Raw genomic sequence first — 288,358 nt, forward strand, 5'->3', positions numbered from 1 at the left:
ATCACAATGGAGGCAATAGTTGGTCATGGAGCATGTGGGGATCTAAGCGACAATTTGGAGTTGGATATCGTATTGCCATCTGGCACATGATGAGAATAGGCTAGGTTCTCTCAAGTGGCAAACAAAATCTAGTACATGATCTAGACGATGTGACGAGATTGTTCATTTGAACACCTGTGTGATAGGTACATGTTTAAGCATCACCCACAAAATTTACGAAGAATCCTACTAAAGACCCTTTCCAAGATGGGGGGATGTTGCCATGGACTCTATGGCAAGAACCAATAACATGGCGAGAAGAAAACCTCTAACAACGTATATAGTTCCCTTTAGTAGTCCTTATAGAAAATAGTTCCACTTTTGAACCGATCAACATACTAATGGTAGTAGCCCTTGTAGAATATAGTTCCCTTTTGAACTAATCAACATACTAGCAATTGTAGCCTTGGTAAAATATGGGGGGAGACTTTTAGCTCTTCGCAAACAAATTTATCGAGCATTTTTTACTTGTCTTGGGGGTGATGCTTGTTTTTGCAATTCTTCAATACGATATAACCTTCACGCTTTCTTTTGTAAGTATTTTCCTTTCATCAATTGTGAGATTTAGACAATCACAAAAATAATTGAGCGATATCTAGGGGGCCTCACAATTGTCTCTTTGCAAACCATCAATTCACTAAAGTAATGTTGGTTTCCCTTGTTCATAGCCTTACAATGAACCTTTGGTCTTGTGGATTATATAAGGTCTTCCTATTAGGGCCTTGAGTAGACATCAACAAATGAAGCCCACTCCTTCGATGAGTTTACATGAATTACTTTGCGACTTCCATTAAACTATTGTGGCTAACTTTTTTCTTTGCATATTAATGCAATCTTAGCCCATACATCTATTGGCATTTCTACTTTCATTACTTAAGCTCTTTGATACATGGGTTGAGAATGTCTAAACCTTTGATAATCTTGCATGTTTCCCTCTATTTCTCAACTTACATTGTCCACATTTGTAATTGTTGTTGTTGTCAAAAGTTAATGGTCCTTAGTATTCAAATGTCAATAATTGACACTATTCAAATGGTGAAGTCAAAAGGTAGAAAACTACTCCTTGACATTGTAACCCCTTTGATGAAATGCATTAACTTCAGACAAGCTAGAGTTCTTAAATGCAACTTCTCATATCAAAAGATTATTGGGTGAAAACGACTTCAAAATGACAAGAAATGGCTCTTCTAAAAGATTGTTAAGGTGAAATAAAACCAGCTTCTATTTTATCTTTGAAAAGCATAAGGATAATGGAGACTTTCAAGACATTAGACATCTTAGAAAACGTTGCAACACACTTGACAATGTCTCTTGCTAAACTTTTTAGCCCAATGCCCTCCAATTGCACTTGCCTATAAAGGTAATAATCAAAGGCTCATAGGTTCATAACCAAAGGTAAAGCAAAGTAGCAAGTGTTGCATGGGGTGCAAAATGGGTTGAAAAGAGAGTGCAATGCTTGCAACCAAGTGCTAGAAGAATGCTTGAGCACACGCATTAATGTGTACATTTGAGAAGTCTTCAATGTTAAGCACGACTTCGACACTCCTAGTTATAAAGATAGGGAAGATGACCCAAATATACGCAAATGAGAGTAAGAGGGCTTCTTGCCACTCCATGCCTCTTCAGGAATAACTTGGGAGCTACTATAGAGGGATCTCTTAAAAATATTTTGAGCTCACGTGTTACATGGTGACGAATGCTTGCTTATACAGTTTGCAACTAAGTGCTATAAGAATGCTTGAGCACAAGCATTAATGTGTACATTTGAGAAGCCTTCAATGTTAAGCACAGCTTTGACACTCATAGTTATCAAGATAGGGAAAATGATCCTTGGGAGCTACTATAGAGGGCTCTCTTAAAAATATTTTGAGCTCACGTGTTACATGGTGATGAATGCTTACTTATACATGCATCCTTGCACTCTTAAGAAATTACACTCAAATTACACAACGGTCAACTACCTTTTGCGCAAACAAGCCCCTCCTATTAATATTGCAGTTGATAAAAAATGCTTACCATGCACCAACTATACCTAGCCTAGACTCATTCTTTTGGACTCTTGGGACATATAAGAATGCACGACTCCTATGGTTCAAATTTATTTATGCACGTCGAGCAACTCTAGGCATGACACATTAGATGAGTAATGCTTTTAATGAACATCAAGAAGGAAAAACATTTAACGCCATCAAACACAAGGACATTGGGCATGTGACAAGGAGTATAACACATCCCATACTTGTTGCCACTACCGCTTCTCCAAGAAGCCAACATCCCTCAAACGTAGAACGGGATATTGTCAAGAGGCAACTCCAATCCACCGATGGTATTTCATTGTATCAGATAACTTTTTTTTTTTTTGCGCAAAAAGTAGTGCTAGTTATATTACTTGAAAGCGAGAGTACAAGAAGGCCTAAAGGCTAGCGGGCTGCAATCACAAAACGGATTCAGCCCAAGGAGTCAAAATGCTAAATACAAGCCTCTCAGGGCATAATCATTGGAGAGTGGACAAACAGCCTCGGTGGAGGGGCGTAATGCCACTGAAGACTCTGAGTAGAGTGCTGGAAGAACAACTCCCAGTGGTCCTAGTCGCGAAGGAAGCACCGTATCTTTTCCTTCCCTGCCCGGGACTCCCCCTGAATCTGATCCCACTGACCCTTGAGCGTGTGAACGATCGTACTTCAAATGTCTGCTAGGGTCTGCGTAGCAGAAGAAGTATGAGCTCCTACAGTCTGCGCGCATCTGGAAGTCCAGATATGCCAGCCTGCAATGCTCCCTATGACCTCCCAAACTGGGTGCCGAGACATCACTCCTGCATCTGTCTCTGTCAGATGCCAAGGGAAGCTGTCCATGTATGCCCAGGTGGCCTGCGTGATGAAAAAGACGGGATCCTGTCTAGGGAACTCATAAGCCAAGTGATGTCCCATCTCAGTGCTGCACCAGCAAATGGCTCCCCAAGTGATCGGTCCTAGCTCAGGTGCAACCCTCGCTAAGATCCCCATGACTCCCTTCCAAATTATCTGCGCATGCGAGCAGCTCCAAAGGCAGTGCTTCAGGGACTCCTCCTGAAAACACATCTGGCAATGCCCCTCCTGTCCCATCTGCCTCAACCAGCTGCCAATTGGTAGCCCCTTGTGTGCCACCATCCAAAGGAAGTAAGAGATCTTCCTCGGCCGCCAGCTAGCCCAAACAGTCTTCTAGAAAGTGCGAAGAAAGACCAAAGATATCCCCTGGGCATACCAACTATGTGCCTGTGTGGGTAGCCCGCGCTGGAGAGCCCCAAGAGCACGCCTACCTGTACGCGCACTGTAAGAGAAGAAGGGGGTAGGGTTCTCTGAGGTCTCCAATGGTGGCTAGCGCCACTCCCCTGTACCTCTCTCAAGGAACGGCCCTCCCATATCCAAAGTCTCCAATCCTGGTCCTGCATAATTAGGGGGTCTATATGCCACGTCTTCCCTTGCAGCCCTACAATGCGAAGGCGCTGCCAGGGAAGCTGGGCGTGGATCATGGCCTCTCTGCTTTGTAGGCGGCTATCATCAGTGACGGAGAAGAAGTGTACCGAGGAGTCCAAGAAAAGGCCTGCAACCACCAAAGGAATGCCTTGTGGAGTGAATTGTCCTAGCCACCTCTCGTCTCCCGGGAAGAGCTGTCCGATGACTATGGAAATTCTCCAACCTGTAGGAATGGCAGCATCAATCTCCGCTCGTCGAGCTTGGATCCCACGTGCTGTACCTACTACTGCTGCCAGCTCGCTTGGGCTCAACCGTCTGTAGACGTCCCTCCAAACTCGAAGCGAGTGCACGGGTCCACACGCCCAGAGCGCCCAAGGGATATGGGATCTCTCTCCAAGCTGGCGACCTGTATCATCTGTCACCTGGCTGCTCTAGATCAGGGGCTGTCTGTCTATCTCCTCTCGGCAGCTAGGGGGAACCTGGGAGAGGCTGTGTCACAACTTCCTCCAGACCGAGAGACGAGGCTACGGAGGAAGGGGGAACGGGACTGAGTCAAAGGGGCAGAAGTGAAGATCCATCCGATAGAAGGCTACCAAACACCCCCTCTCTGGGGGGTACACGTGCTAAGACCATGCTGTAGCAAGAGCTTCCACGTCTGCTCTCCTGGGGTCAGACCGCGGATGACTAACTTGCCAAGAAGTGCCTGACTCTGCTGGATCTATGATGCCGAGGCCACCCTCTATCTGGGGGAGAATGACCGTCTGCCAGGCGACCCTGGCTCTGATGGTGCCGAAACTGTCTGAACCAGACCATAGGAAGTTCCGCACCAGTCTTCTCAGCTGGGCTACACATGATCTCGAGAAACACCAGCAAGAGGCCACATACCAAGCAGTGGCAAGAAGGACCAGGTTGACCACAAGGGCCCTGCCTGCCAAGGAAAGCCGAGCCGTGCTCCAGAAAGCAAGCTTCTGTCGTATGGAGGCTAGGACCGACAAGAATTGCTGAGCCGGCGTGATGTCCAGGCCTACCTGGAATCCCAGGTAACGTGCCGTCTGTCCTCTAGGGATCCAACGAAACCCCAGGAAAATACCTCACTGTGAGCTGGCTCCCAGATTCATAAGAAAACTGACTGACTTATGCCAGTTGATTTTCGCCCCAACCGCAAGGCAAAAAATCTCTAGGGACAGTGTCACTCGCTCCAGTGACTCGACATCATCCTCCACATATAGGGTTGTGTCGTCTACATACTCGGAGTCCAAAAGTTCTGCATCGTCTCGAATAGGGAAACGCATCCCGCGAAGACTAGTGGTACGGGCTCGAAGGAAGTGGGTCATGGCCTCCGCAAAAAATAGGAAGAGCTAGGGCGCTAGCGGACAGCCCTGACGCACCGAGCGCTTGAGTGTGAATCTCTCCCCCATCCTGCCGCTGATGATAACCCGACTGGAGGCCGACCTGTAAAGGCTAGCAATACCTCTGATCCACTCGTCCGGGAAACCGAACCAAGAGAGTGTACCTTCCAACAAGGACCAATCTACCCTGTCGTACGCCGTCTCAAAGTCGAGGAGTATGGCAAGGTGCTGGCCACTGTGCTGGGCCTATTCCGTCGCCTCTGAGAAAGTGAAGATGATGTCCAAAATGTTGCGATCTTGGACAAAACCAGTCTGGGTGTCATGAATCAAGTCGTGTAGCGAGGGGCGAATGCGGCTACTGATCATCTTGGCGAGGATTTTGTAGGCGGTCGAGAGGAGGGTGATAGGGCGCCACTGTCTGATCTCCTGATGGTCCCCCCCTTTGGGGATGAGGCAAATCAAGCCTGTCACAAGGTTGTCTGGCATTTGCCTGCTGGAGAAGATACGGAAGGCTGCGAGCAAGGGCCGATGGATCTGCTCCCAAAAGATGGTGAAGAAAGCTCTGGACAGGCCATCCTCACCTGGGCATTTCTGCCCATCAATAGCGCTCACCGCATCCTACATCTCCGCCACGATGAAAGGGGCGAGAAGGGCGTCGCTCATGCTAGGCTGCACGAGCCGCGGTGTAGATCTCCACACCTTCTCCCTGCATAGGCGGCCACGAGAGGGTCTGGGGGCTCCTGCTGGAACAATGATCTGTAGAAATCTGTCACCAAGTCCCGAACCTCGTCTGGATCTGTCCTGACACTACCATCCTGCGCCATAAGAGAACGGAGCTGTTCCCCTGCTGACCTCTGTCCATGAGTCCTGAAGAACTCTCTGCACATCCTGTCGCCTTTCCTAGCCCAGAAGGACTTGAAAGCATGAAATGAGAACTCTGAGCGACGCTGGGTGATCTCTAGCATGGCTCGGGCCCCGAACCTCCTGTTGTCTGAGCTCCTCAGAGCCTGGAGAAGACTGTTGCATCTGTTGAATCGAAGCTAGACTCAGCAAGCGCCTGAGCTACCTGTGCTGCCATATCCCCGGTGGGGTCCCAATTCTGCTCCCACAGGTCCACTATCCTGCTGTGAACCGCTGCTCTGGAGTAGATGGAGTCTGGGATCCGGCATGAGCGTGGAGGTGAGGAGTGAGGCTGAATCCAGGACTAGGATGACAGGGGCATGGTCTCAGAGTGTCGTCCCTGGAACCACTCCTGACTCTCCTCTGCCAAGCGCCCAATCGTTGACAGAGAAACGGTCCTGCCGCTCCAGAAGTCTGTCTCCCTCTCTCGTGTATCCCCAAGAGAAGTCCAGACTCCCTGTCCATCTGCGAAAGGAAGGCTCCTTCCAGCTGTCCCGACCTCCCACTGCAAAGAGGAAGGAATCCCAATCTGCCTGCTCTACCTGAGCTATACCGAGGAACTCTGGGCCCCGTCCCTGCTGATCCTCTAGGGTCTCAAGGTTGTTGAAGTCCCCTCCTACAATCCAAGAGTCCATCACTAGCAGCAAGTCTGTCAAGGACCTCCAAAAAGCGGCTCTTTGTCTGAGATCGATCGGGGCATAGATATTGAGGATGCTGATACGGGATCCCTCAATATGCAAGCCCACCCAAAGCGCACGTCCTGGGATCAGAGTGCCAAAACCACACACATGCTGAACTAGAGAAGCGTCGATGGAGGTACAAATACCCCCGCTCCTTCCCTGCTCGCCAATCGAAGGTTCCCAGTAGGTGTGGGAGCGTTCTGTGAGGACCTTCCCACAACTACTGGTCTGAGAAGCCGAAAGCTTGTGTTCCTGTAGTAGGAGCACACCTACCCTTCCCACCAAGGCTGGCTGGAGCTCCTGTCTGAGCACCATCTTCCTGGGGCCGCGGGTTCTTGATGAGTGGAACCCGTTGACGTTCCAAGAGATAATGCGTATACTCATGAGGAGGGAAGATGGGCCACAAACAGCTGTCTGCTTGCGGTCAATGTCGAAGTGGTCGGAGGATGTCCAGTGTGGAGACGAAGGTGCTTCTGAGGGTTTCGAAGGAGAGGCCGGATCATCGGACCCATCCTCTAAAACCTTCAACAGAGGGGAGAGACCCTTCGTCCCGTGGTGGTAGGCTCCCTCTAACCAGCTCGATGCCTCTACCAGGGAAATACTGTAGAAGCCCGCTACCTCTGAGGTCCTCCACAAGCGGAGCCCTTCCGTGTAGGCCCACTCCAAAGGTGGCCGAATAATGACTAGGAGTTGGAAACGTTTGGCGCTGTGGCACCATCGCAGACGAACGTCACCCTCCTACCACTGCTGCTGAAGAAGCTCCGCTACTCTCCTACCGATCCAATCCTACACCTGCTCCTGGGATTGATCTCGTATCGTCTCCCAAACATTTTCATTCGTCCATTGCTCATTCCCTTCACTGGAGATAGTGAAGGAATAGATAGGATCATCATGAGGGACAAGGACGGACACCTTACCCTCCGCCCCCTTGCGGAGAAAGAAGATGCTGATGTCTAGGCATGCACGGAAGGAGCCAATACCCGCTGCATCCAAATAATCCCAAGGTCCTGCTCGATAAAACTTCAATGGAAGAGCTCTAGGAGCAACCCTTGGACGTGGGGACGAAGATGAGTCGTCTGAACCAGAGGGGTGTGCTGGCCACCTGCGGGAAAGGGCCTCCCCCCTCCGTCGAGCCAGGAGGGATAGGCGCGGGTGAGGTCTGTGCTGGCTTCGAGACTGCAGGTGGCTCAGGCGGAGGGGGGGTCCCCTCTGGATCATGCTCGAGGAAGAAAGTGGAGTGGAAACCACCGGTGCGAGGGGGGATCCTGAAGGAGGTGGGGGTCGGAGAACCGAGGAGGGGGGAGAGGGAGGACGGCGTGAACGATGAGGGAGAGGCTGGCTGATCTTCTCCTTTCCCTTCTCCTTCCCCTTACCGGGCTGCTAATGAGTAGGGACCACAAGGGGAAGCTCTTGCTATAGATGGGCAGGTTTTTTGGGTCCTGCTTTGTTTCCCTTCGTTTTCTCTTGACCTCCGTCCAGCCTTCCCCTTCGGCGGGAGATGTCGCTGACTGGTGGGAGGGATCCTGAGTTGCCTGAACGGGGACCTTCTGAGGTTTTGTACCCGTAAAGCGAGAACATGAGCGCGCCTGGTGCCCGAAGCCATGGCATCTCAGACACTAATTTGGGCGACCAATGACCAGAATGCGCTGTGTCACCACACCTGTGTCCGTCTCGATCTCCAACTCCGAGGGGATGCTCTGCGGATCGAGGACTGCCACTTTGACACGTGGCACCCCTTGGACTGCTGTCGCATCAATGTAAGTATCCTGCATAGGCCAGCCAAAGTGCGCCCCCAGGTCCTTGATGATTGGGCAAAGCTCGATTGCAAATCCTGGAAAGATAAGGATAACTGGATGGCGAGGAATGCCAAAGCGGGCATCGAAGTCCGCTACACTGAAACCCCTGTACCATGGGACCATGAGGATGATCTTCCCACCCACAGTAGGGGATCGCCTGACCATATCGCTCGCAGCCTGTGTTGAGGAGAGCTTGAGCCAAAAGATGCCACGTCCCATGAGTGCAACCTTCTCAATGTGACTGTCCTCGAGGTAGAGGGTGGACTGCAACCAGTCCCTGATGTCTGCTCGTGAAGGGGAGTAGCCAATGACACTCCCATAAACGAATGTCTGGGAGAAGTCCGTGGCGGCCTGCTTCACCAAGGAGACTTGGTGCTCTGTCAATGTTACACGATAGGCTGATGGAGGGAGGGGGTCCGTCTGGGCCACCGGTTCCGGGCACGTGGCCGCCATATCGCACTGACTAACTGCGAACGCTCCAAGGCGAGGGAAGGGGAAGGAAACGGAAGAGGCGGGGATGGGGGATTAAGGCGGGGGAGGGAAGAGGGAGGGATGGAGAGGTATGAGGAAGCGGGGGGGGAGAGAGGTGGTGACGAAGGGGGGGTGGCGGAGAAGGGAGGAGGAGAAAGAGAGGGGGGGGGGGGCAGCGCAGCGCAGGGGGGTGAAAGGAAGGGGAAGGGGAGGTGTGGCAGCGCCGCGCGAGGGGGGGTGGGGAGGAGAGGTGAGGAGGGGAGGGAAGGAGGGGCAGCGTAGCGCCTTAGCGGGGAGGGGCAGGCGGGGGCGTTGGTAGCGCCACGCGAGGGAGGGGAGGCGGGTGGGGGGGGCTGAATTCGGAGAGGGGAGGAGCGGAGAGGAAAGGAGGAGCGGAGCGGGGGATGGCGACGGGCGGAGAGGGGAGGAGTGGAGCAGGGAAGCAGGGGTGAGCGGAGTGTGGCGAGGGGGGGGAGGAGCAGATCAACAGGCGGAGGGGGAGGAGAGGGGGGCGGATGGCCGCGCGGAAGCGGCAGTGAGGAGGTAGAGGGGAGGGCCGCGCAGCGCGAGGGGGGGGTAGACAGGAGCGGAGGAGGGGAGGGAGTTCGCAGGAGCTGAAGCTTGATTGCTAATGAACCGTATCTTTTCTGTATCAGATAACTATAGAGAGGGAAAAACATGAATTTAGGAACCATCAAAGATTTCAACATTGCCATACAAAGTTGTTGTGATTTCCACAACTATTTACAAGGTGCCATTCATCACCAATCTTGAGATTAGGACACAAGTAATGGATGGACAACAAATAATGGATGGGCAACAAGAACGCAAATAATGGATCTAGCCATTATGGGGGTACACATTTATGTTGAAAGAGAAAAGGTTTAGAATATTAAGAAAAGAAGATGAGTTTGAGACGTTTGGAAACCTGTTTTGAGTGCTTGTTCTCTATCATCTCTTCGGGGGGAAATATGAAATGCATTAGTAACCCTACCTAAGGGGAAAATAAAACCCTTAAAATGTAGATCTGAAGAGCTCGTTTATACATGGGCACAAGAAATTAGTTATATGTATTGTATTTCCATATCTCCGTTTTGTTATGGAAATTCTATAAAGATGTCTCTGCAAAAATATTGAAACCCTGAGAAAAGGCTTCTGAATTCATTCAGATTTGTCCCACTATGTAATACTATGGCCCAGTAAGTAGCCATAGCTGAAAACGTGCTTCCAGTGTCTCAGCCGCTGAATAGATACTTCATACCCAGAAACTTCAAGCAATTCAACACAAATGTCTTGAGTTCAAGTAGCCTATGAACTACGAGAATCTGCAAAATACATGTCTTGACATCAAGTGTTGTACAATGGCGGCAAGGAAAGCCATACATGTTTGTCAATCAAGGTGCAGATCAGAGCTCCGAGGGTATACATGCTCGAGGACGATACAGGAAACACTCCTTGGAAAGGACATGTATTCATATGATACTTGACAGACAGTTAATGTTAGTGCGACCTTCATTGCTTGTATTAGCAAACATTTCTACATCACTGATCCTGAATTGCCTGCCGCCATGAAAATTGACAAGATCCACACAGACTTGCTACACAGATCTCTTCAGCAATGGTTCATAGCAAATCTGTACTATACACCTTTGTGAACCTTTCCTCAGGCCTGTCTGATTTAATGGTTGCCATCCACATAACGTCCAATTTAATGGTTACAGTAAACTCACCCTGTCCAAATAACTTCACCCACTTATATCCGCCTGATACAAGAATTCACAGCATTCAAAACAAGTGGATGCACATTTTGACTGAACACTTCTGTATCTATTCTCTCCAAGTGTTCCCAGACCTGCAGAGGAATGCACAGTAGGAACAACTCAAATGAACATAAAGACACTTCAATCCTCAACATGCGTGAGGGGAGACAGATAAGCTATATGAAACACGAGCTACCTCTGTTGCATATTGTCTGCTGATAGCAGAAAGCTGTCCTAGCACAGATGTACGCCATTGCTCCTCCTCTTGCTCTTCTAATACTTTGCCTTCAACCTCATCTGTTGCCCGCCTGTCTCAGGAACATAAAACATAAGGAAATATACCTTCACAAGACTGTCATCCATAGAGTGTGAACCAAAGGTGTACTCTCGAGGTCTGTAACACTAGTTTGGTAGCAAAACACGACAAAGAAGTGTCCTTTTAATGTTTTGGTAGAAAATTCACAACTTGGTCTAGATATTATTTTTGAGCTATTCCTCACTTGAGCTTAAGGTAGACTCATAAGACTATTATTAAAAAATAAGGAACAAAAAGACAACATCACATATGGTTACAAAGTGCCCACAAAAGCATAGTAACACAATTTTTCACCCAGGCACGATTCAAGACAGATTTCACAGCAAATCTCGTGTTTATAGTTTTAAAGTATCCATATATATTCTACATATAAGCATTTTTTGTTGGTATCACTCATTCATGACTAGAGCCACTCTATATGTATAATTTAGCCACTCTGTAAGTATAATTTAGACCTTTGAAGGTTCCTATGATATCACTTAATCCTCGTATCCTGAAATTAGCATGCATTGGAGCGTAACCAACAATCAAAATAAGGTGTGAATTTGATGTTCTACATCATATTAGGTCTGCTAAAAGACCATGCTACTCCATAATATCATATTTAAGACATATACAAAGTATGACTCGGTTTGGAACTCGTTATACATGTCAAATAATGTGCAAAAGATCAAATTTCCCTAGCAATCAGCATTCACACAATTTAGTTTTGACTCCATAAACCAAGGTGAGTATGATTATCTAACTCCAAAAGCAATCTAAACATATGTGTATCGTTATTATTAGACTAGGGGACTTAAAAACAATGAAAAAACTCATTCTAATAAAGAAGAATGGCCACTTTATCTAAAAGTGGAGAAAATAGCTAGCATAGTTGCACGAAACGGCCGTTTCTTGCTAGGAAACGGAAACGGCATTTCTTCAATTTCGTAATACCTTTTTTTTTTTTTTTGGTGGGTGTGAATTTGTTTGTTGGGTGGCTTTGCGCAAAGGGGAGGGGGGGTTTTGTTTTATTGGGGTTCGTTGGCTCTCTTTTGATTAAATTGGTTTTTGCCCTCTTTTGATTAAAACATTTTTCGCCGATTCGTCGCCTCATGTCATCGTTTCCGCCACCTCCTATGCTGCTGCTCTCCAGCCTCTCCATCTTTGATTCCTGGGCCTTGTCACCCGCAGCCTGCTCTCCTCTCCATCCCTCCATTCAGCAGGTTGCTCTCCACCCTACAGGCTGCAACCTGCTCTCCATCCTCTCCATCCTCCAAGCTGGTAGTTAGTCTCCATCCTCAGCCTGCTCTCCATCCCTCCACTACCTCTCGTCTCTTACCTCCTTCTACCTCTCATCCTCCTCCTCCGACTCCTTCTACCTCTCCATCCTCTTTTACCTCCCCATCCTCCTCCTACCTCTCCATCCTCCCTTTCAAACTTCGGATTGTGATAACTTCAAACTTGTTAGAACTTGGAACTTGGAACTTAGAACTTAGTTCATGAATGATGACACATATTGATTGTTAAAGCATCATTCATGGATAATAGATGATACGAGATAGATCAATCATCATAGAAATTTAGAATCATAGAAGCATGCATGATGCTTCAAGTATAGATAATTGTATTATGTATGATTTACACTCTATTGATAATTATATTACGTATTAAAAAATATATATATACATAAATTATCATATTGCTGTTTCTTCCGTTTCCGTTTCGACGGGTGCCGAAAACTCCGTTTCTTCTATTTCCGTTTCTTCCGTTCACTATGATAGCTAGGCTATCATTTGCACCTAGTCAAGATACATTTTCACTAAGGCTAAAGTTCTCTGTATCCCAAATGTCGAGTGCTAGGAACATCATGACACTCATACAAATCTACTTGCAAATGCCCTAAATATCAAGGACGCAAACCTTGCCTTTCTAGAGCATCTCACCATTCCAAATGGAATATATTGTTGCACTCTCTTACTCTTAGTTGCCTTAATTTGAGCTTCTAGATCCGCCAAATCCTTTGGAAAACATCTAACTTGAGCTTATTGCCAAATTCTTCCAAATGACGGGAATACAAATTAGTTGAGATTCACCTGAATAACTTCATTCACCTATGGGCGAAAATTTATAGTAAATTAATAAAGTTCTATGCAAAGAAGTCAAATGTGAGAGAAAGAACTACCTTATCTTGGTTCTCAATAGATGGTCTGCATATAATTCTTGACAAAGTGGCGGAATCACCCTTTGAAGCATTTTTGAGTTTTCACAAACTTCATACATTACTATGCAAAGATTGCAGCTCCTTGGACTCAACTCTACAAGGGGTGAGAAGTAAGAGGGCAAAAGCTGGTCCTCTAGTTGTGTTGATCAAGGAAGTAGATCACTATTTTGAAACATTAATATATACAGTTACCATAGCTTCTATGTTGCAAAAGTAGATCCAAAATATATCATCTAGTAAACAATGACTCTGGTATTGACAAGTCCAATCTTCTCTCCAGATTTGCTGAGTTTTGCCTTGAATCCAAATCTATGCTCAGGGTAGAGTTTGTAACTCGAACGATTCACGTATTCTCTTACTTCCCTGATGCAACGAGCAAGACCGCATAGCTGGATTTAAACAGGTCTCCACACGTAAGCATGCCTACATTGATGTGAAACATTTGCATGCATTACGTTGCCTCCTTTGCTTGTGCGGTGCTTGGGGAATTCTTTTATTCTAAAACATGTGTGATTCCACATCTCAAATAGCTTCTCTTGATCTTCGAAAGGGGGATGACCTTCCCCATTTGAATAAGCGCATGCATTTTGCATTAACGTGAAACCTCATATTTTACCTACTAACTTCGACATGTGAGATCATCTCAAGCTGCAGAGCAACCATTTGCGTAAGGCCTATCACAGCTAATGTATTACAAATAGAACAGAGACCATTCCATTGAAAAGAGACATGCTCCATATTATTAGCATGAAGTGCCTCCTTAGTCCATTATAGGCCTTATAGAACTCAAGGCCAAATAGAATGCATTGATGCTTACTTTTCATGGCATAGTCAATGGCTATAGAGACATTCAAGGAAGTATGCCAAGCTTTCACAAAGCCATTTGTATTAAGCTTTCTTATTGTCTAGCCTAGGCAATTTATCCAACCAATTACTCATATAGTCTCCCACAATTCATCCGTCAAGAATAGCCAAGAAATAGCACATCTCTGACTTGTCTTATGCTTTTTCCCTCATTCCAATGCCCTCATTGCATCCTTAGTTCCCGCAAGCAAACTGGGCAAATCACACGGCTATCAAAGAGTCCTTGATAGCTACGTAAAAGCAACTAAGATATGACTCCAATCCCTCTTGGGGATTTAGATGTTCTTTTTACAATCCAACTATAATCTTCATTTACCACTCTAATAGCCAAATCCATTTCTTGCATGGTTTCCAGTGTCATTTTCCATCTTTGGCAGAGCCTTAAGTCATTTTCTATTTTTGGCAGAGCCTTTAGTTAACATTGAGTGGAGGTAAATCATTTGTTGTCTCTTGGGTGCTTCCAACGATGGGAGCTTCGTAGATCAAGAGATGAACGCTAGTGGGGTCTCTTGCCCCTGTGTCTATTTCCTATCACTTGAATTCACAGGCTTGGGCATTCAATGTTGCGACTTACGATGGTTGTTGGTAAGCGGTTTATCTACATGCACTTGCATGTCAAGCACGAGTTTTTCTAGAGGGCCGAATTCAAGAACTTGATATGGAGCATCGGATTGAAATCCAGGTGTGGAGTGTTGGATCCTCGACCCAGGCGTAAAATAGATATGCAACATTGCATTTTGGAGCCGAGTAAGAGCGTTGAATTCTGCATTAGGGTGTAGAGCATCAGACTTTGCAACCGGGTGTGAAGCTCCAGTTTCCGTACCCGGGTGTGGAGCAACGGACTTTGCAACCATGTATGGACAGCCTGATTCCCCAATGGGTAGGAAGCGCTACAAACTGGACCTGGATGAGGAGTACTAAAATTTGGACACGGATATGGACCGCCGGATTTTGGATCGAGATATGGGCAATAGATTTTCGTCTCGGGTATGAGGCGTAGGATTATGGACTCCGATACCAAGTGTTGAATTTATGCACCCGAGTATTGAGTGCCAATAGATATCGAGCGTCAAATTCAAGCTCAAATCTTGGATTCAATCCTGAATATTGAGTGCTAGATCTAGGCCCTAGATATTCGTTTTTCCATACAAGCTCCATGCCCCAGATCAATTGCTTTCAAATAGGCCCCGGTGTTTTCAGATAGACCCTGGTATTTCCAAGTTCAATAACTTCAACTAAGGTCTCTTTCACAAGTTAAGCTTAAAGGCCAACAAGAGATCTCCCCCCTAGCAGCTTGAGTGCGGTAGGCCAACCGAGGCTATGAACAACAATGCTTATTGCTAGCAACCCACAAGCTTGGACTTTGCTTGACCTTGAACCTTGAACCACAACTTAAGCTCAACCAGTGAGCACCTCGCTCATGAAGCAATGGAAGGCTCAAGCAATGGTAATGTGCAGCAAAAACGTGACCATGCATGAGCAGTTGGATGGGCTCGATTGAGCTTCTATATGCTTTCACGTACCTTTTACCTTAGGCAACCGATTGGCAATTCATGACATCCAAACCAATTCTAGATCCATTTAAGTATTGTCTGAGTGTTTGGGTGCGGTTGAAGTGGTCCCCACTTGTAAATGGATTTACATATATCTCGAGTCTAGTGACAGAATGGGAAGTGTAGGAAACAGGTGGGCGCCCATGTTCGTCCATAAGTGACTCGAAATTTTTGACTCCTCTAAGTTGGGGTGCCACGAGGGGGTTTAGGACCAGACAGAGGCCCCATAGGCTCACATTCCAACACCCACCTTGATGCAAACACCACGAGTAGACCACTTGACCAACCAATGCTGAACACCCACAGAGGATGAAATCAGCCATTCAACACTGACCATACTTCAATTAGAGCCGGGCATGTAAACAGGTGCCATAAGAAAGGTCACAATCAACATCATTAAGGTCGATGTCATATTCATATTCCAAAACAAGCACTGTAGATATAGCACACAAGTAGGCAGTCACATCCTGCGAAATGTGCGATACCCATCCATTCCATAGACCAGTTGGCTGTCGCCAACTCAGTACAACTACAAATAGAGGGCCGTGCTGGTTGTCATGTCTTGTGGGCACACACAGTTACTTGGGGTCCAACAAGTGCGACAAACAACAATTGTCACACAATGTGGGCCACGCCAGAGTAAACGTAGCGCAATTGCGCAGTCCGCAAGGCCACCCCCTGCTCTGATATCACGGCCATGAACTGAGGTGTTAAGCGCTCTTGAGTAACCCCTCTCGAGACGTTTTGGTGACTCTAGAGGCATGCATGGCTATGGGTGGGATTTTGGGGACCTTCGCACGTGGTGCACCCGATTGTGCATGTGGTGTCGTGAGCCTTGTTTTTCAACCTACCTCGACTATCCTCTTGAGCTCATGAAGGATACCCTTAAGGGTCTCACAAATTTGTACTTCGTCCCAAGAAATAAAGAGAAATCTTTATTAGATTGACTTCGGTCTAATAAAGTTGACTTAGGTAAACTAAAACAACTTTTGTGTTGCATTCGTTAATGTGCGCATCGTGGGGACGACCACGAGGGACTGGGATTAGTCCAAGACCTAGAAAGCATGTCTTAGCTAACCCCTAATGGGTTAAAGTGTGTTGGACATTGTTTTATTTGTTGCAGGACCTTGGAGAGTGAACAGAGTCCCAAGTTTTATGAAGAAAAGCACTAAAAAGAAGGCCCCACAAGCGCAAAGCAGATATGGAACGCCCAATTTTGGGTAAAAGTACCAAGACAAGTGGCACTTTTTTACAGGAAGGGCCCATTGAGAAAAAGGTCACAAAGCGCCCTACTTTTGGAGAGAGTATCTAGTTTTGGTAAAATCTCCAAAGTCATCTTTTGAGAAAGCTCAGAAAGTTCCAGCTTTAAGAAAGCATAGGTTTCTAGCTGCCCACCCAAGCCTATAAATTGAGAGCGAATGTGAATTATATTTCAGCTTCCTGCTCCTCTATGAGCCAGTTGTACAAAGATTTTTATTACAATAAAGACCTTTGGGAGGGGGGGGAACCCCTTATTTCTGGCCTCTAGTGTGTTCTTTCTCTCCCTCTCTCAGTTTGTTTTGATTCCCTAAAGAAATCTGCTGCTGCTCCTGTCAGATGGACTATAGATGCTGTTTTCCCCTGTTATTACGGAAATTCGGATTCTTTTCTAGAGATTAGCTGCAGTGAATATCCTCCAGACTGCTGCAATCGATCTAGAGTGCTACGATTTGACTTGGAGCGCTGTGAATTGAGATTCTTTGTGCAAATTGTGTTTTGTTGGCATCCAACTGTTGCAAATTGAAAATCCAGCTGCATCTTTACCATAAGTAATACGCTTTAGGGTTTCAAGGCTGATTACCAATTCGTTTTAGGGTTTCAAAGCTGATTACAGATTCGTTTTAGGGTTTCTAGGCTGGTTACAATGGCATTAGAGCTCAGCCTTGCCACTTTTCTTCATGGCAGATATCCAAATAACTACCTGATTGACGAGGGACATCGGTGAATTATAGAAGACAGCAGATCTGCAGCCTGAAAGAGAGTTGTCAATGCCAAGGTCCAGACAAGGAGTTCAGAATTTGATCGCAATTAAGATCTGCCTCTTCATCCTTGTCAAATTGTTTCAAATTTGTGAACAAAGCACAAGTGTTTTGATATACGAGAAGCCTGAATTTTGGCAAACTTGGCGTCAGCAACTCAGCCTTGTATGCTGTTATTTCATAGCGAATTTCAAGTTCAGAACAGTCCTATCCCCTGGTGATCTGATTCAGATCAGTTTGGTGTTCCAAAACAGCAAATCGTTTAGCTGATTTACTGCAGAAACAGTTGATTTTTGTTCAAGATATTGATCTTGGAGTCATCTAAGGTGTGATTCATTCTTGGTGGTTTTCTTCTCAACGATCTAGTTGAATAGCTTGGGCTTGATCTCCCAAGCACATCGTAACTTCAGAACATGGAAGCTCAGCCATCAGACAATCCAGCCAGAGAGGTCCTATAAGGCCAGATGATGATCTTGATAAAGAAATTATAGGACTCAAAAACCCATGGATCACAAAGATTACAAGCATGGTCAAAGAAGCGGATACATGTGGAAACTCCTTACTAAAAAGGGATTCCTAATAAAGGCTAAGTATATTTGATTTAATGAGTTATTATTCTTATGTTTTGTCTATAAGCCTTGCATATTTATATGTTGTTTTCCTTGTTTATTTCAGGGAAACAAGAGCAATACACACTTGGTTTGATTATTTATAAAAGTTATATGTTTCCTTGGATTTTGGAAGAATTCTTGAAGAGACAAAAGCCAACCATTTGGACACAACCAAGATATTCAAGTCATATGCCAAAGATATATGGAGCTATGGCATTAATTCCTATGATCGGCGATATGGGATGTCTTTTTATGAATTGCAAGAGGGTGTAAAATCAGTTTTCACACAGCTATTTATTCGGAGTTATATTATCTCACTTTCAGAGGATTCCACTATAATATCCCAGTTATATTGTTACGGAAACTGGTTTCTTTTATCTGGTCAAGATTATAGACTCACAATATTCTTCCCACATGAATACTGGGGAATTCACAGTTAGAAAGATTGGTCTCACAGGCCCATTCCAAGGCAATCAGTTTATGTGATTCAAGCATGGGTTGAGGAACTTTTGGGAAACAAGTACCTTTAGGATTCAAGGTCAGATCCCACTGGAGGGTAGTATGAACAAAGTTACAACTTAGCCAGTTGACAGTCAAGAATATGATAAATTATTCCATTATGACACAAATCTATGTTTCCAATTATCGCATATCATAGGATTTTTGTAATGATATTCAGTTTTGTTGTTTCTTATTATGGAGCATGGTCTACTCAAGAACTAGCTCTTTACATGACAATACTTTTATATGGTCATCATTGGTCAAGTCACGAATTTATCATCCTATAGTTTTCCTTTATTGGGACCTATTTATAGAATAAATGAAAATTTTTATGATCTCTCATGGATTAATATGGCCAAAGTGACACAGCTTTGAAGTTTATCCGTGTAATATACTCTTTTGAATGGAGAAGTTTCGGGAGCAGTAGGTCGACATCTAAAAAGTATGGTAAGTGTTTGGTGACTTAATCAATGAATGGAAATTTAAGAATTCAAAGAAATTTCTTTGGAAAGCAATTCCAAAAAGAGGTTCATATTACTTGGAAAAGTATCAGTATAGAATTTATCTACACTCCATTTGAGAAGACTATGACAAAAATGGAAGAGAGCAAGAGTGAGAAAGATGGACAGTGAGTTGAACGTAGGTCACTCCCAAAGTGTACTGAAATGAAGCGAAGTACAATGAAAGAGATGAGCGTTTTGTCTAAGAGACAGAGTGGCAATAGGCTTACACTCATGCATGTTGAACCTATCCAAGAGCTTCTGAACAAACTTGGATTGAGACATAACGATGCCAGGCCTGTCTTGTATAAACTGGATCTCCAAAAAAAAATTTAACATGCCCAAATCTGTCATGTCAAATTCAGCTTTCAACTCAGCCTTAAAATCAACAATTATATCCTCATTTCACCCTGTGAGCAGCATGTCATCTACATAAAGAATGATGACCAAAATATCCCCCCCATCCTTCTTGATGTAGAGGGTGCTTTCCGTGGGACTATTGTGTAATCCCTTACTTGCCAGGAATGCATCCATCTTGGCATACCATGCACGTGGGGCTTGTTTCAACACATATAAAGCTTTGTTAAGCTTGCAAACCTGAAGTGCATTTCCAAAAAGTTCAAATCCAGGAGGTTGTTTGACATAAACCTCTTTTCCTGCAAGTCCCCATAAGGAAAGCTGTTTTTATGTCCAACTGATGGACATTCCAAACAAAATTTGTAGCCATTGCAATAGCTGACCGTATGGTGGTCATCTGGGATGTAGGAGCAAAAGTCTCCTCATAATCTATGCACTTCTTTTGTGCATAGCCTTTGGCAACCAGCCTTGCCTTGTCCCTGTCAATAGACCCATCTGGCTTCCTTTTTAACTTGAAAACCCACTTGGTACCAAACCCACTTGGTACCAATGGCATGCTTACCTGGTGGCAAATCCACAACATCCCAAGTCTAATTTTTCTCTATGGACTGCAACTCATTGTGCATGGCATGCATCCAATGCACACTATCCTTTGCTTCTTCAAAAGATTCAGGCTCCTCTTCATCAAGAAGAGTCCCTGCATAAGCTGTCTCAACTGAAAGTGCCCCCCCTGTGTGCCTTACTGCACTATGACTCCTGCCAGGCAATGGGACCTCAAGCTTACTCTCCCTGAGGGTCTGTAGCAACCAATTCGGGGCTGTTTTGGCTGCGTGTATCTCTTGAATCTCTTGCCTAACAACTTCATCCACACCCTGTGGAGGTACAAAATCAGCTTGTGGCTGAATCGGGGCATGTGGATCACGAGAAGGTTGCTCTAAATTCTGATTTTCAACACGAACCTCAGTAGGGGAACCAAATGCTATAGAAAGCATCCCCTCAAAAACATCATCTAAAGAAGCTGGAATCCGAAAGTCAGCATGTGTATGTGCTGAATTTTCAGAGAATATAACATCTCTACTAACAAAAATCTTGCGTGAAGCAAGATTGTAGAGACGATAACCTTTGCTTTGTGAACTATACCCCACAAAAATGCATTTAAGTGCCTTATCTAACAACTTGTGTCTAAACTCCACAGGCACGTGGGCATATACAACACAACCAAAAATTCTGAAATGGTCCACTGAAGGCTTTCTCCCATGTCATGCCTCATACGGAGTGATTGTCTTCAAAGCCTTTCTAGGAGCCCGATTCAAAACATAGTTGGCAGACATGAGGCCTTCAAGCCAAAACCTATGAGACAACTTTTTACTGCTAAGCATGCATCTAACATCTCCATAAGAGTGCGATTCTTCCGCTCAGCTTTGCCGTTCTATTGAGGTGTTAGTGATGCCTTTCTCCTTCAAAAATGCCTCAAACTCATGAGACATATACTCCCCCGCTCGATCTGTGCGAAGTGTCTGCACCTTGACTTCTGTCTCATACTGAACCATAGCCACAAAGTGTTTGAAATGCATAAACACTCCTGATTTGGCCTTAAGACCATAAACCCAAGTGTAGTTGGTGAAGTCATCTATGAATGTAACATAAAAAAGGTAACCCCCAAAAGCAGTTGTCCTCATGGGACCGCAAACATCACTATGAATAAGCTGTAATTTGCGTGTAGCTTTCATTGCACCATCCTTCTTGAAAGGAAATCTATGCATCTTGCCAAGGATGCAACCCTCACATGCATGAGGAGGAGGTGACTCCCAAGGAGGCAATGCATCAACCATGCCATGCTTCTAAAGTGTCATTAAGTTGTCGTAGCTCATGTGCCCATACCTGGCATGCCATAACTCCGTATTTTGCAAAATGCATGATCGGATAATTTCTCATATAAATCAAGCTGAAAAAGACCCCGATACAAAGTGCCAGACAACATCAAAGTATAGTCATTCTCTTTGTCTCTGTGCACACTTAGCATCATCAAATACAACTTGAAATGCTTCTCTATTAGTAGAGGACACTGAAAGTAAATTCTTCTTTATGCATGGCACATAGAGAACATCTGAAATTCTGAAATCTGTGCCATTAGTGGATGTGAGAATAATGTCCCCCACTCCACACACTAAATAAGAAGAATTATTTGCACAAGTCACCTTCTTTTTGGTAGGTGGAGGATGCAGAGATGCAAAAAGACTGTTCTTGGAAGTGATGTGCTTTGAAGCACCACTGTCAAAATACCAAGTATTCACTGAAGCACCACTGTCAAAATACCAAGTATTTAGTGTCTCATTGACACTGAGAGAGCATGCATCCTTTGAAGGATCACAACTCCAAGTCAAGAAAGCATAAGGATCATCATCATTAGTGGCTGTAGCAACTGAACTACCCACTGAAAAATCTGAAGTGCAAGACAGAAAGGCATAGTGCTCTTCCATAAAGTTGGCTGTAACATCTCTCCCATCATGAGGAGCTGATGCATCTGACACAGCCATACCTGAATCCCTTTTCTTTTCTTTAGCTATGTGCTTCTTGCATTCACCAATATAATGACCTGGCTTCTTGCAGTAGTGACAAATGCCCTTCTTTTCCTGCTTATCTGCATCACCCTTAGCCTTATAAGAGGGCTGTCCTGAATCAGCTTTATGCTGATGTGTGGACTGATTGGCATGTGGCTTTTGCTGCCCTTTACCCTTTGCCTTGAACTTGTAAAGCATGGCATGCTCGCGAGCCCGGGTTCCCATATTTTTGCGAGGTTGCTCCTCCTGCAACAGAAGCCCCCCCTCAATAACAAATTCAGTGAGGTGTGGAACCCAAGATAGGACTCCGGAAGAGAGTTCACAGTGATGGTGATCATCTCTTAATCCGGAATGACTTCATCAATATTCAGCAACTGTTCCCTCAAGTCCTGGAGCATGGAATCTCCCTCATCCATATGCATATGGGAAAGCTCTCGCTTCACAAAGGAAACTCTCGCATCATTTCTTGCTGCAAACATACTCTCTAGTATCTCCCAAGCTACCATAGATGTCTTGCATGACCGAATGTGAGGTATAATGAACCTCTTGACAGAGAGAGAAATCACTAAAAGAGCTTGTGCATCTCTAGAGTCCCATCTTTTCTCCTCTGCTGTGGGAGCTCTTGGAGAGGCTACTCCAACAACTTGTGCTGCATTTGCACCTCTACCCCTACCTCCAACTGTAGGAGTGACAGGTGTAGCCACTGTATCAGGTCTTGCTTCATCTCCATTAACATAATCCCAAAGATGTCTGCCAACCAAGATATGCAAACCATGAAACTCCACAAGGAGTAGTTGGTGCCATCCAACTTATCCTCCTATGTGAGAACTCCGAACACCTCATTGGGGCTGTTTTGAGCCATTTTCACCAAATAATCTCAAAAAACACAGCAAACTAACCAAGTAAAATCCCTTTCTGGGATGTCAAATGCACAAGTAAAATCTGCAAAGAAAATCTGCCCACAGTGACAAATACTATCACAGTCTATCAAAGGCTCAAAATGTAGCAAAATGCTCTCCTTAACGCCCAAAAATCTGCAAATAGAATCTGCGAAAGGTGGCAAAAGTCTGCAAATTGACTCGAACTGAGTCCAAAAATGCTTGCAAACTTCCAAAATACTCTTTTACCTACGAAATTGCAACCCAAATGCAAAAGTCCCAATTTCTTGTGGGAAATTGCATACAAAAGAGGGCAAATGGTCTGAAAGCCCCAAATGTTACACAATTTGCACTTTGCCTGCAAAAGCCCCAAATTTCACTGCAAAATTACAGTGTAATTGCAAAAGCCCCAAATTTTTAGACGACCTGTAAACCAAATTTTTAGACAAAATTGCTGATGTTAGGGCTGATTGGCATGTTGCTTTTGCTGCCCTTTTCCCTTGGGCTTGAACTCGGAAAGCATGGCATGCTGGCCAGCCCGGGTTGCCATATTTCTTCGTGTCTGCTCCTCTTGCAACAAAAGTCCTACCAACTCGTGAAAAAAAAAGAGGATTGCTGCCCACCCTCAATGACAAATTCAGTGAGGTGTGGAAACCAAGATAGGACTCGGGAAGAGAATTTAGAGTGGTGGTAATCATCTCTAAATCCGGAATAAGTTCATCAATATTCAGCAATTGCTCCCTCGAATCTTGAAGCTTAGTGAGGTGAGTATTCATAGAATCTCCCTCATCCATATGCGTATGAGAAAGTTCTTGCTTCAGAAAGAAAACTCTCGCATCATTTCTTGCTACAAACATACTCTCTAGTATCTCCCAAGCTGCCTTTGATGTCTTGCATGACCAAATGTGAGGTATAATGAACCTCTTGACAGAGAGAGAAATCACTGATAGAGCTTGTGCATCTCTAGAATCCCATCTTTTCTGCTCTGCTGTGGGGGCTCCTGGAGCAGCAGCTCCAACTACTTGTGCTGCATTTGGACCTCTACCCCTGCCTCCAGTTGTAGGAGTGACAAGTGTGGCCACTGTATCTGGTCTTGCTTCATCTCCATTGACATAATCCCAAAGATGTCTGCCAACTAAGATATTGTGAACCATAAAACTCCACGAGGAGTAGTTAATGCCATCCAACTTATCCTCCTATGTGAGGATTTCAAACACCTCATTGGGGTTGTTCTGAGCCATTTTTGCCAGATAAACTCAGAAATACAGCAAACTGAACAAGTAAAATACCTTCATAGGATGCAAAATGCACAAGTGAAATCTGCCAAAGAAAATTTGCCCACAGTGACAAATACTATCACAGCCTATCAAAGGCTCAAAATGCACCAAAATGCTCTGCTTAATGCCCAAAAATCTGCAAACAGAATCTACAAAAAGGGCAAAAATCTGCAAATTGACTCGTACTGAGTCCAGAAATGCTTGCAAACTTCCAAAACGCTCTTTTACTTACAAAATTGCAACCCAAATGCAAAAGCCCCAATTTCTTGTGGGAAATTGCATACAAAAGAGGGCAAATAGTTTGAAAGCCCCAAATGTTGCACAATTTGCACTTTGCCTGCAAAAGCCCCAAATTTTTAGACAACTTGCAAACCAACTGCAATGTCTGCCCACAAATACAAAATGCCCCAAATTCTCTGCAAGATCTAAGCCAAACAATGGCTATCTGCAAAAAATGCCTGCCAAAAAACCAACTGCAAGAGTGCCTGCAAGAATGAAACCTGCACAGAAGGCCCTGCAACGGAAGTGTACGGACACCTTCAATCTGTAACGAGCTGACAATACAGAACTGTCAGTGTACGGTCAATGACAGAATCCGTACAGTGTATGGATGACTGTACAGAAGTACGGCAAAATTGATTGTGTGTCAGTCGTACTATTGTACGGACTGAATGACGCACTGTACGGACAGAATGCAAGTGTACGCGGTACAGACGACAGTGCCACACGTGCGACAGATCTATACGGCACAAGAGCTATACGGTGTAAGCAGTATGGGCTATCAGTCCATTCGTTGTACGTACGTCGTACAGCACTGGCGGGGATGGAAGTACGGACGTTGAACGAAAGTTGATGGTGATTGAAGTACAGACACAAGTACGCCAATGGCTGCTTGGTGCTCTTGAAGATCACGCAATGCCAAAGTCTCCGCAAGAAAGATCACGCAATGCCAGGGTCTCCGCAAGGAAAGCAAGTGTTTTAGATGCAAGGAAACAAGGGCGTGTCGCTGCAGAGTGCTCTGGAAGGCCAGTCGGTCAAAAGGAGCGGACAACGCCACAAGACTGATCTAAGTCAATGATCAGAAGTTACCAGATATCAAGAGCCACCAACATAGGAGAGATAGAGGAGATCGTTCAACCCAAGCAAATTATGTATCACACAAAAAAGAAAAGACCTCAAGACAAGGGCAGCTACAAGTATCTTATAAAGTTCAAATTGACAAGTAGGTAAGAACTCTTGTTCTTAAGTATGCTTTGAGTTTTAAAGTTGTACAGAAAAGCTTTTCAGTGGAGGACGACTGATTAGAAGCCAGGGGATGTCACGAATTTGTCAAGAAATTGAGAGAAATCTCTATTAGATTGACTTCGGTCAAAGAAAGTTGACTTTGGTTAACTAGAATAACTTTTGCATTGCATTGGTTGATGTGCATCGTGGGGATGCAACACAAGGGACTAGGATTAGTCCAAGACCTAGAAAGCATGCATAAGCTAACCCCTAATGGGTTAAAGTGTGTTGGACGTGGTTTTATTTGTGGTGGCAGGATCTTGGAGAGTGAAACAAACCAAAGTTTTAAGGAGAAAAGCACTAAAAAGCAGGCCCCACGAGAGAAAAGCAGATATGGAGCACCCAATTTTGGGAAAAAGTACCAAGACAAGTGGCACCTTTTTACAAGGAGGACCCAATTCAAAAAAAGGTCAGAAAGCACCCTACTTTTCGTTAAATCTCTAAGAGAAAGCTAAGAAAGTTCCAGCTTTTAGAAAACGTAATTTTGGGGAAAAGCACCAAGACAAGTGGCACCTTTTTACGAGGAGGGCCCAGTTCAGAAAAAGGTCAGAAAGCACCCTACTTTTGGTAAAATCTCTAAAGTCATCTTTTAAGAAAGCTAAGAAAGTTCCAGCTTTTAGAAAGCATACGCTTTCTAGCTGCCCATCCCAGCCTATCAATTGAGAGCTCCTGTGCTCCCAAAGTCATTGTGAATTATATTCAGCTTCATGCTTCTCTGTGAGCCAGTTGTAGAAAGATTTCTATTGCAACGAATATGTTCCAGACTGCTGCGATTCTTTCTGAGAGATTATCTACAACGAATATGTTCCACACTGTTGTGATTGATCCAGAGTGCTACGATTTGACTTGGAGCATTGTGAATTGAGATTCTTTGATCCGAATGGTGTTCTGCTGCTATGAATGGCATCCAACTCTTGTGAAGTGAGGATCCAAGCTGTGTTTCTACCAGAAGTGACTCGTTTTAGGGTTTCAAGACTGATTACCAATTCGTTTTAGGGTTTCAAAGATGACTAAAGATTCACTTTAGGGTTTCTAGGCTAGTTACAAGGAAGGCTCCCTAGGGGCGCACAATGACACATGGCCAATGGGGGATTTACTTATCACATAAGCAAATGTGCACTTGTATGGACCTTGGATATAAGGCCTTGATGAAAGACCCTCCTCTTAGCTTTGTACTTTAGCTAGTAGGAAGATGCCACTTCTATTCTATCCTCTGCTTATGCTCAATTGAAATCCTGTATATGTATTAAGATGACTCTAGAGCTCTATGTTTCTAAAAGCAGAAACTCCCGTAAAGTCCTTAGCCATTCATAGCCCAATACAATATCAATAGGCCGTGTATCAAGAACAAGTAGATCTCCATATAAATGTGTAAACTTCAAAGAGTTTTATTTGAGTGGCTTGGCAACAATGTTTACTGAAGGAGTGCTCCCCATTAGCCATCAACTTTATGCCCATGATCCAATGTGGATGGGAGCAATCTCACTGCTTGGACAATTTTGGAGTTGATGAAGGTATGGATACTCCCACTATCAACCAATATGTGGACAGATCCGCCATTAATAGTCCCCTTCAATCTGAGAATTTGGACAAGTCTAGAGCCCATTATAGCCTTTGGAGAGATGATGTACAAGATAGATTGAGTGTCCAAAAACATTTCATCATCCTCAACACACAAGTTATTTGCAAGATATCCGCCACCATCCATGTAATCATCAACAACTTGTACATTCCATTGCTGGCATACTCTTGGAATTTGGACTGGTAGTCACCATCAATCATGGTGTTACACAAGGTAGAATGTAGCGAGAGATAGACTATCCTCACTCTCTCTCTCTTGCTCAATACTAATTACTGCAACTGCGAGATGATGCACTCAATACACAAAGTGATGCTGTGGATGTCAGTGAGAGAATCAGAGGGAGAGAATGTAGTGGACCTCTGAAGAGGAAATAGATACAACTAAATAATGAATGCCCAAAGGGCTTAATACATCTGTATGAAGGGGCTGGACCCTCACTGCAAAACTGGAAGACTAGACTACCTAAAGGAGGTGAATCCTCACTAGATCCCTGAAGAGGCTGAGCTAAGTCAAAATCTCATCCTAAAATTCAACCACGGTTGCCCTCCCTATGATAAGCTCACCCTAATCATATACATTTGCAACCACCGCTTGTGAGACTCTCCACTCATGCCTATTGCGGGAGACCACACCTCAAGGCCTCTCCCTAGGAGGAGATGGCACTGGCATCTAAGAAATAATATGCTTCTAAATCAAAAGAAAGGCCATTGCTCGTCCTAACACAGCTATCTGTAGCTCCTAGCAAAGTACCAAATAATGTGGCTACTGCTGCGCACGATCATGGCCCGTACACGTTCCAACTCACCATGGTCCAACTCATTGGGAGGAGGGGGGATAGAGAACAAGGCTCCCCTATGAGTGGGAGCCTACACAACCTCCTTAAACTTCTATGACTTTCGGGGAGCTTGGAGGGAAGGCCCAAGCTCTACTGCTTTGAAGGCTTGAAGGCTTGAGGAGTGGATGAAGAATGAGAGCTGTTAGGTCAACTTGGCCGACTTGGTCAACTGGTCAACGCCGACCGTTGACCAAGTCAAGCAAAAAGTCAACGTTGATTTTAAAAAGTCAATGCATTGACTTTTTACATGTGATGACGTGGCGTTGATTGTTTGTTGACTGTGTGCTGATTGCTGATTGTGCAGGGCTGCCTGCATGGCTTTACAGATGCCTGCGTGGCTGTTGACTTGGCTGCCTATGCTGGCACTAGCTAGCATGGCCACGGGCGTGTGGATGCCCGTGACATAGAACTACCCGGATCAAATGGAAAAGAAGACTCCTTTTTGGATCCATGAATAACTTCACAATCTTTGCCATCATTCTCACAATCATAAAATTCAGAATCTGCTATACTGGATTATCAGAGGTAGGCTTTCAAGGGCTGAAAGCGAGGAGTTAGGAAAACACGTCAACAAGCTTTTGGATAGAGAATTCATCATGGTGTCTTGAAGGATGGCTCCTATAGGATGTGCATTGATTATATAGATCTGAATAAAATGAAATTTGTACAATTACGTGAGAGCATGGTGATTCATGTAATCTCATGTATCAAAATGTATAAAGAATCGGGCAGATAAGCAATGACATAAATCCCGAGTGCGCAAATTATTATGGCCCTTATTAGTGCCTCTCTAACAAGTATCTTAGCTGTAATATTGGGTCTCGCATTGTATCGGTGACTCATTCACCACGGCATAGATAGGCAGCCTGGCTGATCTCGGCTAGCCTGAGAGATTCCGATCCCATCTGAATAAAAGTGATTCATTTCAGGAATACTGTGAAGAACAGATTTCTTATACCTAGAATTGATGATTTATTGGATGAGCTAAAGGGAGCAAAGTTTTTCACAAGATTGACCTAAGATCATCAGGCAGCCATCAAATAAGGATGAAGCAGGAGGATGCCAAAAACATTCCCGTTCCCGTCCCTTGGGATTTTGGCATTCCCGTTCCCTAGGGGGTTGGCGTTCTGTTGGCGTGCACGTTCGTTATTAACTGTGTAGTGAACCTCAATATGCTTTGTCGAGCATGGAAGACTAGATTCCGTGCAACGGCGAAAGGACTCTGACTATCAGTGAAGATGACGGTAGGAGCAATCTGACATGCATGAAGATCTGCAAGTAACTTCCGGAACCAAACAAACTCCATTGTAGCTGTAAAAGCCACACCATACTCAGACTCACAGCTAGAAGTAGCAACTGTAATCTGCTTCTTGCTGAAACAAGAGATGCATGAAGTACCAAGCATGAAGTACTATGTGACACAGGGGTGTCCGAACAGCCAGCCCAATCACTATCAATGAATCCATGCATGACAAGAGAAGAATCGTCCTCATAAAGAAGGCCTAAATGCTGAGTGCCTTTGAGGTACCTGAAGACACGCTTCACGGACTACCAATGGTACATAGAGGGGTTGTGCACATATTTGCTCAAATGTGAGACATCATACTGAAGATCGGGTCTAGTATGGCATAAATAAATCAAACAACCAACTACCTGCTAACAGGGGGTGACATCACATGCACCAGACTCTAATGGTGTGGATACTGGCTTGCAATCCTCAAATTGAAATCGTTGCAAAAGCTGTCCAATATACTTGGATATTGTGCACAGTATCTTGATCAAGCTGAGCCATATCCTGCTGTAAATCATACTGAATTTCAGATTGCACATGTAGCAGCAAATGACCAATAGATGAGGGAGGAGCAACGTCAGATGTGACATCATCTTCCAGAAACAAAGGCATCAAGCTGTCAAAGAGATTTGGAGCATCAACAATGGGCTGTTTTTAAAGTCTGACAAAAGCAGAGAGGAAGATCCATCAAACACAACATCTCGACTGACAACATTGCCCGTGCGGGGCCCTTGGTCTCTAAGCTGTACCCAAAATGCATTTCACAGCTTTATCATCCAACTTTGTGCCAGTCTGAGAAGATACATGTGCATATGCCAAGCATCCAAAGATCCTCATGTGAGAAATCCTGGGCTTATTCCTTGTTCAAGCCTCAAAAGGTGTGATGGTCTTCAATGCCTTTGTGGGACATTAGTTCAAAATGTAATTTGCACACATAACGGCATCCAACCACAACTTGTTAGGAAAATGCTTGCCTTTCAACATACTTTTTTTTTTTTTTTTTTTTTGTAAAACCACAGCTTAAATTATCAAAGACTATGTAATGCAGAAGGTGAACTCCGTGATGGAGTCAACCTTTGAAAGTCAAAAGCAGTGGAAAAAAACATCCAAGACCAAAGTATCCAGATCACCCTGTTGAATACAATCATAAAGTGACTGACGAAGGGATCCTCGAAAGAAATAAAATGGATCAAAGGAACCAGAGCCAAATGATAGATACCAAATGCTTGCCTTTCAACATACACCTGGCCATCTCCATGACTGATCGATTCTTTCTCTCAACTACGGGATTCTGCTGAGGAGTGTAAGGCACAGTGCATTGATGATGTATGCCACGGGAGGCCAAAAAAACAGCAAATTCCTTTGACATATATATTCACCCCCCTTGTCTATAGTAATGTGGGCAATTTTCAGCCCGCTTTCATTCTCTACTAAGGCAATAAAATGTCCGAAGCTTGCAAAAACTTCAGATTTGGATTTCAAGGAAAAAATGTAAGTATATCTGGTGGAGTTATCAATGAATGTGATAAAATAATAAAATCCCCCAACAGCTGCATCCCGCATGGGTCCACAAACATCACTATGAATCAAATAGAGCTTGCGTGATGCACCAACTCTCCCATCCTTGGGAAATGCAGGACGGTCTTTTTTTCCAAGCAAGCAAGCTTCACAGACATGCTTTGAAGGCATATGCATTTTTTGGAAGATCAACAACCATACCATCCTTATGTGACTTCACCAACGCCCCAAAGTTGAGGTGTCTGAACCTCTCATGCCACAAATAAGTATCTGCCATAGTAGAACGATCAACAGTAGAGGCATCTGCATCTGCAAGTCTAGCATCATCCAAGCATTTATCATAGGCATCAAGTTTATGAGCCCTCTAGTCAATGTCCCAGTCAACACCATGGTTAAGGCATGTTCAGCATCATAGACCGCAGATTGAACACCATCAAAGAGAGCCTGATAGCCACAAGTAACTATGGCTGAAATAAAGATGAGGTTCTTGCGAATGCCTGGAACATTTTCAAGAGTCACTAGACCACTAGAAACGGAAGTAATGGCAACTTGCCCAATGCCTTTTACTGTATATGATACATTTTTGGCACATGTAACTGTACCTCCCTAAGATGTATCGTCAAGTGAGCTGAATACTTCCGACAGGAAGTGATCTGCTTGCTAGCACCCCTATCAAAGAACCAGACATCAGAGACTTTAGAAATTGTCATGCAGGCATCATGAACATCAGGATTATACTGACATGTAACAAGAAAAGCCCAATGCTGGTCATGTGCAAAATTAGCTACCTCATGTCGATGATCTGGACTAGGAGAACCAGATACTACAAGGACTGAATCTTTCTTCTTGTTTGCAAATGCAATTCTCTTCCTACATGCAGAGATGTCATGCCCAAGTTTCTTGCAATAGTTGTATCTGTTGGTGAACTGAAAGGAAAGCATGGAGTGAACACAAACTTAGAATTCTTGCTTATGGAATGAAGAAAGGTGAGGTCCTTAAGTAGGCACCTCTTACATGATCACTGACATCAGTGATGACCTCTGAGCTCCACAATCATCTCCTCAATCTGCTCCTAGATTCTCTCAATCATCCTATGTGGCTTCTATCACCACCTAACAATGCTTATGGGCACCTAACTGTGCCTCTAGCACACACATAGAAACCAAGGTATGCCTGGGGCATACACCTTGAGATATCCCATCATACCCCCCCTCAAGGGAATCCCTCAGGCTATGTCAAGGATACATCTAGTCTCATAGTTTCTCATGCCATCTCATGGTGGTCAAGGATAAATCTATGGCTAGGTTGTCATGCTAGCAAGGGGTTCCCAAGGGTGTGAAGTAAACAAAAGGGATACAAAAGACCTTCCAATGGTTATCTCCCCTACATGTACATGCACACAATGTCTGCAGGAGGTACCATGGAGCAAAACACATACACATGGCCTACATCATATGGTGACCAGACAAAACACAATAGTTTATTTCATTCATTTTGGAGGACTATCCAGCTAACTGTGCCTCTAGCACACACACATAGAAACCAAGGTGTGCCTGGGGCATACACCTTGAGATATCCCATCAGTATCTCTTTTTCTTCTTCTTCTTCCCAAAAGAAGAGGCATCATAGGATTGACCAACATGTGTATGAGGCAACTTACCATCTGAAACCTTGCCTTTGCCCTTATTTTTATGCTCTATAGCAAAGGCTTAATTCACTAGCCATAGAAGCATTACCGTTTGCAAGGCTTTGTTCCTCCTGTAGTAAGAGGGCAACCAGCTAGTCAAAGGAATAATGGTTCGCATTGCCACCTGCAACCAACCTCAAAGTAGTAGCAAAAGCCCCGGTAGCAAATCAAGCAAACCCATTAGAAACAAGCTGAGAACCAGGAACCATGTCATCAATGTTGGCCAACTACTCTTTCAAATCCTTCACACTAGTAAGATAGGCATTCATATTACCACCCTCTTCTAGCTTCAAGTCCTTCAACTACTTGCGGAGATAGGCAACCCTCGCTCCATTCCGCACCTAATATAAGAATGCAAGCTGATCCCATGCTTGCTTAGCTGTCTTGCAAGACAAGAAGTGAGGGATAATGACCCTTTTCATTGAAAGAGCAATCAATCAAGATATGTGCTTTGGCATCACGTCCACTAAATCTGCTCTTGAGTAGGAGACAAAGTACCTATAATAGAAGATGCAGCTGCACCATAAGTAGCATTAGACCCATCCCCAGATGAGCATGATGCAGTACCAATTGTACCAGAGGCATTACCAGAAACAGCAGGTTAAGTAGGCCTAACCTTAGTGCCTTTAACAATATTCCACAAATATATAGGCCCACATGGGATAATTTGTGCCATCAAACTTGTCCTCAGCCCCAAGCATCCCAAACAAATCATCCTTGCTGCCAGCCATAGTGCTGAAATTCAAGGCAAAAGCATCAACTCACAATGCAAATGAGAGGAGGGCAACCTCTCAAAATCAAAAGGCAAATTTCTGCTCAAGCTTCAAAGCTTTTATCTACAAAATGCCTGGCTGCCTCAAGGTGTACCTGCTGCAAAAAATTCCTAAAAGCCAACACAAGGCCTTCCAAGGCAACATGAGGCCTTTCCACAATGCCAATGAAGGAAAGAAAGGACTGTTTTGCAGAAATTAGAAAGAACCAATGCAATAGAGGCTTACCCAAAGATGAAGCCCAAAAATACAATAGGGAAAATGCTCCAAATGTGAGCAAAGATATTCACCCTTGAAGGAGAGGTGAAATGGACAGCAAAGCTGGAAATGAGAATTACAGCAAGAAAATGTGCTCCCACAAGGAGGAGAGCACTTTGAAATGAGTGGAGAAGGATCCAATGGAGAGAATCTCGTAGCCCGTGGCAACGGGACAGCAAATGAGAGTCAATGGGCTCAAGGAGAGGTCTACGGATGGCAGCAGCAAGTTCCAAAATGGCTTCAAAGTTCAAACACCAAGCCGAAGCCTCCAAATAAAGAAATGCGCTGAGAAGAGGCTTCAAATGGCTGGCACGATCTTCTAGGCAGGCCCCGTACAGCATTTACTGCAGTGAATAAAGTCCGTACTGCTGTAAATTCACCGTACAATGGCCCGTACAGAAATAAATGCTCCAACAGCATATCTGTACAGCGTCAAAACTGTCCGTACAAGTCAAAAACAGCATTAAATTCTTCCGTACAGCGTCGCACCAGCATTAACTGCAGGCATCAAGTTTCAGTCGGTACAGGCTGTATGGAATTCCGTACAGCACACGGCTGGCCGTACAGCAATAAATGAAGCAGTTAATGCACAGATTTCTGCAAAAGAGGCTCCAAAATGCTGATAAATACAGAGTTCCCGTGATGGAAATGCTTGGAGAAGCTTCGGGTGTTCACACACGTGAAGATAACCTTGAAAAATGAGTAGACCAATGAGAGCTGAAATGGCTGCCAAACAGCTTGGAAAAGCTACCAATGGCTGAGGGGAGGGATCCCCAACCGGCTCTGATACCACTGTAGGCCAGCTCTTGCTCCATCCAAAATGAGGGTGCAAAATGTAAGAACGGATCCATAATGAAATCTCCCAAATTGCCATTTAGTAGCTTCTATCACCTCCTGCCTTGCTGTTTTACACTCCTCATCAAACCATTTATTGCAAGGAAATCTGCCCCACAGGGCTTCTTGTCTCATTTCACCACAAAGCATTGTTCAGCACAGCCTCTTCATCTGTCTACAAAATTTGCCATTTCGCATTGAGGGGGGTACATTTATCTATGGTAACCAACTCAGCAAACAAGGCAGCCTTTCAATAAGCAATCCAGAAGCCTCTTCTACCCCTCCAACTCAAGCAATACTCATCATTAGGGGTCTATGCTGTAGTTCTAGATGATTATCTACTAGTGTGAAAGCTATTAGCATGTGCAGCTCTCTATCCTTGACTAGCAAATAATCCACCACCTATGGCCAATGTTAGTGTAGCACGTGCTCTACCTTGTTCCATCCCATTGACGTGTGCCGACCATCCCAACACTCCCTCACATTCTAAATAAAGATTTTCCATGTTTGTCTATCCTAGCACTCCCACACATTCTAAGTAGGATTTTACATGCTTGTTTGTCACAGCATCACCATTGGCAGAGGATCTATCTCATTTCATTTGTTTGGCATTCATCTTGTCTATCCGCAAAGGATCTCTTTCTTATGTACTCCTCCCTCCTAACTTCTGATTCACCATTCTAGCTTGCAGCCACGCATAAGCATAGCATCACCATCCTCATTGCCACCAAACATTTTGCTACATGAAGTTTTTTTAGGCATCAAGCTTGGCTACCAGCATTTTGTCACCCAAAGCTTTGTGAACTAGACAAGCTACCCCACCTTCCCCTCTCTTCCTTGTGACATTTGTAGGCATCGAAATTGAGTGTATCTCATTACTCATACTCATCATTTGGGGATCTAGTTCAGCCAAAGATGTAATATAAGCATAGAATGTGTGCAGCTTCCATCCTTGCTACAACGACTGCCCACTTCCCTTATGGATAACCAAAGCAATTACAAAAACATCTCTTCAAGGCATTGAGATAGCTCGTGGTCCCGTAAGTCACGAGTTCAAAGACACTACCATTGCGCTCAACTATGCTGACCGAGCTTGAAGTATGGACAGATTTCTTGCATGCTTCAAAGTGCTTTCGGTGTTCTCTTGCTCTTAAGAGTGAGATATTCCCAAATCATGCCCCTCACAAGATGGCCCTACTACACCTAGAGTGGTGGCCCTCCCCTAGTTATTGATTAAAGTAAAACTATGGTCTACTTTTTATTACCTCCATTCCCCCTCCCTAACTAATGCTCTCTCATGATGACCCAAAACTTGTATCATAAGCTGTTGTTGCATAAACTATTGTATTGAGGATGTAAGCTCGGTCCGAGGTCTCACTGTCCTCCCCTTGCACTCCTCATGTCACCAGGTTGTTTGCTCTATGCTGTCTCCCTTGTTCTTCCCTTTTGATATCATGCATTGCTTTGGCCAACCAGCAATAGGGAGGGAGGAGGGGATGGAGGAAAAAGGGAAACGTGGGGGAGGGGGGGGAGGAGGAGGGGACTCTATTAACATATTTAGAAAGCCCAAATGGTGTCAAACAAACTATTGTGAATGCATGAAAAACCATCTTACATTTTTTCCTCTACCATATAAATGCCCCTCAAGCTCTTATCCAATAAATTCTCAAAATGATTGAAATTCAAGTCCAAAGCATTACGCTTATGTCCAAATACTATCATGCACTACAAAGGGCAAGCATTTATAAGATCACAACTTACCTTGGCCAGTCATCTTTGTTGCCATCAATGTGTGTTGTGTCAGTATCCATTGATGAAGGTCTATCTTCAAGTCTATCTTCAGGTTTATCTTCATCAATCATAATGTCAATTTCACTTGGCTTTAGATCCTTTGATAGACGGTCTGTTAGCACCACACAGAACCTTTTGAAAATGGCAACAAAAAGAGCCTGCACAAAGGTAACATATATCAAGCAAAAAACTCAAACAAATATACATAAAAAAGAGAACCTTTTGGCATGACAACCAAAAGAAGCTACACAACGATAATGCATATGTTTCAGGTAGTCAACTTTTAAAAAAATCTACATCAAGCCACAAGAACCAATGTTATTGCCAAGGTCCCATTCAAACTAGAAGGTTGTTATGTCAAGCAAACACACTATGGGTCAGTAGGAGAAATGCTGAAACTAGCATCCAACACCGCATAGCAAATAGAAAAAGTACTTTATAGAACAAATATTCACAATACACAACCATAATTAAAATAGAGACGTTGGAAAGAAACAAAACAAGCATGTCCTTCACAAAGCAATTAATGCTTCCTAGATAAAGCATACACAGGAGATTTATTGATACTTTCTCCTAAATGTACTTTTGTAACATATGTTTTATCTTCTCATAAATTGTCTCAATGTAACAGCATGCCATGAACAATTTCTATGGGGTATATACATATACCTTTGTAAGACTAGAATAAGTCCAATCATACAAATTTAGATTTTTTGGAGTATATATATATACAGAGAGAGAGAGAGAGAGAGAGAGAGAGAGAGAGAGAGAAGGATGAATACTTGAACAGCCTCATAGCTATGAAGAATGAACTGATTGATTGCACCCCAAGATAGGGGGAAAGCATAGAGTGTCTCAAATGGGAATGCTTCTACCTCAATGCCCTCCACTTCTCAATCTAAAGTCGGAGGAAAAATTTCAAATGAGGCTTCGCAGACTCCAAGGAAATTGGTATTAGCTAGGAGACCTCTACCTCCTCGCACATGGAATGCTACATCTTCCAAAGGCCATACCCCTACAGAAAATTCAGGAATTGGTATCACATGGGCTACTGTGATAGCAAGTCGTACTCTTTTCCTTGAAGAAGAAATTGCTGGTTTGTTGTCTTCTCAACAGGCTGTTGTGTCACCTCAGGGTAGAGGCCAAGATCCTGAGGTGGTATGCAGACTTGATTTAGCTTGTTATCAGCTGTACATAAACTATAAATATGCTGTCACAAATCAAATGCTTGAAACTTAATGTACAGGGTTTATGTGACGCAAGGAAACGGAAACTTATATGGGTGTATCTCAATCAGTTGTTGCAGCCAAATATAGTTGGCTTTGGAGGAACATAATCAGAATATGTATGTGGGAAGCCAAGATCACGTATGATATCTTTTATGCAGGAGAGCACTCTTTTTCACGTGTAGTTTTTCTGGTTAAGCATGATCTTCAGCCAGCTGTTGCCCTCAATAACAATCAAGGTAGATGGATCATTATACAATGTCTCATCCAAGGAGAGATTTTTGAGTTTGCCTCAATCTATGTACACCTCAATCCTCTCGCAGTAGAGGTTTGTTTTGCAAGTGTCGTCAATCCACGCTCCTGCGAATGCCCCCCCTCCCTCGCTCCCGTCTACCCCCCCCTCGCGCTGCGTAGCCCCTCCCCTCCCCCTCCTCCCTCACCGTTGCCCCCCGCCGCGGCCCTCCGTCCCCCTCTCCCCCCCCTTCGCCCGTCGTCCCCCCCCGCTCCGCTCCTCCCCGCTCCCCCCCCGCTCCGCTCCTCCCCTCTCCGCTCTCCATTCCCTCCCCGCCTCCCCCCCCTCGCGTTGCGCTACTACCCCCCCCCCGCCCCTTCCTTCCCCCCCCGCTGCGGCGCAACGCTGCCCCCTCCCCCCCCCTCCTTCCTTGCCTCTCCTCCGCACCCTCTCGTGTGGCGCTGCCACACCCCCTCCCTTTCCCCCCTCCTTTCCCCCTCCCTGTGCTGTGCTGCGCTGCCCCCCCCCCCCCTCTCCTCCTCCTTCCCTCCGCCACCCGCTCCCTCTTCACCACCTCTCCCCCCCCGCTTCCCCGTACCTCTCCATCCCTCCCTCTTCCCTCCCCCGCCTCCGTACCACTCCCCCCCTCCTTCGTCTCTGTCGTTTCCTTCTCTTTCCCCAACTTTGGAGTGTTCGCAGTTTGTCGGTGCGGTATGGCGGCCAAGAGCCCGGAACCGGTGGCCCAGATGGACCCCCCCCCATCAGCTTACCGCGTAACACTGACAGAGCACCAGGTCTCCTTGGTGAAGCAGGCCGCCACGGACTTCTCCCAGATATCCGTCTATGGAAGAGTCATTGGCTACTCCCCTTCACGAGCAGACATCAGGGACTGGTTGCAGTCCACCCTCTACCTTGAGGACAGCCACATTGAGGAGGTTGCACTCATGGGACGTGGTATCTTCTGGCTCAAGCTCTCCTCAGCACAGGCTGCGAGCGATATGGTCAGGCGATCCCCTACTTCTGTGGGTGGGAAGATCATCCTTATGGTCCCATAGTATAGGGGTTTCAATGTAGCGGACTTCGATGCCCACTTCCGCATTCCTCGCCATCTAGTCACCCTCATTTTCCCAGGCCTCGCAACCGAGCTTCGCCCGATCATCAAGGACCTGGCGGCGCACTTTGGTTGGCCCATGCAGGACACCTACGTTGATGCGGCGGCAGCCCAAGGGGTGCCACGTGTCAAAGTGGCAGTCCTAGATCCGCAGAGTATCCCCTCGGAGTTCGAGATCGAGATGGACACAGGTGTGGTGACGCAGCACATTATGGTCACTGGTCGCCCAAATCAGTGTTTGAGATGCCATGGCTTCGGGCACCACACGCGCTCCTGCCCTCGCTTCACGAGGACAGAACCTCAAAAGCCCCCATCCAGGCAACTCAGGATCCCCCCCACCAGGCATCGACACCCCCTCCCGAAGGGGAAGGCTGGACTGAGGTCAAAAGAAAACGGAAAGGAAACAAAGCAGGACCAAAAAAGCCTACCCATCTACAGCAAGAGCCCCCCCTGTGGTCACCAATCAGTAGCAGCCCGGTAAGGGGAAGGAGAAAGGGAAGGAGAAGATCAGCAGGCCTCCCCCTCATCCTTCACCCTGCCCTCCTTCCCCTCCCCCCTCCTCCTCAATCCCCCGACCTCCACCCCCTCCAGGATCCCCCCCAGCACCGGTGGTTTCCGCTCCCCTCTCTTCCTCAAGCATGATCCAGAGGGAACCCCCCTCTCCGCCTGAGCCACCTGTAGCCCCGAAGCCAACACAAACCTCCCCCGCGCCTACCCACCCTGGCCCGCGGCGGAGGAGAGAGGCCCTTCCCGCAGAAGGCCAGCACCACTCCAGCTTGTTCAACAGCCAGCACCCCTCTCTCTGGTTCAGACTCCTCATCCTCGTCCCCACACCCAAGGGCTGCTCCTAGAGCTCTACCTTTGGAGTTCTATCGAGCAGGACCTTGGGATTATCTGGATGCAGCGGGTATTGGCTCCTTCCCTGCATGCCTAGACATCAGCATCTTCTTCCTCCGCAAGGGGGGGGAGGGTAAGGTGTCCGTCCTTGCCCCCCACGATGGTCCCAGCTATTCCTTCACTATCACCAGTGACGGGAATGAGCAATGGACGAATGAGAATGTTTGGGAGACGATTCGAGATCAGTCCCAGGAGCAGGTGCAGGACTGGATCGATAGCAGAGCAGCGGAGCTTCTTCAGTAGCAGTGGAAGGAGGGTGACGTTCGTCTGAGATGGCGCCACAGCGCCAAACAATTCCGCCTTTTGGTCATTATTCGGCCACCTCTGGAGTGGGTCTACGCGGAAGGGCTTCGCCTGTGGAGAACCTCAGAGGTAGCGGGCTTCTACAGTATTTCCCTGGCAGAGGCGTCGAGCTGGTTAGAGAGAGCTTACCACCATGGGACGAAGGGCCTCTCCCCTCTGTTGAAGGTTTTAGAGGATGGGTCCGATGATCCGGCCTCTCCTTCGAAACCCTCACAGAAGCGCCTTCGTCTGCACAACACTGGACATCCTCCAACCACCTCGACATCGACCGCAAGCAGACAGCTGTTTGTAGCCCATCTCCCCTCTTCATGAGTATACGCATTATCTCTTGGAACGTCAACGGGATCCACTCATCAGGAACCCGCGGCCCCACGAAGATGGTCCTCAGACAGGAGCTCCAGCCAGCCTTGGTGGGAAGGGTAGACGTGCGCCTATTGCAGGAACACAAGCTTTCGGCTTCTCAGACCAGTATTTGTGGGAAGGTCCTCACAGGACGCTCCCACACCTACTGGAAACCTTCGATTGGCGAGCAGGGGAGGAGCGGGGGTGTCTGTACCTCCATCGACGCTTCTCTAGTTCAGCATGTGTGTGGTTTTGGCACTCTGATCCCAGGACGTGCGCTTTGGGTGGGCTCGAATATTGAGGGATCCCGTATCGGCATCCTCAATATCTATGCCCCGACCGACCTCAGACGGAGAGCCGCTTTTTGGAGCTCTTTGACAGACTTGTTGCCAAAGATGGATTCTTGGATTGTAGGAGGGGACTTCAACAACCTTGAGACCCTAGAGGATCAACAAGGACGGGGCCCAGATTCCTCGGTATAGCTCAGGCAGAGCAGGCAGATTGGGACTCCTTCCTGTTTGCAGTGGGAGGTCGGGACAGCTGGAGGGAGCCTTCCTTTCGCAGATGGACAGGGAGTCTGAACTTCTCTTGGGGTTACACGAGGGAGGGAGGCAGACTTCTAGAGCGGCTGGACCGTTTCTATGTTAGCGATTGGGCGCTTGGCAGAGGTGGAGAGTCAAGAGTGGTTCCAGGGACGACACTCTCAGACCATGCCCCAGTCATCCTAGTCCTGGACTCAACCTCTCACTCCTCAGCTCTACGCTCATGCGGGATCCCAGACTGCATCTACTCCAGAGCAGCGGTTCGCAGCAAGATAGTGGACCTGTGGGAGCAAGATTGGGACCCCATGGGGGATATGGCAGCACAGGTAGCTCATGCGCTTGCCGAGTTTGGTCTCATCTGTCAGCAGGAGGCGATTCAGGTCAGGCAGCAGTGGTGGGCGAAGGAGAGGGGTCTCAAACGAGATCTTGCCTCGATTCATCGGATGCAGCAGTCTTCTCCAGGCTCTGAGGAGCTCAGACGGCAGGAGGTTCGAGCTCGAGCCATGCTAGAGGAGATCACCCAACGATGCTCAGATTTCTCGTTTCATGCTTCCAAGTCCTTCTGGGCTAGGAAAGGCAACAGGATGTGCAGAGAGTTCTTCAGGACTCATGGCCAGAGGTCAGCAGGGGAACAGCTCCGATCTCTTAGAGCGCAGGATGGTAGTGTCAGAACAGATCCAGACGAGGTCCGAGACTTGGCGACAGATTTCTACAGATCCCTATTCCAGCAGGAGCCCCCAGACCCTCGTGGCCGCCTTTGCAGGGAGGAGGTGTGGAATATGCCTCATCCCTAAAGGGGGGGACCGTCAGGAGATCAGACAGTGGCGTCCTATCACCCTCCTCCCGACTGCCTACAAAATCCTCGCCAAGATGATCAGTAGCCGCATCTGCCCCCTGCTACACGACTTGATCCATGACACCCAGACTGGTTTTGTCCAAGATCGCAGCATTTTGGACAACATCTTCACTTTCTCAGAGGTGACGGAGTGGGCCCAGCATAGTGGCCAGCACCTTGCCATACTCCTTCTTGACTTTGAGAAGGCGTACGACAGGGTAGACTGGTCCTTCTTGGAAGGTACACTCTCTCGGTTCGGTTTCCCGGACGAGTGGATCAGAGGTATTGCTAGCCTCTACAGATCGGCCTCCAGCCGGGTTATCATCAGCAGCAGGATGGGGGAGACATTCACCCTCGAGCGCTCGGTGCGTCAGGGCTGCCCGCTTGCGTCCTACCTCTTCCTATTCTTTGTGGAGGCCATGACCCACTTCTTGCGAGCCCGTACCACTGGTCATCGCGGGATGCGTCTCCCTATTCGAGACGATGCAGAACTTCTGGACTCCGAGTATGCAAACGACACAGCCCTATATGTGCAGGACGATATCGAGTCACTGGAGCGAGTGAGACTATCCTTAAAGGTTTTTTGCCTAGCCGCTGGGGCGAAAATCAATTGGCATAATTCAGTTGGTTTTCTTACGAATCCGGGAGCCAGCTCACAGAGGGATATTTTCCTAGGGTTTCGCACGATCCCTAGAGGGCAGACGACACGTTACCTGGGATTCCAGGTAGGCCTGGACATCACGCCGGCTCAGCAGTTCTTACCGGTCCTAGCCTCCATACAACGGAAGCTAGCCTTCTAGAGCACGGCTCGACTATCCTTGGCAGGCAGGGCCCTTGTGGTCAACCAGGCCCTTCTTGCCACCGCTTGGTATGTGGCCTCTTGCTGGTGTTTCTCGAGATCATGTGTAGCCCAGCTCAGGAGACTGGTGCAGAACTTCCTTTGGTCTCGCTCAGATGGTTCCGGCACCACCAGAGCCAGGGTTGCCTGGCAGACCGTCATTCTCCCCTAGACAGAGGGCGGCCTTGGGATCATAGATCCAGAACTGCAGAGTCAGGCACTACTTGGCAAGTTAGTCATCCGCAGTCTAACCCTAGGAGGGCAGACGTGGAAGCTCTTGCTTCAGCATGGTCTCAGCGCGTGTACCCCCCAGCGAGGGGGTGATTGGCAGCCATCTATCCGATGGATCTTCACTTCTGCCCCTTTGACTCAGCCCCATTTCCCCTTCCTTCGTAGCCTCGTCTCGGTCTAGAGGAAGTTGCGACACAGCCTCTTCCAGGTTCCCCCTAGCTGCCGAGAGGAGATAGACAAACAGCCCCTGATCTAGAGCAGCCAGGTGACAGATGATACAGGTCGCCAGCTTGGAGAGAGATCCCATATCCCTTGGGCGCTCTGGGCGCGTGGGCCCGCGCGCTCGCTCCGGGTTTGGAGGGACGTCTACAGCCAGCTGAGCCCAAGCGAGCTGGCAGCAGCAGTAGGTACGGCACGTGGGATCCAGGCTCGGCGAGCGGAGATCGATGCTGCCATTCCTGCAGGTTGGAGGATTCCCATGGTCACCAGACAGCTCTTCCCGGGAGATGAGAGGTGGCTAGGACAGTTCACACCCCGGGGCATTCCTTTGGTGGTTGCAGACCTTTTCTCGGACTCCTCGATCCACTTCTTCTCCGTCGCCGATGATAGCCACCTCCTGAGCACAGAGGCCGTGATCGACCCCCAGCTTTCCTGGCAGCGCCTTCGCATCATAGGGCTGCAAGGGAAAACGTGGCATATAGACCCCCTGATTATGCAGGACCAGGAATGGAGACTCTGGATATGGGAGGGCCGTTCCTTGACAGAGGTGGAGTGGGACCCAGGGGAGTGGCGCTGGCCACCATTGGAGACCTCAGAGAACCCTACCCCCTTCTTCTCTTACAGTGCGCGTACTGGTAGGCGTGCTCTTGGGGCTCTCTAGCGTGGGCTACCCACACAGGCACATAGTTGGTATGCCCAAGGGATATCTCTGGTTTTTCTTCGAACCTTCTGGAAGACTCTTTGGGCAAGCTGGCGGCCGAGGAAGATCTCTTACTTTCTTTGGATGGTGGCACACAAGGGGCTACCAGTTGGCAGCTGGCTGAGGCAGATGGGGCAGGAGGGGCACTGCCAGATGTGTTTTCAGAAGGAGTCGTCCCTGAAGCACTGCCTTTGGAGCTACTCGCATGCGCAAACAGTGTGGAAGGGAGTCATGGGGATCTTAGCGAGGGCTGTACCCGAGCTAGGACCGATCACTTGAGGAGCCGTTTGCTGGTGCAGCACTGAGATGGGACATCACTTGGCTTATGAGTTCTCTAGGTAGGATCCAGTCTTCTTCATCACGCAGGTCACCTGGGCATACATGGACAGCTTCCCTTGGCATCTGACAGAGACAGATGCAGGAGCGATGACTCGACACCCAATTTGGGAGATCATAGGGAGCATTGCAGGCTGGCATATCTGGACTTCCAGATGCGCGCAGACCGTAGGAGATCAGGCTTCTTCTGCTACTCAGACCCTAGCAGACATTTGGAGCACGATCATTCATATGCTCAAGGGTCAGTGGGATCAGATTCAGGGGGAGTCCCGAGCAAGGAAGGAAAAGAGACGGCGCTTCCTTCGCGACTGGGACCACCGGGAGCTGTTCTTCTAGCACTCTGCTCAGAGTCTTCAGTGGCATTACACCCCCCCACCGTGGCTGTTTGTCCACTCTCCGATGATTATGCCCTGAGAGGCTTGTAATTAGCATTTCTGCTCCTCGAGCTGTATCCATTTTGTGATTGCAGCCCGCTGGCCTTTAGGCCCTCTTGTACTCTCGTTTTCAAAGTAATATAACTAGCACTACTTTTTGCGCAAAAAAAAAGAGGTTTGTTTTGCAGCATTATGCAACACTATCCCTAAAGACATTAATTTGCGGTGATTTTAATAATTCCCCATATCAGGGAGACAATACTTCCGGTAATAGTCATATATTGGCCAAATGCCGGATTCATAGAAGAACGGGCTTGACAAGCTTCTTCCAAAGAAGAAAATATGTGAATCATTGGCTGATTGCAAACTTATCACTCTCATGCCAATACTTTATAAGATCATAACCAAAATGGTGGTTGATCGTGTCAAAGGATACTTACATAATGGCCTCCATCATGCCCAATATGGATTTGTTTCTCACAAGCATATCAATGATAATATTGCAAATGCCTATGTTGGGATAGAATATGCAAAATACACAAGCAGGAAGTGCTATTGTTGCAAGTTGATATTTAAAAGGATTTTGACACGGTTCAAAGGGATTTCATCCCACAAACCATGCAAGCTTTGGATTTTGACTAAAAAATGTAGCATATTATTTACTGCCTGTACAATGACAGTAAAGCTGCATGTATATTGTCTAGGGATTTTTTTTTTAAAATTATACTCTCCATTGTTCAGTTCGCCAGGGATGTCCACTTAGTGTGTTGTATGCGATAGCCATGCATCCAATGCTTCAATGCATGGATCATCTTGTGGCTACAAGCATGTTGCATGGAATGGAAATTCATAATAGTCACACTATGGTTGCTCAAGCATTTTAAACTCCAAAGAATAGTAAGAGAGATCTTTCTTCCCTTATGCATGCTCTGTCATTATATGGCATGGCTGCTAGTCTACATGTGAATTTTCACAAGTCCAAGCTCTTACCATAGCATTCTAAAGACTAGCATAGTCTTTTATGGTCGAGGAAATTGTACTGCCTACTTAGTTAGTTCGCCATCTTGGTTATCCTTTGGGCTAGAGGATTGCTCGTCGTCAACAAACTGACTGGGTACTTGGAAAATTGAAGAAAAAACCAAAATACTGAAAATTGGCAACTTGGCCGCTGCATGCTTCCCTAAGGATAGTACAATCTATTTTTTGGTGCCATACATTCAGTTTTACCTGCCTTTGATCATGTTTAGAAAAGGAGATCTTACATGCTTTATGCCAGCTGAAACTTTTGGCATTCTAAACATGGCCGGAAAAGTTTGAGAATGCTTTCAAAGCAACGTCTCTGTTCGCCAAACATGCATGGGGGTTTATATATTCTCAACATTCACGTGCATATCTATGCTCATAAGGGCAAAATGATGCTGCAAATTATGCAAGGAGATTAACCTTAGGTTGCCATGATGCGCTATTTGCTTTTGCAAATCACCACTTTTGCTTTTGGTTATTGGCAGCCAACTCAGTGGGATTTTCTTCTTGGTTGTATTGATGGCAAGATCAAAGGCTGTCCTTTGGTCTCAAAAATGTTATTTCATTGGAAGCATGTCCTTTCCCACTTGGAATGGCATGGCCACAACTCTTTGCACGGCAATTCTTTAAGGGCTGAAAGTATACATTGGTCAAAGATCTTTGACCCTTCGTTGACTCTACAGAAACCCAAACGTTCTTACTTTATCTCAAAGCTAGGAGTAGCAATTGTAGTCTGCTTCTTGCTGAACCAAGAGATGCCAAGTACCAAGCATGAAACAGTTGCTACTATGTGACACACGGGAGTCAGAACAGCAAGCCCAATCACTATCAGTGAATCCATGCATGACAAGTGAAGAATTGACCTTGTAGAGAAGGCCCAAACACTGGGTGCCTTTAAGATACCTAAAGACATGCTTCACAGCTTGCTAATGGTGTGTAGAGGGGTTGTGCATATATGATATATCTACTCAACTATGAGATAGCATACTAAAGATCTGGCCTGGTATGGCATAAATAAATCGTACAACCAACTGCCTGCTAACAAAGAGTGATATCACATGCAACCCTGCCATCCTCAGATGAGAAATGAAAACCAGGCTCTAATGGTGTGGATACTAGCTTGCAATCTTCAAATTGAAAACGTTGCAAAAGCTGTGCAATATACTTGGATTGTGAAATCAAAATACCCCCCTCACTGCTAGCAAATTGAATGGCAAGATAATAATGCAAGGACCAAGATCTGACATAGCAAAGGTCTTCTGCAAGTCAAGCTTAAATGCTGCAATTTGCTCAGCATGTGTCCCAATAACAAGCATGTCATCCACATAGAGTACTAAAATCAGCAAATCTGTCCCACTCTTGCAGAGGTAAAGGAGGGTAGCCTTTGTAGGGCTGTTCTAAAAGCCAAGACTTAGTAAATGAGCATGTATTCTTGAATACCAAGCCCGGGGTGCCTATTTCAATCCATAAAGGGCTTTCTTCAACTGGCATACCTTCCCTTCAGAACCTTCAACCTCAAAGCCCGGAGGTTGGGTAATATAGACGTCCTCTTGCAAGTGCTCATGAAGAAATGCTGTCTTAATATCAAGCTGAGGTACCTCCCAATGAAAGTGGGCAGCAAAGGCAATAACAATCCTGATAGTGGTGATCCTGGAAGTGGGGCAAAAGTTTCTTCAAAGTCAATCCCTTGTTGTTGTGCATAGCCCTTCACAATAGTCCACTGAACCATCAGCTTTTCGTTTAATCTTGTATACCAAATGAAAAGGTATAGATGAGTTCAAAACATGTCCAAATGTGGAGGATTTATTAACACCGCTAGTTTGAATTGAGCCAGTATTACAATGGAAATCATCCTGCAATCTCCTAGAGCGAGCCATACGCTGAAAATCTCTCTGAATCTTTGCATTTAAGGCATTTGAGTAAAGGCAAAGTGTGTAAATGGCATCAACAAACAAAATGGAGAAAGAAGACTGCAGATTATTAGTGTTTTGGGAAAGGATCATTGCTTTTGACATGAACTTCGTTTTTGGCCTTCAATTGGCAATTTTGAGGGGTGCAGCTACTACCTTAAGAAGGGGCAAGGGGATAGACATAAACCATGGATATTCTGAACATGCTGAGGTACCTCCCAATAAAAGTGGGCAGCAAAGGCAATAACAATCCTGATAGTGGTGATCCTGGAAGTGGGGCAAAAGTTTCTTCAAAGTCAATCCCTTGTTGTTGTGCATAGCCCTTCACAACAGTCCACTGAACCATCAGCTTTTCGTTTAATCTTGTATACCAAATGAAAAGGTATAGATGAGTTCAAAACATGTCCAAATGTGGAGGATTAATTAACACCGCTAGTTTGAATTGAGCCAGTATTACAATGGAAATCATCCTGCAATCTCCTAGAGCGAGCCATACGCTGGAAATCTCTCTGAATCTTTGCATTTAAGGCATTTGAGTAAAGGCAAAGTGTGTAAATGGCATCAACAAACAAAATGGAGAAAGAAGACTGCAGATTATTAGTGTTTTGGGAAAGGATCATTGCTTTTGACATGAACTTCGTTTTTGGCCTTCAATTGGCAATTTTGAGGGGTGCAGCTACTACCTTAAGAAGGGGCAAGGGGATAGACATAAACCATGGATATTCTGAACATGGTGTAACACATCAAGGCAATGTACCTTCATTAATATGCATTAGCTATGACGAGACCAGTTTAGGGGATGTCATCATACCTCCAAATGCTGCATGTGCAAAGAATGTCTGCATAAGGATAAAAATAGGGCATCACTAGATTCTTTCTGTATGATAATATCAAAAGGCTTGAAAATGGATTTCTAATTGGTTGGAAACTGGGATAGCAGTACCAAAAAGTGCAAAACCTGAACAAGCCATTTCAGATTCTTCACACACCCTATGTAACTGGAAACTCAACTGCATTGAAATTTCACCATAGAAATCAGCATCAATGTCATACTTTCGCTACAAATATGCCACTCACTACCCAATAAGGTTTAATATAGACAATCTCAACCTTAGACACACTACAGGTTGAAAATAAGGCCTGCATTAGCAATGTTCCAGTTGAGTGATATTTAGGGATACAAAGAGGATAATTTATAATTAGATACTTCGTTTATAAAAAACATAACAAAACCCACTACTTATAGAACAAATATAAAGCCATCAAACATTGCTGTCAAAACTCCATCAGCTCCAAATGCTGCATGTGCAAAGAATGTCTGCATAAGGATAAAAATAGGGCATCACTAGATTCTTTTCTGTATGATAATATCAAAAGTCTTGAAAATGGACTTCTACTTGGTTGGAAACCAGGATAGCAGTACCAAAAAGTGCAAAACCTGAACATCTGGTAATTTAAGATTCTTCGCACACCCTATGTAACTGGAAACCCAACTGCATTGAAATTTCACCATAGAAATCAGCATCAATGTCATACTTTCGCTACCAATATGCCACTCACTACCCAATAAGGTTTAATATAGACAATCTCAACCTTAGACACGCTACAGGTTAGAAATAAGGCCTGCATTAGCAATGTTCCAGTTGAGTGATATTTAGGGACACAAAGAGGATAATTTCTAATTAGACACTTTGTTTACAGAAAACAAAACAATACCCCACTCTTATAGATCAAACATGAAGCCATCAAACATTGCTGTCAAAACTCCATCAGCTGTAACTCAGCACAAAAGATCTAAGAAGGATTATTCGGCTGAGCTATATTGATCGTCTCGCACACGCATGCATGCACGAACACACCCTCACACACACACACACACACACACACACACGGATTTTGACTTTCCCAAGCATACCTCTTGTTCCATAAGTGCACGACTTAACAAAGCCTCTTTTGCTTCAAGTGCCTCTTGAGCAGACAACTCCTCATCACGTTTCTTCTCTACCATGGACTTTGCCCACTCAGCCTTCGCAGATGCTTGTGTATGTGCTTCCTCTGTTTCAGCAGAATCTAGCAAGGCTTGAGCAGCCTGCAAATTAGAAACTGCTTTGCTTGCTGCACCACTGGCTATGTGCAGAGTTTTCTGAGCAGCAGATACATCTTTCCGCAAATCTGTGGTCCGATTAATGGTTTTATTGATTGCATTTCTGAGAACCTGCCAACACAAATTTTGTCTGATGAACGTGTTATAGATCGGAAGAACAGCACATAATAAGTAGCACGCTTATCAAAACCCTCCCCCCAAACACACACGTGCGAACGCGCAAAGTGTCCTTTGGTAGGATCCATTTGTCGCTATATTACATATGAACAGGGACATCCAGTTAGAAGGTATCATTATATGAAAAAAGGCAGGATAATCTATATTTCTCGCATGCAGACAATCATAAGAAGATTGCCATAAGGATGCTCCGAAGAACCGATACTTAGCCAGAGAAGGATCACCAAAGACTAGATGGTCACACGCGCGCACGCCCACACTCTACATGCATCTAATAACGCCATGTCAACAAATGATTCATTTTCTCTAATGCTATACTGTCCATATGCATTCACATCACAGCTTGTTAAATATTTCTGCTTTGATAATAAATTGGTGTGATAAACCCTGCCATGGATGTTTCTGCTACAACTCAATATAGTCATTTGTAAATAAATGATCAGGTAGTGAAGTTTAAGTCAAGGAAAAAGAACTCAAGACACAACAGGGCACACATGCCTTTGGTATGCCTTTTGGCATGGAGGGTGAAGAGATCCAAAGCCAATCACCATCCTCATCAATAAATATTATTAATTGGCAAGCAACCACCCCACCAGCCAAACCAAGGAAGAAATAGCCACCAACCAAAGAAGTAGGACCTCAGCAGGACCCACTCAAGATTAGCCCCAACCCACACCAAAGCTAGAAAACAAGGGAAAAAGGCCAACTTGGCCAAAAAGAGCCTAAGGGAAAATCACAAGCGAGCCCTTTATTGTAGAGAGGACCATCACTAAAGCCACTAGAGAGGTGTCCTTGAATATCTTCCTCTTAAAAAAATGGACTCCTGATGATGTTTCAATGCCCCCATTTCCTTGAATTGACATAATGAATGTAGCACAAGGGGAGCTCGACCACCAATACTATGATAGTTTCCCAATTGCTATTGGACAATCACTCAATCTAAAGTGCCATGTCATACAAAATTTTACTCCTTCGAGGGTATCCCAATTAAGTTGAGGAGAGTGAAATAAGAACATGGACAATTCCTATCTATGTGGCATCCCATTAAAAAAATAAAAACAATGGAAAAGTGAAGCCCATTCTTGTAAGCATTCATTGAGTCTTGACATAAGCATACAGATCTAGAGAGCCAGTTTGACACATTTACATGCAATATGTGGTCAAGCTCGCCTTTCATCCATACGTTGGACACTCTTTGTGCAAAATGGAAGATACCAACACAAATTTTTGGATCCTTATGCTCCTACTAATGAGGATCTTAGCTTACCTGGCCGATCTCCAGTGTCTAAAAAGTTATCAAACAGATTTAATAAGCGAGGCCACATCAATAAATCAATTAGAGGGTTGGCTTTTACAGAGTTGGCTTGTCCCAGTTCGAGTAATTTCAATAATCGTTACATTTTCCCCTAAAACCATTATCTTAGATTTTGTTAGTATATTCCAAAGTTAAAGCTGCTTGTAGCCTTGACATAGTAGCCTGTTCAGGGATCTCCAAATTCCATTCATGAAATTCATCACTTCTCCCTAAGCATGCTAGCAGTGCTAGTAAAGATGAATACAATCGAAAACATATGCAAATGGGTGTCACCACATGTGCACACTAGGGTACAGGCTACGCACAATTGTACATACACACACGCATTATAGATCGCAATTACAACCCGACTGAGCCACATCCCATTGTCAGTTTCCTAGACCATGAGCTTCCACTCCTTGTGGAGTAGCGAAAATCTACTAAATCTGTTCTTAGGTGACCAGGACCTAAGACAAGCTTCAAAGAACTATTATGTTACATAAACAACCATAATTATACAGAAGATAGTAGATACAATTGCTTTGCTTCAACCTGCACCTGGGCCTATGGGTCAAAGGTGCAACTAATAAGATATATGAGACTAGGAAAGGATGAATGTGACAATTGTAAAATGTAAGCAGGTTTCAAAAGAGTAAATTAAGCCATAAGGTAAGGTGACTGCAATTGCATCAGTTAAGCCAACATAACAATTCATGTGAAAGAAAGAATTAAAATACAAGTATGGAGAATACTAATCTTCCATGAAAGAATCGTTTTTCATACCTCCCACAAACAATCTGACGTATGGAACTTCTGGACATTGTCTTCTGCAAAGACCCAGCTGGCAATTGAAAGATTTGAGATTATCCTATACCCCATCATCCGATCAATTGCTATGGCCGTCATCTGTGCGCTATTCTGCCAAACTCTGGAGACTTCCTGGATAAGAAACACCTGCAAGCTCTGATCGGATGATAATTTTGCAAACACTTGACCATATCTCTCTAGGATAGTAATCATGTGAGTGAAGCTCTTTGACCCCATGTAAAACATAGTCTGCACAACTATCTCAATTGCAGCCTTCTGGCCAAGAGAGGGCAGTATTTTTTCTTCTACCCAAATTTGTATCTCTCTTGATGATTTCCTACTTTTAACCATGGCTGTCAATTCAGTAGAAAGCAGCATCTCTGTTTCAGTACAGCTCTCCTGATTTGCAGTGTCATATCTAAAACATGGGGAGCTTTTGGGGGGTAGAAGCTCCATTAGTTTCGGAACAGCCTCCAAACTCTGAGAGCAATCAATGCAGCAGCTTCAAAATCCAGGGCATAACGAAGATTCACATCCAAATTCAAAGCTAGGCCTTTCAAACCACAAAAGAGATGGATAATTAGCAGTACCTGCTTAATTTTTTCTAGATATGCTAACCGAACTTCCTTTTCAAGAACTTCCTGCACAAAATATCGCTGAGGTGCCCACTTTGGCAACTCTATTACATGAGCCCACTCCTCCCATGGCCAGACGAACTGAAAATTGGATCTGCCCAAAACAAAAACAAAAAAGCATGATCACGTTTACCTACTTAACAACATGTGCAACCTTAAGTCACACTAAAAGAAAATTTAAACTGAATTCTCTTGTACAATCATGAAGTCCTTTAAGCCACCTTCAAGACTCACTTTCTCTCCTCCATTGTGAATTATCATTTAGAAGACTAGACACTTGAACAAGATATGGTGTGAATGAGGCTCATTCCCTTCTAGGACTGATTACTAGAACATTTATGTGCTATTGCATTACAAAAGGAGACACTAAGCAGAAACAACTTCCATCACTCATATTGTACAATGGATCATAATGAAGTACCTCAAATATTGAGCCACAAACTTAATATGAACTTATTATAGCGAGCATCTCAGCCTGGCATATATGACATCCAAGTGCACAAAAGTACTTGATGGATCCCAGTCCACCCTTCTCACACCTTCGCCATTATTTGGACAGATTATGTACACACCACGGTGGTAATTTGATCGAGTCCGCAGTGGCCTTCCAGGGCTGCTCCTGCCAAGAGGACCTTTTTCTCAAGGAGTCGAGATGCTGTCCTTTCTTCTCAAAGGTCCCCACAAATTGAGGTGGCACTTTCATCCTCAACCCTAGATCTTTTCCATAATTTTTTGTTAAGTAGGGCTTGACCCTCTCCAGTTCTTTCACATGCTATGCATGGTGTATTCTTGCCTTGAGCACCTTGCTCTTGCGGGTTCTTTTGTACTTAATAGAAGTCTTTTCCAGGGGGGGGATTAAGAATGAAGGATATCCAAGAAAGAGAACACTAAATGGATGGATCTTTGTTGAGACATTCTGAAAGGATGAAGTATTTAAGAAATTCGGTGTTTGTATCATTAAAAGGGTTACAGAAAGAAATTTTGCAAAACACTATTGAGTGATGGTATCCTTGTAGCTTGGTGGTATTGGACGCCAAGAATTACTTTTAATGGTCAAATTCCCACGAGTTATTTCAAAGTGTGTTTGTGACATTGGCTCACCGCTCAGAACTTCATATGGTTGAAAAGACCTAGATTTTGAATGATGAATAGTCCCTAGGGCACATGATTGATTCTATAGTATATTTCACCTTCACTATTCAAATTATTGATTGTGTGGTTCATAGGCCTACAATTGATCTACGAGATCACAAGACTTAGCATGATCGCCTTTGAATAAGTCAAAGAACTTATATCATCCCGTCTTCATGTCTATAGACCGAAAAAGTGACTAGAAAAATGAGTTGCACAGTTCTTTTTGAAGAGTTTGAGTTCCTTTCAAGACTTTTATGTTCTAAGTTTCACTCTTGCTAGAAACAATTCCATCTTTGTGTTAATTGAAGCTTTTAAAAAAGGAAGTTTCTTTGCATCCAAATGGCATAGCGGATGCATGATAGGAATCAATGAGTTTACGATAATGCATTTCTCCAACTCAACAATTTAAAGTTATGCATAAAAGATTACTAATCCTCCAACAAGTTAAACTCTTTGTTGTGCTTGCTTCCATTGTCTTTCTGATGAATATAATGAGAGTGGAAGAGGAAGATGAAGTGATCCACATTTTAGCAATGTATTTATTCCTAGGAAAATAAGAACTTCACACATTTTACAACGCAAAAGCAGAATTTTTTCGTGCTTTTGGAGGTTCAAGGACTATCCAAAATTTCGTGCCTTTCCTTACAACGAAAAAGAACAGAAAAAAAAATAAATATACTAACAATTGCCTTCTCCCCCCATCAGAGCCCTTTCGTTCGTTCATTTCTATTAGGCCATGCGAGAGGTGGGGAGCAGAAAAACAATAATTTGAATGCCTTTTAGGCAGCTTCCAAAACAAGCTTACAAAACCCACTTCACCAATCAGGTTTGATATTGGAAATTAAAAACCATCCCCCAAAAAAGAAAACAAGAAAAAAAGGGGGCGAGGTGTTGGTCAATGAAGTAAGTTAAGAAACTCTTTTCTGCAAGGACTTGCCCAAGGACACTTTCCTCCCTCCCCACCCAAAGGAAACTTACTTTACCAGAACAATAGGTTTCCAAATTGTTTTTTGCAACCCCCCCCCCCCTTTCTCCCGCGGCCGGCAGCGCCCCCCAAAATCCAAAGCTTTGGATATGGAGTTTCCAAGACAAGATTTCAAAACCCCTATTTCTGGCCATACGGAGATGAGGGGGGCTTGCCAAGTTTACAGGCTGTTTTTCGCAAAGGTGCTTGTCAGCAAACACATGCATGTGCACAAACTCCGTGTTGAAAGATATTGAAATTTCTCAACTTGCAAAGTATAATTTTAAGCCAAACCTTGTAAGTCTCTACCCTCACCCCACCCAAACTAAAGGTCCATAACAAAAATTATATCATTACTATTATTTGGTATATGTATGCTCGCGTGGGTGCATGCACAAGGTATTTTTGTTGTGGGATGAAAGACAGCTCCTGCAAAGCCAAGTGTTCTTGAACATAAATTCTGCAAAGCTAAGGCAACCCTTTGACATTTATCACGAATATGATAAGTTTCCTAATCGTCACATATATATTTAACTCATATATCGTTACACAATGGGTCCATTAATATACACCGAAGTCAGCTATCAGATTCCACCAGATGAATCCATGTGCACGTTCCTGCATTTCATCTCAAGGAGCTAGTCTGGAATTCACACTTCCATCCTTTCTTTTACCATAGTCCTCTCATACGCACAAAACTGTGGACTTTCATATGAACAAATTGAGTGGTTTTCTTCTTCTTCTTCTTCTTCTTCTTATTGATTTTCTAATTGGACGATCATTTTCTTTTGATACAGAGATCAAACATGCATAGACAGAAAGGTTGCCTCATGTTATTCTCCCTATAAAATTTAACCAGAAAATGAAAGATCACTTTATAATTGTGCATGATACATGTATCATTGTGTTGCACAATCAAAAAAATAATCACCCTTAAGATGCTTGTCAACATTGCTTTTGCTTGTGATGGAGACGTTTTCACAAAAAGTAATACTCACAGATGATGTGCAAACCAAAGAACCAAACGTGTACGACATTCAACATCCAAATCACCAATTCTGTTAAACAACACACGGACAGCTCCAGCTACAACGGTTGGAAACGCCCCAGGAAGAGCCTGAAAAGAGATCACACTATCATGTGAAAGACCACCACCAATAAGAAATTATAAAGTTGTGTACTGCATTGTCTTAAATCAAAAACCAGAGTGTGACCCGATAAATTAAATTAAATCATTGCTGACTGAAATCCAGAATCCTACCTTGCACAGGTCAATAATGACAATCGTGTAGTAGATTTGCTTAAAAGGTGGTTTGGGAAGAAGTAGCATCTGCATTGACAAAAACATGTCAGTTATCAGTCAACCAAGCCAATTATATATTTCTGCTTTTTACTGAAGAGCAAAAAATTGTATTCCAACATAAATGGAATGAAGAGAAGTAACACTATCATCGCATTACTCATACACCATGCCTTATGCATATATGCATGTTGAAGTCACCTCCAATTACCCAGCAATCAGCAATAGGAGCCCAAGAGAGCAATCTTTTACCCTCTGTTATAAGGAGCATAGACGTTGAACCAGCCAATCTTACTTCCATCTATGAACAAGATATTCCATGAGCCCTAGATATGGAATAATGATGCCATGGTCAATCACAACATGGACAAGAGTGGCTAGAATTGAAATGCAAGTCGCCAAGTACATCAAACCAAAAGTATGACCTCAATAACTTCTTGCCTGTGCTCCTAGATTAAAAAGTGTATCAATGGATCCCTTTGAAACCTTGGATGAAACTAATAGCGAAACAGCCCTTCTGAACAGAGATGAGGAGCACCACCAAGCCCTTGAAGGTCCAGCTAACAATACTCATCAGTGGGAGGAAGAATCTTGGAATTGCTTCCTACTGAGGAAAGTATCTACCCTCTCTGAATCTCCCCTAGAATACTTGAGGGATGGAAAGCCCACTAGAAAAAGGACAATACCATGTTGTGACAGGCCAATGAAAGCCAATGCCCTCTCATATGAGCCAGAGAATCAGCAAAAGTGGAAGCCACAAACTTGGCCACCTATTCTCTCTCTAGTGCATCAAAACCGTGATAAAAAAGAATGTCTTGGAGAAGAGGGATAGAGGGCTAGCCTCAAGCAGCTGTGCTACAATTCTACCAAGTCCAAAACACCTAAAGTAAACATCTATCCAAAAGCCGAACATCGGATAGGTGCCCTCAGAGGTAAAGAGGTAAGGTAATGTACTGGAACTTTCATGTTCCACATTTTTTTTGTAACTTACTGGTATTTTGAGAAAAAAGACAGATCTGAGAGTAGCAGGAGGCGGCTAGAGACCATAGGACATAGAGGCTGCCCGGACACAGCGTCGCGTCAGAGCCTTCTACACATTTGATTCAGCTCTGAGACACAGTAGAGTAGAGGAGGAGGAGCCAGCTGATATGAGGGCAGCTTGGATCAGCCGAGATAGCCGACACGGTCCCACTGAGAGAGGGACACAGAGACCACACACGAGATAGAGAATGCCCAGAGCACATTCTATTGAGATCCGACCTATCACATCTTCCTCAAAGGGACATAGCCCAAAGAGTTCAAAGATGGAGGAGACCGCATCCCCCGCCACAGCGCGATACAGCTCGACAGACGCAGATACCCGGTCATTGTAGCACTTGTTAGACAAAGAGCCGTTGCCAGGAGGTCACAACACACTACATCCATAGACAACCTCGCTCACCAACAAGTCTACTTTGACATCTCACACCATGTGTTTGTTGTACTGGATTTGGCTATATCTACTAGGATGATGATGACGTTAGCGGGCACTATGATTATGGTGATATTGATAATGATGATGATATTGACTATGTCCTACACAGTTTTCTAGAATGGGTTAGGATGCTCATTTAGTAGCTCTACCCTTTTGGTTCATTGTATCATGTTTTCAGTCAGTCTCATAGACCCATCGGTCTTCAGTAGACTTTAATAAACTCTCTCCCTCGATGCCCTATCCCACCCCCCTCGCTGCTCTCTCCCTCCTCCCCTCGGCTCCCCTCATTGCCATCTCCCACCCCCCTCGCTACTCTCTCTACCTCCCGTCAGCCCCCTTGCAGCCCTCTCCCACCTCCCTCATCCACCCTCGCTGCCCTCTCCCCCCACCCCTGGCTGCCTCTCCCACCCCTCTCGCTGCTCTCCCGCCCTCCTCACTACCCCTCTTGCTGCCCTCCTCCTCCTCCTCCCATTCCGCCTCGGACTCCTCCCTCAGGGCTGCCTCTGCCCTGACTCAGCTTGGCCACCACCTGCTGACCATGGGGAAGGCTCCTCATAAAGTCTCGCCCACCTAAATATTCCCTCACTCCTTCACCTGTAAATCAGAAAACAAAAACAGGAGTTAGCAATCTCAATGGGGAAAGGGGAGAGAGAGAGAAAGACAATAACAAAGATAAACTCAGGAATGAAGACAAAGCTCAACACGTACAGTTAAAACTTGAGGACATCAATAAGCACTTCAACCGGAGTGGATAGTACGGAGGTTCATAAGAGCTCCACATCGACGAGATCTACTTCAGCCTAGCCGTTGGTTTTGGGATGATGTCTATCGAATTCGGATCCGCATTAAAGAGACTTGGTACCAGCTCATGACTCATGGGTGAAGTTGTACCACTTGGTACAAACTTTTTTTTTTTGTGGTAACGTACTTCATTCCATGACCTTGTGCTTTGGTTGCGGGCTATGTACTTAGTGACATATTATCGCAATTGGTCTCTTCGGGATGTGCCTTTTGGCTCATACTAGACTCCTAGTTTGAGTTATTTTCCTTCTTGACAGAGTTTCAATAGACATGGCAATTGATGGGCAAGACAAAATACTTGTTTGAGAAACACTCAGTGCCCGTTAGCTCCCTCTGGACCTTGGCCGCACTTTCTTGGGAATAGCTCCTTGGAGCAACTTGTATCAATTACTAACTTGTAGCAACACTACTTTTGTTTGGCTCATTTACATATTTAAACATCCAGCTTTGGTCTCCTATCGTATGTGAGATCCCCATGTCCCTCGTACAGTAGTGGTGTCATGCCAGCTCCGTCTACTGATCCATCTCTCTCTCATGTCAGCTAGCTCCTCCTCCTCCACCCCCCAGTGCCCTGGAGCTGACTCAAATGCATAGAAGTCAGTGACCTGCTGTCTCCGCACTCAGTCTACCTCAGTGTCCTGTGGTGTGGTGGTGGTCACATCCTGCTGCTCTCTAATATGCCGCAATAGTGTCTCCCTGTGTCGCCGCATCTCCATCAAGTAGAGTCCACCAACACATACCTGGTCCTGGAAGTGGATCAGTCGTGAGAGTGGTCCCAAACCGTATCCCTCCTAAAAGAGGCAATGGTAGCGCCCTCAAATCTCATAGTAGGCTGGGCACACACAGACAAAGTGCTCCTCTGTCTCGACCTGACCCATCATGCATAACCTACAAGTCCTCTTTGGATATGCCTACAGCTCTCCCTGCCTCAATCCTCAGCTTATGGGAGGAGACTCGCATCTGTCCAATGGCAATCCTAAGTGCGTGTCAGACTCCTCTGTCCTCAAGATACTAAGACCATCCTCTGATACTTTCAAAAAATGGTCATAGTAGAGCTGGGTCTTGGTGGGGAACTCCTGACCCCCCCCCCCGCCCCCCCAAGTCCGAAATGTGTGAAGCTGGAGGAGGTCTAACCGTATGATGCGGTTAATCTCATCTCGTGGAATCAGCTCAAGAGGTGCATCCATGCTGTACTAAAAAGGGGGGAGCCTGTCCATCTGAATGCCATGGCTGGCAAACCATACGGAGACACGTGCATACCATGCTGTAATAAATCCACTCTCTACAAGTCGAATAGAGGACTCCAATGCCAGTCTCGGTAGTCTCTCACGAGGTAGGTCCCAGACTCTATGGAGGAATGTCACTGTCTGAAAGGTGGCATCGACCTGGAGAGGGATCATAGCAAACTCTGCCTGTACTATCTGATGAGGGATTATTGCGAATCATCCTAGATCCCATCATTACCTGTAGCCGCTCGAATCTCCTCCACTCTGCTGCTGAAAGGTCACACCCCCAGAAAGGTGTTGCATACATGGCAGTTGGCCTCACGTGCGTGCGTGCGTGCGTGCGTGCGTGTGTGTGTGTGTGAGAGACAGGCTTATGGATTGGCAATTGTACCCCACTGCTACATGCTCTCGTCCTATTCCTCTGTCTGTTTTGACCTCCATCAAAGTCTACAAGCTTCTTCAACCTGCCCCTATCAATGTGCTAATACTCTGTGGCATATCAGGCGGCCCCTTTCATGGTGGCGGAAGAAAAATGCCTTTGAAACAAAGACTTTTTCTTTGGAGATGCTTGACTGGCACACTGTCAGTGGGAATCACACTTGCTAAACGTCACATTGCTTCACCCACTTGCCTACGGTGTCACGCTCCTTCAGAGATTGCTTCACCCACTTGCCTACGGTGTCACGCTCCTTCAGAGACTGTCCCTCATCTACTTTGGCATTGTCAGTCTACTCGGAACCTCCTGGGGAAAATTTCAGATCATCTTCGCCTCCGTTTCCCGAGTCACATATTTGGGAAACTTTTTTGGTTATTTGGCACGTCTTTATCTCAATACTCACTCTTTTTCTCATGGGTGAGATATTGGGCTCTTTGGACAATCTAGGAAGAACATAATTTGGCATATTTGGGCCGTCAGTTTCAAAAGTCATATGAATCTTTTAGAGCCTCATTGCGGCAATCTTTATATGATGCCTGCCATGAGGGTGATATACATGCATCTTGCATTGAGCTTTTCTTTTTATGCTTCTGATCTGTGAATACTCTCCATCTTGGAGACTTTCCCTCTTGTAAAGTTATGACATTATAAAGACGCTGCACTGGATTTTACCCCAAAAAAAAAAATGCGTGTGTGTGTGTGTGTGTGTGTGTGTGTACATATCACAGTGTCATCATTGTATAGAGTATTATTACCTCCACCTTGGATTTCCAACAGAGCAAATACTGTTTGGCATATGGATCGTCCAATGAAGTGGTGGAGAAAAAGGCTGCGTCTCCTTTGGCATTACAAAGTCCCTCTTCGACAACAGCTTTTCCTATGGCGAGTTCTCCTTGGCATTTTTCCATCTGGGCAGTTACTCGCACACAGACATATTGCTTCAGTAGTTTGTCACAGATGCTCGCACTAGATGCTCGCACTCTACTGAATCAGTGCTCCACATCTTTTGGTCCTGTCCAAATACTTCTAATCTCATTGCTCTCATCAAACAGAGGCTTCGACAGCGATTTCCTACTGTTACTTTTGGCATATTTTTCTGGTTGTTTGGATTTCATCCCCAGAGACAGGGTTTTGATTTATTTTTTGTAGGGGTGCGATATTGGACCCTATGGACTTTATGGATGGATAGAAATCATAGAGTCTTTGGTGATCCACTATTTTCATCCTTCCTTTTTTTCAAACGATCTCTGCAACAATCATTCTACGATTGTTTTCAGACTCGTTTGATTGATCAGGATGTGTATACAGCCTATACTGAGATCTTTTCTTGAGTAGTAGCTACTTCGCTTTTTGAAGCAGCTATGAATGTAATTATTCTATAGAAATAAAGATTTCTTCTCACAAAAAAAAAAGTGTGTGTGTGTGTGTGTGTGTGTGTGTGTGTGTGTGTGTGTGTGTGTGTGTGTCAGAGAGAGAGATGATTGTCCCTTTCTCTAGAAATATAATGACAACTCGATTTTATCCCTCCCCCCCCCCAAAAAAAGGGTGTGTCTCAGAGAGAGAAAGAAAGAAAGAAAAGAAATTTTATTAGAGTCTTCAAAAGACCGATGGGTCTATGAGACTGAAAGAGAACCTGATACAAATCACAGTAAGGGTGAAGCTACTGAAACGAGCATCATCACCCGTGCTGAACCCTAAGTCTGATCATACATAATCAAATACATCTGGATGTAGCAATGAAAAGAAAAGAAAAGAAAAGGACTGGAGTGGAGCAGAACCCTCGGTATGTCATGTCGCCCTGGCTGGTGCTCAGTCTCCTGGACGACGCTCAATACAAGACCCGAGCCACCGTGACTCCCATGGGACGTATCCCGGGTCTAAACAATGACGGGAGGCCTTCCAGAGTGATCTGTATCTCCCCTCGATGTCTCGTGTGTCATGCTGCGGTCGTCGGTTCGAGGTCTTTGTCACGTTTGTGGCTAGAGACTGGACAGTCAATGTCACTCGATGGGAAGAACTCTGTGATCCTGCTCTGAGAGGTGTCTGATGATGTGGCCAAGCCTCGTCGCCCAAGTAAGTACTCTCTGTGTCGGACCCCCTCGTGAATAAAGGCCGGAGGCATCTCTGATCTGGGTAGGCGAGGAATCTGGAAAGGAGCCCGGAGCTGTCTCTGAAGAGGCACTAGTACACTGGGCACCTGAAAATAAAATGCTCCTCCGACTCAACCTTCTGACAGTCGTACAATATGCATAAGCGATGCTCCCTAGGAATCCCCTCTGCTCTGCCGCTCTCTATGTGGAGGCGGTGTAATGATACCCGAAACTGTCTGATCGAGATCCGCAGTGAGTGATGAATTCCTCCTCCGAAATATGAAGACAGTAATATCTGTAGAAACTCAGCTTCTCTGGGAGCTCCCTCGGCTCCAACCAAGTCCTAAAGGTGTGTAGCTGTAGAAGATCCTCTTGAATGACCTGGTTGGTGTGTGGCCCAATCGAAATGGTAGGTGGGAATACCGGAGGGGCATCTAAACTATACTGAAAAGGAGATATCCTATCGATGTGAAACCCTAGTCTCACAAACCATCTGTGAATCTGTGCATACCAGCATCGCTCATCTCCCTCTGCTGCCAACCTCATGGAGGAATCGAGAGCCAACCATGGCAACCTCTGTCTCCCTGATGTGCAGTCCCCATATGATCTAACCCGGTGTAGATATGTGATGGTCTGAAAGGCTGTATCTAGCTGAAGTGAAGAAGCACCAAACTCAGCCTGAATGATGTAATAAGGTACAAACGGTTTCCCCTCGATCATCCGTGAGAGCATGAGGATCTGCAAGCGCTCCACCCGTGTCCGCTCTAACTCTAACATGTCAAGCCCCCAACAAGGGCTGCCATACATACCAGCTGGTCGGACCAAGGAGTCGAAGAGAAGAGCCCTGGTCCGAGGGTCCTGGAAGTGGGAGTGAAAGCATAGTCTCTCTAGCCGAACCAATGAGGCGTATCCCTGCTCAGTCTGCTAGCCTGCATCGTTGGTCTCATCTTGAAGATCAGGCCGGAGAAGATGACCCCCAAGTAAGTGTATGAGGATACTATCTCAATTGGTGACCCACTGAAAGTAAAAGTAACCTGCTTCCGTTGCATGTTTGCTCGAGAGGAGTTAAAGATCATGACCTTGGTCTTGCCAAGGTTGACCTCCAAATCATGGGATAAACAAAAAGCCTGCAGTAGTGCATCCAGATGTCGCTGGACTCCCTCGGGTGTGGACGACAAGAGTGCCACATCATCTGCATAAAGAAGAATCCTGATGATGATCCCGACAAGTGAGCAACCGGTCCCTCCGAACGTCCCCATGAAAGTCTCAAGCTCATCGATGTAGAGGCCAAACACGGTCGGTGATAAAGGACAACTCTATTTGACCCCTATGGTACTCAGCATCTCATATGTCCAACCTGCGCCTATCCGAACTCGACCTGAGACTCTCTCATACAGTGCCATGACTGCCCAGATCATCTCCTGATCAAATCCCAGTGTCTGTAGGCGTGTGATGAGACAAGCTCGAGGTACTGTGTCAAAGGCTTTGCGGAAATCCACAAAGCAACAATATACCCTCTCCTTCCGTGATCTGGCCTGCTCAATGACACTCCTGAGTGTGAGTATGTGATCCATAGTCCCATGGTCTCGCCTAAAACCGGCCTGACCCTCTACTATGAGCCCTCTCATCTCTGCGAACAAGGCTGACCGATGCATCCAATACAACTGCATAGATCTTGGACATCACATGTCCAATCATGATAGTCCTGTAGTTACTCGGGTCCATGGGATCCCCTGTCTTGTGGATGGGGGTGATGGTGTTGAGTGTCGAGGTGTGGGGGAAGCCAAGGCAAACAGCATCATTGAATAGCTTTGCTAGGATCGGAGCTAACGTGTCGATCGCATATGCGATAAACTCAGTGCATAGCCCCTCGTGATCCTTCGCTCGGCCATTGTGCAATTTCAATGTCGCGTCCTTGACTCCCCCTCTGCTGAACAACGTGCAAGTGGTGGGGCAAGGTGTGTGTATGAGATCTGGAGTGGGCTGGTGGGACATCATAAAGATGGTGTGCATACGTGTGCCAGACTCTTGTGTCGGTGAGGGATGATGGGGACCTACACTCAAGGAATCTCCACCCAAAATCCTTAGAGTTGATGCTGCACAAGATGCACAGCAACTCCTCCTCCTTTCGACGAAGAAATGCCTCCTCCTTTCGACATACGAGACGTCGGTACTTGCGTACCATGTCTGGTGTGTTCGGGAGGTGACATCTCGTTTCAAATCGGAGCTGTCGGAGATAAGCCTTGCACTCCGCATCGTACCAATTGTTGCAGGGTACAGAACCAAGAGGTGGTGGTCTAGTGGACCATGTGGTGTGGGGAATGATTTGGAGGGCAGCCTCGTGGAGTGTGCAACTAATCAGGGCAGCACGGTCCTCTATGAGTAGTATGTGATCGATGTAGGTTAGGAGTTTGTTTAAGCGTCCAGAGTAGGCCGGTGAGAGGCTGTGATCAAAGTGTATGTCGTGGTAGATGTCGTGCTTCCTATGAGGTGTGTGTGGTGTGGCTAAGCGTGGGGTGGCGATAGTGAAGAATAGGTATGTGTGATCAGCTCCTGGAGGGAGTGGTGCTATGGTGAAGTCGGTGATACATGAAGTGAATTCAGGTAGGGGATCCCATGATGTAATCTACTACACTAGTGCCCCCCCCGTGTGGGAAGCAAGTAAAACCACCTGAGGAGGGCCATAGGTCGAGCCCGTTGTAGATGATGAGATCATGCATCCTGCCCAGATCAAGGAGCGTGTCTCCATATAGTGTAACAGGCCCATTGTTTGGTAGCATGATAGAGTCGTCTCGGAAGTCCAAGAGTGGTACCAAGCGCGTGCTCGTCCTGGCGTTGAAGTCCCCAACGAGGAGAACTTCCCCAAGGGCTGAAAGGTCTGGGATATCCTGATGTAAGGGTGCATATGGCAATGTCTCACCCTCCTCTCGTGCCACTCTGGCGAAGTGGAATGTGTCTGGCGGGAAGTAGCATATTGCTATGAAAAGGTCACGGGTGTCTATGCGTCGGATCCGGATCCACATGAATCGGGAGTGTGCGTCCTTTCTCTCCAACGAGGGAAGACCTGTACAATACTGTGACCCCGCCTGATCCTCGGACTCCTCCTGTATCCCTCGTCTCATCCCTGAAGGCTGACTCCCATGTGTAGCCATTGACTATGGGTAGTGGAGGCTCTGGGCTCTGGTATGTCTCCGTGTAAAAGACTATGTCTCGTCCTGTATAAGACTCCGAAAAGTTCCCTGGGTCTGACCATAAGGTACCATTACAGTTCCAAATGGTGCAGTCTAGGGTCTCGGAAACCTGAGTGTCATAGGCCCCGTCTCCCTAGGAGATACGGGTGGAGCTGGGGGGTCAACAACCTACCATCTCGGACCACGGCCCATTTCCCCTCCTTGCGGGCAACATCCCACTGCTGCAGAAGAACTCGTCGCTCCTCAATCTGTGGTGGTGTCAAATCCTCGTCCATGGACAGGGTGGGATGCTCTCCTAGAGAGGCTCGACGTCGGAGTGTCGCTAGTCGAGCATGTGAATCTCTGAAGCGAATGACTAGGGGCTGCTCTCGGTTGGGATCTCTCCCAACACGCCATGCTCTCTCTATGCCATGGTCGGGGACTCCCATGGTGGTGGTCACAAAGGTGATCGCCTCCTCCATGGGCATCGTAGGTGCAAGTGTTGTCTCGCGTGATCCCTCGTACCCGGATGTTGAGGGCCTTCGAAGCCCGCCGCTGCTGCTCCTGTATGGCGGCTGAAACAGTTGCCTTTGCGGGATCCCGTTTCGCCACATCCACCCATCTAGTCGTCTCTGCTATAGCCGACTGTATCGTGGCTATCTGTGCCTCCATCTCTGTGACTGGGGTCGCTCCAGGCGCTGCTCTGAGGGTCCCGAGCTCCTCTCGAAGTTGTGTGATGTCGTGTGAGTCCCTGGATAAGGGTGCCCCGCTCTTGTATAATGCGGGCCTGCTCCTGGGTGTATCAGGCCTGCTCCTGGGTGTAATGTGTCAGCTCTGCCTAACGGGCCCGGATGCTGTGTATCTCAACCAATAGGGAGTCCCAAGCATCTGGCGGGAACCTAAGATGTCCTGGTCCAGGTGGGAACTGGATCTCGAGAGGGGCTGGAATGAAGGTGGGCTGCTGAGGTTGTACTGAAGGTGGGGGCAGCATGATCTCGACAGGGGAGTGATATGTAGGAGTAGCGAGGCCAGACGAGGTGATGAAGGGTGGCTGATTGAGAGATAGAGGTGATATGAGGGGAAAGTGGGGCCAGTGGTGAGGCTACTGGAGAGGAGACCTGTGATGATGATGCGAGAGAGAGAGAGAGAGAGAGAGAGAGAGAGAGAGAGAGAAGGATGTATTAACTTCTTCGGGACGCCTCGCCGGCCTATGAGACAAGGTACAATCACAGAATGACTCATACAAGCCGCAGTGGGCTGAAGCAATGGTTCGCTAAGACCCTAGCAAAGTGCTAAGAAAACACAAAAAATCAGAACTCAAAACTGATACACATAGGAAACTCAGAAATTTAAAAGGCATATCCAAGTGCCATGGTGGCCCTCCTATGAGATGCAAGGATGTCTCGGAGCTGTGTCTATCGCGTCGTCTCTCATAATGGCGGGGGGGGGGGGGGGATTGTCGAGGCCAGACCACTAATGGAGCTACTCAGAACACGCACTACCCCTGCCCTGTCGGGACAGCCACTTTTCATCTGAACTGGCCATTTCACAGACAGCAGTCGAGAGGTCCAGGCTGCAATCCAAGGTACAAAGGACCTTGGGTATGCATGGGCAGAAGGCACTGGAGACATGATTACACAGTCCTCAGTGAGGTTAAGGTAGCCTGACAAAACTTGAGCAGGGGGCTGCAGAACAAAAGCCACTGGAGAGGCATCAAGGAGGCAAATGTTGCAAGGCCCAAAACATCACACGATGGACAGAATACCTCCAGCCAAAAAGAAAGCTGGTAAGCGGCACACCTACACTAACCTGGACTTTGCACAATGGGCCAAATGGGGCATGAAGACCTGCTAACCAGGGCAGACCTACACTCGACGATGCCTTCCCAAAGGCTCTCATAATCACAGTGCACCAGAACCCTTGGCAGGGAAGGGAGCAACTCCAGTGACGAAGAGAGGAAAATCAGACTCAGAAACGACGCACAAGAAGGGTGGCACTCAGGACCTGTGAGCAGGTTTGCTCACAGGCTGGGCTGCTGGAAGAAAGGAAGGGGAGTAGGCAGGTCAAAATGCAGCAGAGAGACAAAGGAAGGGATCAGTTCATCGAAGCCGCCAAAGCGGTGGTGTTATGCTCTAGCTGAGATAGCATGACCTCGGAAAGATCGGTGGGCATTTTCTCTTAGATGACCGACTTCTATAATATTTCATGTGCGTAAATTAAATGGTCAAGGGAAGTAACTGCCAAGGTCCTAGGTGAGGGTGTATTGGCATCGACTAGGTGGTTCTGAGTGCTCAGGCCTAGGTGCACCTAAATGTGTAAGAATGCCAAGGGGCAAATGTTTTAATTGTGCCCCAAGAGAGGGGTAAATGGTGTACCAAGCTAAAGGTCTAAAAAGATGACATGTGGCAGGAGGGAACCATCTAGGGAATTGTGGGCTTGTGGATAGGCATGAAGGAAAAAGAAATTACGTATCTTCGTGTGCATGCAATCTACAAGTGAGGCTGGGAGGAAAAATACGATGCCATCGCCTGTGATTGCCCGTGATTCGATGAAAGGAACAGATAGTAGTAAATAGTGTTTCATTTGGTATCAGAGCATTCGGGCTGGACGAGGGGATTGCGTATGAAGGGAGCGCAGGCATGGGATATGTGACGACGATACAGCCAAGCTCCAGGCTTATAAGCAGTTGCAGGAGTGTAAGGTTCCCGTAAGGCAGGTGACGGAGGAAGACTTCAGCGCAGGATTACGTCGTGGAGCTGAGGCATGGCGAGGGGCGACGCACGGGCAGCGTCATGACTGTGCGTCTGACTCATTCGGTGAGGACACGACCAGAGTTGGGGGACGGAATTGACTGTTCGTGGGCTCCACGAAATTAATCGGGTTTTGGTTCGGTTGACGGGCCATCTAGAAGCTCTTCAAGGCAGGATCGCGTACAGCCGCAGACTTGTAATTTGGTATCTGGGATGTGGTCACGTAAATAGCCCGTGGGCTGAGGCTGATTCCGAAACAGAGAGCAGGCTGGAGAAGAGCAGGCCGATTCCATAGCTGTTCCGAAGGTCACTTTGTTCTTCATCAAAGGAAATTGGGATATCTGCATTACGTGGAGCTTCCAGGGGGCATTCTTTCGCCTTCTATATAAAATTTTAGTTTCCAGTTTGCAGTCGATTTATTCCTGTACAGCAGAGGGAAATTCGAAGTGAAAAAATAATAATAATAAATGAATTTCTAATTTCCCTTTTGAAAGAATGGAGGGAGAGGGACAAGATTCCAGGGTAAATCCTGGTGAATCTAGAGCACGATCTACGCAAGAAGTGTCCCATCACACCACACCTACTTTGGTGGGTAGGATTTCTGTACTAGAAGATGCCTTACAACAGATCATGAACCAGCAGCTTCAAGTGAACGCTGGTCAAAATGAAATTAGAGAGATGGTGCAAGCCTTGTCGGCTAGACCATCTAGAAATGAAAAGGGCAAAGCTCTAGCAGAGCCAGAGCCCAATATACACTCGTCGAAACGTGCGAAGGTCAAGGTACCTAATATTGCTAACTGTAGACCGGAAAAGTACGCTGGTCGGATGACCAAGCGCAATTCTGATGTGATCGAGGTTTGGTTACACAAGTGGGAAGAAGCCTTCGCCATTTGTAAAATTATATCTGATCTAAAGAAAACCCGCGAGACCACTCACCTGTTTATTGAGGCAGCGGATAGGTGGTGGATAAAACAACAGAAAGATCAGGTTGCCCCTACCACCTGGTAAGGGTTTAAGGCTGAATTTAAGAAACACTTTCTTCCACCTGAGGAAGTGTCCCGAGCTTGGGATGCTTATAGAAGCCTTTGCCAGAGGAATTTGTCGGTGGCAGATTACACTGACAAGTTCAGGGAATGTCTTATGAAAATAACACACCCTCTCCCTATGTCGGTTCAGTTAAAAGACTATATCTATGGGCTGAACCATAAGATTAAAATGGAAGTTCGGGCTAAATATGTGACTACATTAGATGAATCTATTGCAGTAGCCCTGAACTATGAGGATGCCAGAGGCAGATCTAGTGGATTTGTGCAGGCAGGGACTCAGCATGAGTACCCAAGAAAAGGGGGATTTCAGAGGAAATGGACTTCAAAGACAAGTGTCTCGCAGCCAAGTGGCCAAACCAAGCACATGAAGCCGGTTGAGGGACAAGCAAAGACAAGTACCACCGTTGGGGTGAAAAGAAAAGTAACTCCAATGGCAGCCCGGGCTTGGTCAAAGTCCTCGTTGACCCTTGAGCAAAAAGAAAAAGCTAGAAAAGAAGGACTGTGCTTCGGCTGCCTTCAGCGACATTAGTGAAAGATTGTCCACTAAACAAAGACCATCGCACGGCCAATATGATAATATATGAATGCGACGCGGAAATGCAGGAGAGTCCCAATGCGGAACATATGCAGATGCAATTGGCGGGACCTTCTCAGAGGTTAGTACCTGTGTTGTTAAGTGTGTCTGTTACTAAGTTAGTAAGCGGTGCAGCTGATAATATCCTTTCAAAGCCCGCAGCGATGGGGTATACGATTTTTGATGAGCCCGAGTTGATTAAAATGAAAAGGCAAGTAGCCAATCATGATGTGATTGTGTTGTTTGACTCAGCGTCAACGCACTGTAATTAACTCGAAGCTTATTAAGAGGCTCAAGTTGAAAACTAGTCCGTCAGACTATGCTTATACAACTGAAGTATGGGACCAGAGGGTTACCCAGTTGGAACTTCGAATACAGGACTATGTTGAGAAGCTGGACTTTGAGTTGACCAGGCTTGCTCACGCAGATATAGCCCTAGGCATGGCTTGGCATTTTTGGAAAAATCCAGCCATTGATTGGAAAAAGCATATTTACCAATTCAAGATGAACGGGGTAGAATATGTTTTGCGAGGTGAAAAGGATTTACCTCAAGGACCATTAATTTCAGCCATGGAAATTCGGAAGACACCGAAAGAGTTTATGTGTCTGTGTATAGCATCGGTAGAGTCGATTGATGATGCATCGACTAGCACTGAGGCTACCCAAGATGGGGAAATGGCCGAGTTGGCTAAAGAGATATCGGAGAAGTACTCTGATTGTTTTAGGGATGAGTTACCTTATGGGTTACCTCCAGAGCGGAATGTTCAGGATAAAATTGAGCTTATCCCGGGGGCAGAACCTGTAAATAGACCTCCCTATAGATTAAGCTTTACAGAAGAAGCTGAGGTGCGAAGACAACTGAAAGAATGCCTCAAGCTGGGGCAGATTCAACCCAGTTTTTCACCTTTTGCTTCACCAGTGATATTAAAGAAGAAGAAAGATGATATTTTCCGTCTCTGTATAGATTACAGAGCATTGAATAATATCACTAGTAAGCACAGGTATCCGATGGCTCGGATCGATGATTTGCTAGATGCATTACATGGGGCCGTAATTTTCAGTAAGATAGATCTTAAGTGTGGCTACCATCAGATCCGTATTAGAGCGGAGGATGTGCATAAAACCGCTTTTAGAAGCACATTATGAGTTTTTGGTAATGCCCTTTGGACTTACCAATGCTCCAACTACATTCGTCATGCTTATGAACGATTTACTACACCCGTATATCGGAAAATTTGTAGTTCATTTTATTGACGATATTCTGGTATTCAGTAAAAGTATTACTGAGCATCACGAACACTTAAGAATAGTGTTCAGTACTTTGAGGAAAGCCAATCTTTATGTAAATAAGAAGAAAACTATACTATGTATGGTTAAACTTGAATATTTGGGATTCATAATTACTCCTGAGGGGGTAGAAATGGATCCAAAGAAAGTCCACAAATCCGAAGTGCTACATGGCCAAGAGAGCAACCTCTTGGATCTCACCAACATCTAAGAGTAGATATAATGATTGAGATTGAACCCCTTTAGCCAAAAGATCACGCGTTTCTTCATGTGGGGTAAAACTAAAATGTGTTGTGAATTCAACAATCACCCCCATATCAGTTAATCTTGCAATAGAGATTAAATCTCACTTGAGATTGGGAACGTAGAGGACACCAAATAAGCTGAAAATATCATGAGTATTAAGATGAATCGAATATCACCAATGCCCTCAATATCATGTTCTGCATCATCACCCATCAGATGTATTGTTTGTTTATAAGTAAATGGCTTGAAACTGATGAACCGATCATGGTGAAAGGTCATATGTTGATTTGCACCTGAGTCTTGATTTTTGATGCAAGACATTGGGCACTCATTTATATTGTGCATGTTAGCCTTGAGCATTTGAAATAGATATAGCCTTTAATTCCTTAACCTGGCTCTCTAAGTCTACCATCTTCCTTTGACATTTGAACTCAAAATGCTCGTCAACACCACAATAGCGGCAGCTTCCTTTTCGACATGGAGTTTTGGAACTTGTAAGACTTGGGCACATTTGGTGAGGCATGATTTGTTTCACCGCTTTGCGATCATTCTTGGGATTTGTCCAATTTTATCGAAGGCATATCAAAGGATATTCCGAAATAGTATCGCCATTGACTGATCTGACCTCAGATAAAGTATCTTTTATATGGGGACAGAGTCAACAAGAAAGTTTTAACACCATAAAACAAGCTGTGGTCTCAGGACCGGTGTTAAAAATAGTTGATCCCCAGAAACCATTGTTTCTTGAAACCGATGCAAGTGGTATTGCGGTAGGAGCAGTTCTCCTCCAAGAGGGAAGGCCAGTAGCCTTTGAAAGCAAGAAGCTTTCTCCCTCTCAACAAAATTGGCCAACTCATGAATTAGAGTTGTAATGCTGTTGTCCATGCTTTGAAAACATGGAGATATTATTTGTATGGATCAGAGTTTTATGTGGATGTTGATCATGATACTCTGAAACATTTTTGTAAACAACCTGACTTGCGAGGCCGCCAAGCTAGGTGGGTAGAACTCATGCAGGAGTTTAATTTGACGATCCGGTACCGAAGAGGGAAGGATAATAAAGTTACTGATGCGTTGTCACGCATTATGCATAACATGAGTTTCACGGTGTTAGAGAGTGCTCTAATGGCCGAGATTAGAGAAACTCAAAAGGTGGACGAGTTCGTCCAAAGCCTATGGCCTAAGGCTCATATGTTAAAACCCAGGGAAAAAGATGACCTGGCATCCAGAAAATGCCAAACTTATGCAAGATATGCCATAAGGGATGGTATGCTGAAAAGAAATGGCATAGTAGTAGTACCTAATCAGAATGATCTCAGGCAGAGAGTCATTCAACAATGCCATGATAGCCCATGTGCGGGACATCCAGGAGTAGAGAAGACATATGATCTCGTGAAACGAGATTTAAATATGTGACACGTTATTTTTCGTGTCAGGTAAGTAAAGCAGAACGGGTGAAGCCGCCTGGACTTTTACAGCCCTTGGAGATACCACTAAGTAAGTGGGAGAGCATTTCCATGGACTTTATTGTAGGTTTGCCTACGACACAAGGTGGATATGATTCTATCCTTATGGTGGTTGATCGTCTTACCAAGATGGCTCACTTCATTCCAACTAGAGAATCTGTTAGTGCCCCGCAAGTGGCAGATTTGTTTATTAGACATATATTTCGTCTGCATGGATTACCCAAATCCATAGTGTCAAACAGAGATGTCAAATTTACTGGTCATTTTTTGATTGCGGTATTTGAGACACTAAGGACTGAGTTGGGAATGAGTAGTGGGGATCATACAGAAACGGATGGTCAGACGGAAAGAATCAACCAAATTTTAGAGGATATGCTTAGAGCATATGTGTCATTGAGGCAACATACATGGGACAAGTGGTTGCCATTGTCAGAGTTTGCCTACAATGATAGAAAACATTCCTCTACAGGGTTCACTCCGTTTGAACTGAACTATGGTTATAGGCCAGCGAATCCAACTATAGTTGGAATATCTCAGAAAGTCACTAGTGCCGCAAACTTTGTGGTTCAGATGCGGGAGACGCTAGCACTTGCGAGAGCTAACATCCGCCAAGCTATGGATAGAGCTAAGGCGTATGCGGATGAAAACCGATTCGCTAGAGAATTTAAGGAAGGAGAAAAGGTTTTTCTCAGAGTTCCTTCGCACTCTAAGTCTTTGACTGCAGGAGAGTGTGCTAAGTTATCACCTCGATATTGTGGGCCATGGTTAATTCTAAAAAGAATAGGCAAGATAGCCTATAAATTAGAATTACCACAGGGGTGTAAGGTGCACCCAGTGTTTCATGTTTCTTGTTTAAAGAAATTTTTGCATACCGGTGACTCACTAATCGAAGGTGTTGTTTTGTTTCAGGAGATAGAGGATAATGCAAGACGCAAACCAACAGGAATCCTAGACCGAGGAACAATACAAGTGCGCAATCGGAAGATACCCACGGTGTTGGTTGCATGGCATGGTCTACCTCTATCAGAAGCTACCTGGGAATCCGTATACCAGTTACGGAGAGTGTTCCTAGATTCAAGGGAAGTAACTACCAAGGTCCTAGGTGAGGGTGTATTGGCATCGACTAGGTGGTTCTGAGTGCTCAGGCCTAGGTGCACCTAAATGTGTAAGAATGCCAAGGGGCAAATGTTTTAATTGTGCCCCAAGAGAGGGGTAAATGGTGTACCAAGCTAAAGGTCTAAAAAGATGACATGTGGCAGGAGGGAACCATCTAGGGAATTGTGGGCTTGTGGATAGGCATGAAGGAAAAAGAAATTACGTATCTTCGTGTACATGCAATCTACAAGTGAGGCTGGGAGGAAAAATACGATGCCATCGCCTGTGATTGCCCGTGATTCGATGACAGATAGTAGTAAATAGTGTATCAGGTGGCATGTCTATTGATCATACCAGTACTTCCTAGACACTCCCTTCTAGCTCCTACACAATAGGAGGCGAGTCTAAAGTATTTAAACAACTCACATCACATTCAATTCAACATTAATGAAAAAAGCTCTGCAAGCTCAAATCTGGTAAAGTAGTGATACAACCACACATAAAAAGTGAATCCCCAAGATGAACAGCATGGAGCATGCCATTATTTACTCGAAGAACTAATGCCCTCGCCCCTTCACATAAAGTAGTATTGACACGAGACTTTCGCTTTACATTTCAAGATAACAGAAGGAACCTGAGAGAATACTGTCTCAGCCATGAGGTATTCATAACGAAAGGGCACGGGGAGTCCTGCCATGTATGCTGCACACTCCTTCCGGCTAGCTTGGCACAAAACAGCATTCAAGAAACAGTTCATAAAGATCACTTAATGATGGTTACAATAGAATCATTTAGCTTTATGGTATCCAGCTTGCAATCCTACTATCCAAAATAAAACAGATACTTCAAAAACCAAAATGAACATGATTACCATCCATTGAGGTAGAAGAGAACATCAACCAGATACTCCTCAACAACAAAACGATCAATTGGGGCCATGTGCTGCAAGTCACAGAAGCACATTCACTAATCTTGTGTTGAAAGAATTGTTAAAACACAGTAACGTACTGAGATTGGAAAAGAAGTTCCCCTGTGACCTTCACTGCTTACCACCATTGAGTGGAACAATGCAAGCGTAAGGAAATTACCAAACATACGGGAAAATCAGGGAAAACTGGAAGCACCTCATCGCTTTATGCCATGTCATTACTCCAAGACTTACCTAAAGCACTTCCAAACATTTACAGATACATGCAACATATCAATAATTATAGTAGCAAGTATAGTGGCGTACGATTAGCAAAATGGTCAGAAGTCTCATGATGAGGCATGGTTGAAAAGATAATTAAAGTCTATTCTGAGCAGTACTAATACTATCCTTTTATTGCGGTAACATTTCTTGCATGTCATCCAAAAGATTGTCCATAACTCGCACCCGAATGCTCTTCAGCTTGCCTTTCTTCATGGCTTCAGTGAAGACTTACTCGCACAAGAAGCAAAAGCAGGATTTGGGTCTGGATGACCCTGTGCATGCCTCGCTTGAGGCTCAACTGGTTTATGATGTTATGCATGAGGGATTTGAAGATACTCGCAAAGATTGGAAAGACTCTACTCCCACTGTTGGGATAATGGTGGAGGTTGATGATATTGTGGATCCGATAATATGCTAAGCATGCAGTGATTATTTTCTTTCCAAGCCGTATGCCAGTTGCAGCTGATGTGGGTAATTGGCTGACACGCACTTTAGGTGGTTGTTTTGTTCGCAAAGTGCATTATGCAACCAAGAAGCAAGGGCTATAAGCTATATCAGCCCCGCACGGGCAAGTGTTTTGTCAGTCGGGATGTTGTGTTTGATGAATCTTCCACTATGCCTTTGCTGGACTGTCAAAAACGGCCTGTTGTTGATGCCCCTGACATATTCGACAGCTTGATGCCTTTGTTTCCATCCGATGCTCGGGATGATGCTCCATCTAAGGTAGTACCTCCTCCAACTGTTGGTCATTTGCAGCCACATGTGCAGCCAGAAAATTCAGCCTGATATGCCTCACTGATCGGGATCATTTGCACAGGGCTCTTGACCAAGAAAGAGCAGAAATTCAGGAGCCCAAAAAGGTACCCCATTGGCTCCTTGACACATTAAAAGACAGCAAACAAGGCACTCCTCTGGCAGCCCGTACAAGAGCAGCTGCCCGGAAAGAGCATGCTAGTTTTGTTGTTTATGCTTTGGTTGCTACAGCATGCAATGAAGAGCGCTTATGTCATCAAGATGCCTTTCAAAATGTTTGTTGGATGAAGGCCATGCAAGCTGAATTGGATTCTATCCATTAGAATACCACTTGGGAGTTGTGTGATTTGCCTCATGGCAAGAATGCCATTGGTTCTAAGTGGGTTTACAAAATCAAACAGAAAGCTGATGGTTCAGTGTACCATTACAAAGCCCGTCTTGTTGCTAAGGGCTATGCTCAGCAGCATGGCATTGACTTTGAGGAGACTTTTGCTCCCACTTCCAGGATCACTACTATTCGCATTGTTATTGCCTTTGCTGCCCTACCCACTTTCATTGGCAGATACATCAGCTTGATATTAAGACAACTTTCCTTCATGGACATTTGTAGGAAGAGGTCTATGTTTCCCAACCTCTTGGCTTTGAAGTTGAAGGTTTTGAAAGCAAGGTATGCCGCTTAAAAAAGGCCCTCTATGGATTGAAGCAAACCTTGGGCTTGGTATTCGAGAATTCATACTCATTTGCTCACACTTGGCTTTCGAAACAGGTAGGCCTTCTTCATGGGGCTGATACTTCATTTGTCATGCACGGATTCACTGATAGTGATTGGGCTGGTTGTTCTCTGTCAATCCTGGACATGGCTCAGGATACCTAAATATCTAGTGTCATGGTTGCACATGTTCGTCCCGTAGGGATATAGCAACCTATGACTGTACAGAGTACAACAGATCAAGTTACAAAAGGTACTAAGTTTAAAGCTTGTCGAAAAGCCTCAAACTTAGGTCAAGGTAGAGCCTTCGTAAAAAGATCCGCCAAGCTGTCTTCAGTGGGAACATAAGACAACTCAATATCACCTGCTAGTAATCCCTCTCTGACATAGTGATAGTGAACCTCAATGTACTTTGTGCAAGCATGGAAAACTGAATTCTGTGCAACAACCAAAGCACTCTGACTATCAGTGAAGATGGTAGTAGGAGCAGTCTGACATGCACAAAGATCTGCAGGTAGCTTCCTAAGCCAAACACACTTCACTGTAGCTGTAAAAGCTACTACGTACTCAGCCTCACAGCTAGAAGTAGCAATTGTACTCTGCTTCTTGCTGAATCAAGAAACACATGAAGCACCAAGCATAAAACAGTTGCCACTAGGGGTTTGTAGGCCGTCTCATAGACTATCCATAGATGCCACTTATACCCTGGTATGTGCCTTGTAGGCCTAGTTATAGTCAGTTAGGACTATTGGTACAATTAGTTTATGTACCATCTAGGTCAGTTAGGACACTTAGTCCAATAGGACAGTTAGCCCTAGGGTTTTGTCATGTTGGCTCTCCCTTGAGCCTCCACACTTCAGTTTTACAGCAATCTATTACAACATCTCGTTTTTCTCCTCCTTGCTTCCATTTTTTAGCTTCAATTCCTTCCTACACCCAACAGCGCAGTATCTAGTTTCTTCTTGATGTAGTTTTCATGCCTTAGGAATCAAGAGCCCACGGTATATGTTGGCCTTGTTCGTGATCGGTGCCACTTCTTGAAGTTCCGGGTCTGCTTTGGCAGCCCTTGGACTTCTTCATGGCCTACAGTCCCTTCTTGTTGATCACAGAGCGCTTGGCGGCCCTTGGTTGGCTTGATAGCCTCCAAAGGCTACCAAACCTTAGAGGGCACCAAGGCTGCATGTATCAGGTAGGAGGCTGCCCGTCCAACTTGTGAGCTGATGCAAATAATACCGCTGCAGCAAGTCCACATAGCAGGGAAGGCTGAAGAGGAGGGAGAGGCTGACCACAAAGAAAGAGAAACACACGCTCACACATACACACAAATACACACACATGCACATGGAGCACACGCGCACACAAACAAAGCAACACACCTAGGAGGATAAATATTATCTACTTAAATTCATGTTCTCTTAACTAACAAAAAACCAGCCTCTATTTCTATAAGCAAATGGTCACCTTGCACACATGAGAAAACAAAAAGACGATATAGATAGCAATCTAGAACCCTAATATTCTCATCTACTAGAATGTACTCTTGTGACACGTTTTAATTACCTCATCCGTCTTTACAGGTGGGAAGATTCGAATGCATCTCATCCTTCTCGGAAACCTCTGTTCTGCTTCTTGTCTTTGTTTACCAATTGCAACTTCTGTAGCATTAGAAGGTAGCTCTGGTGGATCTGGACACGTGATGGGCCCAAACTCATGACTCTGACATGTAGCCAACCTCGCCTCAAACACAAGATATGGCCTCGGAACTGACAAATATAGTAAACATGCATGGTAGTCAATACATTTATAGATAACAATACAAGACTTGCTCACCCTATGGCACAATGCAAATTGCTATAAACAAACAACCAAACGGACACATTAGGTTGCAAAACCATAACACATTTTCAATATTTGATTAATGCATTTATTCTCATGCTACAATTATTTTACTTCCAAGTATAAGAAGAAAAAGGCAAATTTTGGTAAAAGAGAATCTAAATCCAATGGTACAACCTCTGCCAATATAGCAATACACCAAACATCGAAAGATGAATAATGTTTTTCTATATCAAAGCAAAATAAGTCCAAGTGCATTGATGAATCATGGATTATTGACTCAAGGATTTCGAGTCATTTCCAGTGTTTTTTTAAAGGCAAATGTTAGAAAATTAGACCCTCCTTTGGGTTTCGGATTAAAAACCAGGTTATCATGGCATTCCTTTTTCTTTTGAAAAATCTATGTCAATCAACAAAAACAGCCAACTTTAACAACCTTTATCGTTTGATTGACAAATTTAAATAAGGTCGTGTAGCATATCAAATCAAATTGCAAGACATGATCTAGATATTTATCATGTGTTTTGCAACATTTAGTAAGGTTGCATGCACCAACTTTATCTTTTGATTGACAAATTGAACAGGGTTTTGTAGCATATCAAATTAGATTGCAAGACAATTTAGATTATTATCATGTTTTTTGCAGCATTTAGTAATCTTACATGCACCAAGTTTAAAGCATGATCACCCATTTCAGGCCCATCATTTCTCAAGGATGAGGATGCTAGGATAGCTCACTTAGGCCCTCATTTGTCATGTCTCCAGGAAAAAAACACTCATCATTTCACTTCTCCATAAAGAGTGGTTTCTCCCACCTTAAAAAGAGAAATGGTGATGATTATGCTGAGCTAGAGAATCATCCCTTCATTAAATCAAAGGTTTTGGTAATATACTAATGCAAATGCTTACTAAAAGTAAATCTATGCATAATGGTGAGCATGTGACATATGATATCACTCATAACTCATCATATAAATTGACGACGCATGGTGAGCATGAGAGACATCATGCATGAGAACATAGCCTTGAGAAATGGAGAGATCTTGGAGTGGTGGAAATGCCATGCAGAGGAGATCTTGGAGAGGTCGAGATGCCATGCAAAGAGGAGGGAGGGGAGAAAGAAAGAAAGAAAGATTGATATAGTCTATAGAAGACCAATGGGTCTATGAGACTAGTAGAAAACCTGATACAACAAACAGAAAGGGTGGAGCTACCAAACGAGCATCAATGTATGTCCTTTATGCCTCTTATAGTAAAAGATGCAACAAGACAAGTTCACACCACACACTATATCCAACAAATGGTAATGTGAACATGTACAGAGAAATAGATCAATCACCAAATGAAGAAAGCCTAGAGCTTTGTGAACAGCTTCAAGATTTCTTTGGAAAATGCCTAGGTAAAAAGATTGGTCACGTCTAGGTGTATAGAGCAATAGATTAAGATGATCTCTCATGCATGCAATCGCGCTCTGACATAATAATGTATGTCAATGTCCTTCATACGAGCATGACACATAGGATTCTGTAATATTGCAATAGCTCTCTGATTGTCGATGAGAATATAATTGGGTGGCTGCAAAACCCCGTGATTGTCATGTGCACGGATTGGTATATCACTCCAGATCCTTTTCCCACAGACCAGAAGTCTCGTACCAAAGGAGGTTGTTGACACTTGGTTGCACAAGTGGCAAGTACACTTCCACTTTCACCCTTATCCAGATGACAAGAAAATACAGCTTGCAGCCGGGTTTATGTCAGGAAAGGCTTTATTGTGGTGGAAGGAACTCCAACCCAAGCATGCAACATGGATAGAATTCGAAGGGGTCTTCAGGAAAGAGTTTCTGAAGAAGGAGGAAGATTACGATATCGTAGGCAAGCTCAAAGCCCTCGATATGTCCAAGCTGAATTTGACTTTTGAGGTTTATCTTCAGAGGTTTCGGGATTTGCAGACCAGATCTACAAAGATGGATCCAGTGACCTTGTTAGGTTTCTTTGTGGATGGTTTGCCTGACTCCTACAAGTTACAAATCAAGAACAACAAGTGTACCACGTTGCAAGAGGCCATGAATTACGCACGTATTTATGATGATACCATGGCCAGTGCAAAGGGAACCACAGTTGCCGACACGGGTGGGAAGAACAAGCGGAAGTTCTTCCACCGGGGAGATGAAGTCTATAGACAACGCCTCCAAGAAACATTTGACTCAGGCGAAGAATGGTCGTGCCCGTTTCCTTCGTACGTTGAAGTTAAAGAAGGAAGGACGTTGCTGCTTCTGCGAGGAGCGGGGTCACACTAAGAACGATTGTCCTAAGCGCAAGAACCAGAAGCAAGCGCCACGACCAAAGCTCCAGGCGGGTCCGAGTACCAAAGCCAAGGGAGCTAATCAAGTTTCGATGACAGGTATTTCTGTAAATGTCATTACCTGCCCACTTTCTTGTAATTGCACTTTTAATACTTCGTTATTTGGTTCCCATGATCTTTTCCGAGTTTATGGAGAAGTTAGGAACCAAAGAGTTCACATTCTCTTTGACACGGGCAGCTCTCACAACTTTGTTGATTACAAACTTGTGCAGAAGATGGGGCTGTCCACGATACCTAGTGATCACACCTATGAGGTGCAGCTTCCAACTGGGAAGCAGTTTTGGGATCGCAAGATTGAAGCCCTTACTATCCGGATTCAAAACTACACAGCGGCTCTTACGTGCTATGTCATGAACTTGGAGCATGTGGACTTGTTAATCGGAATAGAGTGGTTTAAAACCCATGATATTCGGTTTGGATGGAAGGACCATACTCTTTCTTTTTTGGATAAGGACACCTAATTTTGTATTCAGTGTGATAGTATTCCCTCTTCTCAGGGGCCTATTGTATCTGCGATGCAGCTTCGGAATATATAAAACACTTCTCATTATGATTTCTATCAGTGTGTTTTGATTCTACTTTCTTCATTTGTTGTCTCTGTTAATAACAAGAATGATTTAAGTGTGTTTGAACACCGTGAATTGAGAATAACCTATTAGTGTTCCACCCAGCTTGAGGAGGATGAGTTAGCTTCACAGCTACAGGATTATTTGAATATGGGCTATATTAGCCCGAGTAAATCACCTTGGGGAGCACCTCTCCTCTTAAAAAAGAAGAAGGATTCTACATGGAGAATGTGTATAGATTATAAACGATTGAATAAAGTGACAATTAAGAATCGATACCCTCTACCTCGTTCCGATGATCTAATAGACCGTTTGGCTGGAGCGAAGTATTTCACTAAGATTGATTTGTGAACGGGTTATCACCAAATCCGTATCTATGCTAAACACATAGATAGAACCGCATTCCGAACTAGGTATGGCCACTACGAGTTTCTTGTATTACCTTTTGGTTTGACCAATGCTCCTGCCACCTTCCAGCAAATGATGAACGATTTGTTCCGAGATTTTCTGGGCAAATTCGTTGTAGTGTTCTTAGATGACATCTTGGTATATAGCCGAACGCTAGAGGATCACATAGGACACCTCCGGATTGTCTTAATTATTCTAAGACAGCATAAGCTCTATGCCAAGATAAGTAAATGTGACTTCTTTATGAAGGAGATCATTTATTTAGGACACAAGATTTCTTCTGAAGGTATTAGCATTGATCTGGATCGTATCCAAAAGGTTTTAGAATGGCCTATTCCTCAGACTATGAAACAACTTCGTTCTTTCCTAGGATTTACGGTATTTCTACGGAAGTTTGTGCGTGATTATTCACACATCACGGCACCCCTGACAAACATATTGAAAGGTCGTGGACGCAGGTCTACCCAGCCGATCTCTTGGAATGATGCATTGAACAAGGCTTTTGAAACCTTGAAGTTTTCTATCAAGGAAGCACCCGTTCTTGCATTACCCGATCCTACCCCGCCTTATGTTTTAGAGGCCGATGCGAGTGATTTTGCGATTGGGGCAGCTTTATTCCAAGAGGGCAGACCTGTAGCTTTTGAGAGTAAGAAGCTAGACGACACCCAACATCGTTGGCCCACACTAGAAAAATAACTCTATGCAGTAGTGTATGCCCTTAAGGTTTGGAGACACTACTTGTATGGTTCAAAGTTTCTTGTATTGACCGATCATCAGTCAATCAAGTATGTGTGTGATGGGTTTGACTTGAGGGGACGGAAAGCTAGGTGGGCAGAATTAATGCAAGATTTTGATTTTGAAATACGTTATCGCAAGGGTTCGTTGAATAGTGTGGCGAATGCCTTAAGTCGAGTCAAGTTTGTAAATGCTATGTCATTTATGGAAATATCCTCAGACCTATTTCAATCCTTGAGAGGGCTTTGCGCAACTGAGTCATTTCAGTTCTTATTGGCAGAAAGTCCAGGATGGGAGCTCCATGGTTGACCAGGACTCAGGGATTGTGCGCCCTACGATACAGGCGGCGGGAGGTCAGCGAATGATTAGGAATGGCTTGTTGTTCCGGAATGGAAAGATTTGTGTGCCAGATGTTTTGGAACTTCGATCCAAGATTCTCTGGGAGTGTCATGATGCTCCTAGAGCTGGACATCCAAGTATACATCGGACTCTGTCCGTTGTGAAGCATACCTTTTATTAGCCTAAAATGCGTGCATTTATTGAAAACTATGTGGTAGGTTGCCGGGTTTGTCAGGTTACTAAGGCAGAACGCCTTAGAAGCGCGGGTTTATTACAGCCATTGCAAATTCCAGGTAATAAATGAAAAAGTATTTCCATGGATTTTATTACTGGTTTGCCTCGAACGCGCAAGGGTCATGACTCCATTTGGGTCATAGTTGACCGTCTGACAAAAATGGCTCGATTCTTACCTACTAGAACAACTATTTCAGCTGTTCAGCTGGCTCACGAGTTTGTGGACCACTTGTTAAGCTGTATGGTTTGCCCTCTGACATAGTCAATGACAGGGACTCAAAGTTTACAAGTAACTTCTGGACACTTGTTTTTGAGAAATTAGAAACTACTCTAAGTATGAGTTCCTCAGATCATGCCCAATCCGATGGCAGTACAGAGAAGGTCAACCAATTGGTTGAAGATATGCTTCAGGCATATGTTTCTAAGAGACAGTCTTCATGGGAAGATTATCTACCTATGATAGAATTTGCTTATAACAGTGCAAAGCATTCGAGTACTGGTTACAGTCCTTTTATGCTTATGTACGGGTTTCAACCTAAGTCACCAGTTATGGTTGGGTTAAAAGGAATCCAAAATGATGCTGCAAAGACCTTCTTGCTAGACATGCAGGAAATGTTGCAATTTGCCAAGGAGTCTATTAGAAGTGCCCAAGATCACGACAGATTTTATGCTAATAGACATCGTTCACCTAGAGAGTTCTCTAAAGGAACGATGGTATATTTGCGAATTCCCAAGGAATCCAAAAGCCTAAGTACTCGTTTGGTTCCAAAGTTATCCCCCAGATACTGTGGTCCGTTCAAGGTCATTAAAAGAATTGGACCAGTTGCATATCGACTAGAATTGCCTCCTGATGTTAAAGTGCATCCAGTATTTCATGTCAGTAGACTGAAAGAACTATTGGGTGCGGATGATCAACTTGTTTCTCCTCAAGAAATAATAAAAGTTACAGATTTGACTTTTATTCCACATGAACCTAAGTGTATTCTTGAATTTCGTGAAAGACTGATTCGTAATAGAACTATCACGGAATACAAGATCAAGTGGAAGGATCGTGTTGAGGAGGATGCAACATAGGAGACATTACAGAACCTCCACAAGACATTCTCGGGTTTTTTAGCGAACTCAGGAGTGAGTTCTTAGAGGAGGGGAAGTATGTCATGTGCACGGATTGGTATCCGACGTGTACTAGGTACACAAGACTAGCTCAGGTAGCCTGGGGAGGCTTAGAGCTAGGCAGGCTTGATTCTCGGGTTGAGTGGCCAGGGTACAAACCAGTTAGAGGTTTTCGCTATTTTTGGCGCTTGGGGCCCGAGTCTATAAAAGGGGCCCAGGGGTTCAGTTCTCAGGGAGCCGATGGGAGCAAGTTTCGTTCCCAGGTGCTAGGTCTGATCCTGGATTGAGTTGCGGACGCGCGCCTGCATCATAGCGTAGCCCAAGGCCCAACAGCAAATCCCAGGCTTCACAGCACCACCTGGTGGTATGGGACACCAGGCTGGTTAATATCTCGTTGGGAGTTCGTGCCAGTAGCTCAGCTCGTGGCTCGGAGGGGACATCTCCTGATTCGGGATCACATCCCGTAGATGTCGTGGTTGGGTGGTGAGCAACCTGCTCAGTTTTCTCACGTTGTGTGTGTTCTTGTGTTTGCTTGTAGATCAGAGGTTTCAGGAGTGCTGGGGACGTGTCAGTGATGATCTACCATCAATCTCCTCATCCATACACATAGTTGTGAAGGCCGCTTTGCACTCAACCTCAAATGAAGAGGTGGCCACAATGGGTTGTTTCTTCAAACAAGATGTGCAAGAGCTGCCAAGATAGAAACAATTTAAACTGCTGGACTCTCTACCATCATAGTCACCAGTCAAGTTTGAATCACTGAATTCACCGAACTAAGAGTCCCCCCCCTGGCATAAAACAATCCTAGATGTTGAGTGCCTTGCAAAATCTGAAATGTGCTTTATTGCATACCAATGAGAGGCCTTCCTATGACACCCAAAACTGAATATCAGGACGTGTTGCATAGATAAATCAGGCAGCCAACAGCCTGACTCTTTAGAATGACATCAAATGGTTCAGCATCATCATACTTAGAGAGTTTACACCCTAGTTCAACAGGAGTTGAAAATTGGTTCAAAACAGCGAGTAGACAACTCCAAAAGTCAAAAACAGCCCACGATGAGTCAACCAACTGATAAACAGTAAAACAGATCTGAATATGCCCTCAAACAAGAGCAACACTTCAAAATAGGTGCGACCAGCCTTTAAAGAGTTGCTGCAGATGCAAAAACAGCTTTGACCTGCTAGAAAAATTGCCTGGAAAGCTCCAGAACAGCCCAAAACTGATTCGCAGTTCAAGAGAATCCGAAGCTGAAAGATGCTGAAATGGACGCAAGAGTTCAAGAGAACAATGAGATTGCAGCAACAAGAATGAAACAGTACACTAGGGTAGTCACAGAGACAAAACCCAGGATGGACCCTAACTAGGGTCAAAACATGTGAGTCACCCACAAACTCAACCTGTAATTGAAGTAAGGGGGGGGAAGGGGAAAATGCCCCTAGTCCATTATTACAGTGCCACTACCTTAGAAATATATATTTCTAACAACAAAAATTAAAAACATGCCTTTCTTGATGCATATGATGACCGTTTTGCAGATAGTTCTAGTTTTGTCATGCCTATTAGTCGACTGGAGAATCATTCTATTGAACTAGAACTTGGATAAATACCTCCATGTAGAACTACTTGCAGAAAGAAAGAAAAAAAGAAGGTTTATTAAAAGTCTTCGGAAGACCAAAGGGTTTAGCTAGCTTCTGGTGCATTCTTCATCTCCAAATGGCTTGTAGCCCGTGTTGGCAATCTATTACAGAAATTTATTTTGTGAATTTGTGATTCTACTTGTGCATTTGCGTAGTAGAGTTTAGCATGCCTCCCTTGTTTTCTTTCAGACATGGCAATCAAGACAAGGCGAAATGTAAAGGGTGAGAGGTTGAGGCCACATGATACCACCACGATTTGAGGCTACACACTATATCAGACATGCACGATCTTAAAGTCATCAGCCGTGTGTCCTCTGCGGGACTCCTAGCCACCCACTCACACACGAGAAACCGTCTTAGGGCCCACCCCACTACCTAGGAACTTCCACACCATGAGCAATCTCCCTAGAAGCCTAGTGGGGCTAAAAGTGATCATAGTAGTGGGGCTAAAAGTGCTCTATGATCCTAGCCCATATACGGCTGGTCCCTACCATTGCCTTTGTATGTGGGACTAAGGGCTAATATGGCCTTGCCATATGACTTCCAAACTCTCCTCTAGTTTCAACACTCTCCCTTGACATTGACCCCTGGGGCCAAGGAGGTTAGCTAACCTTCCCTAAATCCAACAAGGTATTCATGCAGGCACGTGTAGCTGCACTATCAGCTGTCACCAGTGCTCTGCCTAGTAGGCATTACTACGATATCATCACTGCACGAGTGCCAATGTCCTCAACTCTGTCAAGCAGGGAGGAGGTGTGAGGGAGAAGCCACCCTTTGATCTTTCAGAAGGATCAGGGTCAAGCCTCCCATATGGCATTGACACACTGCGCCCAATTAGAATGCATTAACAAACATGCATGGATGCAATACTCAAAATTAATTGGCTGCTTGAGAGTTGAGGTGGTGAGTGCACGCCCAAGTAACGCATGAACATACTCAAATCTGAGTTGCTGCCCCAAAGTGTGTGAGGTGGTGAGTACATGCTTATATGACACACACCAAAGCCACTAGGTTAGGCTGCCATGCATCATCTCCCATTCATGGTGGTGCATGTGGGGGTATGCTGGCGGGATCCGGAAACTCCGTTTCTTCTGTTTCTTCCGTTTCCGTTTCGGCTGGCAACTATGTATCAGCCCGGCAGTGCCATGTCGTTAGCAAGGTAGTGGTTGTCATGCAGTTAGGGCTGTCCTTCTAGTTGGATTATGTTCTTGTAGGCAACAGGTTTTCTCGCAGCATTTTGGGTCAGTAGTGGGTCAGCTCAAGTTGTTTGCAGATTTTCTTGCAATGGCTCAAAATCATAACCTGTTTGGTGGAGCTTTGTCCTAGGAGGACAAGCTTGATGGCACGCCAGATCATTGTATTAGTGGATGCAGGAAACGATTGGAAAAAAGGAGAAAAAAGGTAGAATGTCAGTCATAGTTTCTACTTCTTCAAATGCTGACACGGATGATGCTTGACCAAATTGTGTGGATTAAGGTGGGTTCTTTCTGGTATGTAGTTGATGTCAATCTTGAAGTTGATTCACGCAGTGTGAGTGATGCTTCAAATGTAGTTTGGTATTTTGGCAGTAGTGCATCCAGATGCATTACTTCTATTTGTTGTTTTACAGCCTTCTCCTGTTCACGAAACAATATCTTGGGCCAACACTTCTTCATATGTTGTGAAGGGAGTTGGCAATATTATTTTTGTCATCAGGATTGTGTCTTCCACATGCCCTTATAGTCCACAGGAAAGAAGGATTTTTTTTCCCAGAGAGGAAAGATTCCTCTTTTGATATAAGAAGATTTGCTGTCACATTTGATGATGCTTAGCACATTGTAAGAGATAGAGAAAAAGACTTTCAGAGGCACTACAGGCAATTTATATCATGTTTTAAATCAGTTGGATATGCATGACAATAGCATGCAAAAGTTATGTGGGAAGAATAATAGTATCTTCTGCAATGAAAGATCTAGAATTCTGGCATGCCAGATTTGGCCATGTGAACTATGGCAGTTTGGAGCTATTACAGAGACACAATATGGTATTGAATATGCCTAAAATGGAGATCCCTCCAAATCATGTATGTGAAGGATGCATAAGGGATGGATCAGTTAGAGATGCCAGAAAATTGCAAAGCTTATACACAGTGGTGCGTGGGCCCATGAGGACACCATCTTTTACTGCTACCATGCAAGTAATCATCATGATGTACTTTAGAATTGCTCTCAGAACTAGAACACAAACCACCAGGTTAGAAAGACCTTCTCTAACACACTGTTTCTGCCTTTACACTCGCCCAATGCATATTTGCAAAGGTATTTATTCATGACAGAGACAGCATGCTACAACTCCCATTAAAGTAACGTATATTCCTGCATGGGTCGTTATGCAACACATTGCCCTTGAATGACATGAAGAAAGGAAACACAGCCATTCAAAAGAATTGCACGCATTTCTGGAGTCTCCCTGCTGCAATATGACATATATATGCAGAAGTAACAGACATATCTAAAGTCGCCAACTCTAGGGTGAATGATTTTCAGCATGTGGGAATATGGAACATCCTCTCATCATTGGTTGTGAGTTGACAATGAGGTAATCCATCTAAAGTCCTTGGATGGTTAGCCTTTCTACAGCAACAGTGTAGTTATTATGCATCTCTCTGAGGATTGGAATGCTACTTGGTTGCAACTTGCCTTCGTGTATTGTTCACCTCACCTAGAAATGTAGGACGCTATTGATCATGCAAAAGGGAAAACAACAAACAAATAAAAGCAAAACGTAGACCATGACAAAACATACCCACATGCTCAAACACGTACACACAGATAATGCTTAATTACCACTACCATCTTCACCACCTAGATTCATCAAAAAATTTCCCAGCTGAAAACCCCACTCTTTTTCCCGAGGCCCCAGGCCCAAAAAGGACCTGTTTTTAACCCCTCCCCCAAAAAAAAAGGCCTTACCGCTTTCAACCTTCCAGGCATTTTCATGACAATTTTTAATTCGCCTCCATAAGTCCTCCAGAAAATCCTGCCATTTAAAAAGTTCCAAGCATTTAACTCAACTCATATACTTGTCATATAAAACGTTATAGCTGATTTGTAATGCCTCCATGAATGAATTGCAACACAGGATACAGAAATATATGAAAATGCTTGATAACAATCCACAGATGCCGTTTGGAACTCCTTGCTCTTGGATCATTAATGATAGTATCAGATACCACTGAGTAAAAGAGAGTACAAATGTCTGATGAATCCAGGAAGATGTCCAAACATGCCATGTAATGGGAAAACAAACAGTGTGTTTATTAAGAAAGAACAATCGACTCCACCAAGCATAGAAGAGACTAGCTGACCTCCCCACCATGATACACACAAAAGATTTCTACCACGCATAGCAGAGACAAGCTACTGCCTCCATCCTTGCCAAATGAACCAAGAAAGATCTTGGATTTCCAAAAGAAAAGGAGTACACACTTCGTTGACGTTAGTGTTTAGTTAAGTGGAGGGATAGGCCCAAAGAAGGCTCTACTTGGAAAAATTTAAGCACATTTAACGCAGGAGAAAAAAGGAGGACAAGGGCACACCCGAAAAAGGGGGGGGAGGGGGGGGGGGGGGTCTCATCCATGAAGATATCACATACCTCGTCATGGTCTGAATTTGCTCCTTCACTTGAAATTAAAGCATTGAATGATACTCCTGCAAGGGGTTTCCTTATGCTCAGGTATGCTTCAACCCCAGCCATCACACGATCCAATTCTTCAGTTGCACGCTGCAAACATAGTTGTAGCACATGGATCACATTATTCGAGGAAAACCCTTTCCATTAAAGGACTCCAAAAATTCAATACAGTTAACGCACTTCACGAAACATCAATACATCCTAAAACAAGCTGATGGCCCAAACCTCTGATAGCTCAAGACCAGCCCATGGCAATGAAGCCAATATGCAGAAGACATAGAAATCAGCTCTGGGTTGCCATGCAGGATTTCCCTTTTCATCATCGACAGTTACAGCCGCTGAAGATAATAAAGCTTCAAACACTTCCACAAGTGATGCAGGCGCGATCACATTGTTGGCCATCTGGAAGGAAAATTAAGTGAGTCGTTTACACACTGTGAAAACAGCATATGACACAATTCCAAGCACAACTGACACTGTAGATATCTATTATCGCATCAGTTCTAAATTACTAGTTAGTGTGGCAACATAACAAAGACTTGTTCACCGTTGATCCCCACCAACCTCCCACAACCCTCCTTTGGCCCCTTGTTTTACAAGCTTTAAGAGCCGTGCTTACAGCTGCTCGCATTAGTGAGAACCCATAGGAGGCAAAGAACCCAAATGGAAAACTTGACTTTGCATTCAAGGAAAAAAAAAAGCAAATGTAAAAACAGAGGATGTTGTATTAAACCCATGGCTGCATGCAGATATATAAGATATTGCTACTTTGTAATCAATGTGGTCGGTTTTCCATTGCTTGCACAGCCAATGGCGCAAGGACCTGATTTCCTATTTCAAATAGAGTTTACTCGCCTCCTAATGCCTCTCATGAGTCATTACTTCCCTTAGATAAACTCAAAGTGATAAGTGAATATGGAAATGCTAACCACGACACACAAAAGCAGATGGTGCTTTCCATCCAACAGCTAGATTGACATGTAAAGGGGGCCCAAATTGGCCAGAGTTGCCAAGATTCCTGCAAACTTGACTTATAATATCATAAAACCATATTTTGACAGATGCTATACAGGATAATGTATGGGAATCTCTCTTTCAACAATATAATCAAGTCTCATCAATAAACACGGGTATTTATGCAAAGAGAGATGGACACAATTTAGCCAGGTTTCTTTATGAAGCCTTTGATGAAGGTGAACATCTTAAATTTTTATAAATCTAACAATGTATACGCTTAAAAAAGGGATGAGATATAGTATTTTGCTTCTAGCTCACCCATAAGGTACTGCTAGTACTGAGTGAAAAAGTGTAGCTTGTAGGGTCCTCCCCATGCTGCTCGACCTGCCCCCTAGCCTCTCCGCTACCGTTTCTGCCCCTCCCTTTCCCCTTCATGTTGCCTTCCTTCTAGCCTCTCCGACCTCCTCATTCCGTTTCTGCCCCCCTGCCCCCCACCTTTCGACCTCCCATTCTGCCCCTCATGCCTCTTCTCCTCTTGTTTCTGTCTATCACCCTCCCCCCTAGCCTCTTTGCACTCCCCCTCAGTCCCCTCCAGCAGTAGCCTGTACGGATGCCCGTACAGGGCCATACAGCCCCATCCCCCCTTCCCTCTCCCACCTGCTCCTTCCCTCCCTTCTCAGCACCCCAGCCCTTCCCCTTTCCTGCATCCGTACAGGGCCATACAGCCCCATCCCCCCTTCCCTCTCCCACCTGCTCCTTCCCTCCCTTCTCAGCACCCCAGCCCTTCCCCTTTCCTAGCCCCTCCATACTCTTTCCCTTCCATCCTCCCTCTCCCTCTCTAGCAGTTTTTCTTTACTTCTTCCCTCGGCAGCAGTGGAATTGCCTTCATCGGCCCTTCCCCTTTCCTAGCCCCTCCATACTCTTTCCCTTCCATCCTCCCTCTCCCTCTCTAGCAGTTTTTCTTTACTTCTTCCCTCAGGTTTTTGGCAGCAGTGGAATTGCCTTCATCCGCTTCAAGTCAGCCTCAAATTTCAAGATCAATCAATGGGTTCACCTTCAGCCAAACCTCCTACAAGAGATGTAATTCCCCATTAAGGAAAGCGGGCTTAACATCCACAACTGATGCACTTTCCAACAGGAATGAGCAGCAATGCCATAACTCACCTAATGGTTTTCATCTTGGAAGTGGGAGCACAGGTCTCATTATAATATGTCCCATTTTTCTTGGAATAGCCTTCAGCAACTAGCCTTGACCTGTAGCTGTCAATGTTGCCATCAGATTGTCTTTTCACCTCGTAAACCAACTTTGTCCCAGTAGCCTTTTGGCCTATGGAACACTCCACCAGATCCCAAGTGTTGTTTTCATGGATTGAATCCAATCCATCCCACATGGATCTCATCCAATGCTCACTCTCTTGAGCACCCTCAAAGTTGTCAGGTTCATCTTCATCACAAAAATTGCTCATCCAAGGAGCATCCACAAAATATGCATCAGCAGACCTTCTAGAACCAGCTTTTGTCCTGCTATTGAGAGAAGCTGTAAGCTTACTCTCCTGGTGCAGCACACATGATTGCCTCAATCCAAAACTCATGTGACAACCCCTTTCCTTTGACATTCATTTTGTCAGCACGCTTTCCTCAAGGATGGATTAGTGTGTGGTCCAATGAGGACACCATCACTGTTTTTTGTGACCTTCATTGCTAATTACTCTCTTTTAAAAGCATTTGAGGTATTTTTGTGACTTTCATTGATAATTACTCCAGATTTGCTTGTGTGTATCCTTCAAGAGCCTTTGCATTTTGTTGGAAGGGTTGAAGAGTGAAACTGATTGTAAAGTGCAATTCTCCGTATACACATCGAGGGGAGGAATTTATGTCTGATGCTTTCAAAGCATATTTGACAGAAAAAATCATTAAGCAACAGTGTATGGTGTCATACACACCTCAGCAATATGGTGTTGCTGAGAGAAAGAATAGGTCTCTATTGGCGATAGGGCATTTGGCCCCAAATGCATCCCTCGCATACATGTTTGGGAGGTGATTCTAACGAAGCTATATTCAATAGCAAGTTTTGCCTCTGCCATAGTTGCAAACTTGCATAGTTTACATGTTCAAATCTAGCATGCCACCATAACTATGCCTCTTTTCATGGAAGTGTTAGAATTATTAATATATTCTAGACAATGACCAATGTAATGTAATAAGTGCGTTAGGGGCACCTTTCCCTCTTAGAGGTTTTTCCCCCTAACCACGGTCTAATCTCTAAATACGGTTAGTGATTAGATAGGGTTTTGTCACTTAGACAAAACCCTTATCTCTTTCTTTGTACTCACACTTCAGTCACTTCAGTTCATTACACTTTGGGAGTGAACTACATTCAGCTCACTCTCCATCTTGCTCACTCTTGCTCTCTTGCATTTTCTCACATTTGGTATCAGAGCGCTTCCTTCCCGGACCTGCTCCCTGCTCCCAACTTCTTGCTTCCAGCTCCTGCATTTCAGCTCCATCGCCAAGCTCTAGCTCCCGATCGTCCGTACAGCTCCATCGCGACCTGTTGTCCGTACTGTCCATACAACTGTATGGATTCCGTACCGCACATGCTTCCGTCCACACACCCACGCAGAAATATGTCCGTACAATCTGTACGACTGTACAAATTTCCATACCAGCATGTCACTTCCATACAACAGTCCGTACAGTTCATGCGTACAGTTCTGTACATGTGCGTCACTTTCGTCCCTACCGTTCATACTTGCGCGTCAGTTTCGTCTGTACAATTCCATACAGCTCTGTACTTGCAGATTTTTACAGGCTGAAGGTATCCGCTATCCGTCATTTGGAGGCTCACTAGTGCATTCAGCCATTGTTTGGGTTCGCCTTTGGGAGCACATTTGAAGCTTTAGCAGACATTGCAGTAGATCTACAAGTTTTAGAAAATTTTGGGGCTTTGGCAATTGCACTGCAATTTGGCAGTGAAATTTGGGGCTTTTACACGCAGAGTGCAATTTGTGCAACAATTGGGACTTTCAAATCATTTTCCCTCTTTTGTATGCAATTTCCCACAAGCAATTGGGGCTTTTGCATTTGGGTTGCAATTTTGCAAGTAAAAGAGCATTTTGGAAGTTTGCATATCAGTTTTGGACTCAGTACGATTCAATTTCCAAACTTTTGCCACTTTTTGCTTTCGGGGGTTATCTCTATTTTGTTACATTCATAGATGACTTCACCAACTACACTTGGGTCTATGGTCTCAAGGCAAAATCAGAAGTGTTTACGCATTTCAAACACTTTGTGGCTATGGTTGAGAATGAGACAGGACTCAAGTTGCAGACACTTCGCACAGATCGAGGAGGGGAGTATATGTCTCATGAATTTGAAGCATTTTTTAAGATGAAAGGTATCACGCATCAGCTTACTATGAGGCTTACACCTCCACAGAATGGCAAAGTTGAGCGGAAGAATCGAACTGCCATGGAGATGGATAGATGCATGCTTACAAGTAAGAAGTTGCCTCACAGGTTTTGGCTTGAAGGCCTCATGTGTGCCAACTATTTTTTAAATCGGGCTCCCACAAACGCTTTGAAGACAATCACTCCCTATGAGGCATGGCATGGGAGAAAGCCTTCAGTGGACCATTTCAGAGTTTTTGGTTGTGTAGCATATGCCCACGTGCTTGTGGAGTTTCGACACAAGTTGTCAGATAAGTCACTTAAATGCATTTTTGTGGGATATAGTTCACAAGCAAAGGCTATCATCTCTACAATCCTGCTACACACAAGATTTTCGTTAGTAGAGATATTATATTCTCTGAAAATTCAGCACATACACATGCTGAATTTAAGATTCCAGCTTCTTCAGATAATGTGTTTGAGGGGATGCTTCCTATAGCATTTGGTTCCCCGGCTGAAAATCAGAATTTACAGCAACCTCCTCCAGATCCACATGCCCCGATTCAGCCACCGGCTGATTTTGTACCTCCTCAGGGTGTGGATGAAGTTGTCAGGCAAGAGATTCAAGAGATACACGCAGCCAAAACAGTCCCGAATTGGTTGCTTCAGACTCTCAGGGAGAGTAGGCTTGAGGCTCCATTGCTTGGCAGGACTCATAGTGCAGTAAGGGGGACTTGCAGGAAGAGGTTTATGCAATTAACCTCCTGGATTTGAAATTTCTAGCAATGCACTTCAAGTTTGCAAGCTTAACAAAGCTTTATATGGGCTGAAACAAGCCCCACGTGCATGGTATGCCAAGATAGATGCATTCCTGGCAAGTAAGGGATTACACAGTAGTCCTACGGAAAGTACCCTTTACATCAAGAAGGATGGGGGGCATATTTTGGTCATCATTCTTTATGTAGATGACATGCTGCTCACAAGGTCAAATGAGGATATAATTGCAGATTTCAAAGCTGAGTTGAAAGCTGAATTTGACATGATAGATTTGGGCATGTTAAATTTTTATTTGGGGATCCAGTTTATACAAGACAAGCGTGGCATCGTTATGTCTCAATCCAAGTATGTGCAAAATCTCTTGGATAGGTTCAACATGCATGATTGTAAGCCTATTGCCACTCCCATGGAGCCGGGGCTGAAGCTTACTATGTATGATGCTGGTGAATCAGTGGATGTCACACTTTACAGCCAGGCTATTGGATGCCTCATCGACTTGTGCAATACACGGCCCGATATTCAGTATGCAGTATCTCAGGTCTTGATGTTTTCCGGGGGGGTGACTTGCAGATGCATGCTTACAGTGATTCAGATTGGGCTGGAGACTATGATACCAGGCAGTCCACTAGTGGTAATTGTTTCTTTTTGGGCAACGCTTGCATTTCTTGGCTGAGCAAGAAGCAATCTACAGTGGCTACTTCCTCATGTGAAGTTGAGTACAGGGCAGCTTTCACAACGACAATTGAGTGTGTTTGGCTACGACGTTTGTTCGCTGATCTTCGTCTCATATTGGAGAGTCCTCCTCCTATTCTCACATATAGTCAGAGTGCTATTGCCGTGGCAAAGAATCCTGTGTTTCATGCTCGCACGAAGCAGATTGAGGTTTATTATCATTATGTCAGAGAGAAGTTGCATGCAGGGGAGATCAGTATGATCTATGTGTCAACGCATGACAATGTTGCAAACATCTTCACCAAAGCACTTCCACGTGAGAAGTTTGAGGCATTTCGCAGTGCCCTAAACTTATCTCCTTTTGGTGATTGATCACTACCTTGTACACCACATTGGCACTGCACGGGGGTGTTAGAAATATTGATATAGGCCAATGTCACTACCTTGTACACCACATTGGCACTGCACGGGGGTGTTAGAAATATTGATATATTGTTAGAAATATTGATATAGGCCACCGTCTAATCTCTAACTACGGTTAGTGATTAGATAGGGTTTTGTCACTTAGATAAAACCCTTATCTCTTTCTGTGTACTCATACTTCAGTCACTTCAGTTCAGTACACTTCGGGAGTGAACTACGTTCAGCTCACTCTCCATCTTGCTCACTCTTGCTCTCTTGCATTTTCTCACACGAAGGAGTAAAGATACTTGCCAAACAAGTATCATGGTTCTTGCTATCCAATCTCCAATTTGTATAACCCCTAGTACATGACTATCTATGCACTTGTCACCGTCAAAGATCTCCTTTCCCAAAAGAGGAAACTGAAAGAATATTATTCTTGATCCCTCCACTCATGACAGTATTATCTTCCCAACTCCTCTAATAAGAAGAATTGTTGGCACATAACACTTTCTTGCCAACCAATACAAAAAGGCACAAATCTGCAAATGGGCCACAATTCTACAAAGTAATGCGACTAACTCCAAACAGTTGACTGAATAAAGTCACTCCACCACAAACTAAGTGCAAATGTCTGCCAAATCACCAAATTTGACTGCTAATGCTTGCAAATGACACCCCTTGGCGGGAAGGCCTACAATGGAGAAAAAGCTCAAGAAATCTCCTGCTGTCCACGTCTCCTGCCCAATCCGAGTCACAGAATCCGGTCAAGATGTTGCCCTTGGTATAGGTGATGCCATAATCAAGTATGCCTTTGATGTATTTCAGCACCCGCATCCCTGCCCTCCAATGGTTCTCCCGAGGCTTATTGAAAAACCTATTTAATACACCAGTCGCAAAGTTGATGTCCGACCGTGTGTTGCACAAGTAAATCAAGCTACCCACAAGCCTTCTGTACTTTGCTTCGTCCACCAGTGGTGATGAATCCTCGTTTGAGAGCTTCACGTCAACCTCCATAGGGGTACCAACTGTCTTGCACTCAGCCATGCCAAATGCCTTCAGTATCTCTCCAACATACTTCAGCTGTGAAATGAAGATCTGTTTCGGCTCTTGCCAAACTTCAATCCCCAAACAGAAATGCATCAGTCCGAGGTCTGTCATTTCAAACTCTCTTCCTAGAAAATGCTTTGTCTGCGAGATCTTCTCTTTATGGTTCCTTGTTATGACAAGGTCATCCACATAAAGAACTATGATCATACACCTGCCTCCTCTGAAGATATATAAATTTGCATCTGATGGGCTCCTCCTGAACCCGTTTTGCAGAAAGTAGGCATCAATTCGTTGGTACCACGCTCGTGGGACCTGTTTCAACCCGTAAAGTGCCTTCTTCAGTTTATAGACTTTACCTTCTGAACCGGGAATCACAAAACCTGGTGGTTGTTCCACATATACCTCCTCCTTGAGATCCCCATTCAGAAAGACAGATTTTACATCCATCTGAAACACAGGCCAACTTCCCTGGGCAGCTAAAGCCAAAACACTGCGAATTATGGTTAGTCGAGCTATGGGAGCAAAAGTATCCTGATAATCAAAACCACGTACTTGTGCAAATCCTTTTGTCACAAGCCAAGCCTTGTACTTATCCAACATGCCGTCAGATTTGTACTTGGTCTTGTACACCCACTTGGTTCCGATTACCTTACGTTTGGGTGGTCGCTCCACAAGGTCCCAAGTGTTGTTCTTCATTATGGAGCCATACTCCGACTGCATAGCCTTCATCCACCTATCATCTCCCTATGCCTCTTCAAGACACTTGGGTTCATCAGCACGGATCACTTCTGTCATCAAAGCATAGTTGACCAAGTGTTCCTGCACTCTTCTTTGCTCCTCTAATCTCTTGGACCGGCAGTGTTCGGATGGTTCCTCCTCAATGGTTGGAGGTTCTCTGCCGTCCAAAAGCTGCTTTACCCACTTCGAGAATAGCTTTTGCCGTTGTGGTTCTGCAGGCTCTTCTTCATCTTCTTTATCTTGATTCCTCCCAAGCACCGTTGGGGGAGTTCGGTCTGCTATTGGTGGTGTTCCTGGATGGATATCCTGGTCCTGGTTGTCTGGAAAGGAAGCATCCTCCTCCAATTGATGCGGCTGTTCTGAGAAGACCACATCGCGACTTACTATTACCTTCTTGGTAACACGGTTATAGAGACGGTAACCCTTCGCCTCTTCACTGTAGCCCAAGAAAATACATTTCCGGCTCTTCGGTTCCCATTTGGTCCTGTTAGCATCAGGGACATGCACAAAACAGTCACATCCTAAAACTCTGAAATGTGCAGCTGAAGGTTTCTTACCAGAAAAGGCCTGCAGTGGAGTCATCCCATTCACAGCTTTCGTGTAGCTACGATTTAGAATGTAAACTGCAGTGTTATATGCTTCAGCCCAGAAAGTCTTTAACAAATCTTTTCCTTTCATCATACTCCTGCCCATTTCACAGATGACGCGCATCTTGCGTTCTGCTACTCCATTTTGCTGTGATGTATGTGGTGGGGGTTTCTGCCTCCTGATCCCGTGACTTTGGCAGTAACTCTCGAATTCAGTTGATGTGAACTATCCACCTCTGTCTGATCTCAATTTCTTCACCTTCTTCCCCGTTTCTTTCTCGACCATTACATGCCATTCCTTGAACTTACTAAAAGCCTCGTCTTTAGTCTTCAGGAAGTATATCCATATCATTCTACTGTAGTCGTCGATCAGCGTCATGAAGTAGTAGGAACCACCCAAAGCTTTCGTCTCCATCTTTCCGCAAATGTCCGTGTGAACGAGCTCTAAAGGAGCCTTTGCCCTGCTGGCCTCTTTAGGAAAGGGCTGCCGATGCTGCTTGCCCATCATGCAGCTTCACATACATCGGGCAGATCTGAAATTTTTGGTAGGTCTGCAATCATTCCACTTTTATGCATCTCCTTCAAGGAACTAAGGTTTAGATGACCAAACCTCTCATGCCACAGCTTTGTGTTCTTCACATCGGCTCGAGCACTGAAAGCTGAGAGTTCGTAGATGTTGTTGCGCCGTGTACCTTTACCAACGACCTTTCCTTGAAGAACCAGAATCTCTCCACCATTCTTATCGAATTAAACTTTGACGTCCCAATCCGTGATTGCAGAAATGGACAACAAGTTCCTCTTGATATCTAGCACATAAAGAACATCGGACAACTGTTTTACAACTCCATCTAACTTGAGAGCAATCGTACCTTTTCCTTTTGCTGAACATTTTGCATCATTGCCGACTACTACCAGGATGTCATTCCCTACCCGCTGTAGAAAGGTATACCAATCCTTCCGACTGGTCATGTGGCACGATGCACCACTGTCAATGATCCAAGGTTCATCCGCAAGTACATGAACTGCCTCCGTGCAAATCTCCTCAATTGCTACGAACAGCTCTACTGGTGCTGCCTGCGCGCTATTGCTGGACTCTTTCTTTACTCCGTTCTCATCTGTAATCTTCTTTCAGCACTCATTCTGCTTGTGCCCTGCCTTGTTGCAATAGAAACACTTAATCTTCTTCTTTCTCTTTTTATCATCATCAGAAGATGGGTTACCAGAGTCCTTACCCTTACCTTTCTTTGATCTAGTGTAGAAAGCCGAATCTTCTCCAGTCCTCGTCTTTTGACGCATCTCCTCCTCCAGAAGCATCGCGCTGAAATCCTCAAAGTTGAGTAACAGATTTCTATTTTGCGTATTCAGCGCCGTAACAAGACCGTCGTACTTTAGAGAGATACACCTTCGTGCTAGATTCTCGCTGGTGATGATGATGCCAATCGCAGTCATCTAATCGCGCAGATTCTTCACCCTAGTGATGAACTTCTCTGTCACTTCAGACTCAAACAATTTCTCGTTCGCGAGTTGAGTCTCCAGATTCTGAATCCGTGTCTGATTCGTAGTCTCATACTGATTTTTCAAGACCGTCCATGCCTCCTCCGCTCTGGTGACATGTTGAATTAACGCCATGACCGAATCAATTGCACTGCAGACAATAGAACATAGCGCATCTGCATTTCTTCTTGTCCACGGGAGAATCTCATCCGCAGTTGGTACTATCTGTTGTCCTGCATTGGCTGCATCCGGTCTCACAACCGGCCTCACGTCCACCCTAGTAGCAGTGTCCCAAAGCTCATATGCGCTTAGAATGGTCTTCATCTTGAACTTCCAGAGTGGATAGTTAGAACCGTCCAACTTTTCGCTTTCGCCGAACGGTGGAATTCGCAATCTTGCAAACTAGGCCATCTCTCACAATCTGCTCGCAAATAGAAACACGCTAAGAGTGATCTGTGTGTTCCCCCGATGCCTCAGGTGTCGTGCTACGGTCGTCGGGTCGGGGTCTCTGTCATGTCTGCGACTAGAGACTGATATCACTCGATGGGAAGAACTCTATGATCCTGCTCTGAGAGGTGTCTCGTAGTGTGGCCAAGCCCCATCGCCTGAGTAAGTACTCTCTGTGTCAGACCCCCTCGTGAATGAAGGCCGTGAGGCATACCTGATCTGGGTAGGCAAGGAATTGGAAAAGGAGCCCGAAACCGTCTCTGAAGAGATAGTGGTAGCGACGTGTCGATCCCATATGCGATAAACTCAGTGCATAGCCCCTCCTGGTCCTTAGCTCGGCCATTGTGCAGTTTCAATGTCGCGTCTTTGACTCCCCCTTTAGTGAACAATGTGCAAGTGGTGGGGCAAGGTGTGTGTATGAGATCTGGAGTAGGTTGGTATGGGACATCATAAAGATGGCGTGCATATGTGTGCCAAACTCTCGTGTCGGTGAGGGGTGATGGAGACCTACACTCAAGGAATCTCCGCTAAAATTCCTTAAAGTTGTTGCTGTACAAGATGTTCAACAGCTCCTCCTCATTTCGACGAAGAAATGCATGCTTCTTCCAACATATGAGACGTCCGTACTTGCGTACCGTGTCTGGTGTGTTCGAGAGGTGACACCTGGTTTCAAGTCGGAGTTGTCGACGAGAAGCCTTGCACTCCGCATCGTACCAGTTGTTGCAAGGTACAGAACCAAGAGGTGGTGGTCTAGTGGACTCTGTGGTGTGGGGAAAGACTTGGAGGGCAGCCTCGTGGAGTGTGCGACTAATTAGGGCAGCACATTCCTCTATGATTGGTGTGTGATCGATGTAGGTTAGGAGTCTATTTAGGCGTCCAGAGTAGGCAAGGGAGAGGCTGTGATCAAAGTGTATGTCGTGGTAGGTATCGTGCATCATATGTGGTGTGTGTGGTGTGGCTAAGCGTGAGGTGGCGATAGTGAAGAATAGGTATGTGTGATCAGCTCTTGGAGGGAGTGGTGCTACAGTGAAGTCAGTGATACGTGAGGTGAAGGTAGGGGATCCAATGATGTAATCTACTACACTAGTGCCCCCCCCATGTGGGAAGCAAGTAAAACCACCTGAGGACGACCATAGGTCAAGCCCATTGTGGATGATGAGATCATGCATCCTGCCCAGGTCAAGGAGCGTGTGTCCATATGGTGTAACAGACCCGTGTCAGTCCGATGAGATCCTGGTCATACCTGCTCCATCTAGGTCCATGTCTGGTAGCATGATAGAGTCGTCTCAGAAGTCCAAGAGTGGTACCTGGCGTGTCGTCGTCCTTGCATTGAAGTCCCCAACAAGAACTTCCCCGCAAGTTGAAAGTTCTAGGATATCCGGATGTAAGGGTGCATATGGCGATGTCTCACCCTCCTCTTGCACAACTCTGGCGAAGTGGGATGTGTCTGGCGGGAAGTAGCATACCGCTATGAAAAGGTCACGAGTGGCCGTGCATCGGATCCAGATCCACATGAATCGAGAGTGTGCGTCCTTCCTCTCAACGGAGATGGCTCCAGCAAGGGAAGCCCTATACAATACTACAACCTCACCTGATCCTCGAACTCCTCTTGTATCCCTCGTCTCATCCCTGAAGGCTGACTTCCATGTGTAGCCACTGACTATCGTTAGTGGACGCTCTGGGCTTTGGTGTGTCTCCATGTAAAAGACTATGTCTCGTCCTATGTAAGATTCAGAGAAGTTCCCTCGATCTTACCATAAGGTACCATTACAGTTCCAAATGGTGCAGGCTAGGGTCTCGGAAACTTGAATCTCATAGACCCCGTCTCCCTAGGAGGCATGAGTGGGAGCCCGACGGGTGCTGGTCAACAACCTACCATCTCAGACCACGGCCCATTCCCCCTCCTTGCAGGCAACATCCCGCTGCTGGAGAAGAACTCGTCGCTCCTCAATCTCTAGTGGTGTCAAATCCTCATTCATGAACAGGGCGGGATGCTCTCGTAGAGCGGCTTGACATCGAAATGTCGCTAGTCGAGCATGTGAATCTCTAAAGTGGATGACTAGGGATTTCTCTCGGTTGGGGTCTCTCCCAACACGCCATGCTCCCTCTATCCCGTGGTCGGGGACCCCCATGGTGTGCTGTGTGCACAAGTGTGGCATCTTTGATAATATCTTCTCATTTTGGGAGGCTGCGGAGTGAGCTAGACAAAGTAGCCAAGGCCTTACTATTCTACTCTTGGATTTCGAGAAAGCTTAGAATAAAGTGAATTTGGGTTTCTTGGAGGCTATGCTGCTGTGTTTTGGTCTCTCTAATTATTGGATCAAAGGTGTTGTCCCCTCTTTACAGATCAGCCCACAATCAGGTTCTTATTTAAGCCTCTCAAGCAAGATGAAGAGCTACCACAAAGGGACCGTACCGATGACACGACAGTTTATTTAGATGCCGCTCCTCGGACCCTTACACCTTTCAGGACAGCTTTGGATATGTTTTGCCATCAAGGGCATAGAATAATTGGCATAAATTCAATGGCTTTTGCACCAGCTTTTGATGTCACCCAAATCCACCTAGCTCATACTTTGGCCACAACATGGACACATATTATACACATTTTGATTCTATTTGGTCGAGGATGCACGATTCTTCTAGGTCTTCTTGGACCAGGAGAACATTTTTTCCCAATGAGTGGAGCAGTTGTTCTTTCTTTTCTAAGCCCGTCGCAAACATCGCTTGGCATTTCCAGCCACTGTCCTAATTTATCAAGTTTTTCATTTGCTCAAAAATTTTTAGTGGTATAATACCACAGGTTTTCCATGCTCCGCGTGATGTTTCTATGTCACGAGGACGTGAATTTATGGGACTTTTGATTTGCAACTCCCATAATTTACACGTGATTGCCTTGAGCCTCTGGGACGCAAGAGTCTAGCCACATAGGCGAGACTTGGGAAATTAAAATTGGGCCCTTGGAAATTGTGAATGTGCGCCCAATTACTAGGCAATTAATTCCTGGAACCAAGTGTGCAACAGGGGACCAAAAGAGTGGTGCAATTAAAAATTGCTATTTTCGGCACAAGACTCTAGAATCAACACAAGACACCTATTTGGCATGCAGGAGGCCAAAAAGCAAGCAGAAAAGTCGAAATTTGCTCTGAGGGCTGTTTTCTGGACCATAGGAGAACAAGGAGAGGCAAGTCACAGGTTGGGAAATTGCTCCAGGGCTATTCTTTCACATCACCTCGCTGATTTTGACTACCAGGGTAGTCTGTGGGTTGTTGGTGGGTTGCCAAGGCTGCCAGAAGCTCAAAAACGAAATTCCTTTTTGTGCCAAGAGCCACCAGATCAGTTTGTTTTTGTTGCTTCCGAGCTATCTAGGAGCTGCTGCAGGCGCTGCGGAATGTTGTCTGGCTAAGCAGGAGCTTCTACAGGGATTTCGTCCTATTTTTGGTTGCTTTTGGGCTGTGAATAATATATAATATATACTTAATGTGTGTGTGTGTGTGTGTTCACGGGGAGGGGAGATATATTTTAGCTGGAAAATTTGGCAAATTCTTGGGGAAAAACTTCAAAATTTGAAACCCCAAGTGATGTGATTTGTTGAGAAAAACGTTTTATGTGAAGGGCATCATTGGCTACAAAACAAACAAAGCCTAGAACCAGTTCGGGAACGGCAAAAGCTAGTCTTCCTCTACCCAGAATCCACAGAATTCAGGTCACCTGGGCTGGAAAACCCTAGGAGAATGACTCCTTTGAGGAGTTGAAACAGAAACTTATAACAGATCCGGTGCTGATTTTGCCTGATTTGCGAAAATCTTTTAATGTGCATGCGGATGCTTGTGGTAAGAATGGTATTGGAGCTGTTCTAACACAAGATGGGCACCATGTAGCCTATGAGAGTCTATATACCTAGATGAATCCAAGAACATTCCCAAACTCATCCTCTAAAAACACAACATAGTGCAGTTTCAATCTCACGATAGTCACTCATAAGATTGAAAACCATAAACTCCATCACACATAGCAGGGACTAGCCACTATGACATCCCCACTGACATCATCAGCGCCCAACAGTGGGTGTAGACCATAGTATAAAAGTATGCTCTCACACATACAAATCCACACATCCACACATACTATGAGAGTCGCACATTACAACCAGTTGAGAAGCATTTGCAGATTAATGAGAAAAAGATGTTGTACTTCATGCCTTGTCCACTTGGAAACATTACCTTCTGGGAGCTGACTTTACGGTCCAAACTGATCATCAGTCCTTGAGCTACTTTTGACGCAATCCAAGCTGTCCGAGAAGCACATGAGGTGCACAAACTTCTTGTCTATGTTTCATTTTCAGATTGTACATGTTGAAGGCAAGAAGAATGTGGTTGCAAATGCCTTGTCTCGAAAGCCGCAAGTTTCAAGTGTGACAATTGCCTATCATCATTAGCTTGAGGTTATGAAGGATAAGTATGCAGATGATGAGCAATTTGCTAGAATTTATGATTGGCTTATGAATGGGCAGAGACATGAGCATTATGTGCATAAAGATGGTTATATGATGATGCATGGTAGGCTATGTGTCACTCAACAGTTGAGGCCGAAGGTCATGAGTGAATGTCATGATCCGCCGTATGCAGGACATCGTGGTATTGACGCTACACTTAAGGCGGTGGAGCATTTCTTTTATCAGCCTATGCTGCGCCGTTATGTTGAAGAATATGTTCGTACATGCATGACCTGTCAAAAGGTGAAGTATGATAGTCGGAAGACTCCATGATTGTTACATCCTTTGCCCATCCCAAATAGACCGTGGGAAAGCATAGCCATGGACTTTATTTTTTATTTACCCAAGACTCCTACAAGTAACGATGGAATATGGATGATCATTGATCGATTTAGCAAGCAAGCACACTTCATTCCTGTACGAAAGAAGATTGGGGCAGATCAAATGGCGAAGTTATTTATGCATAATATTTTTAAATATCATGGCATGCCTAAGTCTATCGTGACAGATAGAGACCCTCACATGACCAGCTTGTTTTGGTGGGAACTTTTTGAGAATATGGGCATTAGTCTTCAATTTTCTTTTGCTTTTCATCCGCAGTCAGATGGGCAACCGGAGGAGGCTGATTCCACAACATTGGATTTGCTGAAATGTTATGTTTCGGAGCATCAGTCACAATGGGAGAAATTTCTACCGTTAGTTTGATTCTTCATATAATAACACAGTACATTCTTCTACAGGTAAAACTTCATTTGAGATAGTGGAAAGCAGCCATAAGATTCCACCCATCTTACAGACAAAAGATAAAATTTTTTAGGCTGATAAGTATGTGGAAAGCTTGGATGTAGCTTATCAGAAGGTGAAGCAAGCACTTCAATGGGCACAGGATAAGCACAAGAGGGCAGCAGACAAACATTGTTGTGAAGTTGTTATTAATGAAGGTGATTATGTCTTGCTGCGTTCCAGAGGGCAAGGCTTAAAAGTACACGGGGTCGTACTCGACTTTTTCCTAAGTTGAGTATGAGGTATTATGGGCCTTTTAAGGTAACTGAGAAGATCAACGATGTAGCATTCCGGTTGCAGTTGCCTGATCATTGAAGGATTCACAATGCCTTCCATGTGAGCCTTCTTAAGCCTTTTCCGGGTGATGTGCCTGACGATCTTCCTTGGGAGATGCAACCTAAGGTGGAAGAGTTGGATAAAATTTTGGTACCCGAGCAAATTCTAGCACATAAGGAAAGGAAGGTAAAAGGTAAAGTTACCCGACGCTACTTCGTGAAATTTTTAAATTATTCATCATTGCATGCGAAGTGGTTGGAGGAAGAGGAACTGGCACATACTCCTCACATGTTGCGCAACTTTACCTTGAGGCTTTTTTGTTGGAGCCAACTCTCGTTGGCACTTCTTCAAGTTCAGCTGAGCGACAGGCGTCTGGAGCCTTCTTAAGCCTTTTCCGGGTGATGTGCCTGACGATCTTCCTTGGGAGATGCAACCTAAGGTGGAAGAGTTGGATAAAATTTTGGTACCCGAGCAGATTCTAGCACATAAGGAAAGACAGGTAAAAGGTAAAGTTACTCGACGCTACTTCGTGAAATTTTTGAATTATTCATCATTGCATGCGAAGTGGTTGGAGGAAGAGGACCTGGCACATACTCCTCACATGTTGCGCAACTTTACCTTGAGGCTTTTTTGTTGGAGCCAACTCTCGTTGGCACTTCTTCAAGTTCAGCTGAGCGACAGGCGTCTGGACCATTGCCTGATGCTCAAGGGGGGTAGCACCTCCACTCCCTCTGTAAAGACACGCTTGAGTATCTAGAGGTCGCTTGGTGTTACAGTATGTCTAACCCGAGGTACTGGTTGCTGACAGTATTTCTATGATTGGTGTACTAGTCACTTGGTTATGATGCATCTGATGTGCGATGTTATATGTATTTGTTATCCATGGCTCTACAAATATGTACACATCGTTGGTTGATCTGTTGGCGGCATGGTTGGCTTTCCTTTCAAATTTTGTTGCTATGTTGGTTGGCTACCCTTTCAGACTTGGTTGAACTATTGGCGGCATTGTTGGCTGTCCTTTCAAATTTGGTTGGTCTATTGTAGCCTTTCAGACTTGGTTGATCAGTTGGCGGCATCCTTTCAGATTTGGTTTTTATCTTCGTTGTTTTGTTTTTCTTTTGTTGTTGTCTTTGTTTGCAGGCAATCGTGGACGTTTGCCTTCTTTCAAGAGGGGGGGTATGTCACAAGGACATGAATTTATGGGACTTTTGATTTGCAACTCCTGTAATTTACACGTGACTGCCTTAAGCTTCTGCAGCGCGATTTCTAGTCGGCCCTTAGAAATTATGAATGTACACCCAATTACTAGGCAATTAATTCATAAGACCATAGTGTGCAACAGGGGAACCAAAAGACTGGTAATTAAAAATTGCTATTTTGGGCACAAGACTCTAGAATCAGCACAAGACACCTGTTTGGCAAGCAGGAGGCCAAAAAGCAAGCAAAAAAGTCGAAATTTGCTTTGAGGGCTGTTTTTTGGACCATAGAAGAACAAGGAGAGGCAAGTCACAGGCTGGGAAAGTGCTCCAGGCTATTATTTCACATCGCCTCGCTGATTTTTGACTACCAGGGCAATCTGAGGGCTGTTGGTGGGCTGCCAGAAGCTAATACGTTTTTCGGATCAGTTTGTTTTTGCTGCTTCTGGGCTGTCCAGGGGCTGCTGCAGGCGCTGCGGGATGTTGTCTGGCTGAGCAGGAGCTTCTACAGGGATTTCGACCTATTTTTTGTTGCTTTTGGGCTTTTGCTGCTAGTTTTGGAGCTTTCCAGGCTTGGGCGACCTCTTCTAAGTTGCTTGGGGCTGTGCTAGGACAAAATCAACTATTCTTTGTAGGATCTAGGGTTTTCCAGCCCAGGTAACCTGATTTCTGTGGATTCTGGGTAGAGGAAGGCTAGCTTTTGCCTACTTTTTCCATTCCCAGACTGGTTGCCGGTTAATTATTGCGTTTGAGATTGATTCCTCGCCAAGAAGGGTTGTTTTGCTATTGGGCAGTGCCCAGGAGGGCTACAGATAAGGGCGACTTGTTTGGAAGTGCTTGGTGGATTGACTACACCAGAGTTTGGCTGTTCGGGGCTTTTCTGCAGTTGTTCAGCCATGTCTGGCTGGTTGGGCACTCGGTTGTGCAGCAGGAAGCGCACAGTCAGTTGATGCCTTTGGGGTTCTGTTGCACACTTGGTTGGCAAGGAGATTGCAGGATTGCCTAGTAATTGGATGCCTATTTGCCATATAAGGTTGAGCAGGGATTGCAAGGTGTGCAGGATATTGGAAGTCTGTAGGCAATGGTTTGCCTGTGGTGCAGCTTTCAGGAGACCTTGTAATCAGCCGCTTGGCTTTATATGAATATTAAAGAAATACCGCAAGGGGCGCCGGCATTTGGGGCCAATCGGTGTCCTTGTTTCTGAGTAGGAGTGCTCTAGCTCCCTATGATTAAGTTTGTGGTGATTGATTGTTTGGCTAATTACTGTGTATGCTATAGTTAAAGTGGATCTCACCACCCTTTAATCTAAGAAGGCTGGTTTCATTCTATGCCTTGAGTTTTTACACTGCACTGTCTTTTATACTTAATAGAAGTCTAGCGGGGGGTGGTGGTTTGGGGGGGGTGGGCGTTGGGCTGGATGAGAACCCGCCAATGCGGTTGATCTAAGATTTTGATCTTTCAGACCTCAGTAAGCATACTATGCTGATACACATTCAGGCCCTTGAATGAGCCATAAAGTCTATTTTCTAAAAAATAGCAGCTGGATATCTATGCATGAATCCCTTTGTGCTATTTGAAGCTTCTTATCATGTATGATGTGGAGTGATGGGCGCACAATATAAATTAAACTAATTTGGACCTCCTAAGGACGATTTTTAAAAAGTTTGATGTCAACGTTAGAGGTTGAATTGCATATCCTGGGTCGACCTACTTAGTTGAACCCTGCTTGATTTTCTATGCTCCTGCCTTCTACTTTGCAACAAGCAGATTGTTCTACTACCATAATGCTCCAGACAACTGAATACTGTACAATATGAAACCATGACACAGATAAGTGCATATTTTGTTGTTCACATACACAAACCCTAAAGGAACTCCAATGCCAGAAAGAAATGCGTCAACACGTACAAGAACAGTCATAAATCGCATCAAGACTCGAAGCTTGTTGCAATCTCCTGAATCCAATGCCTCCTACAACAGACAAAATCACCATTAGATACATTCTGTGTTCAAGCTGTGACATGTGTATCTGAAGTTTCTTGTGATGGTAAGGTCTCAAGAATAGGGATTACTCACAAACAAAGTAAACAACATGATATTTGATTATTGGACACAATTGAGCTCTTTTATGCTCTTTGTTGCTTTTTGTGTGGTCTTTTGCAGCGATTTGCATGTGTGTGTGTGTGCGCGCGTGCATGTGCGCGCTCTCGCCACATGGGCTAAACTCCAAGGAATCATTGAGAATTCATGAATCAACACATAGCGCCTTGGGGCAGAAAGAAATGCCAAACATTCACAGGAAAATCAAAGTAGTTCAGTGCAGAGAGCAGATACAAGATAATCCCTAGTTACTCATACATTGACCACACTGATTTTGCACATTGGAATTTCCTGACTGCTTTTGCAGAAGACCCTCTGATCTTAAAATACAAACTGCAAAGTTTTGGACATTGTATCCATGCTCTACAAACAGTGACGAAACTAAATAACAAATATAGTGCAAGGAACTATTGTAACTTTTAGTGCTCTTATTTAGAAACTTTTCCTAAGAAGCCCAATATCAAGGCAGCCACCTGGATTCGATCATGAGTCTGTTGAACAACCTTGAAAGCAAAATCCGAGTCTTCTGTATTGATAAGACCCACCTAAACTTGCAAACATGAGGACAACAATCAGAAACACTAGTACAAGAAAACCCCACAGGAAGCAGAGAAGAGGATACAACATATTAATCATGAACAAAGCATAGCACACAATGGCAATCATGTACAAGCTACTGCCTCAGACAACTCTACCAAAATGGCAATGCCTTTTAGCACCTTCACAAATTTTCTACATAAGATACAGTGCCACTTAATCTTGCAATTTATGGGGGGCATACACAAGATAGGCGACATAAAACATCTTGATTCATCTCATCTCAAAAGCCAATGTACTCCATATAAGAAGGCAGAGATGTATTAAAGTTCATGTAATGAAAATATGATCTTTTAATCATCCAATTTAGGGTAAAGTACATAGTTTTTAAAGCAAGTGTAGGAGTATACAACATCTACTACATATCAATAAGTAAAAGGAGGGGCATGGGAAATCTAACCTAAATACCACAAGCCACTCTGCATGGAGGATCAGAGGTAAAACAGAGAGCATCTAGTCCCTGGCCTGTAACCTGGAAGGGTGGGACCCACGGATGCGAGCAAAGAGTGATAACAAACTCTCCTACTCTGTATCTTTTCTGAGCTGCTACAACTCGTCTTTTGAGAAGTCTTGAGAATGTAACAGTTTTTGTGGCTGATGGAAGCGGACGAGGATTGGCTGAAGGCTGAGCCATCGTCAATCAAGGTGGGAAGGCCAACTCGAACACAATAAAATCTGTCCGCTCTAGAAAATTCTACGAGAGGATGAAGCCTAGAGGGCACAGAGGGCGGAAGGAAAAGGAAGAAGGAGAGGCAGACGGAGGAGGATGGGGCCTGGAGAGGCGGGCTGGGAGAGGAGAAGGAAGAGGCAGGAGAGGAGAAGGAAGGGGGCTGGGAGGAGAGGGGAGTCGTACAGCGGAGGAGGGAGCAGGAAGGGGTGGGATTGGGAGGAAAGGGGAGCAGAATAGGAGGCGGGAAGGGACGGGACAGGGGGACGGGATGGGGCCGGGAAGGGAAGCACGGGAAGGGGTAGGGGAAGGGTGGGGAAGCGCTTTGCTGCAGCAAGGACTCAACAGCAGTCACTGTTAGATCAAAGCGCAAAGTATGCCTTTCACGCCAGAGAGTCATTTCGGACTCAGAAAAGGAGGTAGGGTCAACAAGCAGTTCTTCTCTACTCTTGGCCCAAGACATAGTAAGGAGAGTGTTTCACTTCTTGTTGACTCTTTACAAACACATCCAGATGCTGTCCTGCAGGTAGCCACAGATTTCTATGCCTCCCTTCTTACATCAAATCCTGACACATACACCAGAGATGATGCTCAAGTTGTTGTTTGGCAGCACTTACCTATGTTGGTGACTAGAGATATGATAGGCTCACTTGATGCACCCTTCACCAACATAGAGTTCAAGACTGCTCTCTCTACCCTTCACAAGGGCAAGTTTCCTGGACTTACCTCTTCTTTTTTTATTTATTTTTGGGATCAGATTGGAAATCACATTAGCTCAGCCCTACAGGGTGTTTGGGACTCCGGTGAGATGCCAGACTCATTTACGGAGGGCCACATTCGTCTTATCCCAAAAGGGGGTTGCAGGAATTTAGTCTTCAATGGAGACCGATCGCTCTCTGTTGGGTACTTTGTACAAAATCTTAGCAAAAGCAATCAGCCTACGTTTGCAGTCCTTTCTTCCAAATCTTATACATGATACGCAGATGGGCTTTGTGCATGGCAGGAGCATCTTCGATAACATCTTCTTATTCTGGGAGGCTTCTGACAGGGCCATGCATAATGGCCATAAGCTTGCCATTCTACTCCTAGACTTTGAGAAAGCTTATGAGAGAGTAGACTGGGGCTTTCTAGAGGGTACTTTCATTCGCTCTGGATTCACAGATGCATGGATCAGAGGGGTGTCAGCTCTCTAAAGATTAGCCTATAGCCAAGTTCTTATTGGTGGAGTCAAGGGAGACACGCTTCAGATTACCAGATCACTGAGTCAGGGATGCCCTAGAGTCCCCTTTCTCTTTTTATTTGTGGCCGAAGCTATGAGCTATTACCTTAGAGCTCAAGCTGATATTATAGGACCGAGGCTTCCGTTGAGGTAGGAGGATGAGCTCTTGGATAGTGAGTTGAAAGATAACATGGCTCTTTTTTTGGATACCACACCACAGACACACTCCTTGTTCAGGACAGCCTTGGATTTGTGTTTTGCACTACCGCAAGGGCTCATATTAATTGGAACAAACCCAATGGCTTTTGAATTAGTGATGAGGACACGCCAGACTGGGGGAATGACATAGGATTCACTTGGATTCAGAGGGGTGTTTCAGGTACCTAGGATGCCAGGTTGGGGTGGGCATCTCTTCAGCACAGTAGTTTGCTCCCATGTTGGAGAGCATTAGTAAAAAACTCATTTTTTGGAGTTCTGTCAAACTTGACCTTGCATCCAAAGTAGTGGTTGTGTGTCACGATCTGTGACGTATTCCTTTCTCTTTCTAGACTTATGGATGGTTTGATGAATGGACACTTGTGGAAGGGTATGCCCTTTCGACGGGACACTTGCCCTTTCGACGGGACACTTCCTAATGAGGCACAACCCTTCACAAGAGACATTCTAATGAAGAGACATTCCTATTGTAATGTACCCTCTCATCAAGGGTCACACCCTTCACAAGGGGTACACACCTCTTCATGCACATACCCTTTGGAGTACACACCTTTTCATGTGTGACTCTTCACTCTCTATATAAGAGAGGCCAAATTGTATGGATGACAATCACATCCACCCTACAGTTATTCAAGCAATACAGTTATTCTTTGTTCTCTGCTATCTCAGTCTCCTTTCTGTTCCTTAGCACAGTTCTAAATATAGTAAATCTAGGATTTCTTACAGTGGTATCAGAGCAAAATTCGCTCCTGCCTGTAGGAAATGCCCCCCACCTTCTAGCGCTGATCTGATACATTTTTGCCACTAGAAGGACATCCGTGCACATTGTGCATGGAAGAGATGGAGAGGATGAGCGTAAAATTTTTAAACGCCTAAAGTCATCCTGGCCTCTCCATCTCCCTCACATCACAAGTTGATGTGAATGGACACGACCAAAATCGTGTCCTTTCAGGTGCTTGGGCTGTCCCAAAACGAAGGGACGCACCTTTTCCACCATGGGACACACCTTTTGGTGACGAGTCTCGACTCCTCACTCATGGGACATACCCCATCGTGGGCAAATGGACATACCTATTCATGCAGGGTCGCACCCCTTTTAACAATAGGGACATATCCCCTCATGAACAGGTGCACCTATTCCAAGGGTCACACCCCTTCGAATAGGCACACCTCCTAGGCCCCAAGTACCTACAAAAGGGTACCTAGAGGGGTAAAAAGGGACAAAAATTAAACCCATCCCCTACCCCTAGGTTTACCCTAGCTACCCTAGGGTTAAACTAAACCCCCATTTAAATTTTTGGGGCAAATAACCCTTTAGGCAGCCAAAGCGAAAAGTCGCAGCCTCTCTTTCAACAAAAAAAAACTGTACGGACTTCCGTACCCTTCTGCGCCAGCCGTTCAGCCTGCGCAAAGCCTACGTCAGCCGTACGGCCGTACCCTCCTGCGCCATTTCGCGCCTCTTCACAGCCAGCCGTACGCTGCGCAATACTCCCCTGCCGTACATTTCATACGATTTTTGCTGCCTGCGCAGGCAGTCCGTACAGGCCGTACAGCCTGCCGTACAGGCCGAACAGGCCGTACAGCCTGGCCCGTACACACTGTACGGACAGTACAGATCATTCAGCCCACGCTGCCCGGCCCTCTTTCGTCATTTACGCTGCCAGCCAGCCCTTGCCTCGCGATGATTGCTGACAGTCCACTCCTTATTTGCAGCCCTGCATACCAGCTTTCTTGACAGTCTGCTGCCCTCTCCTTGTTTCGCCATTTATACCCTGCCAATTCAGCACCAGTTGCCACATTTCTCGCAATGAAGACAGCCCGTTGACAGCCCGGACCAGACCAGCCTCGAGCACTCCTCGCAAAACACTGCAACATGGACCTCCGGACAACGATTTGCAGCCTTCTTCTACGCAATCACTTGGCAGATTAAAGTATTGCCAGGTGGAGTCTTTCCAATCTGCTTTTTCAGGATTCTTTTTAACAAATTACAGAAAATGAAAGAATCCACATTAAAGCATGGAAACCCCTGGTAATTCACCCGGCCATTCAAGGACACCTCAGGCACCTGCTACTACACAATATCGTGTTCAAATTGCACAGCCAGCCCATTTTGGAGCCTTTGCATCGTGGGTCTTCTGTGTCACGTGCCCTCCGAGTGACTTGGATCACATCCTCTACCTTCTGCGTGAGGCACCTCAGTTACATTTCCTCAGCACAGTACAGGTTGTGTTCCACGAGACACGAAGATATCCGGAACACGATATTCCTCAGGAGTTTGCTGTTCATTTTTGGAGAGAGTTCTACCCTTCACCTTCGGCATCCCCAGGGTACTCTCCACCTCCTTCAGCTCCCCGATATCCTCCTCTACAGGGTGTACCTTCTCCCAGTCAGTATTTACATCCTGAAGGCACTCCCTCTCCTGGATATCCTCCTCTTCCGACAGCAGCTCCTTATCCTTTTTCAGATCCGTGGACTCTGCTACCTACCCCTGTCTTATCACGAGCAGTAACACCTTTTTCAGAATCTCCAGTGTTACCTCCGACAGGACCTCCCTTACCAGATTTCCACGGGTGGTTCCATCCTGCCTCGCCTGCCCCCTCCAATATGAGCAACCTCAGGGAGCAGCCCGAATCCTCTTTCAGGGATGGTACAAACTAGAGCGCAAGTTCGCGCCTCTCTCACAGGGATTTCCGACATGTCGCACCACTCGCGTGAAGCCTCTCCCGAGATTAAAGAATCAAGTCCCAAAAAGACCCCTGAAGGCAACACCCAAAGTGAATCTCTATTGCAACTTCAAATATCTCAGCTTCAGGACAGCATGTCCGACCTGGTTCAAAAAGTTCAACAACTCCAAGATTCTCGAAGTCCAGCACATACAGAGGACGACGTGACGCAACCCGACGACGATGCGGACTCTTTCCCCCCCGAGGTAGAAAATACTGAACTGCGTACTCTCTACCGATTACTTCAAGCTTCCAAAACAAAACGACTTGACGTCAAACTTCCGGAAGCCTACACTGCCAAAATGCGCATGTATGTATTAATGCGCATGTATTTTGACACTGTTGACCTCACGGAAGGCAAAAAGATCGCCTTGGCAGCCTCCCTCCTGAAGGATACAGCATTTCTATGGTGGCAAAGACGCTTAAAGGACGGAAAAAGTGTGTTAACGTGGGAACGTTTTGAACACATGCTCCGTAAGCAGTTTGTACCTGCCAATGCGGACTTCCAAGCACGATCAAAACTTCGACAGTTGGAGCAAACGGGTTCCCTGTCTTCTTATATCTCTCAGTTCACCACATTGGTGCTAGAGATTGATGGTTTAACTGAGGATGATCGCCTTCATGCTTTCATCTCAGGCCTACAACCCTCGTTACGCATTGATGTTCTTAAAGCTAATATCACCACCACAGATGGCGCTATTGCTTACGCAGAGCGCATTACAGATTTCCTAAACACAGGGAAGCAGAGTGCTAATCGCACACAGAACTCTCCTATGGCCAAAGGTGCTCGCCCTCAAGATAACACCAGGTTTCGCAAAAACTTCGGTAATCAAGGTCAGCGACAGTCTCAAGATCCCCAGAAGCCTCAGAAATCATTTGCTGGATTCCAACAGAAGCACTCCCCCAAGGATCGTGTTTCTTCTTCTTCACAAAGTCATTACCGACAGCCCCACCATAAAGGTGCGGCCACTGACAAGAAGAATAACTCCAGCACAAAAGGACTTTGTACCATCTGTACAGGCGACCATAGATGGTTCGATTGTCCCAAGCGACCAAAGCAAAATTCTAATATGGAACCTAGCACTTCCCCAAAAGAAGATGCTACCTCAGCACAAGACAAGAAAGGCAAAGCTGTTCGAATGGCGAATACCATCCACCTGAGCCTTGCCAGCAACCCCGAACCTTCCCTGGCCACTCAAGTACTTTGTGTTCAAGGATCGATTCGTGGAACAACGGTCACCATCCACATCGACAATGGCTGTTCTCATAATTTCCTAGCCCGTTCTGTGGTCGATAAACTTCGGTTGACCACCAGTCCTAGTCTCATGGACTATCAGATTGAACTCGCAAATGGAACTACTTTCTTGTGCAACACCAGGATTAAAAACTTGTCTTTTCGCATCCAACATTATACGGACAAGTTGAACTTCGACATTATGCCTCTTTCTCGGTACGATGTCATACTCGGACAACAATGGCTCTACGACTATGATCCATCAATCAGTTTTCGTAGCCATACTATCCAGTTTGCCCACCAGGGAAAACTTATTGAGCTAACTGGTTCTAGGGATTCTCCTTCAACCCCAGTTGCCTCTGCCCTACAAGTAAAGAAGTGGGTTCGTAAACGCCAAGCAAAGACTTCACTTCTGTTGGTTACGGCAGTCGAGGAGACACCAACCAAGGATCCTCCTGAATATCTCAACCAACCTTTTTTCCAGCCTTACCTGGATATTTTTCCACAGGAATTGCCAAAGCAGTTACCACCTCGACGACCAGTGGATCACCCAATCGAACTTATTCCAGGCAGTAATCCACCGTCGAAACCTCCTTATCGGGTTTCTCACACTCAAAATGAAGAAATCCAAAGACAGGTCACCGAGCTACTCGACAAAGGTCACATTCGGCCCAGTCGCAGCCCTTTCGGATCTCCTGTACTACTTGTGGAAAAAAAGAACAAGTCTATGCGCCTCTGCATCGACTATCGCGCCCTCAACAAGCTCACTATCAAAAACAAGTATCCATTGCCTCGCATTGATGACCTTTTCGATCAACTTCTACATGCAACACACTTCTCCAAGATTGATCTTCGTTCAGGTTATCATCAAATTCGTATACGAGAAGGCGATGAGTACAAGACAGCTTTTCGAACAAAGTATGGACACTATGAATGTTTGGTCATGCCTTTTGGGTTAAACAATGCCCCGGCCACATTCATGACATTAATGAACGACATCTTCAGGCCTTTCCTCGATAAGTTCGTCATCGTTTACCTCGATGACATCCTCGTTTTCAGCAGAACCCTACATGAGCACAAACAACATCTTCACCAAGTTTTTGAAGTTCTCCGTGCAAATTCTCTCTACATCAACATTGAGAAGAGTGAGTTCTTCAAGACCCAACTTGAATATTTGGGACATGTTATTTCAGCTCAAGGTATCTCTGTGGATCCCAAGAAGGTCGAGGTAATCCGAAACTGGCCTACTCCTAAGAATGTTCATGATGTCCGCTCTTTTCTCGGATTGGCAAACTTTTACCATACAAAGGTCTATCAGTTTTCCGAAATCGCAGCTCCTATGTCCGAATTATTGAAAAGCACAGCAATTTTTCAATGGCTTCCCGAAACAGAGTATAGTTTCCAACAACTCAAGCAAGCACTCACTACCACACCAGTTATGGCTATTGCTGACCCAAATCTCCCCTTTGAGGTCATGACCGACGCTTCCGACATCGCTACAGGAGCAGTCTTGATCCAAGAAGGCAGAGTTATTGCTTTTGACAGCCATAAACATTCTGATATCCAAACCCGATATCCGGTCTATGATAAGGAGTTTCTTGCTGTTGTACATGCTTATTACTCTTGGAAACATTATCTCATGGGTGCCGACTCTGTGGTCAAAACAGACCACCACTCTCTCAAGTATATTTTTACTCAGCCAGTCATGAACGCTCGACAAGCACGCTGGGTTGAGTTTTTGGCCAACTTTCACATGACCATTGAGTACATACCAGGACTACGCAATGTAGTTGCAGATGCTCTCAGCAGGTTACCTCTAGCATCAGCCATGGTAATCTCTACATTATCTGTGGATGTTCCGAACTCATTCAAAGGAAAGTATTTCAATGATAAAGACTTCGGCACCGCAGTACAGGTTCTTTCCAAAGATCAACCTTCGACTTCCGAACAAAAGATTTTCTCATCCTATTCTTATACGGACGACCTTCTGTATTATCAAGATCGCGTCTGTGTACCACATGACAAGGACGTTCGGCGTCTTTTGTTAAAAGAGCATCATGTAGTTCCTTATGCTGCCCATCCAGGCATCAATAAGACTTATCGGTTACTCAGTGCAACATACTACTGGCCTCAGATGAAAAGAGATGTCATCAACATGGTTACATCTTGTCTATCATGTCAACAAATGAAAGCAAGTCGACGACTTCCAATAGGACTTCTTCAGCCTCTTCTAGTTCCAACTGAAAGGTGGGAAAGTATTTCCATGGATTTCATTACAACACTACCACGATCCTCCAGAGGTAACACTCAGATTATGGTAATTGTTGATCGCTTGTCCAAAATGGCACACTTTGTTGCTTGCAAAAGCAGTGCACAGGCCCCGGACATAGCCAAACTCTTTATACAACACATCTTCCGACACCATGGATTACCCAAGAATATCATATCCGACAGAGATCCTAAGTTTACCAGTCACTTTTGGACTTCACTGTTCGAATCTTTGGGTACTACTCTAATGTTCAGTTCAGCTTACCACCCAGAATCAGATGGACAGACTGAAAGAGTCAAACAAGTTCTCGAAGAAATGCTTCGACATTATGTTCAGTCACGCCTAGCAGCCTGGGAAGAGTATCTACCACTCCTCGAGTTTGCTTATAATAACTCTTTCCATAGTGCCATCAGCATGACTCCATTCCAAGCAGCTTATGGACACACTCCGATTGTACCAACAAATTTTGTACTTCAACATCGAGTGGCCCTAGCTGATCAACTGGTTCAAGAAATGCAAGACATTCTACTGCAAGTCAGGGATCATATGCGAAAAGCGCAAGAGCGGTATCAACGGTCTGCCAACAAACATAGACGTCACCTGGAATTTAACACTGGTGACATGGTGCTATTATTTGTAGCCCCACATCGCTATAGACGGTTAAGTCTGTGTTTCCTAAGTTGCGACCAAGATACTATGGACCTTTCCGGATCGTCAAGAAAAATTCACCTTTAAGTTATAAATTGGAATTACCACCATCATGGGGTAAAATCCATCCAACATTTCATATTTCTTGGCTAAAGACGTACATTCCAGGCGATGAAGCAGTTCCTCCTACAGTTGATTATGTCCCAGAAGTCGAAGACGATTATGTTCTCCTTATTCCTGAGCGTATTCTGGACCATCGACAGCGAGAGACTCGACATCGACTTATCACGGAATTCCTTGTTCTTTGGCGAGATCTGGACGACTCCGACGCTACTTGGCAGTCCGATGAAGACTTACAGCAGTACCCTGATCTATTACAGCAGTATTTTCAGCATCTACCATGATATTTTCTACATCAGTTCATTATCTCCACCAGGGTCTTCTTTTGAGTGGGAGGGGATGTCACGATCTGTGACGTATTCCTTTCTCTTTCTAGACTTATGGATGGTTTGATGAATGGACACTTGTGGAAGGGTATGCCCTTTCGACGGGACACTTGCCCTTTCGACGGGACACTTCCTAATGAGGCACAACCCTTCACAAGAGACATTCTAATGAAGAGACATTCCTATTGTAATGTACCCTCTCATCAAGGGTCACACCCTTCACAAGGGGTACACACCTCTTCATGCACATACCCTTTGGAGTACACACCTTTTCATGTGTGACTCTTCACTCTCTATATAAGAGAGGCCAAATTGTATGGATGACAATCACATCCACCCTACAGTTATTCAAGCAATACAGTTATTCTTTGTTCTCTGCTATCTCAGTCTCCTTTCTGTTCCTTAGCACAGTTCTAAATATAGTAAATCTAGGATTTCTTACATTGTGAGCCAGGTATTATTGGCTACTGCCTGGTTCGTTTGCTCATGTTGGTGCAAATCTAGAGGTTGTATCTCTCAACTCATGAGACCTATCAGGAACTTCCTATGAAGTGAATTAGATGGCACCTCAGTGGTTGTAGCCACGGTGGCTTGAGACCCTCGTTCTCCACACAGGGGAAGGAGGTCTCAATATTATTGATCCGCACTTGCAGTGTATGGCCTTGCTCTGCAAGTTTGTAGTGAGAGGATTGATGCCTGGACAGGAGCCTTGGAAAGATTTTTTCTTGCACAACATTCAGTCTTGTACACCTTCTCATGGGGGAGATTGGATGGACAGCTCGAGATGGATCTTTACTTCAGCCCATCTTAGATCTCCCTCTTCCTCTCATGGCTGCCATTCTAAAAGCTTGGGGCAGCTTCAGAGACACTCTTTGGAGAGTTACACCCTCCTCTCGCGAAGAAATAGACGGGCAGCCAATCATGTGGAATGACTCTATATTGGATGAGCACGGCAGATCACTAGGAGTGTCACATTAAGTGTCACATTACATGCAAGTGGTCTAGATGGGAGAGGGGACCTGCTTCCATAGTAGGTGCCTGGAAGGCTTTTAGGAAGCTTCCAGAGGATCAGAGACTCTTATCAGTTGGCCACCTCACACGGAGTGCAAGCAGGATGCAACAAATAGAGGCAGCCATACCAGCAGAGTGGATAGATACAAATGACACACCGATCACAGAGTCCACTTCCTCACATATAAGATGAGAGGCTGCTAGGTGGACTTTGTCTTGCTCATATTGAATCCGTGCTTACGGAAAACGAGCTACGAACTGATGAATGAATTGAAGAATGGCTGAATGGTCACACTTACCATCATACTTAACAAAATTTGGAGTGGACCGAGTGAGTGGTGTTACCTTTGTCGATGACGAAGCTGTGGTGGGTCACTGTTACGGTGCTCAAACTTGCCTGCATAGTGGCTAACATCTATTTGTGTTGAAGAAGCAACACCTCTCGGTCTAGCTTTTGTTGCCTCTCTGCCTAGGGGAGCCTTATGCGTCGCAGTGCCTCCTCATTTTTGCGTTCCTCACGCATTAACAAGAGCAGTTTTTCAAAATCAGCGGTTCCTCTTTCTTCCAGCAGCTTTTCTGCTTCTTTTTCCTCCAGACGTTATTTTGTCTGGTCCAACTGTCTTCTGCTTTCTTCTAGCTGGGATGAATGTTCTTTGAGTTGCTATAGGAGGACCCTCTACACAATCAGTATCCCGCCGGTCGTTACTATAGAATTATCACGCCGACCGTCACCATCTTGTTGGTCGTTGCCGAAATATCTTACCAACCATTGCCATCAAGCATCACGCCGGTCGCAGCCCTTTTCAGATCACTTCATGCCGGTTGCGGCCAAAACGGGTACCCACCGACCGTCGCCACCATCGTCGGATTGTGCCAGTCACAGTCAAAATGGTAGCCCGCCAACCGTCGCCATCATCAGATCACGCCGATCGCGGCCAAGATGGTAACCCGCCTGACCGTCGCCATCACTTTTGGCTTTCTATTCATGAAGGGATTGCAACAAACCTGTGGAGACCCAGGTTCGGGGCTGACCCTATTTGTCCTCGATGCCACGCAGCAGTTGAGTCAGTTCAGCACTACCTTTGGGAGTGCAGGCGAGGACGATCTGGAAGGGTGTTGCTAGGATATTTAGCATATTTCATAGAGCACCCTTCTTCATGACTTGTGGACCAATGGCATGGTTATCTCTTACTAGCCCTCAGATGTTTTTCGAGGGACATGACTTAGACTTAGCCTTCATTATACGACGTCACTCTGTGGAGCCATGTTCTCTCCAAGATGTTACCTTCACTCCTTTCAGAGCTGCTCATGCCTCGATAGACACATGGGAGATTCTGGCTAGCATTGCAGCTTCGCATATTTGGAGGGCCAGATGTACGGAGGCGACGGAAGGTTTCCACGTTCACTCTTCCTAGTCTATGGCCAGTATATGGATTGATACTATACACACACTGATGGCCATCTAGGCGAGCATGCAGGGATCCTCCTGAGCAGCTACAGCCAACAGGAGAGATACTTTTTTCAGAGTTTAGAGAGGATCTCCTTTCTTGTCTAAGTCTCTTCAGGGTTGAGGTGGCATTTTCAGCCTCCACCTTGGATTTTTTTGTTTTTGAGCAAAAAATGTTTTTTGTATTATGTCTCAAAAGACAAGAAATAACCATGTCAAGTTCCCTTTACACCTGGTTCAACCAGTAAACAAAAGAAGAAGAAAACAAATGCATATCATACATCAATTATAGACTGAGGGTCTATTGGTTTAACTTTAAAATCCTTGATCAAAGCCTTGCCATCTCTCTAGACAGCCCATTTGCCTTCTTTTCTTGCCGCCTTCACCTTTGCTAGTTCTGAGTGTTTCGTAACTGATTCTCTGTGAGTTCCTCTCCAATCCACACTTGTAGACCTTTCAACTTGTTGGATTGTCTAAGAACTTACATTCTTTCAGCCCTTGACTCAAAGATGAGAATTCCTTGTGCTCCTTCTTGAGCTATCTCAAAGTTGAGATCACCCAAATCAATGCCTGGTAAAGCTTTGCTGAGTTTTTCACGGGTATCTTCCCAAGAATCCTCTGCTACATTCCAATTGTCTGGTAGTCCTCCAATCCTGAGCTTCTTTGAGTTGAGCAACCTTTCAGCTTGCTCGTTTACTTCCTTCTGCAGTCGTGCAGAGTCTAAGGAGCTCTTTACTTCTCCTTTGATCTCTCCCTTCAAATTCTCTTGGATCTCTCCCTTGAGCTTCTTATGCATCTCTTCAATTTGTTTAGATACTAATTCATCGTCTAAAACTGAAATGGGAGTTGGCTTGTTTAGCTTCAGCTCATTCACTTTCACTCTCTCCTCTAGATCTTGAAATTTTTTCTTCAATTCATTGTTCTCCTTCTTGAGCAAGAGAATCTCCTCTTGGAGAAGAAGTATGACCTCATTTTGCCTAGTGTTAGGCAAAGGTGATGCTAGTTTTGCAGCATATGAAAGCTGCTTCTCTGCTTTTCTGTCATTCATTGTTTTAAAAAAATGACAGTCTACCAGGGACCCCCCCTTCTTGCGACACTCACAGCAGCCAAACGGTGCAGATTTTGCCTTTAGTGGAGGCTTTTGTTAGCTCTTTTTGAGCTGGTTTTTTTTCTCATGCATGGCATGATGTACTCCCAAATTAGAGCTTGCTCTTGCAGTTTTCATTCATACTTAATGAAGTAATCTTTTTTTTTTTTTGGGGGGGGGGGGGGACTAAATACCCCAGGTTCCAAGTACAGATATCTAGATTTCAAGCTTGGACTAGACATCAATCTATCACATCAGCACTCTTCAATCCTGGAGAATACCAAAAGAAAGCTTCCATGTTAGGTGACGTTGTTTCCTACATAAATTTGATGTCTCCAAAATAGTGTAGAGACACATTAGGCTATTGAACAAGTCTCCGCTTCAGCAACAATGTTCCCACGATACTAGAGCCCATAAGGCTAGGCAGGTATGCTACTGGTTTCGGCTGACAGGCGAGGTCCACTTTCATCCTATGGGCAGGCCTTATTAGACTTGGGCAGAATACATGATCTCATTATCTATAATGGTCTTGACAAATGGCCCGCTTCAGTGGTTTCACATGCTTTCCACATGGGGGGGGCTCCAGTGTTGTTGATTACATCATGGGATCCCCTGTCTTCACATCTCGCATTACTGACTTCACTGTAGCACCTCTCCCCCCAGGGGCTGATCACACATACCTTTTCTTTCGCATCTCCACCTCCCCTCACACAGCACCTTCCACCCCACTCAAGGCTTACTCCACCTACCACGATATACGCTTTGATCGGGATCACTCACCTTCTTACTCTGGCCGTCTGTACATACTTCTCGCTTATATTGACTTCATACCCCTTTTAGAGGATCATGCTGCCCTTGTCACCCACTCACTACACGAGGCTGCCATTCACGCCTTTCCCCACACCACCCGCCAACCACCCCCTGGAACCGTACCCTGTAATAGTTGGTACGATGATGAGTGTAAGGCCTTACGCCGTCAACTCGAAACCAAAAACAGTCTTCCGAGTGCACTAGATACGCTACGTGAATACCATAGACGAGTACGAAGGAAGAAACTAGACTTCGTTCGTCGAAACAAGGAGGAGCTACTGAACATTTTGTTTAGTAACAACTCTAAGGACTTCTGGCGGAGATTTCTACAAGGACGGTCCCCTCCGCCACTCACAGACACCCAGATCTGATTTGATTATGCACGCACACTTTATGACATCCCAAATCAGCCAGTCCCTAGCCTCTCACACATGCCTCGTCCCACATCCTGCATCCTCTTCACTAGAGGAGGGGTAAAGGATGCTGTAATGAAACTTCATAATAGCCGAGGGAAGAATCATGAGGGACTATGTACTGAGTTCATTGCATATGGGATTAACCTCCTAGCCCCGATCTTAGCAAAGCTTTTTAATGAAGCGGTTTGTTTGGGATTTCCACACAATTGGACCATTAACACTATCTCACCCATCCACAAGGCAGGGGATCCCATGAGCCCGGAGAACTACAGGACCATTATGATTGGACATGTCATGTCCAAGATTTATGCATCAGTACTTGACTCCGAGGTTAGCAGACTTGCAGAGTGTCGAGGACTCGGAGCAGCAGGACAGGCCGGATTCCGACATGATCATGGAACCATGGACCACATTCTGACGCTCAGATGTATCATCGAGGAGGCGAGATCACGGAAGCAAAGGGTTTATTGTTGCTTTGTGGATTTTTGCAACGCATTTGACACAGTCCTGAGAGCCCGCCTCATACGGCGCCTACAAGACTTGGGTTATGACCAGGAGATCATTTGGGCTGTCATGGCACTTTACGAGAGAGTTTCTGGCAGAGTTCGGGTAGGATCCGGGTGGACAAACGAGATCATGAGTACCATAGGGGTCAAACAAGGGTGTCCTTTGTCGCCTACCTTGTTTGGCCTCTACATTGACGAGCTTGGTGTGTAGGTTGCTCTCTTGCAGACACGTTGATCCAGATTTTGCTCTATGCAGATGACGTGGCTCTCTTGTCTTCCTCAGCAGAGGGGCTTCAAAGACACCTAGACGCACTACAGTCCTTTTGTGAGTCTCATGATTTGAAGGTCAACCTGGGTAAAACCAAGGTCATGATCTTCAATACATCTCGAGCCATCATGCATCAGGAGCAGTTCACATTCGCGGGGTCATCTGTTGAGATAGTTTCATCATACACTTATCTTGGGGTTATCTTCTCTGGACCGAGCTTCACTATGAGACCCGCGATGCATGCACGCTTGAGTAGAGGGTATGCCTCATTGGCCAGGCTAGAGAGGCAGTGCTTCCGCTCACACTTTCAGGATCCACGCACCAAGGGGTTGCTTTTTGACTCCTTGGCTCGCCCAGCGGGTATGTACAGCAGTCCTTGTTGGGGACCAGACTTGTCGGATACAGAGTGGGCCTGTGTGGAGCGGCTACAGGTTCTCATGCTATCACGGATGATTCGTGGTAAGTCATCCGTTCCTCACCAGATCATTCAGGCTGAGTTTTGGTCACCCCCTTTACAGCTAGATGCTGCATTTCAGGTCATCACATATCTGTACCGAGTTAGGGAATATGGGGATTATACCTCGGGGCGTAGCAGGCTACCATGGATAGCTTTATCCTCTTCTATGGCACTTGCAGCAGGAGGAGATCAGAGGTGCTGGTATGCACGTACAGAGAGATGGTTTGAGCGACTGGGGCTCCACATGGATAGACTACCTCCCTTCCAGTATAGCATGGATGCTCCGTTCTCTCCCCTCTTATCACACGAGGTCAACCAGGTTATCCGTGAGGATCTACTACAGCTACACACTTTTCGGACCTGGTTGGAACCGAGTTAACTCCCAGTGAAGCTTAGCTTCTACAGAGATCACTTCTTACATATCACAGCGGAGGGTTTCACTGACCCACCAAGATACACACAGATTCACCTACCCCACTCGATGAGGATCTCTCTTGGGCAGTTCCGGGTCTCTTCACACAAACTTCGCATCGAGAGCGGCAGAGCAGAGCGACTACCCAGGGAGCGGCGCATATGCACACTATGTGACATACAGGAGGTTGAGACAGAGGAGCATTTCATCTTCAGGTGTCCTGTGTACTATGAGATCCGAGGACGTTTCCACTGCCTCTTCAGAGATAGTTATGGGATTTTAGCCCATTTCCTCTCCTACCCAGACCAGCCGTGTTTGGCACGTTTCATTCATGAGGCACTTAGACACCGCGAGAGGATACTCCGAGCATGGAGACAAGAGCAGACTTCTTCCTCGGTTGATCCCTCTCAAAGCTCTATCACGGAGTTCTTTCAGCTAGATCACATGGATCCCAACGAGACGAGGCCTCGACATGACCGTGACCCGGAACCCGTGACCCGCCAGCTCAGACAGAGGGTCGATACACAGATCACACTTGGAGACATCCCCTCCTTGTTTAGAGTTGGAGCCCGACCAACGGGGGTCACAGTAGCCCTGGTTAGACGTAGAGCTACAACCAAGAGACGTGCCAGGACCGCACCTCTGAGTGGCCTACAGCACTCTACTGCCGACTTCATGCCTCCACTGCCTCATCCATCCTGATATCTTGCTGTTGCTGGGGATGATGATGATGATGATATTGATGATGATGCTGAGATTGATATATAGTCGACCACCGACATCACTATGTTGTACTTAGGACTTCATACTGCCACTCTGCATTTTTGGCATTTTGCATTGGTATGGACGCTCGTTTAGTAGCTCCACTACCACAGCTCGTTGTATCAGGATTTTCACAATCTCATAGACCCATCGGTCTTCCGAAGACTTTAATAAACTTTCTTTCTTTCTTTCTTTCTTTCTCCAACACCATGGTGGTTGTTATAATCTAAGTATTGCTGGAAGTAGAGGTGCTGCTCTATCTCTCTGTTCATTTACAGCTTGTGGGTTCAGAATTCTTTATGCATCTCTAAGTGTTTGGAAAGAGTCTCCTATATCTATCCGTTGTCTTGAGGTTCAAGCATTAAGCCTCTATTTCCACCATAAATATCAGAGCCATCAGTGTCACACTTGCATGCCCGATGCAAGCATTAAACATTACATGATGTCGAGTGTCTGGTGTCCCGATGACCTGCCCAACCAGAATAACAGAATTCGTGATTCCGTGTGTGCCGGTACCCTTCAAGTACCTGAGCACCCACAATCTTGCTTTTCAGCGATTCTCCCCTGGTTTGGAAGAGAACTAGCAGAGTACACCATCATCAAAAGAAAAATCCGGTCGAGTGTTAGTCAGATAAAGCAACCTGCCTACCAACACGTGTCTTACCTTAAGACACCTTTAGACACTCTTGTTTTTTTTTTTTGGGTGGGTGGGGTGAAAAACAAACATTATGCTATCATTGATGGCGACTTTGGATCCAGTAGTGGCAGTGACCTTGTAGATTTGGATTAGGATGAATCTTGAGAGTCGAAAGTTTCCTATTATATGTATCGAGATGTAGATTTCATTCATGTCACATGTGACTAACAGATTGTTGTCATGATATTTATGTTTATTGATCTATGATGATTGGTATATAATCTATGTAGCCCTCTAGCCTCTTGTTAAGTTGTTTATCTGGATTTTTGAATATCAAGATTCAATTGTCAGTTTAAACCTTTGAAGTTGTGTCATACCTTGCAAGCTCTTGAGCCGTGAGTCTTAACTTTACCTTTTTAAGTCCACATTGTACAAGTGCATTGTTTAAGTGTAGCTTATTGTACTTCTCGAATCTAGCTGCTAGCTATGTTAGCAAGTTGTACACTTGTATTCTTATACATATATTAATTAAATATTTATTATTACAATGACGTGTGTTACGTGTCTTATTTTTAAGACACTTTCGACACTCGTGTCTAAAGCGTGTCTAACATGTCGTGTCTTACAACCATGGTGCTATTTTTGCCTAACTTCTACTCCAAGGAAATAGTGGGGAATAGCTAGATTAGTCATCTCCAATTCTATTATCAAAAGCCCCTTGAACTGCAAAATCTTCCCCTTGTGATCACCTATAAAAATTAGGTCATCTGATAGACTCCAAGATAATCCGATCTTATGAAAGAAGTCATCAATGCGCTAGTACCATGTCCTTGGGGCTTGTTTCATCCCGTACAAAAATTTCTTCAGTCTGCACACCTATGGGAACATGAAATCCCCTCTGACAGTTCCATGTAGAAATGGACCATTCAAAATGGGTAGCCAAGGCTATGATTGTACGTATGGTTGCCATCCGTGTTCTTAAGGCAAAGCTCTCATTAAAATCAAGACCCTCTGCCTAAGCATAACCTTTGACCACTAGCTTGGCTCTGTATTAGTCCAAGTGTTGCAGTTGGACTTGAACTCTGATTTATACACCCTCTTGGTGCTCATTACCTTCCACTTGAGAGGTCTATCCACCAAGTCCCAAGTATGATTCTTCAGAATGGCATCCATCTCTCTTTATGGCTGCCCGCCATTCAGGCACATCTTTTGCCGCTTCAAAAGACTTTGGCTCTGCAATCAAAGCCACTAAGCATAGTTCAAGGTGGATTCTTCAACACGTCTTGAGAGATTCTCACTTCGAATTGACTCTGGAATGCTTGTCACTCGAGAATCCTGCAGAATCTTTAAGTACTAGCATGGAAGCTTCTTCTCCTTTGCTGGATTTTCTAAATAGCACCTCCGGCTCAAGCTTTGACTCCTTTGACTATGACTCCTCCTTCTCCTTCCCTTCCGACTTCCTGGCTTATAAGGATTTGTTTTTTTTCTAGGTCAAAGAGGCGATATGTTGCATACCCCCAATGAATATGCACTTCCTGCTATCGAAATCCAGCTTCTTCCTCTCATCTTTATGCACATGAACGAATGCTTTAGAACCGAAAAGTAGTAGTCTTTATGTAGGGGCTTGTCTTCAACCGCCTTGGTCTTGGTCTTGTTCAAGATGTGTGCAGTTGCATGTCATCCCAACGGGCCCATCACATGGTTCTTTGTTTCCGCAACCCATTTTGCGAAGGTACGAGCTGTGGTGAGCTACCTCTTGATTCTATTCTTTTGCAAAAAGCATCGAAAGCTTTTGAATTGAACTCTTCCCTGTTGTCGGTGCAAAACGTCGTTACTTCTTTCTCGGCTTCTTTTCTACCTTGGCCCTTCATTCCTTGAATTTGTCAGATGCTCTAATTTCTTAGCCAGGCAATCATCAATGAAGGTCAAGAAATAACATGATCTTGCAATGAGCGAGTAGACATCGGTCCGCAAATGCAGGAATGAACCAACTCTTGTAGAGTATTGGCCATGGATTCAAGAATGATTCTCAGTGTTGCTTGCCCTCTAAGCAACTTGCAGGCTCCCTCCCGCACAATCTATTACCATCCACCATACCTGCCTTCTGCATCTTTGACAAGGTACCATAGTTGACATGTCCAAATCTCTGAAGTTGTCTATGTTCCTAAGAACCATAAGTGCATTTATCTGGTACAATCCATCTTCTTTGCCCCCTCACCTTCTCAATTCCTGAGTCGGTGACGAAAGGAATACTCCTCTTGCCCTTAACAAGACATGTACGTCTATCTCCCATTTTCACCTTTGAGTTTGGAAGTGCCGGTTCTAGCTTTGAATCAACTTTTTTTGTTCAACATGTGTCGCAATGCCTCATAATTAGCATATCATCCTTTGTTTTTAGTCAACTCTCTTTGTAGTCTATTTTTGGAAGACCTATGTCATGCAAGGGGATTCCATACATGATAATTCCATGCTTTGTTCACGCTTCCACTAACGTTGGTTGTAGTTGTATGCAGAATTTGGAGCTAAAGTGCCCCTACTCAAAAACAAAGACACAGATTGGCCCCAAACCTTGGCGCATGCGCCCCTTTCGGTATTTCTTTAATTAAGTAAGAGACCCATAATTCCAAGCTACATAAAGGATACATCCCTTCTTACAACTGGGGCATTCCACATACCAGTGGGCATCCACATACCCTGCAAAGCCTTTACTATTCACTGCTCTCACCAACCCTGGCAGTAGGTCTCCATCCCTAGTCCAGGAAGCTTGCACACAGCCTGGAACTGTCACTAGTAATCACACTTGGGCACACAGTTCCCCGTGTCTGTCACTAGTGCCCAGTTAGCCAACTATCTGCTCAAAGCAGAAAAGGGAAAGCATACAATAGCTTTCTTCACTGTCCAGGACTGTCATGTCCAATAGTCTCTCACCCTATTGACAGCATATATCCTGAGACATCAACTTTATTTACATAAGAGAACTGACATCACAACACATCAAAGACTAAGGCAATCACACCTGTACCATCCCTCTCAGGACTCGAGGGATACTTCCCATTCCAAGCATGGATTCCCGACCCCGGCCTGCTCAGCAACGAGGCTGTACTCAAGATGTGCCATTTGCCCAGCAACCACTGCCTGCATTTGAACCATCTCTTAAAGAAACCAAAGAATAATCTCTATTGAAAGTGACCTCCATCAAGCATAGCTAAAGAGCATCCATTTCAGGTCCAAAACACTTGCACTCAGCTTAGGCCTGTTCCTAGCAACCAATACTTGGTCACATAGACTCCCTTAGCTGCCTTGAGTACCCTCTTAGCCATTCACCTGCTCAGGACAAGGATAAAGCAAGGATACACAGCTAGCATCCATTGGCAATGCTTCACACTTCGGTAGGCATCAATGCCCTCAATGCTTACACCTAGTTATGCAATACTCTCACCAAGCTTCATAGTAAGCATTCAATGCTGATCCAACAAAAGACACTCACCCAAGACTGTTTCTAGTAGCCTTACCAGGCCACACAGCCCACAATAACCATTACCAGGGCCCACCTAGCCATTTATCTGCTCTGACTGGTAATACTTTTGCTGAATTGTTATTGTGGTTACTTCCTAGTTTTACTGCCCTTTGATTTATTGAAGGCCGGTTTCATGGTTTCGTCGCCGGGACATCACCAACTTTCTCAAGGGGGTCAGCCCGTGGTTGCTTTGGTGAGGAGACATCACCATCTTCTTTAACGAGGTGAGCATGTGGTTGTCTCTGGTTGCAAGTACTGCTTGCTGTAACTGAATTGCAGCAAGGAGAATGCAGCAAGTATGTCACATAATGACAAGGATTGGGATAGCAGACAGGAGTCCTCCCAAGATGGGCAATCTTTGTTTGAGGGAGCTTCTATTGAAGATGATCAGAATGCTGACACACAGCCTTATGGACATCAGAATGCTGACAGGCAGCCTTATGGACCTATGCCATTGAATGGACAGCCAATAGCTATGCCAAATGGACAGGATGCTCCATTGCAACAGTTTATTCATGGTCCTAATGGTTTTCAGCATGCAAATCAGGGACAGCAAGTCATTCCGCACCCCACAGTGCATCCAGGATATTTTCATGGTGGTTCAGTGTTCCAAGCAGGCAATGGCTAAGGAATGCTTGAAAATCACCCTGTTGCTTTTCAGCCTGGAGGTATTCAAGTTGGAATGCAGAGAGTTATGAATGGAAACACTGGCACGCAGCCAGGGATGCAAAGTGGAATGCATGGCATTATGGGAGCTCCTGTAGGCATGCTTGGTATGCAGGGCACTGGGGCTGGTATAGCAAACCCTGCTATGGGTAATGGCAATGTTGGTCAGGCTTATGCTGTCCATGCATTGGGGAATAGCTTTGGTGCAATTCTCATGCACAATGGACGGGTTGTTGCCTACGAGAGTAGAATGCTGCAGGATGCCGAAAGAAATTTGCAAGTATATGAGAAAGAGTTGCTCGTTTTGGCTCTTGCTCTCTCTGCATGGGAGCGTTACTTGCTAGGGGCTAATGTCACTGTGCATATAGATCATCAGACCTTGAGATATTTTCCTCACTCAAACTAGGTTGTCTGAGAAGCTTACGTGTTGAGTCTTGAGTTGGATGCAAAGAGGGACTAGTATGCAGAGGATGGAGAGTCTGCAAGGCATTATGATCAGTTGTCTGATGGATAGCACCATTTGCATTATACTTTCAGACATGGATTCCTTCAAATGCATGGTCGTCTTTTTTGCAAAGAAAGGAACCTTATATTAATGCTTGAAAAACTTTCATATGAAACAGCAGCCCTGAAGGTGCTGAGTATGGGAAAAACCGATAAAGGCTGAAAGAAAAAAACCAGCCTGTTCCAAAGAAACCCAGCTCATTGCCTAGGGGATCTCTAGTATAGGGGCGAACAGCCAGGTGGGGGGACTATACAACCAGCGAATCCCTCGCAGAGTTATTGTGTAGAAAACTCCTGCAAGCCAAGCCTTGCAGAAACAAGCGCGCCTCGCAAAAGTCGCCCTAGATGACACATCCCAGCACTCCTGAAACCCCTGATCTGCAAAATAACCACACACAACATCAGAACTGAGCAGGCTGCTCACCACCCAACCGTGACATCTACGGGATATGATCCCGAATCAGAAGATGTCCCCCCGAGCCACGAGCTGAGCTACTGGCACGAACTCCCAATCAGATCCCAACCAGCCTGGTGTCCCATACCACCAGGTGGCGCTGTGAAGCCCTGGATCTACCACTGGGCCTTGGGCTACGCTAAGATGCAGGCGCGCGTCCGCAACACAATCCAGGATCAGACCTAGCACCTGGGAACGAGACTTGCTCCCAACTGCACACTGAGAACTGAACCCCCTGGGCCTCTTTTATAGACTCGGGCCCCGGCGCCAAAAATAGCGAAGACCTATAAATAGTTCGTACCCTTGCCACTCAACCCGAGAATCAAGCCTGCCTAGCTCTAAGCCTCCCCAGGCTAACCTGAGCTAGTTCTATGTAACTAGTACATGTCAGATACCAATCCGTGCACATGACATACTCCCCCTCCTCTAAGAACTCACTCCTGAGTTCGCTAAGAAATCGGGAAATGTTCTTTGGAGGTTTTGTAATGTCTCCCATGTTGCATCCTCCTCAACACGATCCTTCCACTTAATCTTGTATTCCGTGATAGTACGATTTCGAATCTGTCTTTCACGGAATTCAAGAATAGATTCAGGTTCGTGAAGAATAAAAGTCAAATCTGTAACTTCTATAATCTCATGAGGAGAAACAAGTTGATCATCTGCACCCAATACTTCTTTCAGTCTACTGACATGAAAGACTGGATGAACTTTAACATCAGGAGGCAATTCTAGTCGATATGCAACTGGTCCAATTCTTTTAATGACCTTGAATGGGCCACAGTATCTGGGGGATAATTTCGGAACCAAACCAGTACTTAGGCTCTTGGATTCCTTAGGAATTCTCAAATATACCATCGTTCCTTCAGAGAACTCTCTAGGTGAACGATGTCTATTAGCATAAAATCTGTCCCGATCTTGGGCACTTCTAATAGACTCCTTGGCAAACTGCAACATTTCCTGCATGTCTTGCAAGAAGTTCTTAGCAGCATCATTTTGAATCCCTTTTAATCCAACCATAACTGGTGACTTAGGTTGAAACCCGTACATAAGCATAAAAGGACTATAACCTGTACTAGAATGCTTTGCACTGTTGTAAGCAAATTCAATCATGGGTAGATAATCCTCCCATGAAGACTGTCTCTTAGATACATATGCCCGAAGCATGTCTTCAACCAACTGGTTGACCTTTTCTGTACTGCCATCGGATTGTGCATGATCCGAGGAACTCATACTTAGAGTAGTTTCCAACTTCTCAAATACAAGTGTCCAAAAGTTACTTGTAAACTTTGAGTCCCTGTCACTGACTATGTCAGATGGCAAACCATACAGCTTGAACAAGTGGTCCACAAACTCGTGAGCCAACTGAACAGCTGAAATAGTTGTTCTTGTAGGTAAGAATCTAGCCATTTTTGTCAAACGGTCGACTATGACCCAAATAGAGTCATGACCCTTGCGCGTTCGAGGTAAACCAGTAATAAAATCCATGGAAATACTTTCCCATTTATTACCTGGAATCTGTAAAGGCTGTAATAAGCCCGCGCTCCTAAGGCGTTCAGCCTTAGTAACTTGACAAACTCGGAAACCTACCACATAGTTCTCTACAAATGCACGCATCTTAGGCCAATAAAAGGTATGCTTCACAAGAGACAGAGTCCTATGTATACCTGGATGTCCCGCACTAGGAGCATCATGACACTCCCAGAGAATCTTGGATTTTAGGTCCAGAACATCAGGCACACAGATCTTTTCATTCCGGAACAGCAAGCCGTTCCTAATCATCCACTGACCTCCCGCCGCCTGTATCCTAGGTGGCACAATCCCTGAGTCCTGGTCAACCATGGAATTCCCATCCTGGACTCTCTGCCAATAAGAACTGAAATGACTATCAGTTGCGTATAGCCCTCTCAAGGATTGAAATAGGTCTGAGGATATTTCCGTAAATGACAAAGCATTTACAAACTTAACTCGACTTAAGGCATCCGCCACACTATTCAACGAACCCTTACGATAACGTATTTCGAAATCAAAATCCTGCATTAGCTTTCCTTCCTCTCAATTCTGATCCATCACACACATACTTAATTGACTGGTGATCAGTCAATACAAGGAACTTTGAACCATACAAGTAGTGTCTCCAAACCTTGAGAGCATACACTACCGCATAAAGTTCCTTCTCCAGTGTGGGCCAACGATACTGTGTGTCATCTAGCTTCTTACTCTCAAAAGCTACAGGTCTGCCCTCTTGGAATAGAGCTGCCCCAATCGCATAATCACTCGCATCGGCCTCTAAAACATAAGGCCGGGTAGGATCGGGTAATGCAAGAACGGGTGCTTCCTTGATAGATAACTTCAAGGTTTCAAAAGCCTTGTTCATTGCATCATTCCAAGGGATCGGCTGAGTAGACCTGCGTCCACGACCTTTCAATATGTTGGTCAAAGGTACCGTGATTTGTGAATAATCACGCACTGACTTCCGAAGAAATACCGTAAATCCTAGGAAAGAACGAAGTTGTTTCACAGTTTGAGGGATAGGCCATTCTAAAACCTTCTGGATACGATCCAGATCAATGCTAATACCTTCAGAAGAAATCTTGTGTCCTAAGTAAATGATCTCCTTCATAAAGAAGTCACATTTACTCATCTTGGCATAGAGCTTATGCTGTCTTAGAACAAGTAAGACAACCCGAAGGTGTCCTATGTGATCCTCAAGCGTTTTACTATATACCAAGATATCATCTAAGAACACTACAACAAATTTGCCCAGATAATCTCTGAACAAATCGTTCATCATCTGCTGAAAAGTAGCAGGAGCATTGGTCAAACCAAAAGGTAATACGAGGAACTCGTAATGACCATACCTAGTCCAGAATGCGGTCCTATCTATGTGTTTAGCATAGATACGGATTTGGTGATAACCCGTGCACAAATCAATCTTAGTGAAATACTTCGCTCCGGCCAAACGGTCTATCAAATCATCAGAACGAGGTAAAGGATAGCGGTTCTTAATTGTAACTTTATTTAGTCGTTTATAATCTATACACATTCTCCAGGAAGAATCCTTCTTCTTTCTTAAGAGGACAGGTGCACCCCAAGGAGATTTACTTGGGCGTATATATCCCATATTCAGGTAATCCTGAAGCTGGATAGCTAACTCATCCTCCTCTACCTGGCTCATCCTATAAGGTGGTACACTGATAGGTTGAGCCCCTGGGACTAAGTCTATGCGATGATCTACTGCCCGTTCTGGAGGCAACCCTTCCGGCAGTTGAGCTGGGAATACGTCCTTAAAATTATCTAACAACGTTCTCACTTCTCGGTGTTCAAACACACTTAATTCATTTTTGGTAAGTACCGAAACAACAAATGAAGAAAGTGGAATCAAAACACACTGATAGACATCATAATGAGAAGTGTTCAATATATTCCGAAGCTGCATCGCAGATACAATAGGCCCCTGAGAAGGGGGAATCTTATCACACTGAATACAAAATTGGGTGTCCTTGTCTACAAAAGAAAGCGTATGCTCCGTCCATCCAGTCTGGATATTGTGGGTTTTAAACCACTCTATCCCGATCAGCAAGTCTACATGCTCTAGATGCATAACATAACATGTGAGAGCTCCCGTGTAGGCTTGAATCCGGATGGGAAGCGCTTCAACCTTGCGATCCCAAAACTGCTTCCCGGCTGGAAGCTGCACCTCGTAGATGTGGTCGCTAGGTACTGTGGACAGCCCCATCTTCTGCACAAATTTGTAATTAACAAAATTGTGAGAGCTGCCCGGATCAAAGAGAATGTGAACCTGTTGGTCCCTAACTTCTCCATAAACTCGGAAAAGATCATGGGAACCAAACAATGAAGTATTAAAGGTATAATTACAAGAAAGGGGGCAGGTAATGACATTTACTGAAATACCTGTCATCGTAACCTGGTTGGCTCCCTTGGTTGCGGTTCGTGGACCCGCCTGGAGCTTCGGTCCTAGCACCAACTTTTGGTTCTTCCGCTTAGGACACTCATTCTTCGTGTGGCCCCGCTCCTCGCAATAAAAACACCGGCCCTCTTTCTTGAGCCTGAGAGTGCGAAGGAAACGGGCCTTACCATTCTTCGCAGGAGTTAAGCTTTTCCTGGAGGCGTTGCCCGTAGACTTCGTCTCCCCAATACCAGTCGCATGCTGAAAGAACTTGCGTTTGTTCTTTCCGCTGGTCTCGGTAACTGTGGTTGCCTTGGTTCCGGCCATGGTATCATCATATATGCGCGCATATGTCATGGCCTCCTGCAATGTTGTGCACTTGTTATTCTTAATCTGTAACTTATAGGAGTCTGGCAAACCATCCACGAAAAAACCTAACAAGGTTACAGGATCCATTTTAGTGGCCCTGGTTTGCAGATCCCTAAATCTTTGAAGATAAACTTCAAAAGTTAAATTCAATTTTGACATATCGAGGGCCTTGAGTTTGCCGACAATATCGTAGTCATCTTCCTTCTTCAAGAACTCCTTCCTGAAGATACCCTCAAATTCTGTCCAAGTATCAGGCTTGGGCTGAAGTTCTTTCCACCAAAGCAAGGCTTTACCTGACATAAACCCTGCTGCTAGCTGAATCTTTTTCTCATCTGGATAGGGGTGAAATTGGAAGTGTACTTGCCACTTGTGCAACCAAGTGTCAACCACCTCCTTTGTTCTAGATTTCTGGTCACCTGGAAAGGGATCTGGAGTGATATTCGGGCCTAGCACGGAGGCCATGGCATCCACATGCGTGAGTGCCTGAACCGTGCTAGCCAGAAGAATCAAAGTAGCTTGTATCCCTTGGAGTTGCTGTGTCAACCCCGATTGATTAGCGTTGACCTGCTCAAATTTACCATCAAGAGCAGTCGTGAACTCACTGAAGGCTTTCTTAGTGATCAGGTCGTCATAGAGACCCTGATCATCCTCTCCCACTGGAGTGTAGTCTAACTCCTGCTCCCCCATAGTGAACTCGGGATTCGGAGCATCAGACATGGCTGAATACTGATTCGATTACAAACGGAGAGAAATAAATAACTGAAACGGAGCACGAAGGGAGATGGAGTAGAAGAAAACCGTCCCAGATAAATCTGACAGAAAAAGATGCTGGAATCTGGAAGACCACGAGCCCTGGTGCCTCCCCGAATCTGCAACCGGATGCGCAGTCAACAATAGAGGCTGTACGGACTGCTGACGTGGCCTGTACGGCTGCTGACGCAGTCCGTACGGTGGCTGCAGAAGCTGGCGCAGCTGCTGTTCGATACAGCAGCTGGTTCGGAACAGACAGGACAGTCCGTACAGTCTGTACGGCTGTCGCTGGGCTGTACGGCTGGTACGGCTGCTTCGGGAGTTGCGCAGGGTTATCGCAGGCAGGACGGATGCAGGGAAACTGTGCGAACAGGGCGCTGTTGAAGGGCGAGGCTGGCTGGCACAGATTTCGAGGTAACGTCTCGAATCTTGGGCTGCTTGTGGGTTGCCTAGCACCCAGCCCCCCACCTATATAGGGTGCAGGGCTGCCTGATTTGGAAGCTAGGCCTCCAAAGAAGGCTAAGCCCCTCCAGCTTTGGAGAGGTGCTTTTTTCGGAAAAAGCACCTGAGCCCCTCCAACTTTGGAGGGGTGCTTTTTCGGAAAAAGCACCCTGCTTCAGCGCAGGCTGCTCGCAGCCTGTTGCGCAGGCTGTGGACAGCCCGCTAAGCTGGCTGGGGACAGCCTTTTACACAGGCTGTCCCGCCATACTACCTCGCCTTCAACGCCCCTTCCTACGCTCCGCATCCCCTACTCCCTGGCTGTATATTTCCTGCCCTACTCTCCTTCCTTTCTGCTCTCCTTCTCCTCCCTCAAAACTTCTCTCTGTAGCCTTCAGAAATTTCGATTCTATTTCACTCCTCTTCTTCTTCCTGTTCCAGATATTTCTTCACCCCTTCTACCCCAGGTAGACAGCAAAAACGCAGCAGGTAATCTCGAATTTTAGGGCATACCTGGAAGAGAAATCCGTCAAATTTCTCGCATCAGAAGTTCCTACCTCAGGAGTTGGCTCTGATACCAACTGACACATCCCAACACTCCTGAAACCCCTGATCTGCAAAATAACCACACACAACATCAGAACTGAGCAGGCTGCTCACCACCCAACCGTGACATCTACGGGATATGATCCCGAATCAGAAGATGTCCCCCCGAGCCACGAGCTGAGCTACTGGCACGAACTCCCAATCAGATCCCAACCAGCCTAGTGTCCCATACCACCAGGTGGCGCTGTGAAGCCCTGGATCTGCCACTGGGCCTTGGGCTACGCTAAGATGCAGGCGCGCGTCCGCGACACAATCCAGGATCAGACCTAGCACCTGGGAACAAGACTTGCTCCCAACTGCACACTGAGAACTGAACCCCCTGGGCCTCTTTTATAGACTCGGGCCCCGGCGCCAAAAATAGCGAAGACCTATAAATAGTTCGTACCCTTGCCACTCAACCCGAGAATCAAGCCTGCCTAGCTCTAAGCCTCCCCAGGCTAACCTGAGCTAGTTCTGTGTAACTAGTACACGTCAGATACCAATCCGTGCACATGACACTAGAGCCTGGAGTCCCGCGCTCCCAGGTGGAGCGCAGGGTGTAAATGATATCCTACCAGATGGCGACCAAGGTAGCCGAGGGTGGAACCGGATGCTCACCCATCACCAAGCTATAGCGAGCAACCCAAATGTTCCACATGTGACACTGGCTACTACCTCCCACACGCTATCCTCCGGAGGGGAAGGAGGATCCGGGCTAGCAGGAGGAACCGCCTCATGGAGCTCTATCCTTTGAATGCTCTGACCCTGTATCTGGTAAGCTGGAGAGACCTCATCAATCTAGAACGAATGTCCTCCCTCAACCAACCAGGCCACCATCCCCCAGGTGTAGTCCCTCTAAAGGCTCTACGTGCGGGTCAACATTCTGAGGGCTCCCATCCAAATCCTCACTGCGCTACGACAGCTCCAAAGGCACTCGGGGATCATCTCCAAAACTCCAACAGAGCAACAGTGACACTGCCCCTTCACCCGCATCTGCTCCAACCAAGGCCCTATGGGAAAGCCTCCGTGGGCGGCCAGCCAGAAGAAGTAGGAGATCTTCCTTGGCTGCAAACTAGACCAAAGGCAAGTCCAAAATCTGGAACGGACCTCCTGGGGCGCACCCTCTGGACCACCCAATGATGGCTCTGCATACTTTTGACTCTTAAGCTTTATTTGAGAGGGTTTCCTATCTTGTTCCAGACATTCAGTTACTCATGCTCATACTTAGGAATTGATTCCATGGTTGAAGCCCTAGAAGTAAATTTTCCTCCAATGTATTTTCTCTAACAACCCCAACACTGGTGTAGGGTGTCTGGAGCCATTTTGAGAAGAAAGGTGTTTAGGGGGATTGGGAGGCTTTGCCTATCATGTTCCAGAACCAGTGTGTTACCACAAATCTTTTATGAGCCGCAAGTTTCAAACAGCAACGTTTCAAATTTTTAATAGGAGTCCCATCCAGAAATGCCGCATGTGTATAAAGTATGTCAAATATAATACATAAGATATTAGAGACTCTCTGTCTCTCTCAGAATTCTTTTCTTTGGCTCAATTTTCTTTGGCAGCAAGCCAAAAAGCTAGGAAGATACTTGCAGGAGATTTTGGAACACCGCAACAAGGTACTCTAGCCCAACAAGTACTCAATACATAGCAAGTAATCACTAAAAATAAAAGATGATGATAATATCCTATCAAATCTGTAGCCACATGGTATTTAGCCTTTCCTAAGACAGAATTAATAAAGATGAAAGCACAAGTAGCCATTGTAATCATGTTGTTTAATTTATGTCAGCACACTGTTATTAATTCCGAGCTGGTCTGAGGGAAGATGCCTTCACATTCATCACTTTTCCATTCATTAGTATCAATCGACTAATGCTTCAAACAACAAGAATTCTGATTCGGTAAAACTGCAAATTAAATATTTCCCTGATGTAAACATTGGAGTTCAGTGAAGAGTGCCTCTTCTTTTATAGCTGCTGCTGTAGGTCATGGGGCAGGTGCTTAAAAAGGCATGGAGGACACGCGACATGTCATGGCTGCCACATGTCCTATGGTGGTTGTCATATATGCTATAATTTTGAATTAAGGTTGCTTTCAACCACTCCATTTGCCTGACCGTTTTCAGCCGCTCTATTTGCCTAACCATTAAATTCGGTTTTGGCTGGTCAATACTAGTCTGATTTTACTTATGTTTCCATCATTAGATTTCTTCTACTCAAAGGGCTAGGCCTATTTAGTTTGTTGTCTTGTCTAAAATCCCTTTAACTGTTTCATGTTCAGAGGCCCACATCCCAAGACTACAGCAAACATCCTCCTTAATAGTCATTGGGTCGATATACACTCTATGCATTTGATTGGTCCCGTGTTTGGGTACTTGGGGTAGGGTGTGATCTTTACATTTCTCTTACAGAGATACACCTCAACTTGCGGGACATTAATGCACGTAACCCCTTCATTGAGGGTCCACCCTCACATGCTAGACCCTGGTCACCTAACTGTACAGTATGAAAACATATGCATCCATTTTGGCAAACATCATAGTTTAAGAGCTTGAAGTTACAAAAAATAAAGATACGCAATACATAAATTACCAAGCAAGTGGATATGCTTTGTGAAGAGACGTGACAACTTTTCTCTTTCTTCAACTGTCAGTAACTAACTGCTCAGTTTAAAGATTTGTGTTCTCTACTTTTGAGATTGTGCACATCCACGTTGATAGGCTTGGTAAGTATTTACATGAATGCAACATCTTTTGAAACTGTCCTTCAAAGAAGCTACTAGGGTAGTGATGATCGATTTCACAACAAAGTCAAGACATTTCTTATCATGGTGTAAAGAGTGTAATATGCATATAACTATTTTTCTCACCATGTCACTACTACAAGGTCTAAAGTCTGCTTAGTTCCTTTCATGAGTTTGAAGTTTGAACCATTGATATGACTTTGGACAATTGTTAGCTTAAGTTTAGTTGAAAGCAACAGCCCTCACAGTATCAATCGACTCTCTACTTTGAAAATCAACTTAGCCTTATCTGTGGAGAACATAACCAATCAACATATTCTGAATCGGGAGCAATGTTTCAAGGTATCAAACAACAAAAGTTCATGTCATGATTTTTAGCCTATCAAGGAAGAGCATGATGAGTCAATTGGATGTCTTTCCTCCCTCTACTGCCAAAAAAATGAAAATCAATTACCTTTAAAAACCTTTTCTTAGGAAGAGAAACCTACCAAAGTCCCATATAAAGGACTCTTATGAGGAAGCTCTTCCACGCATTGCATCAACAACTGAGACGAACCATGAAATAGAAAAAAATATGTGTTAAACATGGGGAAAGTCCAACATTACCAAACTGAACAAATCGCAAAAATCAGCTTCGACATTTCTATTATTGCTGTTTTGTCCAATGCAAACTAATAAAATTACAACAAGAATGCTCCTTGTATTCTATAGATAGAGCACAAAATCTCTCTTCAAATTAAAAAAACAAGTGATGAAGGAAGGGAACAAATCATCCGAATTGAATATCATTAGAAATTAAATTTTACAAGTGTACTATTACAAAATATCACAAACTACAGAAATTTCATACTACCCTAGTCAATCTTTCTATCAGAATCACCACAACAAAACAACTGAAATTTGCATTCCCTAGAAGGTCTTTGAAAGCTTTCCATGAGCCCACAGAGGAAGCAGGCCCTCTCTCCCACCTGGACCACTGCATACAACTAGAAAAGCGTAAGACCTGCCAAGATCATCAAGGATTGAGTCATTCATAGGCTGTCTATCAATCTCTTCCTCTGAGGCGGGAGGGATCCTCCGAAGAGAATTTGTGAAGCTACCCAGGCTTTGCAAATGGCAGCCATAAGGGTGAGGAAGGCATCCTGAGGTGTGCTGAAGCCAAATCCACATGTTGCTGTCCATCCAATCACCACCCGAGGAAGGGCGTGCAGGGCATTGACATACTCATACTTTATTGAAAGCAGTGGAGACTTTGTTTGGCCAGCTTTGTGACAAGAGATGGATGCTTGTGTAGGGATATGCATTGTATGTTAGCAGATCAGTGATGCTTGAAGCTACCAAATCTTTAAAGGATTCATAATGCTTGAAATGTGAATCTTCTCAAACCTTTCCAAAAGTTGTGCCAAAGGATATGCCTTCTGTGTGTAGCCAGAAGTTGGGGAAAATGATGATATCTAAGTTCCAGAGCAGGTATTGGCACATAAGGGAAGGAAAGTAAAAGGTAAAGTTTCTCTCGTTTGTATGCAGAGTGGCTGGAAGAGGGCGATCTTACAGATACACCTCAGTTGTTTCAGCTTTACTTGGAAGCTTTTTAGCTTGAGCCAACTTCGGTTGTGGCTCCTTCAGGCTTAGCAGAGCGTAGGTCTAAAGCAGCTCAAGAGAGTAGTATATTATAGACCAACTCAGATATCTGGAGGTTGCTTGGTGAAATTGAATGTTTCACCCGAGAATGCAATCGAGGAAGCTTGCAATGTTTCAAGAGAGGTGTATGTCACGAGGGCCTGATTTCTGGCGCATGCATGTTGGCCTACATGTGGGCAGGACCCTGGGGAAACAAGGATCATGGTCAAGGATTGCTTGATGTGCTAGAACCCCTAGAAATTGTGCCTTGGGGGTGATTTTTGTGGTTTGGACCAGAAAGGGGGCAAAGATCCCTTAAAATCCAAAGTTGGCCATTGGTTTGGCTTTAAGAAGGTCCCACTAGAGGGGGGCCTAGGGCAAAAATGAAGGACCAAGGGGCGAATGAGTCGTGGGCTGCCACATGGCTAGCCCATGCAATTGATTTTTGGAAAGGAATTCCATGGAAGGCTCCTGGCACGCCGACGGGCATACGGAGGAGTCGTGAGCTTGTAGAGAGACGGCATCACGTACGGGAGCAAAGGTCCGTGGTTGGCTATGGGTATAGACGGGGGAGCAAAGCTGTCTACAGGACTGTGTACTACAGAATGGCTTTACGGGATGGAGTATGTGTGCTTACAACTGTGTATACAGGCTGCAAAGGGGATGTGGTACGGAACTGCCGTACGGAATGCAGAAATTGTGACTAGAAAGCTCTAGAAAGCTGAGGAGAAGAACAAAACTAAAGCCTATGGATGTCAAGGACACATTAGCGAGGGTGACAATGGTGGCAGATCCGAACACTGTCAAGTTGTGGGAGGATAAACACACAGAAGTCCTGTCAATGATCATAAGGACTACAATAGATTCCACCATTCCTGAAACCGGCCTTCAATAAATCAAAGGTCAGTAAAACTAAGAAGTAACCAGTCAACACTGTTGCAATAACAATTCAGCAAAAGTATTACCAGCAGATTTGGAGCTAGAGTCACTCAATCTACATCACCAACAACAAGCGTTCACAAAGGGGGTCACAAATGATTTGAACAGCTAAGCCAAATATGTTCTATAATGATAATCTCACAACCACAATTAACAACCTTCCCTAAGAATTCATCAAAACCAGCAACCAAAAAATCACTAATCTCAAGAAAATTTCAAAAATGTGATTTGAAATTGAGATAAGAAAAAACCCTCTTGCAAAGAATCTCTAACGGGATAGCATACATCTTCAAAAACCTTGAAGAGCACTGAATATGCCAATCCAACAAATCCTTCAAAAGAACAAACGTATTAACGGGTGATCACTACTAACAACACGAGATAACATAAAGCTTACCAACAATATATCGCTTTCTGATTCACGCAACTCTCGATAAATATAGCCATAGCAAGTTTCCTATCCAAAAAAACCAAACTTTAGCCACATTTTGATTCTTGCAATTCTCACAATAGACATGGCAAAAAATCAAGCCTCTCCCTCTCTCTCTCTCTCTCTCTCTCACACACACACACACGACTGTCCAAGAAGGCTCTTCCATCAAATCAAGCCCCCCCTCCCCCCCCCCCCCCCCTCTCTCTCTCTCTCTCTCTCTCTCTCTCTCTCTCTCTCTCTCTCTCTCTCTCTCAAACACGCAAGGGCTAGTAGCGGAAATGTTGACATGAGGAGGTGAGAAGACAGAAAATGCTTACCAGGCCTATGAATATCAATCTAGAAGAAGGGTTTCCTTCAAAATGGCAGCTTAGTAGGATTTACCAATGCATAAGGGGGGAGTAGCAAAATAGCAAAGAATTATCGGACAACCACGGTGAGTAGCCTAATGGCAAAGCTATAACCCTTGAGCAAAATTTCAGCAAATGGATGGAGAGCCTGAGCACAATCTCAAGTAAGGTTTCGTCCCAAACATTCGACAGTTGATCATTTAGTTGCCACAAGGGCTGCAGCAGCAGGAGCCAAACAAAAGAAAGAGTTTGTACATCGTTGCTTTGTATATTTCAGGAAAGCATTCGACACAGTTCCACAAAAGAAGTTGTGGGAAAGGCTGGAAAAACTCCAAGTCCCTCTACGACTCAGAGAAGTAACATATCAACTCTATGAGAGAGTTTTAGCAGAGTTGGCACAGCCGCTAGTAGATGGTTGTGTTCCAAAGGAAAAGCTGTCATAAGCAGTGATATAGGAGTAAGTCCCCTCTCACCAACACTTTTTGGCATCTTTATCAATCAGTTGGAAGAGTGGATGAAAATACACAGCAAGGAGGGTGTGCAGATTGCAGGATATGCTTTGTTATTGCTTGTCTATGCAGACCATGTGGTATTCTTCGAAAAGAGCAAGGAGAACTTGCAAGCACATTTAGATGTGCGCAATGTCTGTAGCTTGAGTTCGGTTTCATTTTCAACCGGCGAACAGGTACGGCAGGTACGGACGAACGTGCAGAGACAGATTCCGTACAGTCGTACGGACTGTACGGACAGTCTTGGCTGTACTTCGAGTTGTACGTACGTTGATGCAGGTGCAGGAGCGGGAGCTACAGCAGGGACAAGAGCTGATGGGCTGGGTGTGAGAGCTGAACTTGGCTCTGATACCAAATGTGAGAGAATGGTGAGTGAGAGAGAGCAAGAGAGAGTGAGAGCTGGAAGCTTCGAAGCTGAAAGCTGAGTTGCAATAGAAGAGTGTGAAGAGTACAACTCAATGAGTGAGAGATAAGGTTTTGTCCTAGTGACAAAACCTTAGTAGTCACTAACCATAGTTAGTGAACTAACTGCGGTTAGGGGGAAAAACCTCTTAAAGAGGGAAAAGTGCCCCTAACTAGCTTATTATATTACATTGGTCACTGCTGAATTATATCTATAATTCTAACATCTCTAGGATCTACTGGGAAATAATAGAACCTTTACATAAACATTTCCTAGGAGGGGAGTTTATTAGTTCATATTGATCGCCAGTCCCATAGATCCTGAAGGGCCTCACACAGACTTTAATAGAATCATATCATATCCTCTCTCTCTCTCTCTCTCTCTCTCATGGTACCGGGCTTTGGCTTCTGAGCCTAAGTCTCAGATCTCAGCATGCTACAGCTCTATGATAGTTGCTAGTTGCTAGTATCCGGGTTATATATCTGATTTTGCTCAAGCTATTAAGCTCTGCAGAGGTATCACGCTATCAAGTTATCAGCCTATTAGCTTATTAGTTTTTCAGTTTAGTAGTCTTAGGGCCTTAGTACGCCCTTTGCTCCAGCCCACTTAGGCTTGTACGAGATCATCCTTCTGGTGTACTTTGTACATTGTCCCATAGACCCATGAGGTCTTCTAGGATGTTAATACATCTTTCTTTCTTTCTCTCTCTCTCTCTCTCTCTCAGAGACACAGAACTGTCCAAGAAGGCTCCTCCATTAAATCAAGCCCCTGTTAGAAAATACCCAACAGAGGGTACACGCAGCGGAAGACACATAGTAATGCCCAGGAGCTCACACAGTGTGCGGTGTGGGTGTGGAATCACAGACTTCTTTACTTACGTGCATACAATAGGTGTGCAGACTCATCAATAGACAATGAACCAACCAGATAGAGAAACCACCAAAATATATATTTCCGTCCACAACTATGGACACAATACAAAAGAGACAGATCCAGAGTCCCACCAATGGTGTGGTCCTCTGATCTTACCACAAGGTCCTTCTCCTATCTGCTGGCTATCTCTAGACTCGAGTCCGCGTGCTCCACCTCGAGCGTAAGTAGACTTTCCGTCTAGATCCCTTCCACCTTGCTGTCTTTGCACCAGCCTAGGTGGGCAGCACCCTCAGCTAAGTCTGCAGCTACTGTATGCCCTCTTCTCCTCCACTGATGAGGCCCAAGACAAGCTCCCTGCTGCTCCTTTCTGATGGGGCTTTTCTGCTGCTCCAAGTGAAGTTTGAGTGAGGCCCAATGGCCTCTTTATATAGGCCCCAAGGGGGCTGGCAAAAAACCGACCAGCCTGTTACAGACTGGCCGACCAGTCTGTGGCAGGTCCAGCCCTAAAAGGGCACACCCCCCAAGGCTTTTGGCCCAAACTTCCAGGGTCTTTTGGCCCTCCATTCAAGGCAGGTATCCAGCCTATAAAAGGCCTGCCTCCTGCCCACTGACAGCCACATTTCCTTCTGCACATGCTGACATAACTGCGCCTCTGGCCCTCTCCTAGTTCCGTGCAGAGCCGTACGCTGCTGATGTCATCGCGCCCTGCCAGGTCAGATCTAGGGCTTGCTGTCCCCGCCTTCCGCTCCTTCCACAGGTTCCGTCCTTTGCAGCCTTCTTCTCTTGTGAGGTGCTGCCCATGTGGCAGCCCCCTCTCTCTTTCTTCTCTGGGCACCTTCTGCCCTAGGTCTCCCTCCCCCACGCTCTCCTCATTTGGGGGCTTACAGATGGGGAGGTGACCTTTCCAACACCCCCTCTCACCGACACATCTCGGCCCAATGCCAACACGTCGATGAAAATGCTCCAGTAACTTCCTGGTCGTAGTCCTCTGGAACCTTTCGGTGTCGAAATCTTTTCCTGGCTTTTCATCCAGTGGCTCCTGCTCCACCAGGTCCGGTTCTGCTTCCGCACACCATCCTGGTACACAGGTCCATCTTTGGTAGCACCTCCTTATACCACCTCCTTTAGTCACGTTCCCGCCTCTGAACTCGAGCAATCCAGCCGTCACGATCTTCCAGTCGTCCCCCTCATAATGAGAGAACAACCTGGAGTCTTCCAGGCACCATGCTCTGAGGGTCTGTTTCAACCCGTCCTTCCTTTGGCAAGGTCTACAACCAATGAATATTTCCAGATAACCTGGACCATGAACTTTTGCTGAGTTCTCAAGCAGGTACTCTTCTGGCTTCAGTACTCTTTGTCCATCACCTTCTAGCAATCTACGTCCAAGATTTGAAGAAGCACCAATACTTCCCCTTCTGCCTTCGAAGAAGGCCAATTCCTTCCGATCTCTTATCACCTGAGACAAATGAAGAGCAGAGTCTCTCCACAGCATGCTATAAAGGCTCAAATGCAGAATATCAAATACATACCAGACTCTTGTACTACCTGAATGTTCGCTCTGAAAGCAAACTCTCATTGAGGCACCCACCAAGCGCTTGTGTAATCCTGTACTGTCCCCTTCTGAACTCCAGCATCCATCTGACCATGAGACCCCAGGGCCTTCCATGGAATCCACCCTCGTGTCAGTGTCAACAGCCACACACCTAGAAGGTACCAAGCGCTCCATGCTGTCCTTCACCTTCACAAAGGCATCTGACTCCTTGTCGACCCACATCTCTATGTCAGACATCCTTATTGTGATTTCTGGATCAACATATTAGACCTCGGTAACACTCGGTGATGTCACCAGGAACAACTCTTCGATTACCACATTTGCTTTGGTCTTTCCCTCTGAATCTGAGTCAGACTCCTGTTTGTTTTTCAGATCCGCCTTTTTCTTTCTACAGTCCTTTGCAAAATGTCCGCGCGTATCACAATAGAAACACTTCTTCTTGTGCTTTCTCTTCGAAGTCCCCTCGTCGTCAGAGTCGTCGTTATTGGACTTGCCACCGTTAGGCTTGCCCTTTCCTTTGCCAGCGGAATCCTTCACCAGCATCGCCTTGTCATCTTTATTCTCGCTGTAGAGCTTCTCCCGAGCTTCCTCTTGTAGCAGTAATGGACACAACTCCTCAAACGTCAGAGGTTTGGTCCTCTGTCCTGCTGTCACAGCCGTAACAAAGCTTTTGAAACTCCGAGGCAGTCTCCTCAATACCATCAAGGCCAAATGGCATGAGTCTGTCTTCTGACCAATTGCTGCCAGCTGATCCCTAACCACCTTGACCTTCGTCAAATGGCTATGTACAGTATCTCCTTCTTCCATATCAAGATTGTAGAGTTGATGCTGAAGAAGCACAATCCGGGAGGTGTTGTCTGTCTCGTACAGATCTTTCAGGGTGGCCCACGCCTCTACTGATGTCTCAGCCAGCTGGATATGCGGAAGAACGGAGTCCGCCGTAGTCCCTATGATTATTGCCAGGGCATGGGCATCTCTTTCTTCCCACGCTTCAAGCTCCTCTCTGTCTACTACCATGAGTACCTCCCCTTTACTGTCCACCATGTCCTCCGGCTTCGACTCCTCTCCCGTGGTCAGCTTCCACAACTTCCGAGCCACTAAATGACTCCGGATCTTCACTTTCCAGATCGGGTAATTAGTCCCGTCCAGGTTTCCAGACTCTCCAAAGTTAGGGATAGTGAAAGAGAGAAAACTGGGGGAGGAGGAAGGGAAAGCAGGGGCTGAAGGCTGTAGAGGTCGACATCTCTGCTGTTTATACCACACGGCAAAGTCAACCAAACTCAATTTCAGTAAACCAGAACTTTGAACGCACCTGACTGAACCTGAGTCACCCTCCTTCTCGCAAGGGCACAATCCTCCAGTCGTGGAAGTCGATTCCCTAGAGCTTCTGAATCAGGGTCGTCCTTTAGCAAGGTCCCTGCCTTCACGCTCTCACACCTGTGAGCCTCCTCCTTGGGCTCTGATACCATGTTAGAAAATACCCAACAGAGGGTACACATAGCGGAAGACTTATAGTAATGCCCAGGAGCTCACACAGTGTGCAGTGTGGGCATGGAATCACAGACTTCTTTACTTATGTGCATACAATAGGTGTGCAGACTCATCAATAGACAATGAACTAACCAGATAGAGAAACCACCAAAATATATATTTCCGTCCACAACTATGGACACAATACAAAAGAGAGAGATCCAGAGTCCCACCAATGGTGTGGTCCTCTGATCTTACCACAAGGTCCTTCTCCTATCTGCTTGCTATCTCTAGACTCGAGTCCGCGTGCTCCACCTCGAGCGTAAGTAGACTTTCCGTCTAGATCCCTTCCACCCTGCTGTCTTTGCACCAGCCTAGGTGGGCAGCACCCTCAGCTAAGTCTGCAGCTACTGTATGCCCTCTTCCCCTCCAGTGATGAGGCCCAAGACAAATCAATTTCTTGGTTGAGATGACCTCGTTCTGGCAAAAAAACCAACCAGCCTGTTACAGACTGGCCGACCAGACTGGCCGACCAGTCTGTGGCTGGTCCAGCCCTAAAAGGGCACACCCCCCAGGGCTTGTGGCCCAAACTTCCAGGGTCTTTTGGCCCTCCATTCAAGGCAGGTATCCAGCCTATAAAAGGCCTGCCTCCTGCCCACTGACAGCCACATTTCCTTCTGCACATGCTGACATAACTGCGCCTCTGCCAGGCCCTCTCCCAGTTCCGTGCAGAGCCGTACGCTGCTGATGTCATCGCGCCCTGCCAGGTCAGATCTAGGGCTTGCTGTCCCCGCCTTCTGCTCCTTCCACAGGTTCCGTCCTTTGCAGCCTTCTTCTCTTGTGAGGTGCTGCCCATGTGGCAGCCCCCTCTCTCTTTCTTCTCTGGGCATCTTCTGCCCTAGGTCTCCCTCCCCCACGCTCTCCTCATTTGGGGGCTTACAGATGGGGAGGTGACCTTTCCAACACCCCCCCCGCGCCTCTCTCTCTCTCTCTCTCTCTCTCTCTCTCTCACCTCCCTCCTCCCACTGAACCTAGCCTCCCTTGTAGACTTGTCCCAATGAAATCTCTCTCTCTCTCTCTCTCTCTCTCTCTCTCTCTCTCTCTCTCACCTCCCTTGTCCCATAGATACATACATACATACATACATTGTCCCAATGAAAACAAGGTGGTCCATTGTTACCTACCTTGTTTGGCCTCTAGATAAATGAGCTTGAGACTTTCATGGTGACACTAGGAGGGGCAGGTTGCTCTCTTGCTGACACTTTGATTCAGATCTTCTTATATGCAGATGACATGGTCTTACTCAAGTCCTCATCGGAGCACGTTTTGTGAGTCACACCGATTTGAAGGTCAACCTTGGCAAGACCAAGGTCATGATCTCCAACATATCCCAAGCAGCAATGCACACAGAAGCAGTTCATGCTAGATAGGTTACTAGTGGAGGTTGCTTCAGCATACACGTACCTATATATTCTCTTCTCTAGCTCGATTTTCATGATGAGGCCCGTGATGCAGGCCAATTGGAGCAAGGAGTATGCCGCACTTGCTAGACTAGAGCAACAATGCTTCCACTCTCACTTCCACGACCTCAAACCAAGTCCCTTCTTTTGAATTCCTTGGTCCACGCAGCAAGTATGTATGGCAGCCCTTGTTGGGGGTATGATTTATCAGAGGTAGATAGGGCTGGGGTAGAGCAACTCCAAGTTCTCTTGCTGTCATAGAGGATCCGCAACAGCAAGCCATTGTTTCTACATCAGTTTTTTTTTGTAGAGTTCGGTGCATCATCTCCATTGCAGCTTGACGCGGCATTTCGAATCATCACATACCTTTACCAAGTCAAGGACTATAGCTCTTACACCTCAGGACAACAAACTTAGATTTCGACCCTATCTTCCTTCATGACCTTAGCAACGCAAAGGGATCAGAGATGTTGGTATGTGCATACATGCAGGTCGTTTTGGAGTTTGGGGCCCCACATGGATCAGTTACCCCCTTTCCAGTATAGGGTTGAGGCCCCCTTGGTCCCGCTCACATATCACGAGGTCCACTAGGTCATCATCACACCGACTCCGTGTTGAGAGTGGATGGACTGAGCGCATACCCTAGGAGAGCCGCATCTGCACCCAGTGTGACTGCCATGAGATCAAGTTGGAAGATCATTTCACCTTCGGGTGCCATGTATACTATGAGATTCAAGGTCGCTGTCACTATCTATTCAAAAATGGCTTCGGACCCCTCTCCATCTCCCTCTCTTACCCAAATCAGAGATGCCATGCTGCCTTCATCCATGAGATTGTCAGACATAGAGAGCACTTGTTTAAGATATAGAGGCGGCATCAAGGCATGCAGCCAGACTCTACCTAAAGCATGACCATGGAGTTTTTCCACCCATATCGTATAGACCAACAGACAATGGGTAGTCGTCGAGGCCGAGATCCAAAGCTAGTGACACAACAAATTCGATAGCAAGTTGATGCACGGATCAAGCTTGGGGATCTTCCCTACATGCTCACTAGACTCCATAGTTAGGGGAAACGAGGAACGAAAACAGAAACGGAAGCGTTTCGGGGTTTTTGGAAGGGCTGAAACAGGGAAATGCCACATCAGCAAGGGAGAGTTTAAAAAAGGGGGTTTTGAGATGAGAACACACATTCAAAATGCTACAGCCTACAACCTACCTGTAACTTAAAATATAGTGCATAATACTTACCACAATGTCACTTAGAAGTTAGAACTTAGAACAAGCTACAAATTAGAACTTAGAAGTTAACTTAGAAGGCTGAAAGAGGGGGCTGAAGGAGGGTTGAAAGAGGGCTGAAGCCTGAAAGAGGGCTGGAGGAGTGGAGCTTGAGCTTTGAAGGAGGGTTGAAGGGGAGTAGATGATGATGGAGGGCTGAAGCAGCCTGCAGGAGAGAAAGGAGTGCAAAGGAGTGAATGGGGCTCAAGGAGGGCTGGAAAACCTTGAGGATGGAGAGAGTATGAGGCTGGAGGAGTGGAAGGAGAGAAACATTGCATAGGAGGCCAAAATCGAAATCAAAACGACCAAAATCGGGCTGGCGCAGCGGATTTTCGAGACATTTGGAGACCCTAGACACTTTGTTGTCTGAAACGGGCCATTCCTGTGCCCTGAAACGCGTTTCAGGCTGGCTGAAACGTTTCAGCCAGCCGTTTCAGGGTCTTGAAATGTTTCAGAGTCTGAAACGCGTTTCAGGATCTAGGCTTTCCCTGAAACGACATTTCACGCCTGGCTGGGCTCTGAAACGCGTTTCAGCGTAACTATGCTAGACTCAAGACACGACCGACCGAGGTTACAATGGCTCTGAGCCCTAAGTATCACATATGGGCAAGCATGGCCTTACATGAGACACAGTGCACACCATACTAGGATTATCCGAGGAGGAGGGCAGCACCAATGGAGTTAAACACAGTGCCCCTATTCCCTAGCCTCTTTTAGCTATGCATTGTGTTGACCTCCTTTGGAAAGATATAGCCCACTTGTGTGCACAACCTACTCAACCGCCATGCTTTCCCTCTCCTTCCTCTTCCACCGTTGCTAATCACTTCCCTTCTTCTCCCCCTCCCATCTCTCATGCCTCTATTATGACAATTCCAGCCCCAACATGGGCTGGTTCTTCTCATTTTTTCCAACCTCTTCTTTGGGCCTTTCCCCGCCGAAAACTAGCAACCTTGCAACCCTCTCTACTTCCCTTCTTTCATGGGTCTTTCAATCAGTCATAGGCTGGCCTAAGCTGCCTTTCCCCACCATTCCAATACTCCTACTTCGAGTAGTTCCACCCCCCCCCCCGACTTTGGCTGCTTTAATGAAAGAAAAGATGTATTGCAAAGTTTTTAGGGAGAGCTCATGTATAGAATATGGCTTGCACAAAATGACCAAGAAATCCATAAATGGTAAGTTCTTGCCTTTTCATTGCAAGGCAAAATCCTGACCCTAATCTCAACATCAAGAGACAACAATCATGTGGATTCAATGACTCGTAATCACACCAACTTAAAGAGTTGACTACTTGTTGAAGACATAGTTGACTACTTGTTGAAGACATAGCCCAAGGGCATTAAATGCAATCGACACACTCTAAGCTCACCATCTTTATTGATCTTGCATTCTAGCCACCAGTACAGAGTATTGTTGGCACCCTTTGACCTCTTATTTGTTGGCACCCTTTGACCTCTTTATTTTTCTTACATCTAATCTAACTCATATTTGCACACTAGATCCCCTGCGTCAATTCATTGTGGGTTGGACGGGTGGACGCTCATAGGTATATACTATAACATAAGGGCTGAAACTTTAGTCCTTAAAGTTTCAGCCCTCAAGTTTGTCACTTGCTCTAAAACTTAGAATCTAATATATTGTCATGTATCTGGAGTCTTAAATTATCACTGACAATAGGATTCTGAAATTTGTTGAAATTTGGCATTCCAAACTAATAAGCACGTTGAATGACATAAGGGTCCTTGTTGCAAAGAGAGAATTGTTTCTACGTCATCCCATCCGTGGCATGGCTTGTCTTTTGCATCTCTTGTGAATCTCCCAAGCTCTTTCTCAATGTATTTATTAAAAGATCATGATGCATAACTCAATCATTCACGTATTCTAATAGTATTCGACCAGCTTTCCGGCATAGAGGAGAAAGATATACCTGAAGCCATTGAATGATGGGAGACATTTGGGCACTCACTAAGCACGAGCTAGTTCAAAAGATTGGTATATTATCAACATACACAAGGCTGCGCGAAAACTGAGAACATTGGAAGGACCAAAGTAGTGACGTGCACATTGCACAAACAAACTTAAAAGGTGGGACCTTGGACTTGGAATTTCACTTAAGACTCAATCCGCTAACTCTTGAAATTTCACTAATATTGAATGGATGGAGCGGAAACTGCTTCACCAAGCTGGGCAAGATCCATTGCCTAGGTCTCATCTAGTAATTGATGAGGAGAAAATATATGCCCACCTTCATGCGGGGTAAGAGGCTGTGGATATGTGAATTTTACATATTCATGCTCACCTTGGGATTGGCGCACACAGTTTTGCAATTACCATCTTGTCATTTGATGAAACTTGTCACCTATCACAAATATTATCATCTATGCTCAATTTAGTATTTACTTTAGTGACTAGTCTTTAGAACTTCCAGAATGTGCCATATAATACGTTAATGCAACATACTTGCATTTAGATTTAACTTTTAATTCAAACGTTGAATTAAATTGAATAACTATGGCCTTAACAGACAGCAAGACGAAGATACACTCACAAAAGCGCACAAACTTACAATATGTTCTTCAGCGTCTGCATGGCCTCCATATTCTGCACATCTCTCACCAATTCTTAGGACCAACGAACTCCAACTTGAAGCCATCTTTCAGGTTGGATTGCCCAATTTAAAGCCTAACCTGCAAAGCCAATTGCCACATGATGAACTAAGCAAAAAGTGACTTATACGATGCGATGGTACAATATTAACGATGTTGTACCAGCAATTAAAAGGGCTCTACGTGACCAAATTCCCAATCTGCAAGGCAAAAGATTCCAGAAATTAGATTTACAATTCTTAATATGATTATGAATTGGAAATGTAGCAAGTCAAGTCACGATGCTGGGGGCACCGATTCAAAAACACAACTTCGGTCAGAAAAGAGGCTTCTCGGCTACTGGACTGAACTGGGCCAAGATGAAGTGTTGACTCGCGCTTGGAAGCTTAGGACTCAAGTGGTGGCGCCGGATTTGGGACCAAAGGTCGTAAAAGAGCCTCAAGACGCTTTGAAAGGCTACTCGACTGTCGAAGTGGCTCCTACAGCATGACGACCATGAAGGCGAATCGTTTTTGTACGAACGTCGACCTTGAAGAGCATCGATGCATCGAATCGTTACACAAACAAAAATCCGTCGCTCTCACAGAACCATTACAATGACCTCCGTTGAGCTTGAACCCCAAGAAACTCTCAACTTATGCTGCATAGTTCAAAATCTAGAGCTTCTTGAACCATTAAATTACAATTCCGTCTACAAGTGAGTGAGAAAATACACTACAAAAAGAGAACAAACTCCACTAATCCAACTCTAAACACTAGCATAGGCCTTGTTAGAAGCCTCTCATACCATATTAAAATTGGGGAGAGAGAAAGGAGTGCAAAACATAGATAGCTAATTGTACATTACATTGAAAAAGACTGAAAGCAAGTATATATCGATCTTACCCTCTACACTTAGGATTAGGGTTTCCCATGTCGTCCTCTCTGCACCTTAGTATATAGGTGCAATGATGGCTAATTGTACATTGGATTGTGAATGAAGGAAAAGGAGTATATACCTTACGACAGTTAGGATTAGGGCTTCCCGATCTCATCATCTCTAGACCTTAATATATGGGTGCAATTTACCCATTTTCAATTATCTGCATATGCAATGATAGTGTAGTATGAAGCCCATGCTACTCTCAATTATGGCACAAAAGATATCTAAAAATGTGAATTTCAAACGCTTGATACAACTCAAAAGTTAGAATATGGAAAGTGGTACTCCAAGCCTCAAAATTCTTGGAAAAGTATGCTAAGCATGTTGCTTTGGCAAACAAGCTAGAGCTAAGCTATGGTAGAAGTCAACTAGAACAAAACTTGATATACACTTATGAATGGGGTTATGCATATACCAAAAGCATCAACTTGATGTTTATTTGATGACTACAATAGATATTGTTAGGTCTACTTTATCAAATAAAAACTAGAAGTATTTGTCTAGTTCAAAAAGGTCAGCGTCATGGTTAACAATTAGATAGGCAAAAAAATAAAGGTACCAAGCTCAAGATAGAGTAGGTGAGTATATTCCTACAAGACTCTTGAGCTTTTGCAAAGATCATGGAATAAGAAGACAATTCTCATATGCCACCATATCTCAATAAAACACAATTGGCAAAAGAAAGAACGTAACAACATCAGCTAAAAATCTTAAAGCCATGTTAAATGAACTGAATCACTATTGGGTAAAAGCTAGAAGTGCCACCAACCACTTGCTGACTAGGCTATTGCCGATTGAGCCAGACCAAAGTATCATCTTTTATGAAGAATTTAAAAAAATATAAGCCGAAGATTAGAGTCTTAGAAGTTTTGTTTGTATCAATCAGATTCTTCAAATAAAAAAGTTCCCAATGCAATAAATGATTCGCTCTCGAATGTGTTCATGCTCAATCAAAACCCTACACCTAGATTATGCTAATTTTGACATTTCAACCTTTGTGAGTTCTTTCAACCAATGCAATTTTTAGAATGCACCAATGATATTAATCATCCAAAGTTATAATTTAGCATCAATAGTAATGAAATCACTTTCTGGTCATGAATATCCTCAATGGTTTTGGTGCACAAGAGAATTTCATAAAACTCATCAAGAAAATGAAAGCTTTTTAGCAATCATAGAAGCAGCGTCTTCTCAACCTATCAAAAAGAAATTTGTCATTATGACTATTAACAATAATCTTCAATACAAATGGGTTCATGTATTGCATGTATAGAGAAATCAAACTTTGAAGCAATAGAGCTGGCTATTCCAATTGATCAAACTTATGACATCACATGCCAAATTGAATATGCATCATTTCATTTATGATAACACATGTGAATAACAAAAATGCTCCATAATCAACTTCAATCAGAGATAGTGATCAACATAGTACAAACAGCATGCACATGCATCATAGTTTTTTAGCAATCAACAACATAACTACACATGCACAAGGAAATGATTTGACACATGTTCATGGAAATGATAGTCAATCTTCAAGTCCTTCCACAGCGAAGGTTTTTTTTGTGTGGAAAAAATGCCGGCTTTTATTAATAAGCAAAACCAAAACCATTACAAATTTATGGCTGATTGTAGAGGGCAAACTGCTCGCAAAACTGCCCATAGTTCACGGCAATTATGCCTAGACAACTCTCCTACTACTCTTTAAAAGAACATTGCAAAGATCAGAAAGAGACATCCCCACCAGGGGGTCCTCTTTTACTATACAACTTACTCATATCTGCTAGCCTAATTTTGGCTAAACCTATCAATGCACTTTCTTGATATGCCATGGCCATACCATCTCGTTTCACAGGCTCCGGATAGCCATAATGGTGACAGCAGCAGATAAGTCATGGAGGTAGCCAGAACATGCTTAACTAGTAAGACCCTTGCATTCCAACCAAGGGTAGCTCCATCCATACTTTTGCCACACCTTCTCACAAAACCAATCAAATCTTTGGCGTCGGGTAATGCCAACTCCCAACAGAGCATGCAAGTATCTAAGTACTATTCCTTTCTAAGTCATCATCAAAACCCACCTGCCTAAGCACTACAAGTATATAATCCATTGGGCACGCCTGATCAAAATAAAGTCCCAATAGTATACACTTTTGGCCTAATGTGTTTGCATAGTCCAAAGTTGCTGATACATTTAATACATTCTCATATATGTCACTGCCTTTGATGAAACCATTCTATTCTCTATCTATTACACCCATGTAGATATCCTAAATTCGGCAAGCTAATGCCTTGGCAATAATTTTATAAAAAGTATTCAGCATGGAGATTTGTCTCCAGTCCCTTACCTTCAACCTATTTTGTCTTTTTGGGACTAGTTTGATAAAGGCAACATCAAAGAGTGCTTCATGAAGCATAGCCTAATTTATCTTATCCACAAAGTATAGTTTGAAAGTCTTCCAAAAGAAAACATAAAACTCGGCAGACAACACATCTGGTCGTGGGGCTTTCTCAAAACTCAAGCATATCTAGTGCCTCCCATAATTCCTTCTCCAAAAAGGGGTAAGCAAGACCCACCCTCTGACTAGCAGAAACTCTGGGTTCTATTCCCAACAACACCTCTTCAAGGCAATGCATCCACTCTAAGGTAACCTCTCCCAAGGATCCCACAATACCAGAGAGCTCACGCTTAAGCACATCAGCCATGTTCCAGAGGTTAGAAATCACCAAGTCACCGTTACAATCTTGTATATGATCAATGGACTTCACCAAGTGTTTATGCTTAACAGCTTGGAAAAACGAAACTTAAAAGGGCAACCACCTAGAGAGAGGCAGAGAAGCATACTCTAAACCCTCACCTTTTTAGCTCTCTCCAACTCCAAGTCATGTAGTGCATCTTCTATTTTTACCAATAGAGTGGTTAATATAGCATCTTTTGGATCCATAGATAGGGCCTCCATCATTGAAGCTCTGCATTCCACTAGAGAATCATTAAGGTATCTCTTCTTCTTATTGATCCGCTTCTCCCATTACTTCGTGGTCCTCACCACGGCCTTGATAGCTTTATCCCATCAGGTGCTCCGGTTAGAGATAGATCCACTTCACAATCCATAACTCCACAATCTCTTCCTACATCGATTTCTTATCTCTTTCTTATCAAACTTTGATCTCCCAACCGAGCCAAGGACAAGATCCAAGGACAACAAAATGCCAATTCAAAAGAAAGGTGATCATACATACAAGACTCCAGATAGACCCCCTCTCCCCATGGGGGTTGACATCCACCAGCCTTCTTTAGAGAAATAAAACCTATCCGACACGTACTTGCACTGAACTCAAACCCCATCCTTCTATTAGTCCATGAAGAGGAGCCACTCAAACCCTTCGGGGCTATATCTACTGCATCTATTAACCCCTTTTCTAAGCACAGCTCCTCCCATGCCTCTAGCTTCGAACCTGACACACCTCCTAACGATGATGATCTATCATCAACAAATCCAGACACACCTCCTAAAGATGATGATCTATCATAAGCAGAGAGTCATATTCCAGTCCCCCACTAAGATCCACTTCCCCCCATTGATCAATCTATTTAGCGAAAGCCAACACTCAATTTTGGAAGAGGACTCACTAAGAGCATATATCCCCACCACATTGAATAGAAACCCTGCAATCAAAAGAGGAACAACTAAAAATAGACCTGCTAGATCCCTAATGTCTTTTTTACCTTTTAATGTGGATCTAGACAGACACAACACCCCCCTTACCTAGCACTAGTGAATTCACAAGGTGTCAAACCCTAACTTTCTCCTAAAGAACAACAACAACTGTGTTCTAGCTGCAATGCAATCCTTTTGCTTCATCTTATCATTGCACCCTTGCATGTTCTAGGACACCAACAAAACTCGAGGCAAGGAGTACTTACCTCTCACGATGATCGATGGCTTTATATGCATCCCTAAGGAAGTTAAACCTCTTTTTTGTACCTCCAGCAACTCTTACCATATTCTTGATTCTTTTCAAAACACCTTTTGTTTACAGCTTGTCTTAAGAAGTCTGGTTGGTCCATATCTTTATTAGGCCAAGGCCTCTCCTCCAAGACTCTATTCTTTGAATTTGTTTTTGGCAACTCCTCCTAATTTGCATTGTTTCCCCACATTCCCACCACACCATTACATTGATCTTCCATCATGGTCTTTCCTTTACAACCCACCACCTTCCACGGGCCCTGAGTACCTTCATCACGAGCTTCAGTCGACGACCTCCCCTTCAAGAAGTACTTCTATAAAACCATTGCATGCAATGGATCGGGTGTCGATCCTCCATCCACACCTGTGTGTCATTCTTTTGAGTGAGATTTGCATCGGGGACCTTCATAGTATTCTGAGACCGAATGAGGATAGCATCTAGCTGCTGCTTAGCTTTAGATTCCTCCAGACTACCCCCTTGCCCTACATGATTGGTTCCTTGGGCCAATGGTGTTTTCTTGAGTCTCTTGCCTTATTCTTGGCTTTTTCATTCCTTGCGAGACTTGTGTCTTCATCCCTAGTGGGATAGTTATGTGCAATAATATCCGCCTGCTTACATAGGTAACATCTATCTGGGAAAGGAACAAAATAGAACTTCTGAGTGACCACCACTCCCTCTAAGAGATGAACTCTCTCCATTTCCTCCTTGTCCTTTCTTCCCCCTCTAGAGAGCCCCACTCAAAAGTATTTGCATGTTTGGAACCTACAGCTCCTCCCTCAGTACTCTCCGGTAGGAGCTGATAGACTACCTCCCCAACATCTACCAACCCTAAGGACATCTTGATAGATTCAAGATCCTCACTCAAAAGTATTTGCATGTTTGGAACCTATAGCTCCTACTCCAGTACTTTCCGACAAGGGCTAACAGACTACCTCCCCCTATCAACCCTAAGTACATCTACATAGGCTCGGGATCCTCACCAGACAAGGTATCACACCTCCGTTATTTCGGGCCATTTCCTCCCACTCCCTGAGGGGAGATCTTGGGCATACAAGGAGATCGATCGCAAATGGAATAGGTTCATAGACTTCTAGACGCACCTCCTAGATCATTTCCCTTGTGGCATTGCTATTCAATTACTCAATTATTGAATCACCCAATTGGATCAGGTTCAAGTCAATGATTTTAAAAGGCATCAAGTTCTGTAGCATTGCAACACATTTGAATTTGCAACATATCCAATTTCAGAATATGGGAATTCAAAAATTTAGTAGTCATCAATGTACATGACATTGTAGCACATATAACTTTAGAATAAGAGAATGCAAAGAGCAAAATTTTCACAAAATTATGCCAATCTACTATTTTGGGATGATTCACATTTGAAAGATAATCATGGGCCCAATGTCGAGTCTCTGAAGATGATCCTAAAGCTGATCCTTCCCGAGTGCCTTGGTGAAGATATCTGCTCCATTTTGCTCTATTGGATAGTAGACCAATTCCACTATCCTGTCCTCAATCAAATCATGCACATAGTGATACTGAATCTCTATATGTTTTGTGTGCGCATGAAACACTAGATTTTTAGGAATTGCCATGCAACTTTGATTGTCACACCTCAGCACAATTGCCTCATCCTCTTGCACTCCCACGTGCCATAAGATCCTCCTCAGCCACACTACTTCACAAGCGGCAAAACATGTTGCCTTGTACTCAGCCTCGGTAGAAGACAATGCCACTGTTGGTTATTTCTTACTGATCCAAGAGAAATACCTGAACCTAAAGAGAAATAATATCCAAAAATTGATTTCTTGGAATCAACATCTCCATCCCAATCTAAGTCAAAATGACCAACCAAGGAAGTGCCCGTACCATAAGTGATGCCATAATCAAGAGTGCCCTTCACATACTTGAGCACCTGCATCCCTGCATTCCAATAATTCTCTCGAGGCTAATTGGAGAACCTGCTCAAAATGCCAATAGCAAAACTGATGTCCATTTTGGTGTTGCACAGATAGATGAGACTGCCGACCAACTTCATGTACCTCAAACTCCACTCGCCTGGTCCACTCCAAATTTCATGAAATACGACGGTAAGTGCAGCCACTCAGCCATTTTGCAGTTTATTCATCAATTTGTACTAGCCTAGAATGGTTTGCCGGTATTAATCTATAGTAATAAGGTGATTAACCGGGCCCAGCAATTCGGTGTGTCAGAGACCTCCAAGCTCAAGCAATTCATTAGGGGGTTGGACTCTAACGTTCGTTTCCAGATCCGTAATTTCGACCCGCTTACTTACGAGAGTGCCCTTACCCTCGCTTACAATCAGGAAATGATGTTGAACAAGGGAAGGCCTAAGCAGGTCCAACCAGTAGCCAAAGCCCCGCAGCAATCCAACAGCCCAATAGGAAGGCCCTTAGTCAAAGGACAACACCTTTCAAAATAAGGACAACCAGCAATCAGCTGGTCAAAAAAAGGAGTCTAAGCCCAAGATGACTCCATATGAAAAAGCTAAGGTGGGCATTATGGGAGGATACTTACAACCCGATGAACAGAAGTGGTACCACATGGAGCACCATTTTAATGGAGACCCATCACTCTTAAAAACACAAAGTAGATATGTTTGCATGTAGATGTGTTTGCATAAGAGTAGGATTGTGAACTTATTTTTTCGGGACGATGGCTGTGGAGGCTTTTTCAATGACAATGGTCGAGGTGGTGACGATGACTGCGGAGGTTTTTCATTTGATAGCCTCAATGGTCGACTTCTTCGCAATGCACGACTACTACACCAATAGTGTCATTGGTGGCAGACACACCAATGCCAGTGCCAACATCAGCTGTGGGGGCCATCTCGCTGGCAGCAAGCACACTAGCAGGATAGGTTTTGGTAGGGGGGATATAGTTCGGAAACTCTTTGCAGCGGTGGAGGGACAAAAATGTTCCATCACCAGCTACTTCGTTGATGCCGTTGTTGCAGATGGTATCTATAAAAAGCATGGTGGTCACTTGTAATGTAAAGTACTTACATAATTTCATTATGTAAGTACTTTGTCATTACACTGCTTGTTTAAAAAACTCTTGCATTATTGTGCGAAAACAATTTCACTAGTGTAATGACTTTGTAGGTTTAGATACTCTCTTCTTTTCTTTCTTTTAATTGGCATCTATACATTTCTTACATTGGATTGCATAACGTCCACTGTATGGGTAATCGTTGGAATCATGCTAGTCCTTTTTATGGACAATATTAAACTATTTTGTATTTGTTTGAAATGAAGTTGATGATTTCCTTTTTGTAGATAGTTGATCAAAGCTATGCAACCCTTTCAGACATGTTGCAACTTAGTGATTATAGTCTAATGTATGAGTAAAGTTTATTGAGTTAGCTAAGTTGTAACCTTATGAATTCTTGGGTGTAGGGTAAATTTTTTGAAAATGCAAGCCTAGTAGTCGTGTAAATGTGGGGTAAATTTTTTCAAAATACAAGTCTAGCAGTCCCGTAAACGGCCTATTGTTTTTTCTTAGACTAGTCCCATATTTTCCACACTGTAGGTCATGCTCTTTAATTTGATGGCAATGTTTGAATGTGTGCATCCAATCAAATCACATCGGTGGATACTTCTTTGAAGGACTACTATTTTATGAGTAGGTTATTTTCTTAGCGATAATTCTCCTATGCAAACATCATAATTGTTCCTTCCATTGCTATTGGGATATTTTACTACTATTTATCCCTCCTTCAACCTCCTTCTTGTACCTTGATTATGGTTTTCAAGTTTTTTACCTTATACCTTTGTCTAGTTCTCTTGCAAGCCATGGCAAGATATATTATAGCATGTGACATCTTATATTAAGGAAAGTGAACAAAGAATAGAGGGTCATAGGTCAACTAGCCTATAAAGAGTGAATTAGGGTAGATGACAGCTCACCAAAATGATAGTTCAAGGCACTCTTCGTGGTTATGCTAAATCTAAAACAAAAAACAATTCGCCTCTATAAAGAGCAAATAGGACTAGATGGCGACTCCCTCAATTATTGATTAAGGCAATATCTAAACCCTAATTAAAGTATACAGCTGGGGGGAAGTGATAAGAGAACAAACAGGGGAAAGTAAAAGAAGAACATAGGGAAAAAAGAAATTTTAAAAGAAGTGGCATGGACCAAAAAGGGATAGGTGCACAATTGAAAAGAGAATAGAATAGAAGTATGTAATACTTAAGGATTTACTTGCACAAAAGCCATGAAGTTTTAGAAGTTAATGTAAGAGATATCAAACTTTAAAGGCCTTGGTTTATACCCTCTATTCGTGCATATCACCAAGTTGTATTTCCTAATGCCACTTAACAGTTGCAAAAGGGGTCTAAAAATTTTATTGAAAAAAGAAAAAATAGAATCCTAGGACATTGGAAATCATGAATAAATACATCTAATCATTTTGATATGCTTATGGGGCCTATTGCAAGAAAGTGGATCGAAAAGGTAGGAATGTAAAATGTTAAGTAATGCTAGCATTATTCAAAACTCATTATACATGCATGAATTGAATATTTTCTATTACATCCATTTTAGGGTGAATGAATATAAATATTACAAAAGTCAACATTTTAAGACTAGTAGGTAATAGGTCCACAAATGAAAGAGATATTAAATTTTGGATTCCTTTGTTTATCTCCTCTTGCCATGCATGTCACTAAGTTGGATTTCCTAGTGCCACCTAATAAATCATGAAATCCTAAAATGATTGAAACAAACAAAGAAAAAACATGGCACTAGGAGGTTTGAACCTTTGAATAAAGAATCCAATCACTTTGACATGCTTATGCGCCATATTTCAAGAAAGTGGATGGAAAAGGAAGGAATGTAAAGTGATAAGTATTGTTGGAATTATTCAACAAGAATCATACATGTGTGAATTGAAAATTTTATATTTCATCCATTTGAGGGTGAATGAAACTATGGATAGCACCAAATTTCAATATTTTAAGACTAGTACATTGTAGGTCCACAAATGTGGAATGCATTTTTTCAAAGTTTTCTAGTTTGAGACAAAGCTAGAAAAATTTGTGAACACACTTGAATTTGTATGTGCAATCCAATTTTTGCATCACATTGCACACCTCACAAATTATAGCAAATCTTGTGTAGTAATTGTCTCCTTTATACTTGTGGGGAGCTCAAGTAGTGGAGTTTACAATAGACATTTTCTTACACATATGTCTAGAATAAAATTATGTCCTTTAGTTGTGGAAGCTCAAATAGTGGAGTTTCCAATGAACACTTTCTTGCATAAAATTTTGATCTTTTTGAATACATTAACATCCTATAGACTCCAAGATATGTACTTCATAATGCAACATAACATGTTAAATGGATCTATGGCTGCATTTAAGAACAAAATTTTGCAATGTTTTGATCTCTTTTGGAATATGTTGTTTGGAATAGCTTAGAATCCAAGATACATACTTCACAATGCAAAATAACATTTGAAATGGTCTTATGATTGTGTTTAAGAACAAAATTTTGTAATGTTTTATCTCTCTTGGAATGTGTTGTTTGTTAAAGTCTATTGAGCCACACACAAGTTATGGCTTGATCAAGCTACCCATATGCAATATATGCCTTGAACCTCATAGAAAATGACTACACTCAATCTTCAATTAGAAATATTATCATCATTCCAATCCTAATTTTCATTATACCATATTAGTAGACATCTAAGTATTGGTAATAGCATTACACATATAAACCTAGACAACTCATGAGTGATACCTGCCACCCACTTCTAAGAATATGAACAACTACAATTGCACACAATAGCTACCATAAAGCACACGAAGTGCAATTAGGATAGGATTTTACCATCAGTTCCTCCCATTAGCTTAAAAAAATAATTTCAAATCTCTTAGAAATGTAGTATCAATTCTAGCAGTAGTGGTAAGGATTTGCATGGATTTAAAATGGCCAATTCAATCACCCACTTTAATCTAGTAAATAAATTCTTTGGGTTCAAAACTTGAGGAAAAAATAATCAAACCTTGGAGTCTAATTAGTTCAAGTTTCATGAAATTTTAGGAAAAATAAAAAATTATGTAACTTTTCATACATTAAAATAGAACCTACATTTTATCTCATTTAACCATATGTTTAAAGTCATTGACACAAATAAATCTTTACTCATGTGAATAAATTTATTAAAATGGTTAATTGATATAAATTTTCATCTTCAACATGCTCGTGGTCCCTATAAAATGCTCATAAAATGTTAATTGCACAAACATAGAGAAAGGACAATAGTGATAGTAATATCCCCTTATATGTACAAAATCAACACTATGGTAAGGGTACTTATAATTGAGCAGTCGTCTTGGGCTATTCCATCAGCCACCTTCAAGTAATAATTTGAGAACTTTTCGTTCGCATGTGTTGCACCATCCTCTAAAACTGCAATTGCAATGTTGCTAGCTCGATATGTTTATGCGCTTTGTGATAACTCTTTTATGCTTGCATTTTCATAGAAATTCAATTCACTTGTAGGCATTGGCAATAGTGTAATAACTGTACTCCCTGCTACTTTCAATGTGCACAAATGGCCCAATGATGATGAATGGTGCATAAATGCACCCTCCTGGGGGTGTCAAATGTGGCACCTATGCGATTGATCGGCAACAAGTAGTCATTGGATGATGTATAACTACCACCTAGTGGTCTTGAGGGTCCAGGGAGAGGTAGAGGGGGAAAGAAGAGTAGCCCCCAAGTGATAATTTCCATCATGGAACAGGAGGTGATATCAACTCAAATAATGCATGTGAAAACAAGACTACGCATTCGAGGAGACTGCAGTCTGTAACCAGTGTGCAAACTAGTTTATTGCACTAATGGGCTCGTGAGAACAATCTCTTAGCACATTCACGGCATGAGAATTTACCTTTGTCTAAAGGGGGCCTAAAAGAAAGAGTCAAGGATTCCACCCATGCTAAAGTCAAACCTTTGAGATATTGCCCCTTTAAAATACTTGAAAATGACTCTGATAATGCTTTTCTCCTGATTCATCCAGTATTTAATGTGTAATTTCTCCATCCCTACTATCTTTCTATGCGAGGCCCTTTTCCTTTATTCTAACAAATTACCTTATACCTCTTTCTATGCTTACAAAAACGAGGCCCTTTTCCTTTATTCTTACAAAATAATTTCTACCTCTTTCTATGCTCTGAAATACCACCTTAACCTCTTGCTCACATTTATAGCCTCTTCCATTTCCCCTAGCTTTCTTTAGTGATCAAGTAATTTATACAACCTCATAGAGTAGGGCTCACATTGGAACTCTACCCCCTTGTAGGTAGTATGCTATAGTTTGGGAGATAGATAAGATTTATACTATTGTTTCAAAGCCTTTTTACAAATTTCTTTTATTTTGAAGTTTTTGTGGTTTGTGTCTTAGCCAACACTATTTGATTTTGAGTAGTTTGTTGTAGTTTTGAGATAACCATGTCTACTCTAACATTTTAGCTAATAAAATTTTAATTTACATATATAAATGACATCTGTTGTCTCAATTTGGCAAACGATCTTATTTTGCTATAGCTCTAAGCATAGATTAGATATAGTGTTGAGACATATATTAGAACTCTATACTATAGGAGTTTGGGGAGTGTACTTTAAACCAAAGACAAAATTATTTGTGTGAAAAATAATTAGTTATAAAAGCCCTTGGTTGTTGACACTCTATTATGAATAAAGGGAAGCTACTATGTTATAGTGCAAGATTTAGAATCAAGATTAGTATAGTAGAGCATCCATAGTTCACAATTTTTATTTAGATTCACATATAGATAGGCTAAACAATGCAATAATTATTGGCATAGAATGTCATACACTATAAACTTTCACATCAATAGGTACAAAAATGTAGTAAAAAAAGGACTTTTGTATAATGATGATGTCTTAATAACATACCGTCTTCCTTTTTTATTTACACTTTTTTATTTTATTTCAATGCACAATTTCATAAATTATGTGCATGTAGGTGATAACATAGAATGTTAGTTATTTTAATGCCTTATTGTCACCACTATTTGCACCTACATAGAATATAGGTAAACCAAACTAATCCTTGCAAAATTTATTCATCATGTGGATTTTGTCTTTTTGGTGAAAAATGCATAGAGTAGCAACTAAGAAAAAGCCACCCTACCAAAATATCTCACGAAACATTCCCAAAAATATAGGTTTTTAAAAGAGAATTTTTATTGCTCCTTTATCTTCCACGACATTGAATGCTAGACAAAGCCCACTTCAAAAAAGACACTCCCCATTTTGTAGTATTGTGAAGTTCTAAATGTGAAATAATTTCACATTTAGTTTCATTTTTAAATGAGTGTTATCTCTACCTTGAAGAAATAGGTTTTGAACATAAACTTTGAAATTTCCCAATCCCAATATACTTCTCTAGACCAAGACAATAATTGAACTTTATCTCCTTTGGGATAAAATCCTTAAGTATCATAATTTCTAATCAACATCAAAGTGTTCTTTGTGCTTGAAGATCATAAAACTCATCTTGTATTGAATCTCCCAATATCTCAGAGTCTCCATGTGCATATCTTAATGGTATTTCAAGGCAAAGCACATTGTTAACTATCACCACACATCTTTCCCTACCACAACATTGAAAATGGCACATCGTCATGGGATCCATGGATAAAAGAGAGAATGGTAGAGGTAGTGAGAAAGAAGCCCAAATTCAAAAACCTAAACCTTAAATCCTTAAGCCTCATTTCTAGCATATTTGAGAAATTTCCTTTTTTGACCAACATATTTTGAGTAATGCTGATACTTTTTCCATATTTCTAAAAATTTAATGATTTTAATACCTTTTCATCATTTGATTTTTTTATTTGAAGAAGTGATTTTTTTTTGGGAAAGGCATTGTATGCACACCAAATTGGAACCAAACAAGGGAATTTTTTAGTTTTTTCCCAAAAAGGGGAGCAATTGCTTTCTTAATTAAAAAAAAGGTAAATTGTTAGTTTCTAAATTCATTTAAATAGGAGGTTCTTGTCTATACAAAGAGTTGCTTAGAGGTTTTACATGTGCAACACCTTGGAAGGAACTCTATTGTAGCAAGGTTTTGAATTTTGCAATAAGTTTAGGGAATAATATACTTGGTACATGACCTCAATAAAAACTCAAAAGCGGTGATAGAGGTTGGTGGTCCACTCCCAAGATGACTACATTAGAATAAGAAGAGAAGACTAAGCTATTGCTATATAGGGGCAAACCATAGAAAATAAGGTGAAAAAGACTAAAATTTGAGTGAGAGTGAAACCATCTCATTCCTCATTCCTCATATATTCTTGCTTCCTCTCCAATAACTCATCCTCCTCTTTTCCCTAATTCTTCATTCCTCATTATTCCTCACACACTCTTGCTTCCTCTCCAACAATTCATCCTCCTCTTCTCCATGTCCATCCTCTCCTGCTTCAGTGTCACCTTTCCTTCTCTCCACCTCCTCCTCCTCCTCCTCTCCCCCCTTGCCACCTCCTCCTCTTTCTATGTGACCTGCTTCTTCTCCTTCTCCTCCCCTTTTTCCTCCTCCTACTTGGCCTTCTCCTTGCCCTTCATAAAATTTTGGATTTGTCTACTCTACTTTTGGCATTCACTTAACCATACTACGATAATAAATAAGGTAAAATTTTGAGCAATTGGCATGATAAAAATGAGCATGCCAAATAAGAATTCCAGATGTACTTGACCTAGCATGTTGTAAAAGCTCATCAAGTCACTCACAAATATGTATGCATAGTGCATGGGTCCTACAAAAGGGAATTTTAAATTGTTTTTTTGCACTTTTTTTTCACATAGAAGGGTAGCATTTAAAGGGGGTATTCACCAATTTAATAGAAAAAGCGTGCTTTTATTCATGAAAAACTCATAGATAAGGAACTTTTAAATTAGGCCTTGAATGCACATGATACAAAGGATATAAGATAGTGAACCCCATGAGTATAGAAGAGGTTTTGCATCAAGCTTATAAAGACCTCCATAAACAAGCTAGTGGAAACCATTGCATATCCTTTCTTGGGATCCTTATTTCTACATTGATCAACTTGAAATTCATCCACCTTCCTTTCATATTTTTTAGGTTTTTCCTATTTGCAAACACATAGAAAACCACTCCTTGCATGATATGAGGGCCTTATCATCTTTGCTTCTTAGGCTCTTGATCAGACGAGCCTTCAGCCTCATCTTGTAGAGGTCCTTCGGGCTCAAGAGAGAATCAATGCCGTATTCTATCGAGGAGCAGTAGAATCATGCTACAAAGGAAATAGAACCTCCAAAATCTAACCAATCTTTGAATTAACAGCTTGCTTCTTATCCACCATCGTTGCCACCGTCTATGCCTCTGCATGGATGCGCTCCTTCAAAACACATGCCCAAGGCACTGGTTGTTGTTCTACTACCACAATCATCCCTTGAGACCTGGGAGTGATCGTGTAGGTCTTCGCTTGCAAACAAATAGACTCCAGTATCTAGTGATACAGATCTCGAATTTGAACATCTTTACATGCATTGAGCTTGTACTCACCTTGAGCAAGATTGCCAAACTCGGCCACCATCACTTGCACTGAGCACGTTGGTTGCACAAATAGCCCTCCATCCATTGGTAAAAAAAACCGCTAATAAATCAATTGGATGGACAATCTTTAAGATTTTGATGAATATGCTCCCTTATCCTCTTGGAACTTTTGTAACACTTGGCATACAAACACCAGACACATGGTAAACCTATTTACCATGTCATCACCTCTCACAGATTGACATGTGGTACCTCATTCCTCTTCTTATCTTGCCATGTCACCTTATCTTCTTGACACATGGCACCCCACTCTAGCTACTACATCATCACTGGTCTAGCTATCTGCCACATCATCATCCATGTCAGCATTAACCAATCAATTGCCACATTAGCACATCTATCCAATCATCCTTCCAAATCAATCGTAGTACCACAACATTGGGTCTAGTTAGTAGTGCTCATCTGCCACATTAGTAGGCCTAGTCAGCAGTACCACATTAGCAAGACATGTCATCAACCATCCACATCATGTCACTTACATGTGTCACACAGTCCCCTTTCAAGCACAATTGCCTCTTCACAAGCACTACATGTGCACCTAGCTATTGCTGCATCACATTATGCTTCATAGGCACACTCTGCATGTGAATTTGTCTGCCACATCACCACAATGCCATCTCATCCTTTTTCCCCCTCCACCTAGATCAAGCTGTATCTCTTGATTCAGGAAGAAATTTGAGGGCGCTATAGAAAGGAGAAATACTCATTTTTTGTGCTCTACATGCTTGTCACATCACACACACATTTTGGCACTTGTATCGCACACTTTTTAGCCTCGGAATCAAATCCACTTCTCTTATACACATTAAAGCCTCTTCATTGCCACATCTTACCCAACACCTAAAAGGAGCAAAAGGAAAAGAAATTATTTGGTGCTTTTCATCACTCAATAATTAGTCTAGCGCTAGATCAAAGTAGATTAGTTCATCCATAGAGGAGAGAAATCCAAAGTAGCCAATCGAAGCCATGCTAAAAAATTCCTAACTAGTTCCTACTCGAAGTCAATCCCTACGCTCACATGCTATTTCACATCATCACATGTCCTAAAACCTAGCTATCTACACATCAGTAAGAAGACTCCTGGGTATTCAGAGGTATTGGCAGATTTTTTGGTGGGCATATTGCACATCATTTGATATTGCACTCACATGGCACCATTGTAAGTCCTTGTTAGCTATTTTCCTAGCATTAGGCACTCTATTTGAGCCTTATAAAGCCTCTTCTCTATTTCTGCCATCATTTGCGACAAGCCCTGTAACAGATTAGAATATATTACAATTCTATCTTCACTGACAATTTAGATTGCACTTGATATAGATAGTGTTTTGTAGTTGTTGATTCAGACAGTGTTTTTTCACAGGCACTTTGAGTAATATTTTGCACAATGTCTACCACTAGGGACCTCAATTTGGAGGCATCAGCTAAGTTAGACAACTCAAACTATGGCACATGGAAATACCAAATGGAGACCATTTTTGTATTTCAAGACAAATCAGAGTATGCCAAGGGGTCTACACCTAGACCATCTAGTGCATGAGTAGGAACTCCCACCATTGCTGAAGCACAAGCAAAAGGGTCTACACCTGCACCAATGGTGTCTACATTTGCAATAGATCTTGCCATTGCATGAGTACCAGTAGATTGGGACAAGGAAGATAAATATGCATATCATTTGATGAAACAGAATGTGCAAGATGTCATACTAGGATAGCTCAACATAGTGAATACATCCAAAGAATCATGGGATATGTTCACAGCTCTTTATGAATCTATGAACAAATCTAGGATTCTCACATTCAAAAACTAGATCAACCACCGTTTCCACAACAACAATGAAACTAGGCATACTTACATACTTAGGATCAAGGATTACAATAATCAACTTGCAGTAGAAAGGCAAAGCAATTCAGATTGAAACCACCAATTATGCTCTTATGACTACCATCATGGCTACAGAAGAGCCAATGTACTTCAAACAAAGATGCAGTTGATCAGCTCAAATAGCAAATTGCCTATGAATGAATAAATGGAAGCTTTGTATAAAAACAACACTTGGGATCTATGGGACCTTCCACCAAGAAAGAAGGCCATTGTAAACAAATGGGTTTACAAAGTGAAGTACGACCTAGATGGAAGCATTGAAAGATACAAAGCTAGACTTGTTACAAAAGGTTTTACACAGCAATATGGTGAAGACCATGATGAGACTTATGTTCCATAGCAAAGATGGATTCCATATAATTCTTGAGGTCACTAGCCACACTTAGCAAATGGAATGTATATCAGCTAGATGTCAAAAATGCTTTTCTCAATGGTTACTTAGATGAGGAAGTCTATATGCAGCAACTAGCAAGGTATGTTGAACCAAGGAAAGAGCATCAGGTTTGGCATCTCAAGAAATGTCTATATGGCTTAGAACAAGCACCCAAAAGTTGGTACAACAGAATCAACAAGTAATTTTCTAATCTAGGATACATGAGGTCTAATGAAAATCATAGTCTCTACTACAAAGTTTAAGGGGACGACATTACTATTGCACTTTTACATGTAGATGATCTGATTGTTACAGTAGGAAGCAATGAAAGCTTCATTAGAAGCTAAAACAAGACTTATCTACTATGTTAAACATGAAAGATCTTGGACTTATGCACTATTGTCTTGGTATTGAGTTCTAGAGAGACTCAGACAACACTTCATGAGTCAATAGAAATATATGGATAGTCTCCTAAAGAAGTTTCATATGGCAGATTGCAAGATTGCAGCCACTACCATGGAAAATATTTTGAAACTTACAAAATCATACAGTCAATGATAAGTACTACTGGTAGCTCATCGGATATAAATTTGACTATCACAAGGCTAGATATTTGTTATGCACTAAGTTCACTTGCACAATTTATGGAAAATCCAAACCAGTCTCACTGAAATGTAGCCAAGAGAGTCTTGAGATACATCAGAGGTATAAGATAGTTTGGAATAGAATATAGAGCAAGTCATCCAAGGTTGCATGGATATTGTGATAGTGACTATGCAAGAGATCATGAGACTAGGAGATCCACATAAGGTTATGCATTTTCACTTGGTAAAGGTGCTATATCATGGTTGCCAAACAAGTAGCCAACTATTTCTTTGTCTTCAACTGAAGTAGAATATAGGGCACTCACAACTGGTGCATGTGAGGCTATATGACTCAGAAGACTATTGTTAGAAACATATTACTTTGATGAGTCAAAGCCAACAACAATATATTGTGATAATCAATCGGCCCAAGCATTAGGCAAGAATCCAGTATATCACTCTAGGACAAAGCACATTGATGTCAAAGAGCACTTCATTAGAGAAAGAGTGTTACTTGGTGACATCACATTACAACATTGTGATAGCAAAGAGAATGCTGCAGATATCTTTACCAAACCACTTGGGAAAGAGCATTTTGAGAAACACAAGTAGCTCTTGGTTTGACATAGAGAAATAAAATTCCCATTAAAGGGGTGTGATGGAATGCAATGCTCAGTCCTTCTTCGATTCCCAATAATCATCATATTGAGGGAAGGCCTACTTAATGATGTTGAGCTTGAGGGAAGGTGTTGAGAATTCATCTCACATGTGCATTGCACTAACGCAAAAGAGTGCTAAAAATGAAAGGGTTGGAAACCCTAACCCTAAACCTAAAGGGGTTTGTATATATTCTTTATTTTCAACTAAATCTATTGTATAGTTAGTCATTTGTGGTATACTCTCTAGCTGTGCTCTCTCTCCTCATCTCCACTCTTCTCCTCTCCTCTCTCCATATTTGTTCAAGATGCAACTCTTCCATGACTTTGTTGTGGCCTTTCAAATCACCTCCTTTCAATGTTTCAATCAACCCACCATTTTGTTTGGCATCCAACCCAAGTCAAAGGTGAGATAAAAGGGATAAAAAACTCCTTGTGTAGCCATTTGAGAATATTATGATTAGCTTCCTTTGGTTGTGACCTAAATTCCATTGTGAACTCTTTGAATCTAGTGTAGCATAATTTTGCATTCATTAAAGTACATAATTTTGCACTCGTGAAAATGCATAGCCCCCATAATCATGAATGGGATAGTGAATATGGGCATCATCATCATGTGGAGAATCATCATTGAGTGAGTGCTACATAGCACCCAAGCCATGTGAATGAGAGGCACTTGTATAATGGGAGTGATGGCTCCTAGTGCCTGATACTTGTGATGCCTCTGTTGTGGCATGAGACCACATGTTGTTATACCTCTCATGATCTTGCTCCATTACCCACATAATTTTCTCTTTCTCATCAAGGTTGTCCATGCAAAGAATCATTCACAATCAAAAACTTTTTCTTTGCTAGAGCACCATTCCCTTCCATGGGATGCTTGCCTTGTGGGTCACTGCCACTAGATGCCATGTACAATATATGTGCAGCTAAAATTGAAACTAGAATATATGTGCAAATAAAATAAAATCCATGATCACTCCCATTGCATAGAATATATGTGCAACTAAATCTAAAACCATGATCAATTCCCACTAGATCCATAACTAAAATAGGGGAGAAAGGGATGGGAAATTTAAACCAAAATTGTGCAAAACCTCAAAAAACTATGTAAGTGTGTAAAACTATGTAGAACTATGTACAATTGCATAAAAACTATGTGATAATATTCAAAAACTATGTTAGACTTCATTAAAACTATGTGATAATATTCAAAATAAATTAATGTACACTATCACTATCACTTTCATGATCACTATCACTATCACCATCATTATCATGATCACTATCACTATCATTATCATGATCACTATCACTATCACTATCATGATCATGATCACTATCATGGTCACGATCATGATCACAATCACAATCAATACCACTACCTTGATCATTATCACTCTCACTATTACAATGACTAGCACTAGCACTGTCACTGTCATTGTCATTGTCATTGTCATTGTCACTGTCACTGTCCCTATCCCTGTCACTGTCCTTGTCACTGTCACTGTCACTGTTACTTTCACTGTCACTTTCATTGTCACTGTCACTGTCATTGTCACTGTAACTGTCACTATCACTACCACTACCATTGCCACTGTCACTATCACTGTCAGTGTCATTGTCACTCATTGACATTGTCACTGTCACTATCACTATCACTGTCACTGTCACTCTCGATGTCGCTATCACAATGACTATGACTATGACTATGACTATGACTATGACTATGACTATCACTATCACTATCACGATCACGATCACTATCACTATCACAATCACAATCACAATCACAATCACAATCACAATCACAATCACAATCACAATCACTATCACTATCACTATCACTATCACTATCACTATCACTATCTATCAATATCAATATCAATATCAATATTAATATCAATATCACTAATATAGAGTTGTGCAGTATTGTGATCATCTTATTGTGTTCTCTATATTCTTCTAGTAGATGTTGTGCTATTTATTCATTTGTATTTCCCCGTAGTGTTTATGCTGTATTATGATGCTACACCCCGCAATCTATTCCTTATGCCTTGACCAAGATTTTTAGCTTTCCTGTCTCGTAGCCCTTGTTTGATTCTTTTGCAAGCCATGACAAGCTACATCTTTCCATTGAGGTCATGGAGACAGTCAATATCCCATAAGTTCTTGCCAACCAAAATGTTCTTGAGCATGAATGAGCACAAGGCATAGTTGGGTCCTTCAACAACAACTAGCTAGCTTGTGAGGTGAGCATAGAATAGAAGATGACTTACCCCACTAAAGAAGATAATGCCAAACCAAAAGAATGAGATCATGTTGAGCTGACTTTGCACAGGGTAGGTTGTAGGCAGTAGGAGGAGAATGTACTTTGTAAGGTGGTAGGAGGAGGATGCACTTTAATATTCAAAGATTTATAAGACGGGAGGTGAAAAAATTCAAAAGCGTGTGGGGAATAGAAAAATTTTGGCCGCCATTATTTCTCCACTCCGGTGATACACATCATCAAAATTGGATATACCGGTTGCCCTCAAGCAAGTGCAATGTGGCCCAAATTGCTTCAAAATACAAGTAGGCTAAAGGCACACTATTGAGTTTGATGCTATATATTATGAAATGCAATGACCATGACATGCTTATGAGCCATATAGCAAGTAAGTTCATGAAAAAAGAATCAATACGAAATTGTAAATAGTTTGGATGTATTAAAAGATCTTTGCACATGCACAAATTGCACATTATCAAATTGTTCCATCCTAGGGTGAACTAGATACTAAGGTCACTGACTATCAATGTTTTAAGGACACCACGTAATAAGCCCACTAGTTTGGATTCCAAATTTTGAATCCATTTTTTGTTTTTGACAAATCAAGAAAAACTTATGGTATGTGCCCTCAAATGGGTGTGGAACAACATTGGAGGCCCCTTAAACCATACCTAAGATTCTTAATTTAGTGTGTCCTTGGGCTAAGGAGAAGCACACATAGTGTAGTTTTGAATGATTACTTGCATGTATGTGCAAAACAAAATTTTAGTGTTTTCGAATTAATTGTTATATCCTATATTCTTTAGGATACATGCTTCACATGTAACATATCACTCAAGTAATGCTTTAATGGTCTCATTATAGATCTTTATTCCTTTTTTTTTGGTCTCATTTTCAATATTGAAATCTGTACTACAACTTGAAGACAAACTTTGTCAAATTCCATTGATCAATGCATAAGTTATGGGTCACGCAATATACCTACATATGAAAAATGCCCTAAAACTCACAAAAAATGGCTACACCCAGCAAACATTGACCCATATGATGAACATGAATTATTGCATATAAGGGTAGGTGGTTAAAGTGAAGAAGAGGGTGAAATGATGACAAGAAGTTGAAATGATCATATAACCACAAGAAATGCATTTTTGTGTATGTACATCATATATGTCAATAATATCCTTGTCATGGTTTGTTTTCTTGGTATTCATACTATAAATAGTAAATCCAGCCAAGAGAAAAGTAGAAGTCAATACAATGAGCATGAGTCTCACTTATTGTATAGGCTATTCTTTGCTCTCCAACTTCTGATTAGATGAGGGATACATCAATTGAAATAAAAAACTAATGTACCCTACTGATTAAGGGTAGTAATAAACACTTAATAACATGTGTAGTAAAATCCCTTGATCTTTTCATTCTTCAAAATGGACTAGAGATGATGAAAACAAAACTACTGTGGATCAAGAAATAAAGGCATGGTAGGCATATGTGAGACCATACAAATTTCACGAAAAGAGTTCACAATCATTCATTTTGTTGTAATCTTGCAAGGGTAGCACTAAGGATAGCACCCGCATAGAGTACACTAGCATTAGCATTTGTATAATACTTCAAAGAAACTACAAAATTGGTCATAGGTAGGAGAAGTGAGCTAATGTACACATGAGATGGAAGATAAATGCAAACATTACTTGGTCCCCTTTCCAAATTTCACTCCCTGCAAGCGACATAGATTGTCTAAGTGGTTCCAAGAGAAGAAGCCACAGTGGCTTGAGCTGGAGGAGGAGAGGAAAGGAGAGCGCCTATGGTGGCAAATGTAGCAATAGTAGTTGCAATAGAGAAGGAAGAAGGTAAAACTCATTGCATGAGTTAGTCGAATTCTAAAAAAGGATTCTATAAATGAGGGAATGAATGGAGGAACAAGAAAAGAGTGGTGAGGAACACGAGTTGTGGCATGCTATGGAATGCAAATGTTGAGGTTTGCAAGCTATGGTAGAGTGCAAGAGAGAGTTGTGGGTATGGTAGAATTAAAAAACCATAAGAGAAGCTCTCCTTGGCTATGGTGAAACCAAGCTTTAAGAGAGGAACAAGGTTGAGAATTTGTTGCCCATAGGAAGCTTTCCTAGGATTTCAACCCACATCATAAAAGATGAGATATGGTGACTTTAACCACTGTAATAGAAGACAAATGGGCATTATTTTCAATTTAAAATCCCCTTATGTGCAATAAAATTTTTAAATACATGAAATTTGTGAGCTAAATATATTTTTAAACACCTTCTCTAGAATGCATGTCCTAGAGTTACGTACTTATTGGTGTCAGAGACTCGAGGAATAGATGCAATGGAATGTGGGATGAACACGATGCTTTGATATGTGGCATAGTTGTATAGGGTAGAGGAGTGTTATTTTCTTGTTATTTTTAAAAGTGCCTAAGTGACTTTGTGGGAGTGAGAAACCCCTTAGCAATGTCAAGGGGATCCATATGTATTCCTTTGAACTGTATTCCCACCAACTGGGATTTAGAGAGAATCTAGGAGTGCATTTTGTTGTTTTTCTAATATCCAACTTATGGGCAAATACTTTGTGAGCAATTTTATAGTGGACTTGGGAAATGAGCCATAATATATACTTTAGGGGAACATCAAAGTTTGAGAAGAGAGTTCTAGGAAAGTCCCTCCACGTTTTATTCCTTTGAGTCCCTACAAATGGGCCTTTTTGTAGATCCATTGGGGTGTTGCTTCTCCCTTTCCAAAGGCCTTGACTCGGCTAATATAAAAGAAACATTGGACTTTGAGAACGAATAGCACCTTCTACAAGGATACATCACTAAATAATATGCTAGGATACATCACAAAACAATTTGTTGGTGCTTTGTTAGTAGTACCTCATTAGACCATAGTGCTTTAGTGGAGACGTGAAATTTTCCATGTTTTACTTTTTTTAAAAGTCCCTTATAAAGTCAAGTCTTCTATGAGCACTAAGTCTTCTACGAGGTTGTGCATTCATGCTCTATTGTTGGATTATTTTTGGCATGTCGGTCCGAGGTTGGTCTGTTTCTGTGACACTCTGTGCATGCTTTCAAAAAACTCGTTTTTAACTTGAAACATATGCTTCTAGTAATCAATTCACCGGTGATTTGTAGGATGACTTTGAGGTCGAAGATGCGGTGTCGTGATCCAAAATGAGGGAGATGAAGAAAGTCGACGTCTCTACCACTGTTGACACCATTTTCTGCAAGTACGAGCACCAATTGAGAAATGCAAGATGGGAATTTGGGAGGCTTGCATGCTTGTATAAGTTTTGTAGCGATTTGCAACTTTGCTTGGTCTATTGTCCTCCTGTTGGGCGGTTTTGTGGGTATCTTGCCTATTGTCGATTTTAGAATTGTGGCTACCTTACTGCTGGTTGAAATGGGGCACATCGCATTGGCCATCTTCTAATATTGGTTGAAATGGGGCACGTCGCATTGGCCATCTTGCAAAGCAAGGTCCTCGTGAAAAAAAAAAAGTTTCGGATGAGGATAAAGGCAGTGGATTTCGTTTCCTCTTGCCAATCGGATTGGTGCTCATCATCTCACATGCACCAGGCATATTTCATCGATTGCAAATATTGCAGCACAAGTCACAAAACCACTTCTTTGTCATAATTAATTAGCACCACTTCTTTGTCATAATTATAATTTCTTGCTAATTTAATTTTTCTAAAACATGCATTCAAGTTTATCTTTAAGAAAATAAAAAGTTTCTATGAGTGCCTATTCTTACACCTATAACTATTAATCCATTCATATGTGTATATTAAAGTGAACTACATACATATGTATGTAAGTTTGTATGTGTCCACAAACTGTGTGTGTGTGCGTGTGCACCTACGTGCATGTGGAATAGGATCACTTCTTCTTGTTGCATTCCAAAATTTTAAAACATATACATCAATAGATTTAAAAATTGGGATAGCCTTGAAAAGTCATGAGGCACTCTTGGTTCAAGTAACAAGATCTATTTTAAAGGAGGAAACCTTTCAAATTGCTTTCTTAAAAATTCTATTTAACTCTCGACCCACTCATAAGCAAGCTATGATGTAATGAGAAAGTATACAAGTTTGAGACTATGGACATGGTCGTAGCTAATTGCACTCAAATATAAAAAAGGCACCAAGACCAATAGTACAAATGGAGTGAAAAACATCGTAATGCAAATCCAATGATGTTGATCAAGATTAGAGATCAATGTAAGCAAACAAGTGTACCGCCATCCAAGTGCAAAGGCCAAAGAGAGAAATAGAGAGAACAACATCTACAATTCAAGAAAATACAAGAAGAGTGCCTATTCATTGCAAAAAGAAAATGCCAACTATAGCATTTCAAATGTCCCATGACATAAAGCACTCTACCCAAAATGTCCATGTTGCATGTTGGGAGCTTCTGGAACTTTTTGAATATAAAAACTCCTTTTGTATATTAACTTTTAATCTTAATTTATTCCCTTATGTATATATAAATCTATAAGTAATGGAATTAATAAAAACCCATCTGTTGAACTTATGTGATAGGGTTACATATGATGAGTGACTCCCCTCGAGAGAAGATGCAAGTGCCATCGAAGTTCAAGTGTTGCATAACTTTATCGTGAGCTATTGTGCATATGAGATGGAAGATAAATGCAAAAATTACTTGGCCTCCTTTCCAAATTTCACTCTGTGCAAGTGACATAGATTGTCTAAGTGGTTCCAAGAGAAGAAGCCATAGTGGCTTGAGGAGGAGGAGGAGGAGGAGGAGGAGAAAAACACCTTCTCTAGAACGCATGCCCTAGACTTACATACTTATCGGTGTCAGCCTCGAAGAATAGATGCGATGGAATGTGGGATGAACATGAATCTGCTTTGATATGTGGCATAGTTGTATAGGGCAGAGGAGTGTTATTTTCTCGTTATTTTTAAAAGGGCCTAAGTGACTTTGTGGGAATGAGAAACCCCTTAGCAATGTCAAGGGGGTATGTATTCCTTTCAATTATATTCCTGCCAACTAGGCCTTAGAGAGATTCTAGGAGTGCATTTTCTTGTTTTTCTAATATCCAATTTATGGGCAAAGACTTTGTAAGCAATTTTATAGTGGACTTGGGAAATGAGCCATAATATATACTTTGGGGGAACATCAGAGTTTGAGAAGAGAGTCCTAGGAAAATCAGTCTCCCATAATATATACTTTGGGGGAACATCAGAGTTTGAGTAGTCCTAGGGCCTAGGAGTGTTATTTTCTCATTATTTTTAAAAGGGCCTAAGTGACTTTGTGGGAGTGAGAAACCCCTTAGCAATGTCAAGGGGGTATGTATTCCTTTCAACTATATTCCCGCCAACTGGGCCTTAGAGAGATTCTAGGAGTGCATTTTCTTGTTTTTCTAATATCCAACTTATGGGCAAAGACTTTGTCAGCAATTTTATAGCGGACTTGGGAAATGAGCCATAATATATACTTTGGGGAAACATCAGAGTTTAGAAGAGAGTCCTAGGAAAATCAGTCTCCCATAATATATACTTTGGGGGAACATCAAAGTTTGAGTAGTCCTAGGGCCTAGGAGTGTTATTTTCTCGTTATTTTAAAAAGGGCCTAAGTGACTTTGTGCCAACTGGGCCTTAGAGAGATTCTAGGAGTGCATTTTCTTGTTTTTCTAATATCCAACTTATGGGCAAAGACTTTGTAAGCAATTTTATAGTGGACTTCGGAAATGAGCCATAATATATACTTTGGGGGAACATCAGAGTTTAAGAAGAGAGTCCTAGGAAAATCAGTCTCCCATAATATATACTTTGGGAGAACATCAGAGTTTGAGTAGTCCTAGGAAAATCCCTCCATGTTTTATTCCTATTTGGACTTTGAGAACAAATAGCACCTTCTCCAAGGATACATTACAAAATAATGTGCTAGGATACATCACAAAACAATTTGTTGGTGCTTTGTTAGTAGTACCTCATTAGACCATAGTGCTTTAGTGGAGACGTGGAATTTTCCATGCTTTACTTTGTTTAAAAGTCCCTTGTAAACTCAAGTCTTTTAGGAGGACTAAGTCTTCTACGAGATTGTGCGTTCGTGCTCTGAAGGTTTATTATTTTTGGCATGCCAAAGGCAAATGCCTAAGTGTTTGTTTTGCCTTTCTCTCTCTATGGGGGTTGTGCAAGGGCCTAAAATGAATGCTATCATGAAAGGATAAAGTGAGAGGGGATTTAAAGGTTGTCCTAATTTAAGGGTGAAGTTGTTCTTAAATGAATGCTATCATGGAAGGATAACTTGAAAGGTTCTCCTAATTTACATCTCCTTTGGCACACCTAGTGAAATTTTCACCTTGTTCACATATCAAATGTTCTTAAAACCATCAGCTTATTGTTTTTGAACCTTTCCAGTTATTATGGAAGGATAACTTGAAAGGTTCTCCTAATCTACATCTCCTTTGGCACACCTAGTGAAATTCTTACCTTGTTCACATATGAGATGTTCTTAAAACCATCAACTTATTGTTTTTGAACAAATGGAAGACTCTGAAGATTATCCTTCTAACCCAGCATGTGCCTGTGCCATGAGTGCCTCGCCCAGCTGTGCCCGCACCTTGAATTTTTTTTCGTTGTTGGACCAAGTCAATCCTCTCCTCCTGTGCCCACACCTTGAATTTTTTTTCGTTGTTGGACCAAGTCAATCCTCTCCTCCTTGGAGAAAGTCACTCCTCTTCTCCTTGGGTCATACATGAATATAGAGTAGTCCAAAAGCTCGTTGGGATTCGGGCCATATAAGTCTTTCATATGTGGTGATAAGACTTGCGTCCGATTTTTGCTTCACCACTCATTTTTCGTTTCTTTCTACGCGGTAGACCATAGTCATCCTGCACGGCCTTACGACTCTCTAGCGAAACATGTCCACCACTTCTCTTCATCCGTGAAAAGGCCCCAATCATCTCTGCTGATTGTTCGAGAAAATTTCCCCTACCCATAGCTGAATTGGTCCGAGGTTGATCTGTTTCTGTGACACTGTGTGCGCCATGCTTTCCAAATCTCGTTTTAACTTGAAACATATGCTTGCAGTAATCGATTCGCCGGTGATTCGTAGGACGACTTTGAGGTCGAAGATACCCGGTTCCTCGCGTCGTGATCCAAAATGAAGGACAGGACCATAATCGACGTCTCTACCACTGTTGACACCATTTTCCGCAAGTACGAGCACCAACTGAGAAAAGCAAGATGGGAAGCTCGTGTGGTGGGAGGCCTGCATGCTTGTACAAGATTTGTAGCGATTTGCAACATTTGTTCGTCTATTGTCCTCCTGTTCGGTGGTTTTGCGGGTAGCTTGCCTATTGCCGATTTTAGAATTGTGGCTACCTTACTGCTGGTTGAAATGGCGCACATCGCATCGGCCTTGTTCTACAGCAAGGTCCTCCTGGGAAAAAAAAAAGTTTCGGATGAGGATAAAGCCAAAGGATTTCGTTTCCTCTTGCGGATCGGATTGGTGCTCATCATCTCACCAGGCATATTTCTTCCAATTTACCGATTGCGGATATTGCAGCTCAAGCCACAAAATCTGTTCGAGGCTCTCCAGATTTGGTATTGGGTTGTCCTTGTTAATGCTGCTGAAGCGATGTTAAATGTGCTTTTCTCCGCTTTCCTTCATCCTTCTGAACGGAGCATTCAAATCTACCATGGTGAAAGACTCCGAGGGGCTAATTCTGCTGAAGATGATTTTGACTTCATAGACTTTGTTTTCACTATCATGTTATCTAGAGAATTCTCGCGCTTTGTACCTATAAAAGATGTCCAGTTACATTACAATGGCTTCACGAAGTATCTTTATGCCCACCCGCACGGTCTGGACTTGCTGAACGTGTACTTAGACTCTAAGGACCGTTACGTGAAACAGGCAGCAATCTGCGTGGTGGGTTTCTGGGCGGATGAGAAGCTGCTTGGCTCGCCGGCTCGATTGCCACCAAATCTACTGACAAAGTTAGCCGACAGCCTAGCAAGTCAAACTACGGGTTGGGCCGCAGCCTACACTTTCAGTATCCTAGCACAGCAGGATGCTCACATTATCTTCAACGCCAAAGACAGCAAGGGTAGAAAGGTAATGGACCGTCTCATACAACAGCTGGAAGAAGAGAGCGCCGTATGGCCTTTGACTGTTCTTGGCAGCACGTTGCAGACGTATGGTATAGTGGAGGAATTACTAACACCGGAGGAATCACAAGAACTGGTAGTGAAACTGCGGCAGATGCTAGAGCAGAGCAGAAGGCCTCGCAAAAGAGTGTTAGCAGGTCACATCTTGATGAAAGTAGGAACTTTGATTCCTGCCGAAGATGCCTCAAAGATAGATGCTATTGACCCTCTTGGAGACAATTTTTTTCTGCATTGTGAGGTCAAGAAGCTGAACGAATTGAGAGAATTTGTTGGCTTGCATGCCTTGGCTTGGGACAAACTTGAGGGGCTCCCAACACAGCACGGAAGATCATTCACATCCCGAAAGGACCCATGAACGATTTATGCAAGGATGACGATGGTGTTGATCCTCTTATGTCGAAAGAAGATTAGAAAAGGCTTTAATTTGCTACCTAGGTCCTAAGAGTGTTGATACTATACAACTATGTCCTTGAGCTTCATCAACTTATGAGTAAGATCCTCTACTAGGGGGGTTCCATATTCACCCACTTCTCTTATTCATATGCACACATCCAAAACCATGAAAAAGATCTAAATCAAAACCAAAAACATAAGTGCTCTATTTTTGCCATATAGGCATTGGTATATTTTGATGGCTATATCGATGCCAATACCAGTCGGTTATTCTTTCATCCTATTTTGTTTTTGAAGTGTTTGATTTCATTTTGATTCCTTTACTAAGCGCCTTGCCATGTTTCCCCTCAAGTTTTTGGCTTGCATGAATGAAAAAATGGGATTTCTTGGAAGCATGATGCCCCCTCTTGTAATAAGAAGAATACCTCTTGCTAGGATTGTCTCAACTTTGCCTTGTTTTCATCTTCTTTGCTTTCTTTTGGCATTTTTTTGAATATAATTATGGTGATTTGCTCTCTTTTTATTGCTTCTCAAGTGGTTCGTATAAAAAATGATGCGTTTTTTCTTTTGTAGGAATCCCTCAGTGTCATGCACAACCATGAAAAAACACGGTCCTAAGTGTGTTAATCAAACAAGTACTTATTGGATGGGGGCTCCACTTTTCACGCAAGTTTGTTTCAACTAGATTGAGATGTGTGCAAAGTATTGTCACCATCGGATATGCTTTGCATGGTCGATCACGCATTATACACCATTTTTTTCCTAGTGATATGCACATCCGCAAAAAAACACGCCCTTAGGTGTGTTATCTGACCAAGTACTTATTGGATGGGTGTGCCTCTTTGAGAACATTTCAATACCACCTAGGTTGAGGTGTACAAAAAGTGTTGTGCCCATCGGATATGCTTCGCATGGTCGATCGAGCATTAAATACTATTTGTGCTCATGTCATGCACATCCGTAAAAAAAACACGCTGCTAGGTATGTTATCCGATCAAGTACTTATGCGATGGGAATTCCACTTTGCATGTAAGTCAATTCCACCTGGTTGAAGGTGTGTGCAAAGTATTGTGCCCATCGGATATGCTTTGCATTGTCGATCAAGCATAAAATACCGTTTTTGCCTTAGTGTCATGCACAACCATGAAAAAACACGGTCCTAGGTGTGTTATTCAAACAGGTACTCATCGGATGGGGGCTCCACTTTGCACGCAAGTCCGTTTCAACTACGTTGAGGTGTGTGCAAAGTATTGTCACCATCAGATATGATTTGCATGGTCGATCACGCATTATACACCGTTTTGCTCCTAGTGGTATGCACATCCGTAAAAAAACACGCCCTTAGGTATGTTATCTGACCAAGTACTTATTGGATGGGTGTGCCTCTTTGAGAACATTTCAATACCACCTAGGTTGAGGTATAGGAAAAGTATTGTGCCCATCGGATATGCTTTGCATGGTCGATCGAGCATTAAATACCATTTTTGCCTTAGTGTCATGCACATCCGTAAAAAAACACGCTGCTAGGTGTGTTATCCGATCAAGCACTTATGCGATGGGAATGCCACTTTGCATGTAAGTCAATTCCACCTAGTTGAAGGTGTGTGCAAAGTATCGTGCCCATCGGATATGCTTTGCATTGTCGATCAAGCATAAAATACCATTTTTACCTTTGTGTCATGGATATAAAATTCCTTAGGTTAAGGTGTAGGAAAAGTATTGTGCCCATCGGATATGCTTTACATGGTCGATTGAGCATTAAATATCATTTTTACCTTAGTGTCATGCACATCCGTAAAAATACACGCTGCTAGGTGTGTTATCCGATCAAGTACTTATGCGATGGGTATGTCACTCTGCATGTAAGTCAATTCCACCTAGTTGAAGGTGTGTGCAAAGTATCGTGCCCATCGGATATGCTTTGCATTGTCGATCAAGCATAAAACACCGTTTTTGCCTTTGTGTCATGCACAACCATATAAAAACACGGCCATAGGTGTGTTATTCAAATAAGTACTTATCGGATGGGGGCTCCACTTTGCACACAAGTCTGTTTCAACTACATTGAGGTGCGTGCAAAGTATTGTCACCATCAGATATGCTTTGCATGGTCGATCATGCATTATACACCATTTTTTCCCTAGTGATATGGACATCCGTAAAAAAACACGCCATTAGGTGTGTTATCTGACCAAGTACTTATCGGATAGGTGTGTTATCTGATCAAGCACTTATGGGATGGGCATGCCACTTTGCATGTAAGTCAATTCCACCTAGTTGAAGGTGTGTGCAAAGTATTGTGCTCATCGGATATGCTTTGCATTGTCGATCAAGCATAAAACAACGTTTTTGCGTTAGTGTCATGCACAACCATGAAAAAACACGGTCCTAGGTGTGTTATTCAAACAAGTACTTATCGGATGGGGGCTCCAGTTTGCACGCAAGTCCGTTTCAACTACGTTACAGGGCGTGCAAAGTATTGTCACCATCGGATATGCTTTGGATGGTCGATCACGCATTATACACCATTTTTTCCCTAGTGATATGCACATCCGCAAAAAAACACGCCCTTAGGTGTGTTATCTGACCAAGTACTTATCGGATGGGTGTGCCTCTTTGAGAACATTTCAATACCACCTAGGTTGAGGTGTAGGAAAAGTGTTGTGCCCATCGGATATCCTTTTCATGGTCGATCAAGCATTAAATACTATTTTCGCTCTAGTGTCATGCACATCTGTAAAAAAACACACTGCTAGGTATGTTATCCGATCAAGCACTTATGGGATGGGCGTGCCACTTTGCATGTAAGTCGATTCTACCTAGTTGAAGGTGTGTGCAAAGTATTGTGCCCATCGGATATGCTTTGCATTGTCGATCAAGCATAAAACACCGTTTTTGCCTTGGTGTCATGCACAATCATGAAAAAACACGGTCCTAGGTGTGTTATTCAAACAAGTACTTATTGGATGGGGGCTCCAGTTTGCACACGATTCCGTTTCAACTAGGTTCAGATGCGTGCAAAGTATTGTCACCATCGGATATGATTTGCATGGTTGATCACACATTATACACCATTTTTTCCCTAATGAGATGCACATCCGCAAAAAAACACGCCATTAGGTGTGCTATCTGACCAAGTACTTATCGGATGGGTATGCCTCATTGAGAACATTTCAATGCCACCTAGGTTGAGGTGTACGAAAAGTGTTGTGCCCATCAGATATCCTTTGCATGGTCGATCGAGCATTAAATACTATTTTTGCTCGTGTCATGCACATCCGTAAAAAACACGCTGCTAGGTATGTTATCCGATCAAGCACTTATGGGATGGGCGTGCCACTTTGCATGTAAGTCAATTCCACCTAGTGGAAGGTGTGTGCAAAGTATTGTGCCCATCGGATATGCTTTGCATTGTCGATCAAGCCTAAAACACCGTTTTTGCCTTAGTGTCATGCACAACCATGAAAAAACACGGTCCTAAGTGTGTTATTCAAACAAGTACTTATCGGATGGGGGCTCCACTTTGCACGCAAGTTTTTTTCAACTATGTTGAGGTTCGTGCAAAGTATTTTCACCATCGAATATGATTTACATGGTCGATCACGCATTATATACCGTTTTTGGCCTTGGTGTCATGTACAACCGTAAAAAAACATCGCCGTCGGGGTGTTTTTCAAATAAGTACTTATCGGATGGGGGCTCCACTTTGCACGCAAGTCCGTTTCAACTACCTTGAGGTGCGTGCAAAGTATTGCCACCATCGAATATGCTTTGCATGGTCGATCACACATTATAAACCATTTTTTCCCTAGTGATATGGACATCCACAAAAAAACGCGCCATTAGGTGTGTTATCTGACCAAGTACTTATTGGATGGGTGTGCCTCTTTTAGAACATTTCAATACCACCTAGGTTGAGGTGTACGAAAAGTGTTGTGCCCATCGGATATCCTTTGCATGGTCGATCGAGCATTTAATACTATTTTTGCTCTAGTGTCATGCACATCCGTAAAAAAACACACTGCTAGGTATGTTATCCGATCAAGCACTTACCAGATGGGCGTGCCACTTTGCATGTAAGTCGATTCCACCTAGTTGAAGGTGTGTGCAAAGTATTGTGCCCATCGGATATGCTTTGCATTGTCGAACAAGCATTAAACACTGTTTTGGCCTTAGTATCATGCACAATCATAAAAAAACGCAGTCCTAGATGTGTTATTCGACTAAGTACTTATGGGATGGGCACGCCACTTTGCATGTAAGTCAATAATACCTAGGTTGAGATGTGTGAAAAGTAGTGTGATGATCGCATATGCGTTGCATTGTCGATTAAGCATAAATTAGCGTTTTTGCCTTAGTGTCATGGACAACAACCAATAAAAAACATGGTCCTAGGTGTGATATTCTAAAAAGTACTTATTGAATGGGCGTTCCACTTTGCATGGAATACCATACCACCGCTTTTGAGGCACGTGCAAAGTATTGTCCCCATCGGATATGCTTTACATGGTAGATTGAGTATTAAATACCGTTTTTTGCCTTGGTGTCATGTACAACGGTAAAAAAACACGATCGTAGGTGTATTTTTCAAACAAGTACTTATCGGATGGGGATGCCACTTTGCAGACAAGTCAATACTGCCTAGGTTGAGGAACGTGTAAAGTCTTGTGTCCATTGGATATGCTTTGCATAGTCGATCTCACATGATACACCATTTTGTTCCTAGTGTTATGCACAATCGTCATAAAATACGTTTTGAGTTGTGTTATCCGAACAAGTACTTTTGAGATGGGTGCACCACTTTATATGCAAGTCAATAAGACCTAGGTTGAGGCGTGTACAAAGTTTTATGCCCATCGGAGAAATGTAGATGCGATAATATTAGAAAATTCTCGGTATGTGTATATGTGTGTGTGTGTGGCAAACAATTTTGATACAAAGTAAACACCTAATGCACAAATTATGCACTTCATACCTTGAGCAAATAAGCTTGTTGATGAGGATAAATATGCACTTGAATAAAAGCACAGTTGTTGTATGACCACAATAGGATCGCTTTGACACCTGTGATTTTGCCCACATGTAAGTTTGCCAATAGTATAAAAAATCATATAATAATATATTAATAGTTTACAAATGTGTATAGTAAGTGAGTAATGGGAAGTGGAAGTGGGAGTGAGGAGGGAGGAGTGGAATGGGAGAGGGAAGTAATAATGGTGTATGATAATAAGTATAAAAAATAGTATAATAATATATTAATAGTTTTCAAATGGCAAGTGAGTAATGGGAAGTGGAAGTGAGAGGGGGGAGGGAAGAATGGAATGGGAGAGGGGAAGGTAATAGGGGAGTAGGATAATAAGGGAGTGAAATGAGTGAGGGAGTTAATAGGGGATGAAAAAGAGGAGGGTGAGATGGGGAAATATGGGATTTTGGGAAATGGGAGGAGTATGGGACGTGGTGGAAATGTGGGATGGGAGTGGTGGCAATGGGGAGGAAGAAGAAATGGATGGATGGGGGGAGGGCTAATGGAAGATTGGGATGAGGGATGGGGGTCCAATGGGAGAGGGGGAGTAATGGGAGCCAATGGGAGAGGGGATAAATGAAAAGCCAATAGGAGAGAGGGGAGGAATGGAAAGCCAATAGGAGAGGAGGAGGAAAACCTAATTTTTCTTATATATAGTCTTCCTTCTTCATTCATTCTCCCCTCATTTCATTCACTGAAGCAAGAAAGCAAGGACGATCAAGAGAGCAAGGAAGGAAGAGCAAGAAAGCAAGAAAGAGCAAACTTACAAACTTTTTCCAGGTACTTGCAAATTTTTTTGATTAATTTTTTTTCTAGATTTTTTTTTAAATTTTGAAGAGAGAGGAACTAGAGAGAGAAAGGTTCAGGGGAGGAGAAGAAGAGGATGGAGGGACTGGAGGGAAGGGAGGAGAAAGGGAGGGAGAGGGTGGGGCTGAGTAGAGGGAGGAAAGGAGGAGGGAGGGGGGGGAAGGGGGGGACTGGGTCTCCCATGGAGGGGGGAAGGGGGGAGGGGGAAGGGGGGGCTGGCGGCCGGGAGGGGGGGAAGGGGGGGGAGAGGGAAGGGGGCGGGAGGGGCTGGCGATGCTGGCGGGGGTGGGGAGGGGGGTGGGTGGGGGGAAGGGGGTGGGAGGGGTGAAGGGGGTGGAGGGCTGAGAGGGGGGGCGTCTGGCGGCCGTGGCCGCCAAACTCGGGGGCGGGGAGGGGGGTGGGTGGGGGGTGGGAGGGGTGAAGGTGGTGGGAGGGGTTGAGAGGGGGGGGGGCTGGCGGTCGCGGCCGCCAGCTCGGGGGCGGGGAGGGGGTTGGGTGGGAGGGGTGAAGGGGGTGGGAGGGGCTGAGAGGGGGGGGGCTGGCGGCCGCGGCCGCCAGCTCGGGGGCGAGGAGGGGGGTGGGGGGGGGGGGAAGGGGGTGGGAGGGGTGAAGGAGGTGGGAGGGGCTGAGAGGGGGGGGGCTGGCGGCCGCGGCCGCCAGCTCGAGGGCGGGGAGGGGGTTGGGTGGGAGGGGTGAAGGGGGTGGGAGGGGCTGAGAGGGGGGGGGATGGCGGCCGCGGCCACCAGCTCGGGGGCGGGGAGGGGGTTGGGTGGGGGGGAAGGGGGTGGGAGGAGTGAAGGGGGTGGGAGGGGTTGAGAGGAGGGGGGGGTTGGCGCGGCCGCCAGCCCAGGGGAAGGGGGGGTTGGGGAAGGGGGGGGAGGGCTGGGGAGCTGGGGGGGTCGCGAAGGGGGGGTGGGGAAGAGGGGGGGGGAGGGCTGAGAGGGGGGGAAGGGGATGGGAGGGGTTGAGAGGAGGGGGGGTGGGGAAGAGGGGGGGGAGGGCTGGGGGGTTGGGGGGTCGTGAAGGGGGGGGTGGGGAAGAGGGGGGGGAGGGCTGAGAGGGGGGGGGCTGGCAGCCGCGGCCGCGAGCCCGGGGGAAGGGGGGAGGGGGGGGGAGAGGGGGTGAAGGGGGGGAGGGGGGTGCGAGGGGGGGTGCGAGAGGGGGGGGCTGGGGGCCGGGAACGGGGGGTGGGGAAGAGGGGTGCGAGAGGGGGGGGACTGGCGGCCACGACCGCCAGCCCGGGGGCTGCGAAGGGGGTTGGGGAAGAGGGGGGAGGGCTGAGAGGGGGGGGGGCTGCAGCCATGAAGGGGGGGTGGGGAAGAGGGGTGCGAGAGGGGGGGGCTAGCAGCCGCGGCCGCCAGCCAGGGGGCCGCGAAGGGAGGGTGGGGAAGAGGGGGGGGAGGGCTGAGAGGGGGGGGGGAGAGGGGCTGGCGGGGGTGAAGGGTGCGAGGGGGGGGTGCGAGAGGGGGGGGTTGGCGGCCGCGGCTGCCAGCCTGAGGGCTGTGAAGGGAGGGTGGGGAAGAGGGGGGGGAGGGCTGAGAGGGGGGGGGCTGGCGGCCGCGAGGGAAGGGGGGAGGGGGGGGAGAGGGGGCGGGGAAGGGGGGTGGGGGTGGAGGGGGGTGCGAGAGGGGGGGGGCTGGGGGGCCACGAAGGGGGGGTGGGGAAGAGGGGTGCGAGAGGGGGGGGGCTGGCGGCCGTGGTCGCTAGCCCGGGGCCGCGAAGGGAGGGTGGGGAAGAGGGGGGGAGGGTTGAAAGGGGGTAGGGGGGAAAAAGGGGTAGGGGAGGAAGGGGATAGGGGGGGGAGGGCTGGCGGCCGCGGCCGCCAGCCCTGGGGAAGGGGGGAAGGGGGTGTGGATGGTTAAGGGGTTGGGAAATAGGACACAGTAACCAAAAGTCAACAACACAACAAAACACAAATGCAACTAAGATGAATGGCCTCCTTAGGGATTAGTTTTGCCCAACTCACTATAGGACAACTAACCCAAGATTCATCCACTGCATAATACCTATGTCAGAAATGTCACATGAGGACTACTACTGCCCAATAATAGGACTAGTAGCCCACAATACACAACAAATAGCATACAATCACAAGCAACAAGTGAGAATAGATATTAGGACTACTCTTGCCCAAAGAAGGACAAATGGCCCAAATACCTAAACACAAACTCTACAATTAACAAACTGAGTGTTGAAGGTCCTTGCAATGATACGTATCATGGACTACCCTTGCCCAACAAAGGACAAATAGCCCAATCCGCATAACAAGCTAGGTCTCATCAACACTCTAAAGAAATGTCTCTATCAAGGACCAACACAACCCAAGAGTAGGACAAATGGCCCAATCAACAAATCATTTCAAAGCTTAGTTCTAAGGACAATGAACAACCAAGCCTTAGCAAGGGTGTGCTTCCCAAGGAGCTATCTCTACACGCTTCTCCAAATCTAGGGACGTTCATATTATGTATTAAGAAAGCTCGTCAAGATTTAGTCATCTCCTGGTGGGGCCCGTCGGGATATTGCAATAGCCCATCGGGGGCCCCGCCAAGAAAATGGATTATCCCGTCGGCCCAGCAGGATAATCCATTTTCCTAGCGAGATAATTAAATAGCCGGTTTATCGGGTAATCTTTGACCAATTAGGATAATACACACGTTATTAACGTAGTTTACAACATAAGTACGCAACGTTAATAACATGTTCACGTTTATGATATTATGTTAATGTAATCCCTGCTTCCGAAGATATCTCATCTATCTTCATTTTTAAATGGTGAACCTCCCCTATGTCACATAAAGGGAAGTTCTACAGTGTAGTATAAATTGAAATTACCCAATAGGGAGTAGTCCAAGGATGCAAGGTTCATACCTCGCATAGAATTTCATTGTCTTTTTGAAGTCATTGACTTCATGAGCCTTGGTAATACACATAATTATGTCATAACACATTATTTTATCCTATAAATTGAGAAAATTCATCGACTCATGAAAGATGTACTTTTCATTTCTCTCTCTCTAGGATCATGATCTTCACTTGTTACAAAAATCTTTAATTTTTTCCCCAATCAAAAGTGACACCTCCCATGATCCCCAGTTCAATGATAAACGTAGATTAAATATTTATTTTGATTGGGATAAAAAGGATGGTCTAACCATGATGTATGTTTCTTTAATGCTTATGCTAGTGCTTTGTCCATAATGTATGATTCATTAATGCTAATGTTAGTGCTTTGTCCATGATGTCATAGTCTTATGAATTGATCATGGAGGGAATGAATTGTTTACTAGATGTTTGGACCTCTATTACTCATGGTGCAACCACTATGTATGATAGTTTCTCTCCATGTTAATAGATTCTCCATTATGTTCCGATAATCCAGAGTTGAGAAATGTGTAAGGAAATTATTAAAATAATGTCTTTCGTTAAATATATATGTTTTTTTCCAAACTACCTTAGTACTGTCGGCACTTTTGGCACTACTGGTTTCACTACTCCTTTTGAAGTTGATTGCATTACCGAATTTGGTTGAGTTACTAAATTAATTTGTGTGTTTGAAATCAGTTGGCTCACCGTATTCCACGAAGCAACCATATTTAATTGACTTATCAAGATTCTTAGCTCTACTAGATTTAAGAATGTTGTTGGATTGAATTGGCTTACCGGATCTTTTTGCTTGTCTGGGTTGAATGATTTTGTAAGATTTGATTGTGCAAAACTGAACTCTTGAAATGGGTTCGGTTCTATGCTTGGTCTTGCTAAATCATTAGGTATTGAGTACGTTTGCAATTGTGGGACCCTCTTCTTATGCCTTTGTTCGACCCGTTTAGCACTTCTCAGAGCGTGATAGTTTTGGCTTCCCTTTGAGGGGTTGCTAGATTCGGATACCGTGGGTTACTATGGGTACTTCTAAACTGTTGGTCCTTGTCGAATTCTTCTACTGATTCTTTGGCTACTAGTATGGGTTCCAATCCTTCTGCTACTATTGGTAAATGATTTTTATCATCCTCAAGTTCTGTGGTGAGATTCTTTTTTTTAGTCCCTCTGACTTGCAATGCATTGTACCATAGTCGATGGTTGGTTTGCCATTGAGCCAATGCCATATTTTTTATTATAGAGAAAATATCACGTCGCAATCATTCTACTAGCAAAGATGTACCAGTGTCATCCTAAGATGCTGTTGGGACGTTTTTGTCCACCCCTAAGGGTCCTTCTGAATTTATTACTGATTCAATGATGTTGTGTTGCAGGGTCAACACTACCTACTATAGGCTCTACTTCTCTTCTTTTTCCACCTTCTCCACTTTCCTATCCTTCAAAAAGGAATTTGATTGTTCTCCTGGGTTTCATTTATGTCTTTCCACCTCTATAGCATTCCCTTTCCTTTGGCTATAAAAATCGTGATTGCTTCCTGTCCGGACTTCCCTTATGACAAGTGGTGATCAACACTTGATCCGCCCCACATCTTTGTGCACATCTCTATGAGTTCCCCCTTAGATCCTTCACTATAGAGCTACTATAATCATTGATCTAGAGTTAACTTTCTTTGGTTGCTCTCAAACATCTTAACATCTTCATACTCTCCCAATTCTTAACTTCCACTGATGAGCATCTACACCTTCTCTTGAAATTTCTTCAAATTTTCCTAAAGGTCCATGTTTGAAATACTTTGTGCAATTGAAGTATGTCTCAAAGAATTTCACCTTACTTTTACTATCATAATGTTCACATCATCAATACACTTTCATAGAAATGCTTCAGCAAATAAAACCCATTCAATATAACGCTATCATCTGTCCATGCATCCAATACACTTTTCTTATATCCTCTATTCAAGAGAGATGCTTTGGCTTTTGATAGTCCATACATGCTGCATTTAAATTATCTCTTTCTCTTATTTTCGAATGAGATCTCAAGAAAATTTGGAAGTTTGAGTCACGGATGACTTCAATGTCAACCATTATAGGTTGTGAGACCTTAATGCCAATGCCTGCTTAACAATTTAGGTTGTAAGATCATAATATGCTGTAAGACCTCAATGCCAATTCCTTATTGATAGATTAGGTTGTAATACCATTATAGGTTGTAAGACCTCAATGACAATGCATGCTTGATAGTTTCGATCATTGCATAACACCATACTATGAAACACTTTTACAAATGGATCCCAAAATGTAGATGTTAGATTAGCATATAATGGACCCCTTTATTCTTCTCTGATAAAAAGGGCTGATGTTTATGTTTTTTTCTATGATAAAGCACCTTGTATGGAAACTATTATAAGGTTAACAAACCTTAACACTCTAAGGTCTTGTAATTCATCAAAGAATGGCTTTTCCCAACCATCACTGCTCATCATCATGAAGTGCTCTACATCAATGCCATAGATCAATATCAATTTAGTAGAATTATTTGATATAAAAATATCATAGAAGAAGGTAAAGCTAGTACTAGCTGCTGGTAGTCCTCATGGTATTCTCATTATCCCTGCACATGTTGTCTCCATAACTTTTGGCATCTTTGCTCTTACAACTTTGTTGGTGTAACATCACTTCCCCGTGACTTCTTCCAACTAATAGACTAAGTCTTCTCAACCACTTGGAAAAGTTCATATGACTTTTTCTTATCAAACATCAAATGTCTTACCACCTAAATCATTGTTAAAAGTCAATAAAAGTAGTAATGAGAATTAATCAGCTTCAACTTTCACTAGTTGGCTGACCCATTTCCTCAACATGGCTATATTTGTCCTTCTTTACAAAGAAGCTTTCACTATTTAAGATTTTTTGGTGTATCTTCATGAGATCTTCATCAAAATGTTATCTTAAATAAATATTAATGGACTTTAGAAAATGATAGACATTGTCATTTATGATCATTTGCCTCTGACCTGCCATATGTTCTAGTGCCTTGTAAGGATATCAAGTTGGTTTTCTTCTTGTCATCCATACACATGAAGACATAGATCAAATATTTAGTGTTATCTCTGGTGAGTTGAAGTCAAGGGATGTTCTGACATTGGAGGATATGACATCTCGAATTGGGAAAAAAATGGGAGTCTCTCGAAGGGAGGAATCAAAAGTGGGTATCTTGGAGAGAATGATAGATTGGAGAGCATTCATAGTGCCACATTTAAAAGGGGGAGATGATGCATTAATAGGGCACACAAATCCACACTATTTCTAATTTAGCATGCATAATGATATTCCAGTGATTCAATGGAAGCTCTACTCAGTGGATGGAGATCATTTATGGAGTGAGCCGTATGCTTTATTATAGAGAATACCTCCATTGGAGGAAACTAGATTTGTTCTTGCAAAGAACAAAGCATTTGACGTAGATCAAATGAAAGGATTGGATGCCTTTATTAAGCATCTTCAAATTATGATGCAAAAATATCGTGAGCATGAAATAAAGAATGGGGAGATAAGCAAGTCAATTGAGGCACTTGTCAAATATTTACAAAAATAAGAAAATTTAATGAGCATTGAATACTCTTAATCTTTTTGGCGAGAACAAGCTATGTCACCGAGATGCACATTGGATACAAATACGATAATAGATGAGGAAAAAGCTAAGAAATGCTTTTACCTCAAAAAATTTTTGGTAGGGAGGGGGATAAACCTTTACCCAAGTTTGTACCATCTGATGAGATTGAAGAGGGTATGCTTGTTGCAGTTTGGGCATCTAATGCAAATTCAGAGTAGGATGACCAAGGGGGCCCAATTTGGGTGGCAAAGGTTGTTCATATTGCCTATAACATTCAAGGCTTTATGGTATGAACCAAAGACTTTGAAAAGTCCCCCCAAAAAAATGTACAATGAAATAATTGTATGAGGGTTGCTTGCAAAAGAAACATTGGATTCCAAATAAAGAAGGCTTAACAGAGTTGCAAGTTAGTAGCATTATTCATTACTAGAAATCAAGGACTCAAAGTTACAAAAATAAACGTGGCTATGATGTTGAAAAATGTATCACAACTCCTGATCCTAGACTTGCCTATATTAAACATCATTTGGCTAGGCTTAACCCATCAACTAAAAATGCAATACCAGAATCTAATGACTCTAAATGAGATTTAGAAGCATAAGATAATATATTGTATGCCTTGTTCCTGAAAAATGGTGTATATTTACACCACCTTTAAAAATATTACTCAATAAAATGGTGTATCTATAGACCACCTATATATTAAATTCAACAAACTCTTTCCATATAATCAAATGGTGTATCGATATATACACCCCCTATATATTGAATTCAACACTCTTTCCATATATTGCATATTGAGTGGAGGTGGGAACATTTTAAGCTTTATTAAACCACATTTGTGTGGGGGTGATCCATTTTTTTGCAAATTTATCCATGATGTATCGAGTAGAGGTCACCACTTACAACCTTGGGAAATGTTTAGGTCTATTATGTGGAGCTTACACATCTAGCGTTCTAAAAATACCTAATTTATGAGTCTACGAAGTGATATTGAGCGGAGGTGACCAATTCAAAAAATAAGTTCAAATGAAGCAAGAAAGTCCAATTTTTTTAAATAGTGTGTTTATATTTCTTGAAAATTCAGTAAATTTTTTAAAAAATTCATCATACAAGCATTAGTATTTTACTCGCTAAAATCGTCAATGATTATATTATAGTTTCAATGAAAATATTGACTTTGTGTGCAAATCTAGAGGCCTTCAATACAAATACCGATGGTAATATGGACAATAATATCGATGTTGTGTTGGATAACATCCCCTACCAACATTGTGTCATTATACTTTCCTAGTCGCAAAGTTAGACACTCATTGCTCTCATCCCTCCAAACTTCCTACACACATCTTACATCAGAAAACTAGATTCAGGTAGGTAGCTGTATTGAGTTAGAATATGTATAAATGAGTTTAGTGCTATTTCCTAGAAATTTTTAAATAATATTTTCCATTTTGACTTAATTTATAAAGTGAATTTATAACATAGATTTATGTAAACTTGCAATTTGAGTAGGTCAAGTTTTCCATGACACTTGGATGACCGCAATATGTATCTATAGGATGCATTATAGAAACACAATTTTCATGAAGGTATTTTTGGTGCATAGATGGGGGAGAGGAGTCAATGAAATGCACAGATTCGCTTCTTTGAATGGTAGATATTTGTAAGCATGACAATGCTGCCTCTATTGGAGATGTTGGCTTTGAAAGAATGTATGCATATATCATTTTTAATTTAATTGGATCTAGATTGTCTAGTCCTAGAAGTTTTGCATCACCATGATTCAAGTTCATGTGTCCCATGGGTTCGGTTTTCATAGCATATTTTAGAAGGTAATATGATAGGCCTGTGTTGGTTATTTTTTGAATATTCATATGTGCTTGCCACAAGAGTAATATTCCTGCATGGTATGGAACGACATTACAATGTTCTAGGGATGGACGGAAGTAGATCCATCTTTGTGTTAGAGGATCTATATTAGGTTTAGTCTCCAAATGTATAGGATATGGAAATCTGTATTTGCATTTGTGGTTTGTGCTTGAGTCAAATAGATTGCATGTTGGCCTACATGTGTGGATTTGTTTTCTCATTACCATATATTTAAGCTTTTTTTGAATTGAATTCTCTGGCCAGTTATTAAAATCATTCATGTAAGGGATATGTGCATCTATTTGGTTTGATACGATATCTATGTCTTGTTCATCTATCCATAGCATCATGTGTGCATGCATAGATCCTCGATTTTGTACCTCATAGCTTATGATATGAATGCTGACTCTACCTAGTAGTCCTTTATCACATAGAAATATCTTGCTAAGAATTGTTGCAGTCTAACATGGAAGAGCACTACGCATTCAACTGGAGAATCTCTCCATGTGAAGTTTTTATTGAATTGTTTAGCAATGGTTTCTATTTGATCAATTTCACACCATCTCGTGGTTGATACCTCATCTGCAGTAAGTGTAAGGAATATATTGGGAAGGCCCCATGTGTCAAGCATTGCCATTAGATCTTTTAAGTTTCTACGGTGCCATGAAGGAGATCCAGGAATAGAACTTGGTATCTAAAACTTAAGAATACGTCTAATTATTTCTTGTTTAGATATTCTTGGATCTTGTCATCTTTGTTGGTCAATATCTCTTTGTAATACTGTAGTTTGAGTAGAGTTTGCTATTAAAATAGATTGACGTATTTGGTACATCAATAACAAGTATGGTTTGTAAAGAGTGAAAATGGAGAACAATGTTGATATTCTCATTTTTAAATATACGTTGAAGAACATCTTGCCATCATGAGCACCATATCTGAAAGGATAGAGGAATGGGAATAATGCATACTCTAGTGTTAATTCGTCACATTGTGACAGACCTTCCATAGATGTTATGAGCTGACGCTCAATAATTCTTGTTGAATCACAAAGTACAATTGTGCTGACTTCATGCGATGTTTTTTTTTTTGAATTGATGAGTTGTAGGTAGCATGTTGATTTGTTCTAGTAATAACAAGTAGTTGTCCTCATGTGAAATTTTCATAAGATCGAATGGTGAGTCAGCAGAGTGTCTTTCAAGAATATTAGAAATAACTTTTGAAGAAAGAACACTTACTCCGAGTTTTGGATGCGGTCGTTCATACATTGTCAAGTATTTTTTAAATATGGGGTTTGTTCTAGAGTTAAATGCTAGAACGTGTTTTGTTGTTGATAGTAAGTTTGTTGAGTTACTACAAAATCTTTGTTGGCGATTCGAACATATTAGTGTATTATCCAACATCAATCTCCTTTGTAGTATGCATGTTGCTAAAGATGTAATACCTTTAGAAATGTTTAGGGATATATTGATTATAGAAAGCATTTGCATTTGAAATATGTCCGCACCTAATACATTCTATAAATAGTCTGGATTGTAGGGATTCGGGAACCGAGTACAACTTTCTGAATGGACTATTTATGCATGCTTTACCAGCCATTTTTTATCTATGTCCTAGGCCATTTTCTACATGCAAACTTATGAACATATTGGATAAGTCGTATGGTGTTATACTTGATTCTAGTAGTGATATTACTGATTTTAACTTTGTAAAAGAACCTGTGTTAAATTCTATTCTACCACAATATACACAATATTGCATCTTTGAAATATATTGAGAAGTGATTTGGTTCCATTCTTCTAGAAATTTATCGATGAATAGCCATGAAGAGAAACTCGTTTGTAATCGTCTTTTCTTCTTTTCTATGCTAAAGTAGGAAGCAAGTTTTCTCCTTTCAATAAGTGGCCTTTTCATATTTGTAAAGTAAATTATATGTTAAAGTAGAAGCACCTACTTTATTTTCCCGTTGTAGATGATAGTGTTAAAAATGACTTGAAATTCTCCAATTTGAATGATCTGCAAACAAAATATCAAGGTTTTTAATACTTTATATTTTTCACTCAAAACTTATAACGTCTCTAGTTTATGTTGAAACCAATTTGAATATAACATATAGGAATTTGAATGTAGCATATAGCATTTCAAATATAAAACATGGTAAATAGCTCTTTCTTTTTGCCCATAGGAGTTTGTGTTTAGCATATATTTTGTAGCTATTTGAATTTGGGATATAGTAGTTATTACTTTGTATATATTAGGTAGCAATTTGAATTTAAGATATAGCACTTCGATTTTTGTACATAGCATTTTTCATTTAGAATTAGCACTTACCATTGATCAACTAGCATTTTTGCATTTAGCATATAGCACTTTGTATCCAACACATAAACAAATAAACTTAACCACACATTCGTGTGGGGGGAGAGTCGGCACATTTCCTCTCCAAAAATTATAAGACCAAGGAACGTGCCCTTCCTTGGGTTCTTTTTTTTTTGCATTTTGCACATAGTATTTTGCATATAGTATGTAGCAATTTGAGTTTGGGATATAGAACATAGCACTTTGCATTTTGCACATGGTACTTTGTTTTTAGAACTATATGATTTTGTATTTTGTACATAGTATTTTGCATTTAGTTTATAGCATTGAGCAACTAGCATTTTTGCATTTAGCACATAGCACTTTTTATCGAACACATAAATTAATAAACTTAACCACACATTCGTGTGGGGGGAGAGTCGGCAAATAAACTTAACCACATATTCGTGTGGGGGGGGAGTCGGCACATTTCCTCTCCAAAAATTATAAGACGAAGGAACGTGCCCTTCCTTGGGTTCATATCATTTTGCATTTTGCTCATAGTATTTTGCATATAGTATGTAGCAATTTGAGTTTGGGATATAGAACATAGCACTTTGCATTTTGCACATGGTACTTTGTTTTTAGAAATGTATGATTTTGTATTTTGTACATAGTATTTTGCATATAGCACATAGCACTGAGCAACTAGCATTTTTGCATTTAGCACATAGCACTTTGTATCCAACACATAAACAAATAAACTTAACCACAGATTCATGTGGGGGGAGAGTTGGCACATTTCCTCTCCAAAAATTATAATACCAAGGAACGTGCCTTTCCTTGGGTTCATATCATTTTGCATTTTGCACTTAGTATTTTGCATATAGCATGAACAATTTGAGTTTGAGATATAAAAAATAGCACTTTGCATTTTGCACATGGTACTTTGCATTTAGGAATGTATGATTTTATATTTTGCACATAGGATTTTGCATATAGCATGTAGCAATTTGAGTTTGGAATATAGTTACCACACTTTCTCACTAAAATTATAAGACCAAGGAATGTGCCCTTCTTTGGGTTCATTTCAATTTGCATTTGCCACAAAGAATTTTTAATTTTGCACATAGCATTTGAATCTGGCATATAGCACTTCGCATTAGGCTTATACTACTTTGCATTTAGCACATAACCACACATTGTGTGGGAGGAGAGTTGGTACATTTCCTCTCCAAAAATTATAAGACCAAGGAATGTACCCTTCCTTGGGTTCATATCAATTTGTATCTAGCACATAGCAATCTGAATTTAACAAATAGTACTTTGCATTTGGGACATAGCACTTTGCACTTGTTGTATACTTTAGCAAAATTTATCTTCTTATTCATTTTAATTTGCGTTTCCCACAAAGCACTTTTAATTTTCCACATAGCATTTTGAATCTGGCATATAGCACTTTGCATTTGGCTTATAGTACTTTGCATTTAGCACATAACCACACATTGTGTGGGGGGAGAGTTGGCATGCTTCCTCTCCAAAAATTATAAGACCAAGGAATATGCCCTTCCTTAGGTTCAGATCAATTTGTATCTAGCACATAGCAATTTGAGTTTAATACGTAACACGTTGCATTTGTTACATTGCACTTTGCACTTGTCGTATACTTCAACATAATTCATCTTCTTGTTCATTTTAATTTGCATTTGCCATAGAGTACTTTTGAACATTATTAGCATTTTGAATCTGACATATAGGACTTTGCATTTGGCTTATAGTAGTTTGCATTTAGCACATATGTAGGATACTCTATGGGCTATCCATAGGTACTGCTCATTCCTTGGTATGTGCATTGTAGGTCTAATTATTAGACTTTAGGTTACATGGCACAGTTAGTACATGTACCTTTTATGATACCTAGGTGTGTTGGGACACCTATCTTAGGGGTTCATCATATTGGGTGTGGGTGTAGTCTTTGCACTTCCCAACACACTTAGTTATTCTACTACAGCAGCACATTTTGCTTCTTGCCTCCGTCTCCTTTGCTTCTGTTGTCCACTCCACCCAACAATGGTATCAAAGCAGTTTTTGCCTTGGTTCCTGGTCTTCCCCCACTTGCAAGCTTCCCGTGGATCTACATTTGCTGGTTGTCTACTTCTAGAGCTGTTTTTCAGCAGGTTGCCTACCTTTCTGGCCATCTGGAGCACTCTTGTCGATTTCTGTCGTGAAAGATTGCATCTACCTGCTGCATTGAGCTGGGTGACTGCACTTCAGGGTAGATTTGAGCTGGGTGACACTTCTCCTGGCTGTTCTTTCCCTGGGCAACCTGTTTTTGGCTTCTCTTGGCCAGGGTGACCTCTTTTCAGGCAACCATTTGCTGTTTTTTACATTGGACAGCAACTTTCTCTCTTCCTGAGTGATTGGTTTGCTTCTTGGTGCTGGAATACACATTCAAATCTAAGATTTACTACTGCAGCAGCTGTATTTTGCTGTATTTAGTTCATTTCCACTTGGATTTGTGCCCGAGACACTCAGATCTTGCACCAAAATCCTCCCTTTTGCTGGACGAATTGATTTTGGTGGCATCTGGAGTGATATTCAATCACCATTTGCTGATTTTCAGTCAGTATTGACTGCTACATACAGGCTGCGTGCTTGTCATTGACTTTTCTCAGCTTCTGGGCTGATATTTGGTCAGTCTTTGGTGGACATTTGCTGTCTTTCTTCCACAGGCTGACCTGGTAAGCTTTTGTTCTTTCTGTTGCATAGTTGGCAAGGCCCTTGTGCCTCTAGACTTGGCTTTTGATGTACCATTTAACAGTGGAGAGCAATACACTTTGGTAGTGATCTTGTTCAGTTGAGTTTGTGCTTTGAAAAAGCCTTGAGGCTTACGCATTCAGTCACTGATATTTGTAATTAAGAGCTTGAGGCTCTTGTTCTTTGCCTTTGTCATTCTTGGATTTGTGCATCTGCTTGCATAATGGCTGGTGGCAAAGATGATTTCTTTGGGGCCTTTAGTGCTGATGACAAGCTTGATGGGGTTAACTACCCTATGTGGTCATTCATGATGAAGCATGTTTTGGTGGCCAAGAATTTGTGGAACATAGTGAATGGCAACGAGCCTACTGTCAGGCAGGCTACACCTTCTTCTAGTGATGTTACATCCATTGGTTCTTCCTGTGATGCCTTTATTCCTCCTACTCAGAAGATGATACAGTGGGATGGCCGTGATGCTAAGGCACAGGCATTGATTGCTCTGCCTATCAAGAAGAGTATTGTCCCTCGTATCAGATCATGCACTACTACTAAGAAGTCTTGGGATAAGCTTGCCTCTTTGTATCAGGTACGCAATGAGGCCCGTGTTGCCTATCTCCGCAAGCAGTTGAAGGATACTCATATGAATGAGGGTGATAACATGGATGCATATCTTACAGCTATCCAAGATTTAAAGGAGCAATTGGCTAATATTGATGAGGACATCCCTGACTCACAGATTGTATCAGGCACATTGGATGGGTTGCCTGACTCTTACCAAGATTTTGCTACTACCTTGAGGTTGGTTGCCATGGGCAAAGCCAACTACTATTCCTTTTCTCAGTTGGTTGCACTTCTATTGCAGGAGGAGCAGAGCCGTGTGAATCGGAATGCCAATATGCACTCAGATCAAGCATTTGCAGCCAATGACAGGAATAAGGGGAAATTTCAAAAAGCTACCCCTAAAAATACAGCAAATAATCAGCCTTCTTCTTCATCCTCTCAGGGTGATCAGAAGAAGAAAAAGAGGTGCAATTATTGCAGGAAGCCGAGCCATGAAATTGCTGAATGTAGGAAGAGGATTGCTTCTGAAAAGAAGAAGAAAGACACTGGACTTTCAGTCACAACTACCTCTGGCACTGATGCAAACACACATGAGCATGCTAATTTTGCCAGAAAGCAGTCTTAGGGCTTCATTGTCCAATGTCATTACAATCCTTCAGTGCATGATATAGGTTTAGATGCTTGTATGGCAGCTTCAGCTTTTACATGGTTCTTTGACAGTGGTGCTTCTAAGCACATTACCTCCTCTAAAACTTTGTTTACTTCTCTTGCTAATGCCCCAAAGGGGTGTTCCATGACATGCCAACAATGCATCATATGTGGTTAAGGGCATTGGGCAAGTGGCTATTACATCAGTTGCAGGCAATGTTGTCACTCTGGAGAATGTCTTGTATGTGCCAGGCATACGAAAAAATCTGATTTCTATTTCAGCCATAGCTACATGTGGATTTCGGATTGTCTTTGATGGGCATAGGTGTGCAGTCTATGACTTGTCATGCCGATGCTATTGTATTGACTGGTGCTCTTCAGGGGGGCTTGTACAGCCTGGATGCATATGATAGATGCAGTGACAGTTCAGCTCATGATGCTCATGCAGTTGATGCAGATGTTTTGCCTAACACTTATTTGTGGCATGAGAGGTTTGGGCATCTCAACTTTAATGCCTTGGTAAGGTTGCCTACAATGGTTGAGGATATGCCACAGATGCAGATGCCTCATAAGCATGTCTGTGAAGCTTGCTTGCTTGGCAAGGTGCACCGCTATGCCATACCTAAAGATGGTAGAGTTGGGGCATCACACAAGCTGTTCCTGATTCACTATGATGTGTGGTCCCATGCGGGCTGCTTCAGTTGGAGGCTTCTATTATTTTGTGACATTCATTGATGACTTTACCAGGTACACTTGGATCTTTGCATTGAAGTCCAAGTCAGAGGTGTTTATCTGCTTCAAGCATTTCATTGCCTTGGCTGAAAATGATTCAAGCTTGAAGATAGCTCACATGAGATCAAACAGAGGTGGTGAATATATGTCAAAGGAATTTAAGGATTGCATCACAGCCCGTGGTATTCATCATGAGTGTACAGTGCCTTACACTCCTCAGCAGAATGGAGTTGCTAAGAGAAAGAATAAGACCATTATGGAAATGGCCAGGTGTATGCTTGCGGGAAAGAATTTTCCCAATATGTTTTGGTTGGATGCAGTGATGTGTGCCAATTATGTTATCAACAGGAGCCCCACCAAAGCATTGAAAACAATCACACCCTATGAGGCTTGGAAAGGACACAAGCCAACCATTTCTCATATGCGTACTTTTGAGTGTTTGGCCTATGCACATGTGCCTTCACAGAGGCAGACAAAGCTGGATGATAAGGCTATAAAATGTATATTTTTGGGATACAATGCAGAGAGTAAGGGCTACAAGCTTTATGAGCCTTCCAACAGGAGGGTGATTGTCAATAGAGATGTCATCTTTGATGAGACATCTTCCATGCCCTTGCGGGACTGCAAAATGTAGTCTACACTTGGTGTCTCAGATATTTTTGATAGTCTTGTGCCATTGCTTGGATCTGATGCCTCAGATGATGCACCAGAGGGTTATGCTCCTCCACCTATTGCTCATTTACAGCCTGCTACACAGACGGGACAGCCACATGTTTTGACACAAATGCCACGTGCTACTGAGGACATTGTGGAAGAGCCAATAGAGTAGGAATTGGCTAATATTAGACATCCCAAAAGAGCACCTAAATGGCTCTTTAACACTCTGAAGGACAACAAACTTGATGCTCCTTTGCAGGCCCGTACGAGAGCTGCAGCCAAAAGAGATTTGGCAAACTCGGTTGCTCATGCATTGATTGCTACAGCATGTGATGAGGAGCCTGTTTGTCACAGAGATGCCTTCTCAAATGAATTGTGGATGACGGCCATGCAAGATGAATTGGACTCCATTCATGCAAACAAAACATGGGAGTTATGTGACTTGCCTGCAGGCAAACATGCAGTAGGGACTAAGTGGGTCTACAAGGTGAAAAGAAAAGTTGATGGTTCAGTTGACAGGTACAAAGCCCGTCTTGTGGCCAAAGGCTATGCTCAGAAAGAGGGCATTGATTATGAGGAGACCTTTGCTCCCACTTCACGCATCACCACCATTAGATGTGTTATTGCTCTGGCTGCCCACAATAATTGGGAGGTGTATCAGTTGGATATAAAGACAGCATTTCTCAATGGTCTTTTGGCAGAGGAAGTCTATGTTGCTCAACCTCCAGGCTTTGACGTTGAAGGGTCTGAACACAAGGTATGCCAGCTTAAGAAAGCCTTTTATGGATTGAAGCAGGCACCCAGGGCTTGGTATGACAGGATCACACTCATTTGCTCAGCCTTGGCTTTCAGAATAGTCCTACAGAGGTGACTTTATATAACCGCAAGAGGGGGGCAGATTTGTTGATTTTGATCCTCTATGTGGATGATATGATTCTTTGGGCCACATCCCGAGAAAATTGCAGATTTCAAGTGGGAATTACAGTAGTCTTTTACCATGACTGATCTTGGCTAGTTGCACTACTATTTCGACATTCAATTTGCTCGATCTGAGGGGGGAATTGTGATGTCACAGTATATTGGGCAACTTCTACAGAGATTTCAAATGGAGGATTGTAAGCCTGTCTCCACCCCATTAGAGACTAGTTTTCATTTCTCTGCTGAAGATGGCAGTGGTCCATGTAATGCTACCTCCTATCACTTTTCGCTTGCCATGTGGCTTAGCCATAGCTCTACACCAAGAACTTGATATTAAAGGCAATTTTGCATTACCAATTTATTCTTCCCAAACGCACAATACATACCTATGTGACATGGGACATTAAAGTGCCTAAGAGGAAGCTAGTGCCTCCTTGTGCTCTCTCTCTCTCTCTCTCTCTCTCTCTCTCTCTCCCCCCCCCCCCCCTTCTCCCTTACTCTTACACACACACACACACAAGTACAAATAAAGACACGTCTAAATTTACGATTTTCGTCATGGATCTACAAAAAATAAAATACAATAGTTTTTATATTGAATCTCGTCTAAGTTTACTACTTTCTTCATTACAATCTAATTAAACAGACGTTTGGTAGATTTCATGTTGCTTTTGCAAAATCCAAAGCACCTCTGTTGGGTAGTATCTCTCTGCTATAGTAGTGCTTGACATACTCTCCAAAGATGACTTCCTTGTAGAGCGCCGAACGCTTCTCAATCACCAGCCTCGACAGAGGAGCCATCTGGGTTTCTTCTGCCGGTCCAAAGAAGCAAGCTACTGAACACCTCGGCCTGTCGAAGTTCGTCACCACCCTATGCTCGATGCTTCTGCATATTCCGTTGGTCAAGATCTGTAATAAGAGCTATAACATGTAAGACAGAGATCGAGAGAGATTGAGAGAGAGAGAGTTAGTAAGTCTCACCATAAGTCCAATCTGGCTTGAGTCTGGCTTTAATACCAGTCTCTCACATTAGTACTTGTATTTGATCCGCCAAGTTGATCACAAATGCATTAGGAAGAGGCTTCACTGCTACCCATTTATCGGCTTTCATTTTCCTACAATAGCTGCACCGAGATTGGATGCACGCTCTCCAAATGAGTCGATGCAGTGCTTCAAAAGTTCCCATGACCAAAAGGGTCTACCTTAGTGCCGCTTACTTTGGACATAATGCTGAAGCGTGTTGTTTGAATCCTTCATTTGGCCAAAGTCCCCTGCAATTATCATCGCTATAAGCACAAAATGATTAGACTCTATTGTATTGAAGAGGAACCTCAGAGAACCTTACCAATCATGCCACAGGTGTAGCAAAGTTCAAACGTTAGGCCCAACTTCAAGAGTTGTAGAGAACTAGAATTCGTGGGAAGAATTGCCCTCCAAAGCTTGTAGAAATACTCCATGTCATACTAATGAAGCCAAAAGCACATAGGAGCTCAAGGATCAATCCAGCAACTACAAAAGCTAGAAGCCAGGTTCATGCATAATGGAAGACAATGAGAATGGCAGCAAACAAGCCATACCTTAAGTTCCTCTAGTGTGCAGTGATGTATGTATCATGAGGTATAGTTGAAAGAGGTGTACCTTGTTGCATTGGCAAAGGTGTTGAGCTCATAGTTCTCGATATCTATCCCATAAAATACGTAGGGAGATCCTGGCAGGGGAGGCATATGTATGCAAGCCCCGATCTGCAACTAGGGTGTTCCTTAGCCTCACACTAGAGCTCGCTTGGTGAGTGGCAAGCTTCCTACGACGCATTGGCTTCGAAAAGACACATCTCATGGTGAAATCTATTTTCCAACAGACATCATGAGGTAAAATCTTACCCCAACAAAAGATAAACCGTGCATTTTAAGACAGATCTTACAGGTAGATCAAGAATCAAATCGGAAGAGTTCCGAAATCTTGGTATTTGCTACTATAGAAGAGATCTCTTTACAACAGATAGCTAACTACTATTCTGTAGGGACGAGTCAAAGTTGTGTTTGCGAAAGATGAATCCATGCATAAGGGAGTCATGTTTAGCTGTTGGGATGTCTCTCTTAGCGCATATAAGCTATTTTTCTACAAATTTTCTCATAATGCGTAGAAAGAAATCCTTCCTCTAGGAAAACATGAATAAACCCGATGATGGACTTGGAAAGATATAAGCTGACCGCCTACAAATACTGTGTTGTGCATAAAAGAAAATCCAAAGGAAAATCAAGGGGACAGAAGCAGAAAAGGTGCTGAGAGTATGGGAAAGGGAAGGTAGAAGATTACCTGCTCGAGGGCGTTGAAGCCCGAAGGGTCATCATGGAAGATGTTGGAGTCAAGGGACATGCCTAAGTAGACATGGAGGGAAGGCACTGTAGCACTGAGCAGAGTAGACAGGAAAAGGCCACAGAGCTATGGCAATGGCGAGGGCCACAAGAAAATGGGGAAGAAGAGCAAGAGGGGACATGGCCATAATGAGAACGTGTCGAACTCAAGGGATGGTGAATGGAAAAGAGAGATCCAGTGTCAAGAGATGGTGAATGACACGCTCTAAGAGAGAGAGAGACAGTTGCACTTTTTTGCCATTCAGAATTCATAAGACGGGAAAAAAGCGTGAGAATTGGGGAAAAAAACATGACACGTGGCTCAAGGAGAAGGAGGTATTTCATTTCATGGCACAATGCTACCTGCCTAACTAGATAGATGTGGATCCCACTATGGAAAAATGTCTCCTCTCTTCTCTTCAAGTGTTAAAGGTGAGTTTTGCATCTATGTTTGCATTCCTCTCTTTCATGCTTGCACGTTTCTAAGTTTCAAACAAAGAGAAGTGGGAGGAGGAATATGAAGGGGACAAGAGGAGGGAGAGGAAGAAGGGACGGAAGAGGAGAGGGAGATAAAAGGAGGCCTCCTCTTTAAACTCCTCTTCTCGACGCTTCTCTCCCTTCCCTCCTTGCTCCATTCTCCCTCTCTTTACTCTTCTCCCCCTTCGTCGTTCCTTTGAGCCCCCTTTCTATTTTCTTCCTTCCCTCTCTTTCATGCTTGGAACTTGAAGAAGGTAAGGAAACTACTTAGTTTGAGGAAAATGGTTGCATCAGTTGTGGAGAGGCTCCTAATTGCCAAAAAATAACTCCATTAAGTATTCAAGGTGAGTTTTGTGTCTATTTTTCATCGTCTTTTTCATAATTGCTTTTTTGGGTTTATATGAAGAAGAAGAAGGGGGAGTATATCCATGAAGGGGATAATAGGATGGAGAGGAATCATGAAGGGGAAAAGAGGAAGGAGGAGGAGAGGGGTAGAAAAGGAGGCCTCCTCTTCTGTCCCTTTCCTCCTCTGTCATGGTATCAGAGCTCCCTTGCCTTCTGCTGAGGCATTGCGATCTGTACGAGAGAGTGTGAGAGATTGAGCGATAGAGAGTTCTTGAGCGATCTTGTGTTCATTCTTTCACTTTCGTTGAATGATAGAATTTTTGTCCATTTGAAAAGTTTCCATCCATTGTCATCGCTTTGATGAGAGAAACTAGAGTATTCCACTCATCGTGAGAGATTCTTGTGAGAGTTCATTCATGAGAGATTTCCATTTGTTTGAAAGAATTCCATCTATTCTTTCCGATTCATTCCTTGAGAGATTTCATTGAAATCCTTTGAGAGTTTTTTCAAGATAGATCTTTTTGAGAAAGAGAGAAATAGGGAGTCAAGACGGCTATCCTTAGCTTCTTCAACTGCCTACAAGAGCCGACCGGCTTCTTCACCTTGCTTCTACAACGACCTGCGGTGGGATGCTCCTACTCCCACGACCAAGCATGACTACCTACGGTGCTCCAAAGCATCCATGACTCACGGTGGCTCCAAAGAGCTACTTGAAGCTCCAGCCACATCCAAATCCCAACAATGGGCTCGTCTCCAATCTACATAACACCACCAGCTCAACAAAGGCACTAGCAAAGACAAAGGCTGCAGCTGCCCTTACCCTGAGCACTACTACAAGGGCTGCAATCGGCTCCATCAGCCCTCCACGGACTGCACCCAAGCTCCTAGTCTCAGGGACCTCAATCGACAGCAGCATCTCCAAGCCTATGTGTACTCAGGATCAAATATTACAACAATCAACTTGAAGCAGCAGTATGAGAGACCATGAACTGAGCAAATATGGTTCAAGTCATCCTGAATGGACTAGGAGTGGGATACGAGAATCTAGTCTAGAGTATTGCCATCCAACGGCAAATTCCGACACTCAAAGAGCTTCAATCAGTGTTACTTGGTGAAGAACTCAGGACACAAGCCATTCATGCACGCAAAGGTCATTCCAATGATCAAGCATTCACAGCTTTAGATAGAAGCAGAGGCAGAGGCGGAGGTAGATCATTCTAGCAGGATCATCCTCAGCAACATCAGCATCAGCAAAGAGGAAATCATTCCAACTGAGGAAGATTCCAAGGACAAGGGAATGCGTCCAACAACATGTCAAACATTCAAAGCAACTTTTGTCATAAGTTTGGACACCATGAAAGAGATTGCCGCCGCAAGAAGAAATACGACCAAGGCGGTCAATCCAATCCAGGGAATTCTCGCGGAAGAGGAAAGAGTAGAAGATTTGCAGGCTATGCACACTGGTAGCAATGGAGACAAAGGAGAACTTCCTATGCATTTTCCCTGCTTACTATGAGATTCGAGGATGATACCATTGCTTCTTTCAGGAGGGATATGAGTTCAGACCACACTCTCATTTGATCCATTTCCAGGACTAAGTGTATGTTGGCCTCTTTTTGATGGAGATGCACTGATATAGAGAGACCCTGCTATACCAGATCAGACAACAGGAGATGAGAGTACCACATGACTTGATCGGGCACAAAGACACATCATGGACTTATATGGAGGAAGGGCAAGAAGCCATAGCTATCTTCAACTCCACCACACCCCCCCGCCGAAATTTCACATCCACTTCCTACAAATCCCACCGAACCCCCTTAGCAAGCCACAAATCTCATCTCACCCCCTCTCCCCTACACCAACATCAGGGAATACTCCTCTCTAACACCTCCAACACCAGCTTTGCATAGCACGGCAAGACCTCCTAGTCCATTTCCTCCAATGCTCTTATCAACCTTCCAGATGAGGCACTCAACACGCTCCTGAAGCCAACAAATTTTGAACCTACACCCATCAATCTGTCACCCGCAGGGATTCTTGGAGGAGCCTATGCCCATGGATGAAGATGATGTCCCTCTCGCCATCCCTCTTCCTTGCCCAAAGATGTCTAATGGAGACCCAATCTGTAATCCTTCCAAGACTTGCCCGATAGCTCCCTAATGCATCACTGGAAGGATCAGCTCGAAGGCTCTCACCTCCATCTCTACAAAATTATGGAAGTTCATCCCCTCACTCAGTTCATTACCCAGTCCTTCAATGACTGGCGACAAACCCATCCGAAATGCACACGTGGCGGTTACCACCTACCCCTCACGACTCGGATGCCGGCCTTAAACCCCCTTGGCGCATCCCTTTTTTGAAGAAGGACAATATTTGGCGCTACTATCATAGTGCACATGTCAACCGATAGATCCACCCCCTTTACATGCTGATGTAACAATGAAGGACCTGGGCCCCCACTTCTGAGAGCTTCAACAAAAAAACTCAAATATTCTTTACAAATTTATAAAGTACAATTTTCCCAAGGAAATGACTCAAGAGGGATTTTTATTCCGCCTCAATGACACCTACGGCTCTGTTATAGCCCCCATAGTGGTTGCAGCGGTCCACTTCAACCACCTTATCCTCTTGATCCTCCATGATCTCCCTGCCCATACTCGGCCCATTGACGACAAGCTCCATAATCTCAACAACCAAATTGTCTTCAACCCCGATATCAGCCCCTCTTAATTCCCAGACCTTCGCCTTTACCTTCGAGTCCTGTTATTGCATAACCATGTGAGTTAGCAGCAGTGTGACTATGAGGGGTGTGTGGGGGTAGGTTCACAATGGCTAACGGTTCGGGTCTTCAATGGTTCCTAGCCAATATCTTGTTCTTGTATGCATGCTATTACTAGCATTCCAACTCTATTCTTTCCAGAGAGATATATGAGCTCTTGCTCTAAGTTATATACATGTTACTCAGTATTGTGGCGATCTTCTTCTTTGCTTATGACTCTGTGTTTTCAGTAGATGATGCATTGTGTATTCATTTGTATTTCCCTATAGCATTTGCATAGTATAGTGACGCTACAAATTGGCAATCAAGATGTGCATTCTTACTATGCACTCAAAGGAAGTTGCGATCTGGCGAATAACCTATCTCCAGTAGGGTGTTTTCGTTCTCATGTCATGCTCTTCTTGGTGCAATTGTGGAGGAACATCAGATGGTCGGTTGCGAGCATCGCCACGGATTCAAGCAAAGGTTCAAGAGGCATCACATGATGCGGACGGAACCACAACACCTTGCTTATGGTAGGGCAAGTGCGGAGATTGCAATGAACAACCTCAGTCGATGGTCGTGGGAGCGCACTCTGCACTTGTTGTCCTCACAGTAAGCATGCATGCAAACACGTTCATAGGGTCCTTATGATCCCTTAACACCAACGACATGGATACATCAAAGGAGGATTGACCCCGGTCATGGAGACGAGATGTCTCAGGGTTCCCCTGGCGGATCCAATCGTTGTCAGGGAACACCTTCACATTCAAACTCACCACCTCGTATGTGCTCAGATTTGTGGCTGCAGGTGTTGTTGGATGGACGCAAGGTGCTGAGTGCATCCTCGTCTTTGACGGTGGTTTCGGCTGCCTCGCACAACCTCTTCGATCAGGGAGGGCCATTCAGAGGTGGGGGACTGATTGTTCCACCCGCAAGAGGTGGATCGAAGGTGGGCCAAGTTAAGTACACCAAGTTTTTGGGGAAGAAAACCGATGACCTCGATGCTCATGTTAGACAGTTTGAGAAGGTGTATGCGGTCAACCTACCACCCATGGTGGCACTCCGACAAGAGGCAGTGTTCGAATCAACCTTGGTAGGCAAGGCATAAAGGTGGCTTGTAGAGTATGTGGTGGACCATTTCACCACATATGATCTTGTCCGCACTACGTTCTTCAAACGGTTTCGTAAAGAGAAAACAATACCACAAACTCTGGAAGGACTGTGGCGGCTCAGGGAGATCAAGATGTGGAGGATTATGCGGCCCAATTTCATCTACTTTTGCAACGTGTTCTTGTGACGGATTGTTGGCCTGCCCAGGAAGTGTTGAACAACTACTTCATTTCGGGGTTGTCTCATGATTTGCGAACAGCATTGACGATAGTGGATCGGGGGGCTCACAGTGATCATGGAATAAGCAGTGCGAGCAGGAGAGGCTCTACATGGAAGAATGGGCAAGAATCATAGGTCCACGAAAGCCAAATCCAAGAAGAAATCAGTGAAATCCAAGAAGTCAGATGACAGTGATCAAGGTTCGAAGGATGACAATTCTGAAGAGAGCCCTAAAGAAACCAGTAGTGAGAGGAGTCTGACTCGAAAGCGGAGAGGAAGACCCGGAAAGTCTCCAAAGGAGGAAAGGTCACTCTAGGGACTTCTGATGATGATGGCTTGACTAGCAAAGGTTTGAAGGGATTATGGTGCACACATTGCCGTAATTCGAGACATTCAACAATGGAGTGTGCTCTCAATGACAAATGGTGTGCAATATGCTTGATCCATAGCCACAACACAACGGGATGCCACTATAACGGTCATGGGCAACGAGAAATGGGTCAACCGCAGTGGCCAACTTCTGGTGAGTAGGATCCAGGTGCATCCTACATGTAAGAGGAGCATTCGCAATCTACGGGTCAACGAGGCAGTGGCGGCAGTGGCCATGATTGCGGATGAGATGGTGGCAGCTGTGGGCAAAATTGAATGAAAACATGTTTGTTCTATTTCGGAAAAGCCCATTGGCAGAACGAATGTCCGAACGCTCAAGAGTGGGATCATCAAAACAAGCAGAGCAGCAAAAGTTGATGGGGAAAATGCTGAGTACCTCCATGGTGCACATTGTGGAGGATGATCCGTAGGTATGCTCAAAAATCAGTATCACCACCCATGTTGGTACAAAATTGTAGGGGGAAACTGCAAAGAAAAGTGGCATGATGCTGGATTGGCTAGCACAAGAGCAAGTGTGACGTCAGATCCAAGTTTGGTGGCGGAAGAGGCTCCTTTGATGAAGATAGTTGAGCCAGAAAAGGAAACCGATGGATCATGAAATGTGCAATTTGCAGATCCGGTTGCCCAATCGGAGCCGGAGATTTGTCCAGGAAAAGTTCAAACTTCATTTATCGAGAAATGGTCCGAACGTAGTCGAAGCAGCTCCATTGTTGGTGGCTAGTCAAGCTAGGAGGAGGGCAACTTCTCCACAAAGGGAGTCGGAAATGGATTTCATTCAGGAAGCACCTATACAAATTTCACTTGGTAGGTTGCTCAACTTGGTACCCAGATTCCATTGACTGCTGGAGTCCCTGAAGGACAAATTGATGTAATAGGATCATACCTAGAGTCCTAAGGTCTAAGGTTGTGAGTGTGTGAACACATGGTGTGCTTGGATAGGTGTTAGTAGGTGTGTTTGAGTGAATCTAGCTGTGTGGTGGATGATTGAGAGATTCATGGAGAGATCAGTGGAGTGATTTGTGGATCTGGAATGCTCTCTCTTGAGCTCACATACAATGTATCACTGGCCTATATATTGGAACTTTCTCTCATGAATAAATGGCTCTCTTTCTCCTTCATTGTTGATCTCATCATGACTTCTTTTCAGTTCCTTCATTTGGTATCAGAGCCACGTCCTCCTTGAGCTCCTAGCCTCCATTTTTTGCTATGTCATCACTCCTGCCACCTCCTTTCTCCTTATTCACTAGTTTGCCCTCTTCTCATCCAAAATTGCAAGAGCTTGTTCTCCCTTGATTCTCAACCATTCCTCTCGCCCTCTGAGCTGAAGAATTGCCTTCCATGGGTGACCCTATGGCTTGGTGCAATTGGGAATATTTTGTCTCTACCTCCCATGCCAATAGCTTCTTCGCTCGGTGAACTTTTGTACAATTCTGCCCAATGCCTTGACTATTCATTGATTCCTCCTAGTAGCAATCGGGCGACAGCAAGAGCTACCTTATATTCAAATCTTAGCTCAAATAGTGTAGTAGATGCAAAGAATTTGAGGAAAGACCAGTCAGCATTGGAGTGTCTCTCATGGGTGACCAGAGGCGAGATTGTGCCTGACCTTGGTTGTGCTTACTCTCTAATATATAGGTCTTCTTTTGGCTATAAAAGCCCCCTAGTTGCTACTTCCAACAAGGAGTAATCAAGGCTCAAAGCCAAGAAGTTTTTGGTACTAGTTTTTGACAGTTTTTGGCATTTGGTGCTAAAAGTAAGTGCTAATGTGTGCTTGAGGATGTTAAAGGAACTGAAAAATTTCAGTTTCAATCAGTTATCTCTCAGTTGATGCTAGTATTTTGGTAAAAATACCCATCTTTGGTGTTTTATTCCATTGCCATGGCTACTAATTACTTTGATTTGAAGATGCAAAGTGATATATATGCATTATGGATTTTGGTGCTACACTTGGACTTCACTGAAGATGAAGTAGTGGCTGTTTTCCTTCAAAGTATGAATGCAATGATGCTTATTTATGAGTATCATGTGATGAACTTCAAGAAAGACAAAGATGACCATATTGTTGCAAGGGATTGTGACAATGTTATTGTTTCAAAGTATGTGCTCTTTTGGAATACCTATGAAATGATGGACAAATGTGTTGCACTTTTGAAGTGCAACATGCTTTCACTGATACTCTTGGTGCTACTATTGAGAAAGGGATATTTACTCTCTTCACTTTTAAATTCCATGCCAACTCAATTGGCAAATGTCAAGATGTACATTAATGAAAATATCAACATTCAAGTCTTCCTCAAAATTTTCCAAATGAAGAGCATGGCAACATTATTAGTACTCCAACATCCAAATTGGTGGATATTGAAGTCTAGATTTGTCTTCAATGAAGATGAGGCCTATTTTATGAAGAACCAGAAGAGAAACTTCATCAACAAAAAGAGAGAATTCATCAACAATGGCTTCAAGAATTTCAAAGAAGACAAATTTGAAGAAAGAGAGGCCTCAACAGATGAGGTCAACTTTTGGGCTTTTTAAGTTCCTAAGTGTGTTGACTCAATAAGGGTTCTCTACCTTAGGATGTCCCCCTCAAATGATTGTTAGTCTTATGTCTTACCTTGTTGGATCTAAGGGTATTCCCATGCATAGTCATTGTCTATCTCCCAATTGTAAACCAAAAGACCAAAGTCAGAGTGACATCATGTTGGGATGAGGAGGCCCAAATGAGTCTTCTACTGATGCAACTAGAGTGAGTACTAGGTTGTGGATCATGTGTGTTGCCACTAGAGGTGGTCAAGCCATGAAGTTTCCCATGGACTACTGCTAGGGTTGAGGTCATCAATTTGTGGGGGGGAATGAAGGACAAATTGATGTAATGGGATCATACCTAAAGTCCTAGGGTCTAAGGTTGTGAGTGTGTGAACACATGGTGTGCCTGAATAGGTGTCAGTAGGTGTGATTGAGTGAATCTAGGTGTGTGGTGATGATTGAGAGATTCTTGGAGAGATCAGTGGAGTGATTTGTGGATCTAGGATGCTCTCTCTTGAGCTTACATACAATGTGTCACTAGCCTATATATTGGAGCTTCCTCTCATGAATAAATGTCTCTCTTTCTCCTTCATTGTTGATCTCATCATGACTTCTTTTCAGTTCCTTCAGTCTGTCAACAAGGAGTTGGAGTCAGAAGAGGTTGGTGTATGCCAAGTTGATTCTTCTCCGGTACCGGTAGTTCCTCTCATGGATATGAGGATTTCAGAGATTACGGCAAAAGCACAAGGCTGGATGTTCGAGCAAGTTCTAGTGGACAAAGGTTCTGGAGTCAACATCATCACCTTGAAGACATGCTAGGAAATGGGGATGTCCTGGGAACAAGCACCATTCGCATGGCGGATTAGCATCGAGTTCGGCCACTGGGGATCTTACGAGCAATAGTCTTGGAGGTGGCTGGCATCTCGGTCATTATTTCCTTTGTGGTGCTGAATATGGAGGCCTCGACTAGAATATAGTGTGCCCTTGGGAAGGCCCTAGTTGCGCCAAGCGAAGGTCAAGCAGAATTGGGAGCATAATGTCATCTTAGTGTGGAGAGACAAGAATAAGGTGCAGGTTGCAATGGGAGTAGCAGTGCCCCTGGTAGATATAGTGTGACCAGTACTAGCAGAGAAGGTGAATATGGCAGACGGCCTAGATGATGATGCAGAAGAAGAATTCCTCAAAGCTAACCAAGATTTGGTCCCGATATTTTGGGTTGATGTGGAAGGAATTATGGAGAGCATTATGTGAAAGGAATTATGGAGAGCATTATGGAGAGAATTATGGAGAGCATGTGCAGTCCAGGATGATAAGCGGCAACCGTTGACATGGATTTGCATGATCTTCTACAGCAGGAGCGGCAATTTGAGGAACAGATGAGACAAATCACAAGGGTGCAGGAAGATGTGCTGGACACAATCTTTCTAGGGGAAGATGGCACATCCAAACTAATGAAAATTAGCACTCTTTTGACAACAAAGTTTTGAATGGCACTGATAGCACTGTTGACGGACTTCTTTGATGTGTTTGCCTGGGACTATGCTGACATGAAGGGCATGGATTCAAAGTTCTACCAACATTGGGTGAACTTGAAGCTGGATGTGACTCTGACCAAGAAACAAAGTTATTGAATGAATCCTCATGTGGAAAAACAAGTGCGGGAGGAGTTGGAGTGCTTACTGAGGGTGGGATTCATAGCACCAATCAAGAATCTAGAGTGGATCTCACCAGTTGTCATTGTGCCCAAGAAGAAAAAAAGTTGTGTGGATTACCGCAAGCTAAATCCGACTATGGTACCAGATCCATTTCCTCTATCATACATGGACTCAATGCTTGATGAATTGGCGGGTTATGAGGTGTACTCATTTTTGGATGGGTATAGTGGGTACTATGAAATCCAAATGGCTCTAGAAGACTAGCCAAAGACATCATTCATCACATCGTAGGGAGTATATGTATGCATAGTCATGTGGTTCGGATTGCGGAATGCTCCCTCCACTTTTTAGCGAGCCATGCAGGAAATCTTTGGCTCATATTTGATGGAGTTCATGTGGATCTTTCTAGACTCCCTCAACATGTTCGAAACATTCAAAGCATCTGTGAAGTGCTTCCAACGGTGTTGGGAGGTATCTTTCAGTTTGAATCCCATGAAATGCACATTCATAGTACGTAGCGGGCGTGACCCTAGGTCATGTCATCTCGGCAGATGAAATTGTAGTTGATCCAGACAAAGTAGATGTGATCATGCAAGCGCATGCACCAACAACGTCTAAAGAGTGTGTCCTTAACTATAGGAGGAATGGGCTAAAGGACATTACCATTGGAATTTTCATACATAGTTCTACACTAAGGAAAAGTCTTGGGAAGCCCCTTATATTTAATTGGAGTGCCCACTATGTCTTTTGGGGTATTTAATTAGACCCTAGTAAAATGAAAACTTCACTCTATTAGAAAGGTAGATAAAAAACAAGTTACATATGTATATATGTTTATGTCGGACTTAAGGATTTATTTGGAACTTGCTATCTTATGATCATTTCTACTTTGAACTTGCTATAAAATGACCATTGCTATCTTATGATAGTTTCTACTTTGAACTTATTGGTTGGATCCCCACAAAGTTTTGTATAAGAGACTTGGGACTATCCACATTATGTGGGATATTATTATGGTTGATATTATTGTAGTAAAATACTTTGGACTATCCACATTTTCATGAATATTCAAGTCAGCCATAACTAATGGTTCTTGTTTGCAGGCTTAACATGATTCAACATCATGATTGGTTGGGAACTTATAAAAGGACCACAAGTCCTCTGATCAATCCATATATTCCATTAGGAATTACTTTAACATTTTATAATCATTTCATTAATGGTCTAAATGCCAACTTGTCCTAATTTTTGAATACTGGAATGCCATGATTTGATTGTGCTAATCTAGATAGAGCAACATGGATAACAATTGTGTGCCATCATTGAAGCCTAGCTACCACAACTTGAATGAATTTTTTAAACTTTCATTTGGTTGTGATGGTGCTAGGTGAGTCGGCATACCTCTCCATCGAGTTTGCATTGAAAAATCTAAGGCATGAAGATATGGTGTTGACAAATTCAAGGAGCACTCTATGGTGGATTATCTCCAACTACTGATGATAAGAAAGATTGGACTTTCTATTGGAGACTAGTCAAGAGTATGGTTGTTCTTTTTGCAATTTACTGACATGTGTAAGTTGACTCTCACTTTGACACTTTATCTAAAGGGACGATATGTTAATGGATTATTCTCACTTATGTGATGTTAAGGGAAATGGCATATGGTTGTATTTGGTTTACTAGCTCATTGAGAATTGGTCAGTAGAGTAGTTGATAGGACACACACACACACACACACACATTTGCAAACACTAGAACCATTGATTAAGTGTAAACAATTTTCACTCTATGAATGATTGAACATTGAACAAATTTGAGTTCTCTATGGGTCATTGGCTCCCTTGTCTAATTCCACATTGCAACCAAAGTGAAACCCCTGGAATCACTATGGATGACTTCCAATCACATGTTTCTTGGTTCTTCATGATGAGATGAACTATTTTTGCAATTCTAAATTCCTTTGCCTTCTCACTCTTGAGAGGTCTACCTCTCAAATATCTATAAATGCAACCAAACATGTTGTGTAGTATATTGCCATGGGTGATACCACCACCATGCCCTAAATTCTTGAAATAGGCTATCTTTGCTCTATAGTGTGATTAATCCATGCCTTGAGAATTCCAAATTGACAAAGGCCCTACTTCTCCATAAAGCATGGATAGTTGTTTGATGATTCCTTAGCGAAGCTTATACCCATGCTTTAGTTCAAAAAAGGCACATTTTATATTGTTTATGTTAAAATAGCCATCTCAATGAAGAAAGTGGCTGTAATGGGGGGAAGGGGGATGGAGGGGGGGCAAGAGGAGCATGGAAGAGGGGAGGGGCGAGTGGGAAGCAAGGGATGGAGAAGGGTAGAGGGGAAAACGGGGTTGAGGGGAAGAGGGGAGGGGGACGGAGGGGTAGAAGTTCAGATATATGGCTTCTCCCAATCATTTTTGCTCAGTGTTATGAAGTCGTCAACTATACCAATGATATTGACCCTTCACTATTTGCACTAGCCGTAACTTCTTTATCTCTACATACATACTCTCCACCTCTTCATCAACATGTTTTCTTGCTCTTACATCCTTGGCTAGGGTCACATCACTTGCCCATGACTTCACCCATTTATTTTCCCAAGTCTTATTTGATAATTTACTAAGTAAATGTGTATTTTTCTTACCTATATTGTGTAACTTGTCCACTGACTATTTACTAAAAATGAAACTTAAACAAAGAGGCTACATAAAGTCCTTATTTATTTCATTCATAAAGCTTGTCCTTCTTTTTAAAGCAAGAAATAACATGTAGTTGAGGGTCTAGTAAGGATATGTAGGATAGCATTGGAGTTCTTAAATTAGACAATTTGCACTTTTTTACAAAATATTATTACAAAAGAAATTTTATAAATTTTAAAATGGGACTTCAGGATGGAGTTTCTAAATTAGACAATTTACACATTTTTTAACAAAAATGTACTTACAGAAGGGATTTTTGGAAAAAATAAAAGTTTATGAAAGATAATTAGGATAAGTTACGTATGTAAGGTTAGGATATTTATATTGAACTATTGAATCCATCTTCTATATATGGTATGTTAAAGATAGTGAATATCTCATGCCATTTATAAGCATGGAGCATATCTTCCTCATAATATCATTAGGCATAAATCAGAATGAGTCCATCATATGATTGGAAATGTCTTCTAAACTACATGCCCTTTTCCCATGAAATAATTTTGTGCTTCATGAGAGATCTTACGTGTTTCATATTGATTGAATAGCTCAATTATGAATTTTGAATATATCCTTGTGTTGAAATACAATGCATGTAAAATCCCTATATCTCGCTAAGTCTTTACATAAATGTCAAGGGCTAGGATATCCTTCAAATAACACTTCAAACATGTATAAAAACTTTCTTTCTTTGCTATAAAGGCTATTCTTGATCCCGTTCCCTTCTTTGTCTATGGATCCCATAACCAATCCAATTATCTTTTTCCATCATTGAAAAAGTTGATTTTTTATTTATTGTATAAACTTGGTGCATAGTTCAATCTTGTCAACTCCAAGAACCATTTTAATTCAACTTGATAAGAATTTTTCTAAGAATCTATGTTGATACACATATGCTTCTTTTGCTCATCATGCATGTATTTCATTTCATACAAAGTATCTTCACGGACGAGAGAGAGAGAGAGAGAGAGAGACAAACTTGAAAGACATAGGACAAAAAGTGAAGTTGGTTGGTGAACGTGATTTATGTCCTTGTATCCTCACCTATCCTTGCAAGTTTTTAAAGAAAATTATTCGTCAAGATTTCTTAATTGGAGAACAAATAAGCTCAATATATAAGCATTGATGATATTGAAAATTGATCCAAGCCCAAGTATACCACTCATCCTCTAGAGGATGCAATTAATTGACTGCCACAAAGCTCTAGAAGTGAAGAGAATCATGTACTGCATCCTCACTTCTGAAGTCAAGGAAAAATTTTGAGATAGTTAGTGGTGTGCTAGCCACACCTATTCCCATAAAAGGAGCTAAAAGAACTCCAAGTCCATGAATAGATTGAAGTGTAACTCAATTGAAAGAAGGTGAGAAGTTGGATAATTAAGAGGATGTAGATGTAATCATGCTAGACTTACATGCTCCTAAAGAAAAGGGGCAAATATGGGGAATACCATAACTTTTCATGCAGACAATGGAGATTTATAAAGCCTCTTTGTTCACGAGTGAAAGGAAGCTACATGAGCTTTTTAATACAGACGCTTTACGAGGATGCAAGGATAATTTAAAAACTATCTATGACCATCACTTCACATCCTATGATATTTTACAGTATCTCAAAGTGATGATACTCTATTAGTTGGTGCCACCGTTAAAAGCATGGAAACTTCTTTTAGGCATTTGAAGACTTCAAATAGTATTATATAGTTCATGAAGGAGCAATGTATGAGAGTAGGTATACACATGATGAGGAAAAGAAATGCATGCTCTCATGAAATAGGCTCCTAGAAAGTTATAGGTTTTTGAGCCCATTGATTGACAACATATTTGTGAAGCCTGTAGAATGGCAGTCAAGAGATTGCAAAAGGGGAACTTAGCATCTACCGAAAAGATAGCGAAATTGCAAGGTTTGACACTGTTACATTCCTATTTCAAGAGGACTCCAAGTCTATTCTAGAACCCAAAATGTTGAATAGTCTACTATATAAGATGAAGAAATTTTCAATCTCTTGGAAGTTCTCATCAAGTCAAGAGAGTCCGGTGTGGCAAGCCATAGGCAACAAAGGGAAAGAGATAATAGAATGTCTATCAAAGAACAAATATTTTATTGTTTCTTGAATAGTATGAAGAATGATGTCCTACCAAGCTCCCAAGCTATAAAGAAAGGAATTTTAATTTGAAAAGACTATACTTGCATTGTGTTTCACTTCAAAAATTTTCAAACCAACCTGCATAGAGCATAAACCAAATATATATATATTCTTGTTTTCTATCCAGTAGTTATCAACCTATATACGCAAGTACAAGGCAAACAAAAATCTAGCAAATCTATAATTTATATTATTTAACCCTAGAAATTCTCAATATTTATATCAAATTAAGAACAAAACCATTCCTTAACCCTCCTAAACTCTAATTCTAAACCCTAGATCATAAATCTTAGAACCTAGATCGTAAATCGTAAATCCTAGATCTTAAAACCCTAAATCCTAGACCCTAAACCCTAGACCTTAAACCCTGAACCCTAGACCCTTAACCCTTGCTCCTAGACCCTTAAGCATGGACCTTATACCCTAGACCATAAATCTTAAACCCTAGCCAAACCCTAAAATGCAAGCAATAATATGTAGAATATTTTGATTTAAGAATTAGATTGGATTGCACCCAACCTGTTGTTCAAATCAGTAAAAATATTGATTTGAGCAATAGGTTGGAGTGCACACAACCTGTTGCTCCCAAAAAAAAAAAAGGTAATTTGAGCAACAAGTTGGAGTGCACCTAACTTGCTACTTAAGCAACAGGTTGGGTGCCACCCCCAACCTGTTGAGTGAGCAACGGGTTGGGGTAACACCGAACCTAGTGCTCAAAACCACTATTTTACTGATTTGAGCAGTAGGTTGGGTACACCCCCAACCTCTTTCCTTGCCCAAGCAACAGGTTGGGAGTGAAACCAACCTGTTGCTCAAATTAATCAAAATACAAATTTGAGCAATAGGTTGGGTGCACCCCAAATGGGGGTTTGATTATTATCATTTTTTAATAAAAAGAATATTTATATTTCTTTAATAAAATAAATAAATTATGAATATGAATAAAAACAAGATTTGCTTTTTAAAAATTTATATAATATTGTTTATTATGTTAAAATATTATTATACTTTATTATAACGAGTAGAATGGCTCGTCTATGACATACAATGGGTTAGAAACCTACAATTTAACAAAACTAACCTGTAAGCTCCACTACAACATGTTCAAGATAAAAAGTTAAATGATAGACATGATGAATGGTCCTACATACTAGTGGAGCATGTTCAAGATAAAAAGTCAAATGGTAGACATGGCGACTGGGCCTATGTATTTTATTTTATAGATAATGTACACATTCTCCATCACTCAAGTTGATATAGACATCCCAATCATCATTTACATGTTCATAGATCCCAATCTCATATTAAGTTCCAAGTTCTAATCTCACAAGTTAATGAAAATGCCAATGCTATGTTGTCCTTAAGGTATTTTTTGTTAATGAATTATGCAAGAGGGACACCATCCCAAGGGGAGTGGAGGAGGAGGATGAAGAAAAGGAGGACCTATGACAGTACCTTCCCATTACAACTCCTACATGATCGAGGACTCATAAGGTTGGTATATACCGACCAATGACAGAAGTTTAAAGGTCGGTATATACCAAATCTGTGAAGCTTTCCTATACTGACGTTTAACAAAGAGGGTTTTCCCTATACCGACCTTTAACAGAGAGTGTTTCCCAATGATGAAAAAAATTCTTTTCATACATGTTTGATCCTTTGAAAGAATAAAAATGCAAGAGCATGTACATCAAGTTTGAAGCTCATATATTCATGTCCAAGTTTGAGATGAAAAAAATCAATCAAGAGAATTTACATCAATGGCTGAGCTAAGTCGTGTGCGCAAAACAAGTTTATCTCCAACACTAGTTGATCTCCTATATCATCATAGCACTTCCTATATCATCAAAGTACTCTAGCATCGTACGTTCACCTAAGACTTGATCTTCAAATTCCCCTTTCTCAATAAAGTCGGGTGATTCTTGATCGTCGTCTTCTTCCTCAATATCATGATCTCCATCTTCCTCCCGTACGATGTCATTATGTGCATCTTCTTCTTGGCTCATATTGTGATCTTCATCTTCTTCACTAGATCCATCTGGATCAATTGGATCTAGCATTGCTAGTGGCATCTCCATATCCAAACCTCTATCTTCAAAAATTTGTTTACTTCGTGGTGCAACTTAGATCATGTACCACCATCTTGGATCAGAACAATTCGGATGAAAAACCACCTATATTGAAGATGGGTGTCAAATGCCATCAATTATATGAATTTATGCTTAAGTAGATACGAACATGTACCAATTGAACTTAAAAAATGAAAGCTTTGGATTAATTAAATCATTAGTACGCACCTGCTCACAATGCTCAAGAAGAACAAAAGTATCACTTTCATCAATCCAGAGTTTGGTGGAGTCTATCGCAAAGAAACCACTACTGTCTTTCCTCATTGTAGCATGGGGACCATTGTAAATAGTTCTAAACCATTTTATATCAAGAATGAAAATACTAAATTGTCTAAAATCAATTTCATTGATTTTGCGTATGGTCCCACAATAATCCAAACTGCGAGGAGAGAAGATTGGTATATGAAGCACTTGCTCGGCTATCTTGTGTGAAGTTAGCCATGACTCCACAATCATATGTGACGCTCTTTGAATCGATGCATTCCACGTGAAAATGTCATCCATATGACCATAATGCACTGTACTTTTTGTACTACAAAAGAGCATCATTAAAACAATGAGGATGCATATATTTTATAGCGTATATTGCCACAAATAACTTAATTATGTCAAGAGGTAAGAAACTTACATGCATCATACATCCAAATGAAAACTCTCGCTTGCGCTTGTTTATTGTCTCTCCATCATGTTTGGCTTTACATAGAGCCATCAAGTGACATGTGAGTGGGGAGAAGGGCAAGACACCATGGATATAGTTGTGCTTGCTTGTGCATGAATCTGAATCTCATCCTTGCATTTATTCTTTCTTCTTTGGCTGCTTCATATCTCTCAATCCACTTCTGCATCTCCTTGCTATTGAGAATACAAAACTTATTGAATTTCTCTATTTGCTCTTTGCTCATCTTTCTTTCAACCCCTTTTCCTTGGGAAACCTCACCAACGATGCGATCATCATCCTTGTTATGCAAGCCTGTGGCATGTCAGGATCCATGGATGCAAGAAACTCTATGATATATACTAATGACTCTTGCACAAGCCATCCCTCTTCCATGCTTGCTTCCGGTCTTGCTCTCTCTGCCTTACAAATCCCTTCAAAGTTTTCATAAACCGTTTGAGAAAAAACATCCACCGACTATGAACGGTACCTGCAATGGCCACCTCATCAACTATGTGCACAAGCAAGTGCACTTGAGTTGTCATAATGCTCGAGGGAAAGTGCTTATCAAGCAAGAACACGGCTTTGATGAAGTCCCCACCCTAGCCTTCTTGATGCTTGATATGGAGATATCTTTTTGAAATATCCACCTATTTCACGTGCCCATGTAAGATTCATAATCTTTCTGCATATTATTCAACTTAAATTGAAGAAAATGTAATCAATGTGAGTTGATAGTAAACATACCTCACAATACCACTGATTTTGAATATAGCATTTCTAGCATCTTCTTGTAAGCAGCACCCTTTCACAGTAATTGGTAGGATGAACTATCCAAGCAATAAAGAATTCATGTCAATAATATAACATAATCATAATTACACTAATATAATGCATCATGATTATTGGTACACTAGTCCTATACAGCTTAATACCTGTAAGACCTTATGCCAATCATGGGACTTGAGCCCACTAAGCTTATTGTCCTTTGAAAATGTTCCTTTCAAGCAACGCATGAGGCAATGTTCGCCTCAACCGCTACCTCCTCTCTCTTAGAGAGGATCCATGCTACTTTCACGAGGACAACTTTATGACCACACACTTGGGGCCACAAATGAGGCATCCTATCCATAGCTTTCAAGTCTTATTGCACTCCTCTCAAGTCTTTGTCACCAACCAAGTGTGCCCAAATAGTAGCCCCCACATTCTTGAAGATATGCATGGGATCCAAGAGATGATTGATTTGTAACTGACCCCAATAAGGAAGCTCATGAAAGATGGATAGCCTCTTCATACCAGGAGGAGGATCCTATCCATTCTCCCTCCAAGCCTGAATCCAATCACTTGCCTTCAAAGATGGTGGTGTTGGATCAAGCTAGCCTTCACGCGCAAGATGGTCGAGCGGAAGGTATCGAGCATGACCTTCATAAACCATTTTCCTCACATGTTTGGAGTGTCATGCAAGCGCGCTCAAACCCTTTCCACAAATAGGACAAGCATGGTAGAAAGTTTTCTCGTTTTCATCAGTTGGTTGTTTGAAAAGCCCCATATGCTGTGCACACCACGAACTCCTTTAATTCTCTCGCAATTGTGTCGACTTCTCCTTTGCACTTCATTCACTTTCACTTCATGGAACACTCTGCATACTAGGTGCATACTACAGTATTCTTAAGGATTTGTTTACTATATGTTGAATGCGTGCCTATGGAGAGGTTGGCTATAAGCTAGGAGCAAGGAGCCTTCATAGACAATATCAATCTTTGCTTAATGAAAGAGATAAAAGGATTGCAATGTCAGCCACTCCAACTTGTAACATATTTCTCCCTCATCATCAAGAACAAGCATTATAAGAGAGAGCTTGTTAGCTTCTCAGAATAGTAATCTATCTTATTACAACCCCTCAAATCCCATTAATGGGTCTTAGAACTTTTTAATTTGTAACTCCTTACATAGATGTCAGAATGATGTGATAGTAAACTTGGAATGAACAATGGTGAGCTGCGTGAAGTTGAGGGCTATGGATCCTACCATATAGAATGGCATCTATTTTTTTCTGACCTCAAGACTATTAAATGTATGTTTAATGTGGCACATGGAGCAAGTATAAACCATCCTTGTCCGTTGTGCATGCAAAAAGAGTACTTGCAAAGCATGGTTAAAAAAATCAAAAGCAATGGGCTTCCGAACTTGCAGTGATGGATCAAACTAAGGAACCAGATAGGGATGTTCTAGGGAAAGATCCATCATGGAGCCCAATTCTTGAAATTCCTCTTAAGAGATTACACATTTGTGCACTTCTTGCTATTGTGAGAATAATTGAAAAGGTTGTGCATATGTACATCATTGATGCATATAACTTTAAGCCCTAACAAGAGACTGAGAGGATGATTGCAAGAATTGAAAAGGTTCTTTCATATATGGGACTACACTCTCAGCAAGTAAAGATTACAAAATATGAGAAAAGATCTGGAAAAATAGGTAATGTTTCTTGTAAGCCAAGCTTTGGTGGTGTCAAGGCTTTAAAATTCCTTTATGCAAAGAAGAAGAATGACAAGCTCAAACATGCTAATGAGTTTGATGTATAGAGAAAGTTACACAGTGCTTGTTGTGAATGAGGGAGGAAGGGACAAAAAATATTGGAAAAGGCTCAAGTGTGGTTATCTCTTGGTAGATTGATACCTTTACTACTACAAAAGAAAACATTTGAAGATGTGATGATGCATAGAGTTTCATCAATGCTATGGACTTTAGCCAGAATATGGAGATTGCTTGGGGAAAGAATCATTTCACACAGTACATGGTAATCTTTAACTTGGACATTGAGATGTGCATATTGAATGGTCCTATAATTACTAATTTATTTTTCTATTGGGTAGCACATTTTATATGCTCATGCGCCATACATAGCATGGAATTATGGAAGCATTGGAGTGTGATCCACTTAGGGCATGGAAAGATTGCATTGGCAAGCGTGTTGTGCATATAACAGAGCAACCCAACTCAGGGGTGGTAGAACTAAGTCAAGCCCAATGGGTCAATTAGTTCAATGGTGGTACGGGCGCATCAACATAAGAGAAGTTGCAACACTAGCATTCAAAAAGTCCTTAGTGTCCCATGCAATGCAAGATGTTAACACAAAACATAGAAGAAGAATATACAACTCATCAAATGCAAGACAGAATCATGCAAGGTGGCATGCAACCCATCACAGACAAGGGTGCATACGGGTGGAGGCAGCTAAAAATGATGGTATAGACTCTTCACATGTGGATGCCCATGCATAAGTTTTAGAATTTCTTAGTAATTTTAGTTATGTGATTTGTAGTAAAGCCAACCTATAATGGCCATGAATTGTAATACAAATGGGAAATTTTGAGTTATTGGATGTTAATTATAAGTTTTTAGCTCAAGGTTGCACCAATTTTACTTTTTCCAGAGTTTATATTTAAAAAAAGTACTTTTAAAAATTAGTGTTTTGGGCCCTATATAAAAGAATGGGCCCTCATTTTCATTTCATTGTTTGAAGAGCTCTCCACTCCCACACCACCTCCCACTTGCCCTTGACATTTCCACCCTTTCTCTTGCACCCTCACCCTTTCTCTCACACACTTTCTCCATCCTCCATGGCCAAGCCCAAGATCAAGGCACCAAGGAGATTGACAGAGCAAAACCCAATTCCATACTCAGAGATAGAGAGCAAGATCCCCCCTCCTCTCCCCTTGATGATCCCCATCAAAGGAAGAAACTTCCATTCCAGAGGCCAAAGAGGGAGCAAGGGGCAAGGCCACCGATAGAGGGACAGAGGAGGCTATGGAAAGCAAGGTTTGGGAAACTCAAAATGTGAAAATGACCTTAGAAGTGTACTTTATAAAATGGGCATTGACCTTAAATTTTCTTTTAATTAAAATTATTTTATATTTATTTCTTTTAATTTGGAAGCTCTCTCTCTCTCTCTCTCTCTCTCTCTCTCTCTCTTCCCCTCTCCATCTCCATCTTTTCCTCCCTTTGTCTCTCCCCTCCCTCTGCCTTAGCCCACAATGGCTTGTATGTGTTCCAATCTATGATTGTACGTTATCCCATAGACCCTCAAGGTCTTTCGAGGATGTTAATATTTCTTTCTTTCTTTACCTCCCTTTGTGTCCTTCATTGCTCGCTCTCTCTCTCTCTCTCTCTCTCTCTCTCTCTCTCTCACTAATTGCTATCTATATCTCTCCCTCTCTTATTCTCTCTCTCTTGCATAATACAAATATACAAATATTCACAGATTTAAAATTACAAATATTTATCACTTTATCATTCATAGACCATAGAGAGCCATCAATCTAGAAGTGCAAACTTAATAAATACAATCAATGAATGAAACAACACTTTGTATTATAATTTATGATTTCTATTCATACATGTAACCATGCCTAATGGCTAAGTGCATTGTCGAAGCACTAAGGATCCAAGCAACTGAATATTATGAAATACCTTCCATCATGTCTCTACTATCTCTAGAGTATGGGGGGGACAACAATTCCTACAAAGGATCACATGGTCCACTCCTTTCCAATTCCAACATTAGATCAGGATGTGCTTGCCAATAAATTAATACCAAGACAACGGGACTATGAGTCCCATCGCGTAGATCATCATCCATTGTTTCCCATTGTAGGTTCTTCCATCTAAACCTTCCATATGTGAATGTCATGCAAAGATTTTGCCTTCCAATGATTTACCTAGAAAATTGCATACTATGTAGATCATTTTTTATACAAACAAGAATTGTAAATTTACTCACCAAAATGTCATATCTGAAGTGTTCAATTGACATTGTACCAAATCTTCAGCATGACATATTCTTGTTGTCCATCCATTGTCAAATAGCTTAGATAGCCAGTCCAATTCTGAGCTCTTACAAGTGTAAGTAATCTTTGTTTTCCTTAATTTCCTACATGTTGCAAAGAAATCAAGAAAGCATGGAAATGGAAGAAACCGCCTCAACCTAGCATTTCTTCCACGAGTAGTTGGCTTCATATCATTTCTCACATCATTTAACATTCTATTTCTATATGATTCACTTATCTCCATGCTTGGAAGTGGCCATTCTGGACTATCGAAAGAATGCAAGGGAAGAGATTCTAATCTACCATATTGGCCTTCTTCATCTGGCACAGTGAACATTGAGTCATAGAAGAAGATCCCATCCTTTTTTAATTCTGATGGTGTGTGACCTTCATACTAAAGACTCCTGATCTCAACATGGAGGACATGCAACACCCTAGTTACGCATGCTGCAAGCTCCTCTCTTTGTAAGTAGATGGATATAAATTTGTAAAACAAATACAAGGCATATGACAGTTGTTAAAGTTCCTGAATAAATGCAAATACTCTAAAATGCAAAGGAAATACTAGTATACTTTGAAAAACTTACAATTGGGCCTACGATATGGAAGGCCTACATTTGGATGCATGCATATGTCTGCATGGGTAAAGACATCCTGAATATATACATATGTCACTATGTTACTACTAGGAGAAATTTCAAATTCTAAGATCCTTCCCTTCCAATGTTTGGAGATGTCCATTACATCCTTCGGACCCACTTTATAGCACCCACGATTAGTGGGTTGCATTATAATCCAATAATATTTCCTATAGAGCTAATGAATCCAATCCCCATGCTCATCCTTAACATTATTCAATACAATAGACTTTAAATGTTGGCTCTTTCCCACAGCTTCCATAAGAAGAGCAGGGTATTCTGAGTATGCAGGGTTGCGAGGCTTTTTGTCACCTATAGATATTTTGGTGTTTTTGTTTATAGTATAAGTATAGCAAGTATAGCTTAGGACCTCGGGTCGTATTCCAGTGAGAGACGTAGGCTTAAGTGTGGTAAGAAAACATAGTGCATGCATGTGTGAAAGGATGTGCATCATCATGACTGGGGTAATGAAGGCTTTCACCTTCATTGGAGGTTGAAGGGCTTAGGAGGAGTTTGAGGGTTAGAGGGAGGTTCAGGGTTTAGAAGGAGGTTCCAAGGTTTAGGGTCGAGTACATGGTGGAGAACTCATCTCCCTCATAGATCATGGAGGTCAGGGGATGAGGGACTAAAGGTTTCGAGGTAGCATAGGGGTGAGAGAGGAAGAAGGTGTAAGAGCAAAAGGGAGGAGGAGGAGGGAGGAGTAGGGAATGGAGAAGGGAGGAGGAGAAGGGAGGAGAAGGGAGGAGGAGGAGGAGGGAAGAGGAGGAGGGAGGAGGAGGAGGGGGAGGAGAGGATGGGTTGCAAGGTTGGAGAACAGGGAAGGAGGAGTTGCAAGGTTAGGACATGCTTTTGGACATGGAGTGCAAGGAAGCATGGACACTTGGAGACAATTTCTTGGAATACCGAAGTAGAACTCAACACAATGCCCCAAAGACTGTGGGCTTCATTCCATTATAGGGTATTTATACAAGCTGGAGAGCTTCTCTCTCTGCATGTAGGAATTGTAAGTCATTTTTTCTCTACATGTAGAACTTGCAAATAGAAGTTGCAAGTTGCATGTAAGAGTTGCAATGAGCTCTTGTTGCAACTTGTCACGAAGGCTAGCCTCATGTAAGAGATGCTATTGTAAAGATGCAGTCATTATAAGGGAACCTCTTACATGAGGCTGAAGAATATGATGAATTGCAACAAGAGCTCATGAAAAGACCATTTTTCTCCACCTCTCTCTTTTCATATAGTATAGTTTCACAGAAAGTATAGAAGCATTAATTTTGAGGAGCTTCTAGTTTTGTGAGGTAGTACTCAATATGGATGGACGAATAAGTTTAGCTTGGATTTGGTAGAGTTTAGGGGATGGACAAATGAAAACTTATTAATATTTGATCTAAACATCTTCCATTAATGCCACTAGAGGAGATACTAGAAAACAATTTTGAACTATCATTATATAAGAAATTAGAAAACGATAGAAATTATACAATGAACAAACGGTCACATAATAATAATATTGGTGTCTATTAGAGAAGAAATTTTTATTTTGTGGGTGTCGCGGATGATATTTCATGAGGATTTCATGTTGATGTGCATTCAAATGTTGCACTCATGAAACAATCCTTTAAGAAAGAGAAGATTTCCCACCTCAGACAAGTTTTTGACATGTCTTGTCACACATGTCGCTTTGCTAGTCACTGACTTGACACACATGTGATTGCACCAATCACTCTAATGGTCATATTTATATATGTACAAAATTTCCAAGTAAATATGGTCCTTGAGGGATCCCCATTAGGGGCCAAGACATATTGACAAGCCATATATGTCCCAGTGGCATCATTCACCCACAAAACCACTTTTTTGATAAGTTATTCCATGTAAACCATTGCACTAGATGGAATCAAACTTTGATTACACTTTTTAGCTGAGCTGTCCTATTAAATTTGTGTCGAATTAATCACATGCCAGACCGTTCACATATCTAATTAATCATGAGTATTCTTCAGTCAATCAATCAATTAGGCACCCAATGCTAGTGAGGTGGCTTCATTCACAATAGACAAACCACCAAATTAAGTCTTTGATTTTTGTAAAATTATTCATATGAATACTAGTTTATTCGTACGAATAAAATAGCATAAAATGTCTAGTTCATTTGGAATTGAGAAAAATGTGATTTAATCCGATTTTTCAAATCAAAAAAATTATCGGATGAATTCATGCAACTTAGATCTCTTTGCCATGATAACAAAGAGAGAAATAGGTGTGAGGGCTCAAAGAGCCAACTATAACTCTTCACCACCACCATGAAAAAGGGTGAAATTGAACCACATCAAGTGCTCTCCTGTGGCAATAAGTGATTGTGAATCATCAGGCCTCCTTCAAGAAAGGGAAGGAGCTCTTGAGGAGGCTCCAATAGAATCTCTCTCTCTCTCTCTCTCTCTCTCTCTCTCTCTCTCTCTCTCTCTCTCTCTCTCTCTCTCTCTCTCTCTCCTTTCAGATATTTAAAATGTCCCCTTTGCTAATTTCTCATGTTGCATGTATCAAAGCCAATGGAAAGCTACCAAGATGGTTTGTCCAAGCATATAAAATTATGTCATACCATGGGCATAATTCAATAGAGAATATGGCCTTGCCATGGAAGGTTCTGATCCTGAACCATTGAGGTGGGAACAATTAACTGACTCAAAGTTGGTTAGTGTTTTTAAACATGCAAAGGGTCCCAATAAGTGTCACATCAAACGTAATAGTATCCAAAGTGATGTGTATGAGAAACTAATTTTGTTTCCTCACAAATACTACCAAAAGTTCCCTCCCACAAACATGGAGATCACTACCATATTTGCAAAGGATATGGGAAAGAGTTTAGCTCTACATTTATTTTGACTGGGGTGGCCATGTATTTCAACTAGGCAAATTTTGATGTGTAGTATTTGCAAGATGTGCAAGATAAGGAGTACTACCATAGATGTGTAATGAGGAATTTCTAGCACCAAAAAAGGAGTTATTTGAGGACCTTTTGATTAGAAGTCTATAATACCATCTAATGGCATGGATACCACCACAACAAAGACTATGAAAGCCGTAAAAAATGAGTTCTTAGAGGACTTGTGCGATAAGAAGTCTATAATAACATATGATGGCATGGATACCAACACAACAAAGGCTCTAAAATCCACATCTCACTCTCATGAAACACCTTGTGAGTTGTTCAAGATAAGGGAGTATGCCTTGGTCACGCTCCACAATTCCCTACCCATCATTTATAGACCCTAATGACCTAGATTAAATAGAGGCACTTGTCTTTGTTGTGAGGGGTTCTTAAGAAAGGCCCAAGAGGACCTTAGAAGTATACAATAAGAGTTAGAGGCTACAAAGATAGCAAAGGACAAACTACACGTCACTAAAACAGAGGCTAAAAGAAGCATAAGAGAAATTGTTATTCCTACCAATGAGCATTGACATAATGTCAAAGAGGCAATTGGAGCTTAAGGTGGTCGTAATTTGACATTGTGCACTATACTCTCTTGAAACATTGTGCACTATACTCTCTTGAAACACTTAGGGCTTCCAAGCTGGAATATCTTCACCTAGACAAGGACATTAATGTTATCATGCTTCATGTTACTATTAGTTTGCATAAAATAGCAGTACCTTATGTTTTGTAGATGCACAAATAAGATTTTTTCCTTTTCTTTCATAGATTGAAGTGGAGGTGAAGGGAAAAAAATTAGACACATGAACATCAGTTGCAACTGGTGGTGTAGATGGACAAAAAGATCCAATCATTAGACCCAAGCATTGCCACCTCCTTATATAATTTTTCTATGGGCATAATTGCACCATCTATAAGAGGTGGCATAGTGTAAAAATAAACTATGGCAGCTGCACCAAAAGGGTTGTATCATAGCAAATGTCATGGTTGTTTTCCATGGTCATGCTACCTTGCAGGCACATGCATCACTTTCTTTGCTTTGTGATCGTGTGCTCACTAAGGACTGCATGCAAGGTTTCAAGATGCAAGAAAATGATGCCTCTAATTGGTTTAGGATTCCATTTAAAGGGTTTCAATCTTAGCAAACTATGGGGAGTGTTTGGTAATTGTATATTTCCTAACTAGTCACTCTATTACACTATCTAGTTCTCCCAGATGATATGTTGCACTCTCTAGTTTGAATATTAGAAGTTAGCAATTTCTAGTATGCTTACTAGCTATGTCTACTATGTCAACTAGCACTATAATATGCATACTAGAAATTTAGCACTTTCTAGTATGCTTACTAGCTAACATCTACTATGTCAACTAGCACTATAGTATGATACCTAGAACTCTTACAAATATAGTATGCTAACTAGCTTCATTGTGTTAATTCTTCTATGGTAACTAGCTTTGGACTATGTTAAACACATAACGATTTTGCTAACTAGCATCGATTATGAATGCAATTGTTTTTTCTTAATGCTGAGTACATGCTAATTAGCTTTATTGATTTATTGTTCTATGCTAATAAACTATGGATTGCACTAGCTACCTACAGAGTGTGCTAATTAGCAACCCATCATGCGTTACTACATTATGCTAAGTAGCATTGTAGTTTCTTTTTTTAATGCAAAAAAGATGTCTCTTATGCTAACTAGCACTACATGATGTAGCTAGAACTCTTAGAAACATAATATGCTAACTAGCTTTATTCTTTTATTTCCTCTATGCTAGCTAGTTATGGACTGTGCTAAGTATGATGGAGTATTTTTAAAAACCCATTATGCATAGCTACATATGCAAGCTAGCTAGCATTATAGTATGCTAGCTAACATAGTGCAGTGTTATTTACCATGCTAATCAGAATTTATTGTTACTATAAGTATGCTAACCAAATTTTTACTTTTCTAAGTAACCCTCTTATATGCTGACTAGTACTCTGGTATAAATCTAGATCGATCATCTATGTATCATGACTAGACTTTTGTATCCTAAATAGCACTTAAAGGTATGTATAATTGGTATTTATGGTATGCTTAAAATTTATCTATTTGCAGGTGGTCAATCCATCCCCATCTTTTTTCTCCATGGATAGCTATGTCAAAACATAGCCATGCTAGAACATCATGTTGCAAGCTAAGAAGCATGGCAAGGGATGGAGTGTAGAAGTTAAATTGCCTAATAAAGACTAGATCAGGGAGGATGGGAAAAGTCAAGGCATGGAGGAGAGAGAGAAATCAGATGATACCTTATGCACCTGAATAAGGTTAACCTGGCCTTAACATGTCTCTAGATGCTAGGTAGATATAGGGTCAACTTGTCCTTCACAAGACTCTAGATGCTCAAGTAGATACAATAGGCATAGTGTAGATGAATTTGAATTGATGTGTCAGATCTCAATGCCCTAGTTGTTGTTTGCAATTGAAGAAATTAGTGTAGAGAGAGAGAAGGGACTCCTCACTAAGAGTGAGGAAAAACATGAAGCTAAGAAAGTTGGTACTACTGTGGCAAGGCTTGTGAAAGAAATTTTATTGAAGAAGAAATCCCATGATGTTGGACCTTCCAATTTTGCTTGAAGATAAAACTTTCAATAAGATAGGGAGCTACCAAAAAAGCATGTTGGATCAAGGACCTGGATCAAGGACAAGAAGTGCTCAAAAAGTCACTTGCTCAAAAAGCCCCATGAATGCAAGTGATGATAGTGGGAGAGAAGAGAAAAATCTTGTTAATAACCTTGTGAAAAATCTTGCAACTATAAGGCCCAAAAGATATTATGAATATGGATGTCCAAGATGACTCTCCCTCTTAAGTCACATATTGAAAAGGTGTGTCAAGGAAGAAGATCCATGATCACATGATGATTTAAGCATCTCCTACAAATAAATCAAAGTGCACAGTGGATGCAACAAAATCCCTGCTAATCAAATCCCTTGGAAAAATCCATCAAACGTCATGCATTATAAGAAATTGTGAGGTTCATAGTTTTTGTGAGGTATAGTTAAGAGATAAATTTGCACAGTAGGTGCAACAAAACCCTTGCTAACCAAATCCCTTGGCAAAATCCGTCAAACCTCATGCATGCAAGAAATTTTGAGGTTCATCATTTTTGTGAGGTATAGTTTTCTGGATGCTAGTTGTCCTTTTTGCCCCCTACTAGCTCATCCATTTGGATAGATCCCCACCTCACAAAAGTGTCAAGGAGGTGTCTTTTTGTAACAACAATGATTTTGAAACTCTAAAAACTCTATTTTTATAATTTGGATATATAATGAAAGATCTCCCTTTTCTTTTTATGCATGACTTCCAATTTTCATTTTTGTGTTTACATCCCAAAACTTTGTTTGCAGGATGCATTGTTCTTGGTAGTACATTAGTTATGTGGCCACGTTCATTTTTATGTATTGTAGTTGATTTGTTAGTGAGGGATTTAATGCATATTTCTTGTGCATCTCAAACATTGTGTGACATATTTGCACAATATTGTTTCCATGTATAAGCATACCCATCATAGTATGGTTAAAGACATTGTTATCTTTTGGGCCACCAAAGGAAATGCAGATGGCTCAAGATAAAATATTCATGCCACCAAAGGAAGAAATAGAAGAGATCAATTAAGTTCCACCTTCCCTAGAAAGTGTCATTTGTGATGTAAATCTTGTGCCAGATGTAGAGGAGAATGATCGTAGAGCCCTTATACTAGACTTGAATGGTGTGCTACTATGATGAATAACAAACAAGTGCTCTGACTCCAAGTTAGACAACTTGGATAATAGAGGTGCAATATTATAGATGTGAGAAAATATGGATAGTGGAATGATGTAACATGTATTTTGCAATGATGCTCATACAATTGCAATGTTTACATCTACATGTGTGCATGGTAAGAGAAAGTCAGGCATCTAGTTACGGCACTGTTTCCACACCGAGTATCCTAATCTTCTTAGCTAGGAGTATTGCCAAATACAAAAGGGTTCAAATACGATATCTAGAATAGACAAGCAATTTTTTTACATGTACTTGTCAAATTCTGGGCCAAGTTCAAAATTTTAATCCATTGCACACTTTGATAGTTGATGGTACAATATACAATTGTTTCAAGAAACTAATGTGTAGTCATTACAAAGCTTCAAGAACAAAGTAACACAAATCAAAGGGTTTTTTACTAATAGAATTTTGAAATGTCTTTGGCATTTCTATGGGGGGAAAAAATGTCTTTGGCATGGGCTTATTTTAGATTTTCATCCACTGTATTTACTAAAAAATTAAATAAACACGACCTTGGACTCAAAGAGCCTTAGTGTGTTTCACATGGCAACTGCTAGGTGAAAGTGCTTTTGAGAGCATTAGAGATACCATGGGGTCTATATATTGTTTATGACTTGCCATAAGGAGCAATACCACAAGTTTTATGGTTTTTTTTTACTAGACCAATACTATTGATTACAAATCTAATAAATGTATGGAATGTGGAGCTCATTACAAAGTGCATTAAAAAACACATTACACATAGCTACCATTGTAGTATGCTACTTAGCATACTATAGTGCTATTTAGCATTCTAGTTACATTTCCTTTTTGGTTATTAAGGTATCCTTGTGTCACAAATCAATGGCTATAGGGGAAATAATTTAAGTCTATTAACATTGTTAACTAGCACACTATCGATTGGATTAATAATTTTAACTAGCATCCTGTTAACTCGAACAATTAAATTTATACTATCATGCATTGTTAACAAGCATGCTTTTAACATTGTCATACAGTGTTAGCTATCGTGCTTTGAACATCATTATACATTGTTAGCTAGCACACTATTAACATGTTGCTAGTTGCATACATGCCCAAGGTGTTCACTATGTGAAAATCCCCTATATCATGTGTGTTCAAAGAAAGGTATTTTAAGTACCCCTTATACCCCCTTTGTATGTGTTATTTTTGTAAAAGAAAATAAAACCCCTTCTATTGAACTCACGTGCTATCTTACATATTATGTGGTGAACTCCCTGGGCATACATGTAGTCACTAGCATATTGTTAGCATATGACTAACTAGTATAGAAAGAAAATTAACATACTAGTCACTAGCATCTTGTTAGCATACTGATCACTAACATATGAATAAGTAAAATTAACATAAAAGATACACTACTAACTAGCATCTTGCTAAGTAGCTAGGTAGCAACATAGGCATCAAAAGTAGTAACAAGAGTCATGTCAAATCCCAAGGGCATATCAAATTATGAATAAGTAAAATTAACATAAAAGATACACTACTAACTAGCATCTTGCTAAGTAGTTAGCTAGCAAACAAGGCATCTAAAGTAGCTAACAAGAGTCATATCAAATCCCAAAGTTCATGCTATTATGAATTGCTTTATGTTTTTCTTCGGTCATCGTGTACATTTTCCTTCTTTTGGTTATGTGCTCCATGGTTATCTTGATGTGACTACAAGGTTTGAAATATCTTGATGTGACTACAAGGTTTGAAAGTATGTGGACAAGGGGTTGGTTCTTATCTAGTTTGAAGTTGCTTGTAGTATAGCCCTTTGACAACATAAAACCTTTATCAATCACATTCTTCCATTCATTAATGTACCCCTTGTTTACCTTCACCTTTACTACAATGCACATGGTAAGATAAAAAATTGCATCCTCATCATTCATTTATGTGTGTCAGCAACACACAGCATTGATTAATGCACTAGAGTGGGCTTCATACGTGATACTAACATATCCATTCACCTCATTTGCATTGACTTCAACATCATCAAGTAGTGGCATCATATTGTGATAATCCCAGGGATGCATATGGGCCTTGTTAGCACATTGGTTTCATTGTGAATGCATGCATGCATGACATAAGCATTCCTATTATTAGGGTAGTTGGATCCCTAGGGTTGTGACCTCAAAATGCATGCAAATAGTGAGAATATGAAATACTCTCACAATTTCACTTCACCTCTAGATGTCTTTCTTTAAACCTATGGAAGAACTCGACCCATAAAATTTCAACCTGTGCTTAGTATCTGACTGTGCTAGTTATTAGACCATGCTTACTTTGTGACCATGCCATTATCCAACCATGCTTGTTATTAGAACATGCTAATTAACATAGACTAGTTCCACCATGCTTGTTATCAGACCATTCTAGTTAGCATAATCTAGGTCTACTAACCATGCTTGTTATAAGACCATGCTAGTAGTTAAAATAATATAGGTCCATCCATGCTTGTTATAAGACCATGCTAGTAAGCATAATCTAGGTCTAACATGCTTGCTATAAGACATGCTAGTTAGCATAATCTAGGCCCAACCATGCTTGTCATCAAACCATGGTAATTACTATAAGATAGGTCAAACCAAGCGTGTTCTAAGACGATGCTTACTATATGATCATGCTATTTATCAAACCATGATTGTTATTAGACCATGCTAGTTAGTGGATTTAATTAATGAGCATGATAGTTAGCATTTTATAGTTAATGGAGTTTGATACTTAGTAGCATCTACTTGGAAGCATCAAATGCTAGTTCTTAGACCCTTCAAGCTAGCTTAATGTATATCAAACCATGATTTCTTTTAGACCATGCCTATTAGCATCATCAAGTTGCTACTTTAGCAACCTCTAGTTGAAAGCATCAAGTGCTAGTTATTAGACTGTGCTTGTTATAAGATCGCAATAGATAGCATAATATAGCTACTTGACATGCTAGCTGACAAACCTTGCCCATTACTAGACCATGCAACTTAGCATTATCTAGCTATTGGTCCATACTGGTTCTCAAATGTGATGCAAGATATCACAATGTATTGTGCTATGTATCATAGAACGTTGTAATTATGACATGAAGGACTAAATAGCGTGAATGTTGGAAATTGCATGCATGCAAAGGTTTTTGGCAGCACATAAAATGATGTTTCTAGCTATGTACTTTGATCCACCCGAAATTCTTAAGAACTTCACAGCTTCATCATGTCATTTCTTCCAGCAATGCTTCTCTATGTGGCCAGGCTTTCCCTAGTACTCAAATCTTTTTTTGTTCTTCTTAGAATTCTTATTTTTCTCTAACATGACGTACGCGGGTTCTCCAATCAATTGAAGGCTTTGTTCTAATCGCTCCTCGCTTAACAACATTGACACTCCATAAATTGAAGGTAATCATCAAGCCTAAGTATTTTCACTGTAAGTGCATACCTAGGGGGTAGAATTGCCAATAGAATCACATTCTTATCATCATCATGCACTTTTGAACCCAATCACTCAACTATATGAGAAGAGACTGAAAATAATTTAGAAATCACTCTAGGCCACTCTCCTTATTTCATGGATATCCTATACAATTCATGGTTCAATGAAGCTTTGGAATGTAGGGCAAACATCCTAACATCATGAGTGAAAGACGAGATTTCGAACTGCAACTATACCATGGGATTCTGATCTCCCATTGGGGAGGTATAAATACAGCCAATTAGAAGAGAGTATTGCTAGCAGAGTAGAACATCCTACAAGTAAAGTTCAGGGCTATGGGAGACATTTATGAATGGGGTTTTGTCCTTTCTTGTCTTAGACCTACTACCCATAAATTTGATTAAATGTAAGCGTTTCTTGGAAGTAGTCCATTCAAAGGGAAAATAGGACGTCAGACATGACAATGTAGTACATAAACTCAGCATAAAGCTCCAATGGAGAGACAAACAAGAAAAATGAAACAATTTTAAATTCCTTGCAGGGTGTGATTGTGGAAGGCATCTCAAGCTACCAAGTAATGGGGGAGTTATGAAAGAATACAGAATATAAAACTAAAGGTGAAAGGAATATCCACTACTAAGCGTTATCTGTGAAGGGAGCAACACCTACCGAGCTTCCTCATTCTCCAATGCCCAATATCCACTACTAAGCATTATCTGTGAAGGGATCAACGCCTACCAAGCTTCCTCATTCACCCAATACCCAATAGTAGTATTTCCCCCTGATCAATGCTAGTTTTGGTAAAGGGCCTATGACTTAAGGGACTAATGTGCCTCATACTACAAGATATCTCGAGGGGTGCACCACTAAGGAATCACGTGCATTCAAGGGGTATTAAAAACACCCCTCAACAAATTCCCCCCTCCCAATAAAACCACCCCTCTTTACTTATAAACTAATGGATTTTTTTCTAAAATTGAATTAAAAACCCCCTCCTATTATTGTAAACCTGTTAAAATTTTTCCAAAAGTGGAATTAAAATACCCCTCCTTTTGAATGCACGTGGTACACTAAAAGTTTGGGAGGTGAACCCCCGAGCAAGGTACAGCCAAGAAGGGTCATCATGAGGTAGACCTCACTCATGGACAAGTCGGTGGAAGAGAGGGGATAAGTATGAAAGAAAGAGATAGGAGAGAGGGAAGAAAGCAGAGGGGATAAAGGATAAGTATGAAATAAGGGCTAAATTTATGAGGGGAATAGGAGATTAACTGGATGGGGTGGATACATGAGATGAGATGATAGTAAAAAGATTAATATGAGAGGGGTTAAGCGAAGGTGGGATAAAATTATGAAGGATGGAGGGGGGGAGAGGGGGATGAGAAGATGCATGAAATGGGGAAGGAAAAAGGGGAATGGAAAGACGCACAACATGGGTAATAAAAGAGCACACATTTTGTTATGCAGATATGCTTCTGTCACTATATACATTCATTCACCTTTTTGTAATCCTCTATCTATTTATAATATCACTATTAGATTGTGTTTTCCTGCTACTTTAAACTCTAGAGTAATTAGTAGGAGTAAGTCATTGTTGGATGGAAGCCTCTAGGTGGCTTTGTGTGTCAACCTCAGGGCATGCGGTTAATGAAGGACGTGCTTGATTGGACCACGCAATTCAACTCTACAACAATTGGCTGGAATGATGTAGTTAGTTTATGATTGGATCATGAGTGCATGGAGCACATGTGGTAAAGTATGGTAAGGTGGCACCAACAAGTCTTGACCTCTACAAAAGAGATGGGTCATGGTTCTCTCGAGTTTTGCTCCTTGTCTTTGTCAAGGCTGTGAGCCTATGTAATGGTCCTTAGATGAGAGTCATTCTTTTTGGATGGTAGATAGTAGGAGCAATTGCTCTAGCTATTAGGATTCTTATTCTTGTCCATGTATGTAACTAATAACCTAGTAGGAGTGCATTGATGTTAGTTCGTGTTATGAGTCTTTTGTCAACATTAATATATTGCTGTTGGTAAATTCTTTGAGTTGCAATTTCTTTTTGTTAGTTTGAATAAATAAAAAGTCATGTGAGCTATGGAGGAAGATTTGATCATTGTAGTTTTATAACACGTGATTATTTGGGAGGACGCCATCAAAGCAAGCTGTGAAGTTCTTAAGAATTTTGGGTGGATCAAAATACATAGCAGGAAACACCATTTTATGTGCTACCAAAAACCTCTGCATACATGCAATTTTCAACAATTGGTATCAAAGCAGTATCAATCAAGAGCAAGTTGTGAGGTGAAGATATGCATGGGTATAATCCTTAAGGTTGGACCTATGTTTCATTAGTATCGGTGTTCTAAGATATTTGAAGATCATCTAACTTCTCAATTTTTTTTTGAAAAAATAGCCTTTGGTGAGGTTGGTGTGATGAATGAGGTCTTTGAGCATGTATGCATGATATTGTGTGAGCCCTTGCATGAAGTTATAGCTTTTCAATATCCTTGGTAAGGACTAAATGTCTTACAAGCTAGTATTTGGTTGAAGTATTTAAGAGCTATTAAATTACACGGCGCAGCGGAACAGAAACTAAACAAAGAATAAAGAGTACATAGCAAACTGGAGAGGAACAAACTTTTCCTTCAATACTGATGTAGTACAGATGATGGCTCTGTCCATCCATGCACTCCCACAGTGGAGCTTAGATGGCAATCTAGACAGATACTAGGTGAAGAGCTACTAGCTGGAAGATCTGATCTAATCTGAACTGATTTGATACAATGGACTGGGGAGGTCGCCTCTTTATAGCTATAAGGGTGGTAATCGGATCAACAGAGTTGGTGGAGTCGACTAGTCGACCTAGTCGATGGAGTCGACCAGTCAACCTAGTCGATGGAACCGACTAGTTGTCCATGAAAAATTCCTATACCATTGCCTCGGGGGCTCCCGCCCCTGAACCCCCACCAAGGGGACCGCTGGCCCCCCTGGGACCCCCCATAAGGGGCTCCCACACAATCACCTTTCTACCATCAATAGTCTCATTGATCTGACATGCAAGTCAAGATCCATCCAGTGTCCCAGGCTCACACATGGCTTCCAACTTGAGCACCTTGGACCATTGGTGGTTACCAGGAGGGTGGGGCATTGAGCATATCTAACACCGCCCCTCAATGTCCACCCATAGGTGAACTACCTTCTCTGCCCAATGTTGAGTCTCTGAAGATGACCCTAAAGTTGATCCTTCCCGAGTGCCTTGGTGAAGATATCTACTCCATTTTGCTCTGTTGGACAGTAGACCAATTCCACTATCCCATCCTCGATCAAATCACGAACATAGTGATACTGAATCTCTATATGTTTTGTGCATGCATGAAACACTGGATTTTTAGCAATGGCCATGCAACTTTGATTATCGCACCTTAGCACAGTTGCCTCATCCTCTTGCACTCCCATGTGTCATAAGATCCTCCTCAGCCACACTGCTTCACATGCAGCAAAACATGTTGCCTTGTACTCAGCCTCGGTAGAAGACAATGCCACTGTTGGTTGTTTCTTACTGATCCAAGAGAAGATACCTGAACCTAAAGAGAAACAATATCCAGAAACTGATTTCCTGGAATCAACATCTCCAGCCCAATCTGAGTCATAATGACCAGCCAAGGAAGTGCTCGTACCATAGGTGATGTCATAATCAAGAGTTCCCTTCACATACTTGAGCACCCACATCCCTGCATTCCAATGATTCTTTTGGGGCTTATTGGAGAACCTGCTCAAAATGCCAACGGAAAAACTGATGTCCGGTCTGGTGTTGCACAGATAGATGAGACTGCCGACCAACTTCCTGTACCTGCCGATGTCTACTGGTGGTGAGGCATCCTCCATAGTAGTCCTCGCATTTACCTCCATAGGTGTAGCTATCTCCTTGCACTTGGACATACCAAATGCCTTCAAGATCTCCCTTGCATATTTTTGCTCAGAGATGAAGATCTTGCCGTGTGCCAGACTTCAATCCCCAAACAATAGTGCATCCTGTCATCTCAAACTCTGTGCTTAACACCTTTCTAGCCTGCTGGATCATGTCTTCATAGTCACCTGTAATAAGGAGATCATCCACATATAGAACAATAATAGCAGTTTTTCCACCTTTCTTGTACACATACAAGTTAGCATCTGAGGCACATCTTTTGAAGTTTAATTTATGAAAGGATTTGTCTATCCGTTGGTACCATGCTCTTGGGGCCTGTTTCAACCCATACAGAGCCTTCTTCAACTGAGCCAGGTACACCTGTTTCTCAAACCCAGGTAGCTGAGCCACGTACACCTCCTCCTTGAGGTCACCATTCAAGAATGCTAATTTAACATCCATTTGATAAACTGGCCACTTTTTATAAGCAGCCACCGATAGTACTATGCGAATAGTGGTCATTTTGGCAGTCGGAGCGAAAGATTCTTGAAAATCAAACCCTTCAACCGGCGAAAATCCTTGTGCAACCAATCTGGCTTTGCACTTTTCCAAAGTCCCATCGGTCTTGTACTTTACCTTCCAAACCCACTTGGTGCTAATAACCTTTCTGTTAGGTGGTCGATCTACCAGTTCCCAAGTTTCATTCTTCATGATGATGTCATATTCTACTTGCATAGCATTTTTCCAATCTTGGTCTGCAAGTGCTTCCTCTAAACTCGTAGGCTCCTTTACTTCGGCAATAATCTCAGCCATCAAGGCCATATTGACTATGTGAGCAGAAGCCCTCCTTTGCTCCTCGATTCTCTGAGACCGCCTTGGTCCATCTGCATGCTGCTCAACAGACATAGGCATCTGGTTATCATGGTCGTAGAGCTGCCTTACCCATCGCGGCAATAGCTTTTCCGGTGGTGTAACAATAGGTTGGTGACTTATACCTTCATCATCTGATATTTCCTCCTCCTTTATAGCTCTTGGGATAGGTCCATAGTGAATTACTTCTTCACTTGATGATAAAGTGGAAGAGCTCTTCTCTACCTCCACTGCATGTGGCTGCTCCCTGAACACCACATCGCGGCTCGCTATGATCTTCTTTGCCTCTTGGTCATACAACTTGTAGGCTTTCTTCTCATTACAATAGCCTAAGAAGATACATTTGGTGCTTTTTGGTTGTAGCTTGTTTCTCTCTTTGTCTGGTACATGTGCATAGCATTCACACCCAAACGTTCTGAAGTGGGAGACAAATGGCTTCTTACCGCTGTAAGCCTCATGTGGTGTTTTACCTTTGAGTGCCTTTGTATAGCTGCGATTAAGGATGTAAACCACAGTATTAACAGCCTCAGCCCAAAAGTGGTCTGGTCACATAGATTTTTGATTCGGGTTATGAACACCTCCACTGTCTCTCCTTCATTAAACTTCTCAGCTACGAGCTGATTCTCCAGGTTCTGGATCCTTGTCTGATTCCATGTCTCATACTGACTCTTCAATATGTTCTAGGCCATCATTGCCTTAGATGTATGCTGGATCAAGGTCAAAACACTATCAGTAGTACTTGTAACTAGGGCACACAGTGCATCTACGTTCTTGCGTTTCCAAGCTCATAGAAGGTCGACATTAGGAGGTATCATACTCCCCGGATTTGTTGGGTCGGGGGTTCCTTGTGGTTCTGGGTTAGTCCCCAGTACTATCTCCAGAAGTTCATATGAATCCAGAATAGCAGTAATTTTAAACTTCCACAGAGTGTACTTCGTACCATCTAGCTTGCCTTTAGTGAAGGCTGGTGGGCGAATCCTCAATGCTTGGATTGTTGGTGCAACAGTAGCTGCTGAACTCGAGCTGCTTCTTGTTGAGCCGCTTCCTGTTGCCATCACTCCGTATGCTATTGAAGCCCTCGCCTCTCTTCTATTCTTCAATCCTTAGAGCCGCCTGGGCTCTGATACCATGTTAAATTACACGGCGTAGTGGAACAAAAACTGAACAAAGAATAGAGAGTACACAACAAACTGGAGAGGAACAAACTTTTCCTTCAATACTGATGTAGTACAAATGATGGCTCCGTCCACCCGTGTGCTCCCACAGTGAAGCTTAGATGGCAATCTAGATAGATACTAGGTGAAGAGCTACTAGCTGGAAGATCTGATCTAATACAATGGACTGGGGAGGTCGCCTCTTTATAGCTATGAGGGCGGTACTCGGATCAACGTAGTCGGTGGAATCAACCAATCGACCTAGTCGGTGGAGCCGCCCAGTCAACCTAGTCAGTGGAACCGACTGGTTGTCCATGGAATATTCAAGGAATATTCCCTATACCATCACCTCGGGGGCTCTCGCCCCTGAACCCCCACCAAGGGGGCTGCTGGCCCCCCTAGGACCCCCTAGCTGGGGGCCAACTGGCCCCCAGGTCCCAGCAAGAATAAGGGGCTCCCAGACAATCACCTTTCTACCATCAACAGTCTCATTGATAGACCTCATCTGACATGCAAGTCAGGATCCATCCATGTGTCCCGGGCTCACACATGGCTTCTCCTCATATGGGGGCCTTACAACTTGAGCACCTTGGACCACTGGTGGTTACCAGGAGGGTGGGGCATTGAGCATATCTAACAAGAGCATCCCTAGTGGTCATGGACATTTGGAAGAAGTATAAAGCAGTTGAGGTCTCCACCACAAAGTGCAATGGGTGTAATTTTCCCTCATGGTAGTTGGCAACGCTTCTCTATTTCATGCAAAAAGGACTCTCGGGTATCATTGTAGGTACAAAGAAGAAGCCAAAAAATCAATAGGATGTGAAAAAAGTTGCCTCGTGGGAAAGCAAAAATGGGAGAGCCATAGGTATGATGGGTAATTCTTTGGGAGGGACATCATCTTGATGTTACTAAAATAGTTGTAGAAAATTGGACAGTCTCAAAATTCTTTTTGGAGTAAATAATTTTTTCTTAATTGTTTTGAGCCAAAAAACCTCTATTTAATCCCCTTGGGACTCTTACTATTTTTTATATGTGTGCAAGGGGTCACTCACAAATATGTAAGCAAAGCACATGGGTTCAAAAAAAGGGATTTTTAAAATCTTTTATTTGCACAAGTTTTACATAAGGAAGGGTATAATTTAAAGATGTTATTCACAAATTGAATAGAAAAAGGGTGTGTTTATTCATGAAAAAATCACAGATAAGGGACGATTATCTTTCCAAGTCTTCTAAAATGTCAAACGGAATTTAGATCACTATCATGGATTACAGCAAATGCAACTACTTCTCTTTCGATTCATAAAATCACCTCCCTTTTAGAAACAAATTCTATTGCCATCTCCTTTGCGAGCTTCATTTGCAAGTTGCACAATAATGATAAAAAACATTACTCTTGATACAATAGTCTATTTATTAATTACAAATTGTGTATTTCTTTTTATTATTAATTTCACAGTGATAGAAATTTACAATGTCCTTATTTAGAGCTAGTCAAATGTAGGAACGAAGAGTGAAAGAGGGATGGAATGTAAGAAAAGTTAAGAGGAAAGAAAAAATAAAGAGGAGAGAGGAAAGGAAAAGGAAAGATAAAAGAAAAGAAAAATGGAAGGAATGTAGGAAATAGAAGAGGGATGGAGAGAGTGGATTAGAGCTGCTAATGGCATCTCACGAATTGAGGCTCTTTAAGAGCAACAATTTAAATTGTAAACATATGTTCAATCTATATCATTTTGGATATAAAGACTCTAGCTGAGAGCAACGTCTCTCAATGTAATCATATAATAATAGCTATAATTGCTATTATACCTCTTTGGTTCAATACAAAACTTGGGTCTTATGGCATCATGTCTTCTTTCTATTTATTAAAAGTTTTAAAAATTTTGTGCATATTGCCGAGTGACAATGTTATTTTCATGAAATATTTAAGTCTCCTTTCATGGATTTATAAATTTATCACGTCAACGAAAAACGTCAAGGAAAAATATTAAAAATAATTAAATTAACAAATAACTTAGATATAGCTAGAATTTCTAATATAGGATTATTTCAAATTCTTGCATGTTGGTGCAAAAGTATAGATTGAAAAAACAATATTTTTATGTGAATATGATAGTGCCACAAAGTGAACTTTTGATTTGGGAAGGAAAAATGTCAAGGAAAAATATTAAAAATAATTAAATTAACAAATAACTTAGATATAGCTAGAATTTCTAATATAGGATTATTTCAAATTCTTGTATGTTGGTGCAAAAGTATAGATTGAAAAAACAATATTTTTATGTGAATATGATAGTGCCACAAAGTGAATTTTTGATTTGGGAAGAATATTTTCAGAAAGTAAAATTTTGATTTGGGAAGGATATTTTCACAAAGTAAAGTTTTCATTTGGGAAGGATTTTTGGGCTTCGTCCAAAAACAACACAAAAAGTCCAAAATTAATGAAATAGGTGTTTGGTGTGCCTTTATTATCCCTTTTTCTTAGCTATCCAAATGTGATCTGGTGGGGCTTCTCTAACCACCTTCGATGAGTTGTGCATTTTCCATCCCTCTTATTTTTAGCTTAATTGGTAGTCTACTCTTCTTTCTTTGTTTCTTATGTTTGCTGACCAAAACCCTTTGTGAGTATACTCTCTCTCTCTCTCTCTCTCTCTCTCTCTCTCTCTCTCTCTCCTCTCTTTTTATGGGTGGCTCTATTTGCTTCCCACATCAATGCCCTTCTTTGATGTTGATAACTAAGCCTCCCTTTTAGCATACATGGCCATGCATGTGCCGCATGTCTGCTAGTGTTTCCTTTATACACATCATTGTGTGTATGTGTAAGCATATACGCTATGTTTCCTTTATATAGATGTGAGTATGTGCACTTGCGTGCATTTGTGTGTCTATGTGTTGGCCCAATTTCATGCACGAGCACGGGTGTGCACTTGTGCACACACACGTGCATGTGCACACAAGCGTGCGTGCGTGCACACGCACACACGCACACACGCACGCATGCGCACGCACACACACATCCCTGTAAGAAGAAGAAGTGATTGGTTTCCGTTGATTCAAATGTAAGTCTAGACATGACATAGATTTCGTTTATAGGAATGCATTGCCTATAGACTAAACATAGTGTCTCTAATTTGTTGATGCAACATTTGAATTACATTAGAGATATTGTCTATATTCTTTATACCTTTTTAAATTTTGTGTTCTATCAATCAATAACAAGATAATGATGGGTTGTGTGACACTAATGGATGCTTCCTATTGGTAGATTCCTTCATGATGACATTTAAGAAATAAAAGGAAAAGCATTAAGAAAATATTGTAGAGTTTCTTTTTCCCCTTTTCCCATGGGTATAGTTCACCAAGCATTAGAATTTTCAAAACTTCAAAGGATGTGTCCATTCAAACAATTTAGGGTACATATGCTCCCTCTGGAACATGCCCTTAGTTGATCTATATGTCTAATGAACAATATGCACATATATGTTGTGTGTGGTGTACGCGCATCTATTCGTGCACATGGGTGTGCACATGCATCATCCATGCATCCAAGCTCAAGCTTGCATCTATTCATGCCCACATCTAAGTGTATACACATAACGATTTGTGCACACATACTCTTAGATGGATCTATGTCTAATTAACGATTTACACGTCTGTGTTGTGTGCAATGTGCATGTGTCTATTTCATGCGCACATGTGTGCATGCACATACATGCATGTGCATGGGTGCCCATTTGCTATTAGTACAGTGCATGCGTGCAATTGTGCGTGCATGTGTGTGTGTGTGTGTGTGTGTGTGTGTGTGTGTGTGTGTGTGTGTGTGTGTGAACTCCTTATTTGTAAAGAATACCCATATACTCCATGTATGTCCCAAGTCACTAGAAATTTGGTCATTTCAATCATTTGGAGCACCAAGTAGGGTAAAATGAATACAGAAACGAATAAGATTAGCGTGTCAAGCCTAAAGGGAGTCTGGAGTAAGTTCTTAATAATGTGGTGTTACAATAGGCTTCCTTCCTCCATGCCTTAATTGTTGCTATATGTGAGTCAGTTGTCTTTCTGGCTACTGCAAGTCTCCACTGTCAGAACTATTGGGGGAATTGGAAACTGAATGCTCCCACTTAACATCCGTTCTTTTAATTTTATCAAATTAAGGGATTAACACCCCCTCGTGTTCTTATGCCTTTATGCCACATACAAAACTTTACATTGGATGTATTCACTTCATTAGATTCTATAATTGCTAAAGCTTCTTTCCACCTTGAATCTCTATCAGGACATCTATTAGAATGTTCATGAATGAGTTGTTAGATGAGTGTGTGCACGTGTGCTCACACCTTCACGTGAGATATGGAAGTTCACATAGAAAGAGCAAAATTTTACGAGTGGGCACCCGCATCCAAGAGCCACTACCAAGCTGCCCATGCCATGAAGGGACACATCATGTGTGTCTTTATTCGTGCTTCAAATAATTACTCAACTCTATTAGGGAGTTAGTTTGTTTGTTCTTTAGCTCAAAAATGGAAGTTTTGGAAAATGAGAACCCCCATGTGTGAAGCATGCATAGTGTGCTTTTGCAGGTAGTGTAAGTAGACATAGATGTGTATGTGCACATGGGTTTACACACATGTAGTGCGAATACTTGATCAAGTATATTTATATCACACAAGCATGCAGATGCATAGTAGGAATACCTAATCAGATATCTTCCACTATGCTACATATAAATAGTTGATGTCTTTTGTGTGGTGACATAGCTAGACGCGTGTCACTTTGCCGTCAACAAATGTCGACAACTTCCTGCCGACAAACAGATTCTTTATGCGGCCTTTCTAGATGTGGAGGTTGTTCCCATCAAACACGAGTGTTTGGCACAAGACTCATCCTCCCATGGATCCTATCTTGGTGATGATTCAAGCACTCACAATTAAGAGTTATAATACCACGTACCATGAAGTTTTCTAAAAGTGTCAAATGAAGAATGCACACAGAAGTGCCAAATGTCTTATGCTCCTATGCCAGAACTTAATGAAACAATACAAAGTTTGAAGTGTTTTAAGTCATAATTGGTTCGAACCTTGGAGGCATCACCTTCCTGTGCTTGGGTGAATTCCCAAAAATAAAATAAAAATCGGAGGGACCTAAGAATGGAACTGAGGCTTATAAGCATTCTTCTGTCTTGTTATCGAACAATTTCCGTCCATCTTTTCGTTCAAGCTGTCTAGTCCTTGTTTTGGGAGTGTCCGAGTTCCCATTTGAAAGTTTTCCCGTCGGTTCCTCCGTCTGATTAGTTCAAATTTCGATCGAAAATTTCGACGGGCAAATCGGGCGGAATCTCTGATGATTGATCGGAAATCACTTTTTGCGGAGAATTTGTCTTCGACGCCTCTAGGCCCTTTTATCAACGGACAATCTTCAAAAGCTTCAAGCTTTGATCTGCGCATAAGCAAGGGACAAGAACGTTTCTCGTCTTTTTCAGCCAAAGCCACCTCCCTATGGTCGACTTTCGGGAGGCACTTTCCCACGATGAAGACGTGCTTGACTTGCCGAGGGCCAAATCCTTTGAAGCTGCCGCCTTCTCCCCTCGAGTGATCAGCAAGATGGATCCCGTGCAAAGCAGCGATCAGATAGTGATATCACCACCGCTCTCTCTCGACCCAAAGCACGGCGCCGATGCGGGAGAATCAGAAAAGCAGAGAGGCGTGCTTGCACGGCTGATCGATCTCCTGAAAAGTGTGCGTTTGGGGTCTGATATCACCCGATTCCAAGTAAGTAACTTCCCTGCCAACGAACGATTGAAATGAATCAGGTTTTCCTTTCGATTTTATGCTTAACATGAGCAATTTGATCCGTCTCAGGTGCCAGTACAGCTGAACATGCCCAAATCTCAACTTCAAATCTATGGCGAGAGCGTCTACTGCTGCGGGCAGGATTTGCTGAGCCGATGTGCCGAAGGCCACGACTCCTTGCAACGATTTCTCAGGGTTGTAGCCTGGCACATTTCGACAACCAGGCCCCCCCCATTCGCCCAAGCGCCTTTCAATCCCATCCTCGGGGAGACACATCATGTGACGGCCGGAAACCTCAACGTTCTGTTAGAACAGGTTTTTTTCAGCTCTCCCGTAGCTCGGACCCTAATTCAGTCCATACAAAACTGCGTTTAGGTTCAACAACCGACGAAGGCTTTGACCAAAAAGGTTGTGTGTAGCAGGTTTCGCATCACCCCCCTGTCTCAGCTCTGTACGCCACAAACGAAGCGAGCAATATTCGGTTGCAGTGGTGGCATAACGCCTGTCCACGATTTTTAGGTGAGCCATCTCGAATCACAAATTCTTCCTTGAGAGAGGATGTAGTACGCTTTAGGATGGTAGCTGCCGGAGGATAGCTCAAATTAAAAACTAGAGGGGTTTTGGCAAATCAGGGAATTCGGTAGAGGTTGCCGTACAGGGAGAACGAACCCTATGGCTTGATTCGCACGGAGAGGCATACGAGACAACATGCCCGAAACTGTTGATCCGCTTCTTCCCCGTGCTTGGAACGGAATGGGTGGGCAGTACGAAAGTGGTGTGTGACGCGTCGGGCCTGGAAGCAACGGTGGTGTACAAAGGAAAGCCATTCTTCGGCTTGGGAGGGACGGAGGGTCTGGTGACAGGGAACATCAGGGATACGAGCAGCAATCAGGTGCTGTACGAGCTGGAAGGAGCTTGGAACAAGTAAGTTCCCTCATATTGATTTGTTTTAGATTGCAGAGATAGTCGGTCGGAAGCTATGGGACTAAAGCGTTACGTTGGTGTGTAAAGAGTGGTAACGATCAAGGAAGCGAAGACGGGGGAGACGAGCATGTTGTATGATGCGAAGGCAATGCTAACGAATTTGAGGGCACCGGCAGTGCGGGGGGAAAGCGTAAGAGCTTTGTGAATTCACGTCGCTAGCGTTGAAGTCGTTGCTCAGAATGGTGGAAATGGGTGACTAAAATGGTTGTTGAAATCTGCGTTTCTGATAGAATGTTAGTGCAAGTACGATGGAAGCGACGGAGTCGGTGGTGGTGTGGGGGAGGGTGATGAGGAGGATGGTGAGGAGGGAGTGGGAGGAGGCGAGGCAAGAGAAGCAGAGCGTGGAGGAGAGGCAGAGGGCGGCGGCAAAGCAGAGAAAGGACGCCGGGGAGGCCTCCATTCCCAAGCACTTCCAACAGCAATCGCCTCCACCCGCACACCCACCACGTGGCGCTTGGCAATGGCGCCACCTCTCCCTTCCCGTCCCCCTCGCCCCTCTCTTCGTTTCTTACCCCCCTTCCTAATTGTTTTCCCTCTTTCCTCACCAATCTGCTTGCCTTTTCCTTGCATTTTTCTTTCCCTTCCCACATTCCATCGTCTCATTCCTTCCTTCCCACCCTTTATTTCGCTTTTCACATCACATCATTTCATGACTCTTCTCTCGCCACCTCATCCCAACTTCATTGAAGTGTTTATTTAATGGGAGTGTGCATTGGGATTCGGATTCATGGGGTCCTATTTCATGTCAAATCTCGTACCAGCTCGTTAGAGATGCTTTCAAATTTAACTCTACTTTAAGGATGATACAAGTCGAAATATAGGGTTTAACTTAACAATCGGCACTCCAATGTTACTTTACTTATGATTTTTGTTAAATATATATTTGCATATCATATAGTTTTGATTTAGTATTGGCCCTTCTACTCATTTGAAACGTCTTGAAAAGAAGGCATTGTCACTATTAAGACCCTAAGATAAAAAATAGATTTGTTTTTTATAAAGCAAATAGATTTAAAATGGCGATTTGTTGTTCTTTAAAAGTGCCAATGGAATTGAGTTGTTTTTTATCAAAAAATAGAATTAAAAGAGCCAACTTTTTCACATGGTTGGATAAAAAAAGAAAGGACCAAAGTACAAAACAGAAGGCCATCTACTAGGGGTTAACCATTTGTGGTCTACATTGCAACACAACGGAATAAACACTCAATAAATTAAAACACAATAGAAATCCACCAAGCTTGATTCTATCAAAGCATTCATGTCTATTCGGGACATGCTCATATCCTAAAAGTATATTCTTCAACTTAATCAATACCTCATATTCCCTTTGCATGCAATGTTGATCACTCTAAAAGCCAATAGATTTCTAACATCAGACAAACCCAAGAACATTGTAGCCTTGAGGCAATAGCAAAGCCACCCATTGGGCATGCATCACAAACTACACCTTCAATATTCATCCACGTCCTTTGCCTAATCACGCATTCCCAGTAAAGATGTCTAATCTCTTCGATCGCTCCCCTACAAAGGGGACAAGTAGAATTAACATCCACCCATTTACTCATTCCCTCATGAATAGGCCACTAGCTATGCATAATTGTTTGTGGCCAACACTATATTCTTCAACTTAGCCAATACCTCATATTCCCTTTGCACACAGTGTTGATCACTCTAGAAAGCCAATAGATTTCTAACATCCCACAAACCCAAGAACATTGTAGCCTTGAGGCAATAGCAAAGCCACCCATTGGGCATGCATCACAAACTACTTCTTCAATATTCATCCACGTCCTTTGCCTAATCACGCATTCCAAGTAAAGATGTCTAATCTCTTCGATCGCTCCCCTACAAAGGGGACAAGTAGAATTAACATCCACCCATTTACTCATTCCCTCATGAATAGGCAACTAGCTATGCATAATTGTTTGTGGCCAACACTATATTCTTCAACTTAGCCAATACCTCATATTCCCTTTGCACATAGTGTTGATCACTCTAGAAAGCCAATAGATTTCTAACATCCCACAAACCCAAGAACATTGTAGCCTTGAGGCAATAGCAAAGCCACCCATTGGGCATGCATCACAAACTACACCTTCAATGTTCCTCCACGTCCTTTGCCCAATCATGCCGCTCCAAGTAAAGATGTCTAATCTATTCGATCGCTGCCCTACAAAGGGGACAAGTAGAATTAACATCCACCCATCTACTCATTCAACTAGCTATGCATAACCGTTTGTGGCCAACACTACAACACAACATAACAAACACTCAATAAATGAAAACACGATTCGATCAAAGCATTCATGTCCATATGTGACATGCTCATATCCCAAACTATATTCTTCAAGTTAGCCAATACCTCATATTCCCTTTGCACACAGTGTTGATCGCTCTAGAAAGCCAATAGATTTCTAACATCCCACAAACCCAAGAACATTGTAGCCTTGAGGCAATAACAAAGCCACCCATTGGGCATGCATCACAAACTGCACCTTCAATATTCCTCCACGTCCTTTGCCCAATCATGCCACTCCAAGTAAAGATGTCTAATCTATTCGATCGCTCCCCTACAAAGGGGACAAGTAGAATTAACATCCACCCATCTACTCATTCAACTAGCTATGCATAACCGTTTGTGGCCAACACTACAACACAACATAACAAACACTCAATAAATGAAAACACGATTCGATCAAAGCATTCATGTCCATATGTGACATGCTCATATCCCAAACTATATTCTTCAAGTTAGCCAATACCTCATATTCCCTTTGCACACAGTGTTGATCGCTCTAGAAAGCCAATAGATTTCTAACATCCCACAAACCCAAGAACATTGTAGCCTTGAGGCAATAACAAAGCCACCCATTGGGCATGCATCACAAACTGCACCTTCAATATTCCTCCACGTCCTTTGCCCAATCATGCCACTCCAAGTAAAGATGTCTAATCTATTCGATCGCTCCCCTACAAAGGGGACAAGTAGAATTAACATCCACCCATCTACTCATTCAACTAGCTATGCATAACCGTTTGTGGCCAACACTACAACACAACATAACAAACACTCAATAAATGAAAACATGATTCGATCAAAGCATTCATGTCCATATGTGACATGCTCATATCCCAAATTATATTCTTCAAGTTAGCCAATACCTCATATTCCCTTTGCACACAGTGTTGATCACTCTAGAAAGCCAATAGATTTCTAACATCCCACAAACCCAAGAACATTGTAGCCTTGAGGCAATAGCAAAGCCACCCATTGGGCATGCATCACAAACTACACCTTCAATATTACTCCACGTCCTTTGCCCAATCATGCCACTCCAAGTAAAGATGTCTAATCTATTCGACCGCTCCCCTACAAAGGGGACAAGTAGAATTAACATCCACTCATCTACTCATTCAACTAGCTATGCATAACCGTTTGTGGCCAACACTACAACACAACATAACAAACACTCAATAAATGAAAACATGATTCGATCAAAGCATTCATGTCCATATGTGACATGCTCATATCCCAAACTATATTCTTCAAGTTAGCCAATACCTCATATTCCCTTTGCACACAGTGTTGATCACTCTAGAAAGCCAATAGATTTCTAACATCCCACAAACCCAAGAACATTGTAGCCTTGAGGCAATAGCAAAGCCACCCATTGGGCATGCATCACAAACTACACCTTCAATATTCCTCCACGTCCTTTGCCCAATCATGCCACTCCAAGTAAAGATGTCTAATCTATTCGATCGCTCTCCTACAAAGGGGACAAGTAGAATATAGATCCACTCATCTACTCATTCAACTAGCTATGCATAACTGTTTGTGGCCAACACTACAACACAACATAACAAACACTCAATAAATGAAAACATGATTCTATCAAAGCATTGATGTCCATATGTGACATGCTCATATCCCAAACTATATTCTTCAACTTAACCAATACGTCATGTTCCCTTTGCACACAATGTTGATCTCTAGTTCGTTGACCCGTCTCCGTCGTTGCCTTCCATGCACAGGAGCTTCTCTCTCTATCTTCTCACTCACTTGCCTCTCTCTCTCTCTCTCTCTCTCTCTCTCTCGTCTCTCTCTTCCACGTCTCTCTCTTCATCGGCACCACTCCCGATCATATCGCATCCTCTCCGAACCCAACACAAACCAAATAAAGATAAAATCTATTTTGTTGATTTTTCATATCAATCGACATGTAGAATAGTTATAGAACTAGCTGCCTTAGAGGAGATAATCCAAAAAAAGCCAATCTTAAAAATTCTCGATTAGTTTCCAATCAACGTCAGTCCCTATGAAACCTATGATCGAAATTCATCTCAGACATATCGACACTTGTTCTATTGTTTGATAGAGAGCAGATTCACTCTTGTTGAGTCACTTGGCACTTTGGTTTACTGATTCAAGACAGTTGCACCTTTGTACTCACATGCCACCTTGTAAAGTCACTAGTTGACTATTTTGGCATTCGGTTATGCACCACTTCTTCAAGCCTTGTAAAGCCTATGGCTATCACCAGGAATTGGTTCTATTTGTATACAGGTTTTGATTCTTGGTGCACCATGGTGAAATCACATGATGATGTCATATTTCTTTATCAGAGTAGCAGGCTCGATGATAACAACTATGGAATTGGAAGTTCAAAAGGCTGAACATTTTTCAACTAAAGACCTTGTGGGACATTGTCACGAAAGATGAAAAGAGACTTGATCCTACCTCAACAACTCTTACTGCAAATCAACAACTAGCGCTCACAAAGCAATAGAAAGAGTGGGATACCAAGGCTCAACTTGCCTTGAATATCATCAACTTCAATGTGGAGGATATGATGATCCCTCTTCTTCATGAGCAGACCTCAGCTGTACTTGCTTGGAAGGGTTTGGAAAGGAGGTACAATGCCAACAACATGTCACGGATTCTCTTATTGGAGAATCAACTGAACAACAATCCAATGCTTCCAAATGAATTAGGTCCTGACTCCTGGCTTCTTACTCAGATTGAAGGACCTTGGCAATCAGCTCACATCACTTGGGCACAGGGTCAAACAAGCAAGACTAGTTGAGCTTGCCATCAATGGACTTGGACTAGATTATGGGCAGTTTGTGATTGCATCAGTCACTAGCGATGCACCTCCAACATTTTAACTCGTGTTAGACATGCTGATGCAGGAGCAATCGAGACGTGGTCTCAAAATTGATTCGAGGAATCGTGACACTGCCTTCATAGCAAGAGGAGGTGCAAGAGGGTCATACAGAGGAAAAGGCAAGAATTTTGGACGCTCTAGCAATCAAGGCAGAGATCAGTGCCAGGGCAAATAGTTTCCATCTTCATCGACTCGGATGGTCTTTCCATACAGAGGGGGACATGGAATCCTACAGGTAGAGGTAACTCTAGAAGAGGAGAAAATCAAGGAAGTACTTTTAGACGCAAGGGAAATTGCAACTATTGTGGCATTCCAGGTCATTGAGAACCAAAATGTAGAAAGAAACAAAGGGATTTCTGCGATGCGGGCCGGTCAAACAGGTCTCACAACCCTCATCGAGGCAATTATCATCAATGTCAATCCTCCCACTATGCCTATGATGAAGACAACTCTCGGGACTATCAACACAAAGTTCTCATATCATAGTCTACATCTCAGACACAGAAGGATGAGGAGACATGGTGGTTTGACTCTGGTGTGAGCAACCACATGACACATGAGAAAGAATGGTTCCTTGATCTCTGTCCCAATCGGAACCCAAGAGAGAACATAGTGATGGGGGATGACACTGTGGGGGTTAAAGGCTACAATACTCAAACACACACACACATATATATATATGAATGACATTGAAGATTAGGGTGTTTTGCACCACCAAAAGTTGTGCGGCTCTCTTCTGGCTCTCCCTCTTCCATTCCGCTTCTGTTGAGAGAACTCTCAACTGGTATTAGAGCCTAGGTGGTCTATCTGACGCTTGTGAGTGGTCTAGCTGAGCCCAGGAGATCATTCTGCATCCATACAGCTGTGTAGGTGGCATTTACAACTTTGTGAAAGCCTGTGGGTTCTTGTTTAGCTGCCCAAGTGGTATTTGAACCTTGTGGAAGCCTTTTGGTGGTTTTGGAAGTCTTTGGAGTGGGTTTTTGAGCAAAAAACGTGGTTTTGAGAGCCAGTGACGAATTTCTTGTCTAGTGTGTTGGAACTCAAGTTTACTTCCAAGATGCACACAACTTGTCTTTCCATCGTCATAAGTGGGGAACCAATCCCTATGGTAACATGGAATGAAGCACCAGAATCCAAAATCCAACCCTAGGAATATGCATCATCTGAAGTGGTAAGCAACTCTACATGCAGAGTAGACATGAAGAGAATGTCATTGTCACTATCATCAGTGGTTGGATTGATGTCCTCAATCTTCACTTTTCCTTTATCCTCCCTTGGACTCTCTTCCTTCTTATTTGCACCCCAATTTGCATTCTTTTTTTTATCCTTTTACTCTCTTTTTATCTTGTAGCAATCCTTTTTCATGTGGCCTTTCTCAGCACAATGGTAACACTCAATGTTCTGTGCCTTCGATTTGCTACGAGACTTTCCTCTTTCTTGGGAACTCCCCCTAAACTGTGATCTTCCCCTTTGCACATTTAAGGCGGCATCCTGCTTTTTGCCATCCATAGACTTCCGTCTAATCTCCTATCGCTAGTGAAAATAGCCGTGGATGTCTCAAAACCTGGGCATCACTACATAATAGGACTCAACAAGAAAATCTGCAAATATCTCTCTTCTGCTAGAACTCTGAAATCCTAATCGGCGACGGATGTGAAACTAGGAGTCAACCCTTGCAATTTACCAGCAAATAAACCTTAGGTTACTTAGAACTTAGCAGAAATACCACATGGCAAAAATCTAGAACCTTAGAATAGAAGATGAATTTGTAGACACAAAGTATCACAAATCTGCAAAAGCTCTACACAATTTCCCGAAGCTTGCAAGTAGATACTTTAGCCCATCCTTGATCCACCGTAATAGACAAAATCTGAGATGGAAGCCTATGCGAGCGGGCTCGGAACCACGGGCATCTGGATGTAGGGAGAGCTCAAAGAGACGGAGCTTCTCTAAATATCTACAGAGTCACGCAAGAGCTGATAGATAGGGGTTTTCAGACCTCTAGAATGCAATGGAGTAGATGGTTTAGGAAATTGTGGTCCCAATCCCTGGGTCCAACACACGGGTTGAAAAACTTTTTTGCAAAGAGATCTATTTGTAAACACCAGCGGACTGCAAATGATTAGCAACATTGAAGTTTTAGGACCTCCTGAGTCCAACCGCAACAACTAATAGATCTGCGAATGGCTATGATAGCTATTAGACTGGACATTGCATTTGTAGTGGGAGGTGTCGGTCGGTATATGGCTAATTTAGGAAAGAGGCATTGGGAGGCAGTTAAATGCATCATGAGGTACATGAGCGGTACTAAGGAGATGTGCATATGATTTGGCAGAGGAGAGATGCGTGTACTTGGGTACACAGATTCAGACTATGCAGGGCATGTGGATAGCAGAAAATCCACTTCTAGTTATGGGTTCACCTTTGCAGGTGGTGTAGTATCATGGATGTCTCGTGCACAGACGTGCATTACTTTATCTACCATATGTTGAGATATCGAGCTCTACTCGTGATATGCCAGGGTGACCGTTGTGCATTTATGTCACCGACTTGTTAGCTGCAGATGCGGTTGGTTCACCGCCCATGAATAATAGCTAGATGACAACTATCCTTATGTACTCTAGTTTGTGGCTCAGTTAGTATGCCACCTTAGTTAGCTGAGTTTGGTTTGAGACCCACATATAGGGTTCTTCTATTTCTTTGTAGTAGAGTTCTTTTGGCTTTCACAACTAAGAAGAGGAAAACTGTTTTCAACCTCCTTCTTTGTGTGTATTCCCCCATTGTGTATGTGAGAAAGCCGCAAGTGAAACTCCTTCCTTCTCTCCCACTATCTTCACATGGTATCAGAGCTTGGTTCGTGGTAAGGAGCTCAAGAAAGCAAACCAAGTTCGCGGTGTCCTGGTAAGAGGACCAGTGTTGCCTTCCTTTTTCGAGTTTGGGAGCAAATCTCTGCAGGTAGCACAGCCGGAAAGTGCAAGAGTGCATTGTCTCAAATTGAGACGCCCTTCGCGGTGTGGCCATTTCGAGGCCCGTTTTGGAGGCGAAAGTTCTCCGCAAGCACTGAGAAAAAGGCCCTGTTTTTGCTGTGCGACCACTACTCTGCAGGTCGGTGAAAAGTTGCCATAGAAATTGCATCGTATGCCTGTGCGCAGAGATATTGGGAGTTATAGAATCATCCTTATTGCCTATTCATGCAGAATCGTCACTAGGAAGTGACTGTGTGGTCAAATATCACTTTCGTCAGTTTTGTAGATTTGCCCTAGTGAGGCAGAAGCTGTGTTTTTTTGCAATGACAGAATATTTTGTAGTGTTCTGTAATGGTGTTTGATTCTCTTTCACAGATTGTCACTGAAAAGCTTGACAAGAACAACTTCCAAGCATGGAAGTTTAGAATGACGAATTTCCTTATGGGAAAAGGCTATTAGGAGTTCATTACAGGAAATGAAGAAGAACCAGTTCTTCCTAATGTTCCCAATCAACAGGAAATGCAGGCATTTAAAGGATGGCATGAGAGAGCAAGAAAAGTTATGTACTGGCTGTCTATCAGTATTTGAGATTCTATGATTGTGCATATTCAGGAATGCAAGTACGCCAAAGGAGGCATGGGATACTTTGGTAAAAATGTACAGCACAAATACGGAAGCCAGGAAAATGTAGCTCAAGCACGAGTTGCACAATGTGCAGAGAGAAAATATGAGCATCAATGACTACCACATGAAGGTGAAGAAAATTGCAAATACACTTGCTTCCATTGGGTCGCCAGTGGAAGATGATGATTTAGTTTCTGTGACCTTGAATGGTCTAGGAAAGGATTATGCATAGTTCCGGACATCCATTGCTGTCCGTGAAAAATTTCCTGATTTTGAGGAGTTGTTTTCTCTTCTAATTTCTGAAGAGCAGAGAAATGGTGGTGCATCTTCTTCAGGAGGAACTTCAAAAGAAACTGTCTTCTACTTAAATGTTGGAAGAGGTAGAGGCAGAGGTAGAGCAGGCCGATCTGGAGGCCGTGGTAGAAATCAGAATATGCGGCAAACTCAAGAAAACCAGTCCTATGGAGGAGGACGTGGTAACTCTAGAGGCAGGGGGAGCCAAAGAGGTCATGGTGGATGGCAGAGAGGCCAAAATGCAAACAGCAATGTTGAATGCTACTACTATGGTAAAATGGGTCATATGGCTAAAGACTGCTATAAAAAGTAGAATGACATCATGAATGGAAAATTGCACCAAGGGAATTATGCATCTTCTAGTAGACAGGGTGATGACAAAAATGAGCATCTGTTTATGGTGCAACACATGACCAATTCTGTGACAAGTGTAGAAGAAAGCAATGATGTGTGGTATGTTGAATCAGGTGCGCCAAACCACATGACAGGTCATGCAGAATGGATGCAGGATGCAAGGAAAATGGAAAGACCAGGATTTGTGGAGACTGGTGATGATATTGCACATCCTATTGTGCAGATTGGTAAAATTCCTTTGTCTATGCAGGATGGGAAAAAGAAATACCTGTCTAATGTATTTCATGTCCCAAATATCACCAAGAACCTAGTTTCTGTTGGTCAAATGGTTGAGCAGGGCTTGCAGGTCAGATTTAATCCTCATGGATGCTTTGTTGAGGATATGAAAAATAATGGTCGCTTGATAGCAAAAGGAAAGAAGAAGGGCAAGATGTTTACATTGGATGCGGACATGCCTGAATTGAGTGCAGCAATGTTTGCACATGGGACCGGTGTAGTTGTAGATATTAATATCTGGCATAAACGCATTGGTCATGTTAATGTACAGTGACTTAAATCAATGCAGGCCCAAAATATTGTTGCAGGATTGCCTAAATTCAAGGTTGCAGAAATGCATAAGGTATGTGAGGGCTATCAATTTGGAAAACAGGCAAGGAAACCATTTGCTAGACATGTTCAAGAGAGTAAGAAGCCATTGGAATTAATCCACTTTGATGTGTGGACTACTAAAGCTGCATCTATTGGAGGCTGTCATTATTTTGTCACTTTTATTGATGACTACAGCAGAAAAGTTTGGGTGTATTTTATGAAAAAGAAAAGTGAAGTGTTTGGGCATTTCAAAGCTTTTAAAGCTATGGTTGAAAAAGAAACAGGCCTGCAAATAAAATGCCTAAGGTCAAATGGAGGGGGAGAGTACCTCTCAAATGAGTTTGCAAGGTTCTTGCAGGAGCATGGCATAAAGCAGCAATATTCATGCAGTCATACCCCACAGCAAAATGGACTTGCAGAAAGGAAAAACAGGCATATTGGAGAGGTATCTTGGGCCATGCTAAATGAAAAAGACCTACCAGATTATTATTGGGCTGAAGCAATTGCTACAGCAGTTTACATAATGAACAGGACTCCCACTGCAGCAATACATGGCATGACGCCAGAGGAGATGTATACTGGTAGGAAACCAGATATTTCTCATTTGAAAATTTTTGGTTGCATTGCCTATGTTCATGTGCCAGATGAGTTGAGGTCCAAGTTGGATCCAAAAGCTGAGAAGTGCATCTTTATTGGTTATTCTCTGCAGCAGAAAGGGTATAGATGCTATAACCCTTCTACTCGTAAGTTTACAGTGAGCAAAGATGTTTTTGATGAGATGAGCAGCTGGTATAAACCAGTAAATGTGATTGATGATGTAGATGTACAAAATGGTAATGCTGCACAGAATTCATAGCAGCAATCACAAAATATTAGTGGACCTGCAGTGTCCTCTAGCCGTGGTTCACATACTTCGCCATGGACAGGCAGATTGAGATCAGGAGAATCTCCTCAAAGCAATGCAGATAGTGGTATGCAGGTATCACGAAAAGGAAAAGAGAAGGTAGATCAGCCCATGTTTGATGTGAATGCAGGTCACTCTTATGTGGATGGTGAATCCAGTGGCTCAGAACAGAGCATTGATGATGAGTTGGGTATTCCTTCTGTTGTTACACCTGGAGTAAGGAAGACCAGGGATGTTTTGAGAGCACCTGGAAGTGAGCCTATTTTCCATAGGTCTACCAGAGCTAGGTATCCTGTGGATAGGCTGAAATATGATGGATTTACAGCCATTCACCATGCCTATATGGTCAAAGTGATACAGGAACTAGAACCCACTTCTTTTGAGCAAGCCATGGGAAAAGAAAAATGGGAGAAAGCCATGGATGAAGAAATGGATGCCTTGGAAGCAAATGCTACATGGGAATTGGTGCCTTTGCCTAAAGACAAGAATGCAATTGGCTGTAAGTGGGTTTATAAGGTGAAGCACAATGCAGATGGTTCTGTGAACAGATACAAGGCAAGATTAGTTGTCAAGGGGTATGCACAGACATATGGCAGTGATTATGAACAAACATTTAGTCCGGTTGCAAGGATGGCAATTGTAAGAGCAGTCATTGCTATGGCTGCATCAAAGGAATGGTCTTTACATCAGATGGATGTAAAGAATGCATTCTTGCATGGTGATTTGCAAGAAGAGGTCTTTATGGAGCAGCCACCAGGTTATGTTCATGCTGTTCATCCTGAGTTTGTTTGCAGGTTGAAGAAAGCCTTGTATGGCTTGAAGTAAGTACCTAGAGCATGGTCTGCTGACCAGATAGGACAATATCTTGTCACTATTGGCTTTTAGATTTCCAAGGTAGATTTCTCACTTTATGTGAGAAAAATAGAGAAAGGTATTATGCTGCTTGTCATTTATGTTGATGATTTGATCATCACAGGTGATAGTGATGAAGATATCCTTCATGTGAAAATGCTATTGAAGCAGAAGTTTGAGATGAAGGATTTGGGAGAGCTGTGTTATTTCTTGGGCATCGAGGTGATTAGATCACGAAGTGGGATATGGCTCTTGCAGAGGCAGTATGGATTGGACATGCTGTCCAAATATGGGATGACAGGCTGTAAGCCTATTTCAGTTCCTTTGAAGCAGAATGTGAAGCTGAGCGCAGATGCAGGTGAGCTTCTGGAAGACCCTACTATGTACAGACGCATAGTAGGAAGTTTGATTTATATGACTATTACCAGGCCAGATTTGAGCTATGCTGTTGGATTGATAAGTCAGTTTATGCAGGCTCCAAGGAAACCACATTTGGATGCAGCTAGACGCATACTCAGGTATGTGAAGTCCACATTGCAGTATGGACTATTTTATGAGATTGGGGTTCAGATACAGTTGCATGGATACACTGATGCTGATTGGGCTGGTAGTATTTCTGATAGATGATATACTAGTGGATATGTGTTCTCTTTTGGGAGTGCTGCAGTCACTTGGAGCAGCAAGAAACAGCCTACAGTTGCCTTGTCGAGCACAGAGGTTGAGTATAGGGGTGCATCAATGGCTGCATGTGAGGTAGCTTGGTTGCATAAGCTACTTTATGATATGCATCAGTCTACAGATGGGCCAGTTGTCATTTATTGTGACAACATGAGCAGTATACACTTGGCAAATAACCTAGTCTATCGTGCTAGAACAAAGCACATTGAGGTGCATTATCACTATGTGCGGGAGAAGGTTTTACTAGGTCTTATTGATCTAGTTTATGTCAGCAGAGAGGATCAAGTAGCTGACATATTCATGAAGGCATTGGGTGCAGAGAAGCTGTGCAAATTCAAAGACCTGCTTGGTGTGCAGGAATTGGGGATTGAGGTCGAGGGGGAGTGTTGAGATATCGAGCTCTACTCATGATATGCCAGGGTGATCGTTGTGCATTTATGTCACCGACTTGTTAGTTGCAGATGCAGTTGGTACACCGCCCATGAATAATAGCTAGATGATAGCTATCCTTATGTACTCTAGTTCGTGGCTCAGTTAGTATGCCACCTTAGTTAGCTGAGTTTGGTTTGAGACCCGCATATAGGGTTCTTCTATTTCTTTGTACTAGAGTTCTTTTGGCTTTCACAACTAAGAAGAGGAAAACTGTTTTCAGCCTCCACCTTTGTGTGTATTCCTCCATTATGTATGTGAGAAAGCCGCAAGTGAGACTCCTTCCTTCTCTCCCACTATCTTCACACCTTAGAGGTTGAGTATGTTGCAGCCACATAGGGTTTCAAGGAGGCTATATGGCTTGATCAGGATCTGGTCCTTCATGCAAAGAACAAATACATTGAGGTTAGGTACCATTTCATCAGGGCGGTACTTGAGGACAAGCATATACTAGAGCTTGTCAAGGTTCATATAGATGATAACCCTGCAGATATGCTGACGAAGAGTATACCTAGTCAGCGGCGGTTTGAGTATTGTCATGTATTTGTTGGAGGTGGTGGCCTTCACCCCTCGGTTGGCTAAAATGGAGCATGGTTTGTGTATGGAGCTAGCGCACTATCAACACATGGCAATTTGATGGGAGACTTATCCCATATGCATTGGTGCCCCCTTGGGGTGCTTGAATATAAAAAGACTTGTTTGTCCTCTCTCTCTAATCCCTCTCGGGACTTTTTGGAAGGAGAGAGAGGCTCTATTGCATGGCTAGCGGTGGGGTTTGGGACCTCCCGTACCCGATGTACACGTGGTGACTTTTGCACCAACATGGTATCAAAGCAGTCAATTAGACTGTGGATTGTGTGGAAATTTGACATGGCCCCTGTGTGGGCAACATGTGGTAGTTGTGGGCTCTTTGGCGACGAATTGTTGCGATCCGTGCGGTGACTTGAACTGTGACTTCATGATCAGTGTCATGGCAATACCTCTTCATCTCTAGACGCGTGTATCTCCTTGTGGACTTTGGCATCTGTGCTACCCGTGGTGTTTGGTGGCACAGTTGGCTTTTGTTTGGTGGTCCGGTCTTGTGTTGTCCGTGACCAGGTTTGGTCAGTTCCACGGTTTGTTTACCTTGAGGTTTGTCCATGGGGGTTGTTGGAGGTGGTGGCCTTCACCCCTCGACTAGCTAAAATGGAGCATGGTTTGTGTATGGAGCTCGCGCGCTGTCGACACATGGCAAGTTGATGGGAGACTAATCCCATATGCATTGGTGCCCCCTTGGGGGGCTTGAATATAAAAAGACTTGTTTGTCCTCTCTCTCTAATCCCTCCCGGGACTTTTTGGGAGGAGAGAGAGGCTCTATTGCATGGCTAGGGGGTGAGGTTTGGGACCCCCCGTACTCGGTACACATGTGGTGACTTTTGTGCCAATAGTATTGATGGGCATAGGATACTATGTCCACTGGTTGTTCTCCCTTAAAGGCACATTGGCCTTTAAGTGGGAGGTTGTGGGGGTAAAAGTTATTGTACCTTAACCCCGATTATGTACAATACTCAAACATATATATATATATATATATGGATGACATAGAAGGTTAGGGTGTTTTGCACCCACCAAAACTTATGTAGCTCTCTTTTGTCTCTTCCTCTCTCTCACCCTCTTCCGTTCCGCTTTCGTTGAGAGCACTCTTAGACACATCCCACAAAATCAAAGGGATCGGTAGCATACCCTTGCACAGTAATGCAGGCACTGCAAGGAGAATTGGAGATCCATTCTATGTCCCCACAATGGCACATAACCTTCTCTATATTGGACACTGAGAGTGATATGGAAGTCATATTCAAGGAATAGGGTTGTCCCTCCCTTCAAAATGTGACTTGTATAAAAGGCCAAGTAGTTGACTTTGGTCTTCATTGTTGTATGCAACCTTTGAGAAATATAAGCTCTCTTCTTGCTCATGTGTCGAGATTGAGGTTTGCTTGCTCTCCTTGTTTGCCTTTGGTGTTTGCCATGATTCCCCTTCACCTTCATCTCCTTCTCCATTCCCTTCCATTCTTCCCTTCCCCTTCACCTTCATCTCCTTCTCCATCCCATTCCCCTCTTCCCTCCTCCTCCTCTCTCTCTTTCTCACCTCCTTCTTATTGGTGGAAACCCTATTGCAATGATCTGGTAGGCATTCGGTGACAAAAGGGAAGGCTTCACTATGCAAGGCTCCCACAAGGAGTAGCACAGGAGTGAGGAGCTCCATCGGCACACTTACAGCACATCCCCATGACATGTGTGTCTCCGCCAGACCACACATCTTTGGCACCGCTACCGGGGAGAACGAGGTATGATTTTGTGTTTGTTTAGCTTCCTCCCGTAAAAACCCATTGCACATGACCTAAGTGGAGACTAGGAGTGGATTTGAAGTGGAAAGAGTGATTTTAGAGTAGAAAAGCTTACTTTTCAACTTTTTGCCCATAAAGCCATTTTCATGCATTTGAGCTTGTTTTTGATTGTTTCTTGATGTTTGTTTATACAAAAGGTAGCTAGAATGATTGCTAAGCTGGTTCTAGTATCAAATCCAACTAAAAACACTTGAAAATGAAGATTATAGTGGAATTTTGAAGTGGTTTTGGGTGGTTGATAGTTCAACTTGTAGGAATCACTCGTTTGTGTGCCAAAAGTCATTATTTTGTGATGCTTTTGTGTTTGTGGTAGGTAGTTTAGGTCCTTAACATCCCCCTATGCACAAAAACTTGGAATAGAACTTGAAGAACCGCTAGGAATCATCAAAAGAGAGTTGGTGACACTGCATGTTTCCAGACATTTCCTATCTCGTCGACCCGTCGGCATAGCTCAGTATTCGGTTGCCTTAGTCTCTATCCTGCCGACTGAGACATGTCAGTTACCTAACCCGCTGCCTTAAATATTGTTAAGGATGGCGTAAATTGTGCCATACCCCTAGGGCATTAGGGGCAAAACCCGACCCTATCAGACTTCTTTTTCAAGAAGTAGATCCAAGTCTTCCATGAGTGATCATTGATGAAGTTCATGAAGTACAAAGCCTTGCCAAGAGACGGTATAGTAGTCAAACCCCATAGATATGAATGAATGATCTGAAGAACATTGGTACTTTGAGCCAAAGATGTTGGAAAGGGATATGTATGTTGTTTACCCATGCAACAAGCCTCACATAGACCTCTGTAAAAGTACAATTGTGGAAACCCCTATACCATGTTTGTCTTTTTGAGGGCTACAAGGCTTCTTAAGTTGAGGTGATCATATCTCTTATGCCACAATGTACTCAAATAGTCATCTCGATTCTAATGATGAGCTATTAGGGCTCTCTAGATTGGAATGCCAAAAGAAATCTTGAACATTCTTCCAATCTTGACACCCTGAGCAGTGATGGATTTGCAACTCTTGAACTCTCTCAAGGTGCATCCATACTTGTTGAACATCATGTATATCTTCATGTTCATGTTCAATACAACTTAGTGTACAGGTAGCTATATCGTGTGCACTCCTCTCTCTCTCTCCCTCTCTCACTTCCGCTATCATGGTATCAAAGCCGATGGTTCTCCCACTCCCTTCATGAGTGTCAAGCCCTCCTTTATCCTCTGTTGAGAGTTTTTCATGAGAGAGAGTGCAAGACCTTACTTCCATTAAGGCATTAAGCCCTTGCTTCCATTAAGGCACTAAGCCCTTGCTTCCATCAAGGCACAAGCCCTCTCTTTGAGGCAACATCATCACTTCTCTAGCTCTCATCATAGAGCTCCTTCTCACCTCCTATTTTGTTTAAGAAGCTCAAGATTCTACCTCATGGAGCTAGAGATATGACCGTTATGTGTTTAGAGATGTTTACTGATGTGATGAGAGAGGTTCACTCTCTGCTTTCTTTGAGAGAGGGTTTGTAAGGTTTCATGAGGCTTTGCAAGGAGGTAGAGAGAGTTGTTGCAGCCATTTTGGGTTTCCCCTCTAGTTTTTGTTTCAAGATCAAGTGCATTCTCTCAAGGAACAAAAATTTCAAAGCCGTCTTCTCCTGTGTACCCAGTTCCTGTAAGATAGCACTGGACTCTATTGATGTCAAGAATCCTGAAGTAGCTAAAATAGACCTTAGTCAAGTCTTCTTCCACCAAGTGGAGGACAGAGGCAGAGAGAGGACCCTACAGTGTGAGGAGAGAATGTTCATTATGAATGTGCTAGTCGACGTTTCCTCCAGTAGCCTTGAACGGTTTCAAATGGGAATCCATGTGTGCAAGGTCTTTCTCTAAAAAACAAACATTTACCACTAGAGAGTGTCCCCATCCCAAGGCTGAGTGCAGCGATGTCTCCTACCACAGGCTTGCTTTAACAACCAAGAATGGTTGCATCAATCTCCATCAATGAGGATGCCCTCAAAGACCTTCCATCAATAGCTTTCGGCATCTTTGATGACTTAAAGCAGTCTCTTAGCCATGCTCTCTACCACTGGCACAATACGTCAAGCTCTCAGCCATAAGGAGACCTTGTGTGAGAGACCTTTCGGCAACCCTTTATCGACCAACATGCTTTCAAAGCCCCGCTAACAAAACGACCTTGGCCACACAAATGAACGGAGCCCATGACTCCACAATAGATTGTAGCTGGTAGCTAGCTTGTAAAGCAACCACAACTCAGTGAACACCTACAAACCAGCTTCTACCATAGATGAGTGTGGAAATCTCCCATAGATAATGTCCACTTGTAGAATTTGCTACAACCCCTTTGTAGTTAGAGGTAGGATTCTTCAGACAATAAGCAAGAATGGAAATCTCCCATAGACCTAGACCAGACATAGGCTCCCTTCGCTTTGCTCTCTCTTCTTCCTTGAGTTTGGCATGGAGAGGAGATATTAATTGAGACACTAGAATTTTCAATGGATAGATTTCCTCCCTTCCTATACATGAATATATTGGTTGGGTTTGCTTTGGCTACACCAAACGGGATTTGGATACATCGATCCGACATTATAATTAATTGTAGGCTTTTCCCACTATTTTTTTTTGCTAAAAGAGAATACTTTATTAAAAAAACCAAGGAGAATAACAATGGTGAAAGGATATTGAGAACCATACCCAGCCATGGGTTGCAATAAGGTGGAAAATTAGAAATAATCCTAGGCCCCAACTAAACTCCAACAGGGGTGCACCTAGCTGCTAATAAACTCACACCTCACTCCACTCAAAATAGCTACAATTAGATGTAATTCCAAGATGATTTAGAGCTCGAAGAGCCACCTCTATCCATATCATAAGGGAACTGACTAAACCAATGCACTTCCCAACTAAAGAAGGCCATGCCACTTGAAACCCAAAGTTGAAGAAAAGAGCCATGGGGGAGCCAATGGAGGATACCTGCTTGTTGCCTATAGATGAAATGCCCATAATCTAAGAGCCACCTCTATCCATATCATAAGGGAACTGACTGAACCAATGCACTTCCCAACTAAAGAAGGCCATGCCACTTGAAACCCAAAGTTGAAGAAAAGAGCCATGGGGGAGCCAATGGAGGATACCTGCTTGTTGCCTATAGATGAAATGCCCATAATCTAAGAGGCTGGTTGGCCTCCTATGGGTGTCTTTGGTAAAGGGATAGGAACACGAGCTACTGGCACTTGGAAAGAGTGTCCTCATAATTATCCTGAGCCATAGGCACAGGCACGGAATAGGTGTTAGGTCATTGCGAAGATGATAAACCTTTTGTGCAATATTTATAAGTGTAATGACATATGAGATTATGCATCTGTGGACTCCTCCCAAATTGGGGAAAAACATATTCTTAATTCTGCTAGGTTTCTGTTGACTCTTACTCCTAACCTACCACCAGCGAGAGCATTTCTGCTAGATCTCCCTTGAAGGACTGCCAACTGCCAATCAACCACCCCTTTAAGGCTGCTTGGGGAGAAAGGCTAAACCTTCCAAAAAGTGACACAGTCCGGTACTAGATGCCAATGAAGAAATCTACACATCGTCTATGTTGATGACGTCTCATTTTTTATTAGATTAAACAGCAATAGAAGAGAGGAAGGATGTTGCAAAGGGATAAGGGAGGAGAAAATACAAAAATAGCAAGGTAGCGGCAAAAAGGAGGGGAAACCTTTTGAGAAGTGAATGGAGAGTAGTATGATAGTTGTTGCCCGAGCAACTTAAGAGTTGCAAATGGCAGCTACAGTTGTTGCGTGCATTGACACAAGGAGGGAAGGGGGCTTGAGAAGGGCACCAAGGGGGGTAGAGTGGTAGAAATATTATTTCCTAGTGGTCAATAAGGGGCTAGGAGCACTTTTTCCCTTTATACAGTTTCCCCCCCAACCTCAGTTAGAGGTTGTTAGGGTCCATCCTAGGATCTTGTCCACCTACAAGATCAACCTCTAACTGAGGTTAGTTTAGGGGGGGGACCTTATAAAGGGAAAAAGAGCCCCTAGCCTCTCATTACATTGGCCACTGCCTTAGGAAACAATATTTCCAACTCCCCCTAGAGTGACAATGTCACAATGTACAACGATTTGGATGAGGTAATTCTTTGGTGAAAAGATTTGCATTTGGTTGTGTAGTACAGAAGACCAAGCTAATCTCCCCTGGATGTAGCATCTCCCTGACATAGGGAGCAATTGGAGTCAATGCTATGGTTGACCCTTTAGTTTTCACAATGGGCTTCTAGCTCCTGTAGCATCAATCAAAGGGAAAGATCCCTACTGACCTTGTTGAAAGAAGTCGAAGTAGTCGTAGGAATCTTGCTGGGCGGCTATGGAAGACATGAAGTCTTTTTCTCTTTCTCTCTTGGATCTCTCTCTCTCACAAGCAAGGTCTCTCCCTATCTCTCACACTCCAAGCTAGAATCTCTCAAATAACTCACTGAGTCTCTCAAAGAAGATCTCACGGAAAAAAGGACGGAAACTCAAAGAGAATACCTCTGAAGGATGGAAAAATCTCTCACATGAATGAAATTCTCTCTTTTATCAATGGAATGAAAGGATGCTTACTCAATCACACTCTCAATCAATCTCAATCTATCACTCTCTCTCTCACGTGGATCATAATGCCTAAGGGCAAGGCAAGGGATCTCTGATACCAAGACAAAATATGAAGAGGGGAGAGGAGAAGAGTGGAGATGAGGAGAGAGAGCACACCACAAATGACTATGTGTACACTAGATTTAGTTAAAAATGTAGAATATATACAAACCCATTTAGGGTTAGGGTTAGCGCATCTAACCCTTTCCTTTATAGCATTCTATAAGTGTTAGTACTATTCACATATGATCACATGATGCTGAGCATGATCTCTCAATACATAGTTCAGCTCAAATGGACTGATCCCTGTAGAGGAATGTTTTCTATCATTGTAGGCAAATTCTAATAGTGGAAACCATTTGTCCCATATGTTGCCTCAATGAAACATATGCTCTAAGCATATCCTCTAAAGTCTGGTTGACTATTTCTGTCTGACCATTCATTTCTGGATGATCCCCACTTCTCATTCCCAACTCAGTCCCCTTAGTGTCTCAAACATTGCAGTCCAAAAAATGACTAGTAAATTTAACATCCATGTCTGACACTATGGATTTGGGTAATCTTGAAATATATGTTTAATAAACAAATCTGCCACTTGTCGGGCACTAACACACTCTCTAGTTGGAATGAAGTGATCCATCTTGGTAAGACGATCAACTACCACAAGGATAGAATCATATCCATGTTGTGTGGTAGGCAGACCTATAATAAAGTCCATGGAAATGCTCTCCCACCTACCTAGTGGTATTTCCAAGGGATATAAAAGTATGGGTGGCTTCACACATTCTGCCTTGTTTTTTCATTTTTGGCCAAAAGAAATCTCATCTCATGAGATCATGTCTTCTCGACTCTTGGATGTCCCGCACATGGGCTATGATGGCACTGTGAATGACTCTCAGCTTGAGATAATTCTGATTAGGTACCACTACCTTGCCATTTCTTTTCAGCATACGATCTCTTATGGTATATCTTGCATAAATTTGGCCTTTTATGGATGCTAGGTCACCCAAGCGACAAGTAACGACAGAATGGACATTCGAACAAGCACATGTTTGGATCGCTCATTTCTATGATGACAGAAAAAGACATTCAAACAAGCAAATGTTTGGACTGCTCATTTCTACTTAAGTCAATATAAAGGCAGAATTAAATTATTGAAAAGGCCATGGCAAATCCTTTCATGTTTGGATCGCCCATTTGTACTTAACTCACTATAAAAGTAGAAATACATTATTAAAAAGGCCATGGCAGATCCTTTGTACAAAGACTCATCCAGAGCAATATTTCTTGTAAACTTATGATAATGTAAAATTGCAAGCATAGCTATTGCTAATTTTTAGAGTATAAGGCTTTCATCATGTCTCATGTCTATATAAACCTTTTAATTTCTAGAGTGTTATAGTTTTCTACATTGAAAGTAAAAAGAGTCTTGCAGGTCTATTGTGTATACCTTTTTTAAATTTTGTGAATCTTCAAGAGCGTGGTTTTTCATGGATTGAAACTAATAACTCAAGGGATTTTTCCATTTAAGAATACTATTCTTAAAAACAAGAAATACAAAATTAGGATTTAATAGTAGTTTTTTCATTATTAGTGCAACATTGTAGCGAGATGTTTTGAAATGTATTATGTGGAAATGACAGTGCCAGAAAGTAAACTTTTGATTCTCGAATGACATTTTCATAAAGTAAACTTTTCATTTGGGAAGGATTTTAAGGAATAGTCCAAATGTAGACATATGAGTCCAAAATTAATGAAATAAGTGTTAATATTATAAATCCATAACTTCACATGCCTTATCCTTTTGTCTAATGCTACCACCATCAATATCACCATATGTGTGGATTGAAAATATGCTTCCATGAACACAATTTTCACAAAAAATCTCTAAATATAAAAAAACAATACAATTTTTTTTTGGGGATTTATTGTGAAGCTACTAGCATATCCTTGTTGCCTTTATTCCGGAGTCAAGGTTACTTTTTCAAACTATATTGTTGACTTTCTAGCCTTTGAATATTAAATTGATTGGTAATCTTGTACTTCATACATGATTAGATGAAAGTATAATGATTTTGCTCATACTACAAAAAATGGCCATTTACATATTTGACTACCACACTGTCTATCTTATCAATCTTATAAAAAAAAGTCTAGTGAAGTTGGAGGCATCAAAATTCAACCCTAACACAAAGGACCTGTATTGTTTTGTCATACAAGTAAGTTGCATAGTATTTTTCATAATAATTTGTAAATCATCCTTGTGATGGGACATAAAAATAAAAATTAAACTACTCTACACTATAAACATGGCATATAGCCTCTTCTATCCCTTCAATTTGGTCTATTTGTCAATTGCCAGGAAGATGGGTGAATGGTTAGAATAATAAGCAAAGCTACATCCATTCATTGAGTGTTGTTTATAATATTGGATCAAATGTGATGTAATTATCTTCCATAGATGTGAGTGGATTCCTTAAATTGAAGATTTAAATCAAATATGTCCATAATATTTGTAAGTGCTGAAGAAGCTTTTGATTCTACCATAATGTCAATGTTAATGTCTCCATGATTAACTTAAAACATTTGTTATATTTGTTATTTTTGATGGTCTACATATAGCTATAATACAATCTTGATTATTGTGGTTACTGAATTATGCATTGATTATTTATTTTTCTTTATGTTGGTGTATTCCCCATGCTTATGTAATTGTTTATATATAAATATTCACTCTGGAAATAGTTTTCTACACTATGTACATGCGTTTATTAGAGGCAAATGACATTTGAATTCATCAAGTTTATGAAATGTAGAAGATCATTAATGTGTTTGTCAAGAGATCTTGATTAAGAGATTGTATAAATCAAAGAAAGGTGGCAAGAAATCTAATCCAAAGATGCAACAACTTCAACAGATTTATGATGTTCCTAATTCTCATGATGAAGCTTGTTATAGCTTAGAAAATTATGGGACAAAGCTAAAGTACAAAATGTCCAAGATTAAAAATGGATCATCAAAGTTGATCTTGACACATAAGAGATGTCTTTGATGCTTCCAAAGGTGTTTCCAAAATGGAAAATCAATTTTTGAACCAATTATCAAGATTAGAGATATAGCAAAAAGATAGAGCAAGGTTGGGAGGGGTGAGCAACAATAGGAAATCTCTTATTTGTGTAATTACAGAAAATTTGTTTTCTTACAAAGCCATTATTCCTCCTTTTAGCTGAAGAACTCAATAAAATCAAAGAAGAAGGGAAGGTTAGTTACCATCCATGTATAATTTCTTATTTTCTCGGGGACATGTAAAATTTTTTTAAGAACTAAGAGGGATTGAATACTATTCTTTGCATTTATAGAATCTTATTCACCACTTGACCACTCAAATTTTCTAAGGGAGTCTAATTTGAGGAGGATTTGGTAACATCTCCTATCAAACTAGTTCATTCTCATTACTCAAAGGAAAATGCATCTTCCTATATTGAAGGTGAGAAATGGGACTCTAGTAGTCATGGGTTAAGAGCTCCCTCATGTTTGCATTGGTTCAAAGCACCTTCTCTTTTAGGATCTCATAGATTAAGTACCCCTAGGTGGCATGGTTTGAGCATGCTGCTCCCACAAAACTGACTTGTGGCTACTAGTATGGTTCCTTAAAACGAGTCTGATGAGTATTTCTTTGTGGAGTTTCCAACCATTGCACAAGCAAGAAAATGTAATAAATCCAAAAAGGGATCAAAGGTGCAAAAAGATAAAGGAGGGATGATACACAACAAGACAAAGCAACTATAGATGCACTTGATAAACATGCAAAATAGCGAGTGCATCTATAGGCATTGCTAGAATAGCGAAAATACGGGCGCATCTAATAGTGCATCTATTTGCGCGTCTATTAGCATGTCTGCACTCTGTGAATTAGACGCAGATTTAGATGCGGATTTAGACGCAAAACAGAGAATACAAAAAGTGAGATTTTGGTGCAGGTTGATAAATGTACATCATTGCTTTCCAAACATTGCCCATGATTACCAAAGCACGTAATTTTAACAAAAATATTAATGCTTTTTGGCAAACTCACATATACAAAAATCAAGTGAGTTGAGGAGAATGAGACAATATGTAAAATAGTTTTGCCAATATCAATGATGGGCTACGGTTCTCATCCTCAATGAGATCAACCCTTGCCAAACTATCTACTTCAAAATTCAAATCAGTGTTGAGATCTACAAATACATTCAACCCACTACTACTTGTGCTACTCATGTGCTCATCGAAATTAGCATCACCAATGGTAGGCTCGTCCTCATGGGTAATGGCCTCAATATCTGTATCTCCTATCTCATGATCATCCTCCTCTCTCGTATCACAGTCATCATCACCTCCGTGGCCATGATCATCCTCCATATGCTCCATATTAGTAAATGTACTATACATCACTTTGGAATGTGGCATAATAGGTATGACATGCCACCACCTATTATTATCCACCATTGGTTGATAGACTGTAACCTAATTCAAACACAAATACAATCATGTTATTTTCCTTGCATCGAAGGTATCAAATATTTAAAAGTGAGTATTTTTATATGTGTGTACAATACCTGTTCACATTGTTGCAGTAGTACTAGTGTGTCCTTCTTACTTTGCCAAAACTTTGTGGAGTCAATAGTTACAAAGCCACTTGCATGGCGTTTGATTGTTGCATTAGGGCCTCTTTCCACCACGTCCTTAAACCACTTTACATCCAAAACATACAGAAAGAAGCGTCGAAAGTCAAGCTTAATAATATCTTGGATTATGCCACAATAATCATCCATGGCTCCATTGGCTCCCTCAAAGCTAGCAATGACACTGCAATCTTGTGTCTTTCTCTTATCATCAATCTGTTGTGTTCGAAAATGCTTGCCCTCACACCATATATCATTGAACATAGTATACTACACCAAGACAAAATCAATTAAATAAGCAATCTAAATTGTTGAAAGCTCCTAACTTATGCATAACATTCTATATAACGACCTTGCTCATGCATCCCCTAGCATACTCCCATTCTTCCATTGTGATATGCATCCCCTTGTCTCTCTCTGCTCTCTCCATTTTGTCAAGTAGCCAATCCACATGAATATCCTTTAGAAGTGCTCTTACATGCTGAGGGTATGGCACACGAGATCCGTGGTATATACGAAAGAGGGCCCTTTCTCCTTGTCTTCTTGCCTTTGCATCCTCGTATCTTGTCACCCATCTTTTCATCACGTCACTATTAAGCATGCAATAGAGGTTGATATTATTAAGCAACTCCGTGTCTATTACTTTGCTATGTCCTTTCCCTTGAGGGACAATAGAGGTCATCCTTAGGTCTTCATCATCTCTCCATAGTCGTGGGAGAGAGCTATCCACATCAACAAGAAACTCAGAAATATATATAAGTGACTCTTGTACCAACCAACCCTTGGCCATGCTACCTTCGGGTCTTGCATTTTATCTCATGAAACCCTTCAAGGTCTTCATGAAGTGCTCGAGGAAGAACAACCATCATGCACCTACAGTACCGCATATAGCAATCTCATCCACCAAATGCACTATGAGATGTAGTTGGCTTATGAGAATAGAACGTGGAAATGTCTCCTCCACTAAACAAACCACATCCACTGACATAACTCGAGCATTCTCAAGCATGGTGGGATCTATTTCCTTTGAGCTCACATACTTAGAAAGGAAAAATTATGCAATATTAGCAATATGAACACCTTGCATCCTGTAAAGTACCTCACAAGCTCGCCCATTGTAAATACAATCCTTCACTCCTTTGATGCACTGCGAGAAATGCTAGTAGGTAGTATGAACTGAACAGATGAGGAATGGTTGATTAGTTGCTTCTATTTCACTCACACATTTGGAGGGAAAAAGACTTTATGCATAGAAAATACTTACTTAAAGCATCTTGTGCCAATCATGAGATTTCAAGCCATATAATTGCTCTACACCTCTTTTCTTGCTCTTTGTGAAGGCCCCCTTCAAACACCTCATGCATCTAGTGGGAGTATGAATTGTAGTGATAGCTTGCTTCACCGCCACCATCTCTAGCTTTGATAACCTCCACGGTGCACGAGGTAAAAAGACACACCCATTTGGCCTCTCTTCTTGTGGCCAAGCTTCAGGCATCCTCCCTATGGTGCGTAGATCCTCCCTTATGCTTGCGGAATCTCGTGTCCCATTCAAATGTTCCCAAATGGTAGACGCCACATTCTTGAAGATATGCATGGGATCAAGCAAGTGATTGATCTTGAGGTGGGACCAATATGGTAAATGATAAAAGATGGAGTATCTAAACAAAAGCTGGTGTTAGCAGGCAATCTTTATTTCTAGCCAATATAGCACACAATAGATATAGACCCTTATCGGCTCATGCCAAGTAATGCAATTTTCACAAAGTGGGAGAACTTACAAGTAAAAGGGGGAAAAAAAGGCAAGACAGCCACACATTGAAGGCTTTACTTGAGGAGATTCAAGCCATAGCATGGAAAAGTATGCAAGGAAAAAGATGAGACTCGAATAAGTCCGTGCTTGGTAGAGTTATGTTTGGGGATCTATCTCTTGAGGAAATGGGCAATGTATTTGATGAGTAATTAAACACCTCTCATTTTCTTGTTGAGGCTTTCCTTGATTTTACATTATTCTCTATATAAACAATGCTTCAGGAAAATTTGTTTTGTGAAAGAAACATAAATCATACATGAGTTTCAATGCAAGAATAAAATATATGAAAATGTAAGAATCAATGATCGAACAATTGAACATGCCAAATTGGAATGCAGTTCGGGAGGAATATCCTAAGAGTAGCAAAATGAAGAGACTTGATCCATACTTTAATGTATTCAAAAGCATGGAATGTCAAATCTAGTATGGAAAACTTAATTATACATGTCTAATATTAAACTGTTGTTTTGACAATAATGTTCAGAGACACATAAAAAAGAGTACTGAGAGTACCATTATGCCTGTAAGCTTCAAAATCAACTTATTGATCGAGCTATCAAAGAAAAAGAGCATTTGACATCATAACAATATATTGTTATTATTGATGAGTTGTTAGAGTTTGACTAGGGAGAAGACAATCCACCAAATTTTTATCATGTGATCAATGGTGATCATAATGAATTGGCAAAGATAGTGCCAAAGAATGAGCACCCAAATTGTTATTGTAGATATATATTATGTTTTTAATGTGCTTGTCTCACCATTTTATGAAATCCCTTACAAAGAAAAGGAGCTCAAGAGTTCTCTTGTGAGAAGTTCATGACAATTGCAATGGCAACACTTTGGTGGTTCATTCAAACTTATAGTCTAGGACAGTGATGAGTATTATAAATATGATAGATGTGGTGGATGTGATCACCTTTATTGGTAACTAATCCCAACAAAATTTAAAGATGATTTTTTAATAAATTTTATTGTTTTGTTTATTCTTTTGGTACATTAAACTTTTATTTTTGCTCTATATTGCAGGATGAAGCCTAATGTGAGGCAGTTGAAGGGACATCAATCCACATCTACCACAGAGAATACTGTGGTTGGATATTGTTTTGTACATGGTAATAAAAGTATAGGTCTCCTCACGTTTCCTCCATCTGCAACTCATACCCGATCATTTTAATATTCTTGCTACAAAAAAGAAAATTAGGCATTGACAATGGACATGGAGAGATAGTGAATCCATGTCAGAAACCACAACTCCTCATAAATCAGTTCATAGGTCTATTTTTAAAATGAGCATGAGTGGTACTTGATCTATTTGTTGATCTGAGCATAGTGATAGGGTTGAAACCATTACAAAAACTTTGAACTAAAAAAGGGCCTTGTAGGGGAGCGCTTGGGCTGGTGACATGGAGCAATAAAGTGAGGAAAACCCAATATAATGTTGGCTGGCAAAGGGCAATAGAATATTGGAAGTGGCTTGACTTCTGTATTTATTTATTCAATGGCCCAAACAATGATGTGGAGCACCCACTGCATCAAATCTCCCATCACATTTTTTAATTGTAACCAAACTAAGAGACCTATTTTTTCAACCAAACTTGTACCATTTGACTTGAACCAAATCCTCCCATCCAACTACCACACACTCCTTTCATTATCTCTCATTCATCTTCCTTCCCCCTCATTTTTGAGGACCACTTCAATTTTTCCTTTGCTCCAGCCCTCTTTTCAAATTTCTTACGTGCTTCTGAACGGAAAGCTTCTTCCTCTATTCTCCCTCTCATGGGAAGGAATCTCACGCCAAAATCTCATCACATCAACTCTCTACCTGTGATTCCCTCCCATTTGACTCTCATTCTTTCAATTTTCAAGATTTTCAAATGAGATTCACCCTACCTTCTTCTTTCTCTAATTTGGGCACTTCCCTTTCAAATCTCGCCACTTTCCTCTCTCATCTAAGATTCTCCCACGATCTAAGATCATTTCATTTAGGAAGTCAAGGCAATCAATGTTCTAAGAAAACCATGAATGATGCAAGGGGTTTGGAGCTTAAAAGGAGCTACTAGACAAGATTCTTTGAGAAGGGATCAAAGAAAATTGATTTTCAGGCATTGCAATTGTTGATGCATAAAAATCAATCTTTCTTTTTCCCATCTCTCAATACTAGTCCCTTTTCCTATTGCAATATCTACTGGTGCATGATTTTTAACCACTTGTGAAGGTTTGGAATCTATCCAAACAGCCTATATGGAGGTTAGGTGAGACAATATTTAGAACAATGCAGCATAGTGATTATGAAGAGATTTGTTTGTTAATGATGCAACTTTGAAGAAACAGTTAGTTCATAGTCTATTTTGAGTAGTCATGTTGTTTTGTTTTATTACATGGTTTGAAAACGTTGAAAGATTTTTTTGTTTTGTAAGAAATTTCATGAGAAATGAGTCTTTTTCACTCTTACTATCACTAATTCTCCATAGAATATTGCTTGAAATAGATTTTGAGATGCTTGGGAGCATATAATTTGTTTTGAAGCAAGAACCATCAACTGCAGCATTCCTAGAATACAAGAGGGACCATTGGGAGGGACAAGTTTGATCGTTCAAAGCCCCTTGCTCCAAGAATTAGGTACTATTCATTCATGCAATTTTACAATGTTTTAGTTTTCAACTCAAATTAGGGTCTATTAGAGCAACTTGCATGGAGATTGAGGTGAGAAAACCTTTAGAACAATTAAAGACAATTAAAAAAATGAGATTTTATGATGCAACTTTGAAGAAACAGTTAATTGTGTTGTTTTCTTTTAATACATGGTTTAAAGAGGAAGAAAGATTTGTTTGTTTTAAAAGATACACTCTTACTATTGAAATTGTTTACAAAAGATGGTTTGAAATAGATTTTGAGATGTTTGGAAGAATATAATTAGTTTTGAAGCAAAATCCATCAGCTTCAACGTCCTGGATTACAAGAGGGACCATTGAGGACAAGTTTGATCACATTTTTCCTTCAAAGATCCCTGTTAGGTATTGTTCATTTACATAGTTTAACAATGTTTGATGATAAGTAAATGTTTTTTTGAATTTATAGATTTCAATCGTTAGATTTTTCATGAAATTGGGGGTTTCATTTTTGCTTGGCTTGATACTATTTTAAAACATGTCATGTTTGTATATTGTTTACTGATGTCAATGTTGTATTATATTAGGTGGAAAGTGTATGAAATCATGCAGGCCCCTACACATTTGTGTGTTTCATGCTATTGTGAGAATAATTGAAAAGTTGGTGCATTTGCACATCATTGATGCATATAACTTGAAGACCCAACAAAGAGTGAGAGAATAATGGCAAGAATTGAAAAGGTTCTTTCAGCTATGGGACACTCTGGACAAGTAAAGATGACAAGAGATGAGAAAAGATTTGGAAAAATAGGCAATGTTCCTTGTAACCCAAGCTTTGGTGGTGTCAAGGCTTTAAAATTCCATTTTGCAAAGAAGAAGAATGATAAGCTCAAATGTGCTAATGAGTTTGATGTATGGAGAAAGCTACAAAATGCATGTTGTGAATGAGGGGGGAAGGGACAAAAAGAATTGAAAAAGGCTCGAGTGTGGGTAGCTCTTGATAGCTTGGTACTTTTATACTATAAAAAAAAAGGTTGAAAGATGATGATGCACAGTGTTTCATAAATGCTATGAATGACTTTAGTCGGAATATGGATATTGCTTTGGGAAAGAATCATTTCACATTTTAGATGCTCGTGCATTATACATGGAATGGAATTATGGAAGCATCAGAGTGTGGTCCACTCAGGGCATGGAAAGATAGCATTGGCAAGCACATTGTGTATATAATAGAGCGACCCAACACGGGGTGGTAGAACTACCTCAAGCCCAATGGTTCAATTGGTTCAATGGTGGTACATGCGTATCGAAATAAGAGCAGATGGAACACTAGCATCCAAAGAGTCCTTAGTGTCCCATGTAGTGCAAGATGTTAGCGTGGAATATAGAAGAAGAATATACAACTCATCAAATGCAAGACAGAATCATGCAAGGTGGCATGCAACCCATCATAAACAGGGGCGCATATGGGTGGAGGCAGATGAAAATGATGGTGTAGACTCTTCCAATGTGGATGCCCATGACAAAATATGAAGAGGGGAGAGGAGAAGAGTGGAGATGAGGAGAGAGGGCACAGCTAGAGAGCACACCACAAATGACTAACTATACACTAGATTTAGTTGAAAAAATAGAATATATACAAACCCATTTAGGGTTAGGGTTAGGGGATCTAACCCTTTCCTTTATAGCACTCTATAAGGTTAGTGCTATGCACATATGATCACGTGATGGTGCTATGCACACATGATCACATGATGTTGAGCGTGATCTCTCAACACCTTCCCTCAAGATCAACATCATGAAGTAGGCCTTCCCTCAAGATGATGATTTTGGGGAATCAAAGAAGGACTGAGCATTACATTCCATCACACCCCTTTAATGGGAATGTCCTTCCTCTGCATCAAACCAAGAGCTAGTCGGTGTTTCTCGAATAGCTCTTTACTGAGTGGTTTGGTAAATATGTCTGCAACATTCTCTTTGCTATCACAATGTTGCGGTGTGATGTCACCAAGTAACACTCTTTCTCTAATGAAGTGCTCTCTGACATCAATGTGCTTTGTCCTGGAGTGATATACTGGATTTTTGGCCAATGCTTGAGCCGATTGGTTATCATAGTATATTGTTGTTGGCTTAGACTCATCAAAGTAATCTATTTTTAACAATAGTCTTCTGAGCCATATAGCCTCACATGCACTTGTAGTGAGTGCTCTATATTTTGCTTCAGTCGAAGACAAAGAAACAGTTGGCTGTTTGTTTGACAACCATGATATAGCACCTTGACCAAGGAAAAATGCATATCCCTGTGTTGATCTCCTGGTCTCATGCTCTTTGGCATAGTCACTATCACAGTATCCCATGTAACCGTGAATGACTTAGTCTGTATTCTATCCCAAACTGTCTTGTACCTCTTATGTATCTCAAGACTCTTTTGGCTGCATTCTAGTGAGACTATTTTGGATTTGCCATAAACTATGCTAGTGAGCTTACTGCATAACAAATATCTGGCCGTGTGATTGTCAGATATATAAGAGATCCGATGAGCTGCCTGTAGTATCTATCATTGACTGTAGGCTTTTCTGAATCTTTAGTAAGTTTCAAACTCTATTCCATGGGAGTGCCTGCAATCTTGCAATCTGCCATATGAAACTTCTTCAGGAGACTGTCAACATACTTGAGCTGACTCATGAACGTGCTATCTGAATCTCTCCAGAACTCAATTCCAAGACAATAGTGCATAAGTCCAAGATCTTTCATGTCGAACTCTGCAGATAAGTCTTGTTTCAATATTCTAATGAAGCTATCCTTGCTTCCTGTCATAATCAGATCATCTACGTACAAAAGTGCAATAGTAATGTCTTCCCCTTGAACTTTGTAGTAGAGAGTATGATCTGCATTGGACTTCATGTATCCCAAATCAACAAAATACTTGTCGATTCTGTTGTACCAACTTCGAGTGCTTATTTTAAGTCGTAGAGTCTTTTCTTGAGATGGCAAAACTTATTCTCCTTTCCTGGTTCAACATAACCTACTGGTTGTTGCATGTAGACTTCCTCCTCTAGGTAACCATTGAGAAATGCATTCTCTCTGCATTCTTGACATCGAGCTAATACACATTCCATCTATTGAGTGTCGCTAGTGATATCAAGAACAGTATGGAATCCCTCTTTGCTACTGGAGCATAAGTCTCATCATAGTCTTGACCATATTGTTGTGCAAATCCTTTTGCAACTAGTCTGGCTTTGTATCTCTGAATACTACCATCTGGATTGTACTTCACTTTGTATACCCATTTGTTTGCTATGGCCTTCTTTCCTAGTGGAAGGTCGCATAATTCCCAAGTATTATTCTTATACAAAGCATCCATTTCTTCATTCATAGCAGTTTGCCATCCTGGCTTGTCTACTGCATCTTTGAAGTACACTGGTTCTTCTATAGCCATGATGGTAGTCATAAGAGCATAATTGGTTGTTTCAACCTGAATTGCTTTGCCTTTCTAAGCATATGTCAATCTGGCTGGAGGTCTGCTTTCCCTAGTAGACCGTCTAAGCTGATGTGGCTCTGCTTGGGGTGTTGCTGGCAATTCTTGCTCTTCTTCATCAACCTGTTCTGTAGATGACTGTGAAGTCAATGCTTCTATCTCCTGTGTAGGTTAGGTTTTCCATTCTGATTCCTCATCAAAGATTACATCTCTAGAGATAATGACTTTGCAGTTGATGGGATCATACAATTGTATGCTTTGCTTTCTTCACTGTAGCCAACCATGATGCATTTGTGTGACATCGCATCCAATTTCCTGTGAAGATCATCATGTATGTGGGCATATGCTATGCAACCAAATATGCGGAGATGATCAATGTGTGGCTTGTGTCCAGTGAATGATTCATAAGGAGTCATACCCTGTATCGGTTCGGTAGGAAGCTATTAAGCAAATAGTTTGCAGTAGCTATTGCTTCTACCTAATACTGACTCGGAAGATGCTTTTCACTAAGCATTGCCCTAGCACTATTTGCTAAAGTGCCATTCTTCCTTTCAGCTCTTGCATTCTGCTGAGGAGTATCTGCACATGTGAATTGTCTTCGAATGCCGTGATTTTTGCAAAAGTTCATGAATGCTGAAGACATGTATTCACCTCCTCTATCTGATCTCATGACCTTGATCTTTCTACCTGTCTGGTTTTCTACCATGGCTTTGAATTCTTGAAATCTGGAAAACACTTCAGATTTCTCTTTCAGAAAGTAGACCCAACAATATCTGCTATAGTCGTCGATGAAAGTCAAGTAGTAAAGTGAACCATTGATGCTGCAGGTTTGGGCATAACCCCATACATCTGTATGAATCAAATCAAGAATACCTCATGCACAAGAGGTACTTCTGACAAAGTTGGTTCGCTTTTGTTTGCCAAAGCAGCATGCTTCGCAAACTTTTCCAAGAAATTGTAGCTTCAGAATGCCAATTGCCATATTCTAATTCCTAAGATCTAACAAGTACTTGAAATTGACATGACCATACCTCTTGTGCCATTTGGCAGATAGTGGCATTTGTTGCGGTTGAGTTGACATGGCATGCTTATCTGGTACTGTAGCTAGCATTTTGTATAAGCATCGTTCCTTGACACCTTTTGCTACTAGCTGACATCTTTGGGATTTATCTCTGATAGTGCATTCATCACCGTCGAAGATGACTTTGTAATTGTGTTCTGTCATTTGACCTACTGACAAAAGGTTCTTGCTGAGTTTCGAAACATAGAGCACATCTTTCACTAATCCTTTTGTACCGGTGAAATTGTTCATAGGGATAACGCCTGTCCCTTGAACTAGATTCGATGTATTGTCTGCTGTGTAGATGACATTTTTCTGTCCTTCTAATGGCTTCATTTCTGTTAACCATTCCTGATGATTTGTCATGTGAGATGATGCACCGCTATCGATGTACCAAGGATCATGTTCCACTTGGTCGACTTGATAGCTGAAATCCTCTTTGGGATTGAAATCAGTGTCTGAGTACACTGTCTGAGTACACTGTCTGAGTACAGTCTGAGTACACTGTATCAGCTTGATGCATTTCCTTGCTTGCAAGAAACATATTTCCATGTTCATTTGCAAATTGACTATGACTAGAATGTCAAGAATGCATTTCTCAATGGCTACCTAGATGAGGAAGTCTACATGCAACAACCAGCAGGTTATGTTGAATCAGGAAAGAGAATAAGGTTTCCATCTCAAGAAAAGTCTCTAGGCTGAGGCGTGGCTCCTCATCTACAAAACAGTAGTAGCCTCCCGACTGAGGCATGGATCTACCATCCACAGATTTTACCTATCTCAACAACTATGACTCTATAGTAGCCTAAACGATGACCCCAACACCAGGCTATCAAGCTAGATCAGCAGCTCTGATACCATGACAAAATATGAAGAGGGGAGAGGAGAAGAGTGGAGATGAGGAGAGAGGGCACAACTAGAGAGCACACCACAAGTGACTAACTGTACACTAGATTTAGTTGAAAAAATAGAATATATACAAACCCATTTAGGGTTAGGGTTAGGGGATCTAACCCTTTCCTTTATAGCACTCTATAAGGTTAGTGCTATCCACATATGATCACGTGATGGTGCTATGCACACATGATCACATGATGTTGAGCGTGAACTCTCAATAGCCCATGCATAAGTTTTAGAATTATTTGTAATTTTAG

The 288,358-nt window shown here is 42.8% G+C and overlaps 4 protein-coding genes across 6 annotated transcripts; 2 read left to right on the top strand and 2 right to left on the bottom strand.

Annotated features, from left to right (window-relative positions):
* Positions 1–9,571: 9,571 nt before the first annotated feature.
* Positions 9,572–154,042, bottom strand: ABH1 (ARM repeat superfamily protein). 2 transcript variants are annotated; one of them, XM_087380277.1, is made up of 21 exons: positions 153,657–154,042; positions 153,469–153,506; positions 153,267–153,387; positions 142,777–142,836; positions 140,309–140,365; positions 108,530–108,601; positions 107,865–107,927; positions 88,919–89,095; positions 88,655–88,783; positions 87,973–88,039; positions 77,346–77,548; positions 74,003–74,073; positions 73,766–73,850; positions 55,432–55,500; positions 55,169–55,287; positions 52,028–52,166; positions 51,414–51,917; positions 48,971–49,270; positions 35,907–36,094; positions 10,644–10,755; positions 9,572–10,539 (listed from the first exon to the last, which is right to left on the bottom strand). In XM_087380277.1, exons 3-21 carry the CDS (start codon positions 153,351–153,353, stop codon positions 10,441–10,443), a joined length of 2,601 nt encoding a protein of 866 aa, XP_087236403.1. In that variant the 5' UTR covers positions 153,354–153,387; positions 153,469–153,506; positions 153,657–154,042; the 3' UTR covers positions 9,572–10,440. The 2 variants fall into 2 exon arrangements, with proteins under 2 accessions (XP_087236403.1, XP_087236404.1); XM_087380278.1 differs by lacking the exon at positions 153,657–154,042 and having other exon boundaries at positions 108,560–108,601; positions 153,469–153,546.
* A 27,393-nt stretch (positions 154,043–181,435) lies between these two features.
* Positions 181,436–183,263, top strand: LOC147897355 (uncharacterized). 2 transcript variants are annotated; one of them, XM_087380775.1, is made up of 2 exons: positions 181,436–181,605; positions 181,680–183,263. In XM_087380775.1, the coding sequence occupies exon 2, from the start codon at positions 181,753–181,755 to the stop codon at positions 183,115–183,117; it is 1,365 nt and encodes a 454-aa protein (XP_087236901.1). In that variant the 5' UTR covers positions 181,436–181,605; positions 181,680–181,752; the 3' UTR covers positions 183,118–183,263. The 2 variants fall into 2 exon arrangements, with proteins under 2 accessions (XP_087236901.1, XP_087236902.1); XM_087380776.1 differs by having other exon boundaries at positions 181,436–181,598.
* Positions 183,264–206,562: 23,299 nt separating this feature from the next.
* LOC147897356 (feruloyl CoA ortho-hydroxylase F6H1-1-like) lies at positions 206,563–208,405 on the bottom strand. The gene is made up of 4 exons (XM_087380924.1): positions 208,225–208,405; positions 207,126–207,179; positions 206,945–207,032; positions 206,563–206,817 (listed from the first exon to the last, which is right to left on the bottom strand). Exons 1-4 carry the CDS (start codon positions 208,257–208,259, stop codon positions 206,569–206,571), a joined length of 426 nt encoding a protein of 141 aa, XP_087237050.1. The 5' UTR covers positions 208,260–208,405; the 3' UTR covers positions 206,563–206,568.
* A 43,688-nt stretch (positions 208,406–252,093) lies between these two features.
* On the top strand, positions 252,094–254,273 carry LOC147897357 (oxysterol-binding protein-related protein 4B-like). Its single transcript, XM_087380350.1, has 6 exons — positions 252,094–252,706; positions 252,797–253,042; positions 253,150–253,246; positions 253,360–253,651; positions 253,739–253,841; positions 253,942–254,273. The coding sequence occupies exons 1-6, from the start codon at positions 252,434–252,436 to the stop codon at positions 254,233–254,235; spliced, it is 1,305 nt and encodes a 434-aa protein (XP_087236476.1). The 5' UTR covers positions 252,094–252,433; the 3' UTR covers positions 254,236–254,273.
* The last annotated feature ends 34,085 nt before the right edge of the window (positions 254,274–288,358 follow it).

Source organism: Dipteris shenzhenensis, chromosome 10, assembly GCF_047967505.1.
Source record: "Dipteris shenzhenensis isolate YYH24624 ecotype China chromosome 10, Dip_SZ_1.0, whole genome shotgun sequence".
In the NCBI taxonomy this organism is placed as follows: domain Eukaryota; kingdom Viridiplantae; phylum Streptophyta; class Polypodiopsida; order Gleicheniales; family Dipteridaceae; genus Dipteris; species Dipteris shenzhenensis.

Bases quoted from the DNA above. Each gene is read 5' to 3' on its own strand.
- LOC147897356 (XM_087380924.1), bottom strand. From the start codon at position 208,259: ATGATGACCCTTCGGGCTTCAACGCCCTCGAGCAG. The intron at 207,033-207,125 runs GTAAGCGGCACT...ATCTCGGTGCAG, and splicing joins GCTTCAGCATTATGTCCAAA to CTATTGTAGGAAAATGAAAG. The intron at 206,818-206,944 runs GTACTAATGTGA...CTCTTATTACAG, and splicing joins ACTTGGCGGATCAAATACAA to ATCTTGACCAACGGAATATG.
- ABH1 (XM_087380277.1), bottom strand. From the start codon at position 153,353: ATGGCTTCAAGTTGGAGTTCGTTGGTCCTAAGAATTGGTGAGAGATGT. The intron at 77,549-87,972 runs GTAAGGCCTTTT...TATATTTGTCAG, and splicing joins TGCCTGGAAGGTTGAAAGCG to TTCCGAGGCCATATCTTGTG. The intron at 73,851-74,002 runs GTAATCATGTTC...GTGCCAAGCTAG, and splicing joins CTCTTCTACCTCAATGGATG to CCGGAAGGAGTGTGCAGCAT.
- LOC147897355 (XM_087380775.1), top strand. From the start codon at position 181,753: ATGAAGGACAGGACCATAATCGACGTCTCTACCACTGTTGACACCATT.
- LOC147897357 (XM_087380350.1), top strand. From the start codon at position 252,434: ATGGTCGACTTTCGGGAGGCACTTTCCCACGATGAAGACGTGCTTGAC. The intron at 253,652-253,738 runs GTAAGTTCCCTC...TGGTGTGTAAAG, and splicing joins CTGGAAGGAGCTTGGAACAA to AGTGGTAACGATCAAGGAAG. The intron at 253,842-253,941 runs GTAAGAGCTTTG...CGTTTCTGATAG, and splicing joins CGGCAGTGCGGGGGGAAAGC to AATGTTAGTGCAAGTACGAT.